The sequence below is a fragment of the Peromyscus californicus genome, unplaced genomic scaffold, assembly GCF_007827085.1.
Source record: "Peromyscus californicus insignis strain IS unplaced genomic scaffold, ASM782708v3 Scaffold_13__1_contigs__length_99412109, whole genome shotgun sequence".
NCBI classification, from domain to species: domain Eukaryota; kingdom Metazoa; phylum Chordata; class Mammalia; order Rodentia; family Cricetidae; genus Peromyscus; species Peromyscus californicus.
Genome location: NW_026294424.1, coordinates 90280199 through 90568556, shown reverse-complemented (window position 1 = coordinate 90568556; position 288358 = coordinate 90280199). Strand labels below are relative to the sequence as shown.

The 288358-nt window shown below is 44.6% G+C and overlaps 4 protein-coding genes across 17 annotated transcripts in view; 3 read left to right on the top strand and 1 right to left on the bottom strand.

Moving 5' to 3' along the window:
- The first annotated feature begins 71449 nt into the window (after positions 1-71449).
- Positions 71450-169251, top strand: Tmem150c (transmembrane protein 150C). Of its 3 annotated transcripts, none has more exons than XM_052735468.1 (8): positions 71450-71528; positions 147639-147728; positions 149948-150001; positions 150093-150125; positions 150231-150298; positions 159680-159807; positions 162239-162416; positions 167055-169251. In XM_052735468.1, the coding sequence occupies exons 2-8, from the start codon at positions 147649-147651 to the stop codon at positions 167261-167263; spliced, it is 750 nt and encodes a 249-aa protein (XP_052591428.1). In that variant the 5' UTR covers positions 71450-71528; positions 147639-147648; the 3' UTR covers positions 167264-169251. The 3 variants fall into 3 exon arrangements, with proteins under 3 accessions (XP_052591428.1, XP_052591427.1, XP_052591429.1); XM_052735467.1 differs by lacking the exon at positions 71450-71528 and adding an exon at positions 71855-72188; XM_052735469.1 differs by lacking the exon at positions 71450-71528 and adding an exon at positions 72244-72355.
- A 9401-nt stretch (positions 169252-178652) lies between these two features.
- On the bottom strand, positions 178653-213666 carry Enoph1 (enolase-phosphatase 1). Of its 2 annotated transcripts, none has more exons than XM_052735464.1 (6): positions 213396-213666; positions 193012-193113; positions 191453-191655; positions 187422-187554; positions 183097-183220; positions 178653-179638 (listed from the first exon to the last, which is right to left on the bottom strand). In XM_052735464.1, the coding sequence occupies exons 1-6, from the start codon at positions 213477-213479 to the stop codon at positions 179502-179504; spliced, it is 783 nt and encodes a 260-aa protein (XP_052591424.1). In that variant the 5' UTR covers positions 213480-213666; the 3' UTR covers positions 178653-179501. The 2 variants fall into 2 exon arrangements, with proteins under 2 accessions (XP_052591424.1, XP_052591426.1); XM_052735466.1 differs by having other exon boundaries at positions 213425-213663.
- An 801-nt stretch (positions 213667-214467) lies between these two features.
- Positions 214468-219260, top strand: Hnrnpdl (heterogeneous nuclear ribonucleoprotein D like). Of its 6 annotated transcripts, none has more exons than XR_008217566.1 (8): positions 214468-215109; positions 215902-216070; positions 216155-216316; positions 216694-216825; positions 216929-217043; positions 217286-217456; positions 217785-218336; positions 219000-219260. XR_008217566.1 is itself a non-coding variant. In XM_052735459.1 (8 exons), exons 1-7 carry the CDS (start codon positions 214646-214648, stop codon positions 217853-217855), a joined length of 1284 nt encoding a protein of 427 aa, XP_052591419.1. In that variant the 5' UTR covers positions 214468-214645; the 3' UTR covers positions 217856-217876; positions 219000-219260. The 6 variants fall into 6 exon arrangements, 5 of the variants coding, with proteins under 5 accessions (XP_052591419.1, XP_052591420.1, XP_052591423.1 ...); XM_052735459.1 differs by having other exon boundaries at positions 217785-217876; XM_052735460.1 differs by having other exon boundaries at positions 217785-217876; positions 218232-219260.
- A 56047-nt stretch (positions 219261-275307) lies between these two features.
- Positions 275308-288358, top strand: part of Hnrnpd (heterogeneous nuclear ribonucleoprotein D) — a 24264-nt gene continuing 11213 nt past the window's right edge. Inside the window, exons 1-3 of one of the 6 annotated variants that reach the window (XR_008217564.1) lie at positions 275309-275922; positions 277757-277813; positions 288105-288273. Coding sequence is in view for 4 of the 6 variants with exons in the window: in XM_052735450.1 (XP_052591410.1) it covers positions 275684-275922; positions 277757-277813; positions 288105-288273 (465 nt within the window). In the remaining 2 variants the exon portion in view is untranslated. Of the gene's footprint in view, positions 275923-277756; positions 277814-288104; positions 288274-288358 lie in introns of all 6 variants that reach the window. The other 5 variants (XM_052735450.1, XR_008217563.1, XM_052735448.1 and 2 more) reach the window with 5 other exon arrangements.

Here is a 288358-nt window from a genome sequence, read left to right as displayed (position 1 = left end):
CGCTTCTTTATTCTCCCCGGTCAGTTGAAGCAGACAGATCAAGCCAAAGGGACGGAGAGGACACAATGGTGCCATTTCCCCACTGCTCGGCAAGGTTCTGAAACATGCTTTGGGGAAGCTGTGGCTTGCCATCTTTCCTTCCGCTGCTGGAGAGGAGATGCAGCCAGAAGACCACGGCCGTGCCTCTAGAGATCCCATGAATGGGGTTCCCTCTGCAAGGATGTTTACTTTGTGTAAGTGATGTCAAGACTCACTAGGGTCAAGGCTGGTCCAGCGTTCTGATGACACCTTTCAGAGGACAGTTTGGACACAGTCATCATTTGTGCTTTTACTTAAAGACACCGCACATGAAAGACAAAACCTTTCCAACTTAAAAGCTCCACAGATGAGCTTCCGTCTTAGCTGTGCACACGGCATATTCCAGCCCCCGGCCCCACTCCAGCCCCACCCCAGCTCCACCCCAGCCCACTCACATAGATGATGCAGGGAAAGAGGATGTTCTATTCATTTGCAAACTGCTAGAGTGTCGTTTGTCCTACAAATAAATGTTTAGTAAGCACTTGGGTTATTTTTCCTGGTGCTCAATAAGATGCAAGAATTGAAAGGAAAGTGTAATCTTGTTCTCACCCATTGAGATGTTTGCTTCTTCTCACGTTTCCTCAGGCTGTCCTCTCTGGAGGCTGGCAGGTGCTCCCCCTTTACTTCATGCTCTAATACATCTCTCTCTCAAGATCTCACATACCACCAGCTTGGGACTGCTGTGCTTAAGGGTAAGCAATCAGTGGGAAAATGCTACAGCAATTTCTTTTCTCACCAAAAGAATGATGAGAGTTTTTAAGCTTATCAAACCCAGGTTGGAGGTGGAGGATAATTCATTCATTCCAGACTTCATTTTCATAGAACACAGTTTGGGTCTCCAGGCTGTTTCCAATGCTTCTGTTCTCTTCACTGCACCTGGGGAAAGATTCCAAAGAGCTAAAGTAGCCAAAAGGTTTAGCATCCCATGTACATTTGCACAGGATAGTCAACACTCTTGGATTGGGGCCCTTGGTGTGTGACAGTATTTGGTTGTATGAAAAAAGTGGGATTTTTAGTTGGTTTTTTTTTTTTAGTATTTTTAGTTTTGTTGAGACAAGGTCTTACTGTATATCCCAGGCTAGCCTTGAACTCATGATCCTCCTGCCTCAGCCTCCCATACAGGTATATACCACCCTGAGTTTCAAGAAAATAGACTCTTTACCCTGAACTAAACTCCGAGGAACATAAGCTGCTGGAAATGAGAGTGTCTGCCATGCAGCATAGATAGACCTTCCTCTTGAGCAGGAAACGGAAAGCAGCTTTGGAATCACCTGTAAGGTGATGTGAGTGCTTTTGCATTTCTGATTAAATATGTGAGTCTCCGGTTTCCAATCTGTGAGGGTAGCCACTACAGTCTGTGGCTCATTCTTATTTCTGTATTTACTACCTTCTCTCTAGTCTTGACCTTGTTATTTTTCTCCTTAATTGATCTCAAAAGTTTTCTCCTAGTTCAGGGCCCAAACGTTCTCAGGAAAACAAACTTTGACTTTACAAAGGAAAACTAAACCCGTGAGAATGATGGTTAAGTCTCTATACTGTTTTTACATATTCTACTGACTGGAGAACAACCCAGAAGTTCACGGTCAGAAACAGTTCTTTTAAAGGAGGGATAGGAAATCTCTCAATGAAACCTGTTGCCAGCAGTGTGCAAGAATACCTTTACAGGTGGTTAGCTTTATGTATACAATCTTGAATGGACAGCTCAACAGATAAGCTTCTCATAGAGTCCCGGAACAGACTGCTCCTTTATTGTATGGTTGTGTCTTTAAAAAAAAAATCTTGATACTTAATCTATTTGCTTTACTAAAATCACTGCAGTGATTTTATTTTTGAGAAGTTAAGAATTCATCATTTATTAACCAAAGTATTATTTAGTCAGCCCACAAATACTTAGGAGCACTTTCTGCATCCTTCATGGTGCCCAGAGTCTGCCTGTTTACCACCATATATCCATGAGGCAGGCTTTGTTACCTGGTATGTGACCAAACTTTTTCTGGGGAGACACAACACACACATGTACTAACCCCAGGTGGAGAGCCCATGACAGACCAAAGTATGGATACCACCAAAGTCCATCTTGGTGAACCATGAGTTTTATTGGGATTACTTACAGGAATATGGGTGAGGGGTTACTTACAGGAGCAGAAATGACTCATAGACAGCTGCCCACCCCAGGCATGGGTGACTGTTCACAGAGCTGGGAACCTGGAGCACACTGCCCAGCCTGAAGACAGCTTAATAATTTAGAGCATGTCCTTTCCAGGTGCCTCAGTCGGTCTAAACCTCTTCCAGGCAGCTCCTCTGGTTTCTGTCTCTTCAAGACAGCTGGTCTATTCCAGATCCTCTTTGCAGGTTGGCTTGTCTGAGAGGAACTCCCCGCTTTTATTGCTTACTCTGGCTGGGAGGGGCCTAGTGAATCTGGTCAGCTTCAGGGACTTCCTGGAGCTATTTTGAGTTGTTTGCCTTCCTGCTTAAGTGGCTTCCTGCAGGATGGAATGTTTTATCTGGTAGGAAACTCTTATACAACAGTCATCTCAGAGGCTCGCTCAGAAGTTCATCTGGAAGCACCCTTAGGATCAGTGCCCATGGAAGAAGCGATGAGAACAGGATGGACGAGAGAAGCAGCTCCTCTCTGCTCAGTGCAATAGCAGAATCAACCAGCACTCTGGGACTCGGTCCAGGCGGTGGACTCCCGCCTTTATTCACTGCGTAGTCATTAGTGGAGGGACCGTACCTAGTGTAAAGTGCTTCTCTGACAGTGGCAGCCCTGCCAGCATCTGGGAATTAAGTGCTTTCATTCTGAGAAGGGGTCCGTGGGGCATATGACAGTGCCCTTAACGTGTGCTTTCGGCTTCTCCTGAGAAAAGTCTTGATTCAACTGGCTTCAACAAAGAAAAGGCTCAGGGATCCAGCAGCCCCAGACTGGTTAGCACGAGGGCTCTACAACCTCTTCAAGGCCTTTCCAGCATTCCCTTCTGTCAGCTTAAGATATCAATTTTGTTTCCCAGGCTGCTTCAGAGCCACAGTGGGTGGAACAAGGGGTAACTGTATGAAACAGGAAACCATGTCGGTCCCTGTGACTTTTCTGTTGTAGAAAATAGTTCCTCCTATCTTTCTTTTTGTCATGATATCACCCAAATGTTTATCGTTCCCAAGAAACCCCCTGCTATTTACTAAATAGTCACATGTCTTCTTTCTATTCCTCCTTCTCTTAACCTCTCCCCGAGTCCTGAATAGTGTCCTACTGTATGACAGATAACCTTTTGTCCATGCACCCATCAATTGGTGAGCACTTCGGTAGTTTGCGCATGTTGGCTGTTATGAATAACGTTGCTATAAACAGAGGTAAGTGCATATCTATTCGGGTCTCAGCTTTGATATACATCAGAATTACTGAGCCATGTCATCACTTGAAATTTAACTTTTCGAGAAAGTGCCAACATTTTTTTTTTTTTTTTTTTTTTTTTGCAGTGGCTGCACCATTTAACATGCCCACACTCCTACCAGTATGTGGGCAAGCACTGTGATCCCTCTAGACCTCATCAGCATTTGTTATTTCCTTTTTAAGAACAGTCATCCCTTCTCTCATATCCTGCTAGTCACTACTGCGCCACATGTCCGTTCCAGAATTAATTATTGACAAAGTAGATTTGATCACCATAGGCTTTGAGCCAATGAACTGACTTGGATAGGATCAACATTCCCTGGCACATGGCCATGAGGAGGACAGATGAATGCCTGAACAAAATCAGTGCACGTCAGAAAGCCACACAGTATAGGTATCTATGTTTACAGTGTAGGAAGGTCTTCAAAATAGAAAATGCTCGCCAGAGTTCTGATTCAGTGGGTCTGCCACGTGTTTCCAATATTCATCCCTTCAAAATATTCTCCAGTTGCTTTGAACACAAAGTCAGGGCTAAGAACATTGATGTATGCATGAGACTTCCCATTAACACAGCAGGTAGGAATATACTGGGAGACTGGAACATTACAGAGCACCTTTCCTGGGCCAAGAGGACTGACGAAGTCCCTGAGAAGTCATAACTAGGCCAATGCTTGCAAGAATTAGTCACCCAGGAGTGAGGAAGCATGCCATAGACTCACAAAGCAGGGGAATGTGGTTCAGGAGTAAGGAAGCAGCTCAGTCCACCTAGAGTTTGCCTGGAGTTTGACTATGAGAAAACAGAATTTTTACTTATACATGAACACCGTATAGCGGAAGGACAAGCGAGTCATCCCTGAGTAAGATCCCTTCACTCCCATGACCTTGGTGGCAAGCTGGGCAATGGGTTGTACTTGAGGTGGTAAGCGGTTGGAATTTAGAGACTGAGCCTGTCTCTGGCTGTGCTCTGTATTAGTGTGACACAAGAATCTCCCAAGATCTCTCTGGACCACTACAGCACCCTTGCAAATAAGAGGTAATAAAACTGCATCATGGGCTGTTGTGGAATTCAGATGGGAAAGCTCGTGTGCATGGCACACAGTAATATGCTGACATGTTCCAAATGTCTGTTCCTGTCACCTCCTCTATCTGGAGCACCCCTTAACTCTAGGCATCCATGTCACTGTCCCCTGCTTGGAATCCCTGGCTAACTACACAAACAGCACCTCTGGCTTCCGGTCCCGAGGCTAAGCTCTCAGGTGCTGCTCCCAGCCAGCTGCTCTTCCCCATGTCAGTTAATAGTGTCTCCACCTCCAGTGTCTTCCTTCTGATGTCACCCCATCTCTTCTCTCCAACATTAAACTGCCACAGTCCCTTCCAGACCTCTTCCCCTTGCTCCCTCCCCCCACCCCCATCACTTGTCTCCTGCCAGCATCCTCTCCTGCGGGTCCCTGAAGTCTCCTGAGCCTTTGTGTTGGTGTTTCCTCCACCATACTTAGCCAAATGGATAGTGTCTCGATTTCTTTAAGTCTTCACTGAGAAGCCACAGTATAACTTAAGCCTTCCCTAGACACCTTATTTCACAGTACTTGCCCCTAATATATCATATTGTCCTTCCTTCCTTCCTTCCTTCCTTCCTTCCTTCCTTCCTTCCTTCCTTTCTTTCTTTCTTTCTTTTTTTCTTTTTCTTTTTTTTTTTGTTTTTTTTTGAGACAGGGTTTCTCTGTGTAGTTTTGGTGCCTGTCCTGGATCTCGCTCTGTAGCCCAGGCTGGCCTCAAACTCACAGAGATCCGCCTGGCTCTGCCTCCTGAGTGCTGGGATTAAAGGTGTGTGCCACCACCACCCAGCTCACTTTATTTTTTTGAGACAGCATCTTGTTCTATAGCCCAGGATAGCCTTGAACTCTTGATCTTTCTGTCCCAGCCTCCCAAGCGCTGGGCTCACAGCCTGCCCTACCATGCTGAGGTTGTTTATGTTTCGTGCTGATTTGAAGTATAACATCTATCGATGGCTAGAGAACCCCTTTAATGGTGAATCATACACTTTAAAAAAAAAACAGAATCATGCTTCTAAAATTATTTAAGAAATCCTGGCTGTCTCTTGAAATTATTCAAGTAAACCTGACTATTGGGTTGACAGGTGGAGAGGTATCTAGGAGCTAGCTCAGACTCATGGCAACAGGATAAACGCATCTTAGAGATGCATGGGGGTTGGTCAGCATAGTGTTGGCTGTTTTACATGGAAATTCTTCCAAAATCTACTGGAAGGTTGACTACTTCCTACAACATTCTGCCCATCTCATTTCTCAAAACTACACAACTTGACTCACTTTTGTAGCCATGTGGGCTCCTGACACACACACACACACACACACACACACACACACACACACACACACACACCCGCTGCCCCACAGATCTGGCACCCGATGACAGTGGGGTGTTCTTCCTCATAGGTACTATAAGATCAGCGTGGCGCTCATATGCTTTGTGTTCCCTGCACTGGTGCCCTGGTACTTCTGGGGAGAGACTCTGTGGAATTCCTACTTCTTGGCTTCCATTCTGCGATACACCATTGCCCTCAACGGTTTCTGGCTGGTCAGCAACGCTGCCCACATGTATGCAAAGCAGCCCTATGGCAAACATATCAACCCTCAGCAGAACCCACTGGTCGCTCTGGGGGCCATTGGAGAGTGGGGTGTTGAGAGCCAATGGGGGAATGGCAGATGTTATTGACTTTGTGGGAGGGAAGGCTTTATGGCTTTATGGCTATAAGAAAGAGAGTGGAGGAGTGTGGAGAAATTGAACTTTGGCCTTGGCATCCTAGCTCTTAGACAAGTCAGGCAAGTTCTCTGCTTTATGGTTTCCTTATCTATTATTTGGGAAATAACAGTGTCTCCCTCGTGGAGCACACAAACTGCTCAGTTCAGCACTGGGGTATAGATGATGATCAATAAATGGTATAATAGTTAATTTCATCATGAAAATCTCCCTTTCTGTCAAACAGTCCTGACTACTCTAGACTTGGCTATCCAGTCATTTGTCAGGAAGAAAAGTCTTCAAGCAGGCGACGGCAAGAAAGGAGGCTCATGGGACCACAAGTAGCTAAGAAGAGTAAGGCCAGTGAAGAGTCCAAGTTAGGATCCATCCTGGCTCCTCCATTTGCTCTCTGGGCACTACCTGGCTCCTCAGCATTTTGTGTTCTTATCTGTAATAAGACGACAAGCAGCCCTCCCCTCCTCCCTGGTCACTGGAGGGTGAGATGAGTTAATACACAGCGCTTGTAGAGGTGCTTAGCATGAAACAGCCCTTCTGTGGCACTGCCTTTAGTGGCAGCTTTATGGTCTTCGGCGAGTTACTTGTCCCTCCTGTGTATTTCTGTCCTCATTTTAAACCGGGGATGATCACAGCAGTTAGCTGAGAGGCACGAGGGTAATAGGACTTAATACCGAGCCCTCGATGCTGTGCTCAGCATGCAGTAAGTGACTCGTAAATATTAGCTGCACCTCTCCAATTGCACCTCGGGCTCTTTGGTGAAGCTGAGCATCAAGCAGAGATCAAGCCGGGAAGGGAGGTCCTACTGATGAGTAGGAGCGGTCTCTGCCCCTCGGTGATGAGTTACAGCTACCGGATCATCAATCATCCGGTTAAGATCCTGGGGACCCTACGGTCTTGTCAACTTGTGTTGACAGCGACAATATAAGGCACGGTGAACACTAGCTCTAGTTGTGCGGTCACCAGGCGGGAGGGGGAGGGGCTTTGGACTACAAAGGGAATTGTCCCCCCTCTGCGGCTTTCCCCTCTCTCCTTGAATCTTGAGTGGACTAAAGTAGGGGATCCACATGCAGCGTCAATCCTGGGCACAAATGGAAGTGGGGGACAGCATAGACTGTGATGTCTTAGATAGGCACATGTGGGTCAGGCACCCAAACACCACGGCTATGACACAGGTCCTAAAGAGCTGGACACTGGCTTTAAGTCTACCCAGACCAGCCCTGAAGGCCCAGGCACAACACAAAAAACAATAACTGTAATTATAAATGAAAGATAAAGTGAGGAATGGGGGGCGGATCTTAGCTTCTCCACAGTTAACAGTAGTTATTTGTGAACTTGCACTCCCCCCCAATGCCCAAGAGAAATGAAAATGTACGTCATTAAGAAATGTAAATGCTCACAGCAGCATTGTTCATAGCAACTAAAAAACCAAATAATGATCAGCTGACGGAGAGATGTGTACAGTGCTGTATATCCACACAGTGAAATACTATCATCAATAAAAAAGAATCAAGTTGATATATGCTATGACAGGGGTGAACCTTGTGAGCACCTTGCCGCATGAAAGAAGTCAGTCACAAAGGACAGACTGCTGTGATTTCATTTGCATGAACTGTCCAAAATGGGACTGCAGAAATGGCTCAGCTGGTAAAACTGCTTGCTGTGCAGACAGACAGACAGCCCGAGCTCAGTTCCCCGGACCCACAGCAGGAGAGAACCTAAAGTTACCCTCTGATTTCCACATGTGTGCTATGGTGTGCGTACAACCCCATCTCTCTGCACACACAGATGCACAGTTACAAACAACATATCCATAAGCTGTCTAAGGCAGTCAGATCTATAAAGATGGAAAATAGGACCAGTGGGGACTGGAAGGAGGTGGGGGTAATGGCTAAGGAGGGTGGGGAGGGCGAAGGAGGTGGGGTAATGGCTAAGGAGGGTGGGGAGGGTGAAGGAGGTGGGGGAATGGCTAAGGAGGGTGGGGAGGGCGAAGGAGGTGGGGGAGTTCTTGAGGAATACTGAAAATGCTCAACTCTGTGAAAATTCTTAAAATCGTATTTGTACTTTGGAAGTGGGAATTCTGTGAATTATAACTCAATGAAGCCCTCTCTTAGAGGATATGAACTGATCGTGGGGAAATGAAAATTAAAGCCAAAAGGAAACAGTGCTTCACTTTAGTTAGGAAGACTGTTTGCGAAAAGATGAGACTAGTGTTGGCAGGAAAGAGAACCTTGCATGCTGTTGGGAGACTTCCTTCCTTCCTTCCTTCCTTCCTTCCTTCCTTCCTTCCTTCCTTCCTTCCTTCCTCCCCCCTCCCTCTCTTTCTCTTTCTTCCTTTTTTCCTGTCTCTTCCCTCCTCCTTCTCCTCCTTCTGTAAATGAGTTTAGCCATTGTGGAAAACAATAAGAAAGATTTTTATAAGTTAAAAAACAGAATTACCATATGATCAAGCAAGCCTACAAGTGTGTGTATATCCAAAGGGAATGAAATAATTGCTGGAGACATCTGCACGCCCATGTTTATTGAAGCACTATTCACAACAGCAAGATACTGAACGGATGTTCACCAACGGAGGGTTGCCAAAGACAACAGGCTACGTGAGTGTGTAATACACAGTGTTCTTCAGCCTTAATGAAGAAGGGCGTCCTGCCCACGCAGTGAACCTGAAGGCCGTAACACTCGGGGGAGTACATCAGCCACAGAAAGACAAATGCTGCAGCATCTTGTATGTGTGTTGAACCTCAAAGAGTGGAACTCAGCAGGGAGCAAAACAGGGTCCCGGGTCCTGGAAAATGTAGGGAGGGTGAGAGGGATTGGAGCGCGCGCGCGCGCGCGCGCGCACACACACACACACACACACACACACACACACACACACACACACACTTCCCATCAGATAAAAGAAATCAATTAAAACATCTGCTGTATAATATGGTGGTTACAGGTGTCAACAACGTATTGTGTTCTTGAAATTGCTGATTTTTTAGTTTCTACCACAAAAACTAAGTATGGAGGGAATGTGCAGGTTAATTCGCTCAGTTTAGTCATTCTGTGGTGCACATTCATTTTCAACATGTGTTGTTATATGTGATGCATATGTTTTTGTTATTTAAAAAATCAGAACTCTCTCTCTCTCTCTTTCTCTCTCTCTCTCTCTCTCTCTCTCTCTCTCTCTCTCTCTCTCTCTCTCTCTCTCTCTCTGCTCTGTTCTCTCTTCCTCCCATCATCTTCCTCTCCCCCTCTGCACGTGTTCCTTCCCCAGGCCTGGTTCTCTTGTCCCCCACCCCACCCCTCTTCCTCCTAATAAAGCTCTGATACTGAAAAAAAAATAAGAAAAAAATGAGAAGAAGACAAAGACAATCAAATGAGCAAAGCTCTCGGGTCTCTCGTGAAGATGATTTTTGGGAACTGCAGGGAGGAAAGCAAGTCAGTCGGAGACCGGAATAATGTTCAGTAGCCGGACGTGTAAAGGCCTGGCCCTTTAATTCACTTACCTGTCTGAACATTTCCATTTCCCCCACCCGAGCTGGAAGGAAGTCTTGCTGTAACACTCCCACCCACAGAGACTGCTTTCCTTTTATGAACACATGTCAAAATAATCACCTATTGTCAGCCTCAGAGCATTTACCTGGAGAAGGGCGGCCCCAAGGGCACAGCATCCTGCCTGCCGTCCACACTGGGAAGCCAGTCTTGTGGAGCTGTGGAACAACTGATGTTATTTTTTTGTTCAACTTAGCCTGTCTAGCAAACTGAGTAAATGTTTCTGAGGACTGGAGCCAAGTCCTTTGCCCAAACACGCAGTCTGAAACAGCCTTAAACAAGGTAGAGCCTAAACACGGATAAAACTTCTATGCAGGCATCCATGTTTATGGCTGCTCAGTTAGCAACATCCAGGAAACAGAGCCAGTCTGGATGTCCATCAACAGATGAATAAAGCGATGTGGTCCATAGACACAGTGGGATTTCATGCACTTACAAGCAAAGTCAACTCATGACCTTCAGAGGAAAATGATTGGAACCAAACACTATGATAAGCAAAATAAGCTAAACTTGGAAAGACAAGTGTCCCACATTTTATTTTATATGTAGAACCTAGATTTAAAACATATATGCACAGGTGTGTGTGTGTGTGTGTGTGTGTGTGTGTGTGTGTGTGTGTGTGTGTTTATGTACATGTCACTCATAAAACTAGAAAGGGGATCATTACAAGAGGGGAGATTTTCTTTCTTTCTATTTATTTATTTTTAGGAGGGAAGATTTTAAGGGAGGGAGGGCAGAAGTGGACAACAGAGGACATTCAATAAGAAAGCAAAGAGGGGACTAACGGGAAGGGGGGTGACCAGCTGGAGCAAGGCAGAGGCTGGAAGAGAAGGCAGCGAGGGAGGGGAGCAGTGGAGAATTAAATAATGACACATACGTCTGAAGATGTTATAACGAAGCCTAATGCTTAGTGTCCTGATCTAAAAAGTGAATTAAAAACGCTGATGGCATGCAGGCAAGGAGCGGCCATGGTGTGACTTCAAGGCACACTGTCTTCCAGGTGGCGGCTTCCACGACTACCACCACACGTTTCCCTTCGACTACTCTGCGAGTGAGTTTGGCTTAAATTTCAACCCGACCACCTGGTTCATTGACTTCATGTGCTTCCTGGGACTGGCCACTGACCACAAACGGGCCACCAAGCAGATGATGGAGGCCCGCAAAGCCAAGACAGGAGCTGGCAGCGCCTGAAGCCCTCGGAATGCTGTCCACAGTGGCTACCATGACAACCAGCTAGCAGCTTTTGTCTCTACAGTGCTCTTGTTCATTGGCTTGGAGGAGGAGTAGAAGGTGGGGAGGTGATAAAATATATATATGGTCTGGGAAATTGTATTTGTCTCAAATAATGTCAACTGTAGCTGTCAATGAAAAAAATAAGTCAACATTAAAACTATGGTCCAGTATTGGAAAGTGGATGTGTGATTCATCAAACATACATTGTTATGTATGTGTGCCCAAACGTGTTAACCAGGACAAGATGAACGTGGGATTGTTTTGGCGTGGCCCAGGAGAGTACTTCTTTTCCTTCTCACTCATGAACACAGCCATGCTTCTAATCGCACTGTCTGAAGGAGCAGAGAGGCGGGGCAAAGGTTCATCTGTGAGTGACAGCCGTGCTCCTGGCTTGCAGCCACAGTGTTGTGTACGGTTAAAGAAAAGGTTTAAAAACTGAAGATATAGAAAATGGTTCTTGAAGCTGGGTGTGGTGGCACACAACTTTAATCCCAGCACAGAGGCAGAGGCGGGCGGATCTCTGTGAGTTCGAGGCCAGGACAGAGAAACCCTGTCTTGAAAACCCAAAAGAAAGAAAAGAAAAGAAGGGAAAAGTCTCTATTGTTTTCACTTTGCTCTAACTTGTGGACCCGTCCCCTGCCTTTGGTGTAAAAGAGATGGTGTTTGGGGCCGGTGCGGCGACCCAGAGGGGAGGAGGGTCAAAGCACTTCCTGAGTTCGACCCTTGGGATCCACAGGACGAATGGACTGAATCCCACAAATTGTCCTCTAACCTCCACATACACAACATGGTACAAACACATGTGAGTGTGTACATGAAACTGTGCACCCACACGTGCACACACATGATCACTTGTGTGCACACATGTGAATAAACCTAATCTTAAAATGTTTTAAAAAGGGATGCACTCACTGCTCAGCCCACTCTATCAATCAATGCCTATTTAGATGTTTGCATTCCTCTTTGCAATTGCCATTTTAAAGGTGTATAAATCAGACATGCCAGACATCAAATTAAACACAAATTAAGCTTTCATTTCCATGTTTATACACCTAATTTGTATTCTAATTGATATCAGCCACTGACGCATGTTACTTCAACTACTTCTACTAAATAAGTGTATTAATTTTCCATACCAGGCCATCACCACTTAATAACCAACAGTTCATCTAGAACTCGGTGTCTCCTAATGTGTCATGTGCATGTGGCCATCATCGATTTTGCAGCAAAATATAAAGTGATCATTATGTAGCTTCTCGATTAGAACAATTTTGTATGTTAATTTGCCTTGTAAAGAGCATGTTGAATCAATGTGACAGCACGCCTGTTGTGTTAGATGTGAGGTTGAAAGGGAGGCCCGGTCATGTTGGCGTCAGAGTAGGTTCAAGATAACTTCAGGAAAGACAGAGGGCTTAAAATTTAACTGTTTAGAAAAGGACATGACACACCAATTAGGAATTATCATGATGAAGTTCTTCACCTAGCAGGTGTTATGTGACCATTACTAATGTGCAAACCACAAGCAATTTACAACAAATGATTATTAATTCACCGGTGTTCTTGTTTGGATATTTACATGCTATTTAGGGAATGTTCTCTGGGTGCTTGGTGATCACTTACGTTTGGCAAACTCTAGATCACCAATGGCCTCAAGGCCTGGCATGTCCCATCCCATCTGCCCTTTGGCACAACCAGGGGGAAAGTCAGCGTGTCTGTGTAGAACGGGACCCCCAGTGGTGATATTACTCACTTCTTACCTGCCGACACTAGCACTTACTCTATTTTTAACTAATAAATGGGAACCTGGTGCCACCTGTCACCAAGAAGAGCATGATGGACATCTGTTTCCTCCAAGCTCTACCCGTGGTGCCCAGAGGTAAGGGAGGGATTCATGATCTCACCCCAGTCCTTGGTCATCACTTCTCTATCCTCTGCCCCCAATAGGAGCCCCTGACAAAGACTTTCTAGCCTGCAGTTGAGTGGATTCCAGCCACCTTGGGTACCAGACTGGATCTCACCATGTGTACCCTGGATCTACCCATGACATTTTTCAGCTGCTTCCCATTGTAGCCCCACATTGCTAAAATCTTGTATGCCATGTACTTGTATTCCAAGATGAGTCCGTATCGGTATGCCTTGATTAGGAATGTTTTTGTGAATATTTGATTCCTCAAATAGTAAATGCACTTGTCCATTAACAGAACAGCATTACATTTGGAACAGCTACTTGAAATCTCACCTCACCAGAGGAGGTTATTCCCCTACTGGTCCAATGAAACCTAGAGGCCCATGCCTCTGTATGTGAGTGGCATTTCTACAGAACTCATCAATGTCCCAGGACTGGCAGGGGTTGGAGAAAGAACTGGACAAAAGTTAGACCAGCCTAAAATCATCAGTATTGATGTTCCCAACCCCACCTAGGACTTTCTAGAGAGCTTGCTGCAGATTTTGAAAGGGTCAGTCCAAGGCAGAGGACTACTCCATGCCTCCTTTTTTTTTTTTTTTTTTTTTTTTTTTTTTGGTTTTTTTCAAGACAGGGTTTCTCCATGTAGTTTTGGTGCCTGTCCTGGATCTCGCTCTGTAGACCAGGCTGGCCTCGAATTCACAGGGATCCACCTGGCTCTGCCTCCCGAGTGCTGGGATTAAAGGCATGCGCCACCACAGCCCGGCTCCCATGCCCTCTTTAATCACCATCCCTACATGGCTCACTGCAGAAACACCCGTTTCTGAATCTAGTCAGAAGGAACCAAGGGAAGAAGCTCCAGTAGCATATGTCCCCGGGTGTCATGGTAACTACATGGAGCCAGCCTGAGATGGTGGAGCCAACTCAGACGCACTTCATATCCCCCATTCTACTACCCACCAGTGGTGGGGTCTCTAGAAAAACCCACCTTTCTGGATCTAATTTCCTTATCTGCAAAAGAGGGAATTAAGCCAGGTTCTGTCTAAGGTCCACTCGGTCATAATATTCATCAGCAGGAAGAGAGATGAGAATATGTCTGATTTCTCAAGGTAGTACCCACTCCTTTCTGGAACCTGGATCATCAAAACTCAGAAAAATAAATGTGTCTTCTTGGGAGGACACAGACCGAGGCTGAAGGAACGGAGTGTGCTTGGTGGAGAAATCAATCTGTATTTCAATCATTCTGCAAATGTGATTAAGTAATAGTAACCTGCCAAGCAAAACTCCTGGATGAGCAAACCACAGGGCGTCTCGCCACAGTGCCAGATGCGTCGTGGAGCCCAGGGGACATCAGCAGAGGGTGAGTGGCCAGCCGCTCAGACGCAAGCTGCCAACAGGGGTAGAGCAAGGGGCCACAGACGGGAAGCCTCCAGGCCTAATCTTGGTGTTCACTAGTTGAAATACATCGTTCTGGAATTCTCTCTGTTTGAAGAAGCCTCAGTACTGAAGAGCAACCGTGTGTGTTGGTCCGTTTTCACCACAGCAACAGAACACCCTCATCAACAGCTTAAAGGAGCCGTTTTTATTTTATTGTATTATTTGATTTGATTTGATTTTATAGTGGCGGCAGAGTTGAGACAGGAAGACACTGTGACAGGATTCCTGCATCAAAAGCTGTCCCCAGGGGCTACACCCTCCAACCAGGCCCCACCCCACTTACATAATCTGTCAATTTCTGAATCCACTGAGGAGGTTGAAGCCTTGTGGTCCATTCACTTTCCCCAAACACACTGACTGGCCACCAAGCCTTTATCACGTGAGCCTTTGGGGTACACTTCACCCCCAAACCATAGCATTGTGTCACCCAGCATAGTCTTTGTCTCTGAACCCTGGCTCCCCCTGTGCCTCACTCACATTGTTCCTATCCCCGGGTTCAGTTGGGAGCTAGGATGCATGATCTGTGAGGAGGGAGGTCGGAGCTCACGGCTAAGGTAGCTTTGGGGTTACTTGTGTGAGGTTCATTTCTTTATTTCAGTCCTGTCCCCAGACACGGGGACCCTGAAGTACAGCTGTGTCCTCATTGGCTGATGATGGGGACAATGAGGAAAGAAACACACGTCCCACTCTAACCTCTGTAATGCTTTGTTTAAGTTTCCGAATTTCCAGGAGTCAGTCAAACTCCCTTCCTCTGCATCAGGGAAGTGCTATAAATGAACTGGAACCTTTCGTCCGTCCGTCAGTCCATCCCTCCGTGGGCTTTCTGCCATTCCTCTGCAGATCTTGGTGCCTGAGGCCCCACCCCGCCCCCACCCGTGGGAATATTCTTGACTTCTAAATTTGCAACATCAGAAGCAGGAGGGAGGAAGCCCTGGTCTCAGGCCCCTGGGAACACAGTAAACCTGGCAAAGAAGCGACCTGGTGGCTCTGCTCAGCCTCCAGCCCCCTTTCTTCCTCTTGCCTCCACGTCATCCCCGATCCCACGTGGGGAAGGGCAGGCAGTCATATCCTGATGGTGACTGTCTCACAGGATTTTGAAGTTCTTAGGAACTCCTTGACCTAAGACAGGGCACCCTCCCTTTCAGTCGCTGACCTGTGTTTCTGAGGAAAAAAGCCTCAGGCTACTTGTCCATATTATTCACAACTTGGGGTCTATCTTGCGGTTCCCACCCTTCTATTTTCTGTCCTGTATGAGGAAACATGAAAATGCAGTTATTGGCAGAAATGTCAGAAGTTGCTGGGTGATGGTGGCACACGCCTTTAATCCCAGGGCTTGGGAGGCAGAGGCAGAGGCAGATGGATCTCTGTGAGTTCAAGGCCAGCCTGGTCTACAGAGCGAGACCCAGGACAGGCACCAAAACTACACAGAGAAACCCTGTCTTGAGAAAAAAAAAAAAAAAAAAGGAAAAAAAGAAATGTCAGAAGTTGCTTCTCTGCCAATAGGCCTGTGCCATCCATGGATAAAGCTACAGGGCCTGACTTGAATGAGGTATAGTTACGCTTTTATTACCGAATTTTAAGTTCACAGCCCTGGTCTCAGGGAACCTGTGTAGATGAGCAGCTCCCAGCTGAGGTAAAGGAACAGGAGAGCTCCACATCAGCTCCTTGACTCTGCAGTTGCTGCTCACAGATGCAAGGACAGCTCCACCAGACTTGATGGGGCTCCTTCACTTCCGCCTCAGAACTAAAGGGCACTTAGGCAGCGAGCATCGGAAAGTGCTTTTTCCAGAGGTGCCAAGCAGTGAGTGCATCCATTTGCACGGTTCTCTGCAGCTCCTGCTACTGAGCGACTGTGGCAGGATCGAAATCCTGAAAGTCAGGGCCGTAGACTATGCACATTTCCATTACAGCTGACCACGCAGGGGAGGGAGCAGTCTCAATATGGATGGTTTGGTCTGTGGGGTTTCAAGGCACTATTTAAAAAGTGAGGACCTTGATTTTCATGCTTCTAATGTAAAGCCAGAAATTTAGGTCAGTCTTAAGATACTGAAAACAAAACAGTACTTACATTTTTCTAGATTTATTTATTTTATTTGTGTGTTTTGTTTGCATATGTGCATGTATGTGTACAGTGTGTGAGCCTGTGCCTTCAGAGGTCAGATAAGGGCATTGGATCCCCTGGAACTGGAGTTATAGGTGGTTGAGAGACACCACACCAGGGCCAGGAACCGAACCTGGGTCTTCTGCAAAAGCAATAAGTGCTCTTAAGTGCTGAGCCATCTCTCCAGCCCTTCAAAAGGTCACTTTGATATGATTTTGTTTGTAGTACAGTCTCTACATATGTAGTACATATCTACATAACCCACAGATATGGACACTCTAAAATAGTTGCGTGCAAAAGCTCAAGGAAAAACATACAAAAACTGTTTCTTCATTTATGGTAAATAAAAGCTAGAACCAACGACTGCTTAGGTTTCTTTTTAGCTCACAAACTATGGGAAAAAATATCCAAGAAAATCAACTTACCGAAAGGAAATATTTATTAGGGCCGACAGCTTTCTTGGTCACAACCCGTGATTGATTAGTTTTGATGCTCTGGGCCTAGAGTGATACATCATAGCAAGAATAAATAGAACAGAAAAGGCATGCCATAGCCAGGATGCAGAAGAGTACAAAAGGGCTGGGTCCCCACTGTCCCCCCAAGAGCATGTTCTCATTGACCGGAGACCTCCCACTGGCCCAGTCCTAAAGATTCCATCCTCATCCATACCACAGGCAATACTAAGGCTCTGACAGTCACACGTTCTGAGGCACAGCTGTAGTTGGCGAGAGTGGAGTACTACTAAATAGAGCTAAAGCACTGTTAACAAGAAGATTAACTCTGTTGCAAGCACCCAGTTAATGTCCATCTTACCCAGTTAATGTCCATCTTACCTTTAAGTAAACTGAGTCCTTGGAAACCATAGCAATCTGATTCCCAAATTGGCAGTTGCCTGGCCCCTCCATTGGGCCTTGACCAGAAGACCGTCAGCCAAGCAGCCTCTCTCTGGCAAGCGGACACTGCCCTCAGAGCAGCCGGGCTGCTTGGAACTCTCCACAGATGAAGGGACAAAAGCTTCCCTGCAACCACAGCTGCCTAACCCCTCCCCCAGGAGGCGCTCTTTAAGCCATGGTTTTTCAAACAGCTCGTACTGGACTTCATTCCATCACAACTCTCAGTGAACTCTGGTGCCCATTTTCCTCCAGGCTAGAGAGGGCGCACTTCCTGTGATCAGCGCAGTCTTTCATCTACAGGGAGGACCGTGCTGCTGTTTGTTCAGGCCATCACAACCTTTCTTTGGTATGAAAGTCTATGTCATGACTGGGACAAACATTCTCACTGTGCTCCATTCTGATTATAACAGCCGTCAGGTTGAGTCAGCCCAGAGACAACCTCCTGGGAGGTCCCCTGCGGCTGCAATACTACCCCTGATTCATTGCTTTCCTCGAGTGCCTTTTCTAGACTATTTTTTATCTTTGTCATTAGTAGAGTGAGCCGAGGTGGTTATGCAGAGCAGAGACAGTGGAGGCAGCAGGGCCCACAACGAGAGTGGCACCAGCAATGAGAGAACAGCGGGAGAGTTCCAGAGAATGATCAGGACTAGGCGCAGAGGTGGCGGAGATGACGAAGGTTGTGAGGAGCTGAAGCAAGAAACCATGGGCCTTAAACACTGGGAGAATTCTGGGAGCTACACGCTGTCAGGACCAAGGATCCTAATACCCTGAGTGTAGCTGGAGTTTTCCTGCCTGGCCCATGGTTAGGACAAATCTCTCTTACCCACCAGTCCCACAGCTGCTCAGACCCAAGTAAACACACAGAGACTTATATTGCTTACAAACTGTATGGCCGTGGCAGGCTTCTTGTTATCTAGTTCTTATATCTTAAATTAACCCATTTCTATTCATCTATAAGTTGCCACATGGCTCATGGCTTACCGGTATCTTAACATCTGCTTCTCATCATGGCGGCTGGCAGTGTCTCTCTGACTCAGACTTCCACTTCCCAGAATTCTCCTCTCTCCTTGTCCTACCTATACTTCCTGCCTGGCTACTGGCCAATCAGTGTTTTATTTATTAATCAATCATCCACAGCACCTGAACCTGTGAGAGGTGAGGGCCCCAACATCTAAGGATGTTCAGGAGCTAGAACTAGCAGGTGTTGCCTGTTGCTAGAACCCCAGGGTTACTGTAGCTGCTAAGTACTGGGGCTATTGATGGTCACAATCCAGAGAACAAGGAGCTTCCATCCTGAGTGTCTAGAACCAAACATCAACAACTTTTAAAACCCAAAGCAGCAGGCCCTGCCCCTCAGGTTAGAGATGTGACCCTTTGAGTCTGCCAGTCCAGGGCCTGGGCATTGGACACTCAAGGACTGGGATTGCCAACACTAAGAGATCCTCCTCATTTACTCATGATTTCTGTCTGGATAGGACAAAAGGGTCTCAGCCAGTTGATTACTAAAATTTCAGATCCTAAGTCTGGCTCCCCAAAGCCTCCCATCTATCTTACAATGTAAAATACACACAGTTCATACTTATAATCACTAGTTACTTAAGAGACTTCTTAACTAGTGAAGCATTACTTGAAAGTCCAAGTCAGTACAAAGTCTCCTGTTGAGGAGTACTTAGCTGTTGTGTGCTAAGAGACATCTGTGGGGGTCCACAGAGGCTCCCTAGTAAGGCCTTACTTATTTTCATAAAAAATAAAATGGAAGCATAGCTGACTTGAAAAGTCACTAGGAGAACCTCTGTGAATAGTATTTCAGACAGATCTCAGAAATTCTGTCTGCTACATTAGTTTTAGGGGGGAAATTGACCAAAAAAGAAAGAGAAAGAAAAACAGAAGAGAGAGAAGGGAAAGAGAGAGGGAGGGAGGGAAGGAAAGAAGAAAGAAGGCTTCATTTGAAAGATAGCATTTCCCTAACTACACACAGTCTTAATCACATTTGGTTCAGTTTTCTAAATGTAACTACATCTATAAAACAGTGCATTAAGAATGTGTTTTTCCTATTGAAGAGCCACGCAGACCATGAAGTTCTTACCAGTGTTTTACTAGTCCACACAACAGGGCCTCAGAGTTGGAAGGTCCTTGTTACATATTTACTGGATGGATTAATGGATAGATGGGTGGATGGATGAAGGGATGAGTGGATGGATGAAGGGATGGGTGGATGGATGAAGGGATGAGTGGATGGATGAAGGGATGGGGGATGGATGAAGGGATAGGTGGATGGATGGATGGATGGATGAAGGGATGGATGACACGTAGATGCAATTATATAGCAATGCAGAAGGAAACTGTTTAGCATTGCTTTATCTCATCTTTCATTTATTTCATGAAATGAGAAATCTAGGGGCCCTGGTGGTACAGACCTGTAACCCCAGTTACCTGGGAAGCTGAAGCAGGAGGACTACAAGGTCAAGGCCCTCTGGGTTACATAGAGAGTTAAAAGCCAGACTGGGCAACTTAGTGTGTGACCCTATCTCAAAATAAGAAATAGAAATAAAGGACTCTGGGCTGAAGAGATGGCTCAGAGGTTAAGAGCACTGGCTGCTCTTCCAGAGGACCCAGGTTTGGTTCCCAGCACCCACATGGCCACTCACAACCATCTGTAATCCCAGTTCTGGGAGATCTAATGTCTTCTTCTGGTCTGTCACAGAGGCAAACCACTCATACACATAAAAGAAAAGTAAATCAATCCTTGAAGTACACATATAGGCATATCCAAGTTCTTCCAAGTTCCCAAGTGAGAGCTATGTAAAAGACCCTTGAAATTTTTGTTTGAGCTTTTGTTCTTTGTGAATATGGTTAGGCCATACTTTCAGAGAACTACTGACCCAGAAATCCAAACTTAACAAAAGTAAATACTTAAGAAGAAAATCATTTGTTTTATAGAAGCATTTGTTACAGGTTTCCTTTCACAGAAAGCATGCCACAGCTTTTAAGGGGCAGTGTGCTGGGAATGCAGAGACCCCAGTCTAGATCACACCTCTAGGCGGTCAGGGTTAGAGCCCTACAGGTCACCCTTGAGGCACAAGAACAGGACTATATCCCGAGTAAAGCAGGCTAGGACAGAGCCACAGACTGGATGCCTTCCCTCTAGGTTCTCAGCTGAAATCCTAGCCCTCCAGTATCTCAGAATGCAACTGCATCTGGAGATACGGCCTTTAAAGAGCATTTAAGAGAAAATGGAGTTACTGACGGAAGCTCTAGTCTGCCTGAGTGGAGGAAGACCAGGGCAGGCACAAGAAGAGGGTCATCTGTAAGTGAAAGCGGGGGTCTCAGAAGAAACCAGATCCGCAGATGCCCTGGCCTCCAGCCTCCAGAACCAGGAGAGATCAATTCCTGTGGTTTTAGCTGCTGGGTCTGTGGTATACATTATCACGGGCATATACACAGGGAAAAATCTTTTTAGGCTTCCTTCTACCATTTGATAGAGTAAAGTTATAGTGCAGAACTTTTCAAGTCTGAGACTAACAGAAGACAAAGAGAAAAGATGCCCCCCCACCCCCACCCCAGGCAGCTCAGCTGGAGCTTTCTCCAAATCCTGAGGTGGACAGAGTTGCCTGACTCTGTGACCCACACCCTCCAGCCTCCCAACAGAAAACAACACTAATCCACGTTTTGTTTTTCTTGGTGACTAGAGTAGGAATATGCAAGGCAGAAAGTGGTTGTTACTTTGACCCTTAAGGGGAAAAAAAATCCCTTTTCAATCTCCTGCCTCACCATCTAAATGCAATCAGACCATTTGGACATTACAATTGCTTTTGCAAACACAGCAGAAAAATAAGCAACTTAGAAAAGCCCTGAGCCCTGTGCTCCATTGCCAGCACTGCACCAAAACAGGAGGTGGAGGCAGGAGGATCGTAAGTTCAAGGTCATACTTGGCTACAAAAAAATAAAAGGACTTGGCCCTGGACTTGTGAGTGAGTGAGTGGTGGGAGAAGAGAACCAGCCACTGATACAGACAGAGCGCATTCTTCCACTGAGATTAAACCAAGCATTAGCAGCGGCAGCAGCAGCAAACCAATTTAATACATTACTTCCCTTTAATAGAAGTGTAAATCAAATGTCTCACTCAATCAAACCACGTTAGGAGAGAAGCCCTCCGTCAGCCCCGAGTTCTGCTCCGGCGGGCCCCTATCGAACCGTACTGGCTGAGTACTGTTTGTGTCATTAAAAAATTATCGTAACTGCTCACTGCCAGAATTCATTTGCCTGGCATTGTCCACCCCGGCACCAGAACTAATGCTTCCTGTGGCTGTGGATGTCTGGGAAATAGCATCCCAAGATAAAGGTCTGCAGACAGCCGGAGAGAGTGGGCTGACCCAGAGTGGAAGGGTAAGACCTGGAAGCAGCAGGTGGGGAGGGGCAGGGATGCACAAGGCTGATCAGGCCAGACCAGTGACCCCCAAACGTGGCCAGAGTGGGTAGAACGTGGACTATAGTGGGCAGATGACTAGCATGAGGAGTGCCCGTGTTTCTGATTCTGTTCCCCCTGTGGCCTCCCACCGTAGGGTTTAAGATTTTGCACATGTCGGGTAGGTTGTGAGCGAGGGCTCCACTTCTCAGTGCCTTTGCCGTTCCACCCCCTCTTCCCTGTTAGCCTCCCCTCTCCCCTCTGATCCCCCCTCCACTTTCTCTTTTCCCTCCCTTCTCTCCCCTCCTTCCTCTCCTCTTTCCCTCCTCTTCTCTTCAAGCATCTCCTCTCTCACTCTCCCTCCTTTTCTCACCTCCCTGTCCCTCCCCCCGCCCCCAGCCCTCCCCGGTATTCTGTCATTAGTTCCTGAGAACCTTGCCTTGAGGGTGAGAAACATCTCATGGAAGCTGGCCAGTGTCTGGAAAGCACACAGCTGGAGAGAAGAACATGGGGGAAGAAACGTGTGGTTTGCCGCCCCACCTTCTGGCTGCCCAGAGGGCTGAGCACCTCATTGTACCAGTGGGCGGATGGGAAGGAAGAACAGGGAGTTTCTGTGGGCAGAGGGAGGAAAGGTGTGAGCGCTTAGACCCCACCCCTCCCTCCGTCATGATCAGGCTGCTCTTCCTTGGGGATGGCACCCCTCTTTGCTAGCCCTACTTACCGCCTGCTCTCTACCCTACCCAGTGTTGGTGAACAGACCCCCAGACAGCCATGGAGTGATGCTTCTTGGGTCTTCTTTCAGGAAAGGACGGGGCTGCTCTGCAAGGCTGCACAGGGTCTACCCTCCAGCCTGGTCCCTTGTTCTAACTGCTGCCTTCCACACTCTTGGCCTGGCCATTTCCTCCTGAGCAGTCTCCTACACAACTGGCACTCTCCGTTTCCAACTCCACTCTGGGGTGGCTGGACTCAAGGTCGGTGTGAGAGGTGCTCGAGGAGCAGGCTCCCTGGCTCCTTTCCTTCACCTGTGTCAAATCTGCACAAAAGACAGAAGGCTTCTCCTTCCCAGCTTTCTCTTCCTCAAGCCTTGCCCACGATAAATCTAGCATCTGCTTCCTGGTCGTTCCAAGAGCATGGCTTTTTAAAAGTCACATCTTCTCTTTATTTGTTGACAGTTCCATACGTGTAAACACTGTGTCTTGACCGCATCTCCCCCCAGCTTCCCTCTTCCGCTTCGCTGGCACCCCAACATGCCATTCTGTTCCCTTCATGTGCTGTCCTTTTATTTATTATTTATTTTTCAGCCCACTGAGGCTGATTAGTGCTGCCTGTTGGAATGCTGACACATCTTCACTGCAGGATGTCTTTCTGTACGCTGTGAATATCTGTGGCTCCCATTGGCTAATAAATAAAGCTGCATTGGCCTATGGCAAGGCAGAATAGAGCCAGGTGGGAAATCGAAGGAGAGAGACAAGGAGAAGAGGGCAGAGGAGTCAAGTTGGCAGGAGGAGAAGCTGCTGGACTGTGGGCAATAAGTAGTCCTGGTAATGAGAAGCCCAGGTCTGTGGCTCTTCTCAATAGGACCTTAGAAAGGCCCTTTGATGCTAATCCGTTGGAAGAATCTGTCCAAAGTCATCAATTCATGGAGGAGAAAATCACACCAGGAAGCTCCAGAGTTTGCTCGTTAATCCTGGTGCCCAGACTGGCTGAGAATTGAACTTGGAGCCCAGCTGTTCGGCTTCCCCAAGCCTGACCCATGTGATGAAGTGGGCTCGATTCTGATGGCTTAAGTTTAGGATACAGGGTGGCTCTCTAACGCACTTTGAGGAAATTGCTAGGATAGTAATTCATGTGTGCATGCATATGTGTGTGTGAGTGAATGAGTGAGTGTGTGTCAGTGAGTGTGTATGTGAGTGTGAGTGTGTGTGCGAGTGTGTAAGTGTGTGAGTGTGTGTGTGAGACACCATGCGTTTTCTCATTCTGCCATGTGCCACATAATATGAAAAACAAAATTATCTCGTTTCATAAAAAGAAAGTGGCACAGAGAGCCTGAGCACCCTGCCAGCATTTTCGAAGGCTGTTGTAATTTCAAAGACATTGTTCTGCTAACAAAATGCATTTGTTATTGGACCACACATTTTCTTTAGGTTCAGAAAATATGATCCAGTTTTTCATGCAGCGTTTTTAAGACAGCAGTAAAGATAGGAGAGGGGAATATGGCTGGGATATTTCTCAGCATCGAAAATACTGATTCATTTCTGTTCTCTCACTTAGCTAGTGTCTCCCCACTCAAATGCTTAGATTGGTGCTTGTTTATTGCCTCAAGCTGGGAGGACATAAGAAAATGCCAGAAGGACAGAAAATTTCCCAGTCTCCTGGCCTTAAAGCAAATGCCGATTCTCAGGCACTGACGTCCCAGGCAGTCTTTCAGAGTTGGAAAGCGTCATCTGGATCCTGCTCTCCAGGGTGGACTGAGCTGCCGCATTGACAGCGTGGAGGCAGGATCGGTTTTCTGAACAAGTCTCATTATTGCTACTTTGCACATTTTTTTTCCTGGAATAGCAGCAACATTTTAGGAACCCTTCAGGCTCCATGTCTGACCCAAATGGTCTTTATCCTCTCGCCCTACTCTAGTCCCTTTCTCTAGGTCCCAGGTCTGACCTTCCAGCTGGGAAGAACCAGCGATGGGAACCACTCTCTTTATGACTCCCTTCCTGCAGAGGCAGCCTGTACTCTCCCTACACACCTCCCTCCTCCTCTTCTTACTCTTCATGACTCCCTTCCTGCAGAGGCAGCCTGTACTCTCCCTACACACCTCCCTCCCTCCCCTTCTTACTCTTATTTTCTCCCTCTCCTTCGTTAGTTAGGGCTCCCAGGTCTGCTTCAGTTGATTTCCCCAAATCCCCACTGGAAACTAAGTTTCCTATTTTAACCTCCCAGGGGCAGGCTTCCCGGCTCCATCCATCCACAATCCCCAGGGCCAGAGAAGAGGTCATTGTTGTCTTACTGGCCACCTTGCACTGGCATTTCCAACCCGTTACTCTACATGCAAAACCTCGGCTTCTTGGACACCCCCTCCCCCGACACACACGCGCGCACACACACACACACACACACACACACACATACACACACACATACACACACACACATACACACACACACACACACACACACACACACACACACACACACACACACACACACACGGCTGCCATGTCCTTCCTCATCCACAGCTTAGAAGACACATCCCTTTATGCCAAGTACTCTGCCACCTCACATGTTCTCTCATTTCAACCTTCAGATCATCTTGTCTATGTGTGCAACTTCCTCGTACCAGTTAGAGTTGGTTCGGCTGGACGCAAAGCGCTCAGACAAAAGGTTCAAATAATGCTGGGGGTGGTCTCCCATATAGAACAAGGTTAGACGCGAAGTGGATCAGGGTTGAAATGGTGACCTCACAGTCACCATTCCAGGGCCTCCACACTTCCCAAAACAGAGTCACCATCAGGTAACCAGGTCTTTAAACACATAGGCTCGTGGGAGACAGTTCACATTCAAACCACAACACAACATCTGTTCTTCCACCACGTGGAAATATATGGGACCCAGGCCTCTTACCCTTTGTCTTTTGCTATGAGATGCTGTCCAGTTTTGGTCCTCTATGAAGGCAGTAGTGCAGGCCTAGGTATGTTGAGGGCTTATTGAGGAAGATGCCATGAAGATGAAGGGCAGGGGCAGCCAGGGAGAACACTGAGCCATGGAACAATTCCGACCTGCAGATGGCTTGTGGGAAAGAAGGATTCAGAGGAAGAGCCCCCACTCGTGTTTAGTTCAAAAAAAATCTCCACCCACTTATTAGAGAGTTCTGAGCCTGAATTGCTCATTAGCAAAAAGCCGTGTTGCACAAAAATAATGGTCCAGATCCAAGTGCCTCTCTCTGTTTAACTTCCTGCCCCCACGTCCCCTGACCTGTTTGTCTAGGTCCTGGATAATCTGTACACCTCTCCTGAAGTCTTAGCCCGGATCTCACTTGCTGGCTTTCTGTGTGGCCCGGAGTGTATTCTGTCTTCTCTGGATCCTGGCTTCCGTAGAGTCCATTTGCTCCTGCTTCTCAGCTGACCCAGGAAGGGGAAGTGAAATATCACAGCAGGGTCAGGGGGAATGACCAGGTGCTTTGTGCCTGTGACATACATCACAAATACTCCATGGATGTGCATATGATGGACGGGTATTTTGTTCCCACTATACTGTAAGTCCTCTGAGGATAAGCTCTGTGTCATAGTCAGCTACATGCTCTACCTAATTACTCATAGGGATAGCTACTGAGATGCCAAGCTAGGAAAGCTGATCTGCTGATCTCTTCTGTCCCAGAAATACTTTGTTTTGAGGTTCCTCATTTGAAGCTTAATAGAAAGCCAGCCATACAATACCTAATAAATAAGTGTTGGCTTAACAGAGGTGGGTGGAAAGCTGTTTCCTTTTCAACTGTCAGAGACACGGTGATAGCAGTAGACATGGATGGAGAGAGAGGTAGGGACAGAGAGAGAGACAGGGAAGGAGAGAGGCACATGAGATTGTGACTTCTCTCTCTAGCCCCTTCTTCACCTCCACATGTCCACCCTCAGATGCTCCACAGACCAGAACAGACCGATCTTATCTATCAGTGAACACATTGTGCTGTCCTCAGAACTAACTATAACGTACAGCGTAGTGCAGAGGCACGCTGTCAGATCTTTGTGTCTCTCTCTTTGGTTGGTGATTTTCAGGGATCCATGCCCATCAGAGGCTGAAGGAATTGGTACAGATCCAAAGCTAGCACAAAGACTTAAGCTTCTGTGAAGGCAAAACCTCAGGGTGTTCTCTAGAAAATAGCCAAGATCAGCAGTGAGCATGAATCAGAGACTGCAGCAGAGGACCCCAACTGCTGTGGGATGTCTCTCTGTATGCTGTGAATATGTGTTGCTATGACTGGTTGATACAAAAGGATATATTGGCCTATGGCAAGTCAGGTTAGAGGCAGCAGGAAATACAAGCAGACAGGAAGAAGAAAGGCAGAAGGGAAGAGACGTGAACCAGTCACCCAAAGAGTAACATATAATAGGATGCAGGTAAAGCCATGGAATACATGGGGATACATAGATTAATAGCTTTGGGTTAATTTAAGATATAAGAGAAGTTATCAAAAGGCCTGCCATAGACTATACAGTTTGTAAATAATATAAGCCTCTGTGTGTTTACTTGGGTCTGAGTGGCTGCAGGACCAGGCAGGGCACAGGAAAACTTCCGACTACACCCACCTCTTAACTTACAATAAGGAACTCAAGAATAAAACCCTAGAATCCTGCCAGGATGAAACCAAAAGTTTCTTGCTGTTGAAATATCGGGGTAGAGCCTCTGGTGAGTTCAGACTGTAAGAGATTAGTGTCAGAAGACAAAAGAAAGAGGGAGATTTGACAGTGGGACAGTAGACCACATGAACTGCAGGGTCTGCGAGAGGTCTGGCCCCTCTGCTTAGATGGCATGCGCCTCATCCACAGGTATCTGACGGGCCAGTAGAGATGTTGGCAGCCAGACTCTTAGGACCTAAAGCCGTGCCACATGGACTTGGGTTTCCTTTGTTCCGACTCATATTCAGCACACACTCTCTAACAATAACTTAATTCCTCCAACAATCTGTGAGTATTACAATCTATGCATATATTACATTTCTCATTGTAGTTAATATCTCAGCCTTTGGTTTACTGCCCTCATAAGTGAGGACGCAATGGGTCTTTCCTCAAGGCAGACTGGGGTAGTTGAACATCTGAGCTGAGGGCAAGACCTGAGCACACTGACATCTCATGTTAGCCAATGAAGCCTGTTAGTAGATGGGCACCAGGTCTGCCTTTTATTGTGTCCTACTGTCTCCTACAGAGCTTTTAAAGATGCCGTCCTGAGAAGAGCTGTATAGATAGCTGTCTACTGTGAATGTCTACTAACAAAAGTGCAGTAGAAAAGTCAGTGGTGTGTGTGTGAGGTGCATGGTGTGTGTGTGTGTGTGTGTGTGTGTGTGTGTGTGTGTGTGTGGTGCATATGTGGGGTGTGTGTGGTATGGTCTGTGTGGGGATTTGGGGTGTGTGTGTGGTGGGGGGGAATGTGGGTTGTTTGTGTGTGGTATATAGTCCTGATAAAGGTATCTTCCAAGCAATACTAGATACCTCAGAGTCTTTTGTTAAGGTTTCATGACTTTATTCCTAAAAGTAATTATTTCTCAAAGCAAATGTTGGATGGGTAGGTGGACGGGATGGAACTGAAGTTGCGTAGCTCTGACTCCATGTTCAGTAGCTCGTGGGTGCTGATACCAGGTGCTGAGTTCTCAAGTCAGCCTGCTTTTTCACTATATTGGAAACATGAATCTTCCAGGTCACTCACTTCACTTGGAATACGACTTCAGTTATAGCTAGATTCAGAATACAGCATGATGGATTTCCCCTGAACGAAATGAGAGTCATCTGTTTTAAATCCTCACACTTGAAGATATGGCTTCAGCAAAGGAAATCCCGGTAACTGAGACATTTGAAGACTCACACTAAGGTGTGAAAAGCTTCTTTATTGAGTCTCCCACCAATACCTGTAGGAAAATGGAGACTATGAACAGTAGTTAACTCACAACTTTTATCTTTGCAGAACTGAAAATCTGGGGAGTTTTTGTGATTCACACTCTTATTAGAATAATTAGTTGAAATTCATTTATAAATGTCTTTGGGGGCTGCTAACATATCCTGTATCTGTGAATTTTGTGAAGAGGCACGTCAATTAACGCCCAGCCTGGAAACAAAATGACAGGCTAATTTTTCTAGTGCCTCCTCTTCAGATACAGAAAACACTGATTATTCATATTAGTTGAAACAAAAGCTATAGGAAGGTCTCGCCATGCAGCCCTGCTGCAGTCAGGGACCGGGTGGGTGAACCACAGAAGAGCCATGCTGTACAGGTTTCCTTGACAACTGTTCCCATGGCAGCGGTGTTCAGAGATAGACAAAGCAACTAGAAAGATTAATTGATGATCGTGCCCCAGTATCTAGAATGGCATCATTTGACAACATTGTGGCACCTACTTCTAAATTTGGGTGATTGGGTATTTTCAACTTTGCTATTTAGTGGAGTTCCCCCTTCGTCTTTCCAAAATAAGAAATCCTCTAAAAAATGGGTAACAACCACAATTAAATTGCTGCCTTGTGGGGGAAAAATCTATCCTATGTTGCCACTCTTTCTCATTTCAAATTAACAGCCCCACCCTGGGGAGTCCTGAAGGGGGTTAGTTCTCAGAGATTTAACCACAGCATTGTTAAAACACCTCCTTTGCGGGTGTGTGTGTGTGTGTGTGTGTGTGTGTGTGTGTGTGTGTGTGTGTGTGTGTATGTGCGTATGTGTGTGTGTGATGTGTACCTCATTGATCCTGGTGTCCTGCCAGATACCTGGATAATAATTCTTAACCTAAACCAGTGTGTAAAATGTCAGCACACACTGAGACAGAGAAAATAACAGTACCACTGAGGCAGGCCCTCTCCTATTGGCTGTGGAACACAGACATCTCAGTCAGCAACTCCTCACGTGAAGAGATCTGTGTGCAAACAGTGAAAAATGTGAGAACAGAAAAGAAAAGCAGGGGTGGAGTCAGAAGTGCTGAGGACGGTAAGGGTAAGCAACACCAAGAAACCCAACAGCCTGGAATGGAAGAACCTTTGAAGTGTTAAAATGGTATTTCTAAACCAGGGCTGGTCGCCCGCCCGTATAGGAGAGATCAGAAATGTAATTACCCCAACCCTGAGAAGTAAATACAGAAAATAAGAAGCCAGGGAAGTATACCAAAATAAAGATTAAATTAATAGAAACACCCTAAGAAATGACCTTTCTCTTTTCTTGTTTTCTTACTGGTGTTTGAGATGCTTTCCCCCAAATGTGCAATTACCTCAGCCGAGTACAGGAAGAAATGAAACTGTAGCGTACACACACACGCCCTGTGAAGAAAGGCAGACGCAGAGAGAGGGCGGCAGAAGGAGCTCTACCAGTTACCTGTGCAGCTCTGGGGCCCCAGGAGGCCTGGAATGCCGCAACTCAACAACTCCCTGTAACTTGGAGCCTACAGACAACACTCACTTAAGTGAAACAAGCAACCTCTCCCTCCATGGCCAGGAAACAGCAGCAGCAAACCCACCGGAAGGCGGGCTCTGTGCATCTCGGGGAGACATGGAATGGCCAGCGTGGTTTGGCCTTGGCTTCCATCAAAGGCGGCGTTTGAAGCCAGAGATGTGTCTACTCTACAGGCCATAACCAATGTCGGCCTGGCTGTCTAGCCGTCCTGTGTCATCTCAACCAGAGTGTGAAGGTTAGAGACAGGCTGGCCCTCCCCTTCTGAGAGGGGGCGTCTCAACTCCAAGCATGTCTTGTAGTTCAGTCACTCCCCCAGATTATCGATTCCCCTCAAAGCGAAAGACTCGGAATGGCTTTTGTCAGCTACGTCCAGCTCCGGCCACAACATCACTGCCAGTCTGTTGATTCTACAGCATTACGATCAGAGGTTCTTGTTTGTTGCCGCCACTAATTGGAACATTTTTAAGCCTGACATGTGTATAAGGGAATAAGCCTGTTCGCCTTGATCAGTGTGTAGCCAGCAGGCCGGCTGATTAACATTCCCTTATAGTTCCCTTCATGCTCTGTGCTACAGACTCAGCCTACAGCAAGGTAGACATCAGCCCCACAGCACCTGGAAGCCCCCGACCCCTACAGCCCCCCACCCCACCCCCTAACAGCAGAGCCCTGTTAAGAAAGGAGGGGCAGACAGAGTCTGCCTCGATGGGCTGCATCACTGAGGAGAGACAAGAGTGAAGAAACACCAACCTGGATTTTCTTGGCACCGGTGGGAAAGAACAGAATGTTCCAGAAACGTAAGTCTAGAAGTGGGAAGACAGGAAGGGTCTTGGAGTCCTCATAAAGTCCCCACCTCTGTGTGTGTGTGTGTGTGTGTGTGTGTGTGTGTGTGTGTGTGTGTGTGTGTGTGTGTGTTGAGACAGGGTCTCATTCTGTAACCCAGGCTGGTCTGGCACTCAGAGGTGCCCTCAGCTCCTGAGTGTTGGGATTCACAGGCAGCAGGCACCATGCCTGCCATGGGTGTGTTGACTTGATTCTTAGGGCACAGTAAGGGGATGGAGGGGTCAGCCTCTGCACCGTGCCTTTGGTATTCTGACTGTAAATGCCTGATCGTTGCCCTGTTATATGTAAGCAATTCTGCACCCTTTTACCAGTACTATACAGGAATCTACTACGCCAGTCTTGTTCCTTACCACAGGGGTTTACAGGACATAAAATAGACATTGGGCTCTAAGCAACACCTAAAGACCTAATAAAAAATTTACATTTTACATATGTATTCTCCTTTTGTGGCAGAAAGTGGTTTGTTTTTTTTTTCATTTTTGTTTTTGTTTTTGTTTTACGACAGCATCTTGCTCCATAGTGCAGGCTAGCCTGGAACTCACTATGTAGTCTAAGCTGCCCTTGAACTCTTGGTGATTCTCCAGTCTCAGTCTCCTGAGTGCTGAGATTACAGATGTGCTTTTACCACATCTGGCTTCCTCCTCCTCCTCCTCGCCAGCCTCTCTCACCGTCAGTGTTAGACCTCAGTACTGGATCCTTAGGCGTGTAGAGTCTGGAGCCCAGGTCTGTTCATGGCCCTGGCACATGCTTCTTCTCTGTGTGAGCTGGAGCAGGTTTCTTGTTTCCCTGCCTTAGTTTTCTTATATGTAAAATGGACCTAACAATAGCATCTCATGGGGGTTTTGGAGATGGAAGGCTGTTCCAGGCCTGCAGCTCATGACTTAGAATAGTGCCCGACACACGGTACTTGTCATTGTCACTGAGGTAATGCCAGTTGTCTCTAAGAGGATTAGAATCAAAGGGATTGCCTTCTGGCAGATGACTAGGCAAAGGCATAAAGCACCAAATGCAGCCACACGGTGGTGAATTTAGAAAGACTTCCAGTGACACTGATAAAAACCAGAGTAGGCAGTCCCTCAAAAGGGATTTATTGCTACCTGATTTGTAGATTTGGGTATTAATCTGCCCAGAAGCATCAATTAGATGAACACTTAATTTAGATCAGATTATTAAAGTAATAACTTCACAGCACAAGATTTGAAGACAAAAAAGACAGAAATCAAAGTCACTCATTCCTCTACCACTAAAAATAATTACTACTGGGGCTAGAGAGATGGTTCATCAGTTAAGAGCACTGGCTGCTCTTCCAAAGGACCCGGGTTCAATTCCCAGCACCCTCATGGTAGCTCACAACTGTCTGTAACTCTAGTTCTAAGAGATCTGAGACCCTCACATAGACATACATGCAGGAAAAACACCATAGCATGTAAAAAAAAAAAAAGTTGTCTTCGAACCTCCATATTCATGCTGTGGTATGCCCTACACACACACACACACACACACACACACACACACACACACACAAGAATGTACACACACTAATAATAAACAAATACCTATTTAAAAAATAATTACTAACCTTTTGCCACACAATTTAGTATGTTATGTGCCACTTTCTGTAGAGTTTCCCCAGTGCACACATACACGTGTATGTGTATGTGTTTATTTTTCAAAATCAAGGACATTCAAGAAACTCGTATACGCTGGCTTCCATAGCTGCCACACAAAGTCCCTCAAACTAGGTCACTTAAGACAACAATTCATGACCTTTTCCCGTGTGTCTATTATGTGTTCACTGGACCTGTGAGGCTATCAGTCACCGGATTTCATTCTCCGCTCCTTGTGCAGTATGATCTCTTCTTAGCTAGCTCATCCACATTCCACAGTTCCAGATAAATCTGGATATCCAGCCTGGAGCACCACCAGGCCAACAGTACAGCGCAGAATGAAGACATCTGACTTCACCCACGTAGCACGCTGTTCGTCCTTCCATCCCACAGTGGCCCAGAGCGCAGGCAGTATTGGAAGGCCCTTTTCACTCTGGCCTCTAGCCCAGCCCATGTAGTCCAGCTTCATTCCAGACCTCACTCTCTTGAGTGTCTGTTAATTGACGTGGATAGGTGTGGTGCACGGGGTGAAATTTGGTGCTTCTGTTGTTATCCAAGACCCACGAGAGAAAACTGGCCTTCCTAGAGTCACAGAACCCATAGCTCGAATTTCACCAATGCACCAATTACATTTAGCCTCAGAGTCAGCTGCCATGGTAACCACAGTCATTGTAGGGTCACTTCAATGGATTCATGTCTGCTTGTTCATGAGCCTAGGGTGTGCTTTCATTTTCCACATTTGTTTATTGTACAACTGACCACCAGGTCATCTTTATCTACCTTCAATGTGAAATTATTTCAAGACACCAGATAAGTTTATTAAGGTACACAATATTTTGGGGAACACAATACCACCACATTTCCTCTCTTTTTGTCTAAAATTTAAAAAAAAGGCTTATAACTAATACAAGAAAAACTATCCAATAAGTATATACAATATACACAGTCAAGATTACATTAACGATGTCTAGTCCATTAACATTTGACAGATTCAGATAAAAACTCCATTATATATATATTAACAATGTCCAGTCCAGTAACATCTGATAAACTCAGACCAAAAAATTTTCATTACTTATCTTATTTAAAGCAAGTAGTTCCTTTTTAAAAGTAGATTCCATAATCTCCCTTTTATTTCAAGACACCTTTGTCTGACCCTGGCGATGGATTTACTTAGGATTCTCCTGATTTACCCCAAAGAAATTATCTAATGATGAACTTCCGGGAAAGTAGTTATCATCTCAACCTCTATCATCTCATCCCGGGGCTCCTTCTCCTCCGTAGAAAAACTGCTAGTCAGAAGCAGTGGGAGAAACTGTTGGCTCCGCAGGAAAGGCGCTGTCTTCCCCTGGGCAATGGCTGTCTGTCCTCCGGGGCTTCAGGTAAACAATGGTGGTGTCGCTTTTCCCCAAAAGAAGAACAATGTGGTTGAGGGGTCCTGCAGACCCAGAGGTACCTGCCGAAGTTCTCAAGTCTCCTCTGCTTTAGAAATGGCAGGTCATTGTCTTACACAGGCTACTTCCCTTTCTTGTGAATACATAACTTAACTTCCCTCACATTTTCGTATCTTGAGGTGATTTCCCACCATGAATCAACTGGGATGGAAATCCTCATTCATTAAATAAAAATATGTTAAGCACCAATGAGGTAGCCATTCTTTCAAGCCCAGTAGGATTTGAAGGTCTTTTCTTCAAATAGCCCACACTTAGTGCCAGTGGGGAAACAACCACAGAGAAAATGGAAAATGGGGCTTGGATGATTGCTCAGTGGTAAAAATGGTGCCATGAAAATGTGAGTCTCCACGACCCTTGTAAAACCCAGATGTGTGGTGCCTGTACCTAATCTTGAAGTTCCTACAGGGAGAGGGAGATGAGAATCCTCAGGAGTTCCCAGGCCAGCTCACCTGCTGCATGCAGCAGTAAACTACGGAATATCCTCAGAAACGATAGATACCTGAGCTTGTCCTCTGACGTCTACCTTCCGACTGTGGCTCACACATTTACACACACACACACACACCACCACCACCACACTGAAGCGGCGCTAGATGATGTCACCTGCCCTTTGATGTCACCTGTCCCGTCTGCCAGGCTGTGAAGGGGTTTTTAATAAAGCAAGCCACACCCATATGTGGATTTGTCTCTTTTGTTTCCTTCTATTTTGTTAACAGAATCAGCAGAAATCAACTCACACTGCGAAATTCCCACCTAGAGCTGTGTACATTTTATAAAGGAAAATGATAAATATGCTGGGTCAGAGAATCAACAGCCGCTCACAAAACACAATTAAAAGTGTCCACTCCACACCGCATGTGAGTCCGTTGGAAAGGACGGCAGTGGGGACTGAAGAGCAGCCCGCAGACTGTGTTGTGTCCTAGTGAGATGTGGCGGAAGGTATTCATGGCGACTTCTGTTTTCTTGAGAGATTCCAGAATTTTATGCTTCCCACGCCCTGTCAACAACCAAGTTGGTACAGAATGAAAACTAGCAGAATTACCTAGATTCTGAAAGCAAATTTCTACAACCTCCTATTTCAATTTCTTTACTGAAGAGACCCTGCCTGCCTGCCTGCCTGCAAAATGCTGTCCTGAATTTCAAACACATAAATATTTTTGGCCCACCAAAAACCAAGTTTTTCACAATGTAACGTTTTAAATAGCCACATGTCTAAGTGTCTAAATGTTCTCAAGCTGGATTCCTGCACTTTTTAAAAGTGTGTGTGTGTGTGTGTGTGTGTGTGTGTGTGTGTGTGTGTGTGTGTCTGTGTCTGTGTGGCATATGTGAGAGATGTGTATGTGTGTGATATGTGTGTGAGAGAGAGGTGTACGTGTATGATGGGTATTGTGTATGGTGTGTTTGCTGTGGTGTGTGTGTATGTGTGGTGTGTATGTTGTGATATGAATATATATGTGTATGTGTGTGTGGTGTGTGTATGTGTGTGTGTGGTGTTGTGGAATATTTTAAGATGTGTTATATTCATTTATGGTGTGGAATATTTGTTTAATCATGCAAAGATGTGTTGTATTCTTTTAACTCTGTGAAGCTGTGTTACTTTGCCTGTCTAAAACACCTGATTGGTCTAACAAAGAGCTGAACAGTCAATAGCTAGGCAGGAGAGAGAAATAGGCGGGGCTGGCAGGTAGAGAGAATAAATGAGAGAAAGAGGGAGATGGAGGAGAGAAGAAAAGGAGGAGAGGAAGACATCAGTCATCCAGCCACACAGCCAGCTACAGAGTAAGAAGGAAAGAAAGGAATATAGAATAGACAAAGGAAAAAGCCCAGAGGCAAAAGGTAGACAGGATAATTTAAGAAAAGCTGGCTAGAAACAAGCCAAGCTAAGGCCCGGCATTCATAAATAAAAATAAGACTCTGTGTGTGATTATTTGGGAGCTGGGTGGTGGGCCCCAAAGAGTCAAAAAAAAAGCTATAGTGTGATGTGTTTGCTGTGTGTGTGTGTGTGTGTGTGTGTTTTCACTTATCTATTTAGGGTTGTGTAACAAATTACCTCAAAGCTTGGTGGCCTAAGACAGAAGCCACATTGGATTATTCTTGCTGTCTGTGGACCAGAACTTGGACCTTCACTGGGTAATTCCTATGGTCTGTGTCACAACAGTTCAGTCATTCAGTAGAATTCAGCTGGTGGCTGATGGGACTGGAGTGACTGGGAGAGCTTCAGTCACACATGTGACTTCTTGATGGCTAGAGAGCCCGCCCCTTTATTGCTAGAGAGGTCTTTCTAGCAGGGTAGACAGTCTCTTGCCTAGAGGCTCAGGGCTCCAGGCCAGCAAGGCAATAAGCAGGGGGCAGGTAGGAGCTGCTGTTCTTTAATGCCCAAGCCAGGCCCTGGTATAGAATTATTCCCTGGGCATTCTCTTGGTCAAAACAGTTCGAGAGAGCCCACTAGGGTAAATGGAGGTGATACATATATCTTATACCTCAAATAAAAAGCATGTAAAAGAATATGTAGGCCTGAGCACATAGCTCAGGGAGAAGAGATCCTGAGTCAACTCCCTAGCAGTAAAAAAGAAAAAGGAGCCGGGCAGTGGTGGTGCACGCCTTTAATCCCAGCACTCGGGAGGCAGAGCCAGGCAGATCTCTGTGAGTTTGAGGCCAGCCTGGGCTACCAAGTGAGTTCCAGGAAAGGCGCAAAGCTACACAGAGAAACCCTGTCTCGAAAAAACCAAAAAAAAAAAAAAAAAAAAAAAAAAAAAGAAGAAAGAAAAAGGCATCTATATTCACTTTTCATTTGCTACAGTACACACTAGTGGTTCTCAACCTGTGGGTCACAACCCCTTTGAGGTTATTCCTAAAAACATCTTCACACTTACATGTCTTTGGTGGTCCCTGTGTTTATGGTGAGCAGCAGTTAGTACAGAGACTCCTAACTGCTCAAAGTACTGAGAATAAGGGACTGTGACATGCTCGGCCCTAAACTGGGAGTCTATCACCCCCTCAGAGGCCCATGGAACATCACAGAATACATTTTCAGGACTAAAAAAATCCCAAAGCCGTAAAATGGATTCAGATCCCTGGTCTTCTGTCTCATTCCCTTACCCATTTCCTCTGTATAGATAATGCTTCATTACTTATATCGTTTATCACTTAAAATATGAATATATAGGCATATGTATATGTATGTATATTTTTTCCTACTTGCCCCATTCTTGCACAAATGACAGTGTCTTTCTATGTTCTAACTCTAGTGAATGTATTCCTAAACTTGCTATGTAGCCCAGGTTGACCTCACACTCATGACTGTCCTCCTGTCTCAGTCTCCCAACTGCTAGGATTACAGGCATGAGCTGTCATACCCAGCTATGCAGTGAGGGTAAACTAGCTCTCTCTCTCTCTCTCTCTCTCTCTCTCTCTCTCTCTCTCTCTCTCTCTCTCTCTCTCTCTCTCTCTCTCTCTCTCCCCCTCTCTCTCTCTCTCTCTCTCCCCCCCCCTCTCTCTCTCTCTCTCCCCCTCTCTCCCTCCCATGTGTGGTTGTGTGTGTGTGTGTGTGGTTGTGTGTGTGTGTGTGGTTGTGTGTGTGTGTGTGGTTGTGTGTGTGTGTGGTTGTGTGTTTGTGTGGTTGTGTGTGTGTGGTTTTGTGTGTGTGTGTGTGGTTGTGTGTGTGTGTGGTTGTGTGTGTGTGTGGTTGTGTGTGTGTGTGGTTGTGTGTGTGTGGTTGTGTGTGTGTGTGGTTGTGTGTGTGTGGTTGTGTGTGTGTGTGGTTGTGTGTGTGTGGTTGTGTGTGCATGTGCGCTGAGGACTCAGGACTGTTATTATTATGGAACCAGGGGAGAAGTGGGAGGGAAGGTAACGGTGTCAGAGAGAACCCTGGCATGCTGAAGCCTGAGCACTCCAATTCTCTCATTAACGAAAAGGAAAGAATTAGCGCTCAGAGACATGTGGAAGGGAAGTGGTGGGCGGGCACCCCAAGGAACATTGCCTCCTGTCTAATTCTGCCCAGGAGCGCCTCTGCCTCTTCCGATGCCTTTACTACGGACTGAACTGTTGTGTAACTCCGGATCACACTACTGAGCCCCAGCTTTACTCTCCGACCGTAGATCGGAATCTACAGGGAATACGCCAGGAAGGAAGCGCCGGCCGGTGGCTGGTTAGGGTTGTTGATAGCACTGTGGTTTAACATAGAACGTTTTGTTTCACGATCGGGTTTTCAAAATTCTCAAACACATCATTACACCCACACCAGGAACACAAAGAAACAGCTTATCTCGGAGCTAAGAGTTTGAAGGAGGGGCGACTCGCAGGGAACGGAAGCAATCGGCGGGCGCCCTTTCAAAGAGCTAAGTGAACCGTTTCCAAAACTCAGCAGAAGGTCCCAGCTGCGAGCACGGCTCAGGTCTTTGCTGTGTAACCGGCCTCTGTTAAAGCTTTCACAGGAGGGGCCACCCTGCCCTGTGTATGTCCCAGTGGCCTCACCCGTCATGGGTGTTTGGACAGATGCTTCGGGATTCAGAAGCCCCACTGTGTGGCAGCACCACATGTCGAACCTTGACACGTACAAGCAATAGTGTCCTCTGACCTTCCTCTCAAGGATTCCGCTGACATGCGTGAGAGTTTGTGGGTCTGTCTGTTTTCACTTCTTCTCTTCTTCTTCCTTGTTTTTGTTTTTCTTGTTTTTCAAGATAGGGTTTCTCTGTGTAGCCCTAGCTGTCCTGAAACTCATTATGTAGTCCAGGCTGGCCTCAGACTCACAGAAATTTGCCTGCCTCCACCTCCCAAGTGCTGGGATTAAGGGCGTGCGCCACCCCCACCAGGGACTTCTTCCTGTCTTAAATGACTTGAGTGTTTCTTGCACTCATAGTCTTATCAAACATGGTATGTTTATCTACATATTTGGTATGTATATAATTTATATGTATATTTGGTTTTTCAAGATGGGGGTTTCTCTATGTAACAGCCTTGGCTGTCCTAACACTTGCTCTGTAGACCAGGCTGGCCTCTGCCTCCTGAGTGCTGGGATTAAAAGTGTGTGCCATCACCACCGAGCCCATGGCGAATATCTTAAGGAGCATGCTGGTCAACTGTGGGGAACATGGGTCAATAATTCAGACAGCTTCTGAAGAGGACTACTTGGAGAAACTAGAAAACAGTATTTAGCTGTTCTTTTCTTTTTTTCTGTAAAAGAAATTTTAAAGGTGACTTTAGAAACAGTACCCGGTCTACACACTTTTGCGTACTATTGAATATATTCTCAAAACAGCCTCATTAGGCCATCTTCCTTCCCACAAACCAACCTGACTTTAGGCCCTGTTGGTGCTGAAGGCACCATGGGTTCCTTCAACCCTGCCAACAGAACCCTGAACCTTCAGCTGTTGCGCCCTGTGGTAAGAGTGACTTCCTTCTCTTGGGCAAGGAGGCCCTTCTGGAAACTTCTGGACCTCAGAAAGATGCAGAATGAGACTGTCTTTGGGGGCCTCACCCCTGCATCGGATGCCTAGAACTGTGGAAAGCCTCTTGAAATTGTAGGAAAGGAGGCAAGAAGAACCTGCGCAAGCCGGAATGGTATTGGAAAGCAAAGGAGTGATGTAGACTCAGTCAACCGAGCCTAGGTCTGCGCTACCTTAGGCCTCCACGCTATGTGATGAGTAGCTCGTTTTGATGGCCAGGGTTGTTCTATTCTTCACAGCAGAAGGCAGCCTAAATCCCGTGTCCACCTATACAAGCTTAGGCTTGGTCCTTTGGCTTCAAGGGGACTACCTGCACCCATGTGAGCTCAAGTCTAGTTCTTCCTAAGCCTCCAGATGCAGTTCTCAGGTTCACCTGAACACTGAAGTCACTTGGCAGACTAAGAATATGTTATCCTGGTCTTCACCCTGTACTTCTGACACAGTCGGCCTAACTGGGATCTGCAGCGTAAGACTATTTTTCCAAAAAGCGACTAGGCAATTTAAACCTGAGAACCATTGCCCCCTAAGGCCCAAAGGACACAGAGGGCACATTTGGGGACACTGCTGTGGTGTCTTCCTGTCCCCCACCCACTGTTCTTAGGTCTTCTCAATTAATAAGTGAACCGGGAATTCTAGTTTGCCTACGACAATGCTGGTTTGTAACTGTAGTTGAAAACCTTTATTCTTAAAAAAATAAGTAAATAAAAAGTATCCTTATTTAGGTGACTAGAGGACTCTAATCAAGATTCTCAACACCACCACTCCCCAGCCCCAGGATGGTGTGTGCCAAGGATCCTTCAGTTTGCCAAGGTTTTTCCTAAGTGCTGGGATCTCAACCACAGAGACTTGATTTTAGGGCAGGTTATTGGTTTGGAAGACTCTCAGATATCTCGAAGAAAGCTGTCTTTCCCAGGTACTGGGTGTCCTGATTTGTTGCTGGTGCGCATGTACTCCCACCTCAAGGTAAGGGGGTATTCTAAAAGATTCCTGGGTTTGCCAGCCAGGGGTCCCTGGTAACACATCCTGTTGCTGTCCTCAGAACTAGGAGACAAACGCGTGCTGCCCAGCTGCTAAAGAAGGGAACTCTTGATTGGCGGCGCTGGGATGATGCTCAAAACTCTGAAGAGTGTCGGAGAGAGGGAAGTACAGGGTATAGAAAGCAGCACCCAAGGGAGAGAGATTCAGCTGTCCTGCCGGAAAGCAATGCAGTTATGGCAGTTTGTGTGAGCTTAATAAGGTGTCAGGTGTGGGCAGGAGACGGAAGCTGACCCACCTACGAGGGCAGGCCGAGATCAGAGAGATCGGTGTGTCTCTGGTGACTACAAAGAACTCTTGGGGGACTGCTCCTTGGCCTCCAGGAAGCTATGATGAAGACCCCTAAATAAAATGGAAATACCCAGGCTTCCCTCATCCACTGTCTTTATAGTTTAGATGTTTAGAAGTTAGATGTTAGAAAGATTATTCTGTTACAGGACTAAGTTAAGGGCTCTTAGAATTGTCTAGGAACATTGATCAGTCATTAAAGACACTAAAATGTGAGGCTAGAGGTTGGCTCACTGGTTTTGAGTGCTAGCTGCTCTTCCAGAAGACCGGCACTATTACGGTGCCTCATAACTCCCTGTAACTCCAGCCCCATGGGACCCAACTCCCTCTTCCAGCAATGTATGCACACAGTGCACAGACATAAAAAAAAACCCATACACACAAACATAGTAACAGAACTTTTAAAAGAGACTTAAACGTCAGAGGACTCAGGAGTTTACATTAGGACTGGAGACTGGATGTTCCAGTTTCCTGCTCTTATCCAGAGACAAGAGCTCTCCTGTCCCTCTAGGAAAATACCGGAGCCAACTAGGGGCTGTGTCCGTTCGGCATTGCTGTGTAACTGACTACTCAAAGCCAAGTGGCTTAACCCTGGCTCCAGGGTTTAGTTGCTCATAATTTTGATATTAGGCCAGGGATAGGTTGGTGCTGCCTAGTGATGCTTCATGGAGCATCTGCTGGGACACTTGATTTTCAAGCTGACTAGTGGTCAGGGGCCTTGATTCTTTTCCATGAGAAAAGTGGCCACTTAGGTCCCTCACAGCATGGAGAGCAGATTCCAAGGATAGAAAGAAAACTGCATGTATGCTTTATAGCCAAGGCCCAGGAGAGGCACGTATATCACTTTCACTGTCTTCATATCAGGCCCAGACCACATGCAGAGAGACAGGAAAACTCTGCCTTTCAGTGAGAAAAGTAACAGAGAATGTGCACTCTCTTTAATGGACCCCATGAATCATGGGAAAGTTTAAAAGCAGAATGTCAAACCCAGCACCCAGAAGCAGAAACAAGTCAGTCTCTGAGTTCAAGGCCAGACTGGTTTACAGAGAAAGTTCCAGGACAGACAGGGCTATGCAGAGAAATCCAGTCTTGAAAAAACAAAACAAAACAAAATAAATAAATAAATAAATAAAAAAGTAGACTATCAAAACAGATGACAACTTTAAGACTGTTAATGAGAAAGTGTCTGTCCTTGCAAGGAGGAGGGAAAAATGAACTTGGGGAGTTTGTTTCTGGCAATTCATTGATGAAGCAACAGAGAGCATCATTATTACCATCTCTACCACAGTTCATTGCCCACCTGCTCCTACTGAATTTGCACAGCCAGATCAACAACAACAAGATGCATACCTATGTGTGCAAATGAAACAAACAAATGAAAAGATTGACGTGACAAAGAACTTGAACCTGGAGAGAGCAGGACTTTCCTTACGTTTGAAATAGTTTAGTGGAACTTAATACAGACTCATGCAAGCATGTGGTGGATATTTTTCATTTTGTGGATACAAGCTTGAATCACCCTCTCATTTAGGAAAAACTCCTTACTATGTATGTATGGCTGTGGGGTCCCTAGAGATGTGACCCCTTCAGGGAAAGATGGAGGGAAAAAAAAAAGACTTCATTTCCTTCCTGGGAGGAGGGTGTACACATATGATTCTGTCTCTCGGACTCCCTCGGCCCAGGATGTAGACTCTGGTCTAGGGGACCAGAGAAAGGGTCGATAGAATTCCTTTTTTTTTTTTTTGGTTTTTAGAGACAGGGCTTTTCTGTGTAGTTTTGGTACCTCTCCTGGATCTCACTCTGTAGCCCAGGCTGGCCTTGAACTCACAGAGATCTGCCTGGATGTGCCTCCTGAGTGCTGGGATTAAAGGTGTGCGCCACCGCCGCCCAGCCGATAGAATTTTTGGACAGTAGATGTGGAGGGATGTGATGATGGCTTAAAAAAAAAAAAAAAAGGCAGCCAAGAGCAACGATGCCCGCCTCTGGGACGTCAGAATCCCAGGGAGAGCCATGCGTTTCTTAAGCACCACCCTCCTCAATCTCTTGTTCCTGTTTCTCTTCAAGCCTGACAGGTTTTGATGTCCCAAACCCTTCTAACAAGTCCTCAAGGATAAGCAAGGTCGCACTCCATTGGCTGAAGCACAGACTGATAAGGGAGCGAGCTGCCTAGTCCAGAGGGGACGGTAGTGAGAAGTCTCGGCACAGACAGGGAATCGCTCACAGAACAACATCTAGAAGGAAGTGCGTGGCTCAGATAGAGATGTTAGATTTCAAAGCACGTGCTCAGGTTGTGGGCGTGTGCAGGAAGACACAACCACTCCCTTATGATTGTTTAGCGAAGACACAGTAGAAAGGTGAGTCTACTTGATAGTTGGAAAGGAAAACAGTATTTATTGAAAACAGAAGGAAAAATATATCCTGACTGGAAAGTCTGCATGTGTTTAGCTTTCTAGTAATACAGTCATTCAACTTGCCTGAAGCATGAAGGACTGGCTGAGGGTTTGGAAGGTTTGTGGTTACACTACATCCTAAGGATGTTGGAGGCTAAGGTGTCTTATCCGCTTTCTGTTGCTCTAACAGAATGCCTGAGGCTGGGTAAAGAACAGAAGGTCATGTGGCTCACAGTTCAGAGGTAGTGGTCCAAGAGCATGGTGCCAGCCTCTAGCGGGGCCTTCTTGCTGCTATCGTGTGGCAGAGGACATCAGTGTTAGATAGGGGAGCACAGATGCTTCTCCTTTCTGCTTCTTACAGAGTCACTTATGCTGCCACACAGGCCTCACTCTCCTGACGTCTAATCCTAATTATTTCCCAAAGGCCTGACCTCCAGGTTTCCAGCTTGTGAAGTCTGAAGGACAGTGCCATGCACTGGAATACAGACCTTGGACTTTATTGGTCCAAAGGAATAGAGAATGTTGGTATTCAGGAGAATCCCTTGGCAAGAGATGCATTCAAGGTGGCCACGGGTGAAGTGGCCAGTGAGGACTCTGCTGAAGGCCCGGGTCACTCTGAAGTGCGCTGATGGGGGTAGAAATGGGAAGAACCAGTGTGCAAAAAGGAAATAGGGATTTGTAAGCTGACAGCTCCCCTGCTTCAAACACCCACAGAGCGGACTTTCAGCATGCGGCTACACAGTCTCTCTCTGTGTTTATAAATACACTGTGTTTACATACAACGGAAAGAAAGACGGTAACACTTCCATATGCTGCCGTAAAATAATTCTCCTCAACTATCTGACTGGAGAACTTGCTCCATACATTAGTAAAAAAAACAGGATAAGCCGTCGGAAAGTAAACCCTGTATCCTTCTATGAAAGTACTTGTGTGTGTCATGTATTTATATGTGTGTATGTGTATGCATGGGTGTATGTGTATATATGTGTGCTGTGTATATATATATATATATATGTATAGTATGCATCTATGTATGTGTATGTATGCGTATTTGCATGTATACACACATATGTATAATGCAGCATACAACAAAAGTCTTAAACTTCAAAGGATTCGTCAAATTCCTGAGGAATTGGACTGCTTTTTGGAACTCTGTTCTTGCTGCAGTTGGAACTGGTGATGGACACCAGGGAAACTCATTCACTGAGTGTGTCAGCGGAAAATGATCTTGGTACTTCCCGGGGCAGTGACATTTTGGAGACTCCTTAAGAACAAGCGAAAGCAACCATGTGATTTGCAACTTCCCTTCCACACTCCGGTCGAGTCTGCTGATTCTACTTCGTAATTTAATTTGAAACTTGAACCTCTTCCACTGTCACCCACAAAACTCAATCCCAAGCTGCCCTCCGGGTGTATCCCATCAGAGTTAGCCCCTGGCTCTCTTGGGAAGAGAGAGGCTGGTCATCATTGTCTGTTTCACAGTCTCCCTTCTCTCCCTTTGCTAAATCAACACACAGCAAGCAGGTCCCTGACTCCTGCGCCAAGCAAACTGCGACCAGATCCAAGACTGACCTACACGGTTTTCTTCTTCAGGAGTTTGGAATTAGGACTCAGCGACGCCAACAAGCTGTTCAAGCGTTGGGTCTGAAGACTGTGGGGGACCTGGTGGCCATTTGAGGGGAGCCAAGGAAACAGAGAAAGCAGGGTTTATCCAAAGCAAGAGTGGGGATGAAACACCCCTGCCTGACTTTCAGAAGCAATTACTGGTTTTTGTACCAAACATTCCCTGATCAGCATTCTATGGTATTTAATCCATGCTCTGTCTTAGCACTATCATATCACATGGTAGCTGTTAATTCTAGGTCTCAGTTTCCTGGCTGGCTTTGAGCTTCCTGGAGGGTTAGACGTCTGCCTGCTTGTCTTTTGAATCCCAGAACTTAGAAGAGTGACTGCACACAGCAGACACTCCGCAAATTATCTAGAAAGTACTTTTCAAGTTAGGAGTCAGCCTTTCACGTCCTGTATCGATCCTGGCTTGGTATGCCTCTGTTTTCCCATTGAGTTTTGACAACATATACATCAAACGCAAGCTATTGCCTCTGACCCATCAGAGCCTCTGAGTGCTGCAATGGGGGCTGGAAATGCCCGACTCCTGGGCCGTGGGGGCCGTGGGGGCCGTGGGGGCCGTGGGGGCTGTGGGGGCCGTGGGCGGTCACTGATGTCTGGAAACATGACATCATCTGTCATGGAGCATTAGCCATTTGCTTTTATTTAAAAATATTTAACTTTACATACATGAAATGTGTAGCAAGAAAAAAATCCATCCAGTGTTGTCTCTACAACAGAGCATGTGTCCACAGTCCCAGTTAAACCTTGTTCATATTTATTCATACAATTTACAGGGCAGGAGTCATCCTTCTGATAAAAATGTACTTCATGTAACAATTAGAGTTTGGGTTTTTTGTTTTGTTTTCTGTTGCTGTCTAGACTTCCTAAGTTTTAATAATAGCTAGTGAGATCTAGCTAATTAAATATACATTAAATTCTTGAATTTTCCTACTATTGATATTCAGATCGCTTCACTTCCCTCCTCCTTCCCCCCTCCTTCCCTCCCCCTCTCTTCTACGACTTCTCTCTCCTCCATTTTCTCTCTCCGTCTCTTTCTCCTTTCCATCCACCACTGATGTGGTTTCTTTGGAAAATATCACATACATTCTTCTCTTCCTTTAGTTTGGTTCTTTTAGAATAATTCTGCCCACATCCCTGGGCTGGCTTTTGTTCAACAACAGACATTTACTGAGAATCTAGTGCTCTGGCTGCTAGACACTGAGCCACGATGATGCAGCGTCCTGCCTTTCAAATGTCCTCTTCTCGTCTCCTGCCTGCTGGCATGCCAGAGGGTGCCCTGCAGGATGCAGGGGGAGGCTGTCATCCAAAGCCTCCCTCGGCGGCGGTCCCTGCGTGTTACACTGCTGCCTGGGCAGGCAAGTGTCCCCAGCGCAACGGTGGCAGGTCTGTTAAAGGGTAACTAACTGTGGTCTAGTCAGAGCTGAGGCTTGCTCCACAGGATGGAATCCATGTCTGGGACTGTAAACCTGGTCAAAAGCTGGTGTCTGGGTAGGGTGGAGTCATAGGCAGGACTAGGCAATCTACTGCTATTGTTCTGCTAAATGGGTATAATGTGTTCATCAAACTGTCATCAAAATAATTGTATTTATATCCATAGATCAGTGCTACTGTTAGCTTTGGTCAGAGACACTTCTTTTTGGCGGTGGGCAGTGGTAATTGCAGAGACTCGTAACTCATCACAGTGATGAAAATAAGAGACTATTGGATGCCGAGGCATGAATGGGAGACTCTGTACCACCCAAGCCAAGGCTCAGAGACTATCCTGGAAGGATAGGCCAGAAAAAAAATGTAAGAGCCAGAAGGAGTGGAGAGAAGCAGAGCACTTATCCGAACATGACATGACTGTCGACCTCCTGGTCTCCCAGCAGTTGGGATTTCTCATACAAGCTCTGTGCAAGACTGGACCTGTCAACATCCTGCCACGGCAGGGGTGTGGTGTCCATGAGGCTTCCAAGGAGGAACCATAAGCAGAAAATGGTAGGTAGAGGAGAGGGCTCATGAGGTCCCCCCTCCCTAGTGTCTACAGGCAGTTAATGGTTGCTGGGGGCAGGAATAGACATTTTCTTCAGTGGTGTAGTCACTGGTAAAAAATCTCATGCTGCTAAAAATAACCCTTCACCCACTCAGGACCCTCTCTGTAGGCAACCTAATGAAACCCACTGGGCCATCAAAAGTAATTAAACAATAAATAAATAGACATATGGAAGCAGAATGAGAATGAGGTGGGAAGAGGAAGGAGACTAGAGGGAGCAAGAGGCAAGCAGGAAAGGGTGATGGGTAAAGATAAGATACATCATATATGTATGAAAACGCCATCGTGAAACACGCGTCATTCATGCACGCTAATAAAAATCAAATATTAAAAAGAGTTCTCTTCCTGGCAATAGACAGATAGTAGCAGATAAATTAGAAAGTGCTACCACATGCGGAAGAACAATAAGCCATGAAGCCGACCCCCTTGTCTTGGAGCTGGCTTTATATGTTATCTTTCTTTTTTTTTTTTTTTTTTTTTTTTTTTGGTTTTTCGAGACAGGGTTTCTCTGTGTAGCTTTGCGCCTTTCCTGGAACTCACTTGGTAGCCCAGGCTGGCCTCGAACTCACAGAGATCCGCCTGGCTCTGCCTCCCGAGTGCTGGGATTAAAGGCGTGCGCCACCACTGCCCGGCTTATATGTTATCTTTCTTATGGAAGGATGTTATGTTCTTTGCCCACAGCAACACATGGGCATACCAACTTCCTCATGGGCTCTCTGACCCCAGAGTCATTACCAAAGACATTTGAAGGAAGGAATTTGTGACTCATAATATGACTAGTAATAACGACCATTCATTTACTGAGGGCTTACGTTCCTGGATTTTATGATGTAGCACAATGTAACCCTCTCAGTAAAAGTGTGAGCAGGTTACTTTTATTGCCCTCTGTACTTCACACAACCATGGTTCAAAGATGCAAAATAACTTGCCAGGCTCACACAAGTGAAAAAAAAAAAGGAGAGAGAAACCGGGTGCTGGTTCACACTTGTAACTCCAGTACATGGGAGGCTAAGGCAGGAGGATCATGAGTTCAAGACCAGTCTGGGCTACACAGAAGTTCAGGAGGCAGGCTCGGAACTCACTCAGTTCAGCTGCATAAACGCCATGTCTCCTAGGTCACTGCATGCCAACAGGGTAATCTTTGGTGAACCGAATTCCCCTCTCCTGGGCAAGGGGTGCAGCTGGGATCCATGCTCTATAAATGCAAAGTCTTTGTTCTGACAGGGCCACAGGAGAGCATTGTTTTGTTGTGGAAGCCTTACAGACCACATCTCAAGTCTCTTCAATGTGTCTCTCTTGTCTGTCAACCCTCATGGTCAGGCCTAACCCTCTCTCTGTCCCCAGACAGCATTGGGGTGATCACTCAAACCTCTTCTGATAAGGCTACTCTTCTGGGGTGCACACGGGAAGACACACATTCTTTTAGTCTTTATTATTCACCAACACAATCTTCCTAGAGGTAGGTTATGTCCTCCTTGGATATTTTGATTTCCAGTCACAACAAAATCTGTAGGACTGCATACCTAAGCGTGCAGGCAGCCATGACCTTCTGTATATTCCAACACAGGGTGTGCGCACACATTTCCTCTGTGAGGAGTTATTAGCAATGAACCTGAATCCAAACAGGGAGAAGCTGTCTTTGGCTGGGCTCCCAAGAAACAGTCCCTGAATAGGGGTCATGAGCAAGAGATTTACCGAGGAAATGCTCCTGGGGGAAAGCCAGTAACAGTAAGGAAGCCAGACAAGGAAAAGGGGGGCTCTGAGCGAGGGTGTGTGAAACTTCTGTTCCTGTCTGACCCCTGGGGAGCTCAGGAGTGTTAATTATATATCAGAATTGGTCTTGGCAAGGCAGGGAGTTGAACTTTGATACTTTCCTGCCAGGCCGGCACTGGCTTTCAGGATGCAACCCTGCACATCTGGATCCTGTAGACTTAAATAAACTGGGCAGCTGCTGGGGAGTCCTCTGGAGAAGATTATAGGTGTGAACTGCTAGAGAAAAAGTAGACAGAAGTGGGCTGGGCATACGGAACACACAGAGGCATCCTGCTCACATCGGCATGCAAACAACGTCCCAACCGCAGCCCAGTGGTTAAAAGTGCGGTCAGTGGAAGCTGATCTGGATTTACCTCTCAGCTTGGCTTTCGCAGATACACAACCTGGCTGTCTAAGGCTCAGTTTCCTTTGTCTTAGGAAATAAAAACTTCTCAGTGAGGGGGTGGACTTGAGATCTGTAGTTGGATGGATTATTCCGATGATGGCCACACACGGGTTGTCAATAACTGACGGTTAGCTCTCACCTCTGATTCAATACAAAGGTAAGCTGTGAAATGTCCGCAGCCCAGCAGGATCCCATGACTTTATCCTGGAAAGTTCTACCACATTTTGTCCTTCTCCCTTTTTGTCCTTGTGGTTGTTGAGGCCGGATTTCTCTGCATAGCCCTGGCTGTCCTGGAACTCGCTCTGTAGCCCAGGCTGGCCTCGAACTCAGAGATCCGCCTGCCTCTGCCTCCCGAGTGCTGGGACTAAAGGCGTGCGCCACCACCTCCTAGCTACTTGTTTTCTTTTTTAAAGGTCTGCTAATGCTACTGTAGCTATGGATACTTTTTTAAAGTCCATGGGCATAGTAAGACCTGACAAACTTTACAGAAAGTTGCCTAGTCTTTGTCTCCTCTCCCTTTGTCTGTGTGAAAATGCCTTGTCTTAGAGACAACCATAGGTCCAGAACTCAGACAGCAGCTTCTCTTAGGCTCTGCTCACCAGTGCTTTCTATTTTTAACTTTTTAGTATGGAAATCTTTGAACAGATTTTTTTTTTCTCGAGGAAGAGAACATAATGAGCCCCTGGAGAGTCATATAAAAAAAAAACCCCAGTTTCAACAATTATCAGTTCTCAGTCAGTCGTGTTTTATCTGTACCCCGAGCTTGCCTCCCTCCTATTATCTGAAGCAAATATTGGCTACTGTTACTATTCCATCCATGAATATTTTACTATGTACTTCCAAAAGACAAGAATGCTTTTGATTTTCATTTTAAATTAGCATATGCTAGGACTGCTCCTGTTTTTTTAATGCAATGAGTTCATGCCTGTGAATTTTCACGCTTGTCTAGATTTATGTGAGCCTCCTTGTGATCTCAGTGCAGAACAGTCCTGTCGCCCCAGAGGAGGCTTCATCCATGGTGACAATACCATCATCACCAAGCCTTTTTAAAGAGCAGCAACAAGTAAGTTTTCAAGGATAAATGTGACTCTGTCTCTTTATAACCATGAGTATCACCCAATATGCTCACAGTCTGATTCATACTGTCACTCTTACAAAGGAAAGGCTCCTGTCTGGGCACTTGAGAGTGTCCTACACAGAATGTGTTCTAAGCCATCTCTCCCCTTGGTTCTGCAAGAGGTCCAAATGAACACAGCACATCTCTGCTCCCCAGAGCAGGGTACAACTCAGGTCTTCATCCATGCTAGGCCAGCTCTCTACCAATGACAGTGTTTTGCTTTGTTTCATTTTGGGGAGAATGTCTCTTGCTGTTACCCAGGTTGGTCTTGAACTCAAGATCCTCCTAATTCAGCCCCCCTAGTTGCTGGAACCATAGGTCTATGACACACTGCACCCAGCCAAAATGAAATTTCCCACAATTTGCTTATTCTCTTCTGCATATAAACGCCTTCCTGTCTAATGCAGCTCTCTCTTTGATAGACATTTTCTGATACCCTCAGTTTTCATATAGTACAATTAACCATGCTAACACGACTTTAAATTTTTAAGGGATGGAGTGTTTTAAGATGGTTTTGCCTGTTTGTTTGTTTGGGTTTTTTTTGGGGGGGGGTTATTTGTTTGATTGTTTTAATGACATAGGATTTTATCTCAACTCAATACTGGTTTTATTTCTTATGACAATAGCTTCAAATGTTAGAGCTGAAAGGGAGGTTAAATCTTTCACCAAACTAGGTGTGATGGTATATGCCTGTGATTTCAACATTTTGGAGGCTGAGGCAGGAAGATCTTGAGTTCAAGACCAGTCTTGGCTGCATAGTGGCATCTTGTCCAGAAGAAGAAAAGGAGGAGGAAGAGGAGGAGGAGGAGGAGGAAGAAGAAGGAGAAGAAGAAGAGGAGGAGGAGGAGGAGGAAGAGGAAGAAGAACAGGGAAGAAGGAGGAGCAGGTGAAGGAGAAGAGGAGGCAGCGAGGGGGGCACTGGACTCACCTTACTTCACAGGTGAGGAAGCTTTTAGCTCTACAAAAGACACACCAGTGGAGGAGGCCCAGCACAAAGCTGGCTCTAACAGCTGGAAGCACAGTTCTATTGAAGGGTTCTTTCCATCACCAGGGCAGTGCTGAGGTATTTCCACCCCCTGCCACCACCCCTCCCCAAAGATCTCTCCTATCAGCTGGAGGTGAGCTTTTGTTCCCACAGACTTGGGAAAGCTAATCTGCCTCTGTGTCCACAGACGGCCTTCTCTGGATGTTCCATGAGGCACTTCCTTGTGGTAGCTTTGAGTATTCCTACCTGGTCCTCATGGCCTATGGATACGCCTGCAGTAAGGGGACACATTCCAGTGACAGCAAGAATGACAGGAAGGGCTCCTCTAAAAGCCAGCGGTGTGTCCATATTTAGCAGTCTTGTACAAGATGTCTGGAAGAAGCTGTGTGGCTTGGTTCAGCCTCTCTGCAGGGTCTCCATCTTCCTCCTGTCTCCAGTCTCCAGTCCTGAAGAGCATCCAGATCTCTCACCCACCGCCACCCCTCCCCCATGCCGCTCTGAAACAGACCCACGGAAGGGACAGAAAGGTGGCCCCGGTGTGCTCTTAGTGTCTTATCCAAGCAAGCCCACCACAGGTGGCTTCTTCTTGTTGCTCATAAAAGAGAATGAAGCCATGCCCCTGTCCCCACACCATGCAGGAAGGACAGAGAACATGAATGGAGAGCCACAGGAATGGAGTTGCCAAGAGGTGGAGTGCTGAAGCTGGCCACATCGCCTCCTGAACCAAAGCCAGGTTGCTGGCAAGAAAAAGAGGAGGAAGAAGGGCTGAGACGGATCGTGAGTGGGCAGCGGAGAGTGTCTGCCATGCCGGGAAACTCAGGCTGTGCCAAGCGTTATGAAATGTTCAGTGTTTTCATGGCATGGTGGGTCCAAACATGAGTGCTGGAGAGAGACAGCTGGGGTGCGGTGCCAGCCCTCCTCTTATGGCTGACCTGTAACTGCAGATTCCTACGATGAAACCCCAGTGTCAGGACCTCAGAATGTGGCTGTTCAAGGACAGGGAGCATATACAGAGGTGACTGAGTTACAACAAGGCTTCTCAGGTTGACCCTCATCAACCCTGGCTGTTCTTACGAGACAATCAGGACAGGGTCATGTGAGCACAGAGAAACAACCATGCAAATAGACGGGAAGAAGCTGGCTACCTGCCCACCAAGGAGAGAGGCCCTAGATGAAGCTGTTCCTGCTGGCATCTTAATTTGAAGTCTCCAAACTCCAGTACTGTGGGAAGATTCTTTAAGGAGTCCAGTCTATGGCATCTCATTATAGAGATCCCAGAACCTTAGTACAGTCACTTACTTAGACCTCATTTACTCTCCTGTGCCTCCGTTTTCCTCACTATAAAAGGGGCTAGCCACACTGCCTGCTTAGCAGAGTTGTGTAAGAACTAAATGAGTTATCTATATGAAGAACTAAGAACAGTATCTAACACACAGTAAGCACTATGTGGGTGGTTGTTTAGGGTATGCGTGTAGTTACATCTATATGTGTAATCTTGGAGTATCTACTATTCACTGTCACTCTTTTATTAGCCAACAGTGAATACATAATCTGATATGAGCCGAACAGTGGCGTAGACATGGATGAAACCCTAAGCAAGGCAGATTGGTGTCTTACGATCTTACTGAGCTTGTATTCTGGTAGGAGAAAGCAACAATAACTAAGTTCAAAAAAAAGATGTAACGGCTGTAATTCCTGAATGGTGTGAAGGAAACACACAGGGATGAGAGAGATTAGAAGGTGAAGGTATGGTCAAGTGAAGAGCCAAGGGAAGAATTTCCCAGATGGGGAGAGCAGTTGGTGTGAAGGGGAAGGACAGAGTCTGGCCTGAGCTAGACCGGCTCTGAAGGCCAGTGTGCTGGAACATGGTGAGGGATAGGTCTGGGGCCAGGATAAGGGTGAAGACCTGTCCAGGCACCGGGTCACACAGCAGCTTGGAGGTAGAGGGATGTATCTGAGTTTCATTTTAGTGCAGAGGGGAGCCACTTCAGAAACGTGCGTCTGTTTAACCACTGTGGCTGCTGAGTGGAGAACACACTGAAGAGAGACAAAGAACACAGCGAGGAGACAAGCTATAAATAACCACAGGTTGAAGAAAGGTCATGATAAAAGAAGAGAGATCCAGGGAGAGAGGCGAGTGTGTGCATGCGTGTGTGTGTGTGTGTGTGTGTGTGTGTGTGTGTGTGTGTGTAAAATGCCAGCTGTGTGTGTGTGTGTGTGTGTGTGTGTGTGTGTGTGTGTGTGTGTGTGTAAAAGTAAAATGCCAGTCTTACACTCCAGCATCATGTGGTTTTTGTGGAGGACTTCTGGCTGTCTTTTCTCTTAGGCACAGGTTGCCCTTCCATCTCACTTCATTCCTGGGGTGTCAGTACACACACCTCACCTCTGGATATCGCTTTGGTGTTCAGCAGAGCCCGGGGCTGTTGTCTAGGGAGTCATTCACAGATAGGTCAGGGGAGAGGCAGCATCCCTGACCGAGGGATGGGCTGGTGTGTGCTCGTCATTGCCCAGTGAAGGTAAACAGGCACTGACCGGAGGTCCATTCACATGGGTGCTGGATGGAGCTTCCTTAGGAAGAATCAGTGTCTCCCAGACAGAGATACTCCTCAGCCTTGGCTTTGCCTTCTCCTCCCCAACCCTACACCACAGCCGTGGAGGGAAACCTGCATTGTGGGTATCCACCTCAGTCCCCCTGGTTAGGCTAGGTATAGTAAATACATTTCTCACTGACAACATTTTAGATTTATGATGGTCTTAGGGGATAACCGTATACTATGTCAGTCAAGAAGCGTCTGCATTTGCAGCCATGGTTTCCCTTCTCTGGTGGAGATGGCTCTTTTTATCTCTCTGTTTAGGGTAAGGGTAAGCCCCGAGGAGCAAATGGGGGGGGGAGAATTTAATGAAGTAGATGTTTAACCACGTGAACAATGGAAATGAGTGGAGTGTTCATCTAGAAGTACGTTCCTCTGTGTTCACTGCGAACGTCAGGCCTGAGGAAGAGCAGGAGTGTTCCTCCATCCAGCAAGGACAGTGTGGTTAGAGCTCTCCATGACAGTTCTGGTCAAAAGAAGGTCACAAGTAGCCTTGTCAATTGTAGCTAAAAAGACCTGAGCCCCTCTGCCAACAAGGGCCCAGGCTGGTTGCCTGGCAACCAGAATGCATTCTCCTTGTCCAGTGTTGGAAGCTTGAATGCACCAACCAAGGCTGTTCTTGATGTTATTTCCAATCAGGATTCATCTGAGTACCTCTCTTGGGGAAGGGCTTGTCTCATCCCCCTCCTCCATGGGGAAATGGTAGTCTGTGAGATCTAGAAGATTGTCTCAGGTCCACCTCACAGCCGAGAGGCTGAAAATACAGCTCACCCAAGGTGGCATGGCCAGCTGATAACACAAGAACCCCCCTGTGCTAGCCTACCATCAGGAGGCTGTTAGGTAATTTCATCACCCTCACTTGACCCCCCCCCCCCCACAGACCTCACCCAGCACTCAAGGGCCTGGCTTGCCTATGGATCATGCAAAATGGCCCCGTATGCTTAAGTTTTTACACTCAATCTCATCAACTCCCAATCAGCACGAATCATGCTGAACCTGTGGAAAACATCACGCAAGACTAAAATGAGGGCACTTGCTACTCTCACAAACTGTATCCATATTGACAAAAACTGCTGGCGGAGGGCAGCCAAGGAGTGGTCCAGCCAGCACCCCTTAGGGAAATGGAGTCAGCCTGCCTTGGCGAGGTTGAAGGCTCTGGGTTGAAAAGGGATACCTGAGGGAGCCTGCAGGAGCTAGGATCTGGGGAGACCAGGGCCCAGACTGCGGGTGGTAGTGCTCAACGCCCACCTTTTAGTTAGTGTGTGGGTGTGGGTGTGTGTGTGTGCGCGCGCGCGCCCGTGCATGCCTGCGTGCGTGCGTGCGTGCACACCGGGCTGAGCAGCACAGCTCACTTGACAGTCCGGGGCAGTCAGGGTCAGAGTCTGCAAGGCAAGGGGGCCTGGTTTTCAGGGATCTGTTCTGTAAAAACAATCATCAACGTTTATTGTTACTTTTGTTCTGGGAAAAAGACCCCAAGTACATTTTAGGATTCACGGAGCATGGTGCTGACTTTCCCGGCCACCCTCCACACATCACTATGAAGCCAAAGAGAGGTGTGGGCACCCTTCAGGGAAAAGGGGGATAGGGAGGGGAAACAAACTTGGGGGGGTTAAAAATCCGGCTTTGTGAGTCAGGAGGCAGCCTCAGCTTTCTGAGAGGACAAGTTGGGAGGGTTTGCCGCTCAGTAAGCAGCAGTTGAGTCTTCAGCGTGGGAACTGGATAAGACAGAGACCTACTGACAGGGCAAAGTAGAGGCTCTCTTGGGAGCCCACTCACAGCTCTGGCTGCAGACATCTTTTTCAAGGCTCGCTTGCCTCTTAGTATGAACTGGTTCTCTGCTTCTCACCTCCATTTTCACCTCTTTCCCACCTGCCACCACCCCAAAGCGGACACAGGAGTGTGGGCTGAGTGTGGAGTACTAGAAATTATAGAATATTATTAAGCGGGTACAAAAATATTTAGCCTAACTCCCTTACTGAGACCATTACTCATGATAAGCCAAAGACATTACAAGAAAGTAACTATCAAAGTTCTCTAATTGGTTTTTAAAAGATCCTATTCAGTTCACGTGCTTTCTTAATTTCCCCGATCAATGGTTTATCTTTGTATAAATACATCTTTAAGAGTTTAGAATCCACAATTTATCAACATAGCCTTAGAGTCTATTGTTTACCAAAAGCTTCTTCATCGCTTACTAGGGAACAGGCTGTGTGTGTGTGTGTGTGTGTGTGTGTGTGTGTGTGTGTGTACATTCGTCTCATCTCATCGACATGAAATGCTCGTGAACCTGAACCCACACTGAAAGCATGCTGTCTCCGGCAGCATTCATCTCAAATTCATATTTGTGTCTCCACCACCTTGCAACAGGCAGTTCCCACTAAAGGAGGCATTTAATATGTCATATCAAAATGCCTATAAAACTTTAATGTAGGGCTGACCTTTCAAGGGCAGAAAGAGAAGACTGGAACTTGCAGATGAGGTGAGTTTGGTCGTGTGTCTGGGTGGAGGGACAACAATAGTGAAGCGAGACTAGGAAATGATCGAACCATGCCAAACTGCTGGACAATTTTTATTTCATTTTGTCTTGTATTTGAGACAAGGTTCCATGTAGCCATGGGGGCCTTGAACTCAGGGTGCAGGTAAGGATGACCCTGAGCCTCTGATACTCCTTCCTCTCCTTCCCCAGTGTTAGAATTACGGGTGTGTGCTGCCATGCCTGGCTTACATGGTGCTGAGGATGAGCCCAGACCTTAGTGAGTACTAGTTGAACACTCTGCTGACTAGCGACACCGCAGACCATCTACTAGATCATCATTTTGTAGCCTGTGGTAAGGATGAAGGTTTGGAGGATAATAAAAGATCATTTTCATATTCATTTTTAGAAATAAAATTCTCATAAAGACCAAATGTGTACTATTTACAATGACTTTTTCCTATAACAATCTCTCTGTGTGTGTGTGTGTGTATGCATGTGTGTGTACTCACATACATGTATGTGTGTCTGTCTGTTGTTGGGGATAAACCCAGCACCTCCCAAATGCTAGGCAAGTATGCTACCAGTCATCTTTTCCCTCAGCACATGACCTGACTTTAAATTTAAACAAAGAAAAGGATTTAATTATTTGTAAACCTAAAAAGCAGAATAATGAGGTGGGCTTCAGGTACAATGTGACATAATTTGATCTTTAATTCTCTTTGGTGATCTTGGTTTTTTTCCCATATTGTGATCATCTTGGTTTTTTCCTCCATATACATATCATCTTCAACCTGGCATCTCTCTCTGTCTCTGTCTCTCTGTCTCTGTCTCTTTCTGTCTGTATGTCTGTCTCTGTCTCTTTCTCTCTCTTACATACACACACATACACACACACACACACACTCCACATTTCCTGGGCAGACATGAGAAAACACCTATTCACCCTATATAGGGAACCAAAAACAGGCCAAAGAAATGATTCCTTCCAAATCCAGCCTGGTGAAGCCATGGATTTATTGGGCTCACTTCTAGGACCGCCAGACAAGGGTGACTCCACAACAGCCACATTGCTGAGAAGTCCCACCCCACCATGGATTCCTACCCTCCACCTCCTACAGACTCTAGCAGTATAACATAATCCAGCACCACCTCAGGAGACCACGCACAGCTAAGGCAGGATTTCAGCTGGGGTAGACAGCAGAAGGGAGTCCATGGAAGAAGCTTCGTATAAGGGTCTGATGACCTTTCTCCCACTCAGGCCTGATCCTGCAAGGGCCACCTCCAGGTATCCGCAGTTGTTCTGATTACGTTCTGCCAGCAACTCGGCACTCTTTCTGAGACAAGGTCTCTCACTATGTAGCCCAGGCTGGCCTTGAACTCATGGTCTTCCTACCTTCCATCCTAAATGCTGAAGATTCCACGTGTGCACGGTTACATCCAGCTACCAACAAAATACAAGGGTATTTAATTGTTTCTCTAACCATTAACAAAACGTCCCAAATTTCATGTATTGGACTAATTTAACTGTCCCATGAACAAAGTGATGTAGCTGGAGATAGGACTAAGCTGACTGGCCCGGACAGACGGATGGACAAGCTGCCGCCACCAGGATCAGTCAGCTCAGATAACATGACAGCCACACAGTGGGAGTGAGCTCTGAGGAGGCAAATGTTCACTGCAGTAGAGCAGCATAAATGTTCAGGACGTGGAAGAGATTTCATGAAAAAGAAGACTATATGGGAGAAGCAGCCTCCTTTGTTAGCATTAGCAAAACAGAACGGCACAGTTGAAGAGAACCCAAACAAGCTGGTATTAAAACTGCTATCTCCAGTTTGGCAAGGAAAAGTAGTCCGAGGTGGCCGAGTTGGTACACGTCTGTAATCTCAATTGTTCAGGAGGCCGAGGCTGGTGGGGGGATGGGGTAGGGGAGATTTAGAGAATTAAAGGCCAGTCTGCGCACTGCAGTGGGAATATTTATGCAATTAAAAGTGGTGAGATAATTATCAATCAAATTGTAAGGAAACCAGCTAGGCAGGCTACTACCTTTAAATATGCTTTAAAAATTATAAATAGATCAGAGTATTAAGAGTTAAAAATAAAGAAGAGCATTCATGTACATAGAATGAAAAATTAGAAAAAATTAAGAATGTCTGAATAACTTTGAATGAAAAGAGACTTTCCCAGTAATCCTAGAAACACAGAGGTCATTTTTTAAAAAGAGAAAGAAAAATGTCTGACCTTAAATTCAAACTATTTTATGTCAAAAATCATCAAAAACTAAAGTGAAAACGAAAGAAAGAAACTTCAATGAATTTGTTAGATATACAGCAGAAAAGGAATGCTAGCTAATTACTGGAAAAATAATAGAGAAATGGGAAAAGGCATCATGATGACTATTTTTAAATCTTTAAAAATAATAAGAATCAACCTTGGGGTGTCCAGAAACTAGTATTTTTATGCATTGCTACAATCTTTTAGAAAGTGACCTGAAATTATTAGTGGACACTAAAACTGTGCACCTCACATTCGGGAATCTCTTTTCCTTTTCTTTTTGTTGTTTTCTTTTTGTTTTGTTTTATTAGACAAAGTCTCTTGTAGTACAGGATGGTCTTGAACTTCTGATTCTCCCACCCCCACCTCCCAATGCTGGGGTTGTAGGTGTGTACACCACGGCCAGTTTGTGGTACTGAGGAAATGCACGGCCTTATGCATGCTAGGCAAGCACTGTCAACGGGGTTACAGCCCAGCCCCCCATCTAGGAGTTTGTTTCAATATTAAAAGCACACATACTGAAGTATATTTATCCTACATATTGTTAATTGTGAGAAGAAAAAGGAAACAATCTAAATGTGTATCAAAAAGGTTATGGTTAAATAAAGTGTGATACATTCAAACTACGGACCGTCTGGAAGGCTCTGAAGTGTGACTTAGCTCAGCTTGTTCATTTGGTAGTGAGAACTGTCTCCACTTTTGTTTAGCTTACGAAAAGGCCAACTACAAAAATTTCACGGCTGATACTGTATTCAGTAGTAAAGGACTGAATGCTTTCTCTTAAGATCAGGAGGGAAGAAAAATGTTCTGACTCTGGTCACCTCATTCAATATTATGTTCGATGTTCTATGTAGAACAATTAGTCAAGGAAAAGAAACCAAAGCATCCCATTGGAAAGGAGGGTGGGAAACTGTTACTGTCTGCAGAAGGAAATCCTAAGGAACACACACACACACACACACACACACACACACACACACACACACACAGCTAATGAGTTCGGCCAAGTATGGGTTACAAGGTCAATAGACAGAATCAACTGTGCTTCTTCTTGGAAGCAAAGGACAAACTAAAATCAGAACTAAAGAAGCATTCCTGTATAACGGTACCCCAAAATGTAAAATATTTAGGAATGAATTCAGCAAAAGAAGAAGCCATACTTTAGAAACCATAAAACATTGTTGAAATAAATTAAACTTAGGTAAGGGCTGGAGAGATTGCACAGTGGTTAGCGCACTGACTCTTCTTCCAGAAGACCCAGGTTTGATTCCCAGCACCTACATGGTGGCTCATAGCTGTCTGCAACTCCAATCCCAGGGGATCCAGTTCCCTCTTGTGGCCTCCAGAGGCAGCAAGCACACATGTAGTGCACAGACATACATGCAGGCAGAACATCAGCCCACATAAAACAAATTAAAATTTTAAAAATATAAAACTTGGGGAAATGAGAAAACATCATTTTTTCATGTATCTGAAGAATAAACAAGACAATATTCTATGCAACCCAAATAAAAATAGCAACAGGCTTTGCAGAAACTGACAAGTTAATCTAATTACTCACATGCAAATGAGAGTATCTGAGAATAACTATCTCAAACCGGGAAAATCAAGGTGGAGGCCGGCTGAGCCTGTAACACAACAGCACAGAGTAATTTGTAGTGAACAAAAACGTATTGGCTTACACTTCTGTGAGCTCCAAAGTCCAAGACCAAAGGATTGGCATCTAAAGAAGCCTTTCAGCATGCTGCAACAACAGCATTAATCCACTCTCGGGGTCAAACGGTTTGGAGCCTAATTATCTCTATTGTGACCTACTTCCCCAAGTCTGCAGCATATGGTCTTTGGGGGACACATTCAAACCAAAGGAGAAGACTCATACATCCTGATTTCAAAACCAGCTCAGTAATTAAGACAGTGCGGTACCGACATAAGGTAGACACATGGATCAATGGAATAGAGTTAAGAGGCCAGAAATAAACTCCTACATTTGCAGTCAATTGATTTTCAATAAGGGTGCCAAGACTGTTCAGTGGGAGGGAAATAGTGTTTTCAACAAATGATACTGTGCCAGCTGGATAGCTACATGCTAAAAGTGAAGTTGGGCCCCTTCCTCATCCATAAAATAAGACAAAGACTCAAATATAGGAGTTCAAACTATAAAAGTCTTGGGAGAAAATCTAGTAGTATATTTTGTAACCTTGGGTTAGGCAAAGTCACCTTAAACATGACACCAAAAGTATAAACATCAAGAAAGTGGACAGTTAGGAACTCATAAAAGTTAAAGATGCTGGTGTTTCACAGGATACTGTGATGAGGATAAAAAGACAGGTGACAGCATGGGAGGAAACACTTGTAAAGCACGTGCCTCGTTAGCACCCAGCACAAAGAACTGTCACGATCAATATCTAGCAGTCAAGCATCCCAATTTAAAAATGGGCCAAGATCCAGATCGCTTCCAAGAAGATAGACAAAGGCCAATAACAATATGAAAAGGTTTTCAAGGTCATGACCATTGGGAAAGAAAAATAAAACCACAGGGAGACAACATGGAATCATTACAATGGGGCTTTAAAATTTTGATTATTTACTTATGTGTATGAATGTTTTACTTGCACGTATGTCTGTGTACCATGTGTGTGGCTGGTGCCCAAGGAGGCCAGAAGAGGGCGATGGAGCCCCTGGAGTTATAGACAGCTGTGAGCCACCATGTGGGTAGGCTAGGAATCGAACCTGGGTCCTCTAGAAGAGCAACTGGTGCTCTTTACTGCAGAACCATGTCTCCAGCCTGGATGGACTGTGTTTTTTTTAATAGACAATAGCAAGTGTTGGTGAGGCTGTGGAGAAATTAAAACTCTCATGCAGTGCTGGTGCTGTTGTAAGATGGTATAGCCACTTTGGAAAAGACATAGGCAATTCCCTAGAAATTAAATGTGGAATCACTGCATAAACAGCATGTTTCTAAAACAAATGAAAATACCTATCCACAAAAGAACATGAACATTATTATTTACAACAGCATTGTTCACATCTCCAAGAGGCAGAAACAATCCAAGACTCCATGGAAAGACAGATGGGCGTGTTGGGAAGGTGGCTCAGGGAGTGAAGCGCTTGCCACACAAATGTGAGGACCCAAGTTCAGATCCCCAAGACCCATGTAGAGCTGGACAGGCTTGGTGGCCCCCTTGTACATCCAGTGCTTGGGAAGTGGAGACAGGGGGTCCCCGGGACAAGCCGGCTAGCTAGACTAGTCAATTCAGCAGACTCTGAGAGACTCTGTACTCTGTGCTCTCTGTTGTTGGGATAAGACACTGACAAAACCAACTTGGGGGAGGAAAGGATCTCTTTGGCTTACGTTTCCACGTCAAAGTCCATCAGTGACAGAAGCCAAGGCAGGACCTACTTGAAACAGAGACCAAAGAGGAACACTGCTTCCTGGCTTGATCAGTAAGCTGCTACCCACGGCTTGATCAGCTTGCTTTCTTTTGCAACCCAGGGCCACCTGACCCAGGGGTAGCACTGCCCACGTGGGCTGAGCCTGTCAATCACTAATCAATAAAATGGCCCACAGAGAGGCTCACAGGCTAACACGATGGAGGCAGTTCTTCAATTGAGGCTCCTTCTTCCCAGGTGACTCTAGATTGTGTGGGGCTGACAAAAACGACCCAGCTCACTCAGCCATAACAGATAAGTGAAGCTTGATCAAAGTAGATGCCTGATGTAAGCCTCTGGCTTCTACATGCATATCCACACATGCATCAGCACCAGCATACATGTGCATCTGCCTATATGCAAATCCATATACACATGTGTACACACATATGCACCAAAAGATGCATGACTAAATAAAATTGTATATATCCATTCAATAGACTATTACTTGTTAAAAAAAATTAAGGATTGGTACAAACTATAACATGGATGATTGTATTAAACAGTCTAGACACAGATGGCCACATTTATTATTTCAATTATGCAAAATACTCAGAATGGGAAAATTCATGGAGACAGATTTCTAAAAGTGGTGGAGGTGGTGCAGTATGGGATTTTTTGAGGTAACAGAGGTGAACTAGAATTTTTTATTATTATTGTCAACTGTAAGAAGACAGTGAATAGTGCTATATCTGTAAATGCTATTTTGTGTGCTATGTGAATTGTATCTCAAACTATGCTGTCTTAACGGGTTGATTGGATATCTACGGTAGACTTTGAAGTCAGAAAGGAGAATGCCAAAATAATGCATGTTTGGATGAGTACACAAATATTTCCAAAAGGTACACACAGGCTAACACTGGAAGTAGGAAGGGGCAGAGGAGCTTGGAGAGCATGGAAGTTTATTAATTTTTTCATTATATACATCTGGAAATTTCCAACTTTTTGACTGAAGATGTAGGACCCTATATTTTATTTCATTTCCTTTCTTCCTCTCTGTCTTATTTCTTTCCCTCTTTCTTTGCTCTTTTAGTTAGTATACAAAGTAATGAGTTTCATTGTGTCATTTTCATATATATGTATCATTATAATCTGGTAGAACTATATGTTTTTCAAAATGAAATTGGCGTGGAGAGATGGTTCAGTGGTTAAGATCTTTTTTTTTTTTTAGATTTACTTATTTATTTTATGTTTATGAGTGTTCTATCTGCATGTACAACTTCATGCCAGAAGAGAGCATCAGATCCCACTATAGATGGTTGTGAGCCATCATGTGGTTGCTGGGAATTGAACTCAGGACCCCTGGAAGAGCTGCCAGTGCTTTAACTGCTGAGCTATCTCTCCAGCCCCAGTGGTTAAGATCTTAACCCAGCGTCTTATTCCCAGTACCCATATCAGGCAGTTCATAATTGCCCGTAACTCCAGGACAGCCCAGGAACAAAAGAACCAGTGAGATTTTTTTCCTTTCTTCTCTCTCTCTCTCTCTCTCTCTCTCTCTCTCTCTCTCTCTCTCTCCTTTTTTTTCCTTTTTTAGACAAAGGATCACTGTGTAGCCCAGCCTCCAGCTTGTGAACCTCCTGAGTGAGCCTCCCAAGGGCTAGGACTTCAGACCTACAGATGTGTGCATAACCAAGCACAGCTGGCCAGTGAGTTTGAAGAACAGGGACGTGGGGTAGGAGGCCTTCAGCAGGACAAGGTGCCTTCAAGGTCATTCAGTGTGGCTCTTCCAGACAGCGTTTCACCAGAGGAGGAGCAGAGCCCAGACTTTTAGCACCCAAAACCTACACTTTTGAGAAATTTCTCACTGAAGATGAAATGGGAGTGTGAGTCAGAAAGTGGGTATGGAAAGTGTTTTTAGAATGGAGGAAATATGCCTTGTAAGCTGCGGGTGTAGAATCGTGTGTTACATGAGGGGGATTAGATATACATAAGAGAGAACTGGGAGAAAGAGTAACAGGTGGTAGGTTTAGGCTTGAATGTAAAGTTGGGGTCCCCATCTTTTAAAAGTGGAAAGAACGGAGAGAAGAGAGCATACAGGGGGTGGGAAGTTATTTGGGTTAGAAAGAAGGCGAGAGTATTTTTAAGGAGCCTGCATCCAGGGCTGATATTTAAACTGATTAGCAGCCCATGCAGAAAGGAGACCCAGCATCAGACACTGACTGTGTACCCTCCTGGCAGGATCCAGGAGTTCTCTCTACTTGACCACTGTTAACTCTTCAGTTGCTGGTGAGGCCTCAGGGTAGATAGAGATGGAAGTACCTGGGTAGCAGACCGCAGAGTAAAGAAATGAAATCTTATAACTGAAATGTCTCTTGGTTAGAAATTTGAAAGTCTGAATAAGACTTCGTTAAATTCCTCAAAAGCAGCCATTTGTGATGAAAAGAATACCACACCATAAAATTATTCATCTTTAGCTCTCTGCTTTTTAAAAACCCAAGTCAATAACGGATGCCTTACGTAAATGAAACACATGTTGCTAAAAGGTCCCAAGAAAGCATTGACTGAAATTAAAACCCTTCACACTGTCTTGGCTTGTGTTCCTCACGGCAAACAACAGACTCTTAGTTAACAGGGAATATGGAACCACAGTGAACTCAACATCGTGGAATCTGTTCTTTATCTGAGGTTCTCCCCGGGAACACCAGTCACAAATGCCTTGCAACTCAGCCCCTCCCACCGGAGCAGAGCACCAAGAGCGACGAGCACTCGGGAGAATATGGGGCAGTGTGTGGGGATTCCCAGGTGATGACTGGCACACGATGGGGAGACTGTCACCATGGCGATCACATCAGCCTTAGCCACGTGTCTGCCTCTAAAGGCAGACGCTGCTGTCCTTGTCAGAACCCCATTTTTGGAATTACTGAGAGAGATGCCAGTGAGATATGAGTGTTGAGCCTGATAGAGGAAAACTTGAAAAATTGGCCCTTGATGGATGATTATGCAGTAGTGTTCTTTGAAATTTTCTAACTGATGGAGACCTTGACAGTCATCTAATCTGGGCCCATTAGAGATGAGAAGGCCTCTGTGGACATGTATTTACTAGACAGTAAAACTTACATTTAGAAGTCCGGTTCTTTTCATCTAATATCCTTGCAACATTCTCAATTATCATTATACACCCACAAAAAGGGATTTGATGACATATATCACTTCCTTATGATTCGGCAAAGACCCAGAGGAGACCTTAGAGGCTCACAGCGTGATACGGAATGCACTTCGCCAAGGCACATGGGTATACTCATTAACAGTCGAATTCTTTTCCACTGACCCTGTTCACTGACCCTGTAAACTGTTTGTTTTCAACCTCCTGAGTAATGAAGGCATAAGACCTGCTCTTTTCGGGGACACTCAAGAACTAAACAAGTCTGTGATTACATTAGCCAAAAATACAGACATTTCAGTAATTAATACGTCTGGAACGGAACGGGATAATAACAAAAACCACCTCCAGTGGGAAAGGGGGTAAGTAGGCACCCCTGTGTTTCTTCCAGCCTGGCACTTCTCCCCTTCTGAGGCTGACCAGCTCCTCCAGGAAGAAGTGGGGGAGGAAATGGAAAGATTTGGAGGGCTTGCATGCAGGATGCTTCTGCCCACAGTCATGTTTCCACACCTTCTCCTGGTATTTTCATTGGCTTGTCAGAATTTGGCTTCTCACCAGTGCCCACTGGGCGGGTGCTGACCATCCGGTCCTTCCTTTGGTACAGGAAGATCATGTTGCCCCTGATGATGGCTTTAGCTTCCAGCCCTGGACATGCAGAGGTAAATTTCTTGCCTCTTTCTGCTGAGGTCACTTGCTCTTTCCAAGCAGTCACTGAGTGGGATCACAGTCCCACACCATGGCACTCTCTCAGGCTTAACTTCTGTGGGACTAAATTGCTTCCCCCATTGATATGCAGGATTTTTTTTTTTTTTTGGTCAATTTTAGTTTCTCAGACCTGAGCCACACCTCACTCTGGCAAGGGACACACACTGGGTTGTGTGAGAAGTTGGCCTGAAGTCTCTCACACCAGAAACATCTTCTTGGCTTCCCTGCCGTGAGTGCAAAGGAGGAACCTCTCAGAGGTATAGCTGCAGAAACCCTCCCTAATGCTCAGCTACCCTGCCAGCATCTACACGTAAGGTAACTGGAATCCTGACTGGTGATGGACAGCACCTTGTTTGGTTAGAGTGTTGACAACTATTATCTGGGAAGGGAGCCTTGCGGACTGGGAATAAACTGATAGCTTTGGTTAACACCTGTACCAAAGGATTCCACTCTTCCTAACACTACTTTAAAGTTTTCTTTTCTTTCTTTTTTCTTTTCCTTCCTTTTCTCTTTCTCTTTCTCTTTCTCTCTCCTCCTCCTCCTCTTCTTCTTTCTTTGTTGTTTTGTTGGTTGCTGTTGGTGGGACAGAGTCCTTTTTTGAGACAAGAGAACCTAGTTATCTTAAGTAGTCCAGGCTAGCATCAAAATGGAGGCAATCCTCCTGCCTCAGCTTCCCAGGTGCTAGGATTACAGATATGTGTCATTGCATCCAGCTAAGGTTTTCTTTAACAGGTAGATCAAACGCCATTTCAATAAACTTTGTGTGGTTGCTGAGTTCCCAGTTGTTGAAGAGTTGACAATAATTCTGTTATGCAGGGGTTTTTATCATAATGGGATTCAATGCAATTTCCCCAACAGCCTGGATTTCCAGAGTCTCTGGGAGTGTTATTTATGAGCTGTACAAGTCTGATGTTTCAAATAAATAAGGGGAAGTGATATGAATCATAAACAATAACAAACCAGCTGCCCTAGAGAAAGAAAATGCACAAGAATGTAGAGTTCCCATGTAGCTCCAAGTGTCCTGTTGTGATTTCCGTGAAGAGTCACTTATACTGGAAAAGTCAGCACCCCTACTCAGTTGCATGAACCCCTGTACAGGTCACCAGAGGTCAGGCAGCAGACCTATTGAGCAAGATGGTGCCAAGATCACAATGTCTTGTCGTGGTCCTATAGAACAATGTCCCTGAATACTGATCCCCACTGTCCCTGGTAATGTCCCTGGGCATGTACAGCCAAATAGGCCTAAGATCTCCTTCCTGCCACACTTGGGCTCTGACTCTGTCCTTGGCCCTTTTCTTACAGTATGAAGTGTTTTAGAACTCCATCAATAGGTCACTTGGAGGCACAAGAGGAATCTTACATGAATTAGGAGATAACCAGTGCTGGGATGGTAGTATTTTTATTTTTTGAGATAAATCATACTATGTAGTCTAGGCTGGCCTTGAACTTGCAATCCTCCTGTTTTCACATTATGAATACTGCTATTATGTTATGGACCACCATGCCCTGACTTAGCCATGTATGGATTTAATGTCTAAAGCCATACCGATTGCATAACAGACAACAGATTTTAATTAGTGGGATATCAAAGGAATATGAGAGCATGGCCAAGCTTATGTTTTGTCTCCAGTTCTCTTGAGCTGTAGAGCATAGAACAGAAGTCCTGTAAATGACTATAGAATCCGCTATAGTGTCCAGCTCTTCTCCGTAGCCAGCGCTTTAGCGTATTATTACAAACGGTCGATATCACTGTCAGGCCTGTGATCCCTTCACTCTCTGACTTGATCTGTGTGGACATTTTGGGGATGAAGGTGGCGGTGACGGAGTACTGCTGACAACCGGCACTGACCCTGCTGTCCTCCTCACAAACTCCAGCTGCTTCCTAAAGTGAAGCGGGCGGGGCTCTGAGCGAAATGAAGAGTCAAGGTGGAGCAAGCTGGGTCAGCCCTTCTGCGGACAGCCAAGGAAGGAACTCTTACAAATTGGAGACCTCATTCCCCCAAAAGCCTGTGATTCTCGAAGTCATGTCAAAAACCACATCTGGTTCTTCGTCCAAAGGCCCTGGGGCTGGAGAGGTGGCCCAGCGGTTAAGAGCCTTTGCTGCTCTTGTAGAGGACAGGTGTTCACCTCTCAGCACTCACATAATTAGCTCACAATCATCCAGTTCCAGGGGGTCCAACACCCTCTTCTGACTTCCTTGGGCACCAGGCATGCATGTGTACAGACACGCATACAAGCAAAACACTCATACACATAAAACGAAAGAAATAAATCTAAAATAAAATACCCGTGCCCTATCCAGTCATGGTGGCACACATTTATGGTATGTGCTTATGATCCCAGATGCTGGGAAGGCGGGGACAAGCGGACTGCAAGCTGTGGCCTGCAAAAACCTAGCATGTGCCTGATGGGTGGTGATTTCCTACTCCTGGAGGGAGGGGGAAGTTCATAGTTAGAAGGTAAATAAAGCAACTGGAAGAACGCTGTAACTAGATTTACAGGCCCCACCCCCAAGGAATAACAATGTAATAACAAGAAACAACAGTGGTGGGGAAGGGGGAATCCACTCTCTCCAGGGAATTGCTGCAGATTTTCTTCTCTGCATACTTCTTGTCTCCTGACATATAAGAATAAGGAACAGAGAAGGGTGAGCAGAACAAGGGTTTATTAAGCCAAAGAGAAAGAGAAAGCTCCAGATGGGCCACAAGGCATCAGCAAGGAGCTTGGAAAATGTCCACCACCAAAACCAGGAACTCTACGCCAGAATTAGAACTAGAAGAACAATTAGCTTTCTAGCCTCTTTCATAACCCCTGTCTATTACCTGCATTCCCTCCTCGGTGGTGGATAAATGCATAAAATGTATTCAATACTGAAAGTGTAGAATTTAATGTGAACCTATACAGCTTTCATTTTGAATGCCTATTCTAATCTATATAAATTCATTAAGTTGTATAGACTTTGAATCTGGTTAATTTTGGTGTGTGGTCTTTCTGTTTATTTGCAAGTTTTTTTTGTTTTGTTTTTGGGGTGTTTTTGTTTTTGTTTTTGATAATAAAGTTCATTTAAAAAGAGGAAGTGTGCCGGATGGCAGTGATGCACGTCTTTAATCCTAGCACTCGGGAAGCAGAGCCAGGCAGATCTCTGTGAGTTTGAGGCCAGCCTGGTCTACAGAGTGAGTTCCAGGACAGGCACCAAAACTACACATAGAAACCCTGTCTCGAAAAACCAGGGGGAAAAACAAAAACAAAAACAAAAACAAAAACAAAAAAAAAAAGGAAGTGTTTGCCATTCAAGAGGCTGGGTCTAGGGGTTTTAGCAGGTTTAGGAAGGCTCTGGCTGGCTAGTGTATGTATGAAAAATAGGTGAGAAGTAGAGAGCAGTCAGAGGGAAGCCCAGCCAACTGAAAAGGGGTCTCAGTGAAGGCCTCATCTCAGTCCCCTCCCCACTTAGGGATGTTTCCTGGATATGGGGAGGTAAGGTGAGGAAGTTGGGCTATACCCAAGTATGGTGATATTTTATTTGTATTAAAATGTTATTTGTATGTTAATAAATAAAGTTGCCCAGGGTCAGAGCTATTAGCAAGCCATAGGAAAGCTGGGCAGTGGTGGCGTACGCTTGTAATCCCAGCACTTGGTAGGCAGAGCTGGGTAAGTCTCTTTGTGTTCAGGAATACAGCCATTATTGGATACACATGCCTTTAATCAATACCAATCATGGAAAACCTGGAGGCCTATACAGACAGGCCGTGAGGAGGCGGTCATGTGGTTGGGTTTACAACCAATGAGAAGGCAGAACAGAAATTCTATATAAGGACTTTAACACAGAAAGTAGCTCTGGTTCGGAGAGGTAGGACCACCGCAGGAGGAAGGGTAAGGTTTTAGCTCTTAGCTCTGACCTCTTGGCTTTCTTCTTTGCATTGGTTCTGTGTTTCTTATTTAATAAGAAGGTTGGTTACATCTACACCCAAGAGTTTTCATGCTCCACTTCGGCCACAGGTTCCCACCACAGCCTGGGGTCTCCTACGGCTGTCAGAATGCCAGTGTTGGCCATGCTGGGATGGACTTTTTTTGGAGATGCAACCGTCTTTGAGTCATTCTTGCCCCTGTAGGTAGCTCCTTACCCAGGCTCTGTCAGTAAGCCCTATAAACATACTGTTTGACCAACTCCAACTGAGAATCCTTGCTTCAGCCTGTTGGTAGTGAAATGCTTGCTCACTTCTCCCAGGAAAAGCCACCTAACAGGGCTATTAGTTACTTTTCACCTTGTTGCCAACAAGATACCGGACAGAGCCACTTAAGGAAGAGAAGGTCGACTGTTTTAGGGTTCCAGGTAGAGCCCGTCACCGTGAGGAGTTGTGACGGCAAAACTTGAGGTAGATAGGTGCGTCTGCAGTCAGGAAACAGGGAGAGGAAGGATAGGGCCTAGCTCAGGTCTCCTTTTTATTCGGTTCAGGACTCCAGCCCGTGGAACGGAGGCCCCTACATTCAATCAATTAATCTAGAAAATTCCTGCAGACGTACCTGGAGGCTAACCCAATGTAGGAAATCTCTCACAGGCAAGCCCAGAGGTTGGTCCCATAGGTGAGTCTAGATTCTTTGGGGTTGACAAGCAACGTTAACCATGACAGAACCCTCCTCAAAAGACAAAAACAAAGCTGGCCATAATCCTCCCACTCAGGAGGTGGAGGCAAGAAAGAGTTCAAGGTCAGCCTTACTACATAATACAGTGAGTTCTAGCCTAGTCTAGGCTGCGTGAGACTTTGTCCCAACACCACACACACACACACACACACACACACACACACACTGACTTACCCCTCCTCCCCCCAGCCAGGCTCTAACTCAAGGCTTTGTGTGGCTTTTTAAGTTCCACAGGTGATTCTGATATACAAGTTAAGAGGAACCAGCAATTCTTTAGATGTATCTAGAAGAACTAAAATAATTAGGAGGTTGTGAACATAGCTCAGTGGTAGAATGTCTGCCTAGCAAGTGCTGAGCTCTAGACTCAGTACCCAGCACATGCACACACACACACACACACACACACACACACACACACACACAAGAATAAATTAAGGAGCTAGACAGAAGGCTCAGTAGTTAAGAGTATTTACTGCTCTAGAAGAAACCCAAGTTCGGTCCCCAGCACCCCATCAGGTGGTTCACAACCATCCCTAACTCCAGTTCCTGGGGGTTTACTGGAAGCCTCTGGGCTCCAAAGGCTCCTGCTCTCATGTGCACATACCCAAACAGAGGCACTCTAATATGCACATAGTTAAAAATAATTTTTAAAAGAATGAGATAGAAACAAGTCTAGCCAGAGTGCTCTTCCAGTCAACTTAGACGAGGAGCAGAAGCAGATGAGGGAACATGGGAGACTGAGGTGGGAGAGAACCTCGAGGATTCTAAAGCCAGCTCTCCAGGGCCAGCTTGCTCTTTTCCTCTCATGGCTTGGTCATAAAAATGTATTCATCAGCACTTTAATAACTTCTTCGACCCCAAACCCCAACCCCCCCCCTCACAGTGGCAGCATGTTCATGACCCCTAGCAGCAGCATGGATCAATGATTTTTTTCCATACATACCCAATAAACTCATGATCAAAATGCAGTCTTATTAGCCTCCCACAGAAGGCCCTCTGGTATCAACATGCCAGCCTGGCCATCACAGGCTTCTCCAACACACAAGGGGGCAGGGAGTAGGGGTATAATCTTCAGAACTGGGGTTCATGGTGGGCCTCAAGCAATTCTTAACTTCATGGGACTCACAGGTTCACTTGGAGAGTATGAAGAAATCACAGTTAACTCTCTTGAGGAAAACTCCCACACCGTTCAGCATACGCTTTCAGGGGACTCTATACCAGAATTAACTTCTGATTTGCTGCCTTAATTGACTAAATAATAGCCCCGTTCCTTAATGTATGGTAAACAGAAAGTCACATGCAAGTCTTCAAAAATCTTCCAGTAGTCAGAACCAAACAGAAATCAATGCCTGTGTGGGTAATTACAAGGCAGTGGTGGAGACTTTGAACAGGTTGAATGGAGGATGTCTTACCAGCTTGTGCTTTGAGGGGCAACGGTTTTAAACAGACGGCTGTGGTAAGTTCATCTAGGGGACCCTACCATACATAGCACAGGCGAGCAAAGTAAGTTAGCCATGAATTTAAGATTAAAATGGCACTGGGCTACTGTGCTTAGGGGTCAGCGACAGCGACTGCGGGAAGTTGGGGTCTGGGAGGGGGGAATGCTACAAAAATGCTGATGATTACAGTTTTTATGACGATGCAGCCAGGACACAGGGAAAATGAGCGAGTCGGCTGTAGGAGAGCGGCCTTGAAGTCCTGGGTTCATTGTCAGGGTCAGAAGTTGGCCCTGTGTCTGTTCGGTAAGATGAAAGAAAACCACGGGAGGGCAGCGGGTGGCGGCGAACGCCACAGGGCTAGAAGCGGGCCTGAAAATGAATTGTAGCTGCTCTGTGCAAAGCCCTAGGTGTGTGGACAGAAGGGAGCCAGCAAGAAGGTTACCGCAGGTCAGGAATAAATAACCAGCAGGCGGAGGATCCCGGATTCCGTCCTGCCTTTTGTTGGGTGAGGAGCGCCAGGCAAACGCGTCCACCTTGGCTTGGGCAGCAAGCGGCTGGACCGTCCGCCCCCGGTCGCAGTCCCGGGTGACTAGGAGGGACCCGGGGACTCGGGGAGCTCCAAGCCGGGACCGCGGGGCTCCGCCGTCCACCCGAGGCCCCGCAGCGGGGACCCCGGAGTAAGTCGGGGACGGGCCGCGCTGCGGCGGGAGGGGGCGGGTGGGCAGATCCCACCCCTTCCTGAAGGAAGCGCCCTCCCCACCGCGACTGCCGCCACCGCCGCTGCCGCCGCCGCTGCCGCCGCCGCAGGTCACGGCCCGGGAGCCGCCGCCGCCGCCCGGAGCAGGTAGGCGCGGCGCCCTCCTCCGCCCCCCGGCCCCGATGCCCGGCTCGCTCGGCTCCGGGTCCCCGCGGGGACCCCACCCGGGCGGTGGCAGTGCCTCCCCAGCCCCCCGAGCGCGTGCTCCCGAGCCCCGGGCGGCTCCGCGGCTCGCCCGTCCCGCTCCCCGCCGCCGCAGTGCCGCCTGCGGCCCCCGCCCGGCCCCGGGGACAGGTGTCCCACCGCCGCGGCCGCTCCCGGGTGGGGACCCCGGGGAGAAGCGGCAGAGCCGAGCCGGCCCCCCACCCCACCCCGGGCGCTAACTTGCGGTGCCCCGCTGGGCGCGCGTTCCTGGGAAGAATCAGGGGTTTCGGACCGAGCGTGGGCGGGGGTGCCGGTCGCCGGGGCACTAGGCGCTCTGGTTATCCGTGGTCATGGTAATTGGGAAAAGTCGGCTGCCTCGGGTTATGGGGAGAGCCTTTGCTGAGTGGTTTTCCCCTCCTGAAATGAATCAAGGGGAGAATGAGGGGTTTCCCAGTTGGAATTCGTGTTCCTTCGCCACCCCCCCCCCCAATTCATCCGTACACCCCTACCTCCATGGCACTTTATTATACCCCTAAGCACTTTGCTGGGCTTTGGGCTGCGGTTATTCCGACCAGGTCTTTCAGGGCTGGGGCAGGGTTGTGATTGCCAGCGTGTGAACACAGCCCAGGTGGAATGGAAGCCAGGCGATCTCCCGGGGCGATCCCACGCTGACCTCCTACATGCGTGGTCCTGTTAAGAAACCGAAGTACGCTGATCCATTTTTTTAAAAAGCAGGGCAGAATAAGGCAGTTCTTAGATCTATTACAGTAACACAGCCTAAAGGGCAATATTAGTTTCTGCTTCTTGGATTCTCTGCTTGAATCGAAGACAGATTTTAATAATGCAGGACTGAAACTCCATTCTGGGCTGCAGTTAATAAAAAGGGTAGGCGAATGTGAATGTATAAAGTCCGTGGTAGCAGTTAATAAGTTGGCCCATTTAGTTTCCCATGTTGAGGGTAAACCGCTAGGCACATACATGTAATAAATGCGGAGTGCATAATTTTACAATCTCAACTTTAATGCACCAGATACCTAACTTTTTCTTACACGTGTCCTGGAAAGGACCTTGCTTCCAACATTAACCGTAGCTGTACCCTTCCTCCCCTCCCCCTGTGTGCGTGTGCCTTTGTCTGTCTGTCTGTCTGCCTCCCTCCCTTCTTCTCTCTCCACCCCCCTGAGACAAGGTCTCTATTATGTAGCCCTCACTGTCCTGAAACTTACTATGTAGACTGGCCTCAAACTCACAGAGATCCACCTGCCTCTGCCTCCCAAGGACTGGGATTAAAGGCGTGCACTACCACACCTAACAGCTGTCATCTCTTACTGAACTAGAAATGTGGATTTAATCTTCATGGCATAAGCATGGGGATCTTAATGGTTTGTCCTTGATGTATAAATTGCTTAAATGTTTTGCAAGCCTCCCAAGCTCGTAGCTCACAAACTGGACATCGTAAATTGACATTGAGCAAACAGAAACTGTTTGAAAAATGCATGCTTATGATCTGCAGTTAGCTGCATGAGATTTGTTTGGCTTATTTAAATTTGCATTATAATATCTCGAAAGCAATTGCTTAGTCCATGTGCTTCTCTCGAAATGCGTTGTGAGGGAGGTAGTTTGCCTTGCAGGATATCGTTTTCCATGAACACGATAATGCTTTCTGGTAGCCTTTGCTACAGCCTGCCACTGTCTTGCTCAAAGTTGTTGCCTTGCAGGACTGTCGTGTTCACTTGGCTGCTTTGAGAGCCCTTTATCTTGGTTTTCCTTGTGGCCAGTACCTCTGTGGTCCAGTGGCCAGATGAGCAATCTGGAGCCCCGAGAGAGGTAGTAATGAGGATCTTGCCAGGCCCAGGTGACTATCATTATTATAGTGTGTGGGCGTTGGGTGTGAGTGTGGTGTGCACATGTGTGTACATGCATGTGTGTGGAGGCCCGAGGTCAACATTGCATGTCTTTCCTTAATCTCTCTCCACCTTTATTTTTTGAGATAGAGTCTCTTCACCAAACTTGAAACTCCTTGATTGACAGACAGGCTGTCTGGGCCAATGAGCTTCAGAGGTCCACCTGCTTCCCTTCTTCTCAAAGGCTCGGGTTATAGGTACCCAACACCCATGCTCAGCTTTTCACATGGGCACTAGAGTGTGCAGACTCAGGTCCTGATGCTTGCATGCCAAGCACATTATAGGCTGAGCCACCTCCCTAGCCCAAAGTGGAAATACTCAACACAGAGAGTTCAGACAGGACGATTGGAATGCTACGAGATGATGAGGAATTTTTGGTGTTCACTGTCGGATTCAGCCCCATGCTGTTCTGGGTCATGCCAGCTCTAATAGGTTCGGCAAGGTTTGGAGCTCTCTTACTGAGTAAGAAACGAATACTTTCCTTTTTAACATCTCTATATAGCCTTGTCTAGATCAGTACTACCCAGCATAACTTTCTACATGGATGGGAATGTTCTATAAGTCTGTCTTAGAACCACAAGTCACATGTGGCTGTTGAAATGTGGCCAGCACAATTGCGAACAGATTTTAAATTTTATTTAACTTTAATTAATTTAAATTGCCACATAGGGATAGTGGCTACCATATGAGGTAGTGCAACTCTGAATTCCCACCACTCATTTCTGAGAGAGATACATTTGATGGCAATTATCCCTTAATTAGGAAGAAGCAGAAATTTGCATTATACTGCTGGGAATTAAGATTTAACTCAGGAATCCTATTTTATGAAAAGGCACTTGCATTTGTGCTGGAGTTCGTTTCTACTCTAAAAACAGTTGGCTTTTTAAGTTTCTGTCTCTGACAGTCCCCCAAATAAGCATCACTCCTGGGTGCTGGCACCGTGTTTGGGTGGGTGTTCACAGAGGAGCACTTGGTGGGTGCTCACAGAGGAGCACTTGGTGGGGATCACAGAGGAGCACTGGGTGGGTGCTCACAGAGGACATTATTTGCTCCTGTGCACATTGTGGCTCATTCATTCTCAGAGTTGGTTTCTGCACTTGTAGGAGAGATTTGAAGAAAGGGATGTAACCGCCTAGCTGTTCCTTTCCTCTCACACAGTCAACCCTGAGAAAAGCGACAGAGGGCTTGCTCAGGAACAGCTGAAGTCTTTGCTCTAGAGCCCTCCATGTCTGGTTTCTTTCTCTGGAACTTCAATCTAGACACTTCTCCCCCGCCCTTGCTCCACGCCGCCTGTGGGGTTTACCAAATCCACTTAAAATACCACCTACAATCATTTTTAGTAGAGTGGGATTTGATTCAGCTTCTGCTGGATGGCTTCCATATTTAAACTAACTTGCTTCGATTAAAACCGTTATTTTGGTGTTGGAGAAAGCACATTTTTAATTAGATGGTTTCACAAGACATTGCCTCTCACATTTCTTGATGAGTGATCTTCACCCAGCCCAGAGACCTAAGATCCTCTCTACAGGGGAGAACTGAGAGTCTTAGGGGTTCGCAGTCTCTAGCAGGGACTACCCTTCAGTCCGTTATTTAGAAATTGTTGAATATGCTGTGGTGTATTAGAGTTAGGTTAAAATAACCCTAAGGTATTTGTGTATTGAAAGTATTAACAGCAGGGCAGTATTCCATTGACTATCCCACAAGGTGATGGGGATGCTTAAATAAGTTTAATAAATGCTTCATATAATTCCAATACTATGCCAAGGCCTCTGAAATAAAGTAACATGTCTATTTAGCTTTTTTAAAAAATAACTTTGTTAATGTTTTCATATACCACAGTATTTTTCAAACTGCTTGTTTTGGGTCTTAAAATCAATTTGTAAATGAGGATCAGCATTTTCCTTCTGAAACAGAACCAGAAAAGTGTCTGTGTATCGTCCTCTATGAAACATTTTGTTTCCTCCATGTATAATAATGACCAGACCACAAGGAAGCGGGCAGATATGGTCTGAGCACTGGAGAAATGAGACTTCTGGCTTTAAATCTTCACTGCAAGCCCAGTTCATCGATGCAACATGATTTATGCATGGTCATTGTTTGCAGTTATTATAGTGTGTGCGTGTGCGTGTGCGTGTGCGTGTGCGTGTGCGTGTGTGTGTGTGTACTGGTTCAGATGCAAAGTCCTGCTTGTGAAATTCATCTTGAGACCTCCTTTGAGAAGACACATGTGGTCACTAGCAATAACTGGTGCTTGACTAGTACTCCATGTTGAGTGCCCCATGTGAGTTATCCTGGTTTTTCTTTGATGAGGGGAGTTCTGTTTCCCACAATACCTACATCTCATTTGGTAGTGAAGGCCATCAGTCTGGAGACAGGCCACAAATCCAATCACCCTACGCCCCATATGTGATTGTGTCACTTACACAGACGGGACATCTGCAGACCTGTGGCACTCGGACACTGTGCACCATTGCATGTGTGTAAATATAAGCCAACAGTGGTGATTTTCTGCAGAAGATTGAGCCTGATGGTGAGAGGGGAGTCACCACAGTTCTAGGATGAAGAGACCCCACCGCTGCCAGCCAGTCGTCTCTGAAGGTTAATGTCCTTCGAGAGGCATCCTGGTGCCTACAAAATCCGAGCATCCTGGAGACCGACTACAAATGATATCTCCAGAAGTGTGCTCTTCCTGTCTACACGCCCTCGCTCCTACATTGTGGTTTGCAGCAAGCAAATGACAAGCTCGCTGAGAAAGCGAGGACCATCTTAAGTCCCCCACTGTGTACAATCACCTACATTTTCTTTTCAAAATCACTTACCTGTGGATATCACTTCGCATATTCCTCACACAGCAAATGGAAAAACACCTGGGAGAGGTCCTGGGTTTGACGCTCAGCACCGCAACTAAAAAAGAAAGAAAGAAAATCAGTGTCTTAGGGGGGTCTTAAAATTGAGGCTGGAAATTCTTTCTCTCCATTGTAATCTAGAAGCAGATTCCAGTTTTCCTTAAAGACCAGGCTAAACACGAGGGACCACTTACCCAGAGACCATGCCGGGTAGAATAGGAGAGGCCACAGCTCACCACCGTGCTTAGTTTCCTTCTGTTAGAAGTCCAGAGGTGTAACATACTAAAAATCTGTAAAATATTCACTTTGTTCAAGGCTCCAGAATCGTCTGTCCCTCTGGACAGTGACATAGACTCTGCCTACGGAACAGAAAGAGGCCTGGCGAACCGTCTATGAAAAAAACACTGAAAGTCGGGTAGACACTGCCTAAGAAGTAATTGTGCTTAACTATGGCAGTGAGGAAATTAGCCTGTAGTTGAAATGGCATTATCTCACTCTGAAGCATTCATAATGAATGATCATGAGAATCAACTGACTATAAACGCAAGTGTCTCCAAACAGAGCTTAGGAACACAGCCTACTTCTCATCAAATGTGTGTGTGGGTGGGAGAGTGAGCCGTCTCCCCAGCCCCTGATTAAATACTGTTTTTTAAAAAACCATTTCGTGTGTTTTTCAGATACAGTTTCATGTAGCCCAGGCTTGCTTTGAGATAAATACATATGTATGTATGTATATATATATATATATACACACATATATGTATGTATGTATATATACACACATATATATGTATATATATACACATATATAAAATTTCTTCTCTCATACGCTACAAGGAGATTGCAGTTTCCCCTCCCTCCACTCCTCCCAGTTCCTCACACACCTCCTTCTCCCTCAGATTCACTCCTCCTCCGTTTCAATTGATCTCTTTACATATTAATACCAGAAGATGACCCAGTATTCCAAATCTCCTTCCCATAGGCTGAGATTAAGGCATGTGACAAAATTAAACATTTTGATTAGATTTATTCTACTTTTCACATTTGTGATGATTTAGCTGACAAGGAAATGTTCTAAATGACATTAATTGGAAGTTTTAGGACATATGTTAAAATTGACTTTCTATAGCTAAAATGAGTGTTACACCCTGGAAAGCTGTACTAAATCGGTGAGAGTCTTTCAAATTGTCATTCACGAGTGAATAGAATAGTTAAGAGATGGCGATGCTGGGGGGTAGAGAGATGACTTGATGGTGTTTAAAGTGCTTGTTCTTGCAGAGGACCTGGGTTTGACTCCCAGCATTCCCATGGTGGCTCACAGCCATCTGTAACTCCGGTGTAGGTTATGGCATCCTCATCTGACCTCTGTCTGCCCACCAGGCCCACACATGGTCTACATATGGGCAAAACACTTACACACATGAAATAAATAAAATGGTGATATCATTGTAAAACAATACAAGCCTTAGTTTTTAGTGAACTTAGAAGCGTTTGTTTATTAAAAGGAGACTACTGTGATGTAGCTCTTTAGAGTTCTTAACAGAAGTGTATCTTAAAACTTCTAACCCCAGTTTCACCAAAACTTAGTGATTTATACAGAAACATGAAGATACATCAGTCAGTAGTGGGATGTTAAGTTAGGGGTAACAGATTTTTTTTTTTATGACACTATGTTCCCACATGCCCTCCACTTCAAAAGGCTAACATTTTGAATTTTTACCATTCTTGTCAATGACAGCACAGTGTCTACAAGGACCATATTTATATCGTAACTTTAGCAGTTAATGCGAGTGGTCTTTAAAAAGACAATTATCTTCCCTATGACATTTTGACTGGTATTTCTCCCTTTTAATTTCAGCTTATATGTGGCATAAAAATTGATTTATGTGGAGAGGAGTGGGTTGCCATTTCATATCGTAATTTTGATTGTATATTATGTTTGTAGAACTAAAGAGATAATTTCTCCATTAACTGAATTGCAGAACAGACCCAGTTGTGATCAGAGAAAGACAAGTTGTGATCTTTTAAGATCAGGCCACTTACCCAAGTCATGTCTGCTTGCAAAGCCATAAACAGAGTTCAGATATGTGACTTCTAGCTATAGTGATGCTTGTAGCATGGTCCCTGTTCAGAATAGCTGTTTGTGGGAAGGCATGGGATGTATGATTGTGTATGCCTGCACACATGTGGAACCCAGAGGTCAATGTCAGGTAATGCGAGAAATCCACAGAGTCTATTTAATGAGCAAAGGAATTTATTAGGGGTTAACTCATTACCATGGGAAATTTATCGTAGAGTCTGGGAAAGCCAAGCTGTGTCCCACGCTGATCTGCCTGGTCCAAGATCTCAGCATCCAAACCAAGAAGGAGCAAAGAGAGGGCCGAGTATGTGCATCCCAGGTCTTAAGGGTCCTGAGCGGCCACACCCCAGGGGCATGTCCTTCAAGGTCATAGGCAGGTATTACAGTTACCTGCTACCTCATTAGGGGCAGTGCTTCAAGATCATAGCTAGAACAGCTACCTGCTACAGTCAGGGGTCTCCTTCATTTTGGTTTTTGAGACAGAGTAACTCACCTTTAGATTAGTCCAGCTAGACATCAGACTGTAGGAATTCTTCCCTCTTGGCTCTTCGAGCCCTGGCGTTACAGGTGTACGTATGTGCAGAGGATCTGAACTCAAGTCCTCAGCTTGCATGGCAAGCACTGTGCTGACGGAGTCATCACCCCAGCCTCTCAAGATGACTCCTTATCTCCCTGTTACTTCCACTTTTTTAATAATGCAGATTTTTAACTCATTTTTTTTCAACATGGAAAATTAAAGAGAATTGTTCTAACTGGTGATGGTTTCCCTATAGAATGTCTAAAAGCTAGACAAAGCCTTTGGAAGTCACATGATTTATTTCTTGGAGTCTTGGCACAAGTACAATCACCACAGAAGGAGGAGGTTTCTTTATTCTCTCAGACCATGACTGTTTTACAGGAGTTCTTGACATTCTGTTAATCCAGGCTGTCTTAACATGATTCCCAGTCTATACTTTAAGACTCACTTTGGCCTCAATCTATGCTTTCATGCTTCCCTCTCCTTCCAATTAAATCATTGTCCTTCTGTGTTTAGAAGTTATATTATGCAATTTAGTTTTATCTTACGGCATTTGACTATCTAATGGCAGAGGCCAGCACAATACTGTAAAGTTTTATTAGACATAACCACCCATCTGTTCCCACATTGTCTGGACTGCTTCTATACCACCAAAGAGTTGAGTAGCTGGGTCAGTGAATATTTGGTCCCCAAAGCTAATGATGTCTACTGTTGGGCCTGTTGTGGGATAGGTTTTTTAATTTTGATTAACTTAGATTTTACCAGCCATATGTGGTTTTAGATTTAGTTAGCATGTGACTTGCCGCCTTGTGCTGTCTAAGGTGCGGCATCCTTCCATTGAGTGGTCCAGAGAGACCTTGTCCATAACAGGCATGGGCATGTGCTGGATTGGTCAAGTTCTTAATAACCTGCTACCTTGGACAGCGCCACCCTCATGAGGTTGGGCAGGCAACCCAGGGGCAGAGGTTCCTAGCCTTGTTGCACGGAAAAATCATCTGAGGAGCTAATGAACAGTTAAATCAGAATCTCGGCATGGAGTGGGGAGAGCTGTTTACAGACACCACACTTAAAAGAAAAAAACAACTCATGTGATTCCATCAGGTTTGGCTGGTTAGGTGGTTTCAGAGGTAGGCAAGGCAGCCTGTGTACCATCGTGTTCCCTCAGGGCATCACAGAGTGTGCCTGTGGGCCAATGGCCAGAGATGAATGCATGAAGGCTAATGGAACCCATCTTATCTTAATCAGGAAGACTCTGACAAATATTTGGTGTTAGAGTCGGGGCCATTGTCCCACCAGGTTGTCATAGTAACAAGGGCTCACTTACCCCCCTAGTGTCAAAGTGCCAACTTGTGTATTACAGATTAGCTTCAAAGAAGGAACCGTGGATCCTCTTCTGACTCATGTCCAGTGCTTTCCATTTGTACCTTCAGAACACATTTCTGTAGTGTCCATATGTTTGAGATAAGCAAGTGCTCAGTGTAGGAGGAGGCAGGCATGTAAACAGAATGGGGTAAGCATAATAATGAAGAAACATGGACTGTTAGAAAGTTGGTATAAAACTAACCAACACAGTTAATCCCTTGTCAGCTTGACATAAGCTAGAGTCAGTTGGGAAGAGGGACTCCCAGTTGAGAAAAAAAATCCCTTCATAGGGTCTAAAGAGATGACTCAGCGGTTAAGAGCACTGACTGCTCTTCCAGAGGACCCAGGTTCAATTCCCAGCACCCACATAGCAGTTCACAATTGTCTTTAACTCCAGGATACAACACCATCACATAGACTTACAGATGATACTGGAATACAGACATATGGGTAAACCCCCAATAAAACAAAAATGATTTTTTTAAAAAAGAAAAAGAAAATCCCTTCCTAAGATTGGCCTTCAGGAAAGTCTGTAGAACACTCTCTTGATTAGTGATTGATGTGGGAGAGCCCAGCCCACTGTGGGAAGTGTCACCCTTGAGCAGGTGGTCCGGAAGTGTATGAGAAAGCAAGTCTGAGCAAGTCATGTCCTCAAACTAGTTAGCATTTCACCGTGATTTGGCTTCAGCTCCTGCCTCCAGGCCCCTGTCTTGAGTTCCTGCCCTAAATCCCTTCAGTGGTGAAAGTGGCCTGCAAGCTGTAAAATGAAATAAACCTGTCTTCTCCAAGCTGCTCTTGGTCTTGGTGTTTTATCACAGAAAGAAACCCCGAGACACTCTCTCTTTCAGTCTGCTCCAGAGCCAGGGCCTCTTCACTCCTAACGTTTTGTCTCCTGTGTGGCCTTGTACCTCTCTTGTTCTCTATTGGCGCCTTTCCATTGGTCACACCTTTGCAGATCCCAATCATCCACTTTTTTTTCTGATGTTAAATAAATCAGGTAGATCCCCACAGTGGAATACTCCATTGTCGTTGAAACACTGGTAGAAGTGTGCATACCCTGAGTGAACAATTAATCACAAAAATAACTGAAAAAAAATGTTCAAAGAGCTTTGCCAAGTGAGTTCTTTTACAATCTAGTATGACTCAACAACCTTAGGTACTTTATCAAAGTAGAGTCAGGCCAGTGACTTTTTCATTTTGTTGGAAACAAGTTAAGTGAGTGGAGCTCCTTGTGGCTTGGAACTCAAGGTCCTCCTGCCTCAGCCTCCATAGCACCAGGATTGTAAGGTATGCACATCTCACTTGGCTTGTCTGTTCATAGATGGTGTGCTTCACTTAGCGTAATTTCCTAAGGTTTACTCACACTGCCGCATACGGGAGGAATTCCTCCTCTTTAAAACTGAGAAATGCTGCACTGTGTGAATATACCTTATTTAAAGTGAAATGATTTTAACTTTGAAGGAAAGCAATGCTTGTTAGTATATGTAAGTATATTAATACACATACACACACACACACACACACACACACACACACACACACACACACACAGAGAGAGAGAGAGAGAGAGAGAGAGAGAGAGAGAGAGAGATTACCATCTATCAAAGTGGATTTTTAAAATAGTAGTATAGGGCAAAGGCTGTTACTGTTAAGGGAAGCATGTCTAGATATCTGTACTTTTAAATCCATGAGACTTTACCCATTCTAGTTTATACACATTTCTTCACTATCAACCCATAGCTGATGTCTTAGTTAGGGTTTCTATTGCTGTAAAGAGACACCATGACCACAGCAACTTTTATAAAGGGAAACATTTAATTGAGGTGGCTGACAATTTCAGAGGTTCAGTCTATTATCATCATGGTGGGACATGGCGGCATGCGGGCAGACATGGTGCTGGAGAAGGAGCTGAGAGTGGAGAAGGAGCTTCATCTTGATCCCCCCGGCAACAGGAAGAGGTCTCAGTGTCACACTGAGCAAAGCTTGAGCAGAGGAGACCTCAAAGCCTGCCCCGACGGTGACACACTTCCTCCAACAAGGCCACACCTACTTTAACAAAGCCACACCTCCTGATAGTGCCGCCCCCTATCCTATGAGCTTATGGGGACCAACTACATTCAAACTGCCACAGCTGTACTAGAGGGTTAAGAGCCAGAACACTGCAAGCATTTGAGTGTTTAGTGGGAATTCAGCGAGTGGAGACGGTGATTTGTGGTTTATTGCAGGCTCTTCACTGATTTAGTCTGATTTGTGCCTGTCATTTCACCTTCCTGTACAAACTTAACACCTCCTCTCAAATAAGATTTTATTAAATTTAACATGTAGTGAGATATAATTTTGCTGCTCCTGTATACAGAGCATGTATCATTAAATGTGTGTCACCACTCTCCTCCCTCCTCCTCTCTCCTACCCTTTCGTAGTGGGTAACTGAAATCAGGAGTCACTTATATTAGGAACCATGTAGATGTATGGGAGAAGGAAACACCCTCTAAGAAAACACAGCTCAGCAGACAGCCATGAGGCCAGTGTGAGCTCATGGTAATATGTGATTGACTCCGATGAGGATTTGGTTAACTGCTCAGGTGAGCTTTGTACAGAGAAAGAATTACAAGCTTGTCACTCACACTTATTATGTTCTTAGTGTGTGCCATGCACTGAGCTAGGTAAATCACGTGACTGCGTACACATGTAAATAGTTGAGATAGGTTCATTAATCTACTCAAAAATAAATGAATTGGCATGTCCTGTGATGATATAAATCTCCTAAAGTCAGACAGCTAGAATTCAAGGCACCCTGTCTCCTATCTCAGAAGACGAAATCCAAGGTGTTTATTGTTCAGCATGATGACTTGAGTCGATAACAATATAACAGATATTTGAAAATTTCTATGAGTGGATTTTTAAGTGTTCTCACCAAAAACAGTAGTGTTTAAAGTGTTGCATATGTTAATTAGCTTCATTTAGCTTCTCCTCAGTGTACACACATATTAAAACATCAAGAAAAAGTAAATACATATCATTTTTAACTTGGCAGTTAAAAACAGCACACAATAAGAAAATAACTTTGTTAACATAAAAATATCTTTATGTCAACATAAAAATATAGCTTACTAGGCTGGAGAGATGGCTCAGTGGTTAAGAGCACTGGCTGTCCCTCCAGAGGTCTTGCATTCAATGCCCAGCACCCACATGGTAGCTCACAACCATCAATAATGGGATGCCCTCTTTGGCATGCAGATATAGCACTCATATACATAAAATAAAATAAATCATAAATATAGCTTACTGGACTGGGAAAGTGGCCACTAAGCCTGATGATCTGAGAGAACCAGCTCCCAAAATGTGTCCTCTGACTTCCACATGTACACTCTGGCATGTGCGTGCACACACACACACACATGCGCGCACACACACACACACACACGCGCGCGCGCTGGCTTGCACACATGCACACAGACATAATAAACAAGTATAAAATACGTATTCAGTGTGGTGTGTAAATTGGAAGGCATCACTGGTGCTTTTTGTAAAGGATCATAAGGCTGTGCAGAGGTTTGCCTTTCCCTAGAGGACACGAGCTGAGCTGAAGAGGAATAAGGAATAAACACAGTAATGGTAACAAGAGTGTGCGAGGGGGAAGCTTCCTTAGTGATGAGATGCTAATTAAAGTAACAGGTGGGGGCACTGACGGGCTTAGCTGTGAATCTCCACACAGAACTAGCTTTCAAGATTATTAGGTAGGTTTAAGACAATTTCAAAAGTGGCTTAGTTGTAAATTTCCTGTAGGTGTGTCTTAAAACAGGCACTCCAGATGAATGACAGAAATCATGTTAATTCCAACACTGACTCCTGAGTCTTTGAAGTGTCCTGTGGGGTTTTCTCATGTCTGTTTCTTACTGCACATAGGCCCTACATTTCGAGGGGGAGGCTGATGCTTTTATACATTTGTATATTTCTGCTCTATGATTCTGAGAGGACTGGATTTCTGTGCTTTATCTAACCCTCTATATGAATGCTCATTAACTTCTGTAAGATTTTAGTCTGTTCTCTGAACTCACTGTTTTCACTAACAATCCCATGTCCATATGTCTTTATTTCTATCTCTTGCTAGAATGATGTTAATAAACACAATAGTATTAATTTGCTCTAGTTTTGTTTATGGGGAAAGCTCTCTTCTCATTCCAAAGAATAATATTGACTGATAGAGTGGGGGTAGGGAGATCATAGAACCCTTCTGACTATAGCTTCTCTAGATATTTTCTAAGGGGTGAGCACTGTTTTATTAAATTCATTCAGTATCCATGGAGCTCACCTTTGACTCACAAATGCTTTATGTTGATAATTGTAGCTGAAAGTTTTCCTGGTCCCACCTGGCTCACAGCCTCTCAGACCCAAGTAAACACACAGAGGCTTATATTAAAACTGTTCAGCCATTAGCTCAGGCCTACCACTGACTAGCTCTTACATTTAAACTAACCCATAATTCTTATTTATGTTTGACCATGTGGCTTGGTACCTTTTCTCAGTTCTGCCTTCACATTTTGCTTCTTCTGTGTCTGGCTGGCAACTCCTGACTCAGCCTTCCTGTTCCCAGAATTCTCCTCTCTCTTTGTCCTTCCTATACTTTGTGCCTGGCTACTGGCCAATCAGCACTTTATTTATTAATCAATCAGAGCAACACATTCACAGCATACAGAGCAATATCCTCAGCAGATAATAACTATATATTTCCCACAATAAACTCTTTTAGGTTATGAGGGTGTTTTTGAGACTAAATCTGGTTATGTTGTCAGGCTGCCTACGACTTCTGAGCTCAGGCCATCCCCCTGCTTTAGCTTCCTGAATATGTAGGACAAAAGGCATGTATATTCTAGTGTTTTGTTGATTTCATGTGTTGTTTCCAATTTGGAATTTTCCCCCATGTTGTTCATAAGAGTGGTAAACATATTATATGCAGTTACCTTTGGGGATTACATTGCACACATACTTTTATGTCCTGAATTTTCTGTCTATATGCTATAAGAATCTTTACATGGTTTGTTCTTTAAGACACATTTTAATAGTTGCATTATATACTATGGGTTCATTATAACTTATTCCTTTCAGTTTTAAAACATAAATACTATGTTTTTACTTATTTATTGTGAGTGGGGGATGCAAGGACAATTTGCAGAAGTCATCTATCTCCTTCCACTCGGGGGGTCTTGGGGTTCGAACTCAGGCTCTCAGACTTGGTGAAGAAAAAAACTTCACCACCGAGCCATCTTGTCAACCCCTTAATGCCTGTATTTTTTTTAATTACTTCAAGTTTTTCCTGATAGTTTATTGCTACAACGCATGCAGGTTTCAGTACATGTACATATAAACCTTTGCTCCTACCTCTTGTTATTTCCTTAGTGTGTTAGTTTCCAGAGGCCTCAGTGAATTGCCACCAAAGTGGTGGCTTAAAACAGCAGAGCCTTGAGCCGGGTGGTGGTGGCGCACGCCTTTAATCCCAGCACTCGGGAGGCAGAGCCAGGCGGATCTCTGTGAGTTCGAGGCCAGCCTGGGCTACCAAGTGAGTTCCACGAAAGGCGCAAAGCTACACAGAGAAACCCTGTCTCAAAAAAAACAAAAAAAAAAACAAAAAAAACCAGCAGAGCCTTATTTTCTCACAGCCCTGGAAGCCAGAAATCCAAAATTAAGTTGCTGGCCCTTCAAAGGCTCGTGTTCCTCCTAAAGATTCCAAGGAATAGTTTCTCTTGCCTCTGCCAGCATCTGGTCTCCCTGGTCTGTGACACACCATCCCTGCTACCCATGGCGCTGTCACTGCTGTCTGCCCGTGGCGCCGTCCCTGCTGCCCATGGCTGTTCTCTGTGCCTGTGTCCTCCCCTCGCTCCACAAGGACGCCAGCCACACCGTGAATCCGCACTGACACCTCGAGATTGTCAGCACCCGCCTCTACAAAGGTCCTGCTTCAAATAGTCACATTCACAGGAAATGGGGATTGAAACCTGGACGTGTCTTTTCGGTGGCGGCCAGATTCAGCCCTGCTCTAAATCTGTGTTGGAGGACAGGTTCCTTCAGCCTCTTGATCCCATTAGCCACTTGTGTTCCAGGGGCTGTCCAGAAGCCTGACATTTTGTCATCAGAGTATAGATTACCCCCCCTTACCTACACTCTCCTTTGCATTAGGATCTATTTTTAGAAGATCTTTACCTCTTGGACAGAGAGAAAAAAAAATGAAAACTTCGGTGAGTTCCACAGAAATTCCTGTCTGCAGCTCGACATTTGTTTCTTTTCCAGTAACTCCTGGTTTGCGTCCTTTCTGCCCACTTCCCCTGGTGCGGTCACTGTAGTCACTGTAGTCTCATCACACTGTCATTGTCTATAAAGCCATCGCCTTCTCATGCCATTTATAAGAACCCTCACAGATTATCACTTACTTTTTAGTTCCTTCAAAAATTTAGTCTCTGTGGTCAAAATTATTCATTTGTGATTTCTTCCTATATTTTAAATTTAAGAAAATACTTTCTCGGGGCTGGAGAGATGGCTCAGTGGTTAAGAGCACTGGCTGCTCTTGCACAGGACCCAGGTTGGGTTCCCAACACCCACAGTGGCTGACGACGACTACCTGAAACTCCAGTTCCAAGGGCTTCACTACTCTCCTGACCTCCACGGACCTCCACGAGCACTGTGTGCACACGATGCACATACCTCCCTGCAGGCAAAACACCCGTGCACATAAAAATAAAGTCAATCTGAAAAAGATGAGAAAAAGGAAATGCTTCCCTAGCCAGCCCTTAGCTAAGTGTGTCCCCAGGCTTCCTGGGTGTATCGCAGCTCCGGGTTTTATATTAACCTGTCACGTTCGCTGCTTTTCCCTTCGCTGTGATCAAAAACCCGAAGAAGCAGATTAAGGCATAAAGGGCTTGTTTGACTTCAGTTCACAAATCCAGTCCGTCATGGCAGGGAAGGCCGGTGGCAGGGGCTGGGGACAGCATTGCGTCCACAGTCAGAAGCCTGGGGGAGATGAATGCTCATGTGCTGCCCCCTTTCTTCCTTTTACTTCGTCTAGGACTCCATCCTATGGTGTCATGCTGCCCACTTACAGGTAGGTCTTCTCATCCCAGTTAACCTAATCTAGAAAATCCCTCACAGACACGCCCAGGGTGGTCGTAAATCCCATCAACTTGACAATCACCTTATTCCAAGGAAAACGTTTATTTGCATGGTATGCCAGGATCTAAGCGCATAGTTATCTTTCCCATTTGAAAATTTGTTTTTTTGTTGTTTTTTTTTTTTCGCAGCACATGTATTGATGATTGCTGTATTCATCCTTGATTCCTTTAAAACAGTTATTCTCGGTAGCAGGTGATTTTTGCCTCCCCTGCCCCAGGGACATTTGGCAGTATCAATAAGCATTTGTTGTTACCGCTGGGTGGGAATACGATGAGTGGAGTCCACCAGGTAGAGGTGGGGATTCAGCTAAAAACCTTGCAGTGCACGGGGCAGTCCTCCCGTACCCAGGAGTTAGCCAGCACAAGATGTCAGCGGCAGCTGTACTGAGAACCCTTCTTTCAAACTTTACTGTAGGCTTGTGGGTCTTCTTCATTTTAGAGAATTTTAAGTATATAAAAACCCCATTGCTCATCACTCTAGCACTTGCTACAACGAGTGGCCCATTTGAGATACAACCCAGGTCCACACCAGCACCTGCATTTCCTTAGGTTGAACTGAAAACCCTTGCAGATATCGGCCTTTTCACCTGTGGGACAGGTCTCCCGACTTGAGGTGGTGTGGCCTCTGCTTATTCTGGCCTGCACCCCCCCCCTCTGAGATGTACCTGTGACCTCCCCACCACACACCTAAATTGCTTCAGTGCCCCGTCGTTTTAGACCATTGCCAGCAAACTCTCCCAATTGGTCGGGCGGAAAGTACAGCGCTTTCCTGGGGATGCTGTAATGACATAAAGCATTTTACTTCTGCGGCGGAACAGAGGAGTTTGTCTTAGGGCTATGGTTTCTGCTCTGTTGATTTGTTGGTTTCTGTGCAGGACAGCATTATTTTTATTGCTGAAGTTTATGATACACTTTATGTTTAACACATGTGAGGGCAGCTCTTTTTCCGGGCCTTTTGTGAAACCTGAGTGAGGAAGGTTGTGGTAGCTTAATTCCCAGGTGTTCTAGCATCGCACCATAGGTGTGTTATGTGTCCAGACATGGCCCTCCTTTTCTCAGGGTTTGAGCTTTTTATTTGTTTGGTTTTCTTCTAGTTTTGTTTGGACAAAGAAAGCACTGCTGTGTAGCCAGGCTGACTTTTTTTTTTTTCTTTGCCTGAGTCACCCCACTGCAGTGATTATAGGGGTGTGCTGAAACACCTGGCCTAAGGCACACTTCTTGAAAGCATTCCTTCCCTCCCTTCTCATTACATTAAGTTGGAGTGAGGCCCAGGAATCTGCATTCTGAGAAGCGTGGGCTGTGACTTTGAAGCAGCGTTCCCCGGGCCCCACTCAGGGAGACGCACTGTGAAGCACTGTCCAGCCTGAGCAGCCTTTTACTGCCTCTTACTTGATTCTCTTTCAGCGAAGTTTGTCCTCCAAATCATGCATCCTGTACACAGTAAACGGGTTCTTCTCTCCTATTACATCTTGTGATTGTTGTTGTGGATATACAGGAAAAATATTGATTTTTTAAAAATGTTTTGTATCCAACCAATTTGCCTGGCTCTCTTGTCAAATAGTTAAACCTTCTGTAGAAGTGAGAGGAAGGTGTAGTGGGTGGAAGTCCTTCCCCTGCCAACAAGTCATTTTTTCCTTCTTTACAATGTTGCTCCTGTCATTTCCATGGTGTGTAAGTTAGAAGTGGCACTGCCTGGTGATTTTTATGTTGACTTTCATCTATTCCCAGTCTATGTTTAGGGAGAGGGAACAGGTCTCACTGTAGAGCCCTCAATGGCCTGGAGCTCACTATGTAGAACACTACAGACCAGGCTGGCCTCGAACTCACCGAGATCTGCCTGCTTCTGCCTCCAGAGTGCTGGAAGTAGAGGTGTGTGTCACCATGCTGGATATCCCAAGTCATCTTACGGCGGCCTTTGTCACGGGGATGTGGGGGTGGGGCAGGGCACAGCGTCCCCTCCGCAGGTCTCGTTAATAAAATTAGTTGCAAATGGACTCAGAATGGAAGTCCGAGTAACTTATTGGAGTCAAAGAGGAAGAAGCAGGGCAGGCAAGCCGAAGGAGAGGAGGGAAGAGACAAAAGGAGGAAGTTATGAGGGAGAACAAGTGAAAGACAGGCCTTGGAGGACCGGTGGGCGTGCTGGGAAAAGAAAGCAACCCATGTCCAGGGCCTTTGTTCCTTGTAGTTCATATTCAGGGGGTACAGGATTGCTCTCCCCTGGGGTGACATGGGTCTGGGGCATGAAAACAGCTTAGGGAATGCTTATCTTGGTGTCACCTGAGTCAGCTGGCAGTGGCTCTGGCTGGCTTGGAGCTCAAGCTGTGTCTAGGAAGGAACAGCCGCGCACTGCCCAGACTGTCGTCGGCTCCCCTTTGAGCCCCGTGGCCACTGTCAAGCCCCTGTATCCGTCCATCTTCTGCTTCGCCATCAGCTTCAGGCTGCCTGTGCATCTTTATCGTCTACAGAGAGGCCAGCACTAGCCATGGAGGCCAACATTTGAAAATGTGTTACAGGCAGCTTGGATATTTTCTTGTATAGTGTTAGAGAGATCTGCCTCCTTGAATTTAATTCCTTATCTACCAGGATATTTCTAACCACAGATATTTCATTTGTCTCCAAGAAAACTAACATTAATATTCATATCTGAAATAATGCTTCAGAAGGAGATAGCTTTAAAGAGGGCCTTCCTTCCCCCACCCCTCCCCCATCTACCCTCCCTCTTTCTAAAGCAACAACAACAACAACAAAGATTGATTTTACTTTTATCTGTGTGTCTGTGTGAGGGTATGTGCATGTGAGTGCAAATACCTACAGATGCCAGAAGAGGGCGTCAGATTCCCTGGAGCTGGAGTTATATGTGCAGTTGTGAGCTGAGCAATGTGGGAGCTAGGTACCAAGCTCCGGTCCTCTCAAAGGGCAGCAAACTCTCTTCAATGCTGACCCATCTCTCCTGCCCTCCCCTCTTTTAACCAGAGTTTTTGGGGAAGAGCCCTTGCTCCAGCTGACCCCACTGGCTAGATTGGCCACCCATTTCCATGTATCAACTAAAGAGAAGAATAGCGCTGAAAAGCAGAGAGAGAGGATTCGGTAAATAAGCACTGGGAAGAGGAACAGATGAAGGGGTCCAGTGACCCCTCCAGGTTCATTTTCAATGTATTGACGATAGTGTTGGGCTTAACTAGAGAAAAGATTGGGATGGGGACAAGATACGTGCGTAATTAAGCACCTGTTGTTGCCACAGCTTTGGTCCTGGGAGGCGGTCTGAGAAATTGTTCATCTGTAACTGCTTTCCTCCCCTGAGGGGCCTAGTCTGGTTTCTACACGATGCTCTCTCCTGTTCCAGGGTGCAGTCTTGCTCTCATGGGTAACTGCTCTCCTGGTGTGTGTGTGTGTGTGTGTGTGTGTGTGTGGTGTGTGGTGTGGTGTGTGTTGTGGTGTGTGTGTGTGGTGTGTGGTGTGTGGTGTGTGGTGTGTGTGTGGTGTGGTGTGTGGTGTGGTGTGTGTGTGTGGTGTGTGGTGTGGAGTTTGTGGTGTGGAGTGTGTGTGTGTGTGTGTGTGTGTGTGTGGTGTGTGATGTGGTGTGCATGTGTGGTGTGGAGTGTGTGGTGTGTGTGTATGAGGTATGTGTGTGGTGTGTGTGTGGTGTGGTGTGGTGTGTGGTGTGGTGTGGTGTGTGTGTGTGTGATGTGGTATGTGTGTGTGTGGTGTGGTGTGTGTGTGTGTGTGGTGTGTGGTGTGGTGTGGTGTGTGTGTATGTGATGTGGTATGTGTGTGTGTGGTGTGGTGTGTGTGTGTGTGGTGTGTGTGTGGGGGTGTGGTGTGGTGTGTGTTATGTGTGTGTGTATGTGCACACACATGTGTGGCAGGGGGCTGGAGGAGGCGTCCTCTGAGGTTCTGCTCTTCCTGGAATATAGAGTGACAGCCGGTTTAGGACAGTGACTTCTCTTCTGTCTTATCCTTTGCAGGGAAAGTAAGTTGGGCAGGTAGAAGTGGGCAGGGTTCTGGTCCAAAGCAAAGAAGTCCTTCTTCATACTTGTAAATCAATTTTTAGTGAGTGTAGGGAATAGTGGTTTTCTTCATTACGCATTCTCACATATGTATCGTTGTGTTTTGGTCACACCCACCCCATCACCCTTCCTCACCCCCCACTTCTGCCTGCCGGCTCTCTGCCTCCTTAACAAGCGTTCCCCCCTGCCTTTGTGTCAGTCAGGAGTTGATGCTCTACAGATAACGCAGTTCCTAGGTGCCTGCTTCCATAACATGACAGTTTCATGATGGGCCGAGGACACGGATCAGTATGTACAGGGCATGCGTTGCTCGTACGAAGCCCTGGGTCCAGCCTCCAGCACTGCGTAAGCCGGGATGGTGGGAGCACAGTTGTAAGGCCAGCACTTTTGAGGTGCAGGCATAAGAAGAGTCAGGACTTCAAGGTCATCCTTGAATACAAAACAAGTTTGAGGCGAGCCTGAGATATGTGAGGCTTTATAGAGAGGGAGAGGAGGAAGAGGAGGAGGAGGAGGAGGAAAAAGAGAAAAGGGAAGAGAAGAGGAGAGGCTGAAAGCAGGAGTAATTTAAGGACATCCACAACCATGACAGGCCCAAGGTCTTGGAAAAATATCTCACAGATAGCAACTGTCCTTTCAAGATCCACAGCGAGGGATATAGCTCAGTGATATAGTCCTTGCTAAATATTGGTTAGGCCCAGGATTTAGTCTCCAGTTCCTCAAAAATAATAGATATATGATAGACAGACAGACAGATAGATAGATAGATAGATAGATAGATAGACAGATACATACATACATACATACATACATACATACGTGATAGAGTAGATAGGTGATAGACAGATGATAAATGGGTGGATGGATAGATAGATGAATGGATGGAGATAGACACATACATACATAGGTGATAGAATAGATACATAGATAAATAGATCGATAGATGATAGATTGATGGATGGATGAATAGATAGATAGATAGATAGATAGATAGATAGATAGATAGATAGATAGACAGATAGACAGATGGATAGATAGATAGATGGTTGATAATCTATAAGAAGTATTAACAGTGTACCAGGAAATGCAGAGCCATTGACTAATGTGGATTTTATTTTTAGGCTGGTATTCTGGCTTTGGCTGCTCCTCTTCAAGAGCACGATTGCCTGGTAATGCCCACAGCAATTCACATTTTGGTTCAAGAGCAGCCTAAAGGATTCAGTTGATAAAACAGTTCAGACAGAAAGGGCTTGTCTATTGCTTTAACAAATACCCTTGGTTTTGACTCAGGAAGTGCAGTTCTCAATGTAGCTGCTCAGATTCTGGGATAGTTAGACATAAGAGCTCAGAGAGCTGCAGACAGAAACGGATGATCCTGTAGTGACTGTTGAGACAATGCCTGCTGATACAATGACAGCCCACAGGCTTGGGAAAGTGGGAGGATAAACACATCGAGGTTTCAGCTTCTCACCTATTTAGTACATGGATTGCCATGTACATTTTCATCTGGTGTTGGGGGACCAAGTGTCACACTTTTGAGATAGGCATCCAGAAAACTGACTTATGTTCCTTCTATTTCTTTTTTTTCCCCTTTAATGGAGTTTGGAAAGTGGCCATGAGAGGGGAATGGAAAACTGCCATCAGTTTAAAATCATGAGCATTACTTTCATCTTTATTTGGAAATAAAATTGGTCTATAGTTTTTAGTTTTTAGAAATAAACTTACTGATTTTGGGCATCAGAAATAGTCCATCTTCAAAAAAATTTGGATACCTTACCCTATTTTTCCATATTCTGACATTTTTTTTCACATTAAAATGAGCCCTTCCATAAAAGGTTGTAACCATTAAAGAATAATTTTCAGAAAAAGATAACTTTGTTATTCTCATGCGAATATAAAAATGGGTACCAGTTAAAGATTCCGAACTTGCTTACCATTGCAGGAGCCAGGGGGGCATTGGAGCCAGGCAGGCGAGTACTGGGAAGAGTACACTGTAGAGCAGCAGTTCTCAACCTGTGGGTCGAGACCCTCACAACAGTCACATGTCAGATATGTACCTTACGATTTAAAAACCACAGTGAAAGTACAGTTACGAATTTATGAAACCCTAAAGGGTTTCTATTGCTATAAAAAGACACTATGGCCACAGCAACTCTATAGAGGAAAACATTTACTTAGCGTGGCTCCCTTACAGTTTCAGAGGTTTAGTCCATTATCATGGTGCAGAGCAAGGTGGCGTGCAGGTAGACATGGTGCTGGAGAAGGAACTGTCACATGTTGATTGATATGCAGGCAACAGGAAGGAGACCAACACCCTGGGAGTGTCTTGAGTATATAGGAGACATGAAAGCCCGCCTCCACAGTGACACACTTCCTCCAATAAGACCACACCTACTCCAACAAGGCCACACCTCCTAATAGTGACACTCCCTTTGGGGGCCATTTTTTTTTTTTCAAACCACCACATTCCACTCCCTGGTCTCCAAAGGCTTGTAGCCATATCATAATGCAAAAATGCATTAAGTCCAACTTAGTCTATAATAGTCTCAAACTTATTTAAAAGTCTAAATTTCAAAGCCTCTTCTGAGATTCATGCAATCTCTTAACTGTAATCCCTTGTAAAATTAAAATAAAAAAGCAGATCACATACTTCCAACATATAATGGCACAGGATATACATTACCATTCCAAAACATAGGGAAGGGAGCATAGTGAGGAAATCCTGGATCAAAGCAAGGCCAAAAACCAGCTGGGCAAACTCCAAATTCTGCATCTCAATGTCTGATGTCAAAGGGTTCTTCAGATCTCCAACTTCGTTCAGCTTTGTTGACTGCAACATGCTTCTTTCTCTTGGGCTGCTTCCACTCCCTGTTAGCAGCTCTCCTCCACAGGATCCAACACTTCTGATATCTATAACATCTTGTGGTCTCCAAGACAATCCAGGCTTCACCTTCACAGCTTCATGCAATGGCCTCCCTAGGCCTCCCCATTCAGGGACAGCTTTGACATATGCCTGGCCTCAGTTGCCTTCCCTAGTCATGGAGGCAAATTCCATAGCCCCTTTCTTCTATTCTTAATTCCAGAATCACATGGCTAAAGCTGCCAAGTTGTGCAGCTTACTGGGGCTGGACCATGGCCCCCTTGTTTACATCTTTATCAGCTTTCTGTTTCTTATGGTTCCCTTCACTGCCTAAGCTTAGCTGTTCTGGAACTTGCTCTGTACAGCAGGCTGGCCTCAAACTCAAAGATCTGCCAGCCTCTGCTTTCTGAGTACTGAGATTAAAGACATGTGCCACCACACCCAGCTCTAAGCTTTTCTCTAATTCCTTTTCTCAAGTTGGAAACTTAGCTGAGTGGGATCTTGCCCTGAGGTCACCACTCTCTGTATTCCATTTTTAAATCTGTTTATTTCCTTAAACAAAGAACTTTGCTCCATCCCACTTCCTAGTGCTCTTTTTCTCCTCCTAACTTTCCTTGCTCAGCTTTCTCCTTTTCATTATATATCTTCATTAGAGTTAACACTAGTAACCACACAATAGCATCAATACTAGGTTATTTTGAGATTGCCTTTGCCAAGGGAATTAATCAGAAACTCTTCACTTTAGCCACAGGCAAATTTTTCTGGCAAAGGCAAAAAGCAGCCACATTCTTGACTAAAATATCACAAGAAGCCTCTCTAGACAACATACTAAAATTCTTCTCCTCTGAAACCTCTTAAGCCAGCCCCTCACAGTTCAAATCACTCTTAGCACCACTGACTTCCATGCTTCTACTAGTATGACCCACTAAGCAGCACTTAAAGCATTCTACTGCTTTCCTATCCCAAAGTACCAAAGCCCAAATTTCTCCAAACAAAAGCATGGTCAGGCCTTTCACAGCAATACCCTACTCCTGGTACCAATTCCTGTCTTATGGTTTCTATTGCTGTAAAGAGACACCATGACCATGGCAAGTCTTATAAAGAAAAACATTTAATTGTTGTGGCTCACTTACAGTTCAGAGGTTTAGTCCATTATTGTCATGGCAGGGAGCAAGGCAGCATGCAGGCAGACATGGTGCTAGAGAAGGAGCTAAGAGGTCTTACGTCTTGACTCACAGGCAACAGGAAGTGGTCTATTTCACTGGGCATGGCTTGAGCATATATGAGACCTCAAAGCCCGCCTCCACAGTGACATACTTCCTCCAACAAGACCACACCTACTCCCACAAGGCCACACCTCCTAATAATGTGGCTTCCTTTGGGTGCCATTTGCTTTCAAACCACCACATGAAGTAACAATGCAGTAAGTTTATGGTTGGGGGTCGCCACAACATGAGGAATCATATTAAAGGGTCACAGCGTTAGGAAGGTTGAAAACCACTGCTGTAGAGCAACAAGATTGAGTTACAGGTAAACAGTGCTGAGTGAAAGTGGAAATGAAGGCAGACATGGTTCCTCTGTGGGAGAGAGAGAAACAGGAATCTGTCAAACTTGTACCTCACCGAACAGAATCTGCATGTCTAGAGACAAGAATTGTTTTGTATCATTCTCAGTTACCTACAACTTAGTTTTATGTAATATATGTAGTTACACGTGTATACACTAATGCTCTGATGTGTGAATACATTACAGACACTGCTAGCACTAGTTTGTATGTCTTTATCTTCAAGGTATCTGATGTGTCGATCTTCTGTACTAGAAGTGGTGATTTAAGAAGCAGTTCTCAGATTTCCTTATGTCACTTTGTTCCCAGTAAATGGCTGACATGGTCCAGCACTTAGAAGGCAAGGCAGATGAATCTCTTGAACCCAGGAGTTCAAGGCCAGACTAAGGAAGATGGGACAAACCCTGCCTCTCCATTTTTGTTCATCGTAAAAATGTACTCTTTGTTGCTTTTGCTTTACTGTTGGCACCTTCATCATTTCCTCGTCTGTCTTCTTCTAGATGAATAATGAGAACCCTAAGTTCTTTTCCTCCTTCCTTCCTTTATTGTAATGAAAACACTGTGGCCACTAATTTATCCTACAAGTAGCCTGGGCTGCTTCATCCAACCTACTCGGCAAATATAGAATGATTTGCAAGTCTACATGCGTTCTCACCAGCAGGGTCATCTTTATTAGATGTTTGCTCATTGCTAAGCATGTTACTTTATTCTCCTGCTCTCTCTCCTTTTTCCATTCTCCACGGGCTGCTTCAGAGTGGACAGACCACCTGACTAGGCTCAGATGCTCAGTTCTGCTGTGGGTCTCTCAGGAAAAGCATCGTAAGAGCTCTTTGTGATCCTGACCCTTCTCTGGACTTTCTCCATGTGTTTTCAGTCTGATCCTCCCATTCTTTCCTCAGCCCTATTGCTTCCTGATGTGAGGGGTTTTCATGCCTCCATCCTTTCTTCTCTCTTCTTCCATAGTTTACCTGGGTGAATCTACCCCTTGATGATGCTGACTCCCAAGCCTGTGTATTTAACCAGCTCTTCTGAGTTGTACGTGTGGTGTGTGTCTTCCTCTTGGAGGAGGCATCAAAATGCAGGTCCTCCAGATTGGTAGGCTTGGTCATTTCCCGGGGAATCTACATTTTCATTGGCTTCTCTTTGTTCTGATGCTTCTGACCCGCCTGGAATGCATCGGCCATGGCATTGTGCCGTTTGTATAACTGCTGCTGGTCACTGGTGGAGAGGAAATGTCACGCCACTTAAAACACCCCAGCCTGAGATGATAACGGCAACCTTGCCCAGCACCTCACAGTCTTCTCTCTCCTTCCCTCCCTTCCCCTCCCTGTCTCTCCCACCTACCCTTATCTCAATCCCTGGATTAGAAGAGGTGATTCTGCCTTAGCTTTTCAGGGAAATGGAGACAAGGCAGGAGCTGAGGTTTTTTACTCTCACGACATGTGATCCTCCCTCCGGTGGCTAATTAGCTTTCTCCTGTGCTCTCCCACACCCTGAGCTGTTGTCAAGTCCCTCAGGCTCCCGATTTTCAGCTTCCCATCACTTTGCCAGTGGCTAGTATGATCAAATCTGTTATGTTTTGAAGAACAAACTCTCTGACTGTTTATTTAGACCTCCCTTCACTTATAACTAACTTTTGACTTTTTTATTAATAATGTTTTTGTTGGGTTTTGTGAGGATATTCTGATTTTTTTAGATGAGTCTCATATTGCCCAGGCTAGCCTTGAACTTGACATATATGTAGCCAAGGTTAACCATGAATTCCTGATCCTCATCCTTCTCCCTCTCAATCTCAGGTATGCTCCACCACACCTGGCTAGTATCGTTTGCTTTAGACATTTAAAATTTGTAGTGTGTGTGTGTGTGTGTGTGTGTGTGTGTGTGTGTGTGTGTACATGTGTGTGCGTGCATGCGCAGCACATGTACGTTCCAAGGGTTGAACTTAGATCATCAGACTTGACGTCAAGTACCCTACCGTTGAACCATCTTTCCAGCTCCAAGATGATTCATACAAGTATATAATGTGCTTTGCGTGTATTTCCCCAATATCTCCCTCTGCTCTCCCATACCCTCCATCCTCCCCACTCCTTAGTCCCATGGAGATATTCAGAAGGCAGGAAACATGTTCCTAGATTTCAGGCCTAGAGTTCAGGCAAGTGCAAAGTCTGACAGGGTTGATTTGAGCATCTAAACTTAGTAGTGACCGAGAGGGAGCAAGGAGGCCGAGGGCAAAGGAAATGGGTGGAACGAGTGAGGTAGAAGAACAAGAGGAAAATCTGTGAATAGGGACTATGTCGTAAATGAATTATGCCTTGCTGCATTTGTCCCTGCTCTTTGGAATGCTTACCACCCCATTCCAACCCTTCTTTAGTATGGCTGTGGCTCTCTAAATGTGGACACCTGCCATTAATAGCAGCATTACCTGGGAACATGAAATACAAACTCTTAGACCTGTCACATCTACTGTACTAGATTCTCAGGGCCAGGGCCAAGTAGGTGATTGTGATACCTGCTGAAGTTTGCAAACCCCTACACTCAAGAAATCTACACATTCTCCACGGTGCAGCATCAATGGTACCCATCTATTCTCCACGGTGCAGCATCAATGGTACCCATCTATTCTCCACGGTGCAGCATCAGTGGTACCCATCTATTCTCCATGGTGCAGCATCAGTGGTACCCATCTGTTCTCTATGGTGCATCATCAGTGATACCCATCTATTCTCCATGGTGCAGCATCAGTGGTACCCATCTATTCTCCATGGTGCATCATCAGTGATACCCATCTATTCTCCACGGTGCAGCATCAGTGGTACCCATCTGTTCTCCATGGTGCAGCATCAGTGGTACCCATCTATTCTCTATGGTGCAGCATCAGTGGTACCCATCTGTTCTCCATGGTGCAGCATCATTGGTACCCATCTGTTCTCCATGGTGCAGCATCATTGGTACCCATCTGTTCTCCATGGTGCAGCATCAGTGGTACCCATCTATTCTCTATGGTGCAGCATCAGTGGTACCCATCTGTTCCCCTATGGTGCAGCATCAGTGATACCCATCTGTTCTCCATGGTACAGCATCAGTATCCTATCTACAGAGCTCTTATTGACCCTTTCAGACAAAATTAATGACTTCCTCCTCCATGTCCCCATAGCATTTCATTCATGCCAATTATACAGCACTTATTCTGTTACAGCTAGCTCTGTAAGAGTCTTTCTGCCCCTTAGATTATGTGATCTAAGTTTGTTATCGATCTTCATATTTCCAGCACTAGGCATGTGCCTGGCACCAAACAGACAAATATCACATTATCACAAATTACCTTTCTGTTTTCTGCACCCAGGATCTCTTTTCGTTTCCTCCATACTCTTCCTTCTTTTCCTGAAGCTGCCTTCTGAGTATGAATAATCAGAACAAGACCTTGCTGTGCAAAGGGCAAATTTTCGTAAGATTCAAGCTTTTAGCCCTCTTGTCTCTCTGTTATCAGTCAGGGTTCAAAGAAAGAAGCAGACCACATGAGTCTCTGTGCTCACATGTGATAGGTTCCAGGTATCATACAGAGTCTTTACACTCACATGTGATAGGTTCCAGGCATCATACAGGGTCTCTGCACTCACATGTGATAGGTTGCAGGCATCATACAGAGTCTTTACACTCATATGTGATAGGGTATGAGGACCCCGCTAGAGAGAACAGGGTGCCATTCATTACCAAGATAAGCACATTCTGGCGTAACTGTTAGAGAAGCTGCAGAGGATCCAGAGAAAGGGGACCCGTTGCAGATCCAACAGATGTCCTGTGTCAAAGGAGAGATGCCAGCAGACACACAATGAAGTGTTAGCTACAAAACACATGCCCAGCATTCCAAGCATAGAAACCAAATGGCTTACATATAGGAATCATTTCACAGTAATTTTTTAGTATTCTTCCAGCAGTTGCTGCTTTACCTTGCCCTCCAAATCTCCTGTGTGGCTGTTTCTTGTCCTCCACTTTTACCAGAAGCACACAGAAGGGAATTCTGAGAAAGCTAATTCAGATGAGCCAAGCCAGACTGACCTGAAGCCACCGTGACAGCCATGTGTCTGATTCTGAAATAGTGGAGTACTAGAGGCTTAGTCACTGAAGCAAAAGATCAGAGATACGGGTGATTTTCTCTTTTTGAAAAGCAATACAAACAAAACAAGATGTAGTATGGCTAGGTAATGAGAGAAACCCTTCACAGGTTCACTAGCAGTGAATCTGGTTCCAGAACAATGAGTGAGAATTACATGGGAAAGACTTCCCTGGGAGCCAAAACCTGCTTCTGCACAGAAGACTTTAGTAACCAATGAAAGACGACATTGTACTCAGTATATTGTCTCACCAGTAGGATGGATTTTGGAAAGATTATCAGTAAGGGACGGAAGCAAAGCATCTCAATTTAATCAATTAGAGCATCATCTAAGCATCAGAGTTAACTAAGAGGTTCTGGCAAGTGTTGCATGTAATAAAGGGTAATAAAGTTTAGTAGAATGTCCTGGTGAGAGTCCAAGAGCTTGGACGGACTCCACCACTTTTAAGCTGCATAGCCCTGAGCAGAGTCCTAAAGCTTAGTAGGCCATCGTGGTCTCCTGTAAATTGACAGTAAAGCTGGTCTGCGCATCATAGTTAAAATGTAATGGATGAAGAATGGAATCCATGAGAAGTAATTGCCCAAACCACTGCCCGTTGTTCGTTACCACCATTGCTGCGTCTATTACTTTTATTGCTATTATTTCCCCAGGAAATGCTTTCCAGGAAGGTTGATTGCAAGGACCACATAGTACTTTTGGCCACGCTACGGCAGGCCAGTTTGGTAGGTGGTGTCTGCTTTATCAGAACCTGCCTCTACTTACCTTTTGTGGTTTCTCTGAACGCAAATACAATTTCCAGAACCCAACCCCAAAAAATGTCCCTGAGTTTTCCTGCAAAAAGTCTTTCATTTGCATTTTTGTTCTTTGCCAGCTCTACCAGGCCCTTAGACGAATGTGTAGATCAGTGGTTAGAGCCACTGCCACCCTGTCTGCTTGGGAGGTGGGTAACTGTGTTTGTGTACATGCGCCTGTCACCTGTGGGAAGGAGTGATCACTTGGCCACCTTATCACAGAGTTGATAGCCATGGAAAAACAGACTCGTGATCTTCCACATCTGTAGTTACCATTTTAAGACCATAATTAGGAGCCGTTAGACATAGTGCTGCCTGAGAGAAAGGACTGGATATCTCCTCGTGTTTGCTAAACAATGAAAAACAAAGAACGGAATGTTGTCCTTTAATTAAGGAGGTATTCTAAATCACTTTCTTCATCTTGATTACCATCAGCGTTTCATAAATCTTTATCTCCTGTAAATCTTCATTCTCATCCTCCCCTCTCTCCATCTTTAATTAGATTTTTCTGGTGTGCGGCCACTTGAACAGTGAAAATGACTGAACTAGACTTGGGAAACAATACAGTCCCTCTGGCTTTATTACTCCATTTCTGTATTGATCAGCTCCCCAGCTGTACTCATTTACATACATCTTTTGAAACAGTCTACAGATCCTATCTATGCTGTAATTTCCCCCTCTTTACCCAGCCCAAACTAACTTTAGTCCAAACACATGAATTCCCTCATAATTGATGGAAGGATTTCCAGTCACTGGAAGGTGTGCCTGAGCCCAGCTACATCCTGAGGTTAAAATGCCGCAAGCGTTCTTTGTACTTTCTCTTCTTACCTCCAAACTAGTTCTTGAGTCCAGCCATCTTCAGTGTCTGAGCTGCTGGTGCTTTGGTTGGGGGCACCAGCTCTCTCCCCAGAAGTGCTGCGTCGCATCCCACACTTGCAGCCCCACAGCTGCGCTGCGACCCACCTTGCTGGGAAAACCTGCCTCATTTCCATCCTGTTTCCATATCTTTGTTCACACTGTGCCTCAAACCAGCTCCTTCTGCTTCGCCTGGCAGGGGAATTCCTTGCTGGCCATCTTAAATGTCACTGTGCTGTCCACCTCAGCTTCTTGGCAGGGTTCAGCTTGCCTTGCTGTGGACTCTGGAGTTGTCTCATTTAGGGCAGCTCTTCCTTTTTCATTGACATGGAGCTGTGTCTGTCTCCTCTGGAGGCCTTGAGGACTCAAGGCTTGCCTTCTTGGTGACCAGCTTCCCTAACACCCTCCGCAATTCCTTATCCAGAGAAGGCCCTGGAATACTTATCCAGTGAATGAAAGAGCAATCTCCTTTTAGGATGAGTGGCTCTCTCTACATAATACATAGAGAGCTCTCTCTGTGTAATAGATATACTAATCGACATATAATATGTATATTTGCATATAGTGTCTATATAATAAGGAAAGACAAATAAAGGCAATTACTTGATTTTTTCTGAATAAACTGGAGATGGATGTAATTTGTTATAATTTGAAAGACATAGGGTAGTCATTCATAGCTAAAAGATGAAATGTAGGGTTCCCCAAACACATCACTTTAGAAACAGATATCTACTCAAATGTTGAATGCAATGGATGTCTGTGGGAAAAGAGAAAGCTAGAATTTTTACAAACACACACACACACACACACACACACACACACACAAATACCCACCCCAAACAAAATGATATATTGGTATAACTTATATTCTACAACCTAATTTTAAATTATGGTCATGTTTTTACTTGTGCTTTAATAAACCTGGTGACCATGACCTAGACAAAGATTCTTTGCTTGACTAAACTCTAATCAGACTCCTGAGTTTTTTCTCTAGGCCCATCTGTACAGGACTATAAAAATCTGTGCTTAATGAGAGCCTCCCACCCTCACTGTCTAAGAAGACTGCAATCCCCCACCCTCTCTCACGTGATGATTAATTTCATTGTGAGCTTGACTGGGTGCAAATTCACCGAGGAGACACTTCTGAGCATGTCTGTGAGGATGCTTCCACTGAGGGTTAAGGAGGGAGACCCACCCTGAGTGTGAGCGGCACCATCCTGTGAAATGGGGTCCCAGATGGGAATAAGAGCAGCAGCACCCAGCTCCCTCCACGTCCTGACTTCAGATACTTCCCGTCCCTGTTAGCATGCCTTCTCCACCTGATGGACCGTCTGCCCTCAAACCGTAAGCCAAATGAACTTTCCTTCCTGCTGTTGCTTTTGTGTGGGGCATTTTGTCATAGCAGCAGTCAGTAGTACCCCTCACCGACAGCTGATCATACTGCTCCATCTGCAACGAGACTCCTGTCGGTACATTTAGTAAGAACCTTGCCGCTGGCCTGGCCTTGGTTCACAGTAATTCCCACACATTGACCCCCTCTGCTCCTTTGTGTTGATTCATACCTGCCCGGGTTCGAGAGCAGGGCCCCCTCCCCACACTGCACACCCCATTGCAGGGGCCATCGTATTATGCCGTGTCGTGTGGCTGCATGCGTCACCAAAGGTGTAGCCTACATGCCAGGCTCTGGAGACCCTGTCCTCACTGCTCATGGACAGAATCAAGTCACTCTGGCTGTGGTGTAGACACAGGTCTTGGTCTTTAACACACACAGCCATCCTCATCAGGTTGCTTGGTACACACACGTCCTTGCTGATGTTCACATTGGTATCGCCTTTGACCAAATCTCACGCTTTTTATTTATATTTTTTTAATTTCTTGTTATTATTTTATTATGTGTATGGGTGTTTGGGCTGCATGTAAGTCTGTGTATACATGTGAGCCTGGTGCTCATGGCAGCCAGAAGAGGGCATTGGATCCCCTGGAACCAAGTTACAGACGGTTGTGAACTGTCATGTGGATGTTGGGAATTGAACCCAGGTCCTCTGGAAGAGCAGCCAGTGCTCTTAACTGCTGGACCACCCCTCCAGCCCTCATCTTGCTTTTTAAAATCATCGTTTCCCATGCCCAGCACAGCATCTTTCATGTATTCTCCATCAGATGTCTATGGGTGTGGCCTTCTTCTGACACTGTCAATAAAATAGAGTAAAAGATAAAAATTCCCACCCTCAGACTTGTTGGGAAGAAAAGGGTTTCAGCTAGAGAAGGAGTGGGAGCGAGAGTGGTCATGGGGGTGAATGGGACTAAAATTTATTATAGAGGAAACTGTCCAAGAATTAAAATATGAACTACCTTTTTTAAAATCCCACCCTGATGGAGCTTCCATTTAGTGATAAAAGAAAACCCAGGAATAGAATAAATAGGTTAAATACAGGACAGGATGCTCTGGAGGAAAGGGCAGCAGGATGGCCAAGGGAATTCTGGGGTCAAGGAATGAGAGCGATTTTAAGTGGAATGTTCAGGAAAAGCTTTCCAAGGAAGTCTTCATTTTGCGAAGTCTTAGGGCGGGGCAAGGGGGCTGGGGCGGGGCAAAGGGGCTGGGACAGGGCAAGGGGGCAGCCATGTTCCACATTAAGAGCAAGCACACTTCAGAGGGGCAGGCAGGGCTCACAAGCCCTCACTGTACAACCAGTGTAAGGAGATCAGAGTCTGAAGCCCCCTCCTGGGGGTGGGGTGGGGGTGGGAGGAGTGCAGGACAAGGTCAGAGATATGAGGGTTTGAACCCTTACATTTGGCAGGAGTGGAGCATGACATGTTTTAAAGGTATCTTCCTGGCTGCTGTGGGGAGCAGTGTTCAGTCTGGGACCTGTTTTGGCTCAGGATTTCCTAATAGTTGAATCTAGGGATGCACAAAAGTGAGGTCTCCAAGATGACCGCTATTACTGCAGGAGGCGAGCAAGGTCACCAGCACATCTGTGGGCTCTAACACAGACAGGTAAAGGACATCATAGAGTTAAATATGGGGAAGTGGGGCGGGGGAGTCTAAGATGTAGAAGTGGTAATAGTTAATTATCAGGGATTTTTACTTCTCATTTTAAAATTTTTAATTCTGTGTGTATATAATCCACAAGTTCAGGTGACACTAAGAGATCACAATTACGAGGGTGCGAGGTCTCTGCCTTCAGTGTGCACAGGAAAGCAGCCGAGCTAATTTCAACAGGGCCGTCACCCCCGCCAGTCCACCCAAGGTCCAAACCCTCAGCTTGGCAGGCTTCTCCCCTCGGTCCCTAGACGATGCACGCCCTGGAGACCAGCGGTGAAATCGTAACCGGAAGAGCGAAGCAGGCACAGTGCCGAGAGAGCAACACTGGCTGTTTGCTTACAAAAATCCTTTCTTGGGAGTTAATGCCGTACAGAACCATGCTCCAGGCCAGCAGGTGAAGTGTTGAAATCAAACTGAGAATGGCAGGCTTCAGGCCGTGTCCTTCAAGTAAGACCTACTAGACGAATGGCTATTCTTTTTTTCAACTAAAAAAAAACACGTAAGCTGATACATGAAACCATAGAATGATGCTTTGATCCATGTGTATGTGGCATAATGTTTGAGATACATGTATATGTGGCCTAATGTTTGAACCAGTGTATCTCAGACAACTGTCACTTATTTATGGCACAACTCAGAATCCTGGCTTTTATTATTAATTAAATTTATTTATTTATTTTACATCCCTACCGAAGTTTCCCCTCCCTCCTCTCCTCCCCTCCACCCACCTCTCCTCTACCCCACTCCATCCATTCCTCCTCCATTTCTGTTCAGAGTCAGGCCTCCCAGTAAAACATGGCATATCAAGTTGCAATAGAACTAAGGACCTCCCCTTGTATTAAGGCTGGGCAAGGTGACCCAGTATGAGGAATGGGTTCTCAAAAACCAGCCAAAGCACTAGAGACAGCCCCTGCTCCCACTGCTAGGAGTCCCACAAGTAGACCAAGCTACACAACTGTCACATATATGCAGAGGGCCTAGGTCAGTCCCATGCAGGCTCCCTGGCTGGTGGTTCAGACTCTGTGAGCTCCTATGAACCTAGGTTAGTTGATTCTGTGGGTTTTCTTGTGGTGTCCTTGACTCCTCTGGCTCCTACAACCCTTCCTCTCACTGCCCTTCCACAGGATTCCTCAAGGTCTGCCTAATGTTGACTGTGGGTCTGCATCTGTTTCCATCAGTTGCTGGATGAAGCCGCTCTGATGACAATTGGCTAGGCATCAATCTACGAGTATAGCAGAATATCATTAGGCATCATTACATTGACATTTGTTCCTCTAGTCATGTTTGGTTCTATCCTAGGTCATCCAGTCTGTGGGTCCTGGTAATCCAGGCAGTGTCAGGGATAGGCTCACTCTTATGGCATGGGTCTCAGGCTGGACCAGTGATTGGTTGGTCACTCCCACAATCTCTGTGTCATCTTTACCCCAGCACATCCCATAGGCAGCAGAGTGTTTGTCAAAGGTTATGTGTCTGAGTTAGTGTCCCAATCCTCCACTGGAAGTCTTGCCTTGTCACAGGAGATGGCCAGTTCATGCTCCATATCCACTGTTGCTACATATCCACTGTTGCTAGGTGTCTTACCTGGGGTCATCCTTGTAGATCCTGGGAGTTTCCTTTGCACCAGGTTTCTATCTGACCCTGAACCCTACTCCTCTTTCCAGTCATCTTTCTGTACTCTCCCCTTCCATCTACCCCCACCCTGATTCCTCGTGTTCCCCTCCCCATCTGCCCCCAGTCCACCCACAAGAGCTCTTCTACTTCCTCTTCCCAGGGAGATCCATGCATCTCCCTTGAGCCGTCCTTGTTACCTAGCCTCTCTGGGTCTGTGGGTTGTGGCATGGTTATCCTTTACTTTATGGTTAATTTCCACTTATGAGTACATGCCATGTTTGTCTTTCAGGGTCTGGGTTATCTCACTCAAGACAATCTTTTTTTCTAGTTCTATCCATTTGCCTTCAAATTTCATGATGTTTTTAATAACCGGGTAATACTCCATTGTGTAAATGTACCACATTTTCTTTTCCATTCTTCAGTTGAGGGACATCTAGGTTGTTTCCAGGTTCTGGCAGTTGCAAATAAAGCTGCTATGAACATAGTTGAACAAGTGTCCTTGTGGTATGATTGAGCACCCCTTGGGTATATGCCCAAGAGTGGTATAACTGTGTCTTGAGATAGATTGATTCCCGATTTTCTGAGAAAGTGCCATATTGATTTCCAAAGTGGCTATACAAGTTTGCACTCCCACTAGCAATGGAGGAGTGTTCCTCTTGCTCCAAATCCTCTCCAGCATAAGCTTTCATTTGTGTTTTTGATCTTAGCCATTCTGACAGGTGTAAGTTGGTATCTCAGAGTCATTTTGATTTGCATTTGATTTGATGGCTAAGGATGTTGAACATTTCTTTAAATGTCTTTTGGGCATTTGAGATTCTTCTGTTTAGAATTATCTGTTTAGATCTGAACCCCATTTTTAAAAATTGGATTATTTGATTTTTTGATGTCTAGTTTCTTGAGTTCTTTATATGTTTTGGAAATCAGTCCTCACTCCTACAGCTGATAAACACCTTTAGTGAAGTGACTGGATACAAAATTAACTCATAAAAATCAGTAGCCCTCTTACATACAAATGATAAATGGGCTGAAAAAGAAATCAGGGAAACAACACCCTTCACAATAGCCACAAATAATATAAAATATCTTAGGTTAACTCTAACCAAGCAAGTGAAAGACCTGTATGATGTCTCTGAAGAAAGTCTCTGAAGAAAGAAATTGGAGAAAATATCAGAAGATGGAAAGATCTCTCATGCTCATGGATTGGTAGGATTAAATGGCCATCTTACCAAAAGCAATTTACAGGTTTAATGCAATCCCCATTATAATTCCAACACAAATCTTTGCAGACCTTGAAAGAATACTCACCTTCATATGAAAAAAACAACCCCAGGATAGCTAAAACAATCCTGTACAATAAAAGAACTTCCAGAAGTATCACCATCCCTGATTTGAAGCTTTACTACAAAGCTATAGTAATAAAAACAGCATGATATTGGCATAAAAACAGACAGGTGGATCAATGGTGAATCAAATCAAAGACTCAGATGTAAATCCACACACCTGTGGACACCTGATTTTCAACTAAGAAGCCAAAATTATACATTGGAAAAATAGAAAACATCTTCAACAAATGGTGCTGGCGTAACTGGATGTCAGCATGTAGAAGAAGAATGCAAATAGATCCGTATCTATCACCCTGCACAAAACCTTTACACAGGTTCGATTCTTAAAAACTGAATAAGATTTACTGCTATATGTACATTTTCCTCATCCTTATATCAGTTTGTGGACAGGTAGGTTGTTTCCATTTCTTTGATATTGTGACTAGTTCTACAGTAAACATGGGAATGCAGGTATCTCCTAGGCATACTCACTTAATTTCCTTTAGAAAGAGTAATATCTTTAGGTCAAGGGGTTTGATTTTCAAAGGAATTTCCATACTGTTTTCTATAATGGCTACTAGCTTGCATTTTCACAATGCAAGGATTTCCTTTTCTCCACATCGTTCTTAGCATTTACCTTGTGCCTGTTGCATAACAGGAATTCTTACTGGAGTGAGATGGAGATGGCACTTCATTGTAATTTGGACTTGCATTTCTGTGACGATTACCGGAGCACTTTCTCACACACCTGGTAGCTCTTGATACATCATTTTAGACATGTCTCTTTAGATCTATTACCTATCTTCATGGGGCTGCTTCTCCTCTGCTACTCCGGATATTAAGTCTGTTAAGTCTACTGGGATGGACACAGTAGGTTATCCTGGCTCTTCGCCTTTTCCAGATGTGTAATTTGCAGAGAATTTCCTCCCAGTCTGTAGATCATCTCTTCACTCTGTTGATTGTCTCCTTTGCTGAGTACAAGCTCTTAAGTTTGGTATACTCCTCTCTGTCTATTTAACCACTTGTCTTTTGTTTTGGACAAGGTCTGACTGTGTCACCCCGGCTGGCTTGGAGCCATGATCATGGTGATCCCCTTATCTCTGTCTCCCAAACACTAGGTCAGGTTATCGTTCATCGCCATCATTTCTTCCCAGGAAACTAATCCGTCTTCTCAGAGCTGAAGCAACCTTCCCCCGATACAACACTATTCTGACACACTGAGAGGCCTAATGGTTCCATTCCCCTAATCAGTGAATTCACCCTTCATTTATCCTAGACAAGGAACAGCTCAAAATATTAGGGGGAGTCCAGCTGATTTGAATATACAGTTAGTGTTCTTATCAAAAGGAAAATGGATTACCCAATCACTGATGAGATTTCCACTCCCCTCTCTTGTGCTGGCACCCAGATCTTCAATATGCTACCTCTGAGCGAGCCCCTGGTGAGCAATTTCTTTAAGTTAGTTTTAAATTTTATTTATCATTGTCCGCATGCACATGTATGCTACCGTACGAATGTAGGAAGGTCAGAAGAAACTTAGAGGAACCAGTTCTGCTGTGGGACCCAGGGATTATGCTTAGGTCATTGAATTTATACCAAAGCAGGTTTACTCACTGAGCCATGTTGCTGGTCCCTGATGTGTAATTCCTAAGAAATATTTATTCTCTCAGTCTGTTCTTGGTATGCTACCAAATTCTGTAGCTCTGCTATAAGCGTGAACTATGCAGTCTCTGGGGAGGAGGAAAAACAGCATAGGCAGGCAGCAGACAGATAGAAGAAAGGGGCTATAGAATTCACCTCCATTACTACTCATTACCATTGAGAAATCAGGCTACTAAATCACAGCGGAGAGAGCCTGGACCTCTAGTAAGAGTATCAAAAGGGACAAAAGGGAAGAGCTTGATGCCCACCTGTGCATCACAGGAGATGATCCCCACCCACAATTCTTTGCCTAGGAGAGGAAGAGGATGTTGATATCTGAGCCACCTTCCTGGAGAAGTAGACAGGGCACTGAAAGGAGCTTGTGTCAGAACCCTGAAAGGGGCTGTTAGGCGATGACCGCCCAGGAAAGTAATCTAGATCTGTGGTGGTTGGAAAGAAAACGCCCCGAAAGGGAGTAGCTCTGCTAGGAGGGGTGGCCTTGTTGGAGGAAGTGTGTCACTGTGGAGGTGGGCTTTGAGGTCAAGTCATGCCCAGTGAGTCAGACCACTTTCTGTTGCCTGTGCTGAGTCAAGATGCAGGGACTCTGAGCTAAGTCTCCAGCACCATGTCTGCCTGCAGGATGCCACACTGCACCATGATGATAATAGACTAAATCTCTGAAAATGGAAGCCACCCCAGTTAAATGTTTTTCCCTCCTAAGAGTTGCCTTGGTCATGATGTCTCTTCATAGTAGTAGAAACCCTAACTAACACAGAAGTTGGTACCAGGGACTGGGGTATTGCTGTGATAGGACTGACCATGTTTTTGTTTGAAGGAATTTGGACTTTAGGATTGTGGATTAGAAAAGCATTTGAATCCTTTCAGTCCGGCTCAATGGGTCATCCTAGTAGCAACATGGAAGACAGTGGTGCTGAGTGTGATCTGAACTGTGGGTTCCTGGCTCAAGAGGTTTCAGAGGAGAATGTTAGTGTACGGCCTAGAGGCCAGTCTTGTGATATTTTAGTGAAGAATGTGGCTGCTTTTTGTCCTTGTCCAAAAAGTCTGCCTGAGGCTGAGGTAAAGAGTTCTGGATTAATTCCCTTGGCAGAGGAAATCTCAAAACAGCCTATGACAGACTCTGCCGTGTGGTGATTAGTGTTAACTCTGGTGAATATGCATAATGAAAAGGAGCAAGCTGAGCAAATAAAAGTACAAAATCTGCCGGGCGGTGGTGGCGCACGCCTTTAATCCCAGCACTCGGGAGGCAGAGCCAGGCGGATCTCTGTGAGTTCGAGGCCAGCCTGGACTGCCAAGTGAGTTCCAGGAAAGGCGCAAAGCTACACAGAGAAACCCTGTCTCGAAAAAAAACCAAAAAAAAAAAAAAACACAAAATCTACAGATTGGGAAAGGGGGCACCAGAAAGTGGAACAAAGCTAAATCCTGTGTCCAAGGAGATAAACAGATTAAGAAATGGAGTGGTGACCTCAGGGCAAGATCCCACCCAGCTAAATTTCCAACTTGAGGAAAGGAATTAAAGAAAAGCTTAGAGCTGGGCGTGGTGGCACATGCTTTTAATCCCAGCACTTGGAAGGCAGAGGCTGATGGATCTCAGAGGCCAGCCTGGTCTACAGAGCAATATCTAGAACAGCTAAGCTTAGGCAATAAAGGAAACCATGGAAAACAGAAAGCTGGTGAAGATGTGATTGAATGAGGGGGCCATGATCCAGCCCCAGCAAGCAGAACTTGGCAGCCTCGGCTACATGGTTCTGGCTTTAGAGTCAAGGATAGAAGAAAGGGGCTATAGAATTCACCTCCATTACTAAGGAAAACTACTGAGGCCAGGCATGTATAATGGGTTCCCTGAATGGAGGCCCAGAGAGGCCATTGCATGAAGCTGTGAAGGTGAAGCCTGGATTTCCTTGGACACCCCAAGATGTTGGAGATGCCAGTCATGGCACACCTGCCAAGGAGAACTGCTAACAGGGAGTGGAACCAGCCCAAGGGAAAGAAATGTGTTGCAGTCAACAAAGCTGAATGGAGTTGGAGATCTGAAGAAGATTTTGACATTAGACATGGAGATGCAGAGTTTGGAGTTTTCCCAGCTGGTTTTTGGTCTTGCTTTGATACAGTATTTCCTCACTATGCTCCCTTCCCTGTGTTTTGGAATGGTAAGGTATAACCTGTGCCATTATATGTTGGAAGTATGTGATCTGCTTTTTTATTTTGATCTTACAGGGGATTGCAGTTAAGAGATATATGAATCTCAGAAGAGACTTCAAACTTCAGACTTTTAAGTAAATTTTAGTCTGTTATAGACTATGGGGACTTTTGAAGCTGGATTGAATGCATTTTTGCATTATGATATGACTTCAAACCTTTGGTGACCAGGAAGTGGAATGTGGTGATTTGAAAGAAAATGGCCCCCAAAGGGAGTGGCACTAATGGGAGGTGTGGTCTTACTAAAGTTGGTGTGTTCTTGTTGAAGGAAGCATATCACTGTGGAAGTAGGCTTTGAGGTCTCATATATGCTCAAGTCACACCTAGTGAGACAGACCACTTCCTGTTGCCTATGAGTCAAGATGTAGACCTCTCAGCTACTTCTCCAGCACCATGTCTACCTGCATGACACCATGTCACACCATGATGATAATGGACTAAACCTCTGAAACTGTAAGCTGCTACCCCAATTAAATGCTTTTCCTTTATAAGAGTTGCTTTGGTCATGGTGTCTCTTCATAGCAACAGAAACCTTGCCTAATGCCACTCCAGGGCTCAGAAGTACTACAATGTGCAGTCTGCTGAATGGAAACCTGGACAAGTCCATGGTATTTGACAGCTAGAGCCAGTGGGCCCAAGAGCCAGGAAAGTCACTTGAGCTAAGTGTAGAGTTGCAAGGCTAAAGAACCCAGAGTCCTGCTGTTCAAAGGTAGCAAAATGGATATTCTAGTTCCAGAAGACAGGATCAGCCTCCCCCAAGCTTTTTTATCTCTGGGCCTTCAGCAGACTGAGCAGTGCCATTCAGATGAGTGGAATTAAAAGATTCTAATGTTCTGCCTTCCTTCTGGTAAAACACTGACCAGTAGCCACTTAGAGGAGAAAGGGGTTTATTCAGTCTTACACTTCCAGGTCACAATTCGTCACTGAGAGAAGTCAGACAGGAACTCAAAGGAGAACCTAAAGGCAGGAACCATGGAGCAATGCTGCCCGCTGGTTCCCTCACTGGCTTATGCTCAGTGTTGTATATATTCTAGGATTACGTATATATTCTAGGACCACCTGCCCAAGGAATACTGCCACCTGCTGCTGTGGGATGGTCTGTATGTCAAATGTGTTGCTGATTGGTCAATAAATAAAACACTGATTGGCCATTGGCTAGGCAGGAAGTGTAGGCGGGACAAGGAGGAGAATAAAGCTGGGAAGTGGAAGGATGAGTCAGAGAGACACTGCCAGCCACCATGAAGACAAACAGCATGTGAAGATGCCGGTGAGCCACGAGCCATGTGGCAAGGTATAGATTAATAGAAATGGATTAATTTAAGCTGTAAGAACAGTTAGCAAGAAGCCTGCCACGGCCATACAGTTTGTAACCAATATAAGTCTCTGTGTTTACTTGGTCGGGTTTGAGCGGCTGTGGGACTGGCAGGTGAGAGAGATTTGTCCTGACTGTGGGCCAGGCAGGAAAACTCTAGCTACACATTTTTACATCATCAACAAAGGCAGCAGAAACAAGTGTAACATACCTTCATACAACCTGCAGTGCACTGGGCCCTTGCACGTCATAATCAAGAAAACCCCTCACAGAAATAGCTACAGGCCAACCTGATCTAGGAGTTCAACTGAGGCTTCTTCTCTCACATAACCCAGGTTGTGTCAAATTGACAATTGAAGTTAACCAGGACACTTGGCCTCCCGAGCCTCCAGAAACCTCTCAGACACACCCACTTGTTATCCGAGCATCCCTTAGCCAAACCACCCTTGATCTGGGATGTTGCTCAATGGTAGAGTGCTTGTCTAGTATGTGTGAGGCGCTGGATATGATCCCAGAACAGCAAACAAATCAACAAAAATCAACCCTTGCAGTGATCAAGCTGGTTTTACTCTTTAATCTGCGGTCACGCCCTTTGTAGCGCTCTGCGTGCTTAAGAGTAAGACCAGGGGGCCGGGCGGTGGTGGCGCACGCCTTTAATCCCAGCACTCGGGAGGCAGAGCCAGGTGGATCTCTGTGAGTTCGAGGCCAGTCTGGGCTACCGAGTGAGTTCCAGGAGAGGCGCAAAGCTACACAGAGAAACCCTGTCTCGAAAAAAACCAAAAAAAAAAAAAAAAAAGAGTAAGACCAGGACACTGTCAGTGAAAAGAGGGGGTCTGGGGAAGGTAGAATTAGTTACGAGGTTGGTTCCGGGTTGCTTTTGTACAGAATACAAAATGAAGGGAGAATCCACCTGAAGCCAGCTCTTATCAGCTGGGTGCGGTGATCACTGGCTTGGGAGGAGCAGACATCAGGCACTAATTACACTTCGAAAGCCCCTGCCTCTGACTATTGCCATTCGGTTGATGGAGTGTTTCTGCCTGTGTTCAGGGGACTGGAGTTCAGAGTGACTGATTAGTTCTTGCTGAGGGAAGGACGCAGGATGATGAACAGCCTGCTTCGGTATCCATCTGAACTCCAACAAACAACCTCTGGTCCGGTGAATTTCATGTGCTCTCTGCCCCTCCAGAGAAGTCATCAACATAAAGTAATTTCCAAGAGACTGCTTGAAGATTTTTCTTTGTAAAGTCATACCCTGTTTCTGTTTCTCCAAGGGATCTTTGAAAGCCTACCCTACATTCTCTTTCAGGTTCCTCCCCAAATTCCTAAGCGGGTACCATTAGGCTGGAATCTACAGTTTGGCTTTCTTTCCTTGGGTCAAAAATGGGGTGGACATCAGGTGGTATTAGAACATCAATTTATAATGATGGTATCTATCCAATTAGGAAGCTGTCTTAGGGTTTCTATTGCTGTGAAAAGACACCATGACCTTGGCAACTCTTTTAAATTTAATTGAGGTGGCTTACAGTTTCAGAGGTTTAGTCCATTGAAATCTTGGTGTGGCGTGGCAGCATGCAGGCAGACATGGTGCTGGAGAAGGAGCTGGGAGTCCTACATCTTGACCCACAGGCAACAGGAAGTGAACTGTCTCACTGGTGTAGCTTGAGCAAAGGAAACCTCAAAGCCCACCCCCACTGTTGTTGGTTGGTTTTGTTCTTATGGGAGGGCTGCCACCCAGCTCCCAAATAAATCACATGCAGAGGCTTATTCTTAATTTTGATTGCCTGGCCTTAGCTTGGCTTGTTTCTTGCCAGCTTTCCTTAACCTTAATTATCCCATCTACCTTTTGCCTCTGGGCTTTTCCCATTCTCTTACTTCTGTAAATCTTACTCTTACTCCATGGCTGGCTGTGTAGCTGGGTGGCTGGCCCCTGGAGTCCTCCTCCTTCTCTGGCTGCTACTTCTTTGGTTTTTCTTCCTCCCAGATTTCTCCTTCTATACATTCTCTCTCCCTGCCAGCCCCGCCTATCCTCTCTCCTGCCTTGCTATTGGTCATTCAGCTCTTTATTAGACCACCAGGTGTTTTACACAGGCAAAGTAACACAGCTTCACAGAGTTAAACAAATGCAACATAAACAAATGTAACACACCTTAAAATAATATTCTGCAACACCCCACAGTGACACACTTCCTCCAACAAGGCCACACTTATTCCAACAAGGCCATACCTCCTAATAGTGCCACTCTCTTTGGGGGCCGCTTTTGTTTTGTTTTGTTTTGTTTGTTTGTTTGTTTTGGTTTTTGAGACAGGGTTTCTCTGTGTAGCTTTGTGCCTTTCCTGAAACTCGATTGGTAGCCCAGGCTGGCCTTGAACTAATAGAGGTCCGCCTGCCTCCGCCTCCCAAGTGCTGGGATTAAAGGCATGCGCCACAACCACCCAACTTGGTTTTTTTGTTGTTGTTGTTTGTTTGTTTGTTTGTTTTTTCCTTCAAACAACCACAGAGGTGCTCAGCATGTGCATGTCAGCATTAGATTAACTCTTAGTCTTAAGTGAAGCCCAAAGAAGTAGGTACCATATGAACCCCATATTGTGATAAGAAAATTGAGGCCTTACTAAGGTTAAGCAAGATGCATCACCCATGGATCCAGGTCACACTTGTCTTTGCTCTGTTCTGATGTATAATGGAGTGTAGACAAATGATCATCTTGTCCTTTGTTTTTGTGACATTATCGACCAAGAAGCTGGCAGCGTGATCGACAAGGAGGTCCAACTTCAGTGTTCAGGACTAGTTGGTCATGTGCATTTCTCAGCCTTGGCATTCTTCCACTAGCCACACCAGATTCAACCTGAGTTTGCCTCTTGGATCTTCATCTCCTGGAATTCCTGGACGTTTTCTGTCCCCTGGGGACCTGGGTGGGGCAATTCTTGTTTTGCTCAGATTTGTTTCACGTTTGGTTGTTTTCTCTTCACTGAGGTAGGCATTGATGTCAGAGCCTAGCAAGAGAGAGCCTGCATTGTAGATGTATCCAACCTTCTTATTAAATAATAAACACAGAACCAATGCAAAGAAGAAAGCCAAGAGGTCAGAGCTAAGAGCTAAAACCTTACCCTTCCTCCTGCGGTGGTCCTACCTCTCCGAACCAGAGCTACCCCTGTGTTAAAGTCTTTATATAGAGTTCCTGTCCTGCCTTCTCATTGGTTGTAAACCCAACCACATGACCGCCTCCTCACGGCCTGTCTGTATAGGCCTCCAGGTTTTCCATGATTGGTATTAAGATTAAAGGCATGTGTATCCAATAATGGCTGTATCCCTGAACACACAGAGACTTACCCAGCTCTGCCTACCAAGTGCTGGAATTACAAGCGTACGCTACCACTGCCCTGGTTTCCTATGGCTTGCTAATAGCTCTGACCCCCGGGCAACTTTATTTATTAACATACAAATAACATTTTAATACAAATAAAATATCACCATATTTCCCCTTTTCTATTTTAATAAAAAGGGAAAAAAAAGAAAAAGCTTATAACTAATATAAGAAAAACTATATACAAAAGTACAATAACTATATACAATATATACAAGTAATAAATACCTAAACAATGTCTAGTCCATTTGTATTTGACAAATTCAGAGAAAATAATTTCATTATCTATCCTATTTTGGTAAGTCCAAAATGTATCCTAATTAATCTTCAATTATAACTAACTAACCTTCAACTATAACTAACTAATCTTCAACTCCCTCAGAGACCCAAGAAGGAAATAATATTAGCTAACAAAAATAAAAACAGGAAGTGCACATAAGCAACTTCCAAAAAATTTGTGAGTTGACAGAAACAGACAGCTGTCTGGACAGTCACCTGAGGTTTCTCCGAAGTGCTGGGGCATCATCTTCAGCCTATAGGCTTAGCATATCTGACAGACTCATTTGTGAAGTAGGATGTACACAAGGTCAACAGTTCAACCTCACATTGAGTGAGAGTAGTCCATGTACCAGAAAAACCTGAATTCCACTAGTGTCATGTCATGATTCAGGATTTTAAATTCTGGAAATTGTTGATGGTTTTTTAATTCAGCTGTCCATTCTTCTTGGCTGTGTATATATGGCTTCATCTCAGCATCCCATTCTTCTCCATATCCCTCCATCAAATGCCAGTCTACTATTGAGAGGCGTGAGCTTAGTTACTCTTCAAGAATAACTGTTTCAGATGCTGTTCCATTGCACATCAGAGGCCATCGGCCCACTGCCTGTTCAGCTGCCTTCGAAGAAAAGGGCACTGTACCTTTTTCGAATTGCGAAGGCCACTTCAGGGTTGGTGCCATATTGTCCTGGCCTCTGAAGATGCCTTTTGATAAAGCCATAACCACACTTGTTTTGGCAAGAATCAGTAATCCTTTGTTTTATGTCCTGTCTGTCCATTTTGTCCTGTTGATTCGAGGATACTTTGTTGTCCAGTGGCTAACTTTTGCCACAATGAAAGTTAACTCCATATGCAGTTTCTTCAATGCCCATATTTTCTCTGAAGTAGATTGGTACTGCCAGGAGCCGACATGTCTCATAGTCATAACAAAAAAGAAAAATTTTCTAAGTTATTAAAACATTTTAAATGCCATATTCTGTAGATCTCGGAAGGGTTTGAAGATAACCTGTCTATCTAAAATATATCTACTCAATCTTGAAAACATACCTAATATAACTACAAGTTCTATTATAATATCTAACTACTAACTTTTATTTCTTTATATCCTAATAGTTGGTAATATCATTCAAGGATCAGAAAATTGCATTACATTGTTAGATGAACGGTACAATTAGAAAAATATATATAACATTTTCTAACAATATCAATTTCAATATATATAATTTGTATACAATATAAAACAATCCAATCCAATGTAAAGTATTTACATTTTTCTTTTCTTTCTTTCTTTTTTTTTTTTATAAGAACCTTAAATCTAATCTCCTTTGCTTAGCCTTTTTCCTAACCCTTGACAACAACTTGTAACCAACCCCCCTAATCAATGAAAATTATCCCAGACCCAAAACCCATTAAAAGACCAAAAAAACCAACCGCCCCACACCACCTCTTTGGGAATGTGGGCGTCGTATTCTTGAAATTGCTTCCTGCTGGGTATGGGCGAAGGTATCTTTATCCTGAAAGAAAAATTTTAGGTTAATTGTCAAATTCTAGGAAAGGTAAATATATCCTTCGTTATCCAGTCTGTGTATAATGCCAAAATTCAGGTTTTATCTCAAATCCTTATTCAAGTAGTCTTTGAGACTGGATCATCTCAGCTAGCTCTTCTCAAAATTGCTCTGAGCACTTTGTAGTTCAAAGCTGATCTGTAGATGATGTTTGTCAGCTTAGTGATGTTATTATTGTCCACGTGGAATTGTTGTTGTTGTGGGGCCCCATCTTCTTCCTGGAGACTTCAGTTGATGTTAGGCCTAACCGTGATTTCCTGCAAAAAACTGATAAGAGACTCGAACACAAAGACTATATATGCGACTTTTTAGAATTAGTTAGTACTCTATATGACCATTTATATCTTAAAGTTTAAAATGTATATATATATCTATATATATTGATCTTGTAAATTTTGATATAAAATTCATACTTTAAGAAAAGTTTAAAGAATCAGAATAGAATCAAAGAGTTGAGATTAGTAATAGAATAGTCCCTTAATTAATTTGGCTTTTCTCCTGTCCCATAGCAGAAGATGGCTCTTTTATTCTGGCATGATACAGGGAGTTTGCATTTTCCTTTTAACAACATGCTTGAGTTTAAAGAAGGAGAGAGCCATTCTCCAACTCCAAAGTCAGCTTTAAATTTTAATTGAACTGGGACTATTAGAAGTTAAATAGTGTTAAATCTTTAAAGAAAAGCAGAAACAAACATTTAGGAAGACATAAAATTTTTTTAGATAACATACCCATACGCCATTTCACTCTGTTTCTTAGGATAGATGATTTGTCCCTTTTCTTCAGTTGTCTCATTTGTCCAGTGTTCTTCAAATTCCTTAACCTTCATTCTCCTAAAAGACAAAAACAAAAACCTTTCCCCAAGGTTTTTTGGGGATGTTCCTTTTTGACAAGTTATCTGATTAAATGAAAAGGCATGTGTTACTGGTGTAAGTTAGTTTAAATTGGATGTTTACGATAGTTGATGAACTATCACCTCCTCTAATTAAGAGGTCTCTCTTGTTCAAATCGAACCTTTATCAATTTTGATGGTACCCACAGCTTATCTTCTCCTGTAGAAATAAAAGCAAAACCTCGTCCCCAACGTAACACATACCCTGGTTTCCATTCTGAGGTCAGCACATCCTTAAAGTATATAGGTTGATTTAATTCTGTAGTTTTTTCTATTATCCAATGTCTCTCTGCAGCTGTTGTTCCTTTCTCATTGGCATTGAGAAAATTCAAAGTTAATAGAGCATTATGTAGTCTATTTCTGGGGGTTTTTGTTACTCCTTTTTGTTTATTTAGCATATCCTTTAGAGTTCTGTTTGATCTTTCTATAACTGCTTGACCTGTAGGATTATGTGGTATACCTGTAACATGGTTTATATTATAATAAGCAAAAAACTGTTTCATTTTAACAGAGACATATGATGGAGCATTATCAGTTTTGATTTGTGCAGGTATACCCATAATGGCCATAACTTCTAGCAAATGAGTGATTACAGAATCAGCTTTTTCAGAACTCAAAGCAGTTGCCCATTGAAATCCTGAATAAGTATCGATAGTGTGGTGTACATATTTCAGTTTTCCAAATTCTGCAAAGTGAAACACGTCCATCTGCCAGATTTCATTCCTCTGAGTACCCTTTGGGTTACATCCTGCTGGTAATGGTGTTTGATTGTAGAAGGAACAAGTAGGACATTTCTTTACTATTTCTTTGGCTTGTTGCCAGGTTATGGAAAAATCCTTTTTTAAACCTTTACTATTTACATGATGTTTTTTATGAAATTCTGAGGCCTCCAGCACATTTCCTATCAATAATTTATCAATCTCATCATTGCCTTGTGCTAGAGGGCCTGGCAGACCAGTATGGGATCGGATGTGAGTTATATATAAAGGATGACTCCTTTTTCTGATTGTATCTTGTAATTGAATAAATAATGAAGTTAATTCTGAAGCATCGTGGATAAATTCTGCAGTCTCAATATCTAATACTACTCTTTCAGCATACTGAGAGTCAGTTACTATATTGAGAGGTTCTGAAAAAATCCATTAATACCAACAGAATAGCATACAATTCTGATTTTTGAACTGAATTATAAGGACTTTGAACCACTTTACTTAAATTTTCTGATTTGTAACCTGCCTTTCCTTGTTTGTTGGCATCTGTATAAAATGTGCGAACTCCAGATATGGGTTTTTTCCTCACAATTCGAGGCAAGATCCAATCAGCTCTCTTTATAAGATCAATTCTATTGCTTTTGGGATATTTGCTGTTAATTTCTCCCAAAAAATTACTACAAGCTTTTTGCCAAGCTTCATTTTCTATCCATAATTTTTCAATGTCCTCCTTAGTTAAAGGTACGACAATTTCTGCTGGGTCTATTCCTGCTAATTGACGAAGTCTCAATTTTCCTTTCCAAATCAAGTCAGAGATTTTTTCCACATAAGTTTTTAATTTTTTATTTGGTTTATTTGGTAAAAATATCCATTCCAATATAATATCTTCCCTTTGCATTAATATTCCTGTTGGGGAATGCCTAGAAGGTAAAATAACCAAAATGCAATCCAGCTTTGGATCAATATGATCTACGTGCCCTTCATGTACTTTCTTTTCTACCAAGGCCAATTCTTTCTCAGCTTCAGGTGATAATTCTCTTGGACTATTTAAGTCCTTATCACCTTCTAAGGTTTTAAACAAATTATTCAGTTCATCATTTTTTACCCCAACAATAGTTCTTAAATGAGAAATGTCTCCAAATAATCTTTGAAAGTCATTAAGAGTCTGTAGTCGATCTCTCCTAATTTGCACTTTTTGAGGTCTAATTTTTTGAAGTTCTATTTTATATCCTAAATAATTAATAGAATCTCCTCTTTGTACCTTTTCTAAAGCAATTTGTAATCCCCAGCAAGGCAAAATTTTCTTTACTTTTTCAAACATTCTTTCTAAAGTATCTGCATTTGAATCAGCTAATAAAATGTCATCCATATAATGATAAATTATAGATTTAGGAAATTTTTTACGTACCACTTCTAATGGCTGTTTTACAAAATATTGGCACAAAGTTGGGCTATTCAACATTCCCTGTGGGAGAACCCTCCATTGAAATCTTTTAACCGGTTGAGAATTATTATAAGTAGGCACTGTGAAAGCAAATCTTTCTCTGTCTTTTTCTTGTAAGGGTATTGAAAAGAAACAGTCTTTTAAATCAATAACTATGAGAGGCCAGCCTTTTGGTAACAGAGTAGGTAAAGGAATTCCAGATTGTAAAGAGCCCATTGGCTGAATTACTTTGTTAATTGCTCTAAGGTCTGTTACCATTCTCCATTTACCAGATTTTTTTTTTATAACAAATACAGGAGAATTCCAAGGGCTGGTTGATTCTTCAATATGATGAGCATTTAACTGTTCTTCCACCAGCTCTTGTAAAGCCTGGAGTTTCTCTGTTGTTAAAGGCCATTGCTGAACCCATACAGGCTTGTCTGTTGACCATTTTAAAGGTAGAGCTGTTAATGTTTTTGGAAGATTATCAGTTGTTGTGCCCTGTTCTTGTATGACATGGATGGCTGGTGAGCACTCATTAGAATAATATCTTTTAATATTTCTCTCAGAAACATGTACTAATTTATGATTTGTTTCTGAGATTGGAGGGATATTAATCTGAGTATTCCATTGTTGTAACAAGTCTCGACCCCACAGGTTCATAGCTATGTTAGCCATATATGGTTTTAATTTTCCTTTCTGTCCTTCTGGACCTATACATTCAAGCCATCTTACACTTTGTTTCACTCTAGATAATGTCCCAATTCCTAAGAGTTGAATGTTTACCTCCTGAAGAGGCCAAGTTGGATGCCAAAATTCTGGTGCAATTATGGTAATGTCAGCACCTGTGTCTACCAGACCAGACAACAAAACACCATTTATTTTTATTGTTAGTTTTGGTCTTTGTTCATTAATAGAAGTTTGCCAAAAAATTTTCTTTATGTTTTTTCCTGTATTTCCTATTTTCTCTGTTTCATCATCTCGACTAACATGATTTATTCCAATAGACATTTGGTTATTTAGTTGCTTTGAGTAGGGGTTTCCTCTACAACTGCAGGAAAGGTTTGAACTGGATTTACTGTGGGGGCCTGCCTGAGGCCCCTCTGGGAGTTTCCCGAAGCTCGAGGCAGAGGGTTACCCTGTCTGTCCCTTGTTGATCTACATTTGTTGGTCCAGTGTTTTCCCTTACCACACCTTCTGCATACTCCAGAAGGAAGGGGTATTCTGTTGCCAGTGTTCCTTGAATAAACATTATTTCTAGGAATGACCTGTTTACAATCCCTTTTCAAATGTCCTTGCTTTCCACATCCAAAACATCTAACATTGCTCAAACCTTTTGAAATTGCTTTTCCTACCCACATATCATCATGGTCATAAGCCTCTACATTAACTGTATCTCTAATCCAATCTTCCAAAGGTGCAGATCTTGCCTTTAACGGCCTAATTATTCTTTTGCACGCTGCATTTGCATTCTCAAAGGCTAAAGATTCAATTATTATCTGACTAGCCTCTGAATTCGGGACCATTTTTTGTACTGCTGAAGTCAATCTTTGTAAGAAATCTGTGAAAGATTCTTTGGGGCCCTGTATAACCTTTGTAAATGACTCAGTTTTTTTTCCTGGTTCTTCAACTCTGTCCCATGCATTCAAAGCTGCCATTTTACATAGAAGTAGGGTTTGGACATCATATGAACATTGTGTTTGTACTGAAGCATATTGGCCTTCGCCAATAAGCTGATCCTGGCAGACTTGTATTCCGCTATCCCTCCATTGTCTTTCTATATGTTTAGCCTCATTACTGAACCACATTTTCCACTGGAGATTTTGTCCGGGTTCAAGAACAGCCTGTGCCAATTCCCGCCAGTCCTTTGGTATAATCCTATTACAAGTTGACCAGGTGTTTAACATTTGCTTTACATATGGGGAGTGCATGCCATAAGATGCTATTGCCTCCTTAAATCTTCGTAAGTCTAACATTTCAACTGGAACCCAAGTATTTTGTTCATTCTCTTCATCAGGTAGCTGCTGTACGGCTACTGGATAAATTAAGGGTGATTGTGTGAAAACTGGCTTTCTTTCTGTAACCTTACGATCCAATTTTGAAACAACTTCACTATTTATTTCTTCTGTCTGAATTTGAATTTCTCTATAATTCATTTTTACCGGTTTAACAAGTTTTTCTAAGACTGTTATCCTGGCACTTAAGTTGACGATCTTTTTAAATAGTAAAATGAGGATAAGAAAAGTAATAAACTGAATAATTCGATCAATATTAATCTTTTCATATAGTTGTTCCATTGTCAGAGTGCCTAAAATTTCAAACAAAGCCCAATTTTCTTCCAATGTACACATAAAGCCCATTTTTTTTAATGTAGAAAAAAATTCTCTTTTAAATAGATATGTTAATTGACTTACCAAGTCTGGGTAGAACAGTAGAATCCCAGGGAATTTCACAGCCACCTGGTGTTCGAGGTGTGAATCCAGCGAGAGAGAGAGAGAGAGAGAGAGAGAGAGAGAGAGAGAGAGAGAGAGAGAAAAGTGTAGCCGCTTGAGCCGAGTCAAGCCTTGGCTTTACAGGCAGGGGCCCTGTTCAGCAGGGTAGGTCTGAGTTGTTTATAGCAGTTGCAAGTAGCTCCAGCTGCGGGTCAGTCAGGCCTGGGCCCAAGCTAGGCAGCCGGGCCGCCCAGGCTGGAAACCGGACCTGCCGCCAAGCCAAGCCAAGCGGTTTTTAATGAATTCTTGTCACGTTGGGCGCCAAATGTAGATGTATCCAACCTTCTTATTAAATAATAAACACAGAACCAATGCAAAGAAGAAAGCCAAGAGGTCAGAGCTAAGAGCTAAAACCTTACCCTTCCTCCTGCGGTGGTCCTACCTCTCCGAACCAGAGCTACCCCTGTGTTAAAGTCTTTATATAGAGTTCCTGTCCTGCCTTCTCATTGGTTGTAAACCCAACCACATGACCGCCTCCTCACGGCCTGTCTGTATAGGCCTCCAGGTTTTCCATGATTGGTATTAAGATTAAAGGCATGTGTATCCAATAATGGCTGTATCCCTGAACACACAGAGACTTACCCAGCTCTGCCTACCAAGTGCTGGAATTACAAGCGTACGCTACCACTGCCCTGGTTTCCTATGGCTTGCTAATAGCTCTGACCCCCGGGCAACTTTATTTATTAACATACAAATAACATTTTAATACAAATAAAATATCACCATACTGCATCTTGAGGGTTCAGTGCTTGTTCTGGCGCTTGGAGCTGACCCAGTATATCAGAGAGGCTGCTGAGGTGCTGTTTCACAGCTGGGGACCAGGGCGTACATGACAGCTTGTGGTCAGACTGTTGGATGAGCTTTTTGTTTTCTGCCTTTGGGACAGGCAGATATATTAAACAATTGCATCTAGTGAGAGGACCAGGAGAGAGTCACCTCACCGTTTACCGAACCCCAGCCTCTCCCCTGCCTCGGAGGAGGTTTGAGTGCTGTCTTGATTCAGGGAGTATTTGACGAGTAGAGAAATGATTTGTGTGTTTATGAAATCCTGTGAAAACGGGGCTTGAGGGCATGTCTGTGGGAGCCCGTTCTCGGGTTCCTCGTGGCTTTACCCAGCAGGTCCGCATAGAGGATGATTAGGACCACGGGCCTGAGTGCAGGTGTCTGAGATGGTCTGCACTTGGCTGTGCTGGGGGAGGAGGTCTTTTGCTCCACCCCTTGGCGTCTCTATAAAAACCCTGGGGCAGAGACAGTCGGGGCCCGTTGGAATAGGTTCCAGGCCCTCTCGAGGCTATCCTTTATTTTCTATCTGTTTATCTCCGCAAGATTCTCCGCAATAAATCCTTCTATCTAATATTTCCTGCTGCTCGCACTCAAGAAAACTCTGGGGAACTGTGGGGGTGGTTGGGTAAACACCCCACAGAATGGCGCCATGAACAGGGACTAAAAAAAGAAAAAAAGGTACTGAAGAAAAAAAGGGGGGACTAAAAAAAGGGGTGACTAAAGACAAATGAACAGGGACTAAAGACAAAGTAATAGGGACTAAAGATAAAGGAAAATAATAGTTTTATTACAGAGTTTTTGGCGAAAGTGCTGAGTTCAACCCTTCCAGTGGATAAGGCATGCCGGTGTTATGGAAAAAATATATTTTATATATATATTGAGAGGCAGGGGTTTTATCCTCGAGAGAAAAGGAAAGCGGACTGGAAGGATGTCTGATGCTGCAGCGAAATTCTCTTCTGTCAAAATTTTCTATCTTCTATCCCTTTCTCAATTTCTATCTGTGAAAAATAAGGCATAGGGTAGTAAAATAGTGTAGGAAAAACTTAGAAGTGTAAGATTGTGTAGGAAAAAATAAGTAAGGCAACTAGACAGAAAAACTCTCCAATTTTCTAACTTTGGGGGCTATAAACGCAAACTGGGAAAAACTTTCTTTGGGCTTTATGGGTAGTAAAAAAGCTCTTCTTTGAGCTTATGGGGAAGAAAAAGTTGCCTATGGAAGCTTTTGACCTGGGGACAGCTGAAATGCTAAGTCCAAGCTGCAGGAGAAAGTGTTTTCTCCCCGAGGCAAAAATGGGGGTGTAAAAAGCCAAAGTTTAAAGTTGGAAAGTTTTGGGAAAAGTTGGTCTTTCTCTCTTGGGGAAAAAATCTTTCTCTTAAACTAAAAGCTTTTCTTGGAAAAATTGGGAAAATCTCTCTAAAAAACTTAATCTTTCTCAAAAGCTCTCAAACTTAAAAACTAAAGCCTTTAACTTTCTCTCTCAGAAGGACAAATTAGAATCACTTGAAGATATTAGTATGGAGACTACCTGTGATTAGCTCTAAGGGAAAACAACAAACCTCTGAAGACAGCAAAACCTAAGTTCTTTCAAGCTTTAAAAATCCTCCCTGCAATGCAGGAGGCAGGGACAAGTTCCTAAAAAACCTCTCTTCTAAGCTCTGTCTCTTCAAACTAGTAAAAAGACAGTGGGTCAGAGTACCCTGAGGGAAACGCGTGGGAGAGTGTGGGTGAAGAGCTATGGAGAGCCCAAAAGGGCAGGAAACTTTACCTGAGAAAAGCAAAAAAGCCAAGCTTTTCAGTTACAGCCAAGCTGAGGCATCAAGGGTTTTGTTTCTGAATGAGCATTTCAGAATGAAAAGGTGCTCCTAATCATCCTATGCAAAGATCCCTGAAGCATTGTATTCTCGCTTCTGACCAAAAACCCAGAGGCAACTGGCCAGTGTCTCTGAGTTGGGGTGCATTTCGGGGATGCTAGGGTTCCTGCAGTGGTAAACTTCCTGGAGCACAGAGCTGAGGCAGGAAGGTGCAGGGCCCAGGGGAAAACTGCTAATGAACAAACAAAACTAAAGCCAGTGGGAACAGCACAGTTGCCTGCTTTCCCACAAGTCCCGGGTTTATAGGTCCACAGCTGCAAAAAGAAATCTGAAAAAAAAGCTTTTCTATCAAAGTAAGGACCTTTCTGGGACAACAGTAAAGCTGAACTGTGTCTGAAGCAGTCATGCTGCTGAGTCAGAACGCTGTCTGGGGAAAGAGCCCAGCCAGGGCAGAACAGAACTATCCAGGAGTAAAGCTTGCTTTTCTGTCAGAGAAAGCACCTCTTTGAGAAAAGCTTTGTTTCAACTGACTCCTGGTGAGATGAGGGAGTGTAGCCCTGAGGGGTGATTGCCTCTGGCATAAGCTCTGTCCTTGAGCACCCAGACAAGCAAATGCAACCCACTGGGGGACTGGGCCAGGTGAAGGCCTGATGAGGCAAAAAAAAAAACTGTCCTAATGGGAGTTTAGAAATGGCAAAAACCTCCCTTGTTAGTCTGTACGCAAACCACACAGACCCCGAAAACAAACGGACAAAAAAGCCCTACCTTCAGTAGCAGGGAAAGCCACCACTGTAGTGTTGGAAACTGTTTCTGGGGTAGAGGGAATAAATTGAGACCAAACTGGGAACTGTCTGGGAAAAAGACTCCGAAGAAACAGAAGGGACATATTCCTCCCCAGAAAATACATGACCTGTGAAAAGCTGCTAGAATTTGAGGCAGATTCGGGGGGAGAAAAAAAGCTCCTACTTCCAAAGGCAGCTAGCAGAGGTACAGAGCTGCAGACAGATAGCTGAAGCTCTGCATCTGGGGAAGGAAGGAACAAGCAAAATGAGACAGATCAGTGGGAGAAAAATCTCTGAAAGAGCTATGGAAAAGCTGTTGTACATGATCTTGTTTTTCACTGACTGGCTAAGACAAACACAAGCCCCGAGGAAAGTTACTATCAGAAATTGCCCACCTCAATGCCGGCTAATGAGGCAGGTGCAGTTCTGATTTGGGGGCCAGTGTCTGATGAAGGAGAGACACCTGTTAAAGCCAGCTGAGAGAATAGAAATCTCCCAATGTCCCAAAGTTGAAAATGTAAAATGCTTGTTCAAATCTCCCATTGCAAAAGCAAAAAACTTTGTTCAAACCTCCCGGCAAGAATTTGTAAGCAAGTCTGGTAAAAGAGAACCAGTTGAGACTCAGACCCAAAAAGAACTATGGGAAATGACTGATATAAGGGAAATGATATAAAGGAATGATTTAAGGGACTGATAACATTATGGACTGATATAAGGGAAATGCATTCTGGGAAAGGTAGTTTTTCCACTAAAGATGGCAACATTGCCCTGAAACACTTTTGTCAGCTCGAAAATACGTTCATGGTAAACTTAAAATACAGCTTTTAAAAGAATAAGGAGGAAAATCATCTAAGAGTTTAAGTGTCAGTTCCAATTAAAGATTGTAAGGATACGGAACTAGGTGCTTCATGGTTTGGGGCTCCGTTGGTAAAATGCCTTCTTTACCCTAATAGCTGTGCAAAGATTTTATGATAGTTGGATGACAAAGGGCTACCTTTAAAAGCAAACAAGCCACTTTAAAATCCTTAAAGCAAGGGAAAGCAGTTTATACACTGAACGTTGTCTTAGATATGAAGAAACTTATGTGAAATTAAAAATTATTTACCTCTTGAACAAACAGCCTGCAATGAGTGATTCCTTTGCAAATCTAATTAAGGGGATAAGAAACAGGCATTCAAAATGAAATGACTGCTTTATAGCTGGGAAACAAACTTCAGAAAATCTAGCTGTCTTACAAAAGAGTTGCTTCATCTGAAAGTTCCTTATAAGAAATCAATGCTAAATATTACAGCTGCTAATAACATCAGGAGTTAAAGCTAAAGAGGTGAAAATACTAAATACAGTTCGGAGCTGTGCCACTTGTGGCTTTACTAGTTCCTTTAGAAAAATACTTTATATCACCTAATAGCTGTGCAGTATTTGGCGAAGAGCTTTACAGCAGCTAAATACGGTAATTTCACGCTCAGCGTGAAGTGAAGTTTTTCGGTAGAAGGAACCAAAAGTACTGCTGTAATAGAAATGTTTGTCTGAATTGAAGCACTCAGGGGACTATTATGAATTTGGGTGAAGGGACAGCCTCTAGTTGAAAACCATCTACCGCTGACAGTGCATCTCTGCCGGTCCGGAACGGCTGAGAGAACTGGCAACTTTGGAGTGTGGCATCATCCTGGGAAGGTTATAGTCCCCTAGCAACAACTATCACAATTCTATAACAACAACACTCACTAAATCCCAGTGCTTTATAACAAAGCTGACTATAAACTCTAAACTTTAGAAATGATGTACGTACTTCCTGTCTAGTTAAGAGAATCTAATAGAGATAGTGATAATAATTAAGAGTAAGAAATAGCAAAAGATGAAAATAAGATATGTGAGTTTGTAAAAATTCTCTTGTTAGATCTCTGTTAAGAAATCTTTAGGTGTTTGCTAAGTTAAATATATGCTAATGGTAGCCCTATATAAGTTTGTAAAATAGATCTATAGAGTTCCTTTGAGAATATAAGCTTGCAAGAAGTATCTAATGTAGTCTTAAGACATATAGTAATAAGCTTGTAAGAAGTAAAGATGCTAGTTGTAAATGTAAGTTTAAATAAGAATAAGATGGAGTGAATATAAGAAATATATAAGTAATAAGAAATATATTTGCTAAAGTAGTTCTATAGTTTCCTTAAGGAGTATAAATAAGTAGATGATAATATGTTATATGTGAGTTTGTAAAAACATGTAAATGTTGAATGTGAGTCTAAATGCTTTGCAAAAAAAGTTATATGTGAGTTTGTAAAAAAGTGTAAATGTTAAGTGTGCGTCTATTCTTAATGTATATGGTGAAAGAACCTGAGATACAGAAGTTAGTGTCCTAGCAGACTGCAAAGCAGGCAGTCTGAGCGGTTTTCAAAAGTTCCAGAAGCCGCTAAGAAGCTAAGAATGGCGGACACCAGAACCAGCACAAGGCATCCGCAGCTGAGATCTGTGGAAAACCGACGCAACACAGAAAAACCTGAGCTAACATCAAAAACGGTGCGGTTTAGAATACTACTGTACCTAAAAAGGTCTCTGGCTTGAGAATAAAAGTTCGGAGATGCTTGTTTGAACAAAAATTGTTAACTGCAAAAAGTTTTGGTTGAAAAACATCTCTTCATATTTGGAAGTGAAAGCCTGATACCAGAATTTATTTCTTGTTTGAACTTTTTGAACTTAAAATGAGATAAAACTACAGAAAGATTTTGGTTCTGGATTTCTTCATATTTGGAAGGCTAGTACCAGAATTTATCATTTGAATTCTAGGACTTAATGAACTGAACAATAGATTTCATTGCAATTGGACAATTTTGAGTTTACTTACAGTAATGACCCAGAAACTGTTTTCTGGGACTGGTTTTGTGTTACAAATGGAACTGTTTAAATGGAAAAGTTTGGGTCTTCTAACTAGGTTTGAGATTTTGTTTAAAAAATTATAAAGAAAAGGAGGAGTTATGAGGTTGAATTATGTTTGCAGAAATTATATTTACCCTATTAATATTAATGTACCCTGGTTTTGTGGAGTTAAGGAAATATTTAAGTTTGATGTGAATACATTGAAGTTTTCCTATGTTCTGTTAGCAAGAAAATTCAAATGATTAACAGTTAAAGTTGTAAGACGGAGAAAATTGTTAACTATATTTAGCACCATATATGCTAATTCAAATGGTTCTGTTAAGAGTTTGCTTTGTGTTTTAAGACTGAGAGAATTGTGACTATGTATAGCAATATTTATGTTAACCTGTTAATGGTAATGATGAAGCTAAGGGATTCTTTAAGTTTGTAGTCACCTTAAGAGTTTTTGGCTTAGAAAGGGCTTGTGACAGCTAAGACTGCTGTAGTCACCTTGGACCTAATTCAAAAGAGAAATGCCATCTTTATCATCCTCTACTCTCATACTGGGAGGTGTAACAGCTTGGAGATTGCTGTAAGCCATTAATAGTTGTTTTTTATATATTAAGTAAGGGGGCCCTGTGGGAGCCCATTCTCGGGTTCCTCGTGGCTTTACCCAGCAGGTCCGCATAGAGGATGATTAGACCACGGGCCTGAGTGCAGGTGTCTGGGATGGTCTGCACTTGGCTGTGCTGGGGGAGGAGGTCTTTTGCTCCACCCCTTGGCGTCTCTATAAAAACCCTGGGGCAGAGACAGTCGGGGCCCGTTGGAATAGGTTCCAGGCCCTCTCGAGGCTATCCTTTATTTTCTATCTGTTTATCTCCGCGATATTCTCCGCAATAAATCCTTCTATCTAATATTTCCTGCTGCTCGCACTCAAGAAAGGGGAACTGTGGGGGTGGTTGGGTAAACGCCCACACATGTCTCAATTGATAGAGTGCTTGTCTAGCATGAACCTTTGTATATGGTGGTGTATGCCTGTAATCCCAGGACTTGGGAGGTGGAGGCAGAAGGATCAGGAGTTCAAGGTCACCTTGACTATGTAGCAAGTTTGAGGCTAGACCCGGCTGCATGAAATCCTCTTTCCAGGAAAAAAAAACCTGAAAAATTTACATATATGAAAAATTGGCCATCGTTAAGTCAGGAAGTCAGTCATTCCCTGGCTTCAGTTCTACCACGGACTTGGGGAAACTGCCTAGTCACTCTGGTCTCTTGGATGTCACCTAATTCCCAGGCAAGGTTATGTTAGTGTCCCCTAAGAACCATAAAACTTTTCAGATAGCTTATGAACAGAGTGACTTTGCCATTTGATGAGATGTTTGGGCTTCAGTTGCTGGTGCATCTGAGTGTACTGGCAATACCTTTACTGCAGATTCGACAAGAATCTAACGGCACAATGGCTTTGAAGTGGGAGGGCTCGTCTGTCTTTTTAATTTATGTAACATAGAGGGTGGGTGATCCCAATCAGCGGGAGTGGAGGGAGGGATTGGCAGCGAGGCCGTCTGCAACGTAGCATCTGTGCGTTGGTCGCTGCTGTCTTAGATCAGAGGGAATGAGTGAGAAATCCGTTGTTTGTACCCCGTTGGTAAGGAACTAATCATGTAGCTGTGCCACACATAGCCGGGCAGCTGCGTGCCTACCTAGTCTCCTAGTACAGTGGAAGAAGCAGGAAGTTGCCGTTCACAGACGGCTGGTGATCTCTGCCGCAGCCAACTCCTCTGGCTCCCAGAAAATCTCCATTTCCTATCCTGTTGCGACGTTATAACTGGAGTGTAAGTGTGAGTGTAGACGGTGGGTAACTTTTGACTCAGTTTACAGCTTGTTGGACTTTTAAGAACTACATCTAGGCTCCGTGGGTAGAAGGGCTTCCTACGCAAGCCTGTCAACCTGGGTTTGAACCCCGGAACTCATATAACAATAGAGGGAGAGAACTGGCTTTACAATGTTGTCCTCTACATATGCCATGGCGTGTGTGCATGTGTGCCCGCACACACATATTATATATACACAATAATAACTATAAAACAATTGCATTTGTCCTGGGTAGAAAGGACCACGTGTTACCCAGGAACTGTAACTTTCAGGTGGAAGCGCTTGTATTCATAAAATACAAACACTTTCCCCTAACTCCAACCGTAGCTAGCCGCTGCTTCCTGTCCACCCCACTGTCTCTGTTGGCTGGACCGCTTTGCTACCTCATAAGTGAAATCATATAACATGGTATGACATTTATCAGAATTTCCTCTTTTGGCTGGCCTTGCAGTTATGACAACCCTCCTGAGTGCTGGGATTGTAAGTGTAAGCCACCATGCTTGGGTTTTGTTGTTGTTGTTTTGTTTTTTGGTTTTTTGTTTGTTTTTCCTCTTCAAAGCTAAATAGTGTTCCATTGTATGTAAGGTGCCAAACTTTTTTCATCCACTGAAAACTTGTTCCTGTCTTTGGCTGTTGTGAGTAACGCTGCTGTAAGTGTGGGATTACATGTATCTGTTCATGTCTCTGGTTTTCATTCGTGTGGTTTGTATTAGGTCCTTCTCTGTTGCTGTGATAAAATACTATGACCAAAAGCCACAGCACCTAGGGGGACATTCTGCATCATGTGCTAATTTTATTTTTAACTTGTTGAGAAACCACTATATTATTTTCCAATGTAATGTTATGTGATTCCATTTTATCTTTGTGTGGTGTACAGGGATGGGGACACACATATGTGCATGTACCACAGCATGCTTGTGGGGGTCAGAAGTCCATCTCAGGGATCAGTCTTCACTCTCCATCTTGTCTGAGGCAAGACCTCTATTGCTGTTTGCTGCTACATACACCAGGCTACCTGGCTCAGGGGTCTCCAGGGTGTCTCCGACCTCTGGTTCCCTTCTTAGCTTAGGAGTGCTGGGATTCTATGTCTACAATCCCAGCACTCCTGATCTAACTTTATGTAGGTTCTGGAGATTTGAATTCAGGTCTTTTGAAACTTGTGCTTCAAACACTTGACCTCCTGAGCCACATCCCCATCCCATGAGCCATGTCCCCAACTGACTCTAACATTTTAAATTCCCAGCAATAGTTCTAATTTGGGGCTAGGCATGGTGGCACATGCTTTTATTCCCAGCACTGGGGAGGCAGAGATGGATTTCTGTGGGTGGTTTGAGGCCACCTTAGCCTTCATAGCAAGTACCAGGTCAGCCAAGGATGCCTCCAAGGACAGATCAAAAAGCTCTATTTTTTCATATCCTCACCAATGCTGGTTTTGTTTTTTTGTTTTGACACAGGGTCTCTCCACATAGCCCTGGCTGTCCTGAAGCTTACAATGTAGACCAGGCTGGCCTCAAACTCACAACAATCTCCCTGCCTCTGCCTCCTAAGTTCTGGGATTAAAGGTGTGTGCCACCATACCCAACTAACTCTTGTTAATTTCATAATACCCATTCTAATGGACGTAGGATCGCTGATGTTGCCTTTCTCTTTTATTGTGGTGAAATACACATAACCAAGTTTGCCATTTCAGCATTTTTAAAATTATGTTTTATTTGTGTGTGTGTGTGTGCAGGCACGCATGTGTGTGCCTGTGTTCATATTTGTGTGTGTGCATGAGTGTGTGCATGTGCACACTCGTGTGCAGGTGTGTACACAGGCCAAAGGGGAGTCAGATATCCTAGAGCTGGAATTGTGAGCTGCCTGACGTGGGTGCTGGGAACTAAACCCATGTCCCCTGGGAGCGCAGCCACAGCACTGTCAACCACTGAGCCGTCTGTCCAGCCCCGACTTGCAGCGTTTTTAAGTGCACCCTGCAAAGGCAGGGACTGTATCCACAATGCCATGTATCTGTTGCACTTTATTTCTTTTGCATTTCTCTGTTGAAAATTTTTAAATCAATTTTATTGGGGGACAACTGGTGTCTAAATGCTTTCGTATTCATCTCTAGAAAGTAAGAACCTTGTCCCTTTGTTGCGAAAGGAATCTTTCTTCAGATCCCTCTGGAGAGAGGGAGTTTCCTCACAAAGTCACACTGACAAGAGAGGCTACTTATCATAGTCCAGGTCACTTGCCCTGTTACCGCGGGAGATGAGCGGACAGAGTCAGGTGCTGTACCAACCTGTAATGAAGACTTCCAGTTGACCTTCCTTGTGTTGGGAGAATGATGGAATTGAATGATGTCACTAAGGGACTCATTCGTTCCACCTTCTATTCAGCTGTCTTCAAAATGGTGGCTCTGGTCCTCCTGTTTGTTGTCTCGTGTTCCATATGGATGCCACGGCAACAGGTACTGTATTTTCACTGTCCCGAGTGAGAAAGGACTGTGGGTAGAAAAGATTTTCCATTATTGTGGATGCCAACCCTCCCCATTTGCTACGCAGTAGACTTCCTTTTGCATCTCAGTGGCTCGGTTCAGGAGTCTGGTGGAATGGTAGTCATCGAAGGAAAATGAGGTAACTGTTTGCCTTAACCAGCCTCGATGTATGTGGTATCCTTGGCCTGAGCACCTTGCTGTCCCCAATAAAATGAGACTTCCCTTAACTAAGGAAAACAGAAGTTGTATCCTCCATATATGGGCAGTGTCTGTTATTATTCTTAAAGATTTGAGTGCATTTTGAGATTTAAGTGCATTTTGAGAGACCATGGCACAGAAACTCTGAGACTACATTGAATCCATGTGCTAGTGGAAGGGAATTTGGGATTTATTCTTTGGATGGTATCGGGACAGTGAGTTCTGTCTGTTTCTAAGAAAAATAATCCTCCGGGCCATGAGTCTGAGAGGACCCCTACAGTCATCTGTTGGGTGAATGAAGGGTGGCTGCTTTTAGAAATCAAGAGAATGGTGGAGAGAAGCAACCAGTGCTGTTTCTGTTTAGAAGTCATATTTGGGGAAAGGTGATATTTTACAGAGATTTTTCACTGCAGGCATGTTGAGTTTTTTGCCAGTACTCTCCAAAAAAAATGTAGTGGGGACTGACCTTGTAGCTTTAATGCTGCTGCTTATGTCTGCTGATCAGAGCAAGCCATCACAGACTCTTAAGGTGACACCAGGTCACCTGACTTGTGTCGTCCAAAACTTAGGACGCAGTAAAAACAACTTTTATCTCAGGGCTGGTGACTTAATTGTTGGCTCTTTCTCCCTGCCCTTTTGTATCTCAGAGTCTATAAAAATTATGGGGAAACCAAACAAATAGCCCTTGTCATTCTCACTTATAGTGGCAAATGGATTTCAACATAATATAAGCCCTCCACGTTTGCCCATGACAGGCATGGCAGAGACTCCCAGGAGGCTCTTGGTTCACAAACACCGTGACAGCCCTAGCCATTAGTGACCGGCTCATTCATCGTTTCTGCTCCACACTAGCTGGCCCTGAGAGTATATGAAAAATTGCTGTGGCACGGAACTCATCTCCTGATAAATTACAAAGTGAGAAAAGATAAGCAAAGACCTCAGGTAGTGCTTGCAGTGGAGTGCAGAATCAGGTGTCATTTAACAGCAGAGACAGATCCTGAGGAGAGTGTCATTTGATGATTTCATCCTCATGAGAGCACACTTACACAGACTGACTACAAGTCACCAGGCGGTATAATCTCAGGGGACTGTGGCTATAGACAAGGTTTCTCATGAACAGAAATGTTAATTCATGGTGCATTACAGCAGTTAGCCGTTTCTGGGAGATTAACTAGACAGTTAGGTGTGTTTTCACTGTATTTTCAGTCCTCATAAAAATGAGGGTTTTCCCCCCTATTCCACTGTTTTCCCACTTTACTGATGAAGAAACTGAGGCACAGTGCAAGCTTAACCAATGTCACCTAGCTAGTAAGTAGCAGAGCTGGGACTCTAAGCCCGGATCCCAAGCAGATTAGCTACAACTGCCTCCCCCCATTGGCCCAGATAGACAGACAAACAGACCTTCTCTTTTACAGGCAAACACTTTCTGGTACCATAAGTACTGTCCGAACTTCTGCACCCTGTCAGTCACCAGGAGAAGTGCTTTCAAGAGCCTCAAACAATGAGGAGCTGCTGGGCTTCCGGTTTCCATCTGTAGGTGGAAGGTGTCTTTCCATCTTGTGGTACAATGGAAGATTTGTCCTCAGGGATGGTGTACTAGCCACAGGAGGCTATTTCCCTGGGGTTTTGATAGCCTTGTTTATGCTGGAAGAACCACATGGCACTTGATAACAAAAGTATGAATGATCATATCACTATTATTGTCGGCCCCTTTATGAAGCCCTGGCTGGTCTCAAACTGCCTCAGCCTCCCAAGTACTGAGATGACTGACATGAGCCACCACATCCAGTTGTGACTTCTACTTATAAAGTCCCCTTTTTTGAACAAAAGTGCATGGGGTCTTAGGTGACAAGCTTATGTGGGCGTCAAATGCATGCTTTCAAGAGAGTATAACTTTTGAGGCCAGGAGATGTCTAGAGCATCAGGATTATAAATGGTGGGAGACACCACAGTCCTTTAGCTGCGTTTCTTTTTTTCCTCTGGCAAAGGCAAGGGTTTTGGAAGCACATAGGAACCGAGGGAGCAGAGATTTTCACCGTCTCACTCCGTGCTGTGCAGCCTGCCTCACACACGGACTGGGTAAGAGTGCAGATCACTCACACTTGTGGAATGACGTTTATTGGAAGAGAACACATGGTGAAATGTACAGAGCTGGCAGCCCCTGACATTGCAAGATGTGGCCATCTGGGTAACAGCTTAGCAAGTCATTTCGATAAATAATGCCATTTGGAGAGAGTTTCAAACCGAAGCTCGATGCCAGAACCCTTTCAAGAAGGGTTTTGCAATTCTGGCGCTCTCCCTTCTTTTGTCAAAAACTCATTAGATCTCATTCCAGTTACGCTCCGCTCTTTGGGGGCATGGGAACATTTGTCCTTGGCTTTTCACTGTGAAATATTACTGGAAGATTAATATCAGTGGAGTAAATACTACACAGAATAAAAAGAACTCAAATTTATTATACAAAGATAAAATACCTTCTTTAGACTTTTATTTTCTATATCTGAGTGTTTTGCCTGCTTGTGTGTATGTACACCACGTATGTGCCTGGTGCCCACAGAGGCCAGAAGAGGGCATCAGATCTCCTGGAGCTGGAGTCACAGATGGTTGTTAGCTGCCATATTCGTGCTGGGAATTGAATCTGGGTCCCTCTGCAAGACCAACAGGGCTCTAAGCCACTGAGCCATCTCTCCAGCCCAAAATAAAATTCTTGGGAATGTGGAATATCTCCCTCTCTTTCCTTGAAGAGACTTCTTCATTTTGCTCAGTAGAAGAAGGAAACATCCTTATGCCTTAGTTAGGGTTACTGTTGCTGAGATGAAGCATCATGACCTGCTGTGGAATAATGCTTTTGTACACTGGTTTAATAAAACGCTGATTGGCCAGTAGCCAGGCAGGAAGTATAGGCAGGATAAGCAGACAAAGAGAATTCTGGGAAGGGGAAGGCTGAGTCAGGAGACACCAGCCCGCCGTCCAGGGAGCAGCATGTAAAGGCACACAGGTAAAGCCACGGAACACATGGCGACATATAGATTAACAGAAATGGGCTGAGTTTAAATGTAAGAGCTAGTCAGTGGTAGGCCTGAGCTAATGGCCGAGCAGTTATAATTAATATAAGCCTCTGTGGGGGACGAGAGTGGGAGAGATTTGTTCCAACCACTGGCTGTCTGGGACACAGGAAAACATTCAGTTACAATGACCAAAAGTAACGTGGGGAGGGGAGGGTCCATTCTGCTCACAGTTCCACATAACCGTTCATCAAGAGCAGTGAGGGCAGGAACCTGGGAACAAGAGCTGATGCAGAGCCCACGGAGGGGGGCCGCTTACTGACTTCTCCTTATGGCTTGCTCAGTCTGCTTTCTTATAGAACCCAGGGCCACCAGCCCAGGGATGGCACCACCCACCATGGACAGGGACCTCCCCCATGCCTTACAGCTGGATCTCATGGAGGCATTTTCTCAACCGAGGCTCCTTCCTCTCTGATGACTCTAGCTTGTGTCCAGTTGAAGCAAAACCAGCTGGCACATCCTACTAGTAAATGAAAACTTTGAGTGAGGTTTTATTATTTTTTTTAAAAAAGTTATTTACTATTAATATATGTGTGCACACATGCATGCATCATATGTGTGTGTGCACATGCATGCTATGGCACATATGTGGAGGTCAGAGGACAATTTTGTGAAGTCAGTTCTTTTCTTCCACCTTTACTTCGGTTCTGGGGATTAAACTCAGGTTACTGCAGGCATACATGCAGGAAGAACACTGTCTACATAATAAATAGATAAATCTTAAAAAATCAAAACAAAACAAATTCAGGTTACCAGATCTACACAGCAAGTACCTTTTCCAGCTAAGCCATTTCTGCAGCCCCTAGTGACATCTTCTAATCTAACTGGAGCAATGGACCAGTTCGTGTTCAGAAAACACGGGAGGATGGAAGGCAGAGAACTACCTTTCAGTCTTTGTTTCAGTTCTAAGGACACTATCATGTGACCAAGAGAAAGCTACACTCTATTGAAATGTGTATTCTGTGTCCCCATGAGCTTGTCACACAAGACCCTCTCCAAATCTTAATTCACTCACATTCAAGGAGGACTTTGTAAAGTCAAAGTCACAACTGGACATGGCAGCTCACGTGAGTATCTCAGCACTTGGGAAGCTGATGCAGGAGATGTTCGAGGCCAGCAAGGGCTTCGTTCTTGGACAATACTGAGGCATAGCTGTGAGAGTTGGTTAATCAGGTCAGTTATTGTACTCCGAGGTTCTTGCTGTCAAGTTCATTTTCTGAATTCGCCCTTGATCCCGTGTAGCACACAGTCAGTCCTGACTGTCTTCTGGGACCCCACAGACCTCGGACACCAACAGAGAGCACATCATTTGTTTGTCTACTGGAAACTCTCTGGTCACAACTGTGGACTAAGAGGATCAGTAGATTCTCTGTGACAAGAAAAGAGATGTGTGTGTAACAAGGTGTACCAGGAAGGCAGAAAGAGCTGAAAACATGATTTGTCACGTGGGACGTTGATGGATTGATGAGACGAGACGTGGGTCTTAAGCTTTTCACTGTTGTCTTCTGGTCTCTAGATGGTCTTGACAACTAACAGGGTCCTTTGCAAAGGAAAGGTGGGTAGGAAGATGGAGTAAGTAAGGGGACTTTGCCGTTCTACACAACACACACACACACACACACACACACACACACACACACACACACCACATACACACCACATACACACACACCACACACACACACACACACACACACACACACACACACACCACACACACCACATACACACCACATACACACACACCACACACACACACACACACACACACACACACACACACACACACACCCCTCTGGTCTTGAGCTTATACCTGTTAGCTGCCCGAAGAACACGGCATGGTGGGTTCTACTGTGTCTCTGATTTATGTCCTTCAGTGTAAGAAATTTTTTCTTTGACTTCATCTGACTTAGCTCATCACATGTTTCTCAAGTCTTACCAAAGTAATTTATAAACTGTCTAGGAGCTAGCCAAATTCCATCAAACAGTTTTAAAAGATAAAAACCAGATCACAGATTTCAATATAAAACCACAAAGCTTTAGTAAAAAGGACATAGGGAAAAAAAAAATCTGAGATCAAGGGATAATGAAGAAGTTCCTAGGTTTGACGGTTAAAAGTAGGACCTATAAAAAGAGAAGTGTGAAGGTTAGATTTTGTTACACGTAGAATTTCTTGCTTTGCAAGTAACTCTGTGAATGAGTCAGGTTTGTGACGCATGCCTGCCTGAACCCCAGCTCTCGAGAGGTGCAGGAGGGGAAGGAGCTCAGGGCCATCCTCGGGCGTCTCATGAGTTTGAGGCCAGCCTAGGCTATGTGTGACCCTGTCTCAAACAAACAAGTGAGTAGAAGATGTGTCAGTGGGTAAGAGTACTTGCTGTTTAAGTGTGAGGGCCCGAGTTTGGTCCGCAGAACCTCCGTTAAAGCCAGATGTGATCACGTGAACCTGTAAACCCAGCGCCAAGTGTGAGGATTTCTGGGGCTTGGTGGCCAGCTAGTCTGGGGGCGAGGAGGATGGTCAGCTCCAAGTTCAGTGAGAAACCCTCTTTCAAAGGGATAAAGGGAGAGCGCAGAGCAGGTCACCTGACACCGCACCCTGGTCCCTGCACATGTGTGCACAGATGTGGGTATCCATGCATGCTTGCACACAGACACACACCATACGCAAAGGTCTTGTGAAGTGCCGTTCAGTGGTGAGAGATGGTCTTCTAAACAGATGCTTGTGGACCTTTAATATGCAAAAAAGGAAAAGTTACTTTATACTACATAGTTTGAACTCAAACGGCCCAAAGCTCTAAACAGGAAGAGCTAAAACTATAAAAACAGTGAGAAGAGACAAGAGCAAAAGCCTCGATACTGGATTTGGCGATGATTTCTTGCTTCAGGACACTAAGACTCAGGCAACGAAGGAAAATGTAGATAAATTGGACTTCCTCAAAATTAAAAACATGTGTGCCCCAAAGGATACTATCAACAGTGAAATGGTGACTTACGTAATTGGAGAAGTTTGGATACATGATGGGGGATTAATGTCCAGGACAGACAGGGAACAATAAAGTATTGAGAATGTGAAGAGGGGCTGTAGATGTAGCTCAGGGGGAGAGTGCTAACCCAGCATGCACAGGTGATAGCCAGTGTTGAAAAACGAAGTGCAAACTAATAAAGTAGGCATTTCTATAGAGAAGATACACAAATGACCTGTAAGTGTGTGACCACACACATCCATGAAGGTGGGAAATTTACATAAAACGAACAGTTGGACAGTGAAAAGGGTCGATACAAGATGCTGAGATCTAGTGGAGGGGTCATATTACAGTTGGCTATTAGTTGAAGATGTTAGACATTGGTATGCTGGGGATGGCCGGTGGGGAGATAGCGTGATGAATAGACAGGGTTTCACTGTGTTATTTCTTACAACTATGTATGAATTTGCAAACATTTTAAAAGGGAAGAAAGCATAGTCTGCGTGAAATACTTTGGAAGAAGCACCAGGGTAGTTCTGCTGCAAGCGACTAATACAGCCGTTCGTAAACATCTCCCCAGGCATCTCTTCATGCTAAGACAGGGCAATTTTCATCTAACCTCGGGCAGGGTATAGAGAATGCTTCCCATAACTTAGACATAAGTTGTCCTAGGAGAGTTAAACTAGTAAAAAAAAGGAATTTAGAAACCTTGGCCACGTTAGTTTTTTCCAAAGCCAAATGAACAAGTAACATGAGGGAAACCTGAGATCCCAGCCTTCAGAAGTTCAGGCAGGAAGATTTTTTTGGGGCTAGCCTGGGCTATGGAGTGAGACTGTTTCAAACCAAAACACAAACAATAACAGCAACAATTACAAAAAATAAGGAAGGGGCTGAGGAGGTGACTCAGGGGGTAAAGTGCTTGCCACGCAAACACAGGGACCTGAGTTCAGATCCCCAGCACCCAGTAACAATCCAGGCCTGGTAACACTCACCTCTGACCCCAGCACAGGGGTGGGATGAGGGCACAGAGACAGGTAGATCCCGAGAACTGCCAGCCAGTCTGGCTGAAATAGTGACCTTCAGGCTCAGGGAGAAACCTTGTCTCAAATAAGGTGGAGAGCAACAGAGGAAGACATTGGTGTCAACCTGCAGCCTTCACACCTGCGTGCACATGTTGATACTCCCTTGCTCACATGCAGAAATAACCAGGAGAACACATGTGGCTCAGTGGAAGAGCATATCCCATCACTAAAAAATAGATAAAGCCACAGGAAGACAGACCTTAAATATTAAGATGTTAAGATATTTTTTTTTTTTTGGAAAGTCATTTGAAGGAAAAAATTATTACCAGAAAAGCTATCTGTGCCTTTCTAGAAAAAAGTGGTACCTGGAGAAGAAAGTCTGTCGTCCCAAGTCCTGCTCTGCAGATAGGAGCCCAGTCCTAACACATGGCTCCATCTGCTTGGCCACAGTAGTTATAGCACTTCCAGAACAAGGACTACGTGTAAGGTGCTGCCTACACCACCGTCAATCCTCAACACACCCTACAAAGTAGAAACTGCTCTGTGGTTAAACTAAGATGTGAAAGATGGGATAGCCATCGGGGATCACATGGCTAGTCACTGGCAAAGTGAGTTCACAGCCGGAGTCTGCCCATGCCGTTTCTGCCCTCCTGCCTCTTCCAAGGAAATGATTGCAGACCGCTAGCTTGTTGCCGTGGTCCTAGATTGGACTTCACTCTTTTTTATGCACCTCCTCCCCACTTCCAAGCTCTGATCTCCCATAGTCCTAGGAGAGGAGCCAGTGCGTCAGTCCACATGACTGTTCTGTTTCTCACTGTACATTTGCAGGTAGGTATTCTAATTTCATCACCGGTCTAATGGAAGCATGGTAAACGCCTTTTGTACTGTCTTCATAAATTGCCTGTGCAGTTTAACCTCACCAAGGAACTAGCTCAAGCGCTAGGATTTGTCCCTCTCACTTCAGGTTCAAGATGATTCATCTCCAAGCACCTTCAGACTCCCCTGCCCTGGGTCAGGCTGCTCCTTGACTCTGGAACAGGTTGAAAATAGAACAAAATAGCTCAGTGCAAAGTGAAAGCATTGTGCCTTTGAGAGCACTAAAAGGTTGTTGCGTCTCCAGAACATAAAATGCCTGTAGAGGGAATGGCTAAGGGGAATCTTCTCTGCCCCCAGTCGGTGACTCTGACATCACAGTTTAACACGGCTTCCTTAGCTGCTTTCTGCTGGATGTTGTAAACATTCATTGGGAGATGTTTGTATGTTCTTCTTGCATCTCTATCTGCTTCTTTGGTGTAGCAATATATTGTTTGTAATCTAAGAAATAAAGCTTGCCTAAAGATCAGATAACAGAGCTAGCCACAGAATTAGCCATAGAGGCCAGGCGTGGTGGCACACTCCCTTAATCCTAGCGCTCAAGAGGCAGAGGCAGAGATCCGTCTGAATCTCTGTGAGTTCAAGGCCACACTGGGCTACTTGAGTAGTCTAAAAGAGAAGCAGAGCCAGGCAGTGGTGGCACACACCTTTAATTCCAGCACTTGGGATCACACACCTTTAGTCCCAGCACTAGGAAGGTGGAGACAGGAAATGATACAGCTGGGCAGAGAAAGGAGTACAAGGCGGAAGGAGACAGGAACTCACTCTCTTTCAGGCTGAGGAGTTGGTGAGGTAAGAGGTGGTGGCTGTGGCTTGCTCGGCTTCTCTGATCATTCAGCTTTCACCCTGATATCTGGCTCTGGGCTTTTATTAAAAGACCAATTAGGATTCATGCAACACTTGGGCTCCTTCAAAACTAAAAGTACAGCAATGGTAGATCTTTCTTCGAACTATGAAAACCACAAAAAGACTTTTCATTGTCCTGTGTTTTCTGTGGGACTCGCCTGGGAACTTGCAAAGTCTCATACTCCTACAGTATGTATACAGGTAATACTAACTTATTACATGATGTAAAGTTTGGATTCAACTCTCTTTTAATATGATGATAAGTTTACTGGTTAATGTTACTGTGTCTCATGGTATTAAGAGAAAATAAAAAGGAATCAGTAAGTAGGGGGGAAAAAAGAAATGTCAGAAAGATGTAAGGACTGAAATGCTTTTAGTAAAGATGGACTTGCATTTGGGGGTTAAGACAACAGATGTTTTCCAGAATGGGGTGGAAAGCCTAAGCAAGTCACAAAACTCTAAGTTATGTAAGACATTGGAAAATGAGACTCAGATAGCTAAGGAAGATTATTTAAGAGCATTTGGGCTTTGCCTCAGCTTTAGATAGTACACACTGGCTGGAAGTGTCACGCTGATGTAACTGACCTTCTGGCTATTTAATAAACATACTTGGAGGCTATCCTAATGTGGAAAGAGGAATTAGAAGGGACATTCTGCCCCTTGTCCTCCAAAGTCAACTAGGTCCCAGGGACTGGGAGATGTCTCTCAAAATACCCTCTAAACCAGGTGAGTCAACTGTTCTTTTGTTTGGGGAAGCCATGGAGACCACACTGGGTGGACTCTAACCAGTCTGCACTCTACACAGAAGGTCAACATGGAGGAAAACCTTCCTCCATCCTCCTGGTGAAGCCATTGCTAAGCAGGGCTCGAACTAAACCTCACAGCAATGGAACAACCATAACAGGAAGGCCAAAGGAGCCAGGGACTCCTCAGCAACCCAGAAGACCAGACCTTCAACCAGCCTTAATAAAAAAATAAATAAAATGATTGATTTTGGCCTCCTCCATGGTCTTAAACACACAGCAAGAAAGTATCACCACAAGTAAGATTACTGACAATAATATAAAACAAACAAATAATAGGCCAGGCCTTCCAGTGCTCTGGATGGTCTACAGACAAGCCACCCCAGTTATAATCAGGACTCTCATCCTTTTCTTAGCCGTAAACACATTGCTGTTTTTAGATTCCTGCTTTTGTTTCCTTCACTCTACAAAATCAGACTAAGACCATGTCAACATCCCCATCTCAATGGTAAAAAGCCTTAAAACTGGAGATCCAGGTCTTCATGGTAAAATTGGTTTAAGTCTATTATGATCTTAGTACTGATGCTGTTAAACTCTAAACCGTGTGCACTCAGCTCCTGTCTTAATTTTATCTACTCTTTACAGTTTGTTCACACTCAGATGGTCCTGGAAGCCTCTATCTCATCTCCTTGATCACCCCCCAGTGCCTGAAAGTCAGTTGAGTGGGGATACTGAATCCTTCTCCACCCCCAGTATCAGCTAAATCAATCAGATTGACTCTGTGTCCATCTCCTAGATGACTTTAGGGTTTTAATCTTTAGTGGAGAATGTTAGATAGCTAGATAATTATTAGCAGGCTTGGAAGCCATCGAGGAAGGAGCCCTCCTTCATGCCGTCTTCTCTCTCCAAAATTTACATTAGGTAGCTAACTGGCAGCCTTGGAGACCATTGAAGAAGGACCCTTCCTTCACAGCATCCTTGTCCTCCAAAATTCTGATACCACAGACTGCTCCAAGAACCCCGGATGAGGATGACAACCTCGCCCAGCAGGAAAAAGATAAACAGACCACAGCTGTACCTTCTCCACCCATCTCTAGAAACCAAAATCATGAATGTTAGCTGTGGGAGGCCAGCTCCCACCTTTTCAATGGGTTCTTATGAGGAGGAGAGAGGAATAAGAAAATACTAAATAGAAAGATAGCGCAGAGGAGAAAGACAGAAACACAGGACAGCTTTGGGAGGACCTGGGTCAATACCCAGTGGCCTTTTCATTTATTCAAAAGGGCTTTTTATAACAATGCCAAGAGGCGGGGCAAAAGACCCCCCCCCCTTGCTAGATCAAAGCACGCCGCACAACCAAGTGCAGACCCTTCCAAACATCTAGTAACCACGCCTGTGGTCAAATCATTCCCTTATGCAGCCCTGCTGGGTAAAGCAAGCTCAGATTCTCAGACCCTGAATAAGTTCTTACTAGGAAACCTCTGTGGGTCTTTACAGTTAGCCATGGCCAACTTCATTTTAAAAAGTTCTTATATTTTGGTTAAATAGTAGCAGTTTCCACAATCCATAGTAATTAGCATTCCAGAACCAGATTCCTGTCCCATCCCACCCCTGAAGACCCTTGATATTGGCTGTTCATAAGAGATGATTTTGGGGTCACCTGGAATTTTTTTTTTCAAGATAGAGTTTCTCTGTGTAACAGTCCTGGCTGTCCTAGATCCCACTCTGTAGACCAGCCTCAAACTTGGAGATCCACCTGCCTCTACCTCCCGTGTACTGAGATTAAAGGCGTGTGCCACCACCACCCGACAGAATTCTTTTACTGCTCACCATTCTGTTGCCACTCCTAGTGACAGCCAATCTTGAGCCAAAATAAAAAGGGGGGAGCTTTCACCCTTGTCCCCCACACCCTGCTTCTGCCCTGTAACCACCCCAGTTTGTAAGCGTTTGAAGGCTCAGATTTTTACAGAGACCTCCCCTTCCAGGTTCCTCCCAATAAAGACAGGCACTGTCTTAAAAAAAAAAAAATGTGGTATCCCTGTGATGGTTAGTGTTTTGCTGTCAAATGGACACAATGTAGAATCGCCTGGGGCGGGAGTATCAGTGGGGAATTGTCTGGCTGATGCTGGCCTGAGAGCATGCCTGTGAGAGCTTCTTAGTTGGGTCAGTTGAGGTGGGAAGACCCACCCTGAATGTGGCCGGCACCATTTCATAGATGGGCCCTGGACTGAATGAAAGGGAGAAGCAAGCTGAGCTCTGGCTTGCACGCTGTAGTTCACTGCTCTCTGCTCCCGACTGAAGTGTGCTGTAATCCGTTCCCTGGGGCTCTTGCTGCTGTGACCTCCCTGCAATGATGAACGGTGACCTGGAACTGTGAGCTGAAACAAACCTTCTCTCCTCTACCTTGCTTCTGTCAGGACAGTCACGGGAAGTGAAACCAAGTCACCCCAAATACCCAATGTCTGTAATTTCTCCAGTGTGCTTATTGGAGCTAATGGAAAGCATTGTTTTGTGGGGGCATTCATCCTGAGAATCTACTGGAACCACTCAAGAGCACGCCATGAGGAAAGTTCAGATTTGCAAAATATCTGTCATTTCCCCCTGAAATGCCAGTTTATTTAGTAGACATTTGTTTCTAACACTGTCTTCTATAGGCTTAAGTGCGTGTAAGATCCATCAGGCCACTTATATTAATAGTTGCTCTAAAAGAACTCTGGACTACACTGTTGATACCCAGCCCTTCTACGCTCCATGTCTCAAAATGCTTTGTCCCTTCTTAAACATATCACTGAGTGTATGAAGTTGAACGTTTTCATGAAAACCGTCTGGAATCTTTATGCTAGGACCAGACAATGATGACCTGTTTTAATCCTGGGGTTTCCTACTCAGAAGGTGGCAGTAATAACAGATTTGAATCGTGGTTTTATAAAATACCTGGGGGTTTTTGTTGTTGTTGTTCTCAGTTGGACTTTCGATCTTGGAAGATTTTGGTGGATTCTTACCTTAATTATTAATACCTGCTCATTTGATTTCAGTGGTACAGGCATGGATGGGAAGAAATGCAGCGTATGGATGTTTCTACCTCTTGTATTCACTTTGTTTACCTCAGCTGGCTTGTGGATAGTGTGAGTATGCTTTAGTTAATAATTAAGGATTCAAGTGTAATAGAGAGAAAATCCAAGTTTTAGTACTAGGACATATTTATATAAATGTATTTATGAATAACATATTATATATATATAATGGTTAGTTTTTCTAAAGTAAATATCTATATGCTAATTCAAACTTACTGAAGTTCCTTTTTTCTCATCCTTTATTACTTAAAGTAAAATAACAAAACTGAATAAAAAATTATTTAAAGTAGATAATGAAGACTGGTTTTGTCTCCTCTTTTCCCTCCCCCCTCCAACATCCTCCTTTAATGCAATGTAAACTAGGCTGGCCTTGAACTTGCAACAGTCCTCCTGCCTCTGCTTCCTGCATGCTGAAATTACAGGCATGTGATGCTTTTCGTTGTTTTTAGGTCAAGTCTCACTGTATAGGCTGGCAGGAAGCCTGTACTGGGATGACTGGCATGTACCACTGTCGTTCATGTTTGGAAAACTGATTATATGAGTTCATATTTGCAAGATTTTCTCATTTAACACCGATGTGCTGTGGGCTCCATTTGCAATCTAGTTGTGACAAGATCTGAGGTGTTTTTAAAACAGTTATCACTATGCTGGAAGGCCTGGCTTACCACCCAAAACAAGTACCCATAGTTGCTGATTTCAATCAATATCCATCTTAATAAAACTCATGAAGGCCAGGCGGTGGTGGTGCATACCTTTAATCCAGGCAGAGCTAGATGGATCGCTGTGAGTTCGAGGCCAGCCTGGTCTACAGAGTGAGATCCAGGACAGGCACCAAAACTACACAAAGAAACCCTGTCTCAAAAAACCAAAAAAAAAAAAAAAAAAAAAAAAAAAGAAAGAAAGAAAAAGAGAAAGAAAAGAAAGAAAAAGACTCATGAAGAATGGTTTCACTGCACTGGAGCTGTAGGTCAGTGAGAGAGCGCTTGGATGGCACATACAAAGCCATGGGCTTGGTCTTTGCTACTTCTATTGCTGTGATAAAACACCAGAGCCAAGGCAACTTATACAAGGAAGCATTTGATTTGCGGCTTCCAGTTTCAGAGTGTTAGAGGCAATGATTGTAGAGCAAAGGCCGGGAGGCTGGAAAAGCTGGGAGAACACATCTTGATCCATAAGTAGGAAGTAGAAAGAACTGAATGAGAATGGTGTGAGTCTTTTGAACCTCAAAACCCACCTTCAGTGACTCCTTCCTCAATAAGACCACACCTCCTAATCCCTCCCAAACAGTTCCACCAACTGGGGACCAAGTGATCATTCTCATTCAAACCACCACAGGCTTGATTACCAGGAGAGGAAAAAAAAATAACAACAGAAAAAGGGAAAATGATAGTCATACATTCCTGAGAAACGTTATTAAAGCTATCATGTTTATCTCCCACCCCCAATTTTCAGATTATAATTATCACTGTTTGGGGTCTCTTTTGAAAATTAATTAACTCTTTTAAGGAGTTTTTAAATTATGCATATGTCTCTGTGTGGGTATGTACATGTGAGTGTAGATGCATGGGGAAGCTGGAGGCATCAGATTCCCTGGAGTTGGAGTTACAGGAGTTGTGAGCTCCTGACATAGATGGTGAGAACTGAACTCAGGTCCTCTGAAAGAACAGCACATGCTCTTACCTGCTGAGCCACATCTCCAGGTCCCAATAATCACAGCACTTGAGCCTTAAAGAACTAGTGATCTATGGGTAAAGAACTGAAATTGGCATGGTTGTGGTGATGCACACCTATAATCCCAGCCCTTGGAAGGCTGAAACAGGAAGATTGTAGGTTTTAGGCTAGCCTGAGCTACATAACAAATTCCATGGCAGCCAGTGCTATAATGAGATCCTGTCCCAAAAAGAAAAATAAATGTAGTTAAAGATCTTTTCTGTTTTCTGGTTGGTTGGTTGGTTGGTTGGTTGGTTGGTTGGTTTTTGGGATAGTCTCATGTAGCCCAGACTGGTCTTGCACACCCTATGTAGCCAAGGATGACCTTGAATTTCTGATCCTGGTGTCTCCATATCCCAAATATTGGAAATACAGTTTTATATGTGCAAACATGCTTAAATAAAGACGTTTTCTTAATTAGGAAACAATGGATATGACATATACCTGTGATATGGGTAAATTAGATGTTAAACCCAATTAAAATGAGAAACATTAATTCTTAGGGGTTTTTTTTGTTTTAAATTGTTTTGCTTTATAAACTGCTCATTCTTTCTTGCTAGGTACTTTATAGCTGTGGAAGATGACAAAATCTTGCCATTAAATTCAGCTGCAAGGTAAAGATTGCATCTAGAGGATTCGCTGTTTCCCCATAGAGTTAGCAGCGGCTCTGCCTTAACCTGTGTCTCTGTGTTTTTTGTTATCTAGGAAATCTGGTGTGAAGCATGCTCCGTACATCAGGTAACTCTGGTTCCACCTGACCTGTTGAATTGAAGAAAAGTGCATGTCAGATCTGTGAAGTTCCAGGTCTGCAGAGCCAGCCTCTAAGGCTACGTCTTTTTCCAGTTTTGCAGGCGACGATCCTCCTGCGAGCTGTGTGTTCAGCCAAGTGATGAACATGGCCGCCTTCCTAGGTAAGGCGAGCAGGGACGGGGCTGGATGGGCTCTGCTGCATTTCTGTTTTAAATCCCCCTGAATCCGTATCAAAACAATGGGGGACCTGGCCTACAATTTAGCGTCATGTCGTGTCCGTATGCTGAAGGCAGCTTTTTGTGTTCAGGACCCTTTCCCCCTCGTAAATCCTTCTGTATTCCCTACCTTTTCCCTTTACCATCTTTATCTGGGGCTTCATACTCTGAACTTCCTTTTGCTGTGTGAGATAATAAATTTCACGTGTCATAAAATCTTGCTCAGACGGTAATAGGATGCCACATGGTAGCTTTGAAGAGGATGCCTTATTTATTCCTTCCCTGGTGAAGATGAGTGTAGCAAGCTTTCTTTTGGGTGGGCAGCCAGCCAGCCCCCAAATCATGACATGGAGACTTATTAGTTACGAGTGCTCGGCCTTATCTTATGCTTGTCCCACTAGCACTTATAACTTAATTTAACCTGTTTCTCTTCATCTACATTTTGCCTCAGGGCTTTTTACCTTTCTTTCATTCTGTGGGTTCTACTTTCCTGCTTTCTCCGTGTCTGACTGGCTGGTGGCTGCCTGGCTGGCTGGACCCATGCACGTTCCTCTCTTTCTCCCTTGTCCTCACCTTCTCTCTCTTCCCACTTATTCTCTCTGCCCATCAGCCCTGCCTATTGCTCTCCTGCCTAGCTATTGGCTGTTCAGCTTTTTATTAGACCAATCAGGTGCCTTAGGCAGGCAAGGTGAACAGGCAACACATCTTTACATAATTAAACAAATGTAGCATAAACAAATGCAACACACCTTTGCCTAGTTTAAGTAATATTCCACAACAATGGGAAAGTAGGTAGGCTCTGTGATTCATATCTCCATTAACATTGACCCTGGGATGACACCCTCCTGTGTACTCACATATGTATCAAGCTGCCATGTGAAAAAGTAGGTTTAAAAAAAAGTACCATTTTTTCAAGGCCCAAGACCTTCCTTTAACATCCTGTCCCCCAGGATCTGCAGGTACTTGCAGGACCCGTCAGTCCTCTGGAGATGGTGGGAACCAGCCATGTTCTTTTCTCTTACTGAATCTACTTCATATACCCTTTCCTCCAAGCCAGGCCCTCTGGGCATCTTGTCAGCTCACTGTCACTGTTGGCATGCTGTTGGGAGAGGACCTGGAACAGCACAACACCCCCAGTTTTTTGAAGGAATGTTTTTGGTTGTTTTGTTTTGTGTTTTGTGTTTTGTACAATGAGATTTCTATTCCTAGCAAAAGACACAGATCCATAGCACTGAAAGAAAGCATCAGCCTTTGTATCCTTATCCCCTATATCCATATATATAGTATATATGGTATATATACTCATTTATGAAGTGAGTCTTCCCTCTCTACTAGGAAACAATTTCCTACTCATACCTAATGCCCCCACACACACATTGAGATAGGGTTTTATGTAGCCCAGGCTGGCCTTAAACTTACTATGTAGCTCAGGATGACCTTGAACTTCTGATCTTCCTGCTTCAACCTTCCGAGTTCTGGGATTGCAGGCATGCATGACCATGCCCAGTTTCTATGGTTCTGGAGATCAAATTCAGTGCTTTGGGCATGATAGGCAAGCATCCTACCAACTGAACCACATCCCCAGCCTCGTATTATATTATTATTATTATTATTATTATTATTATTATTATTATTATTATCCCTTCTCCATCCTCTTCCTCCTTAAAGCAGGATCTAATTTAGCCCAGGCTAGCCTTGAATTGACTATGTAGCCAATGACTTTAAACTCCTTCTTCTCCTCCTCCTCCTGCCTCCATTTCTCAAGCATTGGGTTAAAGCCATGTATACTTTTTTTAAAGATTTATTTGTTTTTATTATATGTATATGACTTTTGCCTACATGCATGTATGTGCACCACTTGCATGCCTGGAACCCATGGAAGTTAAAAGGAGGTGTCAGATGCCCTGGAACTGGAGTTTCTGACAGTTGTGAGCCACAATGTGGGTGCTGGGAATCAAACCAGGTCCCCTACAAGAACAGCAAGTGCTCTTAACTGCTGCAACATCTCTCTAGCGCCCATGTGTACTTAAAAAAATGTTTACTTCAAGGAAGAGAAGACCTATCAAATGCCCTGGAAGACGGTTGGTCCAGTGTGCAACATGGGCAGACTCTCAATTGGTCCAAAAAGCTCAAACTCTGAGGAACATGAAGAACACTCTCAGAGAGAGACTCATCTGAAGAGGAATTCTCTGGAGTTCACAAAGTTCTTCCCTGGAGCTAAATGTATTTTTGTCAGTGCCTTTTCCTGCCCAGGTGTCGCCTAACCCAGAAATGTCTGCTCCACAACCACCAGAAGGTCATGATGCCGGGTCACAAGACCCTTAAAGCAGCATTTCCTTCCCACCCTTGACCACAAGGATTCTCGTGTCTCAGATGGTCACAGAGTTTAAGGACACAGCACGCAGCAGAAAGTGCATGACCAGGGCTGGTCTTCCCAGCCTTTAGTCTCATAACTGACAGTGTTACACTCCTCTTCTGTTCCCTTGACATCCTCTTCTAAACACACCCAAGCCAGGCATGGTGGCACAGGCCTTTAAACCCAGAGATCTGAAAGCAGAGGCAGATGGACATCTGAATCTGAGGTCAGCCTGGTCTACTATAGTAAGTTCTAGGCCATCCTGGACTACATAGAAAGCCTCTGTCTAGGAGCTGGTGAGATGGCTCAGTGGTTAAGAGCATTGACTGCTCTTCCAGAGGACCCAGGTTCAATTCCCAGCAACCACATGGTAGCTCACAACTGTCTGTACCTCCACTTCCGGGGGACCTGATACCCATGGCAAAACACCAATGCACATTAAAAAAATAAAAAATAAATAAATAAATAAATAAAAGTCTCCATTCACAAATAAGTAAGTAAGTAAATAACCCAGTAAGCTCATTCATTCCATGGCCTAGGTGGGCACTAACAAATTCTTGCAGTTAACAGCACAGAGCCCCAAGAGTGAACTTGAACTGCAGGGCTGGGACCTTCCACAGACCCCCTGCAGTCATGGCGCACAGGCCTACAGGCTGACAGTCTCTGCGCGGAGCATCCCCTGGGACCCAACACAGACGTTAACAGCTGTGATTTCTACTCCAGAGCCGTGGCTGGGTGCTCGCGGCACACTGCCTCATCCCGTCATGCCTTCATGCAAACACTGTCACAGCCTGTCTTCCACTGGGCTCCAAAGAAACCAGTGAGCATGCTGGAAGCTACACCCTGTTTCCTTTGAGTGCTATGGACAAATTGATATTTCCCAGTAGTCTTTGGTATAGGATCTAAAAATGGCCAGTTTGCACACTTCCCAAGTGATGTCGTCACAAAGCCCGTGATTAACTAATTATAAAAGCATTTGCAGAAACCAGCAGTGCATGAGAAGCTCCTCTTCCAGGTGACATTCATCATCATCTTATTCTCTAGCTCTCCCCGCCCCACCAAGAAGCAATTAAGCTTTTACCAGCTTTTGCTGGAAGGTACCAAAGCAGCCAGCACAGACTTTATTATCTTTCATCATGTTTGATGCCATCTGGTAGACACAAAACTGATTAAGATTGGTGTTCAGTGTGAGTAAAGCAGCAATTACTTATTTATCAACCCTGGGAGTGGAAAAGAATCCATTTCTTACCAAAGATTATTGCTATATATAGTGGGCGCTTTCTTCACCCCAGGACTGATAGACCTCAGGCTATCGCTTTACGCTCTCCCACTGCCTTTAAAAATAGCCTTCACTGCTTACAAGTCACTGTTTTTGACAGCCATATAGAGCATAATTTATAGTCTAAAAAGGAGTCCATGTGGCATTTATTAAAATTAGTTAGCAAAAACCTTTTATCTTTTTGACAGGCTAATCAAAGATTAAATGCTCGGTTATTTTCTTCACAGAATTAGCTACATTCGTCGTCCTAAATGTACACTTTCCTCTCCACTGGGGGAAAGGATCTAAGACAAATGTCTTGAAAGGAGCATTATCCTGGAGGATGTGAGGGCAAAGCTAATAAATAGCTAAATGGTTTCAGTCACCTAAGGCAGACGCCTCCCTCCTTCAGCCAAAACATACTGGCTGTCTGGCTTTAGCGCAGCCATAAATAGGAATCATTGATGCATACACAGTGAAACTAACAAAACGAAACCAAACAGAAGTTGGCCGGGTGCCAGCTGAGGACTGATGGGGAGATGCCATTGTGAGTTTCTGACTTGAAAACGCTAGTCAGTTTTTAAACATTTCATTTGTAAAAGTCAGCTGTGTTTCTATTTGTGTTCTCTTGAAAATATAGAAGGAAATTAGGGGGTACCCAGACAACAACAAACTTAGGTAGACTAGGAACAGCAGAGGGGCAGATTTTAAAGTTCTTTTTCTAAGCCGGGCGGTGGTGGCACACACCTTTAATCCCAGCACTCAGGAGGCAGAGGCAGGCGGATCTCTGAGTTCGAGGCCAGCCTGGTCTACAAAGCGAGTTCCAGGACAGCCAGGGCTGCACAGAGAAACCCTGTCTTGAAAAACAAAACAAAACAAATCAACAAACAAAACGAAAGTTCTTTTCCTAAAACTGTTAGTAAAAATCTAAATTTATTACATCATATTGAGGGGGTCAGGGTCGGGGGAGGTAGGATGTACATGTGACAGCATGTGTAGAGGTCAGAGGACAACTTCTAAAAGTCTCCTCCTACGGTGCGAGTCCTGGGGATGGAACTCGGGTTGTCGGGTTTGGTGGCAAGTGTCTTTACCAAGCCATCTCACTGGCCCCAAATTGAAAATTTTTAACAAAACTTAAAGGTATATCAATTAATCTATCAAGGCCCTGCTAGGGGGATGGCTCAGCTGTTAGGAGCACTGCCTTCTCTTGAGGACCAGGGTTCAAGTCCCAGCAGCCACAAGGTGGTTCACAACTATGCAGTCCTAGGGAGTCTGACGCCCTCTTCTGGCCACTGCAGGTACTACATAAGTGTGTGCAGAGGCACACGTGCAGGCAAAACACTTAAAAGTAGTAATTTTTCAAAGTTTTAAAGTATATCTACTGGTCAGAAAATACCTATGGTGAGAATAGGTTAGCATATGTAATGTGAAGATGTTTCTGAAGCTGTCATATTCCTAGAATTTACTTTTATGAAGTTATAACATGATCACTATTTGGTGAACATTGATTTTTTTTTTTAGGTAGCTAATCTGACTGGAGGGCAGATTCAGTTCATAAATTCTCCTAAAGCCAAATACTCATTAGCTCATCTTCCTAACTAGAATCTCTATTAAAGGGAGAGTGTATCTCTTACCTGATTAGCATAGAGTTGGTGGATGAAAAGGGCAAAGCCTGGTGTTTGGAATATAGCTGTTGAAACTGGGTGAAATTATTATATTCAAATAGGTTTCTGTCCGTGAGAAAGTGACTTCCAGGAGATGAACATGCCCATGTCTCTCGGCAAGACATGCGGAGTGTCTAAAGTAACTGAAATCCTCTCTGCGGGCAGGGAGGAACACACTGTCAGGTGGGTTGGTGTGAGGAGCCATACTGGGGTCTGGATTTAGGGTGCAGACTAAAGTTCTCACACAATATGTCCCACAAATGTAAATGCCCAACCGAGAGTTCCAGGGAAATGCTTTTCTCTAGTTGTCCTTTAAAAAGATCAAATGTGGGGGCTGCAGAGATGGCTCAGCAGTTAAGAGCACTGGCTGCTCTTCCAAGGTCCTGAGTTCAATTCCCAGCAACCACATGGTGGCTCACAGACATCTATAATGGGGTTCTGAGGCCCTCTTCTGTCTGATGCCCTGTTCTGTCCTTCAAAATATGCAAATAGTGCACTCATATGCATAAATAAATAAATCTTAAAAAAAAATCAAATGTGCTGTGTCTGTGTTTTGCCCTCCTGCAATGATATCATACAGTGTTAATTAGCAAGTGTTCCCGTGGGGCCCAGCGCTGAGCCCCTAGGTCCTCATCTAAGGCTTTTTTTTTTTAGCACTCCTTGTAATTAGGTCTCTCCCAACCCCTTCCTCCTGTTCACAGCCTAAAAACGAATATAGCATCATGTTTACTCCTCATCCCATAGGATTAAGTTGTAATTAATAGACTTCCAGCATAACCCCAGTGATACTGGTTGGAGAATCCTTGTCAACTTATTTATTCTCTGATCAGTCATAGACCTTGACTGGAACATGTGCCAAAAGCTATATTGGGATGAATAATTTGCAGTTTTGTAAATCATGGTTTATCCATATTTTGATTACAAAATCCAGATATGAATCGTGTTTTATTCCCATTGCTGGTCAGAGGTACTCAGAGCTTGATGCAGTGAAATCTAGTGACTTGGGAAATGCAAACGTGGGGATGGCTTTTCTCTATGAATGGCTAGAGAGACGATGGCCTGGAGTCAATGTTAAACCCTTAGTAAGTCATTTCCAATTTAATTGCCATATAAATAGAGTAATTTTGTCTTTCCTACTGAAATATAATATCAAAGTAGTCATAGGAAGTCATTACTGCATTCCCTTATTTGTAGATATGCTTTAAATTAATTGCCAATTATCTTCCATCATTTTATATATATAAAACATATATATAAACACACATAGGAAACTATCGCTGCGCTAAGTAATAAAAGGTGATTTTTAGGTTAGTGGCTTGAGTGCAGAGTGTCCCCAAGGCCTCTATTAGAAGTGGGGTGTGAGAGACAGCTGACCCGAGCTCGTGGGAGCTCATGGACTCTGGACTGACAGCTGGGGAGCCTGCATGGGACCGAACTAGGCCCTCTGAATGTGGGTGACAGTTGTGGCTTGATCTGTTTGTGGAGCCCTTGGCAGTGCGACCAGTATTTATCTCAGGTCCATGAACTGGCTTTTTAGAGCCCATTTCCTATGGTGGGATATCTTGCTTGCCTTAATGCAGGGGGGCTTGGTCCTGCTCCAACTTGGTATACCAGCCTGTGTTGACTCCCCAAGGGAGGCCTTACCCACTCTGAGGAGTGAATGGAAGTGGGCTGGGGTGGGGGGGAGGTGAGGGGAAGAGAGAGAGGGGGAACTGTAGTTGGTATGTAAAATGAAGAAAAAAATTTAAAAAAGAAGTAGGGTATGAAATCTGACTTCTCCCATTCGGCCTTTATATTCTCAATTCACCTTTTTAAAATGTCCTTTTAAAAATGAGTGATTAGCCGGGCGGTGGTGGCGCACGCCTTTAATCCCAGCACTCGGGAGGCAGAGCCAGGCGGATCTCTGTGAGTTCGAGGCCAGCCTGGGCTACCAAGTGAGTTCCAGGAAAGGCGCAAAGCTACACAGAGAAACCCTGTCTCGAAAAACCAAAAAAAAAAAAAAAAAAAAAAAATGAGTGATTAATGTCATTTGAAAAAATTAATTTTTAGTGAACGTGGTTTATTCAGATGTAGTTGCTGTGGAATGTCGTTCTGTATGTTGTGAATATGTGTTGCTCTGATTGGTTGATAAATAAAATGCTGATTGGCCAGTAGTCAGTCAGGAAATATAGGCAGGGCAAGCAGACAAGGAGAATTCTGGGAAGAGGAAGGCTGAGTCAGGAGTCACCAGCCAGACACTGAGGAAGCAAGATGTGAAGACAGAACTGAGAAAAGGTACCAAGCCATGTGACTAAACATAAGTAAGAATTATGGGTTAATTTAAGTGTAAGAGCTAATCAGTAATAAGCCTGAGCAAATGGCCAAGCAGTTATAAATAATATTAAGCCTCTGAGTGTTTACTTGGGTCCAAGCGGCTGTGGGACCAGCAGGTGAGAGAGATTTGTCCTGACCACGGGCCAGACAGGACACAGGAAAATTTCCAGCTACATGTAGTAGCCTTGTCCTGGTTCCCATGTCTTCTGCCCAGGAATGACAGGCACCCACTGGGTTGTCCAGATGTGGTGGCCTTGTCCTGGTTCCCGTGTCTTCTGCCCAGGAATGACAGGCACCCACTGGGTTGTCCAGATGTGGTGGCCTTGTCCTGGTTCCCGTGTCTTCTGCCCAGGAATGACAGGCACCCACTGGGTTGTCCAGATGTGGTAGCCTTGTCCTGGTTCCCATGTCTTCTGCCCAGGAATGACAGGCACCCACTGGCTTATCCAGATATGGTGGCCTTGTCCTGGTTCCCATGTCTTCTGCCCAGGAATGACAGGCACCCACTGGGTTGTCCAGATGTGGTGGCCTTGTCCTGGTTCCCATGTCTTCTGCCCTTTCTGTTTTGACCCTGCGCTAAGCTGAAGGTGACTGATCAGAGAGCCCCAGCCATGTTCTTTGTCTCTGTCTCCTTTGTTTGGTGCCATGCCTCTGCAGTACTTCCCAAGTCCAGTCTGTCCCCTGCCAATCTTGCTCTGGAAACCCTGAGAACAGCCCTGTTAAGAATAATAAAAAGTCTAAGCATTGAATGGAAAGTTTCTTTGAAAATTGTCTGTCTGTTTGTCAAGAACTACAGGCAACTGAGTGTAGCTGGAGTTTTCTCCAGTCCCGCTCGGGCCTGCAGCCGCTCAGACCCAAGTAAACACTCCGAGACTTATATTGCTTACAAACTGTATGGCCATGGCAGGCTTCTTGCTAACTGTTCTTATATCTTAAATTAACCCATTTCTATTAATCTCTAAGTTGCCACATGGCTTGTGGCTTACAGCTTACCGGTACTTTTACATCTTGCTTGGTCTGTGTCTGGCTGGTGACTCCTCAATCAGCCTTCCTGTTCCCAGAATTCTCTTCTCTGCTTATCCCGCCTATACTATACTTCCTGCCTGGCTACTGGCCAATCAGTGTTTTATTTATCAACCAATTAGAGCAACACATTCACAGCATACAGAGCGATATCCACAGTAACTGAGGAATGCCGAGAGTGGGAAAAGTAGTCTTCCCCAGGGAAGAGCACAGGATTTGGTTATCCAATACCAAATAGTCAGTCCTGAAAACATATATGTGACCAAGCAGGTTACATTTATGTATTTAGGAATATATGTGTACATACATATGCATGCATATATGTGTCTAACAACAATTAATGAGGAAAAGCAGCCATGAGTTTGGAAGATAGCAAGTAGGTGTATATGGGAGGGCTTGGAGGGAAGAAAGGGAAGGAGAATATGACATAATTGTATTAATCTCAAAATAATCAAAGAAATAATAAAGAAAACTTTTGTGTGGTGAGATTTAAGATGTGCTGTGAGAGCCACACATGGTGACACATGTCTGTAATCCCATCAGCCAGGAGGCTAAGGGAAGAGGACCCTGAGTTTGAGCCTGGACTACATACCGAGTTCCTGGCCAGCCTGGGCTGCATAGCAAGACCTTGTCTCAAAGCCCATTATGGTTTTAGACTTCTGCCTTAGTGTAGGTGGGTGATTCACATTCTTTAAGATTTGTTTTATTCCCAGCCCTCGTGGTAGCTGTTCTGCGCTTCATCCAACTGAAACCGAAGGTTTTAAACCCATGGCTGAATATCAGCGGACTGGTGGCGCTGTGTCTGGCTTCCTTCGGAATGACCTTACTTGGTAATTTTCAGGTACTTCCTCTGGCTTTTTCGCCTCCCTCTCGCGCTGGTAAGATTATGTACTTCTAGATTATTGCAGCCTAAGGTATCGTCTCCACATGACCCATATGATTCTGCACGAACCCCAGAAACAAGCAAACACTTTTCACTTAGATTCTGCCTCTGCTGTCCCCAGGGTCTCTACGCCTGTTCCCGCCAGGCGCGTGAGAGCTAACTGCAGATGCAGATGGTATGGCGACTGGGGAAGTAGCTCAGAACAGCTGTGTGTTTCCAGAGCGCTTCCCACTTTCCTTCATTGTAAAGTGTATCCCAGTGTGCTTTTCCAGAAAACTACTAAGATTGCCGCCTCTTGATAATTAAACACTGACTAGCCATCTTTGATGGAAGCGCACATTTCAGAGTAACAGGTTCCTGGGAAAGTCAGGACAGAAAGCCCAGACTCTCTCCAGAGTCCCCGACTCACCCTCCCAGAACTCAGAAGCCGGGGGGCACACCTGGAAGAATAACGCCTTTTGCCAGTTGGACATCTCCCTCCTGCTCTGAATGGCTTCCTTTATCTCCACAATTGGCTGATTCCCCTGCCTCCATGCGCTCCACACTGTAGGCCACCCTTCACTGCCACACACTTCTCTTGTGAGCAAATGAGAGAAATATCCGGTCTTCCTCCACCCCACCCCCACCCCCCACCTGCTGAATGAACTCCAAATGGTATAGGCACTCAAGACCCTCGGCATTCTAGCAAACCCTTAGTTGTGTTCTTACCAAAACACACTAATGGGTTTTCGATGGCTCTTTCTCCTTCTAACCCTCACCCTTACCGACTCCTTAAACCAGGACCGTCTGTGCCTCAAGACTTCACCTTGGCACACAGTAGCAAGTAAATGTTTTTCTGCATTATGAGTTGTTGGGCATTCCCATTCCATATCAAGCTGGATAACCAGAAAGCTGTGTCCTTAGAGCACATGGCCTAGGATAATAATCAAGAGCGTGTCTGTTGAGATTACTGCTGAGATCTGGGTGGTGGCCTGTGCTGTGCTGCAGATGTGGCCATAGCAGACAGTAAATACCATTCGCTCTACCAGGGCTTCGGGTATTGATGAGTAGTGACGTGCAGATTTCATTCTAAAGTCCTAGCAGAATCCCAGAGATGGGTGGTCTTGGAAAATGTCGCAATGTAAAGCTGTGAACGATGACACTCCATATGAAGAACCCTTGCTGGAGTGTCTTTCAGGAGGGCAGTCATCAACCCTCTGGAGTGGGGGATGAGAGATGTTTCAATTGCTGCCTCTTTTTATAAACTTATAAAAGTGTGAACCATATGACTGTATTACCTATTTTAAATTCAGGTAAAATACTGGTAATAAATGAAATGGGTTGCATTTGACATGAGAAATTGATTTCCTGGAAGTGAAATTTAACTTGAGAAATCATTATTTTTAAATAAAATTTGAAAATATACCTTTTGAATTATGAGTGGGAAAGTGGCTTCCTAGCAAAAGGGGGGGACTACAACCAAAAACAATAGAAAAATTAGAAGGAAAAAGTGATATTGATTTGATACAACACTTATGGCAACACTGTCAAACAGAAAAAAACCTGAGGGTAATGGAAAGTTCTAAAGTCATATTTCACCGTAGTTTAGAAACTGTCTCGTCAGAAGGTTTCATTTTTTTTTTTGTATATGCAGTTAAAATGCAGATAATTTCAAAAGGAGTTTTTAGTTTTAGACGCCTTTTATAAAATAGCTAGGTAATGACTCGGAGAGCTTTTTACATCAACAACCAACTGAGGCTGAGTCTTTGGACTCTGTGGAAGCCTAGAATGCAGGTCTTCAGACACAGTTGTTCTTTAATGGCTGTGGATCTGACTGACACTCAGAGCTTTCTGTTCTCTTTATTACTACAGGAAACAAAACCCAGAGAATTCCTATTAACACTGAGTAGGCTGAGTTCCACAGACAGGCCAGTTGTCCCAAGGGCTATCACTATGTGCCAATCAAACCTTCCCGTGCCAGAAATGTGGATTCTCGGGAAGCACACAGCCACACCCCGAGCTTCATTCTTTCTGCTTGGAAAGCAGAGTCTGGGACGTGTTCCTGTAGAAGCTTGACATTTCCTTTTTATATAATTCTCCTGCTTTTTAATTTCCTTTCCCTTAAAAGCTTTTTCTGGAAAATAAATTCAGGACATCGATCCCTGCCTCCTGTAGGGTTTTCTAAATGAATGTTTTTAAGTTTGGGGAAAATTGTTTCTTGTCCTCCATCTCTGTAGATTCTCACAATTTGAGAATCAACACAAAGAGTCAGCAGAGATGAAAAAGTCTAATTTTTCTAAGCTCTCTGGCCTCCCTGTTGAAAAGTTTTTTCCCCCATCTTTCCCCTCATATTTTTCGTCAGTCTACATGTTTTCAAAATGAGCCTCCACATAGCTTCTCTGTTCTGTAGCTCACAAACGATGAAGAAATTCATAATGTGGGGACATCCTTGACCTTCGGGTTTGGCACATTGACCTGCTGGATACAGGCTGCATTGACACTCAAGGTCAATATCAAGAACGAAGGACGGAGAGTTGGAATTCCACGAGTTATCCTGTCTGCCGTCATCACTCTCTGTGTGGTCCTGTGTATCCTTTGAAGGTTCTTTGCCAGGGACAGTAGAACACAGGTAAGTTTTAGACGGAGAAGAAGAGACCATTGCCCTTCCTGGTGTGTAGAGAAGATGTCAGATCAAAAAATGCCATGATGAACCCATCACTTTGTACACTAGCTTTAAAATGAGTAGCCAGAAGCCGGAGAGATGGGTCAGCGGTCAAGAGCACTTGCTGCTCTTATAAAGAACCGGGGTTTGATTCCAGGCACCCACACGGTGGCTCACAACTGTCTGTAACTCCAGAGAGAGGGGACCCAACATCCTCTTCTGGCCTCCTCAGGTACTAGGCACACTAGGGCTACACATATATACCTGTAGATAAAACACTCGCACACAAAAGTAAAACATAAATCTTTTAAGAATGAATAAATAAAAACTAATAGTCAGGTATGGCAGAGCCTAGATGTAATCCCAGAACCTGGGAGGTGAAGGCAAGAGAACTGGGAATTAGGATCATCCTTGGTTACATAGTGAGTTCAAGGCCATATTGCACTACCTCGAACGCTGTCTCAAATAAAAGTAAATTAAAATTAATTTAAAAAAACTTTAAAATCAGATTTTTATGCCAAAGAGAGACAGGGAACTGAAACTAAAGCAGGTTCTGCTGCCTGAGGATGATTTCAGGCCACGGGAACGGCATCATGCCTTCTGTCTGCAGCCCATGGGAAAGGCATCATGCCTTCTGTCTGCAGCCCATGGGAAAGGCGTCATGCATTCTGTCTCCAGGCTTACAATGTTTCCACTTATGAAAATCATGGCACAAAAAAGTCCAAAAAAGTAATTGTAATTTTTTTTTTGCCATCTTAAAAAATTCACCTATGACTTTAAGTCCTATTAGGGTTAGGTCATTTATTATCCTTAAAAAGAATTTCAAGGGACGAATGTTTATATCTTTCAAGATTATAAATTTCCCTGGAGAACAGATTCAGGAACTAGATCACCTATATGTGTGTCGTTTTCCTGAATAAATATTTGAGGCTTTGGGGTGCTGTTCATTTCCTCTTCTCCCCCGTGGAGTTTGAACCGATGGAGAACAGACGAAGAAGAGCTAGGTGAAAAATCAGCTTTCATTCCTAGTGAACTGGGGAAGATTGGCTCAGGCCCCATCAGCACCCTGTAGTCAGCCCACCTGCCATTAACAAGCAGAAGAGAAGGCCTCACTCCCTTCAACCCCAGACAAGTCCCAGAGAGACTGCCAGCTAGCGCAGGGCTCAACGACACCATCAGTAACCTGGCCCAGGAGAAGTTGCCAGTTCCCATCTGTGTTGGTCACTTTTCTGTTGCTATGAAAAAAACACCCTAAACCGGGTGGGGGTGGTGGTGGCACACGCCTTTAATCCCAACACTTGGGAGGCAGAGCCAGGTGGATCTCTGTGAGTTCGAGGCCAGCCTGGTCTACAGAGTGAGTTCCAAGACAGGCTCCAAAGCTACACAGAGAAACCCTGTCTCAAAAAACTTAAAAGAAAAAAGAAAAAAATACCCTGACAGAAGCCACTTAGAAGATGAAAGGGTTTAAGCCGGGCGGTGGTGGCGCACGCCTTTAATCCCAGCACTCGGGAGGCAGAGCCAGGCGGATCTCTGTGAGTTCGAGGCCAGCCTGGGCTACCAAGTGAGTTCCAGGACAGGCGCAAAGCTACACAGAGAAACCCTGTCTCGAAAAACCAAAAAAAAAAAAAAAAAAAAGAAGATGAAAGGGTTTGTTTTAGCTTACGGCTCCAGAGGGTTAGGGTTCATCGTGATTGGAAAAGCATGCCAACAGGCAGGGAAGCATGGTGGCTGGAACAGGAAGCTGGCCCTTCACGTTCTCACCCAGACACAGGAAGCAGAGAAAGGATAGAAGTAGGCAAAGCTTAGACCTTCAAAGCCTGTACTCAGTAACATACTTCCCGCAAGACTCTATCTTCTAAGGGTTCTGTAACCTTCCCAAACAGACCACCACCTGGGGATGGATTTTTCCAACCCATGAGCCTAGGGTTGGCATTTCTCACTCAAACCACCCCCCCACCCCATCCCACCCATCAGTTACCCAGGCCTGAGAGCAGATGAAAAACAAAATCAGCCTTTATTCCTGGTAAATTGGGAAGGATGGCTTAGGACTCATCTGCACACTGCAGTAACCAGTATTTACTCAAACAGGTTCTCCTTAGAAACCGGAAGAAGGAGCCATGATTCCTAAGTGGTCAAGCAGTTAACGCCAACGTTACATGCCTCGGTGACAGTCGTCACCAGGGTTTGCTGAGCGTTTACCATGTCTAGGAATCACTCCAAGCACTTGATGCGTATTGATTCTTTTAATCACAAGTTGAGAATCCTAGGTAGGTTAATTTGTCACAAAGATTGTAGCAACCTGATAAGATATGATCAAAGAAATCGAAGCTGCCACTTCCCCAGCGAGTTAACACAGGGCTGGTGGTATTTTCTACCCTCAGTCGGAAGGTGCGCAAGACTTGCAGTGACTCGGGCTGACAGCTAACGGTTCTGATCGTGTTGCATCGGAACACTTGGAAGCGTTAATTAGTATCTTTGTTTCCTGGATCCAGGCTCAGTCAAGAGACCGAAGAGTTCCCGACATGGCTCCGCCTGTCCTCTTAGTCTCTGACAGTCCCTGAAGAGTTTAGGTCTGTAATTTAAAGGTAGAGCACAGATCCAAGTTCTCAGATACGTCTCAGGATGTATCTGGTTTTTCTGAATGTTTTTGGTTCTCAGACTCCTCACATTTCACTAAAATGTGCAATGAACTTTTTGTTCTTTTCTCAGACCCTGTGCTTCCATATACACAATCATATGTATGTACACACACACACTATATGTATCATATGCATATTTCTTTTATATAGTTGGATATATGTGTATATATATAGAGAGAGAAATAGGACCATCATGATTTTTAAGATTTATATATTATGTATAATATATATATTTAGGAATAGGACCATCATAATTTTTAAGGTATGTATATTATATATAATACATATATTTAGGAATAGGACTGTCATAATTTTAAGGTATATATATATATGAATAGAACTGTCATAATTGTTAAGGTATATATATATATATATATATATATATATATATATATATTTAGGAATAGGACCATCATGATTTTTAAGATTTTATATATATATATATATTTAGGAATAGAACCTTCATGATTTTTAAGGTATATATATTATATATAATATACATATATATATATTTAGGAATAGGACTGTCATAATTTTTAAAGTATATATATATGTATATATATGAATAGAATTGTCATAATTTTTAAGGTATATATATATATATATATACATATATACACATATATATAGGAATAGAACCATCATGATTTTTAAGGTACATATATTATATAATATATATATTTAGGAATAGGACCATCATGATTTTTTTATTAGCAGTTATGATTTTTTTTTTTTAGGTTTTTAAAATTTTATTTATTTTTATTAGTGTGACTGTTTTCCTGTGTGTATGTGTACCACGTTTGTGCCTGGTTTCATTGGAGTTCAGAAGAGGGAGTCATCCCCTGGTGCTAGAATTATGGATGGTTCTGAGCCATCATGTGGTGCTGGAAACTGAATATAATAATGGGCATAGAGGGGCCTGGAAAGATGGCTCAGTGGTCAAGAGCACTGGCTACTCTTACAGAGGACCTGGGTTCAGTTCCCAGAATGCATGTGGTGGCTCACAACCATTCATAATTCCAGTTCTGGGGATCCACTGCCCTCTTCTGACCATGCATGTGGTACACATACATACTTGCACACCATGTAAAATGCATACTTCTTTACATGAAAAATAAAATGAATCAGTGTAAGTTTAAATAAAAAAAAAACAGGCTTCATTATGGCATTTCATGTATATATAATGTATCTTGATCATATTCACACACATCCCCTTTTGTCCCTTCCTACTTTTGTGAACCTTTTTGTTTTGAGACAGGTTCTCATACAGCCCAGGATGACCTCTAACTCACTGTATAGATGTTAGCCATGAACCATGAGTCCTCCTGCCTCCGCCCTCCAAATGCTGGGTTACAGGCACACACCACCACACTGGGGTGCTCACTAAGGCTTTTTAAATTGCTTCTCTTCATTGGGTCACATGTTTTAACATGTGACCAGAAATGAGACTGATCTATACAGTATTGCCTAAAAGAAGAGCGAAAGGTCACAAGTATTAGCATTGCGGAGCAAATACTGTTGTATGGAAGTAGCTGGGATGTTCAGGAGAGTCATGGTCCTTTTGCTACTCACCTTTAATCGGGCAGGTGTAGAGTTCACGATTGACGCATGGCCAAGGCATTTGTGTGAATCCACCAACTCATACCTCTGTGAGAATGACTTCAGGTAAGTTACCTACTTGGCCTCAGTTTCTTAACTGTCAATGAGGATAGGATCGCTGGGAGGGTTAGATGGGATTATCTGTGGAGGCATCTAGAAATATGCCCAACATGGCACACAGCCCAATAATGTTATCTAATAATACATGCAAATACCAGCTTTCAACTAGTCCCATCACGTTACTCGTGAGCGTGGCCCTGGCTACCAGCTTTGCCAGTGATGGGGAAACTGATACCTGATTACCTTCCTTGACCTTTGCTCCCCAGACTTCATTCTCATGGCCCAAGATATCCACATGTACGCAGCCAGGGTCCAGTGGGGCCTGGTCATGTGCTTCCTGTCATACTTTGGCACCCTGGCGGTGGAGTTCCGGCACTACCGCTATGAGATTGTGTGCTCTGAGTACCAGGAGAACTTCCTGAGCTTCTCAGAGAGCCTGTCAGAAGCGTCTGAATATCAAACCGACCAGGTGTAACCCGTCAGTTTGTCCTTGGGGGTGCGGTGGGTGTGACGACAGGAGAGGGATCGGGATGATACACTCACAGGACTCGACACATCACCTCATGACGCGCTTCACACACACGGACACATATTCATCGTGGCCATATTTGCCAAAAGAGCTTTTCAGGGCAGGTTATTTCTTTCATGAACAAGCACAAGCTCTCATGTGTGGAAATACACACTGTCACACTGAAAACATATGCACGACAGAGCCAGAAGCTTGTGCATGGTCACCTCCCCGTCCCACCCTCCCAGTATGCTCTTCTCATCTGCTTCACGTTTCGAACCTGTCGTCTCCCTCCAGCAGAGTAAGGCAGGCTGAATGGAACATAAGAATGAAGCCAGCTCCCTCAGCCGCCTTCAGGTCCGAAGGGCTTGGAGTGAGCTTGTGGGGACTTGTGGCTCTGGGACCGATATTCTCGAGTGGACACCCGAGGAGCATCTGTCTGGATGCTCACTGTACTGAAGCTGGGAGTGTGGCCTGTGAGAGGCACGGGCAGAGCTTTCCCGCCAGGCGGCCTTCACCACTGTTCAGCCGTCGGCTTTGTGGGAAAGGAACATGGGAAAGAGGCCGCCACCGGCATCTGGACTTGACTCAGTCTGCCTGAGAAAGATCTCCAAGTGTGAATGTTCACGGGGACGGGATGCCAGGGGTGGCATGAGGCACAGCTGAGAGGGCCTGTTTTCATTTCCGCTTCCACACTGTGTCATGCACAATTCTGGTTTTATAGCCCATGGCTTGCCTTTTTCTTTTTTTTTAATGCAACTCCCGTGGGTTTCTGTAGGCCTCATGGACAAAGATGTGGACCAAAGGCAAGAACCTTGTTTTGGTTTCAGATATGACAGGGGATGATACCTACGGGCTTATTTTAAATTTGAAGCAAAAAGAAGGACAAAAAAAAAAAAGGATTCTCAAAGAAGCACAAAGAAATCTGCATGGGGGTGGGGGTGGGGGTGGCGAGGTATGAGGGCGCCTGTGGGCTTTGAGGAGGAAGGACGGGAGGTTAGGACTCTTGCGGCAAATCCAAGCCGGGGGAGACTTTCACATTCATGTGTTCCCCAAATTTTTAGGTGCCCCCAAAGTTCGGGAACTAAGGACTTTTCAAATTTGGAGTTTATGGAAGCCAATTAAAACACTGCCCTCCCCCAAACCACATTGGCACAGACAGAGCCACGGCACTGAACATGAGTCTCTCACCTGCTACGAGTTCAGATGTGAGATCATAAGTGAAGGAGTTTGAGGCCATCCTAGATCCCTCGTACCAAGGTGCAGAGCAGTGTACCTAGCGCACGAGCACCACCACCCCAACCGAGTGCACCGTTTCAAGAAATCCCCAAATTCTTAGGGGCCTGGGATACCCCGGTGATAATGTGAAAAATGCTATTTTGTAAATTCAACCCAAAGTATAGCTTCCTAAGGAGAGGCTCAAATGTTGTTTCATCTAAATCCCCACTCCCAGCACAGTGCCTGGCGCACAGTGGGTGCTCGGTAAGTGTCCACGGAATAGGTGGTTTCCGAGTGGAGGTAAGGAGTATCAAAGGGATCGGGAGATGAGGGACAGAGAACGGAAGCTGTCTCAAGTGAGGAAGGAGAGGAAGAGACCGTCACTCAGGCAAAGAACGGGGTGGGGGACTCCCTCAACGGTGAGCGTGAAGAGCCTCGAGCAGAGTGTTCTCTTCTTTAAAGGCATCTTACTGTAAATAGTATGGGGTGACGTCTCTTAGTTTTAAAACTGCTTTGGGCATTCTTTTCCTTTCTTTTTTATATTTTAAAGGTTTAATCAAAGAACAAACACAGTTTTGTTTTACTGTGCACACTCCAAGTCAAACAGCTTTTGGTGACCCACCCACTCGTCTGTTTTCTTAAGAGTATGTAACAGCACACCCTAGCAGAATCAAGCAAAGGCTGGCATTACTCACTGGGATCTGGCCACTAAAATAAAGTTGTTTTATGCAAAATTGTGACTTCCTTGTTTCTTACACTAACTGTTCTTCATGGGTGTGTGTAGGCACAGCGTCTTTATGTTGGCTGTTTTATTATGAAGGATACAACTCAGGATCAGGTACATGGAAGATGTGCATGGGAAGAGAAGGGGGCCAAGGGCTCCTGTACCTTTGCATTCCACTCTCCCAGCTTCCCACAGTGTTGCTCAGCCTGTGGGAAGCTATCCACAGCTCATAACACACTGGTGATAGCTCTCCATCCCCCAGCTGCCCCCCCCCACCTCCTGAAGTGGGTGGGTTGGAGGTCTAAGCTCTTGGTACTTGAGGTAACCAGCCTTCATCCTGAAGTTACCTCAGTAGCATGAATTCTGGTATGACCAGAAGGGGTTCATTCTGAACAAAACATTGCTGTTATGTTCTAAGCAGGTTAGGAATTCCAGCCAGGAACAGAAACAAAAGCCAAACATCTTATTTGAGAAAATGTTTTCATACAATAAAATTGTATCATATTCTTTCTCCTCTCCAACTCCTCCCAGATCTTCTCCACCTCCGGACCCATCCAATTTCTCTCTCTCTCTCTCTCTCTCCCTCTCTCTCTCTCTCTCTCTCTCTCTCTCTCTCTCTCTCTCTCTCTCTCTCTCTCAACAAAAAGCTATAAGAAAAAAAAATCCAAAATGAAAAGCTCGCAAAAGAACATGGAGTCTTTTTGTGTTAGCCAACTACTCCTCTGCCCTGGAGTGTGGTTGATATACCCAGTGACACTCCATTTCAGAAAAATGGCTTTCTGTTTCCAAGCAGGTACCAATTATTTTTTTTTATTTTTTTTTTTAATTTTCTGGAGCTGAGGACTGAACCCAGGGCCTTGCGCTTGCTAGGCAAATGCTCTACCACTGAGCTAAATCCCCAACCCCCAGGTACCAATTATGAATAACTTCTTGGTTAGGGCTGGGACTTTGTGTCCATTTTCCGTTCTCAGTGCTGGGAATTTGTCTGGTTTGAACCCATGTGGGCCTTGCTATCACCATCTCTTTGAGTTCCTATCTGCATCGGCCCTATTGTGTCTGGAAAACAGTTTCCTTGGAGTCCTCCATCACCTCTGGCTCTTACAATGTTTCTGCCTCCTCTTCGGCATGGATCCCTGAGCCTTGAGGAGAGGGTGTTTGATAAAGACATCTTATCTAGTACTAAGAGCTCCAAACTCTCCTACTCTCTGCATATTGTCCATGTGGGTCTCTGTTAATGACCATCTCCTGCAAGAAGCTTCTCTGATGAGAGGTGAGTGTGTGAGTAATGAGTACAGCAATGTGTCATTTGGGGTCATTTTATTGCTGTCTTCCTTTAGCGGAATCACAGCAGCAGGTTTTCCCCTAGGCTCAAGACCTATCCAATCCCAGTTCTTGGCCACTTGAGCAGTGTCCCATGTCACTGAGCAGTCCTCAAAGCCGATCAAAAGTGGCTGGTTACACCCGTAACATTTCACCGTTGCCCCAGTATATCTCGTGTTTTTAGGTCACAGAGTTTGTAGCTAGGTGATGTTGATGCTTTCTCTTCTCTGGAACGGAGCAAAGCACCTCTTAGCACCATGAACACCTCCACATAAAGCCAGCAGTGGGGACATGATAGCATGCACCACTGGTCCCACTACTGCTACAGTGAGATGGAAAGCCGAGAGAGAGGATCCACGGGAGCTTGCAGGAAGGCCAGCCTGACGCATGCAGCAGTGAACAATCAGAGTTCGTTTTAAGCACGGCTGTAGTGGTAGCTGTTCCAGCTTTGACCTTGAAGCACTGCCCCCGTGAGGCAGCTGGTAACTGCCACACTGACCTAGGACCTGCCCCTGGGGTGTGGCCGGGACAGGAGCCCTTAAGACTGGAGATCCAGACGTGCCGGCCCTCTTGGCTCCTCGTGATCCTGGATGTTGGATGGCAGACCAAGTCAGAGTTCTCCAGAGAACCCCGCTGGACTGCACCTCACCTCTCCCGGATCCTGTAACCAACCCCTTTACTGGCTGGCTGTAAGTTACCCCAAAATAAACCTCCTTTTAACTACGTGGAGTTGCCTCGTTAAATCCCCACACTACACGGGAGAAGCCAAGGACTGATACCCGGGTTTGTCCTCCATCCTCTGCATGTGCGTGCGTCTGTAGTCACAAGAACACATGCACACACACACACACACACACACACACACACACACACACACACACAATGAAAAATAACCCAAAACAAGCGAAAGCCCATAGCTTACACAAACCCCTCTCCTCTCTTTTTCTTCTGGAAACTTTCGTCTACTGCAAGCGGCCTCACACTCCAAGCCCTGAAGAAGCAGTGTCCCTGTGGTCAGCTTTCAGGGGACGCAGCAGTCCCCCTGCTCAGCTCAGCCAGCAGCTTTCTGTCTTGAGGAGCCAATGCTGTTATAAAAAGGCCAATGTTTTCCAGTGTGTGCAGCTACCACTACAGGCCACATTCCCAAGATCTAGACGGGACTGGTGTTCTCCCGTGTGGCTTCCTATGGAACACTGAGGATAACTGGGTCCTGGCTGAGGAAAACTGAATGTATTTCATGTTTTTCAATCAAGAAGCTGGTTTGACTTTGGGTCATTCTCAACTTTTTTTTGCCTTACTGCTCAAATACAGTCTCTACAAGTGTGGGGGTCAGAAAGAAGAAATGGTATTCCAGCAGCATTTCTGTAAGAAGCTCACTTGCTAGTCAGTATTAGAATAACCCCGAATACCTCTAGACTTTGATAAACCAGATAGATTTGTATCTATCCAGGGTAGGGTAGGAGCTGGAGAGAAGGGTTTTGACTAAACACAGATGAAGTGATTCAGTGCCGCTGAATGTTCTTCAGAACATTCAGAACAGCCAATGATTCCATTTTTCTGTTGCCCTGGTAGCAGCCTTCTCAAACTACAGTGTACTTCCTATCTATAAACATCATCATTCCTTGCTCTGGGGTTGTTTGATATTAAAGACGGGGTGGGGTCTTGGATAGCCCAGGATCGCCTCCAGCTTGACATGTAGCCACCTCCTCCTGAGTGCTGGTATTATAGGCATGGACCACCATGCCCAGCTTTCTGAGGTTTTTGCAAGAACTGCCCTTTAATGAAAGCAAAACCTGAATGCACACCTGCTATCGGAGTCCTTCCATAGGGTATTGCATTTATAATGTAGGTAGTGGAATGAAAAGGCTTTCAGGCATGGAAAGAATGGGAGACGCTGAGAAGAGCTGTGTCCGATGGCCTGGAGGAGAAGGGTGAAGGCAGGTCAGACACCCCGTGGTTTCAAGCCTGTGTGATTGTGGGGCCAGGGACAACTGCGACATCCCAGAAGAAACGTGATGCCACCGTCGGGGAGAAAAATGAGGTTCTTGACGTTCCTAACTGCACGCAGTGGCATGGGCCTCTGTGCTGGAGAGGAAAGGCCGTCCACTGCTTGATGACATCGATTCACGTGATGACTGTGACTGCTGGACACACTGTCACAAGACGCAGCAGCACAGCCGTTTACTGGACTCCCAGGTTCTATGCCGGCCCCGATGGCACAGCTGGGACATCTCTTCTCTGCTCCGTGGTATCGGGGGGTCTCAGCAGGATGACCTGAAAGCTAGAGGCTGGAAGCAGCGGAGGGCTGATTTATTCTTATGTCTGGAAGTGGAGGCTGACTATGTACTTGGAGCCTCTGCTCCTCTGCACGCGCTATGAATCTGGGTTCCCACACAGCATGGTGGCTGGCTTCTCTGGAGCAAATTGCCAACTCCAGCATTTGTCAAAAGAGCTCTTGAAGCCAGGCAGTGGTGGCACACACCTTTAATCCCAGCACTCGGGAGGCAGAGCCAGGTGGATCTCTGTGAGTTCGAGGCCAGCCTGGGCTACCAAGTGAGTTCTAGGAAAGGCGCAAAGCTACACAGAGAAACTCTGTCTTGAAAAACCAAAAAAAAAGAGCTCAACCTCAACAGTAGAGCATTGGGGCAGGAGAGTTGGCTCAGTGGTTAGGGTTTTGGGTGAAGGCTTTTTCTGGCTTATAGGCTGTACCTTTTCACTGTGTCCTCACATGGTAGAGACAGGGAGGAGAAGAGAGAGGAGAAAGACACAGGACTAAGAAAAACATGACCTGGGCGGTGGTGGAGTACGGCTTTAGTCCCAGCACTCGGGAGGCAGAGCCAAGCAGATCTCTGAGTTCAAGGCCAGCCTGGTCTATAGAGCAAAATCCAGGACAGGCACCAAAACTACACGGAGAAACCCCTGTCTCAAACAAAACAAAACAAAAAACAAAAAAAGAAAGAAAGAAAAGATGAAACTGAGCACTGTCCCGCCCCCTCTTCTCCTATTGGATTAGGACCTTATGCTTCTGATAATTATTTTTTTTCTTTCTTCAGTTATTGCGACAGAATCTTACTATGCATCCCTGCTGGCCTGGACTCACGTTCAGACCTTCCTGCCTCAGCCTGCAAAGTACTGAGACGACAGATCTGTGCTGCCACCCTTAGCTTCATTCAATCTAATTACCTCCTAAATGCCTACCCGAAATGTGGCCACATTGGGTTAGGACTTCTATGAGTTTAAAGGAACAACGCGGGTGGGTCACCATGGCAACCTGTCTGATAATGCCTTAGAATGGCCCCAAGGGATCAACTTTAACCTTCCCTAATTTGGAACTCTGCCAGTTCCCAGGCAGCTACCTAGGGCCATTTGCTGGCAGGCAGCAACCTAGGACCATTTGCTGGAACCATTAAAGACAAATGTATTAACCACAGCTGTGTGAAATAACGGGTAATAGCTGAGCAAACAATAGACTTAGCCCAAAAGCTTGTTAGGAAAGATCAAAAAATGAGATGCTTCGGTGAATTAGGGCTTTGAGAAGTCCTGTTGCTTTCTTGGCTGATATGGGTTTATGTATGTCCCCCTCCCCCACCCCTCCAAGACACACTCAATGTCTAACACTTAGTAACTCAGAATGCAACCATATTTAGAAAGTGTGTGTGTGTGTGTGTGTGTGTATTAAAATGAAGACAGACCCCCTAACCATGACTGGTGTGCTAACAGGATGTGTGTGTATGCGCGCGTGCGCGCGTAAGCATCAGAAAGAGAGACATTAAAATATGAAGGCAGACCCTTGCTTGCATTACTGTCAGGACTTGCACATACCCTCTTTCTCATCTGCCTGGCTTGCTTCCTTCCACGGCTTGATCTCAAATGTTAAAACTTCAGGGCTCTCTGATTCTTCTCCATCCATAGGTCTTTCCAAAACCCAAACTACATGACTTAACAGCACCTCTCTGCCAGACAGCCTCAGTCTCAGACTGCTCTGCAGTCAGGCCAGAGCTTCGGGCTCTGGGCTTTGTAAGCATCTCACTGCTTGTGGTTATCCCTGTCTGCATCAGCTTTCCACTTAACACACTAAGTCACTGTTTGTCCAGCACCAGTATCTACCCAGTTACTCAGGCTAAAAACCTAGGAGCTGCCCTTTCAAGTCCTGTCAATCATGTGTAGCTATCAACACCTCTGAAACAGCCCTGACGTGTCCACATCTACCTCTACTGCTACCACTCCAAAGCCAGCCACTGTTAGCCCTTCATTACAATAGTCTTTGATAGTGAATCCAGCAAATGGAGCAATTAGAGAGTTGGAGAATTAAAAACATCCCCCAGACGTACCTCCATGTGGTTCTGGGAATGACTCAATGAAATGTGGTAGAGCAATCCTACAAACAGAAGAGGGCAGTCCTGCTGTTGGCGTGGGCAAGCAAGGTCACTAAAGCACAAGTGTTACCTGGCCAGCTTCACGGGCGAACAGCCGTGACAACCGTGCCAAGCTTCCTGAACTCACCATGGTGGAGCTTCCTGGGTAGTTCCCCTAATTATCCTCCCACTAAGCCTTCCATTGGTTTGTGTGAGAGCCTTATTCCTTGTTTCAAATTCCTTTGTGATCACAACACCTAAGTAGGGGCTGGAGAGATGGAGCAGTAGCAAGACCACTTAAACGTAGTTCCCAGCACCTACATCAGATGGCTTACAACTATCTCTAACTCCAGTTTCAGGGGCTCTGGTGCCATCTTCCAGCCTCCACAAACACATGATGGTGTGCTGTTCAAATCTTAGGTGGTCTTTCAATAAAAAACCCAGAGCCAGTTAATAGGGTGAAAGCTGAAAGATCAGAGAAGCAGAACAGCCTGCCACTAGTTCTTACCTCTACGAAATCCTCAGCCGAAAGACAGCGTGTTCCTGTTTCCTCAAGCATTATATACTTTTCTCTGCCCTGCCATATTACTTCCTGGGATTACAGGTGTGTGTGCTTCCCAAGCAAAGGCTTGAGATCTCAACTGCTGGGATTAAAGGTGTGTGCCACCACTGCCTGGCTCTGCGTCTACTCTAGTGGCTGGATCTGTCCTCTAATGCTCAGGCAAGTTTATTAGGACACACAATGGCGCCCAATATGGGGTGCCAAAAAATGTAGCCAGAAGTTTCTCTAGTCCTGCCCAGCCCCATGGTTGGGACAAATCTTTCCCACCCACATCCTGCAGCCACTTGGTCCCAAGTAAAAGAGGCTTATATTATTTACAAACTGTATGGCCTATGGGTTAGGCTTCTTGCTAGTTAGCTCTTATAACTTAACCCATTTCTATTAATCTATATGTTACCATGTGGCCCTGGTGTTACTGGTCTGCAGACATCTTGCTGCTCCTTGGGTGGCAGACTGGCGTCTCCGACTCCACCCTTCTTCATCTCGTCTTCAGTTTGAATGTACCACCTAACCTATCCTGCCCTGCCATAGGCCGATGCAGCTTTATTTATCAACCAATCAGAGCAACACATATTCATAGTGTACAGAAAGACATCCCACAGCACTGGTGCACACGCGCACGCACATGTGCGCGTGTGCACACACACAAATACTAAATCATTTAAGAAATACCTAAGTGCTCTCTGCTTCCAACTCCCCACTCATAGGTCTTACCCCAATCCATTCTCCATTAAACACAATTTCTTAAAATATAGGTCACTTCTGTTCTGAATTCTCCAGTAGGTTCCCACATTTAAATTACAGTCTAAATGTTTTACTAGGTTCCAGAGACCTAATGATCAGGTTTCTGCATACCTCTCTAACAGTATCTAGCCACTGGACTCCTGATTCCCTGGTCCAGGCAGAGTATGTTTAAATCTCTACATGTAGTCTGCATACAATGTTCTTTCCTCCTCATATATCTCATCTTTCATGCTTAGATTACAAACTCCACCCCCATACCTTATTTTGTGTTGTCTTTATTTAGTTTTCTTACACCTCTAGGAACACCTGCATTCTGGCCATAAGGAGAATGCATCCCTTGCATCAAACCCGGGACTCACATCTTGACAGAATAAATCTGAGTGAAACTCAAGGGTAGATTTTATTCATTATTCGATTAGCAAGAACTGTGGGGGATTTTTTTGTTTTTGAGACAGGGCCCATGTAGCCCTGGCTACTAACCTGGAACTCCCTATACAAACCAGGTTGGCCTCTACCTTCAGGGATTATAGATGTAAACCATCAGGCCAGGCTCTGCAAACTATTGCTGAATACTGCTTAAGAGAGTATAATTTTGACATCAAGGCCCAAGTGGTACTATAGCAAATTGTTATGGGACACATTATATTTAACATTTTTTTCTCTGACAGGAGAAATAAGATATGAAAAATACATGAAAGCAAGCCCTTTTAAACACTGCGGCTAGAACCTGTCTACTCAAAAATCAAGTTTTTTTTTTTTTTTTTTTTTTTTGGTTTTTCGAGACAGGGTTTCTCTGTGTAGCTTTGCGCCTTTTCCTGGAACTCACTTGGTAGCCCAGGCTGGCCTCGAACTCACAGAGATCCGCCTGGCTCTGCCTCCCGAGTGCTGGGATTAAAGGCGTGCGCCACCACCGCCCGGCAAGTTGTTTTTTTTTTTTTAATGTGTTAGAGACAAGAGGGGGAAGGGGAACTTGTGGGTAGGTTGCAGTTGGCATTATTACCAAATGTCTGCCCAACGACTCTGCTCTTACAAGCCATGCTATTGGCTTTTAAAGCCAAATGAACTGTGCATCTCCCCTCTCCCTTCCTGCTCCATCTGATGGGATGCTTCCATTTGACAAGGTCTGTAGGGAAACAGCGCCACCTGCTGGGCAGAGCCTGTTCTGCACCCATGTTAGCATTAACCCTGCCCGTCAACCTTCCCTCTGCAACTCTACAAACATCAGTCAGGCTTAGCAACCAAGGCCAGCATAAACCGCAGATCTCTCCACTCCAGAATTACTGATTAGAGAATCCTCTCCCTAAAACAGAACAACCAAGATGTAGAATACTCAGCTACCTCTCTAGCACCATGCCTGCCTGCATGCCGCCATGCTCCACCAGGATGACAATGGACTAATAAGCCTCTGAATTGTAAGCCACCCCAATTAAATATTTTTCTTTTATAAGAGTTGCCGTGGTCATGGTGTGTCTTCACAGCAGTAGAAACCCTAACTAAGACACTGTTATTAAAGGATAACCATTTGTCATCCGCCCATAAACCTGTCTACAAAAATACAGATTTAATCCTTTCATGAGTTTGTGATTTACAAATTATTTACAAATTATTTCCATTTCTATGACTTACGAAAACTTGATTCTAAATCTAGTCTGTCTGACCCAAAATCTGAATCAACATAACATTTTTTCTCTATCTCCTTCCCCCCTCATATTTGCGAGACTTTTCCTCATAGTCAACGCATCCCCAAAGTTATTCCTCCAGGATTTTCTTGAGCAATTAGAAAAATAACTTTTTCCTTCAAGCATTTTCTTATACAGCTTTGAAAAAAAATGAGGTAGTACCAGGTGATGGTGGTGCATGCCTTTAATCAGCACTCAAGAGGCTGGATCTGGGAGTTCAAGGACAGCCTGGTCTACAGAGAGAGTTCCAGGACAGCCAGGCCTACAGAGAGAAACCTTGTCTCAAAACAAAACAACACTAACAAAAAGACGAGATGGCTCAGTGGGTAAAGGCTCCTGCCAACGAGACTCATGACCCAAGTTCAATACCCAGGTCCCCAGATGGTAGGTGAGGAGCAGCTATCATCAACTGTTCGGCCCCCCCTTACACACACACACACACACACACACACACACACACACACACACACACACACACACACACAATTAAAATGTGGAGGAAAAAACACATTTTTTTGTATAGTTATAAAAATTCCAAGAAACGTCATTCTGCGTTTACTGTCGGAATTAAACAGTAACAACATTCAAACACCAGCTGAAGCTAGGTAACGATTTTCATTCATAGTCTGCTAAAAGAGACATGCGCATTACACACTCAGTGCGAAAACTAAAGAACGTCCAACCATTCAGCTGCTCCGGGCTTACTCTCCTGTTTGCTTCTGGCGCATGAGGTACAATCAATCCACAATCTATATGAAACTGAAAGAGGAAAACGCCTTTATTAATTAATTACACGAAGCTGACAGGAAATCCTGTCAGAGTGGCATCGGGATAAACAATACTGTTATAAAATGTACATCTTCACATCCATTTCAGAGGGAATATTACACATTAGAGCTCTTTGTGGCGTTATACTGGTTTCAATAAAACATTTTTTAAAAATAGTCATCAACATATATTCTCAAACTATGCTAAGACATAAAAAGGCAACTATCAAACCGTGCTAACAATGGCAGGGTGGCGGGGCCACTGCCACACGGGCTGCTTGTGACCACCGCTCTAGAGGCGGACGCTGCCTAACACCTACTATACCTGACTGATCACACCAACCCTTTCTCTGAGGGGAAGCGAGGCCTGTCTCCTGTACACAGGGACGTGAATCTGGGCGCAGCAGGGTGATTGAGTCCACAAGGAGACATGGTCGGTGGGTCCCTCTTACGGATGCCTTTGAAGCACTTCCAGTTTTAAAATAACAAGGTCTCTGGATAACAATTTCTCAAAACTGCTCCCCACTTCAGTGAGGGATGTGATACCATCACACATTTGGTCTGTACCTTTGCAGTTTCTTTCTATCAAATGCACTCTCGTGCACTGGTAAGACTTAAGAGTTACGGTCTACACAGAAAGCATCTTTACATGAATTTGGTTCTCACGGAACTGACAACTTTTCTCACATATGTGCCTGTGGAAATTAATCTGAGCACACACACATACATGTAGATACACTTGCATATGTCTGTGTGCACACATAAGTAAGTTACTGTTACAATTAGAATAAAGCTGGACATCGGGGGGGACAGTTGCGCCTCGCTCGGAACCTGCTCTATGTTGACGGCAGGTAGAGCTCACTGAAGGACGTGATGAGGTTGTAGTATGTCTTCTCATCGTCTGTTAACCCTGCATTACCAGGTCTCACCACCACAGCGACATGCACGTCTGCCTCCTCAGCAGCACTGGCCTCTGGGAAATCAAAGCACAGGTGAGACACACACTAAAAAGCACCTGACTGAACACGAGAGACAGAAACACAGCCCATCCTACACTGTGCTTTAATTAGAGCTACTGATGACTCAACACAGGCTTGCTCTGGCCCACACCCTTTGTCCGTTCCTACAAATTAGCCCCAGACAGCTGAGCTGTTTCTCAAAGGGCAAGCTGTAGGGTCTAACTCACCAATTAAGTAGACAGAGAACAAGGGTGGCCTATGATCTAATCTGGCCAAAGTACAGGCTCTAACCTCAGGTCCCAACAGGTCATGCATGTCCCCTGCCTAGATGCCATCTTTTTTGCCTGACAAATTCCTACTCTTCAGACTTCCACTCAAAACATGACGCCATCCAGAAGCGCCATTCCTGTATTAGAGCGGCCCGCATGCGTCTCACAGTCTGTACTCAGCTGTCCAACAATGCACTTTATTACTGTTTACCCTCCTTAGACTGTGGGTGCCTTAGATCAGTGACTGGGATGGTGCTGGGTGGCAGAGAGTAAAAACAAGGCCCGTCATATTCACTTAGGTAAGCTGGTGTTACAGGGGTATCTCTAATAGACCTTGGCTTACATTCATCTCTCCATTTTATTTTTATTTGAAAAACAACAGCTACTTTCATCTTCAAAAGCATCTACTCCACACTAGGAACCAGACTTGGATGAGAGATATGTGCACAAAACAGGGCTCCCGCCTTTGTGTGCAGCTCCCGTCCTCATCGTCTTTCCCAGCAACTCCAAGTACTTATGCTGTTAGCCCTGGCCCAGTCTACAGATACCGAAACAGAGCAAAGCAACTGTAGGCCTAAAACTTTTACTGTCAGCCTGACTCAATGCCCAATACTCTAAAACAGTGGTTCTCACCCTGTGGGTCATGACCCCTTTGATGAACCTCTACCTCCAAAAATATTTACATTATGATTCATAACAGTAGCAAAATTACAGTTATGAGATAGCAATGAAACTAATTTTCTGGTTGGGGTCCCCACAACTTGAGGAGCTGTATTAAAGGGTAGCAGCATTAGGAAGGCTGAGAACCACTGCTCTAGAACAAAGGCTGGCAAAGCACAGCACTCCGTCCTTAAAAGTCGTACTGGCACACGGCTACACCTGTTCATCTGCGTACTGTTTGTGACTGCTTTTGCACAAGAGAAGGCTGGATAGCTGTGACAGAGACTCTGTGGGCTGAAAGCTGCGTATTTGCTATCTGGTGCCAACTCTTCTTCATCTAGGCACCAAATACTGCAAGTGTACTCTGCAGACACCGCACGCTACAATTCCAACAAGTCTTCTCGTTTCCTTTCCTTCTTTAGTACCGTTGGCACCATCAGCTTGGTTTTCTGCCCTGCCCTGGATGTGACAGGATGGACACATGGTACAAACCCCACAGGAACAGAGCTGACAGAAGGGCAAAGCAAGCAACCGCCACCTCTCCCATCCCAGCTACAGATCATCCAAGTGCTGGGCCTCCGGCCTAACGGGAGGGGAGCTGGGGCGGGGCTTACTGGACACCTAGATAAAGCTGATTTTATTTTAAGGCCAATTTAGGATGGTATTCCCAGTCTTTAACATTGGGACTATAGCCAGGCATGGTAGCACACACCTTTAATCCCAGTATCTGGAAGGCAGAGGCAGGCAGATCTGAATTTGAGGCCAGCCTGGTCTACAAAGTAAATGCCAGGATGGCCAGGGTTACAGAGATGCCCTGTCTCAAAACAACAACAAACAAACAAAAACAGAGTTGGAATACATACTCCAGTTTCTTGTGACTGTATACATTTCCTTTTACTCATGTTAGAAATTAACTCCTTGCACTTCAACCCTAGGAAACGGCTTAAATTAAACAAGAAAGACTTGAGTGCAGGTCAGTTTTTGAAAAGTACCTAAAGACAAAACTATGAAGAAAGGCTAAGTAGTCTTGAAGGAGTTGTGGGCCAGTGAGATTGCTCGGCTAGTAAGAGCACTCACTCCCAAACCCGATGACACGAGCTCCATTACCCAAATCTACATGGTAGGAGAAACCTGACACCAACTCAGCACCAGCCACACACACTGTCTTCTAATCTCAGTGCACACAGAGCACCTGACTCCGGCATAATAAATGCATGGACACGTGAACAAGAGTTAGAGTTACTTAATGTGCACACGTGTGTGGATGCATGTGCCTGTGCACGTATGCCCATGGAGACAAGAGGACAACCTGGAGTGTCCTGCCTCAGGCACTGGTCACCTTTTTCTTCCTGACGCAGGGTCTTTCACCGGCCTGGAACTACCAGAAGCTAGGCTGGCTGGTGAGGACGCCCAAGGATCTCCCTGTCTCCTTCTCCCAAGAACCAGGATTACAAATATGCATTGCCCACACCAAGCATTGTTTCTCCCCCAGTGCACTTAGGTGTGGAAAAGGAGAACTTGCCAGGAAGTGGAAGGACCTAGGCGGTTTACAGAAGTCCAGCCCCAGCCTTGACATGCAAGAGAGCCCGGCCCTCACCAAACCTCAGGGCAACAAGGCCCTATGAATGGTACTACCTGCCCAGATTACAAACTTCAGCCAAGCTAGCAAGGAGTGACAATGTACTTTTCTTTCTATTAATATGTATGAAGTACACATGGTAGCAGCAGGTACCGCTGTGACATGCACATAATCATTTTATCACATTCACCCATTATCCTCTCTTGTCCCCGACCCCCTTCCTCTTATAGCTAGCCCCTTTTCTATTGTCATGTCTTTTTGGGGGGTAGGAGGGCTGCTCTCCCATTCTTGTGTGTGTGTGTGTGTGTGTGTGTGTGTGTGTGTGTGTGTGTGTGCACATGCATGTGCAGAGGGGATATGGTATCTGTGTGTGCCTGTGTGTATTACACACCTTACTGTCTTGAAACAGTCTCTCACTGAACTAGAACTCATTTGGGTTAGGATAGAAAGCTCCCAGAACACACCTCTCTTCACTACAGCTAAGATTTCAGGTACATACAGCCATACTTGGTTATGTGGGTCCTGGGGATCTGAACTCAGGTTCTCAGGATTGTATAGCAAGCACGCTTCCCACTGAGCAAGCTCCTAGTCCCAAACCCTCCCATGAGGGATGATTCAGACATCCAATAAGATACCACATATATGAGAACTACCCTAATGTGACTCTGAGCGGTCCTCCACAGCTCAGGCATCCCATCACTGGTCTCCATCAGGTGTTGCTAAGCTTGGGGAGGTTGTGGAACTTTCGGGAAAGAGGGCCTCCCTGGAAGATGTGGGCTAGGACGGGGTACGGTCCAGGCCCGCTTTGGTCTCCTGTGCTTCCTGCTCTGTGACTATGTGAGAGGTGACATGTGATCATGACGGCTCCATCCTCTGGACTACGAGCAAAACCAAACCTCTCCCCACTTAAAGCTGCTCCCCCTGGGTACTGCATCACAAAGACAACAAAAGGCCAGCTTCTTACCTAAAGTGACATCTGTGAGGAACAAGATGTTGTTGGTCAAGCACCCAATGCTATCTGCAATCTTCCGGTAACTCTCGCTCTCCACTTTGTGTCCTATCTTGGTATCAAAGTGGCCGTCAATAAGCTGAACAAGAGAATGAGAAGGACTATTCAGTACAAATATATGTGCAACATATCACGCCCGTTCACTGCAGGCCTTCCTCTGAAATGCATGCCAGGCACAGTGACTTCATTCCATAAATGTTTACTGAAAACATAGCTAATGGAGAACTTTATGGAAGCTATAAAAGAACAAAGACTTTATGGTAATAAATACTTGGAAGAAATCTACTAATTCAACCTATGTTTCATCTGGTTGCCATTAGCATTGTTTTGTACCCCAAATCACTTCAAATACGCATGCCCTACAACACTGTTTACATTCAAACTACTTAGCCTGGATTTTGCTCCAGATGAAAAAGAAGGCTGTGTCCGGGTGGTGGTGGCCCACGCCTTCCATCCCAGTACTCGGAGGCAGAGGCAGGCGGATCTCTGTGAGTTTGAGGCCATCCTGGTCTACAGAGCAAGTTCCAAGACAGCCAAGGAAGTTACACAGAGAAACCTTATCTCAAAAAAAACCAAAAAACAACAAGAAGATTGTGACTATTGACCTTCTGATCCTAGAATGAAAAGATGTCTAGCCAAGTGTACTGGCACATGCCTCTCATCACAGCAGTTCTAGGCAAGCAGGAGATTCACTACCAAGGTCAGCCAGATTCACACAGCACAATTCAGGCCAGCCAGGGCTGCACACCCAGACCCTACCTCAAAAAACAAAGTGCTGTGGGATGTTTTGTATGGCAAATGTGTTGCTGATTAGTCAATAAATAAAACACTGATTGGCCATTGGCTAGGCAGGAAGTGTAGGCGGGACAAGGAGGGGAATAAAGCTGGGAAGTAGAAGACTGAGTCAGAGAGACACTGCCAGCCGCCATGATGAGAAACAGCATGTGAAGATGCCGGTAAGCCACGAGCCACGTGGCAAGGTATAGATTTATAGAAATGGATTAATTTAAGCTGTAAGAACAGTTAGCAAGAAGCCTGCCACGGCCATACAGTTTGTAAGCAATATAAGTCTCTGTGTTTACTTGGTCAGGTCTGAGTGGCTGTGGGACTGGCAGGTGAGAGAGATTTGTCCTGACTGTGGGTCAGGCAGGAAAACTCTAGCTACAACAAAGCGTGAAAAGATATCTCTAACCAGAACCTTTATTAATAGGTTATTATTCTGCTTTCAAGAAACTTTCACTTTTCTTCCAAGACAGGATGACTGGAGCTATGGCTGACCTTGGACCTGAACTCCTGATCCTTGTGTCTCCATCTCCCAAGCTAGGATACAAGTAAGCACAGGCACACCCAGCTTCGTTTCTAATTAACACATCTTGGAACACTACCCTTGAGGGCTTGGACCTAACTGGGATCAAATGCTTGCTAATTTACCCAGTAGTAATTAAAGTAAGCTCATATTCAGCAGGTTCAGCTTTGACTGTCTGGATGTCTTTCGCCAACTAAAAGCAAATTTAACAATCAAAGACAGAAAGGCAATGTTAAGGTTTGAGGTGGTTTCTGCTACGGCACGCAGCCTAGGCTAGCTTCTGGGTGGTCCCCGTCCTCACCTCCTGGTCACTGTAACAGCGCTGGGGCGACAGTGCTGCTCCCAGTCTGACTTTTTAAATGGTTCCAGGAACTGAACTCAGGCCCTCAGGTTTCCTGGAAAGCACTTCTATCTGCTCAGCCATCCACAGGCCCAGGGTTGGTTGGTTGGTTTTTTAACTATGAAAAAAATTGAGACCGATTCTGCACACTTCTTTTCTCTATTTGCCTCCCCTGGTAACTGGAGAATGCGACTTTTACTACTGAAATCAGTAGGTAATGATCATGCCGTGGGTATGTTGACCTTACTGTCTATCTCACTGAATGGAGAGTCTTTGTATTTAGAAAATAGTCATCACTGATTAAAAGATCCCATTACTGGTTCGATATCTGATATAAAAGACAAAAAGAACATATACTAAAACTAGAATATGGCATTATCCAAAACCAAAATGTACCCTACACACCCAATATGGGCCCAGAAAAGACTAATTTTAGAGATGGGAGTATAGCAACTGGCCTCCAGAAAATTAAAGTTAGTTAGCCAATTAATTCTGTTTAGTTAGCCCTTCTGGGGAGGGCAAGAGTTTCTTCTGATTTGCTGATTGTCTGAGTTAGTGTTTCTATTGCTGTGGAGAGGCACCATGACCATGGCAACTCTTTTTTTTTTTTTTCCTCCTCTTCCTCCTCCTCCTCCTTTTTTGTCTTTTTTCGAGATAGAGTTTCTCAGTGTAATTTTGGTGCCTGTCCTGGATCTCGCTCAGTAGACCAGGCTGGCCTCGAACTCACAGAGATCCGCCTGGCTCTGCCTCCCGAGTGCTGGGATTAGGCATGTGCCACCACTGCCTGGCTCCATGGCAACTCTTATAAAGGAAAACCGTTCATTGAGGTGGTGGCTTAATGTTTCAGAGGTTCAGTCCATTATCACCATGGCGGGGAGCATGGCTTGAAATCTGTTTTCTGAGTTTGTGTGTGCAGGTGCATGTGTGGTTGTGTCTGAGGTAACAGCTCCAGAGCTCCTCCCCCATCACTCTCCACTCACGTTTTTAACATTATTGGTTAATTTTTTGTCTGTTGTGTTTGTGCATAGGCATGCTACAGAGGACAGCTTGGGAAAGGTGGTTTTTTTCTCTGTGTGGGTGCCAGGGATCAAACTCAACTCACTAAGCTTGGAGGTGAGTGCCTTTACTCATGGACCCAACTCGCCAACCTTTCCCTATTTTTTGAGACCTGGTCTCTCCCTGACCCTGGAACTCACCACTTTGGCCAGCAAGCCCAAATGATCCTCCTGTCTCTGCACCCCCAGTGCTGGAATGAGAAGCCCGTGCCGCGCAGCTTGGCTTCTGCATGGGTGCTGGGAATCAAACCCGGGTCCCCCGGCTTGCAGAGCAAACACTTTACCAACTGAGCTGTTTTCCCAGCCCCAGAACCCATTTTACACAAACTTCTGGTGATCCTTATACACAAGAAAAATTTATGAGACTTCCAACTCAAAAGCTGGTACTACACAAAATATTTCACCTGCTGAAAGCCAGGCAGAGCCAGGCACTCTCAGAGGCCCTGAGACAGCACAAAAGGAACCAAGCTCTGTCTTTGCCCAGGCGCAAGATTTGACAAGGTCCAATCGGGCTCGGAACAGGGCCTCGAAGGAGTTATGGTTTCTGTTCCTGGGAACTTGGCTTTCCCAAGAGACTGGAGTCATCAGTCCCAGGGCCGCTGTGCTCTGACATCTGAGACAGCCTGTGTCCCCTGGGCAATGTGCCTAACTTCCTGCTAGCTTTGTCCCATTGTCCCCCTTGCAAGCTGTACGTAAGATGCGGCATTCTTAATGAACTTGCCTGTGGGAGCCATCCGCTTGTGCAGGACCTCCTGACCCCAAACTTTCCTGGCTTCTCCATCTTCTCATCCTCTGGTCACCTCTCTCTAAGGAACCTGTCACTGAAGAATGACCTGCTGGCCAAGGTCATTCATCCTCTATAAGGCACCCTCGGTTTTTCCACATCTTTTTACGACAGTCAGTACAACTGTCTAGCTGTCAATTTAGCTTATTTAGTAGATTTTTTTATTATTTTTATTTATTTATTTATTTATTTTTGGTTTTTTTTCAAGACAGGGTTTCTCTGTGTAGCTTTGCGCCTTTCCTGGTACTCACTTTGGAGACCAGGCTGGCCTCGAACTCAGAGATCCACCTGCCTCTGCCTCCCGAGTGCTGGGATTAAAGGCTTGAGCCACCACCGCCCGGCCAATTTTTTTTTTTTTACTATTCAATATTTCATGCTTTGATAGTATCAAAACAAAGTAATCCAACCTGCTGGTTAGTTTTTGTCCACCTGACACAAACTAGAGTCATCTTTGAAGAAAAAAACCTCAATTAAGGGATTATCTCCATCAGGCTAGCCTCTGGGTATATCTGTGGAGCCCTGTCTTGGTTAATGACTAACGTAGGTGGTACCACCCTTGGGCAGGTGGCCCTTGGCTGCATGAAAAAGCAAGCCAATAGAGCAGCCCTCCTTTGTGGTCTCCACATCAGTGCCTGTCTCCAGCTGCCTGCTCAAGTTCCTACCCTAACTCCCCCAAAAGACTTGATATGGATGTGGAAGCCAAAGAAATCCTCCCCTCACAGCCCCGGTTGCTTTGGTCATAGTACTGATCACAGCAATAGCAAACAAATTAGGACACTGAGTAAAGTAACCTACCTCAAGAATATCTCCTTCTGTGGAATGCCCAAAGAGCAGCTTCTGAGCCTCTACGCTCCCTGAAGAGTAGATGTACACCTTCATTCCAGCCTCTCTCCACCTTTTGACTGCTGGAACCACATCTGAGAAGAACCTGGAGGAAAATCAGCAAGTTACAAAGCAGAAGCTCACCATCAGGCCAGATGAAAATCAGACAGTACAGAGATGCCATACCTCTTTGCCTCAGCTCAAATGGTAACCTGAGAAGCAACTCCATGAAACAGAAAATTCCTGCGTTTCTAATAAACAGGTCATTGGAGTTCCAGGATCACAGATTAGAAGCAACAAGTTTGGTGGAGAGAAGAGTATTTGACAATGAAAAGCATGAAGAGATGAAGTAAGTACTGCTAGTGGGTAGAGAGACGGCTCAGTTAAGAGCACTTAGTGTTCTCGCAGAGGACCCTAGTTCCGTTCCCAGCACCCACACGGCAGCTCACAACTGCGGGTAACGCCAGTTCCAGGGAATCCAATGTCCTCTTCTGACCTCCATGGGCACCAAGCATGTATGTGGTGTACTTACATACATGAAGACAAAAAACTTACACAAATAAAATAAATAAATCTAAGAAAGTGACTATGTTTTGCTGTGGGATGTTCTGTATGTCAAATGTGTTGCTGATTAGTCAATAATTAAAACACTGATTGGCCATTGGCTAGGCAGGAAGTGTAGGCGGGACAAGGAGGAGAATAAAGCTGGGAAGTGGAAGGCTGAGTCAGAGAGACACTGCCAGCCGCCACGATGAGAAACAGCATGTGAAGATGCCGGTAAGCCACGAGCCATGTGGCAAGGTATAGATTAATGGAGATGGATTAATTTAAGCTGTAAGAACAGTTAGCAAGAAGCCTGCCACGGCCATACAGTTTGTAACCAATATAAGTCTCTGTGTTTACTTGGTCGGGTCTGAGCGACTGTGGGACTGGCAGGTGATAGAGATTTGTCCTGACTGTGGGCCAGGCAGGAAAACTCTAGCTACAAATGGTGCCCAACGTGGTGGCAAGAGTTTCCACCTAAAAACCTGAAAAAAGATTCTAAAATGGAGCTAAAAACAGCTTCCTAATTGTCTCTCTCAAATGAGCGGCAGCTGCCGATTTGAGCTACTGGTGGGTTCCTATCGTGCACGCTCGACCTGCTGCCGTATGGCAGGAATGAGGCCTCTGCAAGTGGCACATTAAGCTGCATGGTGGATTTAGCCTTTGCAGGTACAAAACAAAAAAAGAGGTTTCTGGTCTACACGCTGCTTGGATAAAAGCATAGAGACCCACGATAGCTCCCAGAGCTGGTGGAAAACACCATGTTGGGAAGCTAAGGTGGGTGGAGCCAGCAGCTACAGCTGCTGCAGTTTAAGGCAATAGATTCACAATAAGACAGATTCAGATGTAATAGTTTAAAATGTGTGTAAAATATACGTAGGCTTGAAAGAGACAAAAAAGGTGATATATAGAGTTATAGAAACAAATACATAGTTTTAAAAAATAAAGTCTTTAAAGAAACAGTAAAGGTAGTATAAAAAATAAGCCACATAAAAATGGATATTACACAGAGAATCTGCATTGTGTTGTTTTTGGGACTTTTAACTGCAGAAAAACATTTGATTGTAAAAGCTGTTGAGTTATGCCAAAATGTATATTTTAAAGGTACCTTGACTTCAAAATTTGAATATAAGGATATGTTACTTTGGAAAGGAGACTCTGCTTTTGTTCCCACAGAAAGCCAGAGGCTATGGATTTGTTCCAGATTAAGATACATCAGGTTTGACCAGCCAAGATCCCCTGAAAAGTCTCCGATGACACCATGGCCCAGATGATCCAACATCCAGAATGGTTTGAAGGCAACTGGCTCAGACGATACACCCTCATGGACTTTTCCATAATCCTAAAATTTCCTTTGTATCCCCATAAGATACAGCGCCCCCCTCCAGCAGGAAGTAGTAAGAGAAGCTACGCCCAAATTCCCAAATTATATGTAATTTTACTTTGTTAAGGTTAAAACCTTCCTTTTTTTAAAAAAAAAAAAGGGGGGGAAGTGCTGTGGGATGTTCTGTATGTCAAATGTGTTGCTGATTAGTCAATAATTAAAACACTGATTGGCCATTGGCTAGGCAGGAAGTGTAGGCGGGACAAGGAGGAGAATAAAGCTGGGAAGTGGAAGGCTGAGTCAGAGAGACACTGCCAGCCGCCACGATGAGAAACAGCATGTGAAGATGCCGGTAAGCCACGAGCCATGTGGCAAGGTATAGATTAATGGAGATGGATTAATTTAAGCTGTAAGAACAGTTAGCAAGAAGCCTGCCACGGCCATACAGTTTGTAACCAATATAAGTCTCTGTGTTTACTTGGTCGGGTCTGAGCGACTGTGGGACTGGCAGGTGATAGAGATTTGTCCTGACTGTGGGCCAGGCAGGAAAACTCTAGCTACAATGTTTTAATTCTCAAGGAGCCAAAATAACATAAATAATGTTATTTAATGGATGCAGTTTATTTATAAGACTAATTTACCTTCACTGTGCTTTGAGAAGCCATGAAAATGCTTTCCTCTCAATTTTAAAAAGATTTATTTTAGTGTTTTTCTTGCATGTAAGAGTATTTCTTGCATATATGTAAGGACATACCCTGAAATTGCAATGCTTCCTTTAAAGGGCAGATCCTTGTGGCAGACATAAATATCTCATTTAGCAAAACAAAATACAAGAAATACATAAGAAACACAAGCAGCTGGAAATGGTCTTGAATCTGAGGATTTACATAAGGCAACTGACTAAAATCCTTTAAAAAATGAATCTCTGAGATCAGCTGGGTGTGGAAGTACACATCTACATTCCATCACTGAGAAGGCTGATGCAGGAGAATCCCGGTTTGAAGCCATGCTGGGCGACAGTGCCAGTCCAGGCCGGCTAGGAGATATACATACATGATGAGACCCTATCTTTAATTTCTTTACATCGTGTGTGTGTGTGTGTGTGTGTGTGTGTGTGTGTGTGTGGCTGTGCCTGCATGTACGTGCAAGTGCAGACACACACCTGCACACAGGCACATGTCATAGCACACATATCAAGGTCAGAGGTCAATTTGCAGTTGTTTATCTCCTTCCACAATGTAGATTCCGGGGACTGAACTCAGGCTGTTAGCCTTGGCTGCACTCGCCCTTGCTCACTGAGCCATCTCACTGGCCCGAGACTGTTATGTTTTGTTTTTCAACCTCAGCAATGCAACACTCGGCAGGAAGGCTAGCAGAAATCCCGGAACTGAGACTCAAAAAGCAGAAGTAACAGTGCCCGCCAGTGACCTCAAAGTAACATGACTTCATGGCCTTCGTACTTCTCTTTCTCTGATTTTATTATTTTATGTGTTTGAGTGTTTTGCATGCATAATGTATATACATGCCTAGTGACTGTGGCGGTCAGAAGTGGGCACTGGGTGCCCCAGAACTGCTAACTGCTGAGCCCTCTCACTTCTCTCATCAGCAAAGAGCTGGCTGGGAACAGCAGACCCGCAGTGCCCTCACCGTGTGAGTGCCACTGGCGTGCTGCAGGTGAACTGACCTGGCTGGCTCACAGAAGGCTCAGGGAAGTCCAGCTCCCAAGTGCTGATACCACAGATGTACACCACACCAGGCTGAAGTTGCCACGTTCTAGGAAGCTACTTTAAAATAGAACTAAAAGTCTTTCACCCACCCACAGAGCCCCAGATCTAGGGGACTAAGCTGAGAAAATGATTCTGGAAAATAGAAAACAACTCATTGGCTATCATAAAAGCAATACCAATTTTATCTTTTTGTTTGTTTGTTTTTTCTGCGATAGGGTCTCTATGTACCCTGGATTTCCTAGAACTCAAGAGATCTGCCTGCCTCCTAAGTGCTAGGATTAAAGGTGTGTGCTATCATGCCTAGCAACTTTATTTTTTACTAATTGTGCAACTTAGAAGGCAGAAAGGGGAATAGTGAGGGGAGTATGTGGATTGGGGCCTATGAAATGTTTTATCATTAGAGCACATACTCTGCCTTCATGCGGCCAGCTGTGAATGCCGCCTTCCACATGTGGCCCTGCAGCTGTTTGAGCGCTGTGGTCTTTCGGTCATGAGACATCTGCCAGTACACATTATCTACCACAGCCTGGATCATCTGCTGCAGATCATCCACTGCGTCTCCAGATGCCACAGGGATTGGAACAACCCCATCCAGGTGTGCATCCTCTTCAGCCTTTAATCAGAAACAAATCAAATTTATTTATGTGTACATTTAAAGAGTGTTATATGCTTGCACACACACATACACTCATGCATTCATGTATTTAAAAAAAAGATACAACAAAACCAGGCAGATCAATTTCTTCAACTATTAATTGTCCTGAGAACTGCTAAAAATTATTCTTAAATGATCTGGCAAAAATGGATCACTAGGTAAAAAGCACTTGCCACTAAGCCTGAAGACCTGAGTTCAATCTCTGGGACCCACATGATCAAAAGGAGAGGAAACAACTCTCTCTCAAGCTGTGCTCCGACTCCACAAGTGTACACACACACACACACACACACACACACACACACACACACACACACACACATATACACACACAAACACACATACTCACACACACACATACACACACACCCCTAAAATAAATTCATATACAAGGACTTTGCAACAATGCGATACATTATCTGAACATAGAATATGTATGTATGGAACCTTTGTTGAGACAATTAAAAAAAAAAATGAGTATTTCAGAATAACCTCAAGTTATCCAGAAAACTTAGCAAACCCCAATACTGCATGATTCAACAGATGTTACAATTATTACTAATCCTAACTTATCACCATAGATAAAAGACACGTGGACAGCATTCTACAATCCGGTGTAGGAAAACTGCTGGTCAGGGCTGTACAACATGCAAGGTCTTTGCCACCAAAGTCAGCACTCCATGAGAAGAAGGAAGTACAGACCGGATAGAGAGCGGCAGAGAGCAGTCTGCAGCTGGGCCAAGGTAAACTGGCTGAGAAGTCTGGAGGACGGCAGGCCTCGAAGACCCATGAGCACTGTAAGGGGATAGCTTCATGCCATGAGGTAGGTAGGACAGTAGAAAATGACAAGGGGCTAGCACTCTGTGACATTAATGAAACGTGATGAGACTGCACAAAACCTTGTGTATTGCACCAGAAAGGCTTCATTTTTCAAATACTCAGGCTTTCACACAATTTAAATAGTTGCTGAAAGAAGCAATTCTGCAGACAACAAAGTGCCATGACTTGCTTGTTTTACTACATGCTATGAACCGCTAGGCAGGTAAGTCACTGCACTCCTATCCCCAGGATCCGGGGCGCTGACTGACTGTGCGCTCACAGTGAACTGCTAGGCAGGTAAGTCACTGCACTCCTATCCCCAGGATCCAGGGCGCTGACTGACTGTGCGCTCACAGTGAACTGCTAGGCAGGTAAGTCACTGCACTCCTATCCCCAGGATCCAGGGCGCTGACTGACTGTGCGCTCACAGCATGTCTTAAGTCTCCGGGCATCCTCCACTCTGAGACTCTGGGAATGTGGAAGAAGAGTCCTGACCTGTTTCCTCAGCAGGCTGACATCCTCCTGACACTCCTCCTCGTCCCAGTGTGTCTGCAGGTACTCCTTGACATTTTCTTTGATGTAAGGAAATAAAGTGTCCTGGGGGAAAAACGGGCACAATGAAGAAAGAAAGGAATATTATTTTTTAAATTGCACCACATGATCTGTGTTTTATAATCTCACCTTAACTAACAAATTCAACACTGGAAGTCTCAATAGAAACTGCTGTTGTGGTCTCCTAGTGGGACACATGAGGAGACTATGAAACAGGTACACTAGACCAGAAACTGGTGAGCTGGTCCTGCTTCTATTTATGAAGTTTTGTTGGAATTCAGCCACAATCATTTACTTACATATTCTCTGGCTATTTTGGGGCCACAATGGCAAGAGTTGAGACCATTTAGCCCACAAAGCCTAAAACAAGCTCCCCAGCCATTTCCACAAATCTGTTAACTCTCAGACTACATTGTCAGACCATGGAGTCTTTCTGTTTGCTCACTTTGCTTTTGTTTTGTTATTATTTTTTTATTTTATGCGTATGGGGGTTTACCTTTGTACGTATGCTCACAGAGCATGTCAGATGCCCTGGAAATGGTTTTTTGGGTTTTTTTGGAAATGAGGAGGGTTGTTTTGTTATATTTTGCTGCTTAAGTTTGCTATGTAGTCCAGGCTAGCCTAGAACTCCCATCCTCCTGCATTGGCCTAGTAAGTAATGGTACTATAGGCATAAACTACCATACCCAGCCAAGAAACCGAAGGGAAAGCTTGGGGAAAATGGTAACAGAACCAATCAGAGGTTCTAAAACTATTAACTCACAACCCTGGGGTGTTCCGAGACCTTCTGGGGAACCTGAAAAGTCAAGGTATTTTCCTAGAACACTAAGATGTTGACATTGTCAATGATAATAAAGAAACTTTTATAGGTAAGTTAGCAGAGTGACTAATTTAGCAATGGTTGCCAGTCACCTTCAAACAAGTATTCAGTTTCTGATCAATTTTAAGAGGTCACCACCTCCTTCTTTCCTTCCTTCCTTTTAGTTAGAGTATGCAGTGGGGTTTTCCACAGGCCATGGAGGTACCACAAAGACCAAATACAGATATAAGAACCCAGACATCAGGGCTGGGGAGATGAAGAGCTCTGGCTGCTCTTGGAGAGGACCCAGGTTCCATTCCCAGCTCTCACATGATGGTTCACAACCACCTAACTCCAAGTACAGGGGATACACCCCCTCTTTGGGGGCACTGCATGCACACTGTACACACACATTCAGGTAAAACACCCATACACAGGTAATAAAAAAAATTAAAGAATCCAGGTATCTTCAATAATAGACGCTCAAGGGATGTACAAAAATGCATTCCTTTTATTTAGCTTTAAATGTCACATCTAAATCAACCCCACCTTTCCCAAGACACAGGGAAAATGTCACATCTAAATCAACCCCACCTTTCCCAAGACACAGGGAAAATGTCACATCTAAATCAACCCCACCTTTCCCAAGACAGAGGGAACACCTCATGGAAGAGCAGGCAGAAAGAGTGTCAGAGCCAGAGGACAGGAAGGGGGCTGTGCACTGCTGTCCTCTGTACGGTTTGCAGTTATCTGTACAAGATCAAGCCAGTCGAAGTTCCAGCATGGATGGGGAAGGGTGTGCCAGAATCCACACCTAACAAAGGACCTACGGGCTGCTGGCCGCCAGGGGACAGGGAGCTCATTTTTCCTTGGGGATATGGCCACTGGCAGGTTGCTCGGTTCCAATTTCTGTTGCTTCAATAAAACATTCTGACCAAGACCAACTTAAGGGAGGAAGGATTTATTTGGCTCATACTTCCAGGTCACAGTCCACCATTGTGCTGGCTAGTTTTATGTCAACTTGACACAAGCTAGAGTCATCAAAGAGGGAACCTCAATTGAGGAAATGCCTGTAGGGCATTTTCTTAGTGATTTATGAAGGAGGTCCCAGCCAATTGTGGGTGTTGCCATCTCTGGTGGTGGTCCTGTGTTCTATAAGAAAGCAGGTGGAGTAAGCCAGTAAGCAGCACTCCTCCACGGCCTCTGCATCAACTCCTACCTCCAAGTTCCTGCTCTGCTTGAGTCCCTGTTCTGACTTCCTTTTGAAGACAAATAAACCCTTTCCTCTCCACCTTGCTTTTGGTCATGGTGTTTAATCACAGCAACAGAAACCCCTGAGGGCAGGAACTCAAGCAGGAGCATGAAGCAAAAACCCTGGAAGAAGGCTGCTCTGCAGGCTGTTTGCTGGCTTTCTTACACAGTCCAGGATCGCTGCCAGGGATGGTGCTGTCCACAGTGAGCTGGGCACACACCCCGTCAATGAGAAGTCAAGACAGTCAGTCCCCCTCAGGCCAATCTGATCTAAGCATTTACTCAAGCCAGGCTTTCCTCTCTGATGGCTCTAGGCTATGTCAAGTAGACAAGGCTACCTAGGCTGGCCACACCCATTACCATGAGCACATAGGCAGCACTAAGTGGACCCAATGAGGTATTATTTTCTAAAGAGGAGAGAGAGAAGACGATAAATAAAGTTGGGAAGGGCAAAAGTTGGGAGACTAGAGTCCAGGACAGTTCAAGAAAAGAACTGGCAGGTGGTGGGGAGCCAGACCCATCCAAGACTTTTTCAGAGGCCCTAATGAAAGGGCAAAGGGAAGCTTGGTTCAGTGTCCTTGTCTAGGAGACAAGAGTGTGGCTTTCGGGGACCCACCTCTTCCCCTGGGCTGTGGTTATCAGCCTAAGGCAGCTGAGTCTGAGACATCCCGTGCGCTCTTTGCCAGCACTGTCTGATTTGGCTCTCGGCTGACCTTGGCCATGTTTCTCTTGCAAACAGTATATATATGGTGCTGTACTTCTTAATAAACTTGCTTGGCATAAAACAAAGCTTGTGCAAGACCGCCAGAGCCCAGCATTTACCTCCTGTCTCTGTCTTCTCATCCCCTGGCACCTCCCCATCAGGACTCTGTCACTGAACAACGGCCTGCTGTTCCGGGTCAGGGTGGAAGTGACTAAAATTGTCTATGTATGTTAACAGATAAAATATTGCTTAAAAATGCACTCTTCTAACATTTTTCCCCAAACAAGCATTTTTCATGCCTATATTCATGTTAACAAAGTACTGAGGCTTACTGTCCCTATTTAAAATGAAAAGTCCTTAGCCGGGGGTGGTGGAGCATGGACTTCTATGAGTTCAAAGTCAGCCAAAGCTACACAGTGAGATCTTGTCTCAAAACAAAACAAAGTAAATAATAACAGTAATGATTAATAGGCTGGAGAGATGGCTCAGCTATTAAAAGACTAGGCTCACAACCAAAAATATAATAACTAATAATGAAAGGTTCTCTACTGCTCAGTGTTAATTCCAATATGATAAATACATAAGTAGGACCAGAGGTTAAACAGATCAATCCAGAGTAATTTCCACACTGATACACCGTGATCAGAAAAGGTTCTCAGGTAGGGTGACCTTTTCTACTCACTGTAAAAATTACAGGTTTTCAAATATCTCCACACCACACCAGAGTGGTCAGAAGGCCCTGAAAACATACAATCCTCTTCCTGGTGAAGTGGGCTCACTATGTGCTATGTAATTAGATGAGGTACTCCAAGTCCCGCAGCACCAGCACATGCTGCCACCATGTGTGGAAACACAAACTCACACTTTCTGATCCCCACCTCCAGGACCAGCCTCCACCCGGCCTGCTGCGGGTAACACTGCTTGCTCTCCTCACTTGGACTCCTCCACAGCTTCTGAACCACCGCACTGACACATACACACACACACACACACACACACACACACACACACACACACACACTCAACAACATGCACACACACAAATACACATGGGTGGTGTGCAGAAACCCGAAGTTACTAGTAACAGCCATGGAATAAGGTTATGATAGCTAAAAGTTAGTAGATCAATATGAACAAAACTATCTTCTTGGTGTACAGAGTTTTCCCTAAGACCAAAACAAAGGTTTGGGTATATAATTAGAAATCTAGGCCAGGCCATGGTAGCACACGCCTTTAATCCCAGCACTCGGGAGGCAGAGGCAGGCGGATCTCCGTGAGTTCGAGGCCAGCCTTGTCTACAGAGCAAGTTCCAGGAAAGGTGCAAAGCTACACAGAGAAATCCTGTCTCGGAAAAAAACAAAAGAAATGCAGGCAGGTGTGTGTAGTGCTGAGGAATGAGCCCAGGGCCTTGTACATACTAGGAAAGACTCCACTGTTGAGAACGCCAAGTCTGAGAACTTAAAACATAAAAATCAAAATCTAAGTACAGCTCCCAAATGAAAATAACCAAGTTCTTCCGACTTTTCCATTACCTCCCTCACAATCCATTATCCACACTTTACCTACTCCAACAATGCAAAGAAGTCAGTAGTCACTTGGACGTTCTCACAAGGCGTCCCAGTAAGCCTCCGAGGCACACAGAACAGTGTGATAAGGTACATCCCAGCATACTTGACAGAGAAGCCTCCAATAAGCTCACGGAAAAAATGAAAGCCAAGAGCCAAGCACCGCAGACATCTGCAAGTCCCTTTTCTACTGACACCCTTCCTATTCCAAGTACTTAATTTTTCCATTACGTAAGTTCTGTATCGTGCCTCTCTCTTTTCCTTCCTTTCCTCTGCTTACTCTCTCCCCTCCTCCAGCACAATTCTGTGGTAGGACAGTAAACTGGTTCTCCTCTTGAGAACACCACCTAACAAGGTGCTGCATACAGCCACTCCTCTGGAGCAATGCATCAAGAAGGCTACAGGAATGTTTACTGCGGCACCGGTAGGAACAGCAAAGGACCTGGAATCAGCCTAGACCTTTAGCAACTGTAGAACAGTATACAGTCCGTGTGGCGGGGGCTGTAAGTGCAGCACTCAGGAGCCTAGGGAGGAGGACCAGGAGGAGGGCCATCCCGGAGCATCCTCGGCTACACAGCGAGCTTCACTGCAGCCTCGTCACGTGAGACCCTGTCTCACAGTCAGGAAACACTGCACAGCCGTTGGAAGTGAATGTGCTAGTTACATTTATCGGCACGACTACAAAACAGAATGTACTAGGGTCTCAGTTAAATGCGAGATAGTTCTTTAAACTAAGATCTAAAACAAACATGGCGTGACAATCTTTGTGTGGGAGAAATTACAACAGCCTTTATTCTGGCCTCTAAAAGCACAGTCCACAATTACTAACAAACAAGCCAACTTATGATCTTTTTTTCTTCTGTGGCCATGGTCCTCCAAGGCTTTGCCTCCAACATTCCCAACTTCTAACAACTGGAAGCCCTCCTAGAGAACAAAGCAGGTTAGATTCTGGAATTGCAAGTAACTGAAAAATTCACAAAATGACGCAATGTTCCACAGTCCAATTCCCTATTGCCCACTTTATTGGTACCAAAAACAACTCCTGACATGGCACACACAGGAAGGTGCACGAAGTGCCTACGATTCCAGAATTCCAGGTCTCTGACATCTGATGGAAGGATGTAAGAAGTAGACTCCAGGCTGGAGATGGACTTGTGCCTTTTCCTGGCTGTGGAATTTATCTTCACTGCTCCTCTGTTTCCTCATTGGCTATATGGAAATGGTAACATGAGGCAAAGTCATCACGGTAATCAGAGGTAGTTTATAGAAAGCACCTTGTACCTTAGTCACTACTGTATTCTCTAGCACTAATATTTAAACTAGACAAGGATCATCTCTGGCTCAGATTTCAGAGAGTAAATCATAAGCACAAGTGTGTGGGCCAGCCTTTTGTCTTTCACAATACATTTGAGAAACCAACTCAACAGATGAAAGGCCTGTTTGGACTCATGGTTCTGGAGTCTCATGACAGAGACTACGGGAAAGGCAGAACACCAGGGCCTCAGCCACATGTCACAGAGAAAGACTGCTAACCTCAGGGCAGCCAGGAAGCTGTGGGTAGGGTGGGGCATGGCCACCAGGGCCTCAGTATCCCCTCTTTAAGGGACTGCACTCAATGACTTCTTCCAGTGAGGACGTACATTCTGAGGTTTCCATCACCTGCCAATAGCACTGGGTGGTTTGAAGGAGAATGGTCCCCACAGCTCGGAAACCTGAATGCTTGGACCCTAGGGGTGGACTGTTTAAAAGGATTGGGAGATGTGGCCTTGTTGGGAGGGAGGAGGTGCATAGTAGGGTAAACGCTGATGTTTCAAAAGACACCATCAGGATATAAGGAATTTTTTTTCTTTTATGGATGTTTTACCTTCTAACACAAAATTAAAATGGTCTTTTAATAAAAACCCAGAACCAGATATTGGGGTAAATGCTGAAAGATCAGAGACAAAGGATCTAGCCACTGCCACCTCTTACCTCCAGGACTCCTCAGCCTGAAAAAGCTTCTAGCCAAAAGGCCTCTAGCAGAAAAGCTTTAGTTCCTGTCTCCTCACGCCTTACATACCTTTCTCCGCCCAGCCATGTCACTTTCTTCTTAGCACTAGGATTAAAGGCGTGTGGTTCCCAAGTACTGGGATTAAAGGTGTGTGCCACCACTGCCTGGCTCTGTTTCTCTCCTAGACTGAGTCAATCTCATTCCAGGGTGGTTTTGAACTCACAGAGATCCAGATGGATCTCTGCCTTCCCAGTGCTAGGATTAAAGTTGTGTGCCACCACCGCCTGGCCTCTATGTTTAATCTAATGGCTTGTTCTGTTCTCTGATCTTCAGGCAAATTTTATTAGGGTACACAATATATCACCACATATCTACATGTATGTCTGTGCATCACATGCATACAATGTACTTGGAGGCCGGAGAGGGCATCAGGCTCCTTGGAACTAGAGTTATAGTCAACTGTGAGCCATCATGTGGGTGCTGGGAATCAAGCCTAGGTCCCCAGGAAGGTCAGACAGCATTCTTAACTTATGAGCCATCTCTCCAGCCCCAAAGAATATAAGCTCTTAGTTACTGCTCCAGCACCATGCCTGTCTGTCTTGCTGCCAAGCTTCCTGCTGTGATGGTCACAGACTCACCCTCTTAAACCAGAAGCAAGTCCAATTAAATGCTTTCTTCTATAAGTTGTTGTGGTGTCTCTTCACAGCAACAGAACAGTAACTAAGACACACCCCGGCTGGGATGAAGCCTGTAACACATGAGCTTGTGGGGAATGTTCAAGCACAGCTACCTCATCCATCCAACATTCACCAAAGGCCATTCTTCTCAGAGAACTCCCAGAGATGAGGTGCAAAATGTAAAACAATTCTAAACGTTTGGAGAAAGCTTGAAAAGCTAGAGACTATTTAAAACGGCCTCTCATCCATCCACCCCATCTTCACCTCTAAAGCCTCCCCATCCCCATGCACCGGATAAACACAAAGGTAGAATACAGTGTGAGGAGAAAAACACCCAGAATGTTCACATCGTCTAGTGACAATGTGTTAGCTATATGTCCTACTTGGGTGAGAAGGTATTACTGCACAGCAGAAAAATACATATACAATTCATTCATTCTGAAGATTTTATCCATTCTTTGAACACACAATGAGTTTCTATCTAACATAAAATGCCTTTAAGGTACTTACAAAAATGGCCAATAATTATATCATAGTGTGACATACATCATTACACACATATAAGAATGCTCTAGAACATACTTTTTAAAGCTAGCAGTGGGGCTGGGGATGCACATGGTTGGGGTGTAAGAGACCCTGGGCTCCAACCTCAGCTCCACTATAAAAAAAATGTGTATGTGTGTACATATGGGAGCTGGAAAAAATGGTCGAGTGGTTAACAACACACATTGTTCTTTCCAGAAGACCTGAGTTCAATTCCCAGAACCCATGTTAGGCTACTCTATAACCACAGTTCTAGATGTGATGCCTCTGGATTCCATACACCCTCTCTCTCTCCCTGGCACGCATACACACACACACACACACACACACACACACACACACACACACACACACACACACCATTCATACACCCTATCTCTCTCCCTGTCTCTCTCTCCCAGACACGCGCACATACTCACGCACAACGCACCATTCATTCTCATTCTCATTCTCTCTCTCTCTCTCTCTCTCTCTCTCTCTCTCTCTCTCTCTCTCTCTCTCTCTCTCTCATACACACACACACACACACACACACACACACACACACACACCACACCACACCATTCATACACCCTCTCCCCCCGACACACACACACTATTAAAAATAAACAAAGAAAGGGGGGCTTGCTGGCTGGCTCTGAGTGAAGGCACTTGCCACCAAGTCCAGTACCCTGGGACCCCTATGGTGGGAGGAGAGAACCAGCTCCACAAGTGATCCTCTAACATATACATGCAAAGTACATACATAGAATAAAAAATTAACGTACAATCCAGTGAAGTTTTTAGGCCTAAAAATTCCAGAAATCATAACTTTTAATTTCAGTTTTAACCCATTTATTGGTAGTTTCAAAACATTCTAGTACGAAAAAACCACGCTGCTGTTAACCCTGGAGTCTACAAATAAAGCTATGAATATTTTTAGTGTACCAGACATCTAAGGATTTAGATTTAGCAGTACAGAGAACAAAAGGTTATGGGCAGGGCTCCAGCAGAGTGGCAGGGTGCTAGCCTGTCAGGTGCAAGGGCCTGGATTGAAACTCTGGGGGTAGGGAAAGCTAGAAAACTAAATGAACGTGTTTGCTTTTCAGGGAACTATGATTAAGCTCCACTAAGTGCTGACGGGGATACCGTGCAAGCAGCAATTTATATTACTCCACACAGCTCGATGATAGCTCACGGAGAGAGCGCCATTAAGGCTCTAACTGCAGAAGCTGCCTCGTAAATGTTTAGAAGTCAAAATATGGATGTGCTTTATGGCTGTGGTTGTTTTAATGAGAAAGTCACAGAATCAATAAAAATAAAATTGTGGCTGCAATTTTTACTTACGTTCCCTTAGAAGAAAATGGGGGATGAAAGATCCCTCCCAGGAACAGAGTTCAGCTACTTAAACAAAGTACATTAAAAGTCCTTCAAGGGAACCACAGAGTACAAGTGATAGTAACTGAAACCTTAAGAACGCTTACCCAGAAAATGAGATACTAATGCAGATAATGCAGATGCAATTCTAAGAGGCCACTATCTCACTAAGCTCAAAGGAGAAGGGAAATGAAATGGCTCAGTGATCTTAAAAACAAATCAATTTCCTAAGCAAGAAATAAAACTCGATACTAAACAGTTTGCAACATAAAACCCTGTTGTAGGCAATATAAGATACAGAAGGGAACGGAGGAGGACAGGGCTCTGCTAAGATTCTCTCTGGGCCGGTCTCGCTGGCAGCAAGGGACACCTTTACACTCCACCTCTCCCTGCAGCTCTAAACCAGTCCATGGGTGCTGGGGAGATGAGGCAACCTTCACTAAACTCAGTGGGTCACCAAAACAGAAAAGACATGACCACGGAGGGGGGCTGGTTAGAAGCGGCAGGGATTAGCGAGCATAGGGCGGTGGTAAGAAAGGGTTATGGGGAGTGAAAATGGTCAAAACACACTACAAACATGCATGAAACCCATAATTTATCGTTAATATAGTCCAGTAAAAACTTTAGAAAGACATACCTTCATCTATCTTTCTTTTCAGGCCAAGGTCTCACTCTTGCTCAGGCTGACGGGGGCTCCCACTACCCTAGCTCTCCTGACCACCTCCCTAACTGGGCCTCTGTGGTGCTGGGAGTACAAGCTGAGCTACCATACTCACTCTACTTTCTGCCCTGTGCGTGCGTGCGTGCGTGCTCGTGTAAGTGTATGGGGTGTGTGTTCCTCAGCATGTGTGTGATGATCAGAGGTCGGTTCTCTCCTTCTACTACATGGGTCCTGGGGATGAACTCAGGTCATGAGGCTTGGCAGCAAGTGCCTTTACCCAGAGAACCATCTCATCAGCCCCAAAACATATAATTATAATAGGGCACAAAAACTGATATAATTAAAGTTTAGTTTTTAGCCGGGCGGTGGTGGCGCACGCCTTTAATCCCAGCACTCGGGAGGCAGAGGCAGGCGGATCTCTGTGAGTTCGAGGCCAGCCTGGACTACCAAGTGAGTTCCAGGAAAGGCGCAAAGCTACACAGAGAAACCCTGTCTCGAAAAACCACAAAAAAAAAAAAAAAAAAAAAGTTTAGTTTTTAAAAAAGTCAATCTACGTGTGCCAGCAACATGTCTATAATCCCAGAGCTCAGCAAAAAGCAAAAGAATAAGGAGTTCAAGGTCATCCTTGGCTACGTAGAAAGCTTGAGGCCAGCCTGAGATATGTGACCCTGTGTCAACAACAAAATCAGACTTTAAAAAATATTTTTTGGTCAGGTATGACACTCTTATTACATAGCCCAGGTTGGCCTGAAACTCAAGAATCTCCTGCCTCAACTTGAGTGCTGGCATTTTAGGCACATGTTACCACACTGGGCTTATTGGTAGTATTTAAATAAGCCACTCACCATAAAAACAAACTAGAGGCCATTTATCCTGAATGAAATTAGGAGGAAAAAATATAAATGCAATGACAAGAGTAGTTAGCCTTACATAACTATGGCTAAAGAGTTTGCTAAAACCCAAAGTCCTGCCAGGTGGTGGTGGTGCACGTCTTTAGTCCCAGCATTTAGGAGGCAGAGGCAGGTGGATCTCTGTGAGTTCGAGGCCAGCCTGGTCTACAGAGTGAGTTCCAGGACAGCCAAGGCTACACAAGTTTGTCTTGAAAAGCCAAAAAAGAAAGAGAGAGAGAGAGAGAGAGAGAGAGAGAGAGAGAGAGAGAGAGAGAGAGAGAGAAAAGAGAAAGAAAGAAAGAAAAGCATTCACTTAGCTCAAAGCAAGTTAAGTGTTTATTATAGGACAGCTCCACGCTGGCTGTAAAGACATGTTCTGCCTTTAGCCAGCATGGCAGGAGTCATCACACAAGGCAGCTTCATACAGAGAACTAAGGAGTCCCTGTGACTTCAGAGAAAGCTACCCACCCCTGCAAGAACAACTGAGCTTTATCATATATATAAATTTAATGTCGCCCTCTCTCCCTTCAAAAACAATACTATGGGCTGAGGGCGTAGCTCGGGGGTGGGTAGGATGTGTTCATTTATCATGCCCACACAGTTTCAAACCCAGCAGATGCAGGAGGGACACGGGAGGGGTTCCATTCAACCCCAGCCTGAGCCTCAGTTCATTCATTCGTAATGCTCACCGCACAGAGTGGTTGGAGGGTTTGAATTAGACAGTTACCTCATGACACTCTCTGGTTCCCCAGGATCTACTTACTACCCGAGTCATCGGACCACTGACAGCTCTGCGGACAGTGCCGGGGAAAGCCACAAGTCCGGAGGAGTGAGGCGCCATCTCCTATGCGCTGGCCACCTTCCTCAGACTGGCTCCCTGGCCAACGAGCTCCACTTTTACTGTGAGTTTTAATTTTATTACGGGAATTTCTTCAAGGTAAGGACTAATGGTTAGCTAAACTGTCCTCCAACTCATGATCCTCCTGTCTCAGCCTCTGGGATGACAGGGATGTGCCACCATGCACACTAAAATAACTCTTAGACGGCCTCCCAGGCTTAATCTGGACACTTCTGACAATGGGAATCACTTCACACAACAGCCACGCCATCTTCCAGAACCTCTCAGCAGTGAGAGCACTGAAGACTAAACATCCTTCCTGAGGACAAGACCAGAAACTAAGAAGTCTGAGTTGCTGGGTGCTCTGGGGGCCAGGAGGGCTCACAAACTGTCCCTCTATGTCCCCTGAGGTGAGCGAGGCAGAACCCAAACAATGGGTGTCCCTTTTGAAAACTGGTATCTGCACTCTAAATAAACCAAGAGATGTGCCCAACTCGTAAATGCCGTTAAGGAGGTTAACTGTAACTAACGAAAGATAAACTCTAATCAAGTGTGACGAATCACAACCAACAAGGGACGTTATCATCACAACCGGCTAGGAACTGGAGCAAGGTTCTTTAAAAAATTCGGAGTGTCAGACTCCGGTGAGCTCCTCAGAGCCAGCCAGGCCCCGGTTCCTAGTCTCTAAGAGAAGGGGGTCAAGAATTCACATTTATTCCAAGGAAACAAATTTTTTCAGTAGATGAAGAAGCCCAGGTTCCAAGAGGCTTTACTGTTGGCCCAAAGTATATCCAGAGCTCAATGAACAAGCTTCTCAAATCCCAACACCAAGGTGAGGTCATCCAGGCCTCAGGGGCGGCTGTCTTCAAGGTACAGAGCTCACTAGCACCAACGCCCTGGATTCTGATACCATATTCCACTTGAGAATTAATAACCAAGCTTTACATCTTCAAGAGACTCGGGAGAGGGGTGCATGTACCTCTGGAGACAGAAGTCAAAGCTAAGCACTGCTCTCACTAAACCTGGAGCTCGCTGTTTTGAGGAGACTGGCTGGCCAGCAAAGCCCTGAGCACCACTGGTCTATGGAGCCCCAGTGCTGGGATTACAGGAATGCTCCGGATTTGGGGTGTGTTGTTTTTACTTTTACATGTGTTCCAGGACCAGAACTCAGGTCCTCATGCTCATGTGATCAATACTTACATACATGGCTGACTAAGCCATCTCCCCAGCTCTAAGAGATTTTCAACTGAAAAACTGAGGATTTTTGATTAACTAGGCAGCTGTAACTATAACCATATTAGTAGCACTTTCCTGTGGTGGTATTGTGTTCCCCAAAATATTGTGCACTCTAATAGACTTATCTGGGGTCAGAGAACAGAACAGCCACAATATTAAACATAGAGGTTAGGCGGTGGTAGCACATGCCTTTAATCCTAGCATCCCAGAGGCAGAGATCCGCCTGGATCTCTGAGTTCAAAGCCACACTGGAAACAGTCAAGCATGGTGACTCGCTTCCTACCATTACTTCCTTTAATCCCAGGAAGTAATGGCAGGAAGCAGAAAGGTATTTAAGGCGTGAGGACGAGGAACTATAGCCTGGTTAAGCTTTTAGGCTTTTGAGCAGCACAATTCAGCTGAGAAGCATCCAGTCTGAGGAAGCAGGATCACCTGAGGACTTGGCAAGGTGAGGAAGCTGTGGCTTGTTCTACTTCTCTGATCTTCCAGTGTTCACCCCAATACCTGGCTCCGAGTTTGATTTCATTAACAAGAACTTTTAAGATTCATGCTACACTTTCCCTCTTCTGTTCAAAACCAACAAATAGCTAATTCTCAGAGTTAATTCCAGCCCTGAGCTCGGTCTTTAATGACCTGACCATCAATCCTTTCTAAAGCAGAACCGGGCCAGCAGGACGGCTCAGCAGGTACAGGTGCTTGCCTCCAAGTCTGACAGTCACAAGCTGTCCTCTGACCTTCAGACATACATGCACTGTGGCACATCGACACCCACACATATACACAAATAAATGTAAAAAAGTTTAAGTGTCAAATCTTTTTAAAAGATTATAGATCATATTCAATATCATAAAAGATAATTTTATAGAACACTGAACCACTGTAAGTCTAACTACAGTATAGCCAAGAACTAAACTGTAATCCTGAACCACATGGTCCCCAAGCCCTTTCTTGAAATTATTACATTACACAAATACTTAATTCTTCTCTTTAGAGAGAAAGTCTCGCTATGCACCCCAGGCTGGCCTAGAACTCACAATCATCCTGCCTCAGATTCTTCCACACGCTTGTCATGATGTCAAAAAAACAAAAACCCACTAAAGTTTCCCAAGCACAAGATGCCCACATCCCAGCTGACAGTTGAGGATGAACAAAGGCTGCCTATTTAAGCTGGCACACAATGCACAATTAGCCTTTCCACATTTTTGTTGGCAGCTCTGCTTTGAAAATGGCCCCACAGCAAGTGCCCAAGTGCCGTCTAGTGCTTCCTCAACTCAAGGCAGCATGACGTACTATGGAGGACTTGGGGTCCAGCCCCTCGAGGGTCCCCTCCCAGGGTCCGGGAAGAATCTACAACCAGCTGATAATTAATCTTTGATGAAAAGCAATCAATCTATGTACACGAAACTCCTTCGTCCATACACTTTATTATTCTGAGTCAGTCTCTCTCTGCACAGCTTCTATTCTGCTCTCACGCCTCGCTCCTTTCTAGCCTGATTTCTCTGGACATTATCTGTTGTCCCCTCTATGTTCTATCTAATTCTCTCATCTTAGTTCTGCCCCATCTAGGTTCTCATCCATCTAGTTCTTTCCCATCTTAGCTCCTCTCCCATCTCCTTCTCTTTCATCTTGTTCTTCCCCATATGACTCTTCCTCGTCTTCCATCTTGTTCCTCTATTACTCTCTTCTGGCCCTTCAATCTAGTTCTTCCCTGTCTCAGTTTGTTCCTCTCCAGTTCTTACCCATCTAGTTCTTCCATTCTCTTTTCTCTTCTCCGTCTCCTTATTCTCTCCTTTCTCCCTAAGTCTCTCTGGAATCCAGATATAAACCCAAGCAATAGCAATCCTCTGGCTCAGCAAGGTCACCAGGCTTGAATTCTACAGGGTCATAAAGGTAGGTAAGAATTTTCCTCAGGCAGTGAGAACCAGGCTTTCTTTTACAACCCAAAATGGGAGTGGTAAAAGAGGAGGTCAACTGAGTGCTAATGATCGGTTAGTATATGAAAGAGGGGATCTATGTGCTCAGTCTACATTCCTAGAAGTGTTTAGGTAAGAAGTTAGGGGTCTACTAGTAAGGTTGTAAAAGAAAGGAAGGTCTCACCCTAAATTGCACAAGAAATAAAGCTATCCGCCTGACCTGAGACAGGTGTTATTTCATATGGCATTGGATGCTTGATAGACATTTAGATAAATACACTGTTAGGAGTTCTTGGAAGCACACAAGAAAATCATTTTAGGAACCAGCTAATTGTGTATGTATATATATATATATATATATATATATATATATATGTGTGTGTGTGTGTGTGTGTGTGTGTGTGTGTGTGTGTACACACACACACACACACACACACACACACAAAAGCTAAAATATCACCAAGACTTCTTAAGCCATGGTTTGACCTTTGGAGAAGTCTTTGACTTTTCCAAGTAGTAGCTTTTGTGATAGTAGCTGAATTCCATTATGCTTTCTTGTGACTTGCAGCAAACTCAAATGGCTGTACTGCAATATTAATGAGTCTCTACACACACACACACACACACACACACACACACACACACACACACACATTAAATAAGGCAAACAAACACATAAAACAAGGTTGTGCACTGACTGTTGATACAAACAGGACCAAACCTGGTGGGATTTCCCTCAGGGGCAATGATTCAGTACTCACTAATACTGCTCATAGCAGCTGTACAGAAGGAAACTGTCACAACGAAAGAAAAAAGCATCAAACAGCAAGCCTTTTCTCAAATGAGAACCCTCCCCAAGCTCAGAAGCGACAGCTGGTTTCCCAAGTCAGATAACCACAAAAACTGCTGACTGGTGCTAATCTGTATTCACAGGCTAAAAACAAAGCCCAAGAAAATGCTCATTACATCACCACAGACAAAAAAAGACCAAGTGGTTGTTCCACAGCATGCGTGCACCCCAACAGTCACGAGAGATGCTAGTAGGGTAAAAGAAAACAATTCATTGATACAAACCATTAATTATCACTTGATTACATTAAGTTATACTCTTCTAAAACTTATTAGTACAGAAACATGAGGACAGATTTTGTTCTGGCAATGCCTGCTCCTGTTCTGCTGATGTACCTGATCAAAAACACGTTGACAGCTCAGCAATGCAAAAACACTGACAGAGCCAGTAGCTGAACAAAGCAAATTCCAGAGGCACGGAGGGCAGAGCTGGTGGCATTCCGGACCAAGAAGCAGTGGGAACCTGGAAGGGGAGCCGGGTCTACCGGTGCCGGCCGCCCAGCCCGTTTGATGAACCTTACACAGGACAGCTCTCTAGGTTCCATGTCCCCAAGAAACTATTAGGCCCCAGGAGCCCATCCTGCTCCAGAACCATGTGAATCAGAAAATAAGACAGAGGAGTTGGTAAGTAAAACTGCCTGTAGCCTCAGGGCTGAAGCAACAGAGACAGCAAGAAAAAATACCACTTCCCAAACCCCTTTAATGAAATCACATATCCAGGACTGCTGACACTAAGTTACAGGTAGTTACATTCAACAACAAAGAGAAAGAGAAACAATAATATTGCCAGCAATCTGTCTGCTGTCCCACCCAGTGAGGGTGCTCAGCCTATCTCAGGTCTCCAGTGCCTCTTACAGTGTGAACGGCTCAACGGGAAGCCAAAATAACCCCCTACACCCAAAGCTCCCAACAGCTTCTCCATCTGACGTCAAGGAGAAAAGGAGGGTTTATTTCAACCTTCAATAACTGGCTGCAGTTGACTTACTGGTGTAGCTGCTTATGCCTTTCTCCAGCACGGGGAGGGAGGCGGCAGAAGCCAGCCAATCTCTGTGAGCTTGATGTCAGCCCAGTTTACACAGAGTTCAAGGAAAGCCAGGACTACATAGAGAGACCGTCTCAAAACAAAACAGAACTACCAAAAAGAAAAAGAAAAGAAACACAAGTCTTTCCAAAGAGTACTGGCACATGAAGGCTACCTTCAAGGGCAATTCTTGACAACATTCCACGTTCTCAGTGCACGCTAACCACAGAGTCAAATACGCAAATGAAGGGTGCCTCTACTCATTCTGATCCAGGTTCATCATCAAACAGCAACATAAACTGGGTTATTCTTACCATGTACTTTTATGGTATTTCATAGTGATTAACGTGTTCTCATGTCAACTGTTACCACTTAACAAACAATACCAAGCAAAAGAGACTGGATGGGGTCAAGAGCACTTGCTGCTCTGGCAGAAGGCCCAGGTTCAGTTCCCAGCATCCACAACCATCTGTTAACTCCAGTTCCATGTCTGACACCTTCTTCTGGCCTCTACAGGCGCTGCATGCACAGGGTCTACATACATACTCATACACATAAATAAATACGTCTAATAAAACAATTACAGAGATGGGATAGAACACTTTTACAAATGTTAGGTGCAATAACAGAAATATTGAGTGGCTTTTTTTTTAAAGAGGCTCTCATGTAGCCCAAACTAGCCTCAGATTTGCTCTGTAGCCAAGGATGACCTTGAATTTCTGATTCTCCCGTGCCTACCTCCTTAATAACAGGATTACAGACCTTCCACACCACGTGTGGTGGTTTGAAAGAAAACGGCCCCCAAAGGGAGTGACACCATTAGGAGGTGTGGCCTTGTTGGAGGAAGTGTGTCACTGTGGGGGCGGGTTTTGAGGTCTCTTTTCTCAAGCTTCACTCAGTGTGACAGTCAGCCTACTTCCTGTTGCCTGTTAGATGTAGGACTCTTAGCTTCTCCTGCAGCATCACATCTGCCTGCGTGCTGCCATGCTCCCCACCATGATGATACAGGACTGAACCTCTGAAACTGTAAGCCACCACCTCAATTAAATCTTTTCCTTGTAAGAGTTACCATGGTCGCCCGGGGGCAGGGGCGCACACCTTTAATCCCAGCACTCAGGAGGCAGAGCCAGGCATATCTCTGTGAGTTCGAGTCCAGCCTGGTCTACAGAGCAAGATCCAGGACAGGCACTCAAACTACACAGAGAAACCCTGTGGGGGGGGGGGGGGGCGGCACGCGGGGGAGTTACCATGGTTATGGTGTCTCTCTACAGCAATAAAAACCCTAAGACACCTAGTGTTGGGGCTGGTTTTACACCGTGCTAGAGGTGTATGCTAGGTGAGCTCGTACCAACTGAGCCACGCCAGCCAAGAGGAAGAGGTTTTGATCATGACAATTTGGGCTCAAATCCCAGGCATTTTGTACAGCTTTTTGGAGCCTTATTCAATTCAGACAATTCTGAAGACAAGCTCAATATCTCGTGTAAACACCACTCAACGTTCCTTCCGTCATTCCTAGGAAACAAGACTAAAAGTTCGCACACCTACTTGACGAACAGTGCTTTAGGAGAACACCTTTAAACTCCCAGCTCCACTCATGACTCGGTCGTTCCCTTTAACGTGCTCAAAAAGCTCAGTCCCTCAGATGCTGTAAACATTTCTTATTCAGAAAATGCCGCCCTCCCGAGGACTCAAGCGTATGCATACACGAGCATGCAGCGGCATGGGCTCTGAGGAGTCATGCTGTAAAGAAAACCAGCTAAACTTGTTCAGACAGGAGCTCTCAAGTATGTCTAATGAATTTCATAGACACCCACAGAACTCAAATTCCTCTGAATGTAACTCATTCTTCCGAACATACTTTTAGAAATACTGATTTTGATAAATTCATGTCTAATAGTAAAATAGCAGTAGACCCAAGAAACTACCATATTTATATCTACTTTTTAAACTCTACTTTTATATTTTGTATTTTTTGAGACAGTCCCTCTCTCTCTCACGGCTGTTCTGGAACTGGAGATGTAGAACAGTCTGGCCTCAAATCTACAGAGATCTACCTTTTTCTGCCTTGGTCTAGTGCTAGGATTAAAGGTGTGTGTCACCATGCCTAGCCCTGAACTTTTTTAAGATTTTTTTTTTAATTTTTATTTTATGTGTAGTGTTTTGCCTGCATGTATGTCTATGCACCACACTCGTGTGCCTGATGGCTGCCAAAACCAAAACAGGGAATCTGAACCCCTGGAACTGGAGTTACAGGCAGTTGTTAGCCACCATATGGGTGCTGGGAACAGAACCTGGTCCCCTGGAAGAGCAGCCAGTGCTCTTAACTGCTGAGCCATCTCTCCAGGCCCTATATTTAGTTATTTTTGAGATGATGTCACACTGTGTTGCCCTGGCTGACTTCAAACTAACCATCTTTCTGCCTCAGCCTTCCTAGCAGCACCACATTGATTGCTAAAAGCTATCCTTTTGTAGAGATGCCCAAATCATTATTTTGTAGCTAGCCTTGAATGTGCATATATTCTGATATCAAATTGTATTTAGGTCACTTGAGCACTTTTATTACAAGATTTCAGAGTAAGACTGCCCAGGGATTAAGAAATGGCTCATAGTGATCTATAATGGAAGGCAGGGAGAGAGAGGTGGGGGAGAAGTTTTACTCTTTGCTTCCAAACTGATTTGTATGACCTATCTTATTCAACAAATCAATTTTCCAAAAATGGTGCAAATCTATTGCGACATCATGACCTCGGCTGCCATTACTCCTGGTGCCCTAGTGGATGACAGGAAGAGAATAGAGCTAGTGAACGATAACCAACCCCCACTCCACACACACACACACACACACACACACACACACACACACACACACACAGCAGCTAATTATGTAACAAGAAAAACGGACACAATAATCAGCATTTAAGCGGTCTTGAAATTTTCCACTGATCTCTATTGTAATTAAAATCTTGGGGAAATGTCCAAATAGACTTTTTCAGGACCTCTGTTAAGTGTCCAAAGCACCACAATTCTTCCGGGGGAAAAGAAGTAAACAGTGGCCAGGTTTGGTGACACTTGTCTGGAAATCTCAGCCCTGGAGATAGAGGCAGGATTGCCGGGAGTTTGAGGCCAACCTGGGTGATATATTGAGGGAATGGCCCTGCCTTAAGAAAATAATAAAAACAAAAACAAAGCAGCTGTTATATCTGGAGACCTAAAATTGTGTACACCTAGAAAGTCGGGTAATTGTAAAACGTAAACGATCAAAATAGAACTTAAAACAGGCGGCACAATTTACTAGACGATGGGTTTTCCAACTGTTTCCCCTATATTATCTCAACTATTCTACATAAATATCTGCGGTTAATACGGGTGATTAACTTGAGTACATGGAAGAAAGCAAAGTCCTAAGCCTGTGTGTGAAACAGTGTTAACGGGGCAGATACTTAAAAGTTTCAACATCTCGTGGTTTTCTAAGGAAAATAAATGGACTTTAGATGTGTTCTGGTAGTCAACTGAAATAAGTATGCATACAGCTGAGCCACTTACCAGCGCCAAGTGAGATGGTGCGAAAACCAATTGTTATTGCCCAAGGTACCAGAGCTACTTGAAAACTACTCTTTCACTTGCCTTTTGTTTTGGGAAGACCTAAACCTCAAAGACCACTACCTCTCCAGGCCGCACCCCCGCACATGGTGGACGCTCAGGCACCGGGCGACAGGGTACACACCTACCTGCCGGGCCGTGGGCGCTCCTGTCATCCCCAACTCCTCCCAGCTGACCTGCCTCCCCCCAAGCCTTTGCTGAGACCACCTCCTCTTCTTCCTGTCCTTCTCTACCTAACCAAAAGCAAGGACAGGGGAGGGAGAAGATGGTGGCTCGGAGAAGAGCACCCCCGCAGGCTCCCTCTCTTCCCCATTCCAGAGACGCAAAGCCACACCACCTCTCCTCGAGCCCGCAGGCAAAATCTGCCAACACTTAAATTCCTTTTTCAGATGCTTTTAGGCGCAATTAACTTCCCCGCTCCCTTCCGCCCCTCACCTTCACGAAAGCAATCGGGGTTGTGGTACCTTCGATATCCAACAGGATAACGGTGACTTCGGCGGGCACCGAAACCACGACCATTTCCCTGCTGGATGCTACCACGGGCTCGGCCTCGCTGGTAAAAGAGGACAGCACCGCCTGCGCCCCAGGACGCCTTTGGGCTCCCGAAGGCCCAGCAACAAATCGGAGCGCTGGCGACAGCGAGCGAACCCCGAGGCGCGAAGACCAGGCCGGCTCCGGGGGACCCGCGATCGCAGAGGAAGCCGCCCAAGGTGCTGCACCCCAAAGAACGGGCGAGCCGCGCAGGCCCAGACCACGTGGGCAGCCCGAGGGGCGGCGCTCCGGGTCCCGAGGGGGCGGGGGAAGCGGGGCGAGCGCGCCTATTGGCCACCGGCGAGCCCCGAACGCCGTCCGTCAAAATGGGCCTCGCGTGGGCGGGAACAAAGAAGCGAACGCCCGAGCTCGGAGCCCGGAGCCCGGAGCGCGGGCGCAAAGCCCTCCGCAGCCTGGTGGAGCCGGCGCGAGTGGCCCGGGGCACGTGCGGACGGGAGCCCCTCGCGTGGCGCGCCGGGGACGTGAGTGCCCCTTGCCTTCTCCGGCCCCTGACCTCCCCCCCGCCTTCCCCGCCCACCGCGTGCGCTCTGGCCCAGCTTCAGTCACCCGAGCAGGCCCCGCCCTCCGCCGCGGCCTCCGCCAGCCTGGGAGGCCGCCGCACGGAGCCGGGCTGCGGCGATCCTGCCGCCGAGGGCCCCTGAGCCGACACCGCCCCGCAGGCGGCGACGGCGGGAGAGCCGCCCCCCCCCGCCAGAGCCGGAGCGGGTGGTCATCGCGCGCGTCCGCTTGCTGTCCGGCTGCTGCCAGCCCGCGCGAGGACAGAGCACGCGTGCGCCGAGCGAGCGGGCGGGCGGGCGGGCGCGCTGCAGCTTCCTCGGCAAGCAGCGCCGGGTGCACGCCGCCTTTTTCCCCGGAGCAGCCAGCCCGCCAAGTAGGCGGGCGGACGGGCAGGCGGGCGGGCGGTCCCAGCAGCTCCGCCCTGGGGGACTGAGGGCGCAGGACGGGAGTGGGCCGAACGGGACGCGCGACACAAAAGGCTCTCAAGGCAAGAGGGACTGTGGCCCCTGCGACGCCGCGGCCCGGGATTTCCTGCCCTTCGGTCTTGCTCGTCGGATTGCTCCTGTTCCTCTTGAGCCCGACCCCCCCGTTCCCCGTCCCCCGGCGCCACCTCGCGCCTCACCGGGAGCCCCGCGATGGAGGTCCCGCCCCGGCTTTCCCATGTGCAGCCGCCGCCGCCGCCATTGTTCCCCTCCGCTCCCGCGACTTTAGCCTCCCGCAGCCTCTCCCATTGGCGGCCGCGGGCTCCCCGGCAGCTCGCCCCGCTCCTGCCTTCGCTCGCTTCCAGCGCCTCCCGGCAGGGGGCGCGCCGGACCCAGCGCCACGTCACCGCCCAGCAGCCCTCCCGATTGGCGGGCGGGCCGGCTATAAAGGGAGGGCGCAGGCGGCGGCCGGATCTCTTCCGCCGCCATTTTAAATCCGGCTCCATACAACGCTCCGCCGCCGCTGCCGCCGCCGCCGCCGCCGGGACCCGGACTGCGCGCCAGCACCCCGCTGCCGACGGCTCCGCCACCATGGAGGACATGAACGACTACAGCAACATAGAGGAGTTCGCAGAGGGATCCAAGATCAACGCGAGCAAGAACCAGCAGGATGACGGGTACCGCACGCTCCGCTCCTCCCCTCCCCCAGAGCCCCGCGCGCGCCCTTCGTCCCTCCGGAGCTGCGCGCGCTGCCCCCCCGTATGTCCCCGAGTCGAGTCTCCGCGTGCCCGCTGGACCCCAGTAGCTTCCCCACTAGTGGAAAGTAAGATGGGGGGGACTCGAGAGGCCCGCCGAGGGTGGGGGAAGGGAGGAGGGGGTGGGGGAAGGAGGGCGGCGCCGTCGGTGTCCCGAGTGCGCAGGCGCCGCGTGGGGCCGGGGCGGGCGGGTGGCCGGGGGGGGGGAGGGGCCGGCCTCGGTGCGCCACATGCGGCAGCTGCCGCCGCCGCCGCCGCCTCTTCATTGTGTGTGTTGTTGCTGCTGCTGGGGCGGCTTTCGCTGGGGAGGTTTGGGAAACTTTTTGGTTTTTGCGCCAGTCGCTGATGCTAAGAGTTCTTGGGGTTTTAGCAAGTTGGCTTGAGAGCTGTGGTCGAAAGTCCACGTAAGTTGTGTGGGGGATTCGGTGTAGAAGTTGTGCTTGGCATCCCAAAGTCATCGGAGCAGGACCTCCGCCTGATTTCGTTTTGGCTTTTTTTTTTTTTTTAAGTTTTGTGTTTGGACAGTAGGAAGCAACCTGTCTGCTGGTTTGAGCAAGTGATCTTAAGGTTTTTGTGGTCTATTAGTGTTTGTAATCAAAGTAGATTGCTTGCACTTAGTAAGTTACCCTGTGCTTATTGTATGGTTTAATTACAGGGTTGAAGTAATCACTAAGTTACTGTTAAGTCTTTTTTTTTTAATAACTTTATTTCTAGTAAAATGTTTATTGGAGGCTTGAGCTGGGATACAAGCAAGAAAGATTTGACTGAATATTTGTCTCGATTTGGGGAAGTTGTAGACTGCACAATTAAAACAGATCCAGTCACTGGAAGATCAAGAGGATTTGGATTTGTGCTTTTCAAAGATGCTGCTAGTGTGGATAAGGTAGGGGTGTGTTTTGCCTTGTGCCTTTCGTGTTGCTTGCAAATTGCTGTAGGCTTCTAAGTTCCTGTCTAACTTGTCTTCTAGGTTTTGGAACTGAAAGAACACAAACTGGATGGCAAATTGATAGACCCCAAAAGGGCCAAAGCTTTAAAGGGAAAAGAACCCCCTAAAAAGGTTTTTGTGGGTGGACTGAGTCCAGATACTTCAGAAGAACAAATTAAAGAATACTTTGGAGCCTTTGGAGAGGTGGGCTGTGTTTGTACACGTTTGATGTGTTTTTGAAATGTTTGTGCTTGGTCAAGTTTGCGTAGGGTTCGTTAATATTAAACAGGATAGGATTGAATTACTGCTCGGTGCCTTCTAGTTACTACATCTCGATTGCTGCTTCCTGTGCTATAGTAGACACTAATATCTAACCTCGTTTGGCCAAAGCCCAAGGGCTTAGAGTGATGGGTGTTTTACCAGCCGGTGACCTCTGGGGTAAAAGATGCTCTGAAGGAATGTAACACAGCTTTTTAGGAAGTAGTGGCCAGTAGAACGTGTTTGAAGTTTGTAAAGAGCCTGTAGCATTCTGCACTCCATTAACGGGTGGTTTTGTTTGTTTTGAATACACCTGATTTCAGATAGAAAATATTGAGCTTCCCATGGATACAAAAACAAATGAAAGAAGAGGATTCTGTTTTATCACATACACAGATGAAGAGCCAGTAAAGAAATTGTTAGAAAGCAGATACCATCAGATAGGGTCTGGGAAGGTAAATCCATTGAATTACATCGTGTGGGAAAAACCTGTTTGAAAAGAAAGCTGGTTTTGTGTTCAGAGCTTAGAACATCAGCAAGAATTCTGTTTGTTTTTAGTGCGAAATCAAAGTTGCACAGCCCAAAGAGGTGTACAGGCAGCAACAGCAACAACAAAAAGGCGGGAGAGGTGGAGCGGCTGGCGGACGAGGTGGAGCGAGGGGGCGTGGAAGAGGTGAGGCTTCATTTGGGGGAATACTGATTTATCTTTTTTTAACTGAAGCAGTAAACTGCTAGGTAAAATGGCCCATTAGAAAGCACAGCTAGATTGAAACTTTTAAAATGATCCCACATGATAAAGGCTGGTTTGTGGGGAGGTTTTTAAAAGTGCAGTGTAGGGGACAAGAATGCATCATTTTGTGTTAGGATTGGGAGGATTCAGAGTGGTTTCCTAACAATCATTGTGCATTGTTTCAGGTCAGGGCCAAAACTGGAACCAAGGATTTAATAACTATTATGATCAAGGATATGGAAATTATAATAGTGCCTATGGTGGTGATCAAAACTATAGTGGCTATGGCGGATATGATTATACTGGGTATAACTATGGGAACTATGGATATGGACAGGGATATGCAGACTACAGCGGTAAGAATACTTAACTTAATTTTATAAACCAGTGGTATTAAAATTCAATTTTGAAGTACTTTCCCATTAAGTTGTTTGTGTGTATGAGTTTCCTATTGAGATGTTTGGAGTTAAGTCTTTGTGTTGTATAGTCATAGGATAGTAACAGACAGTGATGGTTATCTTAAAGTACAATTTACAACTGTTGGCTCGTAAGATGGCTTGATACTTTAATGTTCAGCATGCACAGTTTTAAAGACGGGGTAGTTTGGTTTTGGTGTTTTTCTAATGTTTAAAAGGACAGTTTTAGAGGAAACTTCTTAGTAAAGCTTGTGTCCTTTCAAACTAGGTCAACAGAGTACTTACGGCAAGGCGTCCCGAGGGGGTGGCAATCACCAGAACAATTACCAGCCCTACTGAGGAGGACCTGGGAGAAAGCAGGTGTGTGAGCTTACAGGACAGCACTGGCAATGTCTGATTTCATTTAAAGATCAATAGACAAATGGAAAAGAGGAGTAAACAAAATATTGTGTAGTCTTTACTAAATTGTTAATTTTTTAATTGCTTTATGAGCCTGTTTTGCCTAAAGTGTCTATAGATCTTTAACTTTAAAGTCTTACCTCACCTTTTTTAGAATTACAGAAAAACTTAAGAGTTTTTCTGTTTGCTTTGTGTACCAGGAGGTTTAAACTTTTTTAGAACTATTAACAGGTAAAGTACTGAAATGGGTACAACTTAAGGAAAACAAGAATGTTGTCTTCTAACTCTGACATTATACCTTGTTTGTACCCGCCAGCGGGAACTTCATTGCAGGCCGTGTGTCACCCTGACCACGTCTATCTCTGGGGGTCGCACGTTGCGGGCAGAGCGCAAGGCATACACCAGAAAACGCTGTCCTGTGGTATGGTCTCTTCCAACTTCATGTACCAGCGTAAAGATTAAAAGTGGAAACTTCAGACTTTGGCTTCTTTTTAATCTTTTTGGAGATTAAGTGTCTAAACTTAACTTAAATGGTTTTTTGCAGGAGTTAAAGTACATAAATGCCTTTTTACAGCTTAATCATTTTGGTCTTCTGTTTAGTGTTGTATTTCAATTGTGGAGCCTCATTTTAAGTGTCCATTCTTTAAGATTTAATGCTTGCTTTTTCTTTTTATAGCTAATAGTGAAATCTACAAACCAAAACAAGAACTTTTAAATCTGGGATATAAGTTAAAGATCACATGCACAAAGCAATTCGTTGTCATGTTTCGATCAGAAACCTGAAATCTGCGTTGGTGATAGCATCCTCCTTGGCTTACTAGAGCTGTGCTTCTAGTTGGTCTTTGCTAGTCTTGTAACTGGGAAGATTGCATTCCTGTGTTTTCAAATAAATCCTCCTAATACCATTTGGGAACTCCAGTGAGTTTTTCAAATACCCAAACTACACTTTGTTAATGAATATGCATGTGATCTTTAATTATTGAAGAAAAGAATAAAGTGAGGACTTAAAACAATTCATGAAAGTGGACCTTTGCAAGCTTGTGAGGATTGCACACATCTAATGGTGGTTTTGTTTTTGTTTTAGGAGGTGTAAAGAAACCATCTTACAGGACGACATTGAAGATTGCTTGATCTTCTGTTGACCTAAGATGATTATTTTGTAAAAGACTTTCTAGTGTACATGACACAATTGTGTCCAACTGTATATAGCTGCCCATTAGTTTCTTTGTTTTCACTTTGTCCTTTGCTATCTGTGTTATGACTCGATGTGGATTTGTGTTTATACACCTTTTTATTTGTATGATTCATGTTAAACCTCCAATAAATGCTTCCTTATGTGATTGTTTTTCTGCGTCAGGTACTACATAGTTCTGTGGAAATGTAATTTTATAAAGAAGCAATAATTAAGGCACAGCTTTTTTTGTAGGGGGTATTGGTCCACAGGAAGAAACTGGTCCTAGTGTCCCTTGTTCCTGGTTTCTGTAGACATAGTCTGTAATTAAAGTCTAAGACTTCATTTCTGTTAAGTGAGATTGATTCCACACCTTTTGAATAATGTTCCCCCTCCAGGTATCTGGAGACTAGCACTACAGTCTATTGTGATTGGTGGAGCTTTCTAGCTTCTAGTGTGAACTGTGCTTTCAGAATCTTTCTAAGGAAAAGTCTCCTTGCTGAGCTAGGACTGCCTCACTGGCACAGTGCTGTTTGAGCATCAATGAAGCCAGGGTTTCTATCCCCATCACCACAGAAAATGAAAAGCCTGTTAGCAGCACAAGGCTTGTTAAGTGACTATCTCTGCTTGTTCCTGTCTGACAAACCATGTATAATTCATAGATGGCTTTGGCTTTAAGAGTTAATGACTTGTCTGCTAGAGAAAGCTTTTGGTGGTCACCGTGGCTGTTGGGGTTTTAGTGCTATAGATGAATGCAAGGGAAGAATGCTGTCAAATGGTAGAAGGGCTTACTCAGATACGTCTGGGATTCTCCTGAAGTTTGGATGTAGTGGGGTGAATTTAGGAAAGTTAGCACTCAAAAGTGCGTCCATCCCACCATAGTGCGGGAGCTGAGTAGATTTAAACAGTTCTGTATTCAGGCGGAGGAGGGGGCCAGTGGAGATGATGAGTCATGTGGTCTATCTTCTGGTGCATTAAAAACACTTTTTAAGGTAATACAAGCTTTGAGTTTTCCATTGAATGGTTGGACTTAGAAAAGGGGTTTCCATGGTTCCACAGACGTTTCTGGGTTTGGGATATGTTAAAGTTTAGAGTACTTGGTCTTAGAAGACCAGTGTAAGCTTTTTATACTGATCACCTTTTTTAAAAATGCCTACAACTTTGTTCTGATAGTATTTGTACTTGTTAGGCTATGGAGTTGCAATGCATTGGCCTTGTTTTCCTATGGCCAAGTACCAGTATTGGCTATTAAAAATTGTTTGTTTTGACTTGCAGCCAAGACAACAGAAGGGAGACCATTTCACATTATGTTAGTAGGTACAATATCCAGAACAAGAAATACATGTGAGTTCAAGCTTACAATTAGGTGACAAGTTGACATTGAGATTGTCATTTTTCCCTGATCAAAATGAATAAAGTCTTTTTAAAATAAAATTTCTTTCAATTAAGTCTTTATGTATGACTTTAAGAAAATTTAAAGGTCATCGAGATGGTTTACTAAGAATGGAAGAGTAAGACTGTACTTGATCACTGAGGTACCTTAAACATTAATCCACAGAAATGTGACATTGCCAGAGCTAATCTGCACACTTGTAGTTAGAGTGACAGGTTAGTGTGGCTTTTATTCCTAAGTAGTAGTTTAGAACTAAACTGGGTGAATATTGAAGTGGGAATTCTGAAGTTCTGTGATGGAGGAGACAACCTACACACTTTCCTGTTTTATTTCAATAGTCCACTGCTACATTTGTAGGATGAGGACTTGGTCATTGCTGGACTGTTACCATGAATAAGCAGAGCCAGTGAACCTTTGCTACGCAGATAGAACACATTTCAAGTCATTACCAATTTAAAAAGGTGCCTTACTCAAGAGCTGGGTAGAGCCTTCAGGTACAGTGAAAGATCTTGTCTAAAAGAGCAAAAGGTGGACAGGCTGGTAAGATGGTGGTGCCCCTAAAAGCATCAGTTCCCTACAAACCTGAGCACAAAGAGAAGGAAAGAACTAACTCCACAAAACTGCCCTCCGCACCCTGCCACAGCACATGGCACGTTTTTAAGTGGAGAGCGGTCAAGGGAGACCGACAAAGCCTTGGCCCTGGCCCCATGAAGTGCACATTCAGCACAGTCACAACACGTGATGAACATATGGATTCGTTATAACATTGAACAATATCAGAAAATACTAATTCTGAAAGTCCTCCCAAACCCTGGCCTAATGTCACCCATGGTCTCAACTTCTTTCTGGCTGTCGTAGAGCTAACTAGCTCTGTAGGCCAGGCTGGCCTCAAACTTGGATCCACAGCCTGGCTGGTCTCAACTCTTTAACAATGCAACCTCTATGTTGCCCTTTTTTATTTTTTAGCAAGTGTTTGAAAATGTATTCCTAAAAATACATATTATTCCTAAAAAATAATCAGTTGGGGTTTTAACATTTTTCTTCAAAATGGCCAAATTGAAAGTAGGATTTTAGTAGGATTTGGTTTTATAGAAAGTAAGGATGCACCATGACTTCTCAGTGACTGAAAAAACTACAAGATGTGATTGGTGGTCTGGGTCTTAGTGGAATGCTGAACAGTGAAGATTTCTTGTGCTCCTCAAATACTAATTTAATCTCCAGCTTTCCCTTTTAATCAAGACTCAAAAGTACTCATTTGAAGAGGTGTGTTCTTCAAGTGGTTTGTCTGTGCTTTGAAAAAGCATATTCAGTTCAAGAAGTTTCAGACAAAAAGTACACGATTTTGGTTTCTCAAAGACCAGCACAACTTAAAGGTCTTGAAATTAGGGGTGGGCGCAGTTCCTGGAGAGGACCCGGGTTCAGCACCCACACCAGGCGGTACACAACTGCTTGTAACTCCACCTCCAGGAGTACCAATAGCTCTGGTCTCCTTGGGCACACATGCACAAGTGTGCACATACACAGAGGATGCGTGTGACACTGTGGTTTAGTGAGAAAAGAAGGGCAGCTCTACAAAGGTCCTTCTCCAACTTCATTACCTCCATGCTGCTCAAGTCAGGCGGCTAGCTGGGTTATAAGCACTCGCCCTGATGACGTTTTGGAATCTTAAACTCCTTTTATGACTATTAGCCATATCTGAGGCCTAGGTTTCCAGATGAAGTATTTGAGAAGTACTTGGGCACTGAGACTGGTCAATGTTCTTTAATACCATCACTGAGTGCCAGGATCTCTTGTAGGGAAGTAGAATTGGCTACAGTGGACTCACTTCTCTGATGAAACACCCAGGAAATCAGCTAGTTGTTCTGTGAAAGATCTGTCCTTGGATATTGACAGTGATTCCCATTGTCCTTGGATTGTTGAGATACTTAGGTTGTATGTGTGTGCATGTATGTAGACATACCAAAAGAATTGGACTTTGTGTGTGTGTATTGTTTGCATGTATGTCTGTGCACTACCTGTAGGTGGTGCCCATGGAGGCCAGAAGAGGGCAACAGATCCCCTGGAATTAGAATTATACGCTTGTAAGCCTCCTTGTGGGACCAGGGAACTGAACTCAGGTCCTGTGCAGTAGCAAGCACCTTTTTTTTGGGGGGGGGGGGGGGGCAACACGGTTTCTTTGTGTAGCCCTGGCTGTCATGGAACTAGCTCTGTGGACCAGGCTGGCCTCGAACTCAGAAATCCACCTGCCTCTGTCTCTGGAATACTGGGATTAAAGGTGTGCGAGACTGCCGTCATCACTGTTGCCTGGCTGTAGCAAATGTTCTTAACTGCTCAGCCGTCTCTCCAACAACCTCATATTTTTGAGACAGTCTCAGTGTGTAACTCAGACTGACCTTGATTCTTGACTGCTTGGGTCACAGGTGTGCACTACCACTGCTATCTGCAGGGGTTTTGGTTGGTTGGTTTGGGGGGGGGGGGGTGTTTTCTTTGTTTGTTTTGTAAACTTAAAGAAGTTTGAGTGGTGTGGTTTCCAAATTTTTCATCACCAGAACACTTGATTTTCTTTTCCCATACATTGGATTTTGTTTGAGCCCAATTTCCCCATGTAGCTTATAATGGATTTGAGTTCTTCCTGTCTCAGTCTTAATGCTGGGTTACAAGTGTGCAAGATACTCTTGGCTGACTTGCTTATTGTGTGTGTGTAACTTTCATTGTGCTATGGCATTTCTATTAACCAAAGGTAAGCAGCTTTCAGAACATTGTGAGATGATGGGTATCATGCCAATTAAAATCAAATAATGTTTTTTGCAATGCTGTTTTTGGTTTATTTTGTTTCGTTTTTTTTAAGACAGAGTTTCTCTGTGTCACAGCCTGGAACTCACTTTGTAGACTAGCCTGGCCTCTGCGGATCCTTTAATCCCACGTGCTGGGGTTAAAGGCGTGTGCCACCATGTCTGGCGCCCTGTAGAGATTTCTATTGATGGTCATTTCTGCCACACTTATTAAAATACTGAAACCAAGAAATGTCCCTCTTGCTAAGACTTTGGAAGCACACTTGGCACATCGCTGGGATAAGGACAAAGATGGGAACTTAGGAAAGCGTCACTGCCACATCTGCAAAAGGAAAAGCTTTAAAGCACAGAAGGCTGCAAAGTTATGAATTTTTAAAGTTAGCATTGACCGGACTTTGGAAAGACAGACACCTCCCAATTCTGTCCAATATTCTTTTCTTTCTTCAGTAGTTATTCTTAATGTATGTGCACAAAAGTCTTAAGGGTCTATCAAAAGTAGTAACTCAACTCTGCCTAGTTCTTCCCTTGTTTAAATTATTTTTTACATTTTGTTAATTAAAATTATTTAATTGCTATTGCCCTGATGTTTCGGGGCACCAAGATACAGAAATAAACAAAAAGGTGTTTTGTTTTTTGGGGTTTTTTTTGCCCTCTTATTCAGTACTGACAAGTTCAAATGCTTTGGAGCTGAAGAGATGGTTCAGTGGTTAAGAGCACTGGTCGCTCTTCCATAGGACCTGGGTTAGAATCCAGTGCCCATCCTCTTCAGGCACTACATACATGTGTTGCATAGACATACACACAAAACAAAAATAAATCTCAAAACTTTTTTTAAGAACATGAACTGTACTTGCAGAGAACCCAAGTGTGATTCCCATGATGGATTTTTCCAGTGATGTTGCTATTTATCTTCTTGGTTAACATCAAATGTAGATTTTTCCAGTGACACACAGCTAGTATCCATGGTAGTAGGATCCAATCTAGTAGGCTAGAATTTTTAAATTTTTGTGTGGGGATGCTGTTTGAGGCAGGGTTTCTTAGTGTATCCTGGAATTCACTCTATAGACCAGACTGGTGTCCAAAGTCCGCCTGTCTCTGCCTCTGCCTCCTGGGTGCTGGGATTGAAGGCCTGCACCACTATGTCTGGTTTGTATTATTTACTTTTGAGAATGTGTTATGTGTAAGTGTATGGAACCCTGAAGTCTGCTCAGCTTTTCCATTGGTGCTGGAGATCCAAACTTGGGTCCTCATGCTTTGGGGGCAAGCACTTTTACTGATTGAGGAATCTCTACAGCCAACAGGTTACTACTTTAAATTACCTAAATCGTTTTTTTCTTGGGCATAAATATTCACCTCTTGGTAAAAGCTTTCTCTGCCTTAAAGATATCGAAGAGGAAGCTTCTAGCTCTGCAACAACTGATAGAGACTCAACCAGGCCAGGCGGTGGTGGCGCACGCCTTAAATCCCAGCACTCAGGAGGCACAGCCAGGCGGATCTTTGAGTTTGAGGCCAGCCTGGTCTATATCTTGACTAAGAACAATGGTCTGGGTTGAAGATGTAACTCGGTTGGTAGAGTGGTTGCCTAACAGATGAAGCCCTGGGTTCAATTCCCAATATCCCACAAATGGTAGTTTATTTCTAGAAGTTAGCTTTTCCTCAAAATGTCAAAAGTCCTAAGAATTAGCCCAGAATTCACTCCTAAGATAACATAGTTTTTTGTTTAGAACTACATATTCACATTCACATACATTAGAATTGACTAATATATACTTTTCAGAGTATATATGTGGGCATATGCACATATGTGTTCATATCATTATTTTTCAAGAGAATATACGTGATTCTGCTTTTAGCAGCTGTGGTCTAGGTAGTTCTAACTCCTTTTGCAAACAGAATGAGATAGAAACAACAACAAGAAAAACCTGAAAGCACTGAAGAACTAACCAGACACTGGGATTCACCCAACAGAAGCCTGGGGCCAGCCGTAGGGCCATACTCCTGTTTTCCCGCTGCACAGGAGGCTAGCACATAGATCTCAAGTTCAGGCCAACATGGGAAACTTCGGAAGACTGTTACAAATAAAACAGACTAACTATGCCTGGACATTTCCTGTGCCAAAGAAGTTAGTTCATTACTTTTGAATGCAGCCTCACTCAGATTCCCAGGATGTGCGCAGAAGGCAGCCAGACTCTGTCATAGTGTGACGTGAATGGCCTCTAGCCTGGTCCACAAGTGAGTCCTTGTTCCTCTCAGAAACCAGCTTCCACTGCGTTTCTCTTGGCATTCTGATCTCCCAAACTTTCAGCAGAATAACCCATTAAGTTCTTCTGACATTCTAGAGCTTTTCTTGTCTTAAGTTCTAAATGCTTTGATGTTCCTTCTATCCAGCTCCAAAGGCCTACAGCCCTCGGCAGTTTTGTCACGGGTTTAGTCCACTCTTGACACCAGTGTTCTGTGTTTACTGTTTTGGGTTCTGTGCCAGAATACCTGGCCAAAGCAGTTTTATGTCTGGATCCACAGGCAGCAGGAAGAAAACTGAGACACACTGAGACCTCAAAGCCCACCACTTAGAGAAGAAATAGTCGGTAGTTAAGAGCACTTGCCGCTGTTACAGAGGACCTGAATCTGGTTCCCAGCACCAAGGTGGTGGCTCACAGTTGCAGAAGATCTTACGCCCTCTTCTGGCCTCCATGAGCACTGTATACATGTGGTGCATAGACATGCAGGCAAGCACTCATACACATAAAATACCTAAAAAAATTTTTTGAGATGGGATCTCGCTATGTAGCTCTGGCCGTCCTGGAACTCTCTGTGTAGACAAGTCCGGTCTCAAACTCACAGAGATCCACCTGCATCTGCTTTCCAAGTGCTGGGATTAAAGGTGCATGCCTTAAAAATAATAATAATAATAATAATAATAATAATAATAATAATTTTTTAAACATTGAAAAGAAGGATTTGGTTTGACTTAACAGTTTGAGGGTATGGTCCACATGGCAGGACAGCAGTGGGATAAAAAGCAGCTTGTCACACTGTGTCAGCAAGTGGGATAAATTCATCAGTAGAGATGAATGCTGTTTCTCATCTTCCTTTCTCTTTGTTCAGCCCGAGACTCCAGGCCATGGGTGGTGCCGCCAACATTCTGGGTTGGTCTTCCCCCTTTAAGTTAAGTATTTCTAGAAACACCCTCATAGACACAGAAATGTGTTTCCATGGTCATTTTAAATCCCGTGTAGTTGACAACCAAGATCACTCATCACATAAACATTTAGTCCATAGTAAGTATTGCTGCAATTTGAATATGGTGGATCGTGTTCTCCAAAAGAATTCCTGTATTGGAAACTTGGTCTCCAGTGTAAGATGTTGAGGGCAGGGGGCCTTGAAGAGGTGACTCATGCTGCAAGTGTCTACCCACTGAACCTCTCACCAGCCCTCAAGAGCTGTTCATGACACTATATGAACATGGTACATGTTTTATGGGAAAAGGGGAGTTTTCATTGTGGAGGCTGTTTTAGTTAGGGTTTCTGTTGCTGGGAAGAGACACCATGACCACGGCAACTCTTTATAAAGGAAAACATTTAATTGGGGCTGGCTTACAAATCAGAGGTTTAGTCCGTTATCGTCATGGTGAGAAGCATGGCAGCATGCAGGCAGACATGGTGCTGGAGAGGTAGCTAAGAGTTTTATGTCTAGATCCACAGGCAGCAGGAAGAAAACTGAGACACACTGAGACCTCAAAGCCCACCACTTAATGACACACTTCTTCCAACCATGCCATACCTACTCCAACAAGGCCACACCACCTAATAGTGCTACACCACAGAGGTTTAGTGAGAATCCATGTATCATACAATATAGAGAAGTAAGAATCGCCTTCCCAGACTTCTTTACACCAGAATGCAGATGTGTGACACCAGCTGTCAGAATTCTCTCAGACCAGACCTTGAGCAAAGTGGTAGTGAAGCAAAGAGACAGGGAACAACACCCAGTGTTTAGCCTTGATGATGTCAGTGCTTAAAGCAGTGTTACCTTCGTGTAGCAAGAAGAGCCACAGTGGAGACTGGTGTCTGTGTGGAGTCAGTATTGTGTGATGTTAGAAATAGTTCCCAACCCTTTTTGAAAATCAGATACCAGAGTAGTCCATAGTCTGTCTCTCTCTCTCTCTGTCTCTCTCCCTCTCTCCTTTTCAAAAAAGCTTGCTCTTTAATGGAAATAGGGGAAGACTGTCCAGACTGGAATGGTTCTAGGGTGTCAGGAACACAGCCCCCTGTGTGCTAAGTTGGCTCAGGCCTCCTGGCTCTGGCTTGAGACCTCTCAGGTGGCATTCCTATAAGTGTGAAAAGTGGTCATCAGTGGCCCACAGTGCCCAGAGCATAGCAGCCAGCTGACAGAGGCAAGTAGGTAGAGAGTGCGCATAGACCTCCAAACTGCAAGATGCTAGCAGCTCCAAACTCAGAGTGCCAGGGATCGTGTTTGTCTGTGTAGTCTAAAAGCGCCAGTCCCCAAACCATTTGTCTGAGGTTGCTCCTCAACTCACAGTGGAGCCAGGGATGACCCTGAACTCCTGATCCTTCTGTCTCTACCTTCTAAATGCTGGAGTTAGATATGTGCCACCACACCCAGTTTGTGCACTGCTGGGGACTGAATGCTAACAAGCAAGCATTCTACTAATCCAGCCATATCCCTGGCCCTGTCGTGCTCACTGCTTTCACAGACCCAGCTATATCATAGCCATTTTATAAAAGTCGTTAACTCAAATAATAATGGGAAAGAAGAATGGAAATATAAAACATATTAATCAGAAGCATTTCCAGGGGCTGGAGAGATGCTCTGTGCTTAAGGGCATCTATAGCAGAAGACCTGAGTTTGGTTCCCAGCACCCATGTCAGGTAGCTCACATCCTGTAACTCCAGCTCCAGGGGATCCTGGACTCTGTGGGTACCCACACTCATTCTGCAATTGAAAAGTAAAAATAAATCTTTAAAAACAAAAAAAGGTGTTTTCATGAGTGTGGGGGACCCACAGAGGCTCCCTAGTAAGACCTTACTCAAGGTCAGAGAATCTGAGCTTGCTTTACCCAGCAGGGCTGCATAATGGGATGATTTGGCCAAAGGCATGGTTAACAAGTATTTTGAAGGGTCTACAATTGGCTGTACATTGTGCTCTGATCTTGAAAGGAGGAGGTCTTTTGCCTCTTCCCTGGGTAGTGTATTGTAGATGTAACCAACCTTCTTATTAAATAAGAAACACAGAACCAATGCAAAGAAGAAAGCCAAGAGGTCAGAGCTAAGAGCTAAAACCTTACCCTTCCTCCTGCGGTGGTCCTACCTCTCCGAACCAGAGCTACCCCTGTGTTAAAGTCTTTATATAAAGTTCCTGTCCTGCCTTCTCATTGGTTGTAAACCCAACCACATGACCTCCTCCTCACGGCCTGTCTGTATAGGCCTCCAGGTTTTCCATGATTGGTATTAAGATTAAAGGCATGTGTATCCAATAATGGCTGTATCCCTGAACACACAGAGACTTACCCAGCTCTGCCTACCAAGTGCTGGAATTACAAGCGTACACCACCACAGCTCTGCTTTCCTATGGCTTGCTAATAGCTCTGACCCCCGGGCAACTTTATTTATTAACATACAAATAACATTTTAATACAAATAAAATATCACCATAGTGTATAAAAAGCTCATTAGAATAAACCTTGGGGCGGCTGGGTATTGAATCAGGGCCCTCCCGAAGCTTTCTTGTATCTCTGTCTTTCTTGTTGTCTCTGCCTATATTTCTGTCTAATACTTCCTCACTCCTCTCTCCTCCCTGCCCCCAAGAACCCTTCAACAGGTTGGAGCTGGACTCTCACACATGAAAACAAGGGTATGTCTATCCAAAAGTATGGTTCCACACCAGCAATAAGGAAAAGAAAAAAAAAATGCCTAAACTAGTACTTTTCAGAACCCTGGAAAGTAACATCTTACAACAACCTGAAAAATGTTTACTTTTTTTAAAACTTGATTTTATTTCAGCAGGAAACATAAGCCTGGTGACATTTAAATTTTAACTTTACTGTTCTGGTCACCCTTCCCAAGCTCCATAGAGGCCTTGAGCAGCATCTCTGGACAATGGTAAATGCAAAGCAGGTACTCAGGAACCACAGAGGGAAAACCTGCATACTAAGATACCTCCCTTCTCTGTCTTCATTTCACCTGACTCAGTGTTTGCTCTTTACATACACATACCCTGAGGTCATTGCTCAAACACACACCAGTGCAGGAAGAAGGTGAAAACATAAGGCTAATCATAGGCTGTCCAAAAATGGAGAATGAATGAACCAGTGAGGGTTCTTTAAAGCTTCAATAAAGTCCTGGAACTCTAGAAGGTTACAAGGGTCAGAAGGAGGTGTACATATTTCCAGACAATATCAGTGAGGACATATAATAGCTCACTGGGGCTGTGTTTGAGCTAGATGGATTATGTATCCATTTCCTCGGAGCTAAAACATTCCATCCTGGAATGTTAACTCAGGAAGTAAACAGACGTGTGTCTGGGAAAGCAGAAACTTGTAAGTTTCACAAGGTCTTCTCCAAGGCTGTAGACTAAGCAAGCGCCTACTGAGGGAGGAGACTCTGGCCAGATGGCCTGGAGGTTTTTCAACAGGTTGAGCTGCCTGCAGGTCTTGCTGAGAGCTCCAGTGTTCCAGCTGTCATATGTGCTCAGGGACTGGGCAGGTGTTTCAGTGATTCAGTTGTCCATGGGTCATTCCTGCTCCCATAAGTAACCCACACTAGTGTAAATAATCCCAATAACCTCATTAGTTCTCCAGGTTGGATTTGGTGAAATGGTACTTTGATGTTACTGGTTTCCCATCTAGGGTAGGCAGCTGTAGTGGAGGATGCCTTTAATCTCATAACTGGGAAGACATAGACAGATGGGTTTCTGTGAGTTAGGGGCCAGCATAATCTACACAGCAAGTTCCAGGTCAGCCAGGTCTACAGAGATCTTGTCTCAAAAGGGGGAAGGGAGGTATCTTAGTATTTTATTGCTGTGAAAAGACATCATGACCACAGCAACTCATATAAAGGAAAACATTTCACTGGGGCTAGCTTACAGTTTCAGAGGTTTAGTCCATTATCGTCATAGCAGGAAGCATGGTGACATGTAGGCTGACATGGAGCTGGAGAAGGAGCTGAGTTTTATATCTTGATCCACAGGCAGCAGTAGGAGACTGCCACACTGAGCATAGTTTGAGCATATAAGACCTCAAAGCCCGCTTCCACAGTGTCACACTTCCTCCACCAAAGCCATGTCTCCTAATAGTGCCACTCCCTGTTGTAGCTAGAGTTTTCCTGCCTGGCCCACAGTCAGGACAAATCTCTCTCACCCGCCAGTCCCACAGCCACTCAGACCCGACCAAGTAAAACACAGAGATTTATATTGGTTACAAACTGTATGGCCATGGCAGGCTTCTTGCTAACTGTTCTTACAGCTTAAATTCATCCATTTCCATAAATCTATACCTTGCCACATGGTTTGTGGCTTACCGGCATCTTCACATGTGGCTTGTCATCATGGTGGCTGGCAGTGTCTCCCCCACTCAGCTTCCTGTTCTCTCAATTCTCCTCTCTGTTAGTCCCGCCTATACTTCCTGCCTGGCCACTGACCAATCAGTGATTTATTTATTGACAAATCAGCAACACATTTGACATACAGACCATCCCACAGCACCCTATAGTCCAAGTATTCAAGCACTTGAGTGTATGGGGCCATTCCTATTCAAACCACCACATTTCACTCCCTGGTCCCCATAGGCTTATAGCTATATCATAATGCAGAAATGCATCCAGTACAACTTCAAAAGTCCCCATAGTTTATAACAGTTTCAAACTTGATTCAAAGTCCAAAGTTCAAAGTCTCCTCTGAGATTCATACAATCTCTTAGCTATAATCCCCTATAAAATCAAAAGCAAAATATAAAAGCAAATCATATACTTCCAACATATAATGGCACAGGATAGAAATTACTGTCCAAAAATGGAGCACAGTGAGGAAATACTGGTCCAAAGCAATACTAAAAACCAGCTGGGCAAACTCCAAACCCTGCATCTCAATGTCTGATGTCAAAATCTTCTTCAGATCTCCAATTCCTTTCAGCTTTGTTGACTGCAACACACTTCTTTCTCTTGGGCTGGTTCCACTCCCTGGTTACCAACTTTCCTCAGCACATATCCCATGGGTCTGGCATTTTCAACATCTTGGGGTCTCCAAGGCAATCCAGGCTTCACCTTCACAGCTTCACACAAGGTTTTCTCTAGTCCTCTATTCAGGGACACCCTTGACACATGCCTGGCTTCACTGGCTTTCCTTAGTCACACAGGGAGATTTCATAATCCCTTTCTTCTATCTTTGACTCTAAAGCCAGAAACATGTGGCCAAAGTCAAGTTCTGCTGCTTGCTGGGGCTAGAAGGTAGCCCCCTCATTGAATTATATCTTCACTAGCTTTCTGTTTTTGATGGTTTCCTTCACTGCCTAAACTTGGTTGTACTGGAACTCACTCTGTCCATCATGCTGGCCTTGAACTTAGATTCACCAGCCTCTGCCTTCTTAGTGCTGGGATCAAAGGCCTGTACCACCTCACTCTGAGCTTTTCTTTAATCCCTTTTCACAACTTAGAAACTTAGCTGAGTGGGATCTTGACCTGAGGTCACTACTCCCTTTATTCCATTTAACATCAAGCTTTTCTTTAATCTTTACCTCCTTGAACACAAGACTTAGCTCCATTCTTCTTTCCGGTGCCCCCTTTTTCCCCTCAAATTGTACATTTTATATTTTTTCCTTTCTCAGCTTGCTCCTTTTCATTATAGATCTTCATAAGAGTAAACACTAATAACCACATGACAGTCTATACTATGCTACAGGCCACAGGAATGTATTTTAAGAACTCAGCTGGTTATGGCAAAGCCACTACCTGAAGGGATCAAGGAATTCCTTCAGAGGAAGCCAAATTCCAAGGAGCTTTTGGTGTTACTTGGCTTGTTATGTATCAGCTGTCTTCTGTTATGAAAATCATGTGTGCCTTCATAGTTTTCCCAATTGATTTTTCTCTAAGAAGTGCTAACAGTGTGGACTGATCACTCTCTGGACACACACATTCCAGGTATTTGGAGAACAGCCTCAGGAAAGGCTTCCTCCCCCCAGCCCATCCGTTTCTCCCCTTTCAGCACTGGAATCAGATCTCTCCCTTAGCCACTTTCAAGGACTAACAGAAATAACAGTCCAGACCACCACATGCTAGTCTCCTGATTTAAGGTAAATTCCACAAGGAGACACCACCTAGGTCAGGTGGACTTAAGTAATAGCTTTACACAATTCAGCTCGGACCCTCCTTTCTTACAGCCTTACTAACTTTATAGACCTCTAACTCCTCACCTAACCACTTCTAGGAATATTTAGATAACCTTCTGCGCTGACAGCTATGGACAGCCAGAACCCCAGTTCAAGCCTCCCTGTAATTGTCATTATTGGCAGCATCCGGCCAGGTCCATCTCCAGATGGAGGAAAGTACCTTATCAGAGATACCTCTGTACTCTCTAAGAACAGACAAACCATTTGAGAAGGCCTGGCGGATTAATCTTAACTTCCTCCTTTCCCAATCTTACCACTAGTTCCAGATCTCCCTTTAACTATCACCAGAGGCATCTAGCTGTACATAGGTTGCCTATCGACCAAGCACACTTTCCCCCACCCTGCAGAAAAACAGCAGATAGCTTGGACAGATAGGAGCCACGGGAAAAAAGAAAGCAGTTTTATTTTCTCCCATCGACCTTGCAACTTATAGATTCTTAACATTTTCTACCACTCACATTTAAGATTATAGTTGAGCACATAAGATCCCTCTTCTTAGATATTACCCAAATTTAGCCTTTAGTTAATTCATTTCCCCATTAGTCACTTCCCTTTTGGGCTGTAAATGATAATTAATAATTACTGCCCCTCTTAGTGATTCTTATCAACCCTCTGTTTGACCCAGGAAGCCTGGCTTTGCATTGCCAAGGGATTACTGCTTGTAAGTGTATATATACTATGGTGATACTTTAATTGTACTGAAATGTGATTTTATTTGTATGTTAATAAATAAAATTGCCTGGGGGTCAGAGCTAATAGCAAGCCATAGCAGAAACTGGGCGGTGGTGGTGCATGCCTTTAATCCCAGCTCTTGGGAGGCAGAGCTAGGCAGATCTCTGTGTGTTCAAAGATACAGCCAGCATGGAGACACACGCCTTTAATCTCAATACCAACCATAGAAGACCTGGAGGTCTGTACAGACAGGCAGTGACAAGGAGGTCATGTGGTTGGGTTTACAGCCAATGAGAAGGCAGAATAGAAAGTCTATAAAAAAGACAAACAGACAGGAAGTAGGTCTCTTGCTGAGGAAGATAGCAGCAGCAGTGAAGGGTAAGGTTTTTAGCTCTTAGCTATCGCTCTGACCTCTTGGGCTTTCATCTTTGCGTTGGCTCTGTGTTTCTTATTTAACAATACTATTCATCTACAATATACCAGGACTCCCAGGGCACAGGAGGATGAAGAAGAAGATTTGGAAGAATAAATGACTGGACTAAGAGTTCTGTGCGCTGAGATTCCATTTCCTGAAAATAGTCCTTGCCCGCCGTTCATAGTTCTCTCTACTGAGCCCCTGGGATGGATAATATTAAGGCTGGTCCCTCTGCTATTATACAAGAATACTAGGCTGTTTTGAGATTTCCTTTGCCAATGCAAAGGAAATTAATCTAAAATTCTTTACTTCAGCCCCAGGCAGACTTTTTGAACAAGGGCGAAAAGCAGCTATTCTTCACTGAAATATCACAAGAGCAGTCTCTAGGCCACATACCAAGATTATTCTCCTCTGACACCTTTTGAGCCAGGCCCCACAGTTTGAATCCCCTTCAGCACCACTGTCTGCATGGCCAGTTAAGCAGTGCTTAAAGTGTTCCACTGCTTTCTCAATCCAAAGTTCCCAAAACCAAATTCCTCCAAATAAAAACATGGTCAGGCCTATCACAGCACTACCTCAGTCCCTGGTACCAACTTCTGTCTTAGTTAGGGTGCTGAATTCCCTGGAAATAGAGTTACACGTGATTTTGAGCCACCATGTGGTTGCTGGTAACCAAGACCAGGTCCCCTGCACATAGCAACAAATGCTCTTAAACACACAACCATTTCTCCTGCTTGGGCCTTTCATTAATAGTGATCATTTTGTGAAGTAAAGTAAAAGTTTGTCTCTACAATTCTATTTAAATATTACATAAATTAGATATGTATTAAAATCTAGCATGGTACCCATAAATATGTAAAAATTTGTTTAACTGAGTCAATTAAAAAAATTCAAAATATTTTTACTTCCAAGGGGCGAGAGAGATGGCTTAGTGTTAAGAGCACTTGCTATTCACCTCCCAGCACCCGTACGGTAGCTTGACTATCTATAACACCAGTTCCAAGGAATCTGGCGTCTGAGGGCACCAGGCATGCACATGGTGCACAGACATACATGCAGGCAAAACAATCATACACATAAAGGTAAAATAAAACAATTTTTTTACTTCCAACCACAATTCAAACTTTCAGAGACCCCTCCCCCCACAAAACCCAAAAAACCAAACATCCCTTCCCCAGACCTCTCATCTGATGGAAATATGGCGTGGAGTCCATCATGGCAGGCCAGGACTCTTGTAATTTTTCCCTTTATTGTTTCACTTGCAGCTATGTAACAAATTTCCATAATAAATTTTTTATCCCATGGGTAAATATTTAAGTTTGACCAATTTCCTACCTGTAAAATAATACTGTGTGGGTACAATATAAGTTTTGTATTATTTTATTTATTTTGTGTAAGTGTGCATATGTTTGTGAATGTAAGTGCACCTGTGCCTACATGCACATGTGTTGTGGTGCATATATGGAGGTCAGAGGACAACTTAATGCAAGTTCCATGTCATGCATTGTACGCACGCGCGCGCGCACACACACACACACACAGACATACACACACATATACACACAATAACTAAATGAAAAAAAAACTCACACCAAAAAAATAAATAAAAGAGATCTGGGGCTGGTGGTACATGCCTTTAATCCCAGCACTTGGGAGGCAGAGGCAGGTAGATCTCTGGGTTTGAGGCCAGCCTGGGCTACAGAGTGAGTTCCAGGACAGCCAGGGCTATACAGGGAAACCCTGTCTCAAAACAACAAATCAACCAATCAATCAATAAACAAACAAATAAATAAAAGAGAACCTTTGACACTAGATAGTAATGCACTATAGAGAAAAAGGGATAAAAGCATGCACAAAAACTGCTTGCACAAATACATGCACATTTCCCTTTTCCTATCATGAGGACCTGAGTTTGAGTCCCTAGCATCTACATAAAAAAACCAGACGTTGTGGCACACATCTTATTAACCCCAGCACTGAGAGGTTGACAGGCCAATCATGGGAGCTTGCTGGCCAGCTTGTCCAGCCAAAATGGTGGCACACTATAGAGGAGGACATTGATGTCCTCTTCTGCCTTCCACAGGCAAGTGCAAAGGCACACCCACCTGCATACACACATGCATACATCACACACACAAATACACACTACCTTATTGAAGGCAGAAGAAAAAGACAGTGGCACTTGTAAACCTACTAAACTGACTGATGCTGTGGGATGTCTTTCTATTCGCTGTGAATATGTGTTGCTACTACTGGTTAATAAAGAAGCTGCTTTAGCCTGTGACAACACAGGATATAGCCAGGCAGGAAATCCAAGAGAGATACAGGGAGAAGAAAGGTAGAGTCAGGGAGATGCTGCAAGCCACCAGGGAAGCAAGATGTAATAGAACACAGGTAAAGCCACAAGACATGGGGAGATATACAGATTACTAGAAATGAGTTAATTTAAGATGTAATAGCTAGCTAGCAATAAGCCTGAGCCATAGACCAAACAGTTTGTAATTAATATTAAGCCTCTGAATGATTATTTTATAAAAATGCCTGCTGCCTGGGTGGGACCAAGAAAGTTCAGTCTACAGATTGGGCTGGTGGTATGGCTCAGTGGAAGAGCATTTGCCTGGTGTGTCTTAACTCTGGGTTTGGTTCTCAGCACCACTAAATTAACTGATTAACAACTGCTTCTATCTAAGTTTTTCTCAGAGAAAGAGAGGTGGTATATGTGTGTATATGTGTATAGGGTAGTATATATATATAGTGTGTGTGTGTATATGAAGGGCATACACACACCTATCCATGGGCATGCACATTGCTGCCTTGGGGGCCAGCCTCCAGACAGCTCAGGGCTCGAAGGGAAATCCACAGCATCAGCACATACTAGAATTTTTTTATCTGAGGGGTCTAAGGGGGAAATATGGTGATATTTTATTTGTGCTGAAATGTGATTTTGTGGTGGTATTTTACTTGTACTGAAATGTGATTTTAATTGTATGTTAATAAAGTTGCCTGGGAGTCAGAGCTATTAGAGCCATAGCAAGTGCGTGGCGGCGGTGGCGCACGCCTTTAAGGACCTGGAGGGCGATACATGCAGGCAGTGATGAGGCAGTCACATGTTTGGGTTTACAACCAATGAGAAGGCAGAACAGCTAGACTATATAAAGACATACACACAGGAAGTAGCCCCCTTTTTCGGAGAGCTCTCTTGACTGAAGAGGATCGCTGAAGCAGGAAGGGTGAGGCTCTTAGCTCTGACCTCTTGGCTTTCTTCTCTGAATTGGCTCTGTGTTTCTTATTCAATAAGATGGTTGGTTACATCTACATGATTTTATTTGTATGTTAATAAATAAAGTTGCCTGGGGGTCAGAGCTAATAGCAAGCCATAGCAGAAGTCTGGCAGTGGTAGCACACACCCTTAATCCCGATCACATGACAGGCAGATCTCTGTGTGTTCAAGGATACAGCCAGCATGGAGACACATGCCTTTAATCTCAATACCAACCATAGAGACCTGGAGGTCTGTATAGACAGGCAGTGATGAGGAGGTCATGTGGTTGGGTTTACAACCAATTAGAAGGCAGAACAGAAAGTCAATAAAAAGACAGACACACAGGAAGTAGGTCTCTTTCGGAGGGGAAGGACAGCAGCAGCAGCAGGTGGTAAGAAGGCGATTTTAGTCTCAGCTCTTAGCTACTGCTCTGACCTCTTGGGCTTTTAACTCTGTATTTGGCTCTGTGTTTCTTATTTAATAAGACCGTTACATTTACAAATGACACCCAACATGGGGCAAGAGTTTCCAATTAAAACCTAAGAGTAGATTTATAGAAATGGGTTAATTTAAGATATAAGAACTAGACAGCTCGAAGCCTGAGCCATTAGGCCAAACAGTTTAAATAATATAAGAATCTGTGTGTTTATTTTATAAGTGGGCTGCGGGACTGCTGGGGCTTGGCAGGAGCTGGAGAGAAACTCTCTAGCAACAAATGGCACCCAACAGGTTGACAAGAGTTTCTACCTAAAACCTGAGAAATAAGACTGTAAAATGGAGCTAAAAACAGCTTCTAGTTAGCTCTCTCAAGTTAGCGGCAGCCTGCAGGTTTGAGCTACTCTATGGCAGGTTCATGGCGTGCATGCGGGCTCGATCTATGCTATGATACACAGAAGTGTCTCCAAGCTGCACACTATGCTGTGTGTTGGATATAGTTTTTGCTAGTTAACAAAAAAAAAGAGGTTTCTGGGCTACATGCTGCTTTTATAAAAGCACAGACCCACTGTTTCTAAGAGTTGATGGCTCCCAGAGCTGGCAGAAAATGTACCACTGCCATGTTGGGAAGCTGAGGCAGAGCCACCAGCCAAAGCTACTATTATAGCCCTAGTAATGCCGCAGTTTAAAACAATAGATTCACAATAAGACAGATTCAGATGGAACAAGACTTGAAATGCTTTACAATGTGTGTAAAAATGTACATAGGCTTGGAAGAGAGAGAAAAAGGAATATATACAGTTATATAAAGAAATAGATAGTTTTTAAAAAGAAAGTCTTTATTTTTTTCTTTTCTTTTTTCTTTTTTGTAAATTTTATTACACATACAGTGTTCTGCAGGCCAGATGAGGGCACCAGATGTCATTACAGATGGTTGTGAGCCACCATGTGGTTGCTGGGAATTGAACTCAGGACCTCTGGAAGAGCAGTCAGTACTCTTAACCCCTGAGCCATCTCTCCAGCCCCAAGAAAGTCTTTAAAGAGACAGTAAAGGTAGTATAAAAAGTAAACCACATAATGATGGATATTACACAGAGAATCTGGATTGTGTTGTCTTTGGGATTCTTAACTGCAGAAAGACATTTGATTGTAAAAGTTGTTGAGTTAAGCCAATATGTATATTTTAAAGATATCTTGACTTCAAAATTTGGATCTAAGGATATGTTACTTTGGAAAGGAGGCTCTGCTTTTGTTTCCACAGAAAGCCAGAGGCTATGGATTTGTTCCAGATTAAGATACATCAGGTTTGACCAGCCAAGACCCCCTGAAAGGTCTCTGATGACACCATGGCCCAGATGATCCAACATCCAGAATGGTTTCAAGGCAACTGACTCAGAGAATAGAGCCTCATGGACTACTCCATAATCCTAAAATTTTCTTTGTGTCCCCATAAGATACAGCGCCCCACTCCAGCAGAAAGTAGTAAGAGAAGCTACACCCAAATTCCCAAATATACCAAGCTGGCTTTGGAGATGGAATTGGCTCACTCCTTCTCTAAATCCAAACATATTGCTAAAAAAAAAAAAAAAAGTTTGAGAGATTCTTTTGTCCCATATCAGAAGAGCCCTCTGGTGTGGGACAGAGAAAAACCAATATTTTTATTTAAAGCAGATTGATTATAAATGCAATCTCTTTCTAAAGAAAAAAAGGGGATATGATATAGATATGATAGGATGAAAGGGTAGATTAATGAACTTACTTTTTTTTTTTTTTTTTTTTTTTTTTTGGTTTTTTGAGACAGGGTTTCTCTGTGTAGCTTTGCGCCTTTCCTGGAACTCACTTGGTAGCCCAGGCTGGCCTCGAACTCACAGAGATCCGCCTGGCTCTGCCTCCCGAGTGCTGGGATTAAAGGCGTGCGCCACCACCGCCCGGCCATGAACTTACTTTTTAAGAGCAACAACTTGTCTGAAATGTTTTACATTGGTACAGATTTTAGTTTATTGATACGAATTTAAAGTTAATTTTGTTATACTGTGTGTATATTTCTACTCTTGTTAAGGTATTATGTTTGTACATCTCATTTAAAATTGTAATGGATAATTAAGAAACAGATTAATAATTAGTCATCTATGATAATCAAACTTATAGTCATGTTAAGTTTTCTAGGTATACATAGATATAATTCAGTTAGGTAGGTAATCTTCAAACACTTCAAAGACCTACAGAATATATGGCATTTAAAATGTTTTAAAAAGTTAGACTTTCTGGACAGTGAGATGTGTCTGCTCCTGGCAGCACCAGTTTACTTCAGAGAGGAGGATGGGCATTGGAGACACTCCATATGGAGTTTATCTTCTTCTTTGCAAAAATAGCCTTTTGGGCAAGAAACTGTTCTTGCCTGGACTGCTTGATTGACTTTACATGCAGGACCCATAGGAAGGTGACCACTGAACTTTGCTTGGCGAAATGGTCCTTCACGTTCCTGCTTCGCAGAGGAACTGCCAGACATTCTACAGGACACAGAGAAAAACAACTGGGAGACTCTAAGCCTGTGAGCTAAAGACAGATGCTGAACTTTACAAAGGAACTTTGGATGACTGTCCAGGTTGCCAGCTGTCTCTGTCTACTCTCACAAGACTCCCGAAAGTTGCTTGCTTCCGTCTCCCATTTCTCAGGTAATATTATATCCTTCTGAGGTCTTTTATGTAGTTGAAGACTAGATAGTTATAATTTTCCTTAGTTATGATAAAAGATAAGTTAGATATGAAATATTAGACTCACAAATATAGGATAGATAGGATATCTTCTTTAATTTTGCCAAATACAAATAGATAAGATATTATAAATAGACTAGATAGTGTAACTGTAATTCTTGCTTGATAATTGTTTTATTATATGTAATTTTACTATGTGAAAGTTAAAACCTTCCTTTTGGAAAAAAAAAGAAAAGGGAAAGTGCTGTGGATATCCTCTGTATAAATAAAATGATGATTGGCCAGTAGCCAGGCAGGAAGTATAAGCGGGACAAGCAGAGAAGAGAATTTTGAGAACAGGAAGGCTGAGTCAGGAGACGCTGCCAGCCGCCACCATGAGTACCAACATGTAAGATACTGGTAAGCCACGAGCCACGTGGCAAGGTATAGATTTATAGAAATGGGTTAATTTAAGATGTAAGAACTAGATAGCTAAAAGCCTGAGCCATTAGGCCAAACAGTTTAAATAATATAAGAGTCTGTGTGTTTATTTTATAAATGGGCTGTGGAACTGCCAGGGCTTGGCGGGAGCTGGAGAGAAACACTCTAGCAACAACACTCACACACTCTCTTGATGATTTCCTTCAGACCTTTTCGCTATTCTTCTTTTGAATTCACTGTTCTTTATTTTCCTGGTGATTTCCTTCTCTCATTCTCGATGTTTTCCTTCCAGCCCTTTTTAGCTCTCTCTAACTCTGCCTCTAGTCTTTCCCTTACAGCTTATATACCCCAGAAAAATCTTTCAGGCAAAATAAAAATTACAAAGTGGTTACATTCTGTTTTTCAAGTGAATGATTACAATGAATACAAAACAAACATAAAAAAACAGCATGTTTTTCATATCCCTTACATGATTAAATAGTTTATGTATTACAGGTGAAAATCAAATTATCCAAAGAACCCACATACATTCATACCCAAGCAACTTGTTATAGATTAACTGTGTAGGCAAGCAAGATATTCTTCTCAGCCAGGTCTTTTACTGGCAGGCTGCAGTTTTGCAGTTACAAAGAAAGGGCCGGTTACTTTATTACTTATCCTGAAAGGTAATCTTATAAGGAATCTTAAAGGAATCACAAACCTAAACTTTTATATATGAAAAAGAATCAGTCAGCTCTACTTTAAATCTTTAGGGTACATACCCACTCATCAATAGTTTCTTATATCAGGAGATTGAGGGCAAAAATGGGTATAAGGAATTAATCATCACCTTTGATCACCAACCAATCCTAGTAAGAAAAGTACATCAGCTAGTAATAATTGGGCTGCTTTGTTCTTGTTCTCTGACCTTAATGAGTTCCTCATTCAACTACGTGCCCTTCTAAAACTTTAGATTGTCTTCTTGGGTTTTTCACCTGAAAGCTATTTCACAAAACATCTTAGTCTAAGTTATTTTCAAAGCTTTGTTTCAGCTGTGATGTTGTCCGAAATCTATGAACACCTCTCCTAACATTAAGATTAAAAGAATTTAAACTAGCTGGGCTACTGGGACTCAATTGTTGTTTTTAATCATGAACCTAAGCCACAGTCTATATGGCTCCTCAATAGAAACTCATGTGTTCCAGCAGTGTGACACTTCCTTGTTTTATTTTTTATCATCAAAACTCTATTTAAACTAATGTTATCAATTAGACAGTACAGTTTAAGAAGATATCGTCTTCATAGTAATCTACAGATAAAAATGCCCAGTATAACAGGGTGTTTCCATGAGATAAACACACTACAGTACAGGCAGCGGGGATCTCCCCACACCCGTTCATACCATGCCAGATACCAGAGGAAGATGGCAGCAGCAAACATGTACAGGCACAGCAGAAACAAAAGACATTTTGGGGTCTGTGGTCTCAGGGCCTTGCCTATCCCAAGATTCACCCAGCAGGGAGTTTCCTCCTGGTAGGCTGACGCCTTGAACCTCAATTGCCACCTGCTGCTCCTCTGATGTGGCCACCAGCACAGGTAGAGGACAGAGGTAGGGTGATGGCAGGTCTCTAACTAAACCAGCTCAGAGTTTTAGTGGGACTGCTGACTGTCAGACCTGCACTCCTCCAGCACTGGGCTTACAGTGCATGCCACCTCCGCTGGCTTTTAAAGCGGGGATCTGAACGCCTGAGCCCTCCTTGTTCACTCCTGGTGGAAATGCAAACTAGCATAGCCCCTCTGGAAGAGTCTGGCTACTTCCTAAAATCAAAACATGCCATCGTTATATCACCCAGAAACATTTATCCTAAAGAAATTAGAATTTACCCCCACACACACACAAAACAAGTGTGTTCATCACAGCTTTGTCATAGCCCCCCAGGAACTCAGAAATCTCATACTTGATAGGTAGCTTAAACGGCGGTGCTGGTATACCATAAGATACGACTCAGTATTAAGAGGGAACAAATTACTGATTCAGCAACCTGGATGAGTCTCCAGAGAAGGAAGCCCAGTGGGAGAAAATTTGCCTAGCACATGTAAACCCAAACAAACAAAACCCACAGCTTCCTAGGCCAGGGGGAAGTGAAAACTGAATAAGGTAGAAGTGGGGGGTTTTCAAAACTTAAAACCAGTATTTCTGTCTGTCTCTCTGTTTGTTTCACAGTACTGGGGCTCAAACCCAGAGCCTTACACATTCCAGGACAGTGCTCAGTTGCTGAGTTGTATCTCCAATCCCAACAGTTTCATTCTAGATCAGATTGTTTGCCTCTGGAGACCAATGGCCTGGCAGCCGCTGCAGAATGCTGATCATATACTATACCAGGTGTTTATGGAGCACGTGGATGTGTTTTAAGAAGTCATCAGTGTGAGGCAGTGTTTGAAGCTATGTCACTCGGAAAGGGCATTGGTAATAAAATAAAAGGGAGCAAAGGACAAAGTCCTGATTGAAAACAGTTTAAAGGCAAGCCAAGGGAGGCAGACTGTAAGATGATAAGAGCCCAGTTCAAGTGTGCTGGGAGAGCACTGCATACCTCCTTCTTCTGAGGATGAAGCTGGAGTGCAGAGACTTCTCTTTGGACTTTGGTTGTTTTTTTTTTTGTTTATTTGTTTTGTTTTGTTTTGTTTTTGAGACAGGGTTTCTCTGTGTAGCTTTGCGCCTTTCCTGAAACTCACTCTGTTGCCCACGCTGGCCTCAAACTCACAGGGATCCACCTGCCTCTGCTTCCCAAGTGCTGGTAAGGCATGCACCACCACCACCACCCGGCAAAGACTTCTCTTTGAACTTTTTTTTTTTTTTAATTTGAGGCAGAGTCTTGCTATATACCTCTGGCTGGCCTATACCTCTGTGATCTGGAAGGTCACAATCTTCCTGCCTCAGCCCCTTGAGTGCTGGGATTACAGGTATGAGCCACCATACCTGGATTGCTCTGGAGTTTGAGAATGAAACTATATTCATATAGTTCTGGAGTCCTTTAGAATCAAATTAAGAATAAGAGACTAGTACAAAATAAAACAACAGGGCTGGAGAAATGGCTCAGAGGTCAAGAGCACTGGCTGCTCTTCCAGAGGTCCCGGGTTCAATTCCCAGCACCGACATGGCAGCTCATAACTGTCTATAACTCCAGTTCCAGGGCATCTGACGCCCTCACACCAATGCACATAAAATAAATACATTATTTTTAAAAAATAAATAAAATAAGATAACAGTGGTAGTGTGCAAGGATAGTGGCTAGTAATAAAATAAGATAACAGTGGTAGTGTGCAAGGATAGTGGCTAGTAAACCCGGGAAGAAGAGACAGCCATCAGGCGGTGCTAAGTGTATCATATTCCACACCTGAGGCCACAGCTAACTGCCTGTAACCAAACAGTGTTTGGCAACCTGCTGCGGAAGCGCCAAGGCAGAACCTGCTGCGGAAGCGCCAAGGCAGTCCCTTCCACAGGTCCCTCCTGTGACTCATGGTGCAAAAATCTTCTCCCTGGAATATCTCGCTGGAAAGTGGTAAAGACTCTGTTGTTTCATCAGCTCTCACAGTCACTCTCAGCTTCACTGTTTCGTGAAGAAGTTCATCCGTCTCTTGTTAAGGAGACCCAGGATGTACAGTAAGACATTTTAAAGTAGTGCATCTTTGCTAGTTCTTGAAGGACTAGGTAAAAACAGGGTTTTTTTTTCTCAGAAATATGTCAAACTGGTAAGAGACAGCTTTCAGTTAATCATTGGAGTAGGAAACCCCAGATAATGGTGAAATCTATAGATGGATGAAGTTGTCACCATAGGGTGGCGTTAGAAGGGGTGAGTACAGGTGGTCACTCTGTCCTCTTCTCAGTGACTCTGCAGTTGTGTGGCTGCCCTTTGTCGGCTTCCACTGAGGCTTGTCACAGTCAGTGTCTTAGCATGCCCACTATGACGAGTGGTCAAGGTCTGGGCTTGGTGTTTGCAGGTTCTTGGCACATTATTCAAGGATAAGATAAGGGCACACAAGGATGCTTCACTCAAAGAAAAACAATCGTACAGATTAGAAAGGAATATGTTGTTAAGAGCAACAGCGGCACATGTGGTCAAGGTGTTCAAGTTGTACAAAATTAAAGCTTGGGGCTTCTATTTATGGGGTCTAAAGGAAGGAGGGGCTGCTTACTAAAGGGCATAGTTTTGGAGTCTTTTTGATTGACAGAGTGAGTTATATACTTCTAGTATAAGTTATAACCATTTCTCCACTGTGCATGTCCTTTCCTATAATGCATCTGATTTTAACATATGCATGCCCAATTATTCATAAGCATAAGATGGTAAGCTGGGGATTTGCCCCAAAGGTTTATTCACACAGAAAACTAGTCCAGGCTAAATCAACCCACCTAGCATCATATCTAATGCACTGGAAATAAATTTGAATTGAAACTGTTTCAAGTTTGATGTCATTAAGGTGAAGAGAAATGTACTCCATTGTTCAGAGAGTGTCATGTGTTGTGGAATATTATTTTAGCTAGGCAAAGATGTGTTACATTTGCTTATGCTGCAGAGTGTTACTTTAACTGTGTGAAGGTGTGTTACACTTGTTTCTGCTGCCTTTGTTGATGATGTAAAAATGTGTTACATTTGTTTCGCCTTGCCTGCCTAAGGCACCTGATTGGTCTAATAAAAAGCTGAACAGCCAATAGCTAGGCAGGAGAGAGATAGGTGGGGCTGGTAGGCAGAGAGAATAAATAGGAGAGAGAAGGGGGGAGAAAGACAGAAAGAGAGGGACATGCCCAGGGCCAGAAGCCAGGCAGCCACCAGCCAGCCAACCAGGAGAAGCAGTGAAAGGAAGTATGCAGAAGGAAAGAAGGTAAAAAGCTCTGAGGCAAAACATAGATGAAGAGAAACAGGTTAAGTTATAAGAGCTAGTGGGACAAGCATAAGATAAGGCCAAGCACTGATGACTAATATGTCTCATATCATGATTTTGGAGCTGGTTGAGTGGCCCCAAGGAAACCCTGGTACAGTAGTGCATGAACTTGACGCAGGTGCAGGTCCTATGTTGCAACAATTGACCATGTACATAGTCTGGGAAGAGGTGTGTGTGTGTGTGTGTGTGTGTGTGTGTGTGTGTGTGTGTGTGTGTGTGTGTATAGTCTACACAGGCAAGGGCCTCAGGCTGCCAAGTGCATTGTTAGAAGAGGGGTGTGTTGTGGGATATTTGTACACTGTGTGAAGATCTATTGCTGTGGTTGGTTTGAAAGAGATGGATGGCCAATAGCTAGGCAGGAGGTATAGGTGGGACTTCCGGGCAGAGAGAGAGAAAGTAGGAGATGTATCTAGGCACTCGAGAGATGCCAAGAGACACTAAAGAAGCAGGATGGGTGGTATGTGACAGAACATAGATTAATAGAAATGGGTTCATTTAAGTTATAAGAGCTAGTTAAAAACAAGCCTAAGCTAAGGCCAAGCTTTCATAATTAGTAATAAGTCTCCATGTCATAATTTGAATGTTGGCTGGTGGGACATAGAAAGTCTTGTTACAAGGGTGTGTGCATAGCCCAAATCAAGTAGAGTTAAGGTTGCTAAACATTCCCTGTGCTTCGTGCCTCATGACCGCAAGCTAAGCTTTGGTGCTCAAACCTTTTCTTTTCAAATTATTACGTTATGTAATTTAATATGAGATGAGATGGATGTATATATAGGTACACATAGACAGACAAATAGTATGTCAGGTTTTCACCCTGTATACAGTTCATATTGGCCTCAAACTCTCAGCAGGTGCCTCTGTCTCCTGAGTGCTAGAATTACAGACTTGAGTCATTAAGATTCTTTCCTTCCTTCCTTCCTTCCTTCCTTCCTTCCTTCCTTCCTCCCTTCCTCCCTCCCTCCCTCCTTCCCTTTCTTCCTTCTCCTTTCCTTCCTCCTTCCCTCCCTCCTTCCCTCTCTCTCTCTTTTTCTTTTTCTTTCTTTCTTGAGATAGGCTATCACTGTGCAGATGTGGCTAGCCAGCAATTCCCTGTGTAGATAAGGCTATCCTCAAACTCATAGAAATCCTCCCACCTCCTCCTCCTGAGTGCTGGGATTAAAGGCATGCACCACTATACCTGGCTTAAGATAGTTTTGGAAATAAGAATTAGAGACTTCCCCCCTGTAACTGGAGAATTTCTCTCCAGCTCCCACCAAGTCCCACCAGTACTGGAGCCCACTTATAAACACACAGACTCTTACATTATTTAAACTGCTTGGCCATTAGCTCAGGCCTATCATTGTCTAGCTCTTACTCTTATATTTAGCCCATTTCTATTAATCTATACTTTGCCACGTGGCTCGTGGCTTACTGGTACTTTACATCTTCCTTGTCCTGGCGGCGGCTCCAGGCAGTCTTTCCCTCTGCCTTCCCTCAATTCTCCTCTCTGTTAGTCCCGCCTATACTTCCTGTCTGTCTACTGGCCAATCAGTGTTTTATTTATACAGAGCGATATCCACAGCACCCCACCATCACCCCCCGCCCCAAGACAGAGTTTCTCTGTGTAATTTTTGGTTCCTATCCTGGATCTCGCTCTGTAGACCAGCCTGGCCTTGAACTCACAGAGATCCACCTGGCTCTGCCTCCCAAGTGCTGGGATTAAAGGCTTTTTGGTTTTTTTGGTTTTTTGGAGAATCTTTTTGATAAAATAACACCCCATTATCTATACCTTCATCTGTCATCTGTATTAATTATCTCTGTCTCTACGTATACCCACATAATATCCATGACCTATCTATCTATCTTTCTCTCTGAATCCATATCTATCTTATTATAGAATATACACACAGACACTATGTATATATCTATACTATGAATAAATTAAAAAACATTAAGAAGTATAACAGAAATTCATGGACTATTCTTGTGAGGTAGAAACTTGTGAGGGTGCCCAAAGAGGTGTTTTGCCTCTGTACTTTTAAGTCATTTAAACTTCACTATCTTGTGACTTTCTGATTTTATCAGATAAAATTGCTCCATACAAAGTGTTTTTCAAAGATTATGAATATTAAAGATTAAGGTAAAGGAGAGGGTATGGGACCTGTACAGCAATGTCTTCCTAAGCAGTTTGGATGGGAAAACCATTTCTCTAGACTATGACTGTTTCGTGTATTCTTTTTTCCCCAACATAATATTTTTATTAATTATTTGGGAAATCAATCACATGCGATTCTACCTGCCCATGCTTATGCCCTCACATACACACACACACACACACACACACACACACACACACACACACACACATGCACACACACACACACACACACACACACACACACACACACACACAAATACCCCACCAAATCCAATATACTCACTGGAGCATGGTCAAACTCCCAATGGCCAGCCCCTTAAAGAAAACTGAGGCCTTCTCTCAACCCCCGGAAGCCATCAACTATGAAGAGCATCTTTATTAGTTTTAAATGGCTTCCTGTCTGGACTCTGTGTGTGTGTGTGTGTGTGTGTGTGTGTGTGTGTGTGTGTGTGTGTGTGTGTATGTGTGTGTGTGTTTGTGTGTGTATGTGTGTGTGGAGGGTTATCACAGAAGCCTTCAGTGTCTCTCATTCTCAGTTATGAGTCTACAGTCATTGATACACTGCAAACGAAGCTTCCTAGCCCATAGCAGCCGGCAGCAGCAGCAGGGATCACAGACTTCCTCATGGTTTCCAGTGGCAGCTCAGATCACAGGACATCAACCCAGCCTCCAGCAGCAGCACAGAACACCAACAAAGGTTCTTTTCTAATCGACGTGAACTCTGATTCCGTGGGCCTGGTGAATTTCCCTTTCCATATCCTTAATAACCCTCAGTCTCTTTCCTTGTCTGCAGTGAACAATGGACTTCTTAAATGACTGAGAAACGTTGAAGGCATCACCACCAAGCCTGTGACTGCCCTGCCTCACTCATGGGGTGCTGTGGGATGTTCTGTATGGCAAATGTGTTGCTCTGATTGGTCAATAAATAAAACACTGATTGGCCAGTGGCTAGGCAGGAAGTATAGGCGGGACTACCAGAGAGGAGAAAAGAAAGAACAGGAAGGCAGGAGGAGTCACTGCCAGCTGCCACCGGGACAAGCAGCATGTGAAGATGCCAGTAAGCCACGAGCCACGTGGCAAGTTATAGATTAATGGAAATGGATTAATTTAAGCTGTAAGAACAGTTAGCAAGAAGCCTGCCATGGCCACACAGTTTGTAAGCAATATAAGTCTCTGTGTTTACTTGGTTGGGTCTGAGCGGCTGTGAGACTGGCGAGTGACAAAGATTTGTCCTGACTGTGGGCCAGGCAGGAAAACTCTAGCTACAACGGGCTCTTCCTTTGGTCCCACAGAACAGATCCACGTACCCCTCCTTGTATGTGCGTCCCAGTCCTAGTCACCTGTGTCAAAATTTGGCACCTCTGATGACCACCCCCGTGGTGATGTGCTGTGGAATGTTCTGTATGGCAAATGTGTTGCTGATTAGTCAATAAATAAAACACTGATTGGCCATTGGCTAGGCAGGAAGTGTAGGCGGGACAAGGAGGAGAATAAAGCTGGGAAGTGGAAGGCTGAGTAAGAGAGACACTGCCAGCTGCCACGATGAGAAACAGCATGTGAAGATGCCGGTAAGCCACGAGCCATGTGGCAAGGTATAGATTAATAGAAATGGATTAATTTAAGCTGTAAGAACAGTTAGCAAGAAGCCTGCCACGGCCATACAGTCTGAAACCAATATAAGTCTCTGTGTTTACTTAGTCGGGTCTGAGAGGCTGTGGGACTGGCAGGTGAGAGAGATTTGTCCTGACTGTGGGCCAGGCAGGAAAACTCAAGCTACAGTGATGTTTTATTTGTATGTTAATAAATAAAGTTTGCCTGGAGATCAGAGAAAATAGCAAGCCATTAACACGAAAGTCAAGCAGTGGTAGCACACACCCTTAATTTAATCATGTGGCAGGCAGGGTCTGTGTGTGTGTGTGTGTGTGTGTGTGTGTGTGTGTGTGTGTGTGTGTTCAAGGTCACACTAGGGAACAGAGCCAAGCCTTGTGACACATGCCTTTAATCCCAGTACCAACCGTAGAGACCTGGAGGTCTGTTCAGACAGGCAATGACAAGGAAGTGAGGTAGCTGGGCTAAGAGCCAATGAGTGGGCAGAACAGCAAGGCAATAAAGGCGTGGGTAGACAGGAAGTATCTCTCTTTGGAAGCTACGGCGTGGTGAGTTAAGGTTAGCTGGTGGCTCTCACTATTTCCCTGATCTCTAAGGCTTTCACCCCTGTATTTGGCTCCGTGTTTTTTTATTAATAAGACCACTTAGAAGTTCAGCTACACACCTCATCACACACACACCCCACACACAACACCAGTTGTTCTCTGCCAGTCCCGTCATTACCATCAGCACCCTTTCATGGTCTGTGATGAGCTCCCGTAAGCAGAGCTGTATGGCACCTGAATTGCCAGTTGGCCTTCGGGTTAAAGTACCAGCAGACAAGCCCTCTCTTGAATTAATAATGTGTATCCTTCGAGAAGTATGTTTTAACCAAGCTGGAGAGATGGCTCAGCCGTTAAGAGCCCTGACTGCTCTTCTAGAGGTCCTGAGTTCAGGTATCAGCATCCACATGGTAGGTCACAACCATCTACAATGAGATCCGATGCCCTCTTCCGATGTGCAGGCATACATGCAGACGGAGCACTCATACACATAAAAAATACATACATAAAATTCAAAAACTCTTAAGCTGGGAAGTGGTGACCCACGCCTTTAATCCCAGCACTCAGGAGGCAGAGGCAAGCAGCTCTCTGTGAGTTCAAGGCCAGCCTGGTGTTCAAAGAGAGTTCCAGGACAGCCAGGGCTGTTACATAGAGAAACCCTGTCTCCAAGAAAAAAAAAAAAAGGTATGTTTTAACAATCTTTTAAAAATAGTTTTCCAAATTTCTTTAAGTCTTGTCAAGACCCACAGAGTATCACACAATGTATTTGTTTTGCTGAGTTCTTTCTAGATTTGAGTCTTAACCATTCCTCTAGACACGATGTAATGTGAAGTAGCCGTTGTGGGTCCTGAGAAGAATCAGCACTCCCCCACAAAGCAACACTTTGAAGAGAGGTCATTTTTAAGCTCTTCAGTCCAGAGGAGGATCATTCCTTAGGACAATGCGCTACTGCTGTGGAAACAAGTTACGTTCGGTGGCTTAGAGTGCTGAAGATCGTGATTTTACAGTTCTGGAGGTCTCACAGATTTACAGAAGTTGTCAGCAGGGCTGTATTCCTAGAGGCTTAGAGAACAGTTGCTCTCCTTGCCGAGCCCGGTTTCTGAGGCCGCCTGCACTCCTGGACAGCTGGCCTGCCCTCTTTGTATGCAGAGTCAGTGGTGGAACACCTTCAGCTCTTTCTCTTCCGGCTCTCATGAGGATGGGCTAATCTGCCCAGCTCAGGAGTCTCACTCATGCCTGCAGGGTCACAAAGAAGGGAAATCAATTTCAGTTATTGATAAGCTCCTGGTCTGTGCCACAGTCCTTCACTCTAACTTTCTGAAAGGACTGTGACATACCTCACCTGGCAAACTTCTGACTCAGTTTCCATAAAGGGAAGGAGATTTGGGAAATGCTCCTGGCTTCTCCTCCTCCGTGCAGAGATGTTGCAAGTGAGCAGTAGTGATGGGAAGTTGAGAACTAACAGGTCACTTTACTTGGGATACTTCTGATTTAGAGAAACTGCAAGTCAAGTTTGCTTCACCAATAAAGGGTAGTTTGGGGTATGAATATTTTGGATTAATTACATATTTTAAAAAAGAATATGTTTAGCATGTGTATGTGTGTGATGTGTATGTGGGCATCTGTACCACACGGTTTATATGTGGAGACTAGAGGAAAGTCTTGTAGAGTTGGTGCTCCCTTCCAGGGATCAGTTGTCACGCTTTTGTGACAAGCCCGTTCACCTGCTCAGCCATCTCCCTGGCCTGACTGATTTTTTAGGTTAACACACAAAGTAACAGACTTCATACATGAGTCATTATACTTTGCTCCAATTCTTTTCCCCACCCTTACTGCCCCGCCCCCGGGATTTTGAGTTACATGACTAAGTCTAGAGGGAGGTACCCAGCCCCAAGAATAACTTCTCAAGGCAGAGAACTTCTCAGCGCTGTGGAGACAGCATGGGCTACATAATGAGACTCTCTCAGAGAGCAATCAGACCTGGCATGTAGCTCAGTCGGCAGAGTACCTCCCCTGCCTGCACAGAGCCTTGGCTTAGATGCTCAACACCACATAGGGGCGTGGTGGAGCACACCTGTAATCCCAGAACTCTGGAGGTGGAGGCAGGAAGACCAGGAGTTCCAGGCCAGCTGGGCCACATGATGCCATGTCTCCTTGAGTAGCTGTACCAAGTTTACAGCCTTGAGAACTCTCAACCCGGGTATAATGGTGAATCTTCTGATGTAGCTGGAAAGGAATGAGGATTCTCAAGTAACTCAGCCACTGCCACAGAGATGGAGAGCTCCAAACAGCCACAGGACGGAGGGCTTTTCCTGGATCTTTCCTGAGGCTTTCAATACTTGATGACAGGTCTCAAATACAGGACAAATATAGCTAACTGAGATACCTATCTAACAAATAGTTGAGCTTCAATCTGCAAATGGTGACTTTTCTATTACGGTCCTTCCATAGTAACTTCCTAAAAAGTAAGTGTTTGAACAACAAACTCAAAAGTACGTCATGGCCAGCAGTGGTGGCACACACCTTTAATTAGGAGCAGAGGCAGGCAGATGTCTTGAGTTCAAAGCCAACCTGGTCTACATTCAGAATTCTGGGCTAGCCAGGGCTACATGGTGAGACCATATCTAATAAATAATAACTATTATGAAGCAAAACTGTGGTTGAAGTTATTATCCTTATTCTGGGAAAAGAAGTTTGGAATATCCAGGATGCTGGACTTCGATTCCCTTAAACAATTATACCGTAAGGTCTGAAGTAGAATTATGGACAATTCTAGCTGCAGTGAATGACCTCATTTCAGAACTTCAGGAAGGCAAAGGAAGAAGTTCACAGTGGTGCCCTGGAGGACTCTGGAGGTGCAGGCAGAAGGACCAGGTGCAGAGACATTACAAGGCTGGCCTCTCTGGCTGTAGTGGTGCATGCCTGTCATCCCAGTGCTTGGGAGGTTGAGGCAGAAGAATGGAGGGTTTGAGGCTGGCCTGGGCTACATAGCAAGGTCCTGTCTCAAAAACAAACCATGAAACTGAACCAAAATGTTAGCCTTTTATGTGGTTTGAATGTATTGTCCCCAACTGTCTCAGGCATCTAAACACTTAGTTGTAGCATGAATCTTAAATGGTCTTATTAATAAAATCAAACCTGAGCCAGGTATTGGGGTGAATACTGGAGGGTCAGAGAAGCAGAACAAGCCACAGTCACCTCACCTTGCCATTCCTCAGCTGATCCTGTTTCCTCAGACTGGAAGCCTCTGTGTCCTCATATCCGAATGGCTCTCAGCTGAACTGCTGCTCAAAAGCCGAAAAGCTTAACCAGCCAAATGCTTCTAGTTCCTGGTCCTCACGCCTTATATACCTTTCTGCTTTCTGCCATCACTCCCTGGGATTAAAGGCTCTTGCTACCATGCCTGGCTGTTTCCAGTGTGGCCTTGAACTCACAGATGGATCTCTGCCTCCCAAGTGATAGGATTAAAGGCATGTGTGCCACCATTGCCTAACCTCTACGTTTAATATTATGGCTGTTCTGTTCTCTGACCCCCAGATAAGTTTATTGGGGTGCATAATATATCAACCACACTTGGTCCCCAGTTGGTGGTGCTGTTTGGGGAGCCTTAGGAGATGTGGCCTTGCTGGAGGAAGTGTGTCACTAGAGGCGGGCTTTGAGGTTTCAAAAGCTACCCAGTTCCAGTTTGCTGTCTGCTTCCTGATTCTGGTTTAAGATGTGAGTCCTGAGTTCTGCTCAAGCATGTGCCTTGCTTCACTGCTGTCATGAAGTGGGTTGGGCCTCAGGCTGTGAGGAATTGGGTCGGACCACATTGGGTGATAACCATAGCCCATCAGGAACTGCTTAACCCCAGCCTGACCTTGTCACTCTGCTCTACCTGCAAAAGCAACATACTTGGGTAGCAAAACAGCTCACCCTGCTCCCATTCAAATCACACAAAACCACCTGTACTTTACTGATAGCTGCACGTGCTCATACACTCTCTCTCTCTCTCTCTCTCTCTCTCTCTCTCTCTCTCTCTCTCTCTCTCTCTCACACACACACACACACACACACACACACACACACACACACACACACACACGTATGCCCCTCAGCTCTCTCAACCTTCATCCCATGGAAAGGCTGTGTGTGTGGCTCCTCCATGTTTCAATAAACAACCTCAGCCCGTTGATCAACTCACTTTTTTTTTCTGTCTCACTTTTCTTACATCAGGTGCTAAAACACAGGACCCTTTTAGGGCCCTTAATGCAGGAAGTCCTCCTCCCTACTAGGGGTCATTCCTTCAGGAGCACAGCCACCCTCTGAGCTCACTACATGGGCTAAACAGCCACCAGTTACTATCTGAGAACACTGGTCTTTGTGACTGCTGCCCCCACGAACAGCACAACTGCCTTAGACAAAGCCTTGGGACTTTATTGGGGTACTGTGTGTCTTAGTTAGGGTTTCTGGTTTTGTTTTGTTTTTCGATACAGGGTTTCTCTGTGTAGCTGGCTGTCCTGGAATTCACTCTGTAGACCACGCTGACCTCAAACTCACAGAGATCCACTTGCCTCTACCTCCCTGAATGCTGGGATTAAAGGTGTGCACCACCACTACCCGGCTTAGTCAGGGTTTTTTATTGCTGTGAAAAGACACCATGACCTCAGCAACTCTTATAAAGAAAACATTTAATTGGGGTGGCTCCCTTATAGTTTTAAAGGTTCAGTCCATTATCATGACAGGGAGCATGATGGCATGCAGAGAGATGTGGTACTGGCTGCATCTTGACCAGAAGGCAATAGGAAGTCAACTGACACACTGGGCAGTATCCTGAGCATAGGAAACCTCAAAGCCCGCCACTACAGTGATACACTTCCTCTAACAAGGCCACACCCACACAACAAAGCCACACCTCCTAATAGTGCCATTCCCTATGAGATTATGGGGGCCAATTACATTCCAACTACCACTGTGTAAATCCAGCCTCACCCCAACCCCTCACTCTCCTCTGGTCCTCCCCACCATGTTCATCTGACATCTTCCTCCCAGGCTCTCTAATGTCCAGTCTGAGAGGTCACTGTCATCTATGTGCCCTAATTCTGCAGGACAAGATAAATTCCCAGGTTTGACTCAGAGGTCCCCTGACCAGACCCCAGAAAGCCCAGGAGCTTCTCAATCCTTCCTTCACCAAATCAAATGCTTGAAGGTTCTGGGAACCTCCCAAGCATAACTTTGTGATTCCCCCAACTCTTACATTGTGGGGACATCCCCTCCTAATACTCAGGTCCATCTTCATCATCTCCCATTTAAACCTGGGGGACATCTCAGGCAGTGGGGGTAGACTCTCTACCAGCCCTGCTGGGCATTTCAGGTTTGAACCAAATTGTACAAAATGGGCTCTATCTAAATTATCTATCTTAATCACTGTCCTTCGGCTTGTCTCCAAGGTGATCTTCAAAAGCTCCCACTTAGCACGCTCCAGCCTACCAAACTCATTCTATTCTATACTCAAACCTGCCCCCAGAGCCCCCTCAGGAACGGCCATCCTTGGCCCCAATTCAGAACGTTCTGTCTTGACATTCTTACAGATCTAGACCAGGCTTTTCCCACCCTTCACTCCCGCGCCTCTTTCTACAATTCCTATTCTGCCCACAGGTCCTCCTGTCACTAGAAGCCCGAAGCCAAACTCAACCCCACCTCCAGTTCCCTGGTCTTTTGATTCCACTGATGAGCCTGCTCCCCATGACCCCCCCTTTCAGAAACCACCCCCACCCTTCCACCCCCACTGCCCTACCCTCTCATCCTTATCCTCCGTGTCTCTTCCTCCCCTCACTTCTCAATTCCTACCCACCATCAGCCACTCCAACCTCCGACCCACCATCCTCTGTAGACTCTTCCCTCCAGCCCCGTTTGCCTTTTACCCCCCCCCCCCAACCCCCCACCCCCCATTCCACACACCCGCTGCAGGGCAACCTTGTTCCCTCTGTGTGAGGTGGCTGGAAGGGACGGTTCCACCCAAGTCCATGTGCCCTTCACACTGATGGAAATGGACTTGAATAGAACAAAATCTTGTGGTGTTCTCTGAAAGCCCACTCCTTTTAGAAAATAATTCATCCAGATAACTCAAATCTGTGACCTCACCTGGCATGGTTATATATAAATGTGTGTGTGTGTGTGTGTGTGTGTGTGTGTGTGTGTGTGTGTGCATGTGTGTGTGTGTGTGCGCATGTGTGTGCATGTGTGTGTGTGTGTGCATGTGTGTGCATGTGTGTGTGTGTGTGTGTGTGTGTGTGTGTGTGTGTGTGTGTGCGCGTGTGTGTGCATGTGTGTGTGTGTATCTACAGACTGGCCCAGTGCTGGGATTAAAGGTGTGGGCCACCACACTTAGCTATGATATATATTATATCCCAACTTCTACCCTCACCCAAGATGAAAAGGACTGTATATAGAAGGCAGCCAGGGACCATGCTGATAAATTCCATTAACAAAATGACACCTTCCCCTAAGGGGAGGAGGTAGTCCCTTTAAGGGGCCCAAATAGGAATTACCAGTACACAGGCACTGGGACAGAGCACCTTCTGTCAATGGTAACTTGTTTAGCTGAGATCATGGACAAAATGCCCACTCTAGAGTTACCTTTGACAAACGGAAAGAGGTCACTCAGGCCCCAGTGAACCCCTGCTCTTTCTTCATCTGCCCCACTGAAAAATAACAAAGCATAGCAATGTGGACGATCACTCCACTGAGGGAACTATGAACTCCATGCTCATTTCCTGGGTCGGAGCACCCTGTACTTTAGAAACAAGCTCCAAAGATGACATAAAGGGCCCTGGCTTCTCAGAATGAACTTCTTGACGTGACCTTTAAAGTTCCCGACAACAGAGAGGAAAAGGAAGAGCCAGCAAAGTGATAGGAGAGAACACCATGCCAGCCTCTGACTCTGGCAAACCCAGCCCAGCTTGTCATCCACTGTCCCGTCACCCGCTGTCCCGGGAGGGGCATCAAGTCCCCACCCTCAATCCTTCCTTTCAATACAATCAAACTGGCCATTGGGCTAAGGGGGAATTCTGATCTCTGGCGGAGGACAGTGGGGCCACTGGAAGACTGTCGGGTTGCACCAGTGCCCCACCCTCCAACCTCCACTGACATTCCTTGTCCAGTGCTTTGGTCCACTAAAGGCCCTGGGTTCTGGGCTCCTGACAGAGCCCCACCTGGGCTCCTCAGAACTCAGCATGGACAGTATAGTAGCAGCTGGAAGAAAGATTTCTTTCATATTTGATACAGGGGTTTCTTTCTTTTTTTATTTTAGAACATCGTTGTCTTCAATTTCATACATACATATAATGTATGGTGATTACATTCCACCTTATTTTTTTTTTTTTTTTTTTTTTTTTTTTTTTGGTTTTTCGAGACAGGGTTTCTCTGTGTAGCTTTGCACCTTTCCTGGGACTCGCTTTTGAGACCAGGCTGGCCTCGAACTCACAAAGATCCGCCTGCCTCTGCCTCCCGAGTGCTGGGATTAAAGGCGTGCGCCACCACCGCTCGGCTACATTCCACCTTATTTTTTAAATGAACATAATATTTGCAATTGTAACCATTTTTAAGTTCACAATTCAGTGGCATGAATTACATTCAAGATATTAATTACACTCATGACATTCATTAATTACACTCATGATATTAATTACATTTGTGGTATTCATTGATTACATTCGATATTCATTCAATAACTATAATTATGATATTCATTAATTGCATTAATTGTATTGATTTATTACATTCATGATATTATGTCCTAATACTACTGTCCATTTGTGGGGCTTTTCCATCACACAAAACAGAAACTGATACAGGGGTTTCTTTTTCCTTACTCACTAAAATAGCATGGGCCAACAAAAATACTAACTTGTGGTGGTTTGAATGAGAATGTCCCCATAGCTTATATATCTACATGCCTAGTCCCCAATCGGTGAACCACTTGGAAGGATTAGGAGGTGTGGCCTTGTTGAAGGAGGTGTGTCACGGGGTTGGGCTTTGAGGTCTCATATATGCTCAAGCCATGCCCAGTGTAGCAGATTACTCTTTTGCTTGTGGATCAAGATGCAGAACTCCCAGCTCCTTCTCCAGCACCATGTCTGCCCGCATGCCACCATGTCCTTCCATGATAATAAAAGACCAAACCTCTGAAACTGTCAGCCAGCCCTAATTAAATGTATTCATCTATAAAAGTTGCTGTGGTCATGGTGTCTCTTCACAGCAATAGAACCCCTAAGATAGAAGTTGGTACCAGGGACTGGGGTATTGCTGTGATAGGCTTGATCATGTTTTTGTTTGGAGGAATTTGGACTTTGGGACATTGTGTTAGGAAAGCAGTGGAATAATTTAAGTGCTGCTTAATGGGCCATACTAGCAAGAGCATGGAAGTCAGTGGTGCTGATAATGATTTGAACTGTGGGGGCCCGTCTCAAGAGGTTCCAGAGGAGAAGAATGTTAGAATGGTGCCTAGAAATCATTCTTATGATATTTTGGTGAAGAATGTGGTTACTTTTCGCCCTTGTCCAAAGAGTTTGCCTGAGACTAAATTGAAGAGTATTGGATCAATTTCATTGGCAGAGGAAATCTCAAAACAGCCTAAAATTGACTCTGTTGTTAATAGTGGTGACTCTTATGAAGCTTTATAATGAAAAGGAGAAAGCTGAGCGAGGAAATGCATTTGAGGAGAAAAGGAGCACCAGAAAGTGGAATGGAGCTAAGTCCTGTATTCGAGGAGATAAACTAATTAAGAAATGGAATAAAGGAAGTGGTGACCTCAGGGCAAGACCCCACCCAGCTAAGTTTCCAACTTGTGAAAGGGAATTAAAGAAAATCTCAGAGCCAGGTGTGGTGATGCACACCTTTAAACCCAGCACTGGGAAGGCAGAGGCTGGTGGATCTCTAAGTTTGAAGCCAGCCTGGTCTACAGAGCAAGTTCCAGGACAGCCAAGCTTAGGTAGTGAAGGAAACCAGGGAAGACAGAAAGCTGGTGAGATGGAATTGAACAAGGGGGCCATGGTCCAGTCCCAGCAAGCAGCAGAACTTGGCAGCGTCAGCCACTTGATTCTGGCTTTACAGTCAAGGGTAGAAGAAAGGGGTCTGGAATCTCCCTCCATGACTAAGGAAAGCCTCTGAGGCCAGGTGTGTGGCAGGGGGTGTCCCTGAATGGAGCCTAGAGAAGCCATTGTGTGAAGTTGTGAAGGTGAAGCCTGGATTGCCTTGGAGACCCCAAGATGTTGGAGATGCCAGAGTCATGGGATACTAGCCTAGAGGAGCTGCTAACAGAGAGTGAAAACAGCCCAAGAGAAAGAAGTGTGTTGCAGTCAACAAAGCTGAAAGGAGTTGGAGATCTGAAGAAGATTTTGACATCAGACATTAAGATGTAGAGATTGGAGTTTGCCCAGCTGGTTTTTGGTCTTGCTTTGGACCACTATTTCCTCACTGTGCTCCATTTTTGAACAGTAATGTATATTCTGTGCCATTATATGTTGGAAGTATATGATATGCTTTTTTATTTTGATTTTACAGGGGATTATAGCTAAGGGATTGCATGAATCTCAGAAGAGACTTTGAACTTTGGATTTTTAAATAAGTTTGAGACTGTTATAGACTATGGGGACTTTTAAAGTTGTGCTGGATGCATTTTGCATTATGGTATGGCTACAAGCCTATGGGGGCCAGGGAGTGGAAAGTGTTGGTTTGAACAGGAATGGCTTCCATAGATTTATGTGTTTGACTACTTGGCCCATAGGGACTGGCACTATTAGGAAATGTGGCCTTGTTGGAGTAGGTGTGGCCTTGTTGGAGTAGGTGTGGCCTTGCTGGAGTAGGTATGGCCTTGTTGGAGGAAGTGTGTCATTGTGGAAGTGGGGTTTGAGGTCTCATATATGCTTAAGCCATGCCCAGTGTGGCAGACTTCTTCCGATGCCTGTGGATCAAGATGTAGGACTCTCAGCTCCTTCTCCAGCACCATATCTGCCTGCATGCTACCATGCCCCACCATGGTGGACATGGACTAAACCTCTGAAACTGCAAGCCAGCCCCAATTAAATGTTTTCCTTTATAAGAGTTTACATGCTCATGGTGTTTTTTCACAGCGATAGAAATCCTAAGACACCAGTCCTGTTAGATTTGCCAAAAGGTAGATCCTAGTTCCCACCTCTCTCCTCCCCTTTTTTCATCTCTCCAAATGAGAGGTCTGTTACCTGCCCTAGACTGGCAGATAGACTTCACCCATGTGCCCCCCGTCAGGACACACAGACACTTACTAGTATTCATAGATCCCTTTTCAAGATGGATTGGGGTCTTTCCAACCACAAATATGAGGGCCCACGCTCTAGCTTACACACCCCTGTCTGAGATCATCCCTTGATTAAGCTTGCCCTCCTCCACACAGTCAGACAATGGTCCAGAATTTATTTGGTCACCCAACAAATACCCACCTCCCTCATCTGTCCCAATCCACAGAGAAAGTGAAAAGGATCAATAGGGCCATAAAAGAAACCCTCACCAAACTACAGAATTAAAACAAGACTAGGTAAAACTACTACCCTTGGCCTTGATCAGACTCCAAGGACAGCCAAAAAAATCCCCTTCCTAGCCAGTTCCTTTGAACTCATACGAGAGACCCCCTCATATCCTAGGCACTCAGCAGACACACCCCAACTTCTGTCCCTAGCTCAGTCTTTTCTCTGCATACAACTTCAGAAACATACTGACTCTGTCCTACTCTCCCCCTATAGCAGATGTGGTACACATCTCAGATCCATCCCACTTTTCCCTAACACCTAAATGGCAGGGATCCCACAAGGTTATCTTACTCATCCCTGCTGACATAAAATTCAATAGTGTTAACTCCTGGGTCCAGCCTTTCCAGACTCAAGAAGCCTCCCCCAGTGCTCAAGTTCACACCTCATCTCTAGGTCCCACCAAGCTCAAGATACCTAGGCTTTCCATTTTCCAGCTCCCACCAATCACAGCTGAATAATCACCAATCTCTTTGCCTCCCCACCATCCAGATATCCCAATACTCTTGAGTGTGTCCCTGCTGTGTAACAGATTCCTCCAAGATCAAAACATTCCACCCCACAAGAAGCTCCTTAAGCAGGAGACTAAACAACTCAAAATTGCTTAAGAATTCCCTGAAACTGACCAGATTCACTGAGCCCCTCTCTGCCAGAGTAAGCAGCGGCCAGCTGCCATGAAGACAAGCTCCCAGCTTTGTGAGCTGTTACCTGTACTGGGGCGGGCTTTGGTGATCAGTTGTCTATGAGTCATTTCTGCTCCTGTAAGTAACCTCTCACCCATATTCCTGTAAGTAATTCCAATAAAACTCGCTGGGTCACCAAGTTGGGTTTTGGTGGTATCTGCACTTTGTTCTGTTGTGGGCTCCCTGTCTGGGGTGACTAGATGAGTGTGTTTTGTCTCCCCAAGAAAAGCTTTGCTGTGGATGTTCTGTATGCTGTGAATGTGTTGCTCTGATTGGTTGATAAATAAAAAGCTGATTGGCCAGTAGCCAGGCAGGAAGTATAGGTGGGATAAACAGACAAAGAGAATTCTGGAAAGAGAAAGAACAGAGTCAGGAGACGCCAGCCCACTGCCCAGGGAGCAGCATGTAATGGCACACAGGTAAAGCCATGGAAAATGTGGCAACATATAGATTAACAGAAATGGGCTAAGTTTAAGTGTAAGAGCTAGTCAGTAGTTAGCCTGAGCTAACGGCCCAGCAGTTTTAATTAATATTAAGCCTCTGTGTATTCATTTGGGTATGAGCAGCTGTGGGACTGCAGGACCGTGGGAGCCAGGTGGGACCAGGAAAACTTCAGCTACAAAAATCTTTGTCACACAAAAGTCCCAATTTGGTGCTTTTCCTTGATGTGATAAAGGAAGATCTGTGGCTGTCCCTGGGCCCAATAGAGATGATCCCTACTCTCCTAGAAACCCTTGATATCCTTTGGTTATAAGGAACATTCCAATCCTTCACTCTGGATCAGATAAGCATATTCTCTGCCACACTGTGTAATCTGTTCATATGCCTCTCAAGCCCAGCTCCCTCCCCAATGCCCTAAACCTTCTATTGACCCTTCTGGTCTACAGCCTTCTCTCACTCTGTCTTAGTCACAGTTCTATTGCTGTGATGAGACACCTTGACCATGGCAACTCTTATAAAAGAAAGCATTTAATTTGGGGCCTGGCTTACCGCTCTAGAGGGTTGGTCCATGATCATCATAGTGGGAAGCAGACCGGCACGGTTCTGGAGCAACAGCTGAGAGCTTTACACCCTGATCCACAGGTAGAGAGATAGGGAGACTGAACTTGGTGTGGTCTTTTGAAACCTCAAAGCCCACTCCCAGTGATATACTTCCTCCAACAATGCTACACCTAATCCTTCCTGTGGTGGTTTGAAAGAAAATGGTCCCAATAGGGAGTGGCACTATTAGGAGGTGTAGCTTTGTTGGAATGGGTATGGCTTTGTTGGAGAAAATGTGTCATTGTGGGGGTGGGCATGGAGGCCTGCTATGCTCAAGCTATGCCCAGTGACACCATTCACTTCCCGCTGTCTGTGGATCAAGATGTAGAACTCTCAGCTCCTTCTCCAGCACCATGTCTGCCTGCATGCTGCCATGCCCCACCATTATGATAATGGACTAAACCTCTGAAACTGCAAGCCAGCCCCAATTAAATGTTTTCCTTTATGAGAGTTGTCATGGTCATAGTGTCTCTTCACAGCAATAGAAACTCTAAGAGACTTCCTGAATGGTTGCACTAACTGAGGACCAAGCATTCAAACATATGAACCTATGGGGGCCATTCTAATTCAAGCTATCACACATTCCTTCCCTCTCTGACTAATTACCTGGATAGCCTTACTCTCCTACAGATCATCCAGTTCTTGGACCCCAATCTATATAACTTACTGTCCCCAAGGAAAACTCTGCAAAATTTCTTTCCAGCGTTGTTGGAACCATGGACAGAGGTCCTGTCTCCTGCCATGAATGAGGTCATGTTGTGATGGCACCCCACAACATGGATGCCAGGATTGCTCCTAGGCTAGAAAAGACGCATACAATATGGCTGCATGATGAATGCAGAGATAACTGGTCCTTTCTCAAATCCTGGTCTTGTGTTGATTTTGCTAGATCATGGGCAGGTGCACCCACAGAAGATCAAGTCAGCCTATTGTTGACTGTGTGGTATGGTTCTTAGTGGCCATTCTTTTGCAGATCTATAATGAAAAGAAGCAAGATGAACAAGGAAAAATACAAAATGTACAGTTTGAGGGAAAAAGTAGCATCTGGACATGTAATGGAGCTAAGTCCAGTGCCCCAGGAGATAAAAAGTTTAAAGAAAGCCTGATTCTAAGTGGAATAAAAGGAGTGGTGACCTCGGGGTAAGACTCCACCCTGCTAAGCTTCTAACTGTGGGAAGAAATTAAAGGAAAGCTTAAGCCATGAAGAAAACCACCATCAGAAAGCTGATGCAGATGTAAGTGAATGAGGGGGACATGTCCCAACCTCAGCAAACACAAGAACTTGGCAGCTTTGGCTATGTGGTTCTGGCTTTAGAGTCAAGAATACAAGAAAGGGGTTGTGGAATCTTCCTCCACGGATAAGGAAAGCTGCACGGAGGCCCAGAGAAGCCACTGAGTGAAGCTGTGAAGGTGAAGCCTGGATTGCCATGGAGACCCCAAGATATTGGGAATGCCAGAGTTATGGGATACCTGCCAAGGACAGCTGCAGACTGGGTGTGGAAGAAGAGAGAGAGAGAGAGAGAGAGAGAGAGAGAGAGAGAGAGAGAGAGAGGTTGCAGTCAACAAGCTTAAAGGAGTTGGAGATCTGAAGAGTGCTTTGACATCAGACATGGAGATGTAGAATTTGGAGTTTGCCCAGCTGGTTTTTGGTCTTCCTTTGGTCCAGTATTTCTTCCCTATACTCCCTTTCCTCCCTTTTGGAATGGTAATGTATATCCTGTGCCATTGTATATTAGAAGTATGTGATCTGCCTTTTGATTTTACAGGGGGTTATAGTTAAGAGATTGTATGACTCTCAGAAGAGACTTTGAACTTCGGAGGGTTTTTGTTATTTATTTATTTATTTATTTATTTATTTATTTATTTAGAGACAGGTTTTCTCTGTGTAGCTTTGAGCTTTGGCTGTCCTGGAACTCACTCTGTAGACCAGGCTGGTCTTGAACTCACAGAGATCTGCCTGGCTCTGCCTCCTGAGTGCTGGGATTAAAGGCGTGCGCCACCACCACTTGGCTGAACTTTGGAATTTTAAACATTGTTGAGATGTTTGAAGTTACACTGAATGCGTTTTTACATTATGATATAGCCACAAGCCTATGGGGGCCAGGGATAGAACACAGCAACAGAACACTGACTAAAATAGATTAAACAAATTATACCCAGTTGGCTTCCGAACCAAGCACCACATGGGTGCTTTTGCACTCCAGGATGGCACCACATGGGTGCTTTGCATGACAGGAGGGCACTTACACTTGCCTCTGTCTTCCTCCTTCCAGACTTAGATGATCTTCTGGGTCCGGGTAATCAGCTAATGTCTTGTCCCTCACAGCTGGAGAAAGAGAAGCCCCATTCTACTCTCCACACTCCTGGGAAGTGCCCTAGCAGCTGGCAACCACCACTGATGCAACAATGATATGGATCTAACAGGTATAATACAACCACCCAGACTGGGGAAGACCTGACCTGGTACAGCAACACAGCATAGTCTCCCTACAAAAACCAGACCGTGGTCCTCCAACACCATAGAGGACTAGAACTGATGAGTCCAGCCTGCTATGGGAAAATGAAAAACACGTTTTAGAAAGAAAAACAGAGACAGTATTGACAATATTTTCTGGAAGGATACCTGGGCTGCTTGGGGACTGTGGACCGCCCCCTTAGCAGGCTCAATCATTTTTTTTCTTTAAATTTTTTTTTTTTTTATTTTACGTACCAACCACAATTCCCCGTCCCTCCCCTCCTCCTGCTCTCTCACCTGTCCAATCCACTCCTCAGAGAGTGTAAGGCCTCCCATGGGGGAGTCAACAAAGTCTGGCAGTTGAGGCAAGACCAAGCCTCTCCCTGCTGCATCAGGGCTGAGCAAGGTATCCCATCATAGGGAATGGGCTCCAAAATGCCAGTTCATGCACCAGGGATAAATCCTGGTCCCACTGCCAGGGGCCCCACAGAAAGATCAAGCCACACAACTGTCACCCACATTCAGAGGGCCTAGTTCAGTCCCATGCAGTCTCCCCAGCTGTCAGTCCAGAGTCTGTGAGCTCTCCCTAGCTCAGGTCAGCTGTCTCTGTGGGTTTCCCCATCATGATCTTGCCCCCGCTCCACCATACAATCCCTCCTTCCCTCCTCCCTCTCTTTAACTGGGCTCCAGGAGCTCAGCTCAGTGCTTGGCTGTGGATCTCTGCATCTGCTTCCGTCAGTCACTGGATGAAGGCTCTATGATGACAATCAGGGTAGTCACCAATCTGATTACAGGAGATGGGCCATTCAGGCACCCTCTCCACTGTTGCTAGGAGTCTTAACTGGGGTCATCCTTGTGGATTCCTGGGAATTTCCCTAGCACAGGTTTTTCCTTAACCCCATAATGGCTCTCACTATCAAGATATCTCTTTCATTATTCCCCCTCTGTCCCTCCCCCTACTCGACCATCCCCTCTCCTTTCCCCCCTGTCCCAGTTTACCCAGGAGATCTTATCTGTTTCCCCCTCCCAGGGCGATCCATGTGTGCCCCTCTTAGGGTCCTCCTTGTTACCTAGTTTCTCTGGGGTTGTGGATTATAGCCTGGTTATCCTTTGCTTTACGTCTAATATCCACTTTTGAGTGAGTACACACAGTGTTTGTCTTTCTGGGTCTGGGTTACCTCACTCAGGATGATTTTCCCTAGTTCCACCCATTTGCTGGCAGGCTCAATCATTATGATAGTGCTAACTTTGTTCTTGGTTCCTGCCCTGTCACCTCTCACAGTTCCTCCAACAAAGACTACAAGCTTTTGCTGCCCAGAGGGTCGCTGTATTCTTCATGGCTGAAAGCCTCCAGACAGTATCCAACCTGGAAGCCTGCTCAATGTTCCCCCTGAGAGGGAGGCTTGCCCTAGCAGGAAGCAGCCTCCCCCAAACTACAACTCTTCTCCTTTTTCCTTTCCAGAGTTAGGATATGTTGGGTAATAGCCTCAGACCATGAGGAATTGAGTCAGGCTGTATTGAGTGATAACCGAAGGCCATGAAGAATTGCTTAACCCCACCCTGAACTTTCTGCTCCACCTGCACAAACAATACTTCTGGGTAGAGAAAACAACTCACCCTGCTCCCATTAAAAATAGCTGTAACTTCTGATAGCTTTCTCTGTGTCCCTCAGCTCCTCTAAATGTGCTCAGCCTTCATCTTGAGAAAAGGTTGTGGCCCTCACAGTTCCAATAAACAGTCTCAGTCTGCTGAGATGGAGTCTGTTCTCTGCCTCAGTTTTGTTTGTTTGTTTGTTTCCAAGACAGTTTCTCTATATAGCCCCAGCTGTCCTGGTACTCCCTCTGTAGAAAAGGCTTGCTGGGGGTCGTCTTTCTGTAGGCTGTGAATATATGTTGTTCCCGTTGGTTAATAAGCTGCTTTGGCCTATGGCAAGGCAGCTTAGAGGTAGGTGGGAAATCCAAGGAGAGGGACAGGAAAGAAGAAAGGCAGAGTCTGCAGAGAGATTTTAGCCTGCTGCCCAAGGAACAACATGCCAGCAGACACGCACTATGTGGGAAAACATAGATTAATAGAAATGGATTAATTTAAGATAAAAGAGCTAGCTAGCAAAAGACCTGCCACAGACTGTAGTTTGTAAATAATATTAAGCCTCTGAGTGATTATAAGTGGCTGTGGAACTGCGGGACTTGGTGGGACCTGAGAAATGTATGGCTACAGAGGCTGGCCTCAAACTCAGAGATCCACCTGCCTCTGCATCCAGAGTGCTGGGATTAGAGGTGTGCACTGCACTGCGCCATGTGCCAGCCTCCCTTTTCTTACAGAAGGCTCTTAGTCCTTTGGAACCGAAAGCCCGAATTAACCCTTCTTTTAAAAATTGCCCCTGTGTTTTATCACAGCAATAGAAAAGTAACCAATTCACCTTTGCTGGAAATAATTATTGTGTGTGTGTTTGTGTTGTGTGTGTGATGTCTGTATGTGGGCACACAGCCTGGAGGTCAGAGGTCAGCTCTGGGGCATTACTTCTCCCTCCACCTTTACATAGGTGCCAGGCACTCTTAACTACTGGGTCATCTCACTGTCCCTTTAATATAGTTTTAAACAGATGGATATTTAGTATATATGTGCCATAGACACATTTAACACACACTACTTCTTTGTCTTATTTCTCCCATCATTCTTCTTTTTATTTTATTTTATGTGCATTAGTGTTTTGCCCATGGGTGTTGGGTTCCCTGGAACTGGAGTCACAGACAGTTGTGAGATGCCATGTGGGTGCTGGGAATTGAACCCAGGTCCTCTGGAAGAGCATGTGCTCTTCACCACTGACCCATCTCTCCAGCCCCTCCCATCATTCATCGGTGCTGTGGGATGTTCTGTATGTTAAATGTGTTGCTCCGATTGGTTAATAAATAAAACACTGATTGGCCAGTAGCCAGGCAGGAAGTATAGGCGGGACAAGGAGAGAGGAGAATTCTGGGAAGTGGAAGGCTGAGGCAGAGAGATGCTGCCAGCTGCCGCCATGGAAAGCAAGATGTAAGGTACCGGTAAGCCACAAGCCATGTGGCAAAGTGTAGATTAATAGATATGGGTTAAGATATAAGAACTATTTATATTTAAGATAGAAGAACTAGATAACAAGAAGCCTGCCGTGGCCATACAGTTTGTAAGTAATATAAGTCTCTGTGTTTACTCAGTTGTGTCTAAGCAGCTGTGGGACTGGCGGGTGAGAGAGATTTGTCCTGACTGTGGGCCAGGCAGGACTGGAGAAAACTCCAGCTACATTCTTCTTATCCCTTCTCCCTCTAACTGAAACTTCTTTTTGTTTGTTTGTTTTTTGTTTCTGTTTTGTTTTTTTGAGACAGGGTTTTTCTGTGTAGCCCTGGCTGTCCTGGAATTCACTTTGTAGACCAGGCTGGCCTAGAACTCAGAGGCAGAGGCCTCTGCCTCCTGAGTGCTGGGATTAAATGTGTGCACCCAGCAAAACTTCTTTTCAACACATTCGCCCTCCTTCTTTCCTTTGCCCTGTGTGTGTGTGTGTGTGTGTGTGTGTGTGTGTGTGTGTGTCCTGATGCATTTAATTAGGATTGTTTGCACGAGCATGGTTGGAGGGTTATTTATCCAAACAAGAGCAGCTTACCAGTGACTACACCATTGAGGAATATAGCTCTTTCCCCCAGCAACCTTAACTGCCCATAGCTCTGCAGGGAGGGGTAGAGGTTAATGATGTACCAACTCCATCCGCGAGGACATATTAATGGGGCCAGTCTTATGCAGGTCTTACAGCCACACCATGTCCAGTTTTATTATTTTTTGAAGACAAGATGTTGGTATTCATTCTGATCATTGGTCTCAAATTCACAAATTCATATGATCCTCCTACCTCAGCCCCCAGAGGTGCTAGAATTGCAAGCACACTTCTTCATACTGGGTACAAGTATTTATTTCTTCATTTATTTGAGATAGGCTCTCAAATGGCCCATGTGGTCTCAATATAACTTCTGAATATACTGTCTCCATCTCCCAGTGCTGGGATTGCAGACTGTGTGCCGGCACATCCAGTTTTATGTGGTGCTGGAATGAACCCAGGCTTAGTGCATGCTAGACAAGCACTCTACCAAATGAGCCACACCTCAGTCCTTCAAGTCTTCTTCTTCTTGTATTTTAAGTGGGACATCACTGTGTAGCCCTGGCTGGCCTGGAACTCACTATGTAGATCAGGGTGGCCTTGAATGCAGAGAGATCTGCCTGCCTCTGCCTCCCAAGTACTGGGGTTAAAGGAATGCATGCCACCAGACCTAGCTTATGTCTTTTTTTATTTTTACTTTTTTGTTTTTTTTAGACAGGTTTTCTCTGTATAACTGCCTGGCTGTCCTGGAACTCACTTTGTAGACCATGCTGGCTTTGAACTCATAAAGATCCACCCACCCCTGCTTCCTGAGTGTTGGCCCTTAAGTCTTATTTTTTAATAACCAATGTCAGCAAAATGTGTGCTTTTCTGTGCAGAAAATAGCATTCAGAAAAATGTAAATTCACATGTAAATAATATTGTTTCTGTGGATTTGTCTATTGACAGAAGAAATCATCCAAGAGGCTAAAATAGTCAATTTATGACAGTAGCCCTTTAATTTATCTCCCTGATGCCTTCCCACAGTGCACTGTCTACAAAGCATCCAAAATGACCCATTTAAAAGTTTAAGGAAGTTCATGTCTTTAATCTTTTCAAAACCCTTCACTTTTCTCATAACTTTAAAAATAAAAGCAAAGCTTACAAGGTTCTGGGTGACCTCATTCCTGGATCACTCCTAGGTGATTCATTACACCGTCTGTACTTCTCTTCAGCCACACTGGCCTCCATTGTTCATTTAAGCATTAAGCATACTCTGGCCTCATATGTACCCTTCTGCCTTGTAAAAGTACTCCTACGCTTAGAGTATGGTGTTTTCCCCACTTATTAGGCGGTGGTTCCCAACCTGTGGGTCACGACCCCTCTGGGGGATGGAACCACCCTTTCACAGGGGTTGCCTGAGACCATGGGAAAACACAGATACTTACATTATGATTCGTAACAGTAGCAAAGTTCAAGTTATGAAGTAGCAATGAAAATAATTCTTTGGTTGGGGGTGGCAGCATCCGGAAGGTTGAGAACCACTGACTTAGTGTATACTTGTTGGCTCCCTAGAGTCCCTTCTGACCACACCATACCATGCATTTTATCTTCAGCAGCTGTTTAAAGAAAGGATTTAACTATACATGTATGTTTATTTACACATATATATGTATACCATATATATGCCTGGTACTCTTGGGGGCCAGAAGAGGGTGTCAGATCTTCTGAAACTGGAGTTACATGCAGCTGTGAGCTGAAATGTGGGTGTTGGGAACCAAACCCCAGTCCTGTGCAAGAGCAGTAAGAGTTCTCAACTGACGAGACATCTCCCCAGCCTCCATAGCATCGCATTTTCTTGTCACTACCTGAAATTACATCATCAATTTGTCATTTCTTTGCCCACTAGGCTGTCAAGTCCATGGGACTAGAAACTGTTTCAGACACTTACATTCCCAACACCAGAAATGTAATCATGCCTTGTCTTGCATGTCTGAGTGAAATCTAACTAGGAACTACTTCAGTGTTTAAGAAATGTTTACTTTTTAAAACAAAAAATTAATTTTTTGTTTTTGAGGCAGGATATCACTCTGTAAGCCCAAGCTAGCCCTGAAGTCAAGGCTATCTTCCTGCCTCAGCCTCCCGGTGCTGGAGATGACAGGTATGCGTCTCCACATCTAGCTTCTAAGAAAAATGAATCATGTATTTTGAAAGTAGGAAGGAGCTGATGACTGATTGGATGGGGGTGATATTAAAATGACTCTTGGGTTTCTGGTGGGAGTGGGGGGGACATGTAAGGAAGATGGAAGAAGCAGATTTGTGGGCAAGGGTGTAGTTTTGGGACATCTGAACTCAGGACGTCTCTGGTCCTCAAAGTGGAGATATTGCAGAGATAGTTGGGTATGTAGTTCTGTGGTAACGTGCCTTAATTTTCCTATCATTTGAATCCTTTCTAGTGATATTCTTTCAGCTGTGTCTAAAGGCACCCTTCTGATAGTTCAGTTAAATAGGTAGGACTGATTACAGTAGGCAGATTTCATTGCTAAAATAAAACCTGACTGTTCATAGTTGATGAGCCTCTATATTATATGAATAGAGTGAACAGAGTGATATAGATGGTTTCCAGGCAACTGGTCACTTCATGTAGTATCAAAATTAATTAAATTTTAAAAAAATCTTTTGAAGTTATAATACAATTATGTCATTTTCACCTTCCTTTTACTCATTCCAAACCCTCCTACACATTTCCTCCATTGCTCTTTCAAATTTATGGCCTTTTAAAAATTGATACATATGTATGTGTGTGTGTAGCATATATATGTTCATATGTTATGTGTATGTATTCCCAAACGTAGAAATACAACCTGCTTAGTCTGTATACTGTTACTTGTATGCATGTTTCCAGGGCTGGCCATTTCATATTGAATAACCAACTGGTGCGCTCTTCTTTGTGGAAGATTATTTCTCCTGATCTCCGCGTTCCTTGGTCACCTGTACTTTTATGTATGTGTTTTGTCTGCAGGTATGTCTGCACACCACCTGTGTGCCTGGTGCCAGAAGAGGTCAAAACAGGGTGTCGGATCCCCAGGGACTAGAGTTACAGAAGGTTGTGAGTTGTCTTGTGAATGCTAGGAACTGAAGCCAGGTCCTTTGCAAGAGCAGCATGTGCTGGTAAGTGCTGAGCCACCTTTCCAGCTTCAAAGCCAACTCTTACCAAAATGCTTTAATCCTGCTGAGGATATTCTTCAAGCAATAGAAGGGTCTATCCTGGCACATGCTAGTTATGATTAAAAACACCAAGCTCGTGCATCTTGTGTAACAGTGGGTTCTTCTTGCTGTTTGATCCTGTTCATTCTAGTGCCAATGGGATTGCTGCACTTAAATCTGAACAAAGGGTCGTCCAACACCATCTGTAGATTGGATCTAGCAGATTAAAACTGTTTCCTTGACTGCAGGCCATCTTGTCCTGGAAAAAGTGACCCCAGCCAAAGCACCAAATCAGTTTTGATGTTTGGTAGTGTTGGAGGTTGACTCTAGGGCCTCCGGCATGCCAAGCTGCTTGTACTTTACAAATGCCTCACTCAGCATCCCAGTGTTGCCCGAAACACACTCGGAAGCCTCTGAAAAAATGGCAGTTTTGACACCCTGGACATTTAGAGGTGATATTGCTTCCCTTCCAGTGGTTTGAGAAAATCAAATAGCATCTCCAGCCACTTGAGCATTACATTCTTACATATGACTGAGGAATAAAGCTTAAAAATACCTCCCCCTTTTTTTTCTCCTAAAGAAAGTTCATGCATCAAGAAATTCCCAGGTATATTTATGCCAATGATGAAGTGAGATGATGAGGAGAGGGCCATTTGAAATCCCTAGGGGGGAAAAAACTGGTTTGTTTTAAAGACCTCAAACCCAGCCAATTAGATGTACCCTGTATTTTTTTTTTTTGTTTTTGTTTTTGTTTTTGTTTTTTCGAGACAAGGTTTCTCTGTGTAGCTTTGCGCCTTTCCTGGAACTCACTTGGTAGCATTTAAAAAATCAGTGGGCATGGCTGGGCGGTGGTGGTGCACGCCTTTAATCCAGCACTCGGAGGCAGAGCCAGGTGGATCTCTGAGTTCAAGGCCAGCCTGGGCTACAGAGCAAGATCCAGGACAGCCACCAAAACTACACAGAGAAACCCTATCTCGAAAAACAAACAACAACAACAAATCAATGGGCAGTGGTGGCACATGCATTTAATCCCAGTACTCAGGAGGCAGAGGCAGCTGGCTCTCTGTGAGTTGGAGGCCAGCCTGGTCTACACAGAAATCCCAGGACAGCCAAGGCTACACAGAGAAACCCTTGGGAAAAAAATAATTCAATGGGCAATTACTGTGTGACACAATATTTGTTACATAATTTCCATCTTTATACAGTATCTATTTCTATATCTGTGTGAAAGACAGAACTGGGATATATAGGTGTCTTAGTTAGGTTTTATATTGCTGTGAAGAGACACCATGACCACAGCAATTCTTACAAAGGAAAACATTTAATTGGGGTGGCAGCTTACAGTTCAGAGGTCCAGTCCATTATCATCATGGTTATGGTGTTCAGGCAGACATGGTGCTGGCTACACCTTGATCAGAAGGCAAGAGGAAGTGGACTGAGTATCACATTGCAGGGAGCTTAAGCAAGAGAGACCTCAAAGCTCATCCCCGCAGTGACACATTTCCTCCAACAAGGCCATACCTCCTAAAAATGCCACTCCCTTTGAGGGCCATTCTTTCAAACCACCACACTAGGGAATATTACTTTTGTTCTCCATAAACCAATGGTGTCTAGATGACTATAATTAAGAATAACAGAAATAAAGGACAATGGGCTATGTGAAGGGATGATTAATTCAAAATTATGTGTGTGGGGGGGTGTCTCTATGAAAATGCTACAGATACAATAACATTGACTGGGATTTTGAAGGATGGATAATCTCACCAGGCAGCTAAGGCTGAAGTTAGACAGTTGGAAAAGTTCAGGTTGGAGGAAATGGCACAGGAGGTGGAGTTTAAGGCCAGAGACTGGGAAGAGGGGCTCATCCCTGTAATCCCAGCATTCCTGAGGCTGAAGCAGGAATACTGCTCATAGTGTGAGGCCATGGTAGGCTATACGCAGGCCAGCCTGGGTTAGAGACCCTATCTCAAAAAAGAAAACAAAACGAGGCAGACATTTGGGCCATAATATGAGGAATCCCGAGTCTCACTCAAATTCCAGGAGCTACAGGGCTGCTCGGGAATTAAAATGGACTTTTTGGGGAAGTCACTATCTTAGATACTACGCTGTTGCTGTGAGGAGACACCATTACCTAGGCAACGTTAGGAGAAAAGCATTTAATTGGGGGCTTACTTACAATTTTAGAGGATTAGTCCAGTATCATCATGGTGGGAAGTAGACAGGCATGGCACTGGAACAGTTGCTGAGAGCTTTACATCCTGATCCAGGCAGAAAGCAGATATAGACACTGGGCCTGGTGTGGCCTTTTGAAATCTCAAAGCCAACTCCCAAGGACACAGCTCCTCCAACAAACTCACACCTCCTAATCCTTCCCAAACAGTTCCACTTGTTGGTGATTAAGCATTCAACTATATGAACCCATGGGGGCTATTCTCATTCAAACCACCACAGCCAGAGTTTTTAAAAGGTAGGCATGTCATTTAAATTCAAAGGAGTATTCTCTTGAAGCCAAAAATAAAATAAAAACCTGAGTTCATCCCAGTTGCCACCAGCCTGCAATATCTGACTTGAATACAAGGCCACCTTATTTGGCTAACATTTTGGAAAATGGAGACAAAAAATGTTTAATCATTTCTACTTAACAGTATTGACATTCCCTTTCTGTGATTTGCTTAAGTCTTATAAGATTGTATTTTAAAGACATTTCCACAATTTGACTCATATTCTTTTATTTTAAGAATTCTGTAATACAAATTCTTGTAATAAACCTTTTGTTTTAATCTTTGGGATTTTCGGATTATATACAATTACTATAAATTGACTTAAGTACCCCATGGGAAGCATTTACTTAAACGTTTCTGATGTTTTGTTGAGGCTGGCCTCAACAATCCATCCTCCTTTCTCCTGAGTTCTGGGATTACAATGTGCACCAAGTCAGCCAGGCTGAACTCTTCGGTCTCCATGCCATCTTTTGTAAACTTTTCCAAACCCAGTCTGGACACTTACTAAGCAGTCAAGTGGTTGACGACAAAAAAAGTATATAGAAATCCCATCTTCTTCTAAGAGTCTTGGAAGGAGCTGTAAAGCCCAACACCTGAATAGGAATTCTAAGAGGTTTCTAATTTTTAAATCCTGAATCACAAGCCTAACGGTGTTTCATTTTTCTTTTTATAAAATCGCCACCTCAGCACCACAAACTCAGAACCCTCGTAAAGATGATTCATGACATTTATATATCCTATTTAATACAAGGACTGGAACTCATTAAAAATACGAACCCTGGCGTCGACTTTTAGCACACTTCCCAACCCCTAGTCGGTTCAAAGCACCGTGGCCGGCTTTAGGCTCTTCTAGTAACGGAAGTAAAGCCTTAAGAGCTGGAAAGTCATTCTGAGAAAACGGAGCCTCGGCCGTCAGCGGCCTTCGCCAGCAGCCGGCGCCGCGGCGGAACCTCAATGTCACCCGGAGCAGGAGGGGACGGCGGGCGGAGGAGCGCGGCGACCAGCGCACACGCGTGGCCACCGCCCCACGCAGGCCACCGGGGCCGGAGCCGCCGACTCCTAGGGCAGCCCGGGCCACGCCGCCGCGGGGGAGGACGAACCACACCCCTCCACCCGGACCGCTCGCTGAAGCTGCTGCCGCCGCCAGCCAGCCAGCCAGCCGCAGCCGGGGAGGAGCGAGGGACTCCAGGAATCCGCGGAAGGGCGGGGCCAAGGGAAGGGGAGGTCTCTCTAGCCGCCGCCTCGAACCAGCGCTCCTTGTTCTCGATGGTACCCGCGCGACCCTCCCCGGCGCGCCACTTCCGGTTCCCTTTAAAGGCCCGCGCCGCGCGCCGGAGGAGCGTGAGACCAAGTATAAAAGGGAAGGGGAGGGCGGGACGCGCGCGCGCGGGCGTGTGTGTGTGTGTGTGTGTGTTGGGGGGGGAGGAGGGGGGTTTGAGGGGTGGGGGGTGGGGACTGGCGGTGGAAGGGGCGGAGGAGGCGCAAAGGGCGCGCTCCGGAGTCACGTGACCGGGACGCGCCGTTCTTCCGTCGGCCATTTTAGGTGGTCCGCGGCGGCGCCATTAAAGCGAAGGAGGAGGCGAGAGTGGCCGCCGCTGCTTTACTTATTCTTTTTTTCAGCGCGGCCGGGGAGAGTGCGAGTGCGCGCTGCGCGAGAGTGGGAGGCGAGGGGGGCAGGCCGGGGAGAGGCGCAGGAGCCCTTGCAGCCACGCGCGCGCCTGGCCTTGTGTGTGTGTGCCTCGCGAGGTAGAGCGGGCGCGCGGCGGCGGCGGCGGCGGCGGGGATTACTTTGCTGCTAGTTTCGGTTCGCGGCAGCGGCGGGTGTCGTCTCGGCGGCGGCGGCGGCGGCAGTAGCACGATGTCGGAGGAGCAGTTCGGAGGGGACGGGGCGGCGGCGGCGGCGGCAACGGCGGCGGTAGGCGGCTCGGCGGGCGAGCAGGAGGGAGCCATGGTGGCGGCGGCGCAGGGGGCAGCGGCGGCGGCGGCGGGGAGCGGCGGCGGCGGCGGCGGCGGCTCGGCGGCCGGAGGCACCGAGGGAGGCAGCGCCGAGGCCGAGGGGGCGAAGATCGACGCTAGTAAGAACGAGGAGGATGAAGGGTGAGTAAGGGGCGGCCCCGGGCAGCCGCTCGCCAGGCCCCCTCCCCCTCCCCGCCATTAGGCCTCGCTCCCGCGCCTGCCCGCCCGCCCGCCCGCAGGCCCGAGTGCAGTCGCCTGCTCGGCCGCCCCTCTTGTACCTCGGGCTCCCCGGGGCCTGCATTTCCTCCTTCCCTGCCTGCTCGCCCCCTCCCCCATCACACACGTTTCCACCTTTAGCCGTCACCATGCTACTCCGCGGCCCGCCCTCTTTCCTCCCTCGCCATGGGTCTCCTCCCACCGACTTAGCCGCCAGGATTTTTTCCCGCCTGACGGAGCTAACCGCCCCCTCCCCCCCAATCTCTCCCGGATTTCTAACCTCTTAGGCTTAAAAATGCAAACGCACAGAAATGCTTTTTACTAGGGTTTCCAGGGTTTGTTGGGTGCTTCTTCACCACCCCGAGACGGTGCGATTATTTATATGCTCTTGCTTTCAGGAAGGTGTAGGCTGTCCACCTCTCTTTCTCCCGCGTCGGCTTCAGGCCAGTGGTTTTTAGCATTTTAAATAAGTTTCGCCATAGGACTCGTTCGTTCTGTCCACTTTACGCTGTCACTACGGCACGTTCATAATAGGCCCTGCATTTGTGCAATAGACAGACTGGGCCTGCATTTGTGCTATAGACAGATGCCCCCGGTCTCCTGCTGGCGCGTTGGTCTGGCTCCTTGGGCTCCGTTTAAGTCCTTCCTGGTCGATGGGGCCTGCACTTGACTGGAGCTCTTCTACCTCCTGCCTGCGGTTGCCCCTCCCCCACTCTGCCAAGTTACTCTCCCTGTGCACCCTTTTCGCGCCCTCAGATGCTGGGTTGCCTATTTGTACAGATTGTAATCTTTCCTTACTTATTCTGTGCAGCTTAAAATTTTCTCTTCCCGCCTTTTCAGTGCCCAGGAGCCTGTTTTGGTTTCTTCTCAGTCTCGCCCTCTTACTATTGTTGAAAGAAGCCCACTCGCCCTTTAAAATACAATAAATTCTGTGTTGTTCAATGGGTTAATTTTTCAGGATTTTTTTCAAAGCTACTTTGATTCCTCTAGTTGAAATAACTTTTATATTGCCACCAAAAGCTGCTTTTAGTATGTTAAAATGCAGTCTTTGGGAGCTGAGTATCATACAGGAGGTTAGAATGGTGGGTTCGATCTGGGTCCTTAGATTTTCATGTTCCCATTACAGATTGCTGATCTTGAGTTACCGTTTCGATACTTTTTATAATGGGGCTGTGCGTATGCAATTTTTTTTTTTTTTAACTTTAAGAAGGAAAAAGTTTTGGTTGGAAGTAAAAAAAAAGTCATTTAAACCTGGTATTAGAAAAACGTGATTTCCATTAGTGGTTAAAAATATAAGATTTGTAGGGATGTTGGGGCAACAGAGAAGTACTTGGAATATAGTTTTAAAATCTCAGTTAAGATTGACACTCGAGTCAGCTACTGGTTGTCCTGGCATTAGTGGGGAGTTGGGGTGGGAGGGGAAGTGAATTTAATAAAATAGAACTAATCTTGAGCAATAATGTGGCTTAGTTTTAGAAAGAAATAACTGTTAAATGTTTGAAGAATTCAGTTTTTTAACATTTTGGGTTTTGCTTTCTGAATTCTGTTCTTTGGACAGAGGCACCAAAATGGTTAATTGTGTAACTGGGGCAGGCTTTTTATTACTCCCCCCGAGTTTTGAAGTTACAAAGTAGCTTGCTGTCTTTGTAGTTATTTTTTGTTGAACTGACTTATAAATGAATTAGTTTTTAACCCTAACAATGTCAAAAACTAAAACTAGAATTTTGATTGGTTGCTGTACCGGTTGTTAATTCCCTAGCCATTCAAACTCCTCCCCACGACACACTGAAGCAGCGACGGCACAGCGGGAAGAATGGTAAAACTTTTACATTTTATTTCTGTCTTATAAAGATTTCAGTAGTCATAACATGCAGAGGCTCTGTAATTTAGCTGCCCATTGAGTCCCAGGAGATTTTTAGACATTAATACGGTAGGATGAGTCTTGTGCCTGGGATATAAAGCCTAAAGCCTTTCTAGATATCCTAAGTAATCTGTGGGCAAAATTGATGCCATTGCGTGGTATATGGTTTGTGGTAATGCATGATGTAATGAATGACAATTTGGCCAACATAAACTAAATGTAATTAGTAATTTTTCTTTTAAATATGGGCAAGCAGAAAAGTTACTGTACTTTCATTTAGTTTTTATTAGGTTGAAATATTTTTGTTTAAAATTCTAAGCTTAATGCTAAATATAAAGGTTACTTGATAAAAATAATTGTGTGTTGAAATGTCTTGCATGTTATACTGAAGTATTCTGTCAAGTAGACAGTTCTTTAAGTATTACTGTGCTTTATGCAAAGTCCTATTTCTCTTCACCAACAGCATAAACACTTAAAGCATTGTGTATGTACTACTCATAGGTGGGCTAAATGTGGCTTCCCACTACAGCTCTTACCAGATTTTTATTTTCAGTGTGATTGGCTGGAATGTTAATTACAGTTGGTTGACATGTGCTCACATTTGCATGACTTCCCTTTGGAGGCTGGTAGGTTGAGTATTCTTTTTCTCCCAATTCTCCCTCCTAAAATGTCAGTCTCTGCTGTTAGGGTCATATTGTAATTTTCCTGGGCCGTGTCTCACTGTTGGAGGCTAAAAAGCCATACACTGCCTTATGTCTGTCTGTATAGACCACATCCATTACTTTAGAAATGTTTAAATTTTATATGGGGTTTATTTTTTAACTATTCTCATCTACTGGTATTTGTCCAGTTTTAAGTTGGAGGTAAAGTAGACTAACAAAGACTGGGGTCTGAGTGCGACATAGTAAATGATAATGTTTGGATGAACCTTATTTTGGTGCCTGCTGGGCAGTTAGTTAACTAGGTAATAATGTCAAATTAAAATTAAACTGTAACTGTATTTGACTTCCGTTTGAACCTTAGGTAATTGTAAATTGTTTGTGGTAAGTTGAATTGACTATGTGTTAGATTTGAAGGTCATTGTCTCACTGTTAAAGAGTATCTTTGCCCCTTTGTTCAGTAGCAAATACTTAAGAGCTTTCTGGGGTCATCTTGTGGAGGAAGTTTGATAACTTCTGTCAGTGTTACAGAACATTTCAGGTGATGGCCAGTTCTCCACTGGCAGACTTTGTGGAGTAGTAGGTTTTACAAAAGCAGTTCTTCATTTGGAAGGCATTCTTACCCTCCAACACTTGTTTTGGAGACAGTCTTGCTGTGTTGCCCAGGCTTTGGAGGTTCATTCTTCAGCCTCCCAAGTCTCTTGGACTAGAAGTGTGTTGTTAGCACTATGTGGCCAGGTTCCCCTCCTTCTCTTTTCTTTCTCTAACTTGATTTGATGATTGTCCATTTATCCAACTCCATTTTGTTGCAGATGCTAAACTTTCTGAACAAAACAATGAAGATGCTTAAACATACTTTTTTGGTGTCCATGTGTGTACACCCTGTGTTTCTGTCTTCCTCACCAGTTTAGTAAGACAGTCTCCATAGTGAAGATGAGACTGGTTAGTAGACTAAAAATCACGGAAGTTAATTTCTTAAACACTTCTGTGCGTAGTTCTGTTACAATGAGGTTTTTGTCCTGAAGTGCTGTTTTTGAGGCGAGGTCTACCTGCTTAGGCTGGCCTTTACCTAATATTCATATCTCCATCTCAAGTGTTGGGGGCTGTAGGTAGATGCCATTGTTCCTGCTTTTCCTCCTAAAATATTTTTAAAGATGAATTTGTTATTTGACATGGTTATTTTTATTTTATTTTTTTGCATTTGAAAATGAATAGTTATTTTTAGAAGAGCATCCTTGTTTCAAGATAATGGGGCTTGGCAACAGTGATTCATTACAATAGTAAAATGGCTACCTGAGTTCACCTTTAAAATTGGTTTTGATGTTAGATTTGTTTTTCTGTATGTCAGTGCTATGTGAAGATCAAAGGACACTGGTGAGAGTCCTTATTCTGTGATGTGGGTCCTGGGGATTGAACTCTGGTCTCAGGCACAGCAGCAAGTGCCTTCTTTACCTGTGGAGCCATCTTGCTGGCCACTTTAATGTCTACAACTTTGAGACCCCTATTATTTTTTTATAGTATAAATTTCTCATTTTGCTTTGCATTGTGTAATCACTCTGCAATGTTTCAGTTCTTTGGGGTAGATAGTGTCTGGTGAAATGTGCATGCCATGTCGTAAGCTATGGGGACAAGTTTCAAAATATAAAGAATATTGGAAACCTAGACTACTGTAGACACTTTTACCAGATTAGATACATTAAATCATCCCGCATCCCAACCCCCGCCTCCAGAATGTGGTTGAGTGGGAAGCAGAAGAGTTCCATTGAGTTGTCAGTATAAGACTGTCCAGGGCAGTGTCAGAGTTGGTCCTGTAATCGTTAGTGTGCAAGGTCAAGTGTGTTCTTTTTAGAGATGGTTAGTTCTCTCCTGTTTGAGAAGGGGCTCACACATGTTTCTGTTTAAAATATTGGAGAATATATTAGAAACCCCAATGTTTCTGGGACAATTTGAACATTGCTTTGAAAAACAGTACTTTTAGAGGGTTCTCATGCCAAATTTATTGGCCTTTAGATTTAGTAAGATTGGGTTTACAGGCCTAGACTGTCAGTTGATGGGTCTCCACGTTTACTTCCTTTGGAACCTTTGCAGGGGTAAAATCATAGAAACTGAAGCTCCAGATTTAGGGGGAGGAGCATTCAGTGTTTTCTCTGTCCATATGATGGAGATGGAACCCAGGGCCTTGTACACATGTGGGCAGATGGTCTGTTCCTAAGCCATACTCCCATCTAGAAGTACTAGGTTCCAGTTGTCATCTGTTAAGAGAAATGTGGAATATATAGTCCTAGGATTAAACTGGATTATCATTTAAAATTTCAGTACTTTGTTTTCAAGACAGGATCTCGCTTTTTTAGCCCAGGCTGGTCTAGAAATTACAAGAATCCTCATACTCGGCCTCCCAGGATCTGAGATAATAAGCATGACATGTACCTCTTGACAAATGCTTATTTTTGAGACAACACCTTAAACTTGGACAAGTTCTTGAGCTTAAGTGACACTTTATATAAATACATACATACATATATATATATGTATATATATATAGTCTCAGTAATTTAGCCTGGGTAGTCTGAGGTATGAAAGACATCTCATGTATATCTATAGTTTGGTAGATATACGTATGTATGTACCTCAGAGTCCATTTTGCTATGACCTAAGGCCACCAGGAAAGCTAACTAATCATCTTTAGCTTTGGGTGATGTTAGAAGCCATGCCTGAGAACATAAAACAATGACTTTCCTATTTAACTTATGGCTGTATGCTTTGAATGTGCATGTTAACAAATTGAGTGATACAGAACCGGTTAGTTTGATTTCACTGTAGTTGTGCTTCAGTATTCTAGTAGATAGGACACTAAACTGGATGCAGGAAGCCTGGGATTTGTTTCTGTTACTTCCAACAGTGTGGTCTCAGGTAATAAAACACGTTTATACTTGGTTCTCTGATCTATTTGCTGGAAACAATGTTCGCCGTAGGAAGACTGACTTGACTACACAGCCTACTTTCATGTCTGTGTGTATTTATCCATTGCTCTAATAGTTGCTACTGCCAGTGATTTACTCCTGTGGAGTAAAGGTAAGCATATTTTAGTTTCTGGACTGTTAAAATAGTATGTTCATGTCTATGTACTTGAGAGTATTTTAGGGTGGGGGAAGACTTCATACTGGTGTATTTGTCCAGTAGTCATAGTGATAGCTTGAAGTATTGGATTCTAGACTCAAATACTTACATTTGGCCAACAAAATGAATGAATGAATGAATGAGCAAATAAATAAATAAATGGGTCAGGAAACCCACCTTCTATCTCCACTGTAGTCTTAAGAGGCAGGGGAAAGTGTCAGCAAACACAGTGAAAAAGGCGACCAGTAAACACATGTCTTGGAAATGAGTTAGGCTTTTCATTGCATTAAAAAGAATGTGATTCTGAAAGATGGGTGGGGTTGGAGATTTGCTTGGTGACAGAACATTTACCTACAGTCCTGGGTTAAGAAAAGGAAACATCCATTTCTGTTTAGTTAGTGTTATCTAAATCGACCTAATAGAAAACTGAATAGGTAGTGATCTCAGTTAACCCAAACCTTAACCTTTAGGTTAAGGAGACACCAGTCTTTAACTTCTAGGTAAGGGGAAGTTTACTTTCTAAGGTTGGAGTTTATTTAGAACTTTGAACAGCATGATAGAAATACTGGGTTAAGCATTTAAGGTTTATTTTTAAAAGCTGTCATGTTTAATTTAGATGTTATACCTGCCTTCCTTTCTTCCTTTTACTTTATATTTTTGACACAGGATCTTACTATGTAGCCTTTGCTGGCATGGAACTCCCATAGATCCACCTGCCTCTGCCTCCTGATTGCTAGGAAGATGTTTTCAGTCTAGTTATCTTTTTTATGGTGGTTGATTTGTGGTTCTTTTGGAGTAATGAGATTTAATGTAAAAGAGTTTAAAATCTTCCTTTGAAATGTTTGCTTTTTTTGTGTGTTAGTCTTGAATAATAGGATCCTTTTTCACACTTAGCTTTAAAATATAATAGAAAATGTAGGGAGGAAATGTCTGTTTAATAATGGGCAGATAATACTTGCATGTAGGTTTTACTGAATAAAGTTTTCTTGGCTGGCTAACTTTAATACAGTTTTAAATAGTTAAAAAGTAGTTCTCAAATGCCGTAAACCACATGAGATAATAAGTCTTGTTACTGTTAAATATGTCAGGGTGTTTTCAAGGGTAGTTTATATAGATTGTAAAGTTACTCTCTACCAAGTGGTAGTTAGTTCCCAAGTGTTAAAAATAATTTCTAAAGAAAATGCTCTTTAATACATACTGGTAAGATTTTGTTAGCGTTTATCATGGTAGTATTTCAAAAGTTGAGCTTTAATGATAGACTACCAGAAGAATAATGTAAATAAGTGTGCTTGAATAACATTACTATAAAGGGTGCCAGTGAATGGGGCAGTTATGGTTGAAAAATATATCAAGCTAACACTTGGTATGAGTCTTTTATGTAAGATAATGAATTGTTGGAGGGGTTTAAATATTGTTTTACCTCAAAAGTGGGAGCAAAAGACTTGATAGGGAAAGCATCTTTAAATAAAATATTTATTGAGTTTGGAGTGTTAAACTAGACTAGTGATCTCCATGGTCCAGGGAAAATCAGCTTTATGTACTGGGGAGAGGATGAGGGTGTTTTTTATTTATTTATATTTTAGATAGTCAAACAATAGCTCAGGTTATTGATCCTTCTGCCTCAGTTTCCTAAGTGTTAGAATTATAGTCATGGACCACCATACCCTGGTAATTGGGATTAGTAAGGCATTTTCTGTCAGGTATCAAGTGCTTGTAAGGTATTGCCTTTTATGCTTTTAATTACTTTAAAAAATACTGGCATATATGTAGGGTAGAGCCGAGTTACTGAGAGGACTTAGAAGCTACATGTATAACAGGATCCAAGTCAGGTGGTCACTACTACCTGTAACTCCAACTCCGGGGCACCTGCAGTCACATGCGTAGAACACACAGACACACTTTTGGTGTTTTTGTTTTTTGAGGAGGGACTTCTCTATGTAGCTTTGGAGCCTGTTCTGGAACTCACTCTGTAGACCAGGCTGGCCTCGAACTCAGACATCTGCCTGCCTCTTCATGCCCGAGTATTGGGATTAAAGGCGTGCCTCACCACTTCCTGGCTCACAATTTTTCTTAAAGGAAAGTTGACATAATTTTCAGGCTGTGTTTCTTATTCTGGGTATTTAAATATTTTATAGGGTATTTTAGAACTTCACACTTGAACATAGATGATCTTATGTAAACTTTTATCATGTTTTTTCCCCTTTAGTGTTAGAATTTATGAAGCCTCTCCATTTGAAAAGGAAAGCAAGTTAATGAAAAAGTTTTAAGTTGCTTTTAGATTATGTTTTGCCTCTAAAAATAACTTTTCATTGAAGAATTAAAATACATTCTTTTATATTAACGCAGTTTTAATTACTGACTGCAGATAACATTTAAACATTATCACTCTAACCTCTTTTGGGCTGTGTAGTTAGTTAGTAGGTGGCAGAACTAGCACATAAAACCAGGCAGCTGGCCCGCTCGCTCACCTTGAGTACAAAGCACTAATGTCCCCCACCCAGCAGTCTGAATTTCTACGGGACCAGCCCTGCAGAGCTGAGAAGGAAGCAGTTGGGGAGTCAGTCGTCTATACTAAGTGTGTAACTGTGCTTGACACTGGCTTTGCTGTCAGTAGCTGTGAAAGCACTTCCATTATTCTGTAACTGTAAATAGACTGCTGCATTTCCTTTGGGCCACTGAAACACTTGGTTTATAAGTAGGATTAAGAAATGAAACTTTGTCAGTCAGCTCTGGGGAGGCTGAGGCAGGAAAATGACTATAAGTTTGAGGTCAGATAGGATTACGTGAGACCTCTTAAAAAAATGGAGTAGGGGGTACAGATGACCTTTGTAGATTAAGTTCTTTAATTGGGATTATTGGTTCGCTTACAGCTAAGGATCACATTTTAAATTTAGATGACAGCATTCGGAGTCAATTTGTTGCTACTTGAACCTAGACTATAACAGGAGGCCCCAATTTTCAAGACTCCCTCAAAGTGTCAAGTACTCTTGCTTAGAAACTTCCAAGTTCTTTCGCCTTACTGCAAGGTGTTTACATCTCTGCAGGAGTTAATAGCAGCTTGAGAAAAACCTTTCGTGTCAGGCTCCTTATTGGACAGACAGTAGGTATAAAGTAGTCCAAATTAGTGTTAATCTCAAGCCATCTCAGAATTAGAGGAAGTTAGACTAGTGTTCTAGAGAGCTTCCAATAGGTGCCTATTTGTCCATAAAGGTTAGCAGAAATTCTTCCACTAGGCTGCATACTATAGCATTAAACCATGTGCCTACAGAATAAAAATGGGGTGGACTTCATACTTCCTATTTAGTAAAGATAGAATACAGTGTTGTGTTTGTTGTAATGTATTGGGTTTTCTAGCTATCCGTTCAGCTTTTCTTAAAGCAGAAAAAAATCCCAGGTGCTTTTGTGCTACCAGAATACTAATACCTTTGTCATAAGGAGTTGTAGTTCACAGAAGATTTGGAAAACTTGACACCTGGCCCCTTTACTTACAGCATGGAAGGGAGATATTCATTATAGAACAAGTAATTGCTTGTTGGCATGAATTGCTGGCAAAAGTGAAAGAAAATGTGTTCTAAAAGCTAAGCAAGTGAGATGCACCTGATGTACTAGTTAAGTAGCTTATTTCAGAGAAAATGAACATACTACGGTAGCTTAGTAGAGATGGCAGACCCTAGGCTGTTAACATTGTGGCTGCTGTGTTGAAGGTGGCACAGCTGGGGTTTGTAGAAGACTATTGTTCCTGGAAGCCAATTGTGGCAGCTCCGCTAGAGGTGGAGGCTGGAGAATTGCCACCAATTTGAAGCCAACTTGAGTTGTAGTGTAAGACCTCGTCACAAATAGTCTTAAAACATTTCATTTAAAATAATTGGAGGTTAAAAACAAACAGTTGGAGGATTAGGGAGGGCAAGCAATACTTGGAGAAAACTAATACTATGTAATGTATTAAAGTTTAAAAAAAAGTTAAAGTTGACCAGAATATTTAATATCTGGATAAAGGGGATTTGTTTATAGAAGAGTGTTCACAGTGAACATTTTTAGCTCTGGTAAGGGTACGGAGGGGTTTTGTTTGATTTTACGTTCGAACTTCCTTTGGGTCAGTTGATGAGTTGGTATGCATATCTAATATTTCAGAAAATTAATTTCCTATCAAAAACAATTATGTGACTCAAAAATAGTAGATGCCTCATTCTGTGTGTCATTTTTTTCCCCAAGAGGTTTATTTATTTATTTAATGTGTACTGGTGTTTTGCGTGTATATACTCTGTGTGAGGGTGTCGGATCCCCTGGAACTGGAGTTACAGACAGTTGTGAGCTGCCAGGTGGGTGCTGGGAATTCAACCCTGGAAGGACAGCCCATGCTAAGCCATCTCTCCAGCCCTCTATGTGTTATTTTTATTAGGAAGTATATGTAACAATTTTAAATTGAGGACATTTTCCCTATACATTGCTTTCATGAAATAAAAGCAAGTTCTGTCTTGATACTTGGTTAATGGACTAGACAGAATTTTCTTGTTCAGGTTTATCCTATACAATGTCTTTTATTATACCTTTAGTTTGGTTAGACTGAAATAATTCTAAATTCATTTATTCATGGGGAAATTCTGTAATCACAGAAATGGTTACTAGTTAGTTAAATCTAGCTGAATTTGTTTGTGTTCTAGGACTTAATAATGGATATCTAAGCAAGAGGCCATTGCTTTGTAGTCAATATCCTTGTCTTTAAAAACTAGCATGTGCCTCACCTTGAAAGGTGAATGTTGGTAATGAAATTTTCATTTATGAAAGTAGTATTCTGGACCTGTAGGTTAAAAAAAAAAATACGGTGTGTATAGCAGTGGTTATTTAAATAAGAGATATATATTAGGAGTTGGCACTATTCAATTGAAAGAAATGTGTGCTGAGAAATTTTTAATTTTCCATGAAATTGGCAGTAAACAGACATTTAAAATGTACATAATGGGTTTTGGTTATATTCATTTGATTATAACATTACTAAAGGGTTATAAGTCTTACTTCAGGACTTGACACTTTGAGAGAGTCTTGAAAATTGGGGCCTGCTCTGTTATATTCTAGGTTTAAAACCTAACTTTAAATGGAAAGAGTTCAATGTCACCTAAAGTAAAGTTTATTTGTACTAAAAGTTAGCTTTGTTAGCATTAATTTAAACAAACTTGTGGTAAGAATTGATCAGTAACAACACTTCAGTAAAACGGACGCCTTAGAGGTGAAGATACAAATGAACATCTTACTGCCAGCATGGGCTGTAGTGGCAGTCTATTAAAAGCCTACGAAGTGGAGATGAGATGTTTTAATGTCTTTGCAGCACTGAAAGCTGGTACCTTATCTTCCCCATCCCTTCTCATGACCCCACACCCCCATAACCCCAGTTATGAAGATGAAACAATCTTGAGCAAGCATGGTTCTATCTCTGAAGTAAAAAGTTTTAGCCTTTTAGGACTAATTTTAACAATTTACTATGACTGTTTTTGACTCGTAAAGGGTAAAAAGTACCGGTTTGCTTTTATAATTACTGCTATTAACTTACTGGGAAAACAAGCAGATGTAGAAAGGACCACAACTGCTGCCAGGACTGCTTTTTGGCATTTTGCTATTATGTTGAGACTAATTTGGTCTTCTATATGATCTTTTTTTTTTTTTTTTTTTTTTTTTTGGTTTTTCGAGACAGGGTTTCTCTGTGTAGCTTTGCGCCTTTTCCTGGAACTCACTTGGTAGCCCAGGCTGGCCTCGAACTCACAGAGATCCGCCTGGCTCTGCCTCCCGAGTGCTGGGATTAAAGGCGTGCGCCACCACCGCCCGGCCTATATGATCTTTTCTTGGGTGTATTCCACTTACCATTTTACAGGCCTAAGCGGTTCATAACTTGCTGGCTGAGGCTCTACTGTAGGTAATCATCTAAGTTAGTGAGCTGTGATTTGGTGGGCAATTCTTTCTCTGTGCTGTTTATATGATTACTTTGGTCCTTTTTAAGGACTCTTAGAAGTGAAAAAAGTTAGTTCAGTTTGGAGGACTTAGCATTTTTCCATTGTATGTGCTATGAATTCTGCAGATGGGAGAACTATTAAAAGTAGAAAAGGAGTCTCAGCATAGACAGCATGCTGGGGGCTGCCACGCTGGAGACTGCACAATAGCCCTTGACATGGTTAATGAAGATTTGTTAGAATCTAGAAGCTAAGATTTTACCTTTTACAAAACTGCAATACTTTTACTTGGCATGCGTACGTATGTATGTAAATACCAGCAATTTGCTTGCTCAGTATTGTGGTTGATCAGAAGGAGCAGTGCTAAGTGGGACTTTAAACAGTAGGGTTTTTTGATATGTGCTGTGTAGGAAGAATAACATTTTATTGTACTAAATAAATGTTTGAAAAACATGTTTCTAATGTGAGTAAATGTAAAGCAAGGTTTAAATTTCTTTCTTAGCATTTTAATACTGCTTTTTGTCTTTACAGGAAAATGTTTATAGGAGGCCTTAGCTGGGACACTACAAAGAAAGATCTGAAGGACTACTTTTCCAAATTTGGTGAAGTTGTAGACTGCACTCTGAAGTTAGATCCTATCACAGGGCGATCAAGGGGTTTTGGCTTTGTGCTATTTAAAGAGTCGGAGAGTGTAGATAAGGTAGTGTGTTATATATTCTGATTAATGAAACGTGGAGAGTTTGATAGAGTAAACTTGTGTTACTTGTGGGTTCCTTTTCGTAAGA

Excerpts from the sequence above, each read along its gene's own strand:
- Tmem150c (XM_052735468.1), top strand. The coding sequence starts at position 147,649 with ATGGATGGGAAGAAATGCAGCGTATGGATGTTTCTACCTCTTGTATTC. Across the intron at positions 150,126-150,230 it reads AAGCATGCTCCGTACATCAG|TTTTGCAGGCGACGATCCTC; the intron begins GTAACTCTGGTT and ends GTCTTTTTCCAG. Across the intron at positions 159,808-162,238 it reads CCTTACTTGGTAATTTTCAG|CTCACAAACGATGAAGAAAT; the intron begins GTACTTCCTCTG and ends TCTGTTCTGTAG.
- Enoph1 (XM_052735464.1), bottom strand. The coding sequence starts at position 213,479 with ATGGTCGTGGTTTCGGTGCCCGCCGAAGTCACCGTTATCCTGTTGGAT. Across the intron at positions 193,114-213,395 it reads CCCCGATTGCTTTCGTGAAG|GACACTTTATTTCCTTACAT; the intron begins GTGAGGGGCGGA and ends TTTTTCCCCCAG. Across the intron at positions 191,656-193,011 it reads TCAGCCTGCTGAGGAAACAG|GCTGAAGAGGATGCACACCT; the intron begins GTCAGGACTCTT and ends TTCTGATTAAAG.
- Hnrnpdl (XM_052735459.1), top strand. The coding sequence starts at position 214,646 with ATGGAGGTCCCGCCCCGGCTTTCCCATGTGCAGCCGCCGCCGCCGCCA. Across the intron at positions 216,826-216,928 it reads ATCAGATAGGGTCTGGGAAG|TGCGAAATCAAAGTTGCACA; the intron begins GTAAATCCATTG and ends GTTTGTTTTTAG. Across the intron at positions 217,457-217,784 it reads GGGATATGCAGACTACAGCG|GTCAACAGAGTACTTACGGC; the intron begins GTAAGAATACTT and ends CTTTCAAACTAG.